Here is a 285,706-nt window from a genome sequence, read left to right as displayed (position 1 = left end):
CACGGACGGTCCGTCAGCCAATTCACGTGGCTGCGTGGGGAGCGGAAGTCACGCGTGGAAAACGCACAGGAATCGGAGAATATTAAAATGAGAGCAGTAAATGACTTCAAAGGGAAGGGGGGAAAAGAGGCAGGCAGGTAGGGAGCGTTGGCTCAGCGCTGCTCCGGGAGGGCGTGAGGGAAGGTGAGGTAACCTCATCCACGGTACGCGTGTGCTGCAGGCTTCCTCTGCGGGGGCTTCAAGGGGGGTTTTATTGCAGAGTGCTGCTTCCCGCTGCCACCCCACCCTCTGTCCCAACTCTGAGTCATTCCCCGACAAAATCTTTTTATTTTCTGTGGTTTGAGCGTGCGCTGCCCCTGAGCCAGGAGAAGAGGTTGGAACGGAGATTTCCGTTTGCGGAGGGCTCCAACCCAGAGACCTCGCAGTGAGGAGGGGCTGAGGCAGCAATGGAGCCTTTGATAGTGTCTGAGTGCTGTCCCCGAGTGCCGACCACGGGGATCGTCCGGTCCTTCTGCTTGCGTTCTCCCTGCCAGCCTTCTGTGCTGAAGAAATACCAGCCAGTTCATGTGTTCTTGATTGGCGTTTAATTTTTTTTGTTTCTATCTTCAATTTTTAAACTCATACTTATTTACAGGTAGCTGAAATGCCTAATGTGCTGTTTAGATCTCTGTTTCAGTATTTTTGCATTTGTTAGTCAATTGGGTTTGTTTTATATAAATTGACACGTGAGTATTTGGGGAGGGGGAGGACTTGGGATGTTTTCTCTAAGGTTTTATTAAAGAATCACACACTCTTATAATCATATAAAAGAAATAGCAATTATACTGTGCACAGCATGACAGCTCCTTTTCACCCCTGTTGCAGCAACACATTTACTGATCTATTGAAATGTGCAATGCGAGGTGGTTCGTGTATTCCAGCGCGGTGACAGCACAGCCCCCACCAGCGACAGCTCCTTCTCCTGTGCCGAAGGGGCACGAGGAGCCTGCGCGGCCGGACACGCGTCAGCGCTCGCCGAGCTGACGTCATTGCCCAGAGGTCTGGCCAGGACGTGCAAGATTTTTCATGGCATGCCATGAACCCGTTCTAGAGTTCAAAGTAATGTGGGGCCAAAATCCTGAGATATCGCCCGTCTTGACAGTCTGCGGACTTCAAGAGCCGCTCACAGAGCTGATGCCCTGAGGTGTCGAGTTGGTTTCTGTGTTGGCCACCCTAAACCCAAGTACATCTCGCTCTCTTGATGTAGCCAAGCAGACTGAATTTTGCTATTAATTTCAAATAAATATTAAATAAAACAAACCTCTCATCTACTTCTTTAGTTATGTGTCCATTCCACTGAAGTCTTCTGACTTTTGTCCTCTTCTGTGCACTTAGGAGTTCTCTTTGCTATCTGTTTTCTTCATTCTCCTCCCGAAAGGAGCACAGCCACGCACACAGGAGCTCCCCCTCGTCACGGGCAGACTGGTATCAGGACATGCGTTGTTGGGAAATCACCTTCCTTGCTGGTTCCTGACTTCTTTTTACCGCTGGCTGAGATCTTAGAGCGGTGCCTGTGCTTTCTCTTTCCCTCTCAGCAGATTTCCTTGCGAGGGAAAGAGTAAGGAATTAATCTCCTGTACTTCTGCAGAAACCCCATTTTTGACAAAGGAAGGAGAACCGGTCCCACGCAGCCATACTCACGGTAGGAACCGTACCCAGGCGATGTTTGGCGTTGGAGTTCAGCGCTCAGGCCGGTGCCGCAAGGGGCCGCAGGCTGGCGGCGGGTGCGGAAAGGGCTGAGGGCGCGTGCCAGGCTGGAGGTGACCTGCGGCGGCAACGCTGTCACGGCCACGAGTTGAGCGCCCTACGTCTCAGGTTTGACACAGCATGCATAGATTATTAAAACTAATGCAGCTGCTGTTTTCAGTTGTATTCTGCTTTCTAACGCTTAACGCTTTTCACCACGACCGTGAGCGTTAGAACTGGTTTTTAAACCGGAGGCTGAGCTCCTCGCGTTATTAGGTGTCTGCGCAAGCAGGAGCTTTAAGGAAGCTACCAAGTAGCATGAGACAAAACCTCTCCAACAAAATCTTGAGTTGTAAACGCTAGATTTGGGTAACTTCGTGGAAACCCCATGCTTGAAAACCAAGCTTTGGCCTCAAACCGAACGCTTAGCTGAGTTTGCAGAAGAATAAGTTGATTCTCTGAAGCAAAGCGCATTCAGAGCCATTTGACATTTTAGTTATAAACCCTTCTTTCAATTTGCTTTGAGATTAAACTTTGCCACAAGGTCACAGCCTAGGGGGAAATTTTGGAACAATTTTCAAAGCAGTTAATTTGGACATTTTTCAACTATTTAAATGCAAATACAAATGAATAAATAATTTATGCATTGCTTTAACTGAAAAATATTTTAGTTTAAGAATACACAAATTGTCCCACAATTAGTATGGCTTGTCTACAGAGCAGCTGGCAGTTTGGAAAAGCAAGTTATAAACCTGGGAAAGGGGCCACTTGGCACTCCATACCTTCTCGGTTGTGTTTACCTTCCTATCTGTTGCTTTGACTGGCCTGTTACAGAGTGAATGAAACTGTGACAGTACAATAATATGCACTTTAAAAAAGACTATAGAACCTATTACAAAGTTATTTAAAAATCATTATTATACTGCAATAAAGTTAAATGATATGTTTATGTAAGGCTTTAATTCCTGAAGAATTCCAAACTGTGGAGCCAGATCTATCAGCCGGCTAACGTGACAAAATGATGTTAACGTTAGGAGACGTGTGCGTGTTTATTCCAGACGGGGCTTTGGCAAAACGTGTGCGGCGTTACAAATCCGCGGTGATTTAATACCCGTCTGCGGAAACCTCTCTGAAGGCAACGGCGTGAAGGGAGGGACTGCCCGTGTGAGACGTGTGTGGCCGCCGAGGGGCTGGCAGCCGTGCCCACCTCCCGCATCCCATCACAGCGGGAGCAACGCTGCGCGTCTGTGCGTTGCGTACGCTAAGGTTTAGTGTTTCCTCGGAGGCGTAGCGTGAATAGGCACCGTGTTCGTAAACAAAACACTAGCGGCCAGTTATACTTCTATTACCACAGTTTAACACAAAGGGAACATTCTCCAAAAAATGTGCGTGGAAAGCAGGTCACCTCTCCCTATGTAACCATAGGTACAAGGTCTCATGCAGAAAATTCACAGAAACAGTTTAATTTCAGAAAAATAGTTTTAAAAATTTTGCAAAGCTACATTGAATTGACAGAAGTTTGAAGAAAAGTCAAGATTTTTAGAAAAGTCATAAAAATTAAAATATTGTCTCTGTTTTGTTTAAAAAGGTTTTACTTTGAAATGGAACTTTAAAAAAAAAAAGTCTGAAAGATTTCGCTTGCATCAAACAAAATATTCTTACAATTCAAGCATATTTTTCAGTTTTGTTTCAGGAATCGAAATGTTTCCATTGAATGTGAAATACTTCTTTCAGGCTCCAGTTTTTACGGTCGGGCATCAAACCAGAACTGAGCGGTCGTTTTATATCTCTGTACCCAAACGCGCTGAGGCTGTACGAACTCCCGCAGGGTCAGCGTGACCCGGCGTGGGACTGGAGTTCCCTGCCTCTTGTCCCGCGATACCGTCCTCTGGCCATGACCACCTCCGGCTGGTGTTGCTGCCTAATGCTACAGCAGGTTAGGCTCCTTTCCCTGAGCTGTTACTGGCCATGGCGAGGCTACTGGTCCTTTCAATTACGCTGCACTGAATCCCTTAATCTCTTTAAGTGGCTCCCCTGTCCTCATCTCATCACGCTCATTACCTCCTGTAGCATCTATAGCCCAATCCTAATCCCGAGTTGAGAGTAAATAGGTTGTTGTGGGGTTTTTTTCCGCTTTTACTTGGGTTTGTTGCATAAGTAAGGAAACAAAAAAAGAAGCAGTGTTGGTGACACTTTGTGGGCGTGCTCGCGTTCTTTGGCACTGACAAGCTGTGCAGAAGGATGTCGGAGCACCGCGAGATGCATCATCCTGGTGAGGAGCATCGGCTCCTCCTGCCACGGGCTCCCCGTGTAACTTGGGGAAGGTTCCTCCTCGTAAGCCAAGGCGTCAGTGGCAACAGAGGCAATATCCCCTTGGGCTTGCCCGAAGCAGCAGTGGCTTGAAGCAGGCAGCCGAGAGCTTTGCCGGACCGGGGACACGGGCTCTTCTCACAGTACTCGCCGGTCATCCTCAGCCAAACCGCAGTGCTGGCTCTCGCAGCTGGGGCTCGTGCGGGTCACCCCCGGCTGCCCTGGAGCACGGGGAGGAAGGCGTAGGCTAACTGATTTCAAACAGCAGTGCCAGAATCCTAACAAGATCATTTAACTTTTAAGGGGGGGTGGGAAAACATTTTTTCATGCATTTTCATTGATTTTCAATATTGTACAAAACCGAGCCATGTAAAGCAATAACACGGAAAAAGATACAATCATTGAAAAACAATTACAGATCAAATGCCCAGTTCGGGCAGCCGAATGCACGCCCAGCCCGCTCTCTCTAGGTCAGGCCCCATTAGCTATGCACGCTGAGGGATAAAAACTAGGATTTAAAACTTAATAATTAGATGTCCTGCTGCAGTGCTGTACTGGTGGCTTTCCTCCCTGAGACGGTGTCCCTTTCCTTTCGGCAGCCGGTCGCTGTCTGTCGGTCCGTCCTCTTTCCAAGCCGTCAGTGTATTGTCAGGAAGCAGAGCAGGATGCGACCCAGAGGAGCCCCCCGGGTTTCTGGGAGGACCCCAGCAAGCGGAGCAGCACACTCGTACCTGGCCGCACGCTGGCATGCCTCAGCCTTTACACAGATGATCCGTGTCCCTTCTACAGTTCCTCAAAAAGCAATCCTAGCACTCGATATAATTACTCTATTTGCTGAGTGGAGCGAGGCTGTGCACGTAAATCGATGGCGTTTCTATGTCTGTGCGTCGGTTACACGGGGACACGTGTCCAGCCACGTGTATGCCTACCTACGTAAGCAATGGAGTGTAAAAAACAAAACAAACTCCCCTCTAGGATTACTAAAGTATTATTGTCGTTTTACCAATTACATAATACAGTTCATAATTTGTTATGAATTAGCATAAATAGAAATCAACCTACAATTAAGAAAATCAATTAAATTGCATTTTGTGAAGCAGTATTCTGCTTCTGCTATTTGAACAGTTTGCTCTCATACTGCTAATCTGACAAATTCAGTAATTCACAACATCCTGCATGTAATCGGTGTGAATTACTGAGGTGGTACACCGGCCTGTACGTACAGGTTACAATGGCGTGGGATACTGCAGTGGTAGGAGAGCTCCGTGTCCTTCCAAAGCCAGACTGCTGAGTCCGTGTCAGATGCTGGCTGTCACCAGGCACACCGGAGTTGCCACCCAAAAACATTAGGAATGTCGCCGGCTTAACGGACAGAATTTGTGGATGGCGTTTCGGCCTTCGTCATGGCATCCCCAGCTCACGGGAGGAGCGATGTTCAAATGACAACTGAAGACAAGAAGCGGGCAAGGAGCGCGTTCTGCTCAGCCAGCGCGGCGGGGTCTGCAGGGGGGCACACAGCCGCTGGGCACGGGGGCCACAGGAGGACCCCCCATCCATCCCTCCAGCAGCAGCTCCATTGCACGGGGAGAAGACGGTTCCCCTGGGAGCTGCCCGTGTGCAGGGGTGGCTGTTGGACAGGAGCGTCCGTGGGAGATGGGCTATAATGGCACCAATTCTTTGTTTTCATCTCAGGTTCTCAGAATGGCGTTGCGCAATCTGGGCACAGCCCTGCCCTGGGAGTATTTGGGTTAATCGTAGCTGTCCAGAGACACGAAGCGGGGTGGGACGGTGGGTGCAATGTTCAGTTGTGCGCCTTGTCCTGGCTCGTAACTCTGTGGCTCGTTTGCAGTTTGGGGCGGGAGGGGATGCGCTCCCTGCTCCGTTCCTGCAGCACACGCACAGCGCCCTGCACCGGCTTTGCAGCTCTGATGCATCCCGGGATTTTCAGCGTCTTGGAGATAGCGGATTTTTCTAAATTTGCCAGTTAGCCATGATGGATCAGGGAGTGCGGCACCAATCCCTTGACGTGCTGCACATCCACACACACGCACGCGTCCTTTAGGCCAAACCGCGCGGCCTCTGCACCCTCCAGCGCCTCCACAGGTATTTCTGACAGAAAAGGAGAGTCCTTGAGCCCTCTCTTCTGAAACAAAAGCTTAATGAAAGGGCAGGCATGCCCCCGTCTCGGCGGCGGCCGGCTGTAATTCTTGGCAGGGTGTGACATGCCAATCCTCCTGAATTAGTGCGAGGCACGAGGAATTTCGCACGGTGCTAATTGTGATCAGACGAAAACAAGCAGCCTCAGTATGTGGCATGCAGCAGGACAAAACAAGCGCACGCACCATTCAGAGCAGTGCCCCGCCGCGCTGCCCGGCAGCCTCGCACAAAGGCCGGGCAGGGTGCTGCCCGCATTGCTGCCTGCGTGGGCAGGCGTCTGGGCAACCGCCCACCCTCCCCGCCTGCCGTCCCCTCGCCGCTGCGCCCCGGCTCGTCGCCACGTGCTTTGTTTCCGTGCTGGCGAGAAGGTCTCCAGTTTAATTTAGTGTGGGCATTGTCAGAGGCCCTTTATTTGCCGTACGTAGCTCAGCTGCTGTCGCATCGAGGCAGCTGCCGGGGCAGAAGGCTCCGTGGCAGCCACAGCCGGCCAGAGGGATTCCCGTGCCAGCCCTGAGCAGCGGGAGAGGGCCGGGCGAGGCCAGGCAGAGGGACAGGCCGCATTGCCACCAGAGCCCCTTTTCTGGGACAAGATAATTCTGTGGTGGGGGTCGGAGCTGTTTCTCTCCTTCTGCCCCCCTTTCCCATCCCACCGGCTGCGGGCGTCGAGCGGGGGCCACGAGCGGGGTGCGGGAAGGCGCCACGGCCGGTCGCCCCAGCAGTTCGGCCACACACCCGTCTCCCCAGAGCCTCGGTGCTGGGGGGGCACAGACTCTGCCTCCCCTCGCCCTGCGCTGCAGAGCCGGGGACGCGGCCTCTGCCTGCTGGGGTGCACCGGGAGCAGGAGGAGCAGGGCGGTGAGCACCCGGGCCGTTGGCAGGTGCGCTCCTGGGCAGGGGCAGAGCGACTTCAGCAACCCTTTCCCTTCCCGGTCCGGCTCAGAATGGTGCAAGGGGTTACTTCCACCTCGAAGTCAGATTTGGGGATGGTCCCCCAAGGTGGGGGGTGTTTGCTCCCCATTCTCCCAAAACCAGGGGGGATTTCTCCCATCCGTGGCAGAGCCTTCAGGGGAAAAAAAAAAATATTTCTTCTTTCATCTAATCTGTCAGAGGATGGAGTCGTGTATTCTCCTGTAACTAACCAGCAATAGGGCTGTTGTCTCATCTGCAGCACCACTGCAGACTGGGGGAATCTGTCCTCAAAATATCTGCCAAAGTCCAAGTAATTAATCCTGTTACATGGCCAAAATGAGAAGCTTTAGCTTTCTACTTCTCTGCTCTTCCTCCAAAGATTCCCCAAGGATGGGGGATGCTATTCGGGGGGGGGGGGGGGGGGGGGGGGGGGGGGGGGGGGGGGGGGGGGGGGGGGGAGGGAAGAAAAAAAAAAAGAAAAAAAAAGCAGACTTAGGATTTAACCTTTCCTTTCCCACTAGTCCAGATGACACCGGTATCAAGTTGTTCCCCAAGCCAACCCATTTACTAGAGCAAGGAAATACCTGCCTTTAAAAAAAAAGGCAGATTTAAAATGCCCGGTTAAAACCAGGATCCTCTTCAACCAGGGACACGCACTTGCATTTTATCTCCCGGTCACTGAACTCCGTGAGGTTTTTCAGGAACTCTTCTCGGTTAGTTTTAAACTAGACTTTCCTGAAAAACTCTGCGTGTTAACTTCATTATCTGTGTGTCACTTCACTATCTCCTCTTTCCAGGTTATTTATGAGTATGCTGAAGCAGCGCAGAATTTCTGCTCCCATCTCTTGCTACTTGCTCCCATCCCTTGTGCTCTTTTTTCCCTATATTTTTATTGGGAATTCTCAGGAAGATTAATCCTTCTTACTCTATGACAGTTTAGTTTCCTTAAGAACCTTTAGTGAGGGATGTTCTAGAAAAGCTTTTAGAAAATCTGATTCCACTATGTCAGCCCAAATCTCCCGTATTAGCGGGGCTGTTTCCTCCATCAGACAGCTCCGATCTGTGTGTATAAACTCTCCCCTTGCCTTGCGACTCCTCCCCACAACGCCCTGTTTCCTCATCTCTGCTAATTCAGATTGGTCTGACAGTTTTTTACCATTTTGCCTGTTCTGGAAATCATAGAATCATAGAATCACAGAATGGTTTGGGTTGGAAGGGACCTCAAAGATCATCTAGTGCCAACCCCCTGCTGCGGGCAGGGACACCCCCCACTAGACCGCGTTGCCCATATCTGACTTTCTGGTCTGTAATTCCCACGATCGCTCCTAAAGCCTGTTTTAAAGATTCGTCACCTTGCCATCCTCTGATACAAAGGAAGAAAGTTCAGCAATTTCATATTTGAGCTCTTTTAAAACTCTTGAGGGAGTGCTGTCTGCCTCTGGTGATTTGTTGCTCTGGCGTATGAACCTTCCCGACCTCCTCTGTAGTGAACAGCAGTGCAAAGAATTAATTTAATTTTGCTGCTGTGTCCTTATCTTTCTTAATTCCTCCCTTTACGCCTTGATCATCCCTCAGCTGTGCTAGGTGACTGACAGGCTTCCTGCTTCCGTGCTTGGAAAGTTTTTATCAGCTCTCCCGACTCTACGGCTTGTTCTTGGGACCTGGTTTGGCTTGCCCTGTCCTGGTTTTCCATTTAGCTCGCTACATTTGTGTCCTTTTCTATTTTCATTGTTTGGAAACAACTTCCAGTTTTTCCGAAAGTATCTTTTTCTGTTTCAAATAGCTTCCTTTGGCTGTTGTTTATGTGCAAAGCAAGCTTTGAATCCTGCTGTGTCTCACACCCATTGGTGTCCCACATTGTGTCGCTGCGCACCGCTCACTTTCAGGCTATCGCTCCCTAAGCCAGGGCGAGAAGGAGGCATCGTGATCGTCAGGGCTCTGCCCATGGCCTGGATTTGCAGACTGGCAGAGTGACCCCGCGATGATACAGCCATCAGCCGGCCAGGATTCCTTTCTCAAGCCTGTGCCAGAGTTCTGTGTGCCTTTTCTCCCCATCAGATGCCGTCCAAGACCGAGGCTGATATTCAGGTGGTCAAACAAGACTCTTACCAAGAAAGCAAATGGTAAGACACATTCAAGTGTCGAAGGTAGACAGAGGAGTGACAAACTGGGGAGAGGCAAACAGTATTTCACTGGGCTTCTGTAATTCCTCTTCATAAATTCATGACAGCTGCAGGGTTGTGACTGCAACAAGAACCACCGTCGGAATGGAAGAGGTTCCGTCCCGGAGACCTCCTGACATTGGTTGCGTCACACCTCCTGTTCAGTCATCCATCTGGACACTAAGCTGTGTGCTTTTCTTTGGGAAGCAGAAGGCTTCTCATGAATCCAACTGTGTCTCCTAATTCGTTGTTGTGTTTGGTTTCCTTCCTTTCACATCTACTCCCTTGCTTGATATATGAGCAGTGGTGCTGAGCTGCAGTGGTTGAAACAGAAAAAATAAGACCACAGAACTTGTATCTTTGTCGATGGACAAGTCAGAGTCCATGGTACAGATAAACTTGTAGGTTTTCCATTGGCAAGGCCACCTAAATGTAGCTGAGGCAGTCTTTCCTATATTAAGCCAGGAAGCTGGAAATTGCGCTGGAAAGGGCAGCTGTCTGTTTTGTAGAACGCGAGATGTACCTATCATATAAAGATGCCACAGGTCAGCTTTCAGTTGCAGGAGATGTAGAATGGTTGGGAATGTTGACTGGATTGGAGCTGAACACAGATAAAAAATACTAACAACTCCATGCTGTAAACAAACTTCTGGTTCTTTTGGTGCGTTATTCCAAATCCTTTAGGATTCCTTATATACTTGATATTATTTCATTTGCAGGCATTGATCTGGAGAGTTTGTACCAAGGCTGAATAGGAACCACCTCCCCTACTGCACTCGTTGGCACTGAATCTTCCTACATCATCTTCGCATTGCCATACCAAGGTAGGGAGATCTTCTGTGACCTAATTTTCTTAAGCCTTGTAGAAGTGACTTTGGTGTAGGTAGCCCTCCTGGGATGTGTAATGTAAATAACATGGATTAAAAGAGATGTGATTACATGTAATACAACCATGCTGTTCTCAGGCAGAGATTTTAGAGTTCTTTGTGTCATTTATCCTCTGCCATTTTGGTGAGCAGCAGTGTTTGCCTGCTCTTTCTTCTCGTGGCTCTATGGTTTTTTTATAAATGCCATCTGCATGAAGTATTTCTTAGCACCTGAGTTGCTGGTCAGTACTGTTGGCTCATATTATTTTCAGTGCAGTAAGATGAATGAAAAGGTGTTTTTTGAACAAGACAGTCCATATTTTATTTTATTTTGCAAGGGGGGGGATGTCTTCAAGCTGATACCTTGTCAGGCTACAGTTCTACGAGGGCTGGTGAGGAACCCTCAAGGCTCTGTTGTTTCATTGTTTATGTTTGTCCTAACTGTTAGTTTCTGTCATTAAAGAACAAGCCAAATGATTAGTGTCCTTGGCTTAATCTTCTTAGCAGGAAAACTGTCCCTTGAATTTCTGTCATCGACAAACAGGCGTAAGGACAGATGAGAAAATGAGACTCGACCTGTTTCATTTTGCCTGTGAATTGTTGAAAGTAAATCATATTCAGATGGTCTGTTTCAATTCTTAGATATTTGCTGTCCCAAAGCTGTGGTAAATGATGTGCTGGCAGAAGAAACATCTTCCTGAATGGGGGAAAAAATATCCCTACTCTTCCTACCAGTCTCACCACCATTAGATTTGGCACTGGAAAAATTACCTATTGTCCCAATGTAGTGATTACATTCAGAATTATTTTTTATGTAACCAGAATTCACTGAGTCACTGTGAAGTACCTAGTTTTAATATATCTGTATATCTTGAGTCATTATAAAGTCATTCATAATATCTGGGGCGCTCCGTAATATCAAACTAACCTTGTGTAATATCGATAGCAATGGAAAGATTAATGGTGGGCTTCAAAAAATACTCGTCAGTATCCTCTATCTAGATTAAAAACTGAGAAGTGTAAGTTTGGAGTTGGATTTTTTCCTGTGTTTACTTTTGGGGGCTTTTTATCCTTTAAGGAAGCTTTCTCTCTTGCTTTCTTCGTACATTTTTATCTGAAGTATTTTGTTTACAACATAAGCGCACACTTCAATTTCTTGAGAGTCATCAGACTTATAAATTAAATGGAAACCTTGGGAAATTCTGTGATGGGAAAGGCATTCATTCTCTTTGCGCTCTTAATATCTGAGAGGATCCTGAGTAAAACATCTTGGTATCCTTTGTGTGGGGGGGTGCATGATGTTCTTCAGATGTTGTAAACTGAATCCAAAGATTTGGGTAAGGAATATTAACACCAAAATCCCAGTCACCTTCCTGAGCTTGAGCTAATATTCGTGACTTTGATCTGAGAATGAGAGGGAAAGATGGACAGAACAAAGACCAGAAAAGCGGGCAGAAGGTAAGAGAGGTGGAAAAGAAGGAACGATAAAGGAGTTTGAAATGGAGAACTTTGAAAGACTTTGGGGAGAGAACATGTGCGGTCGATTGTGCCTTTTCCACACAATTATGTCTTGACTGATTTCGCTGTGTTGTAAACTGTAAGTATTCTTTAAAAACATCCAACATCTACAAATGGAATCCCCTTTGGGACCAATCGGTTTACTGTTTTCATTAATGTCTGCGGCAGAAAAAGTAGCAATATGCTGAAGGAACCCACCAACCTCACGGTGTCATCAGATCGGCCGTAGAGGGGGGAGATGGGGTTATGAGAAAGCGAGACAAACCCAACCAGACCAAAAGCTGGTATATGGGTGAAACAGAGCAACGATGGCCAGAGAGTGCACGGGGTACCTTTGCGGATGGTTGGCTTGAGCATCTCGGCCAATGTAAACTGCAGGTTTAATTCTACCGAAGAGACAAGGACCCACGACAAAAAGCAAGCTGTGTGGGACTAGTAGCGCAATACTTCCCTGCAAGTGGAAATGAGAGAGAAGCCTGTTTAGTTTGTAGGTACGCACAAACAGCGCTAAGCAAGCAGGTAACTGTGCCGTGTTTTTACTGATAATCACAATATTATTATATTTATTTGTAGGACAAGTGCATAGAAATTGTATAGTTTCTAGAATCCAGGGTATGTATCTGTTTTCACTGTATCCACTGTTTTTTAGCTTTCTCTAGATAGTTAGAAACTCTCATTTTCAAGCTGTGATTTTGCTCCTCCAGTTTAGGCAAAACTGTGCTGTATTTCAGGATGACGATGTCGTGGTACAAATTTCTGTTACTCAGAAATGTTTCTGAGCTACAGAAGCACTGAACAGTTAGACTACTGTTTGACAAGGAGAAAGCCTCAGGAGAAAAAAGAGCTTCTACATGGCCACGTGAAAACTGGCTTTTGGTTAGCAGCATTGTAACTTTTAAAAATTGTACAGCTGGTACAAGCAGGTACAATTTTATTTTACCAAAGGGCGAGATACTGTCAGGCTCACTCGTCTCCAGAAGAGACCCAAACCCTTAACCAGCCGCAGGAAGGAAAATCAGCAATTCTGGTTCTGTGAAGACCAAGCGGTGTCGGTGGAACACGGCTCCGTTACCTTCCCTGGTAAAAAGGAACCTCCCTCGGCATGGGCTCGGTTTTCCCTTTGGATCTAGAATGGACTTGGTTGTTAAACTGAAGGCTTTGATTTCAACCTACCGTGATGAAGAAAATGCCTTGTTCATATTGCTGCTATAGTTGTCATAGATTTCATTATAGGATATTATTATAATTACCTGTTGATTGGCTAATTGCTCTTCAGTAAGTGTGAGGAAAGTGAGGAAGTGGGACCAACGCTGTATTGCAGAGCACAAGGGGCATTTGTTACTAACACCCAGAACTCTCATCTTCTGAAGCCGGCAGGTCACATCCTTTCATACCCCTGGGATTTCTTTTAACGCCTTCTGCTAGAACTAACAAGGAGTAACAGAGCCCGACTTCAGAGATGCCTGGGCAGAGGGAAAGCTTGGGAGGAACATTTTTTTTTTCCAGGGCACTACATCAGCCGGCTGACATTCCCGTCGGATCCCATACCATAGCTACACGTATTGCTGCCCTTACGGCGCTTGCCCTGGGCACAAACCACAGGGTACGCAGCATCCCCCGTCTGGCGGGAGGACGGGGAGCGCTGGGGAGCCAGATTCACCTCTGGCGCTGGTTTGGGTTGTGGCCATGGTCACTGTTCCATCCAGAGAAATTCATGTTTCTGTATCAGAGGGCAAATAACATTTGCACTGCAGCTTTCTCCTGGAGGGAGAGAGGTTTGGTTTGCAGTCGGACAGGGAGCATGTGCTCTGAATTGCAGGTTTTACTGACAGCAAGGAAAAGGCTGGAACATCCTTGTTTGGTTCAGCGCTTGGCAGGTGCTGCCTAAAGTTTGTTCTGTTCGTTAAGTGGGTAAGAAGTGTCCTAAATTACTGATGAACATCCCAAATAAGAGCTTCCCTTCCCCCCCCCCCCCCCCCCCAGAACAATAGCCTTTCTGTTTGTCTGTTTGCTCATATTTTTCCAGGTTGTTCTTCAATTTGAGTATGTCTTGATCTTCTGGCATAAGAATATAATGTGTTTTTAGTAACTTTCCTCTATTTTATTTAAATACTGAAAAAAGAGTGGGAATGTATTTGCAGCTCATCCCCTGGGTGATGTGCTGGCATATATGATAGACAGTTCTCGTGTGATTTCCCAAAATACTTTTTTTTTTTTTTTTTAACTGGCACAAGGCTCTTTCAGAAGCTACTCTGAAACTATGGTTTCATTTCAGTGGCCCCAAAACTCTCTGGTCCCACATCATAAATAGCCCAGCAGCGGTCGGTAGGAATCCCTAGCAAGCAGCAAACATTTCACCAGTCTTTGCAGTGTTTACACTGAAAAGTTTGATGATAAGGACTGGTTGTAATCTAGGATAAATTTTGAAGATTCTTAACGGTTTCAGTTTGTTTATCTAATTGTGAAGGTAGATTAAACTACACTGAGTAAGATTATCCAGCAAGTCCTTACCATGTATAAATTAGAGAGCTTTCCTTAAACACCAGCTGATTCGGTGGCTGTTTTCCTTACCGGAAGATGTGGACATATGGCAGGTGTTGGAATGCATAAGAGATTTTCGTCCAGTTTCTTCAACAGATAAAATCTTTACATTGTCTGTCTTTAAAACATTTAAGCTATAGGTTCTTAGCTGGTGTAAATCAGCTGGAACTAGCGGCGATACCTCCCTAGTCGCACACGGAGCTGAAGAGCCTTTGCCCACATCACCCAGCCCGCAGTACGAACAGAGGACAGAATGACAAAGGGGGCTGAAACACATTTTCCTTTTTCCCTGCTAACATTCCTGCTTCCCAAAAATATAAATTACGCAGACTCCCAGAGCTCAGAAAGTTCCTGTGACAGGGGCACATTTTCAGGGAGGCTGCGTTCAGGCTCCTGCACTTGGGTGTGAGCAGCCCGCGGAGCATCCCTGGCTCTGCAGACAGGCTGTCCCTGGCGTTGACCTCGCAGACTTGCACACTCGCAGTACGCGGGGAGCTCCGGGGCTGGTCACGTTCTCCTCCTCTGCACATTCACGTTTGCCTAAAAATCCTGTTGACGAACATGTAAGCTATGCCCCTGTGATATTTAAAGCCCATTTAATTGCACGCCATTTAAAAATAAAAACCATGCAACATAGATAATTTCAAATTTTCCCTTATTTGATAGATCCTAATAAAAAGACCATGCTTGGATTAAATCTTTTTATTCTCCACAACCATATGACAGTTTAGGGGACGTTAACATTTGTGAAATAATTTGTTTATGAAATAACACAGAGATGGCGACATCTGAACAGCCTGCTGCACCAGGTCCAGCATCCCTGGTGCCGGCTGGGGCGCGCCGAAGCTCCGGCGCATGGCGGCAGCGCCTCGTCCCCGGGTCACCTGCAGCACACGCTGACAGCGTGCCCTCGCCGTTCGGCTGCAGGACCGGAGCTGCTGCTTCGGAGCAGGAGGAACGATGTGAATGAACTCAAATAATTTTAAAAGTTTGTGTTTACAGGCACTGAAAGTTTTTTCTAATTAAAGCCCGTCTAGCGGCAGTAGCAGTAATTACGATATCGCAGTCAGAGCAGGAACAATGAAGACTTCTCTTTTTGGCTGGTGGCTGGCGTTTCTTTGAGGCTCTGTAGAGACAACGCTACAACATCCTTACGCAGACCACCGGCTTTGTAGTAACTGTCTCCTCGGAGCCTTGGCACGGGAAGGGACATGCGTGTGTCCAGGCATTTTCCAGGCTGCCGGATTTTCTTCTCTCCTGGTCCCAGCGCTGAGACCTCTCCTTTCAGCCTGAGCACCGTTTAAATAGATCATTTGTTTTCATTATAGGTTTTTGCATCTCTGCCTTTCATTCTTGTTAATGAATTTCTAGGGTCCGATTGGAAAACAAAAGCTAAATACAAACATAAAAAGCAATCTGACAAAGGACACGGTGAAGCGTCTGGCAGGCTCTGCCGCGCCGGCTGGAGCGAGGAGATGGCCATTTGCTGATTGCCGGGGGTTGACACGACTTGGTTAGTATGCTAATCTAGTCCTCTGCGTTTAACATTCTGCTCAGGTCTGAGCCGGCTCGGCAGAGCCCCGGCGCAGGGGAAGGGGTGTCTGCCTGGCAGCACGGACCGCGCGCCGCGTCCATGACAGACATACCCCAACATCGTGCCTGCTCCTGCCATGCGCTCGCTCCCCCTCGTGCGCACCCCCTCTCCCCCTCCCGCCCTCCCTGGTGCACGCACACATACATACCATCCGAAAAGCTTTCTGCAAATGCTGAAAAACATGAAATGTGGAAAAGCCATGTATGATTGGCTCGTTTCTCTGCCTCCACGTCCCCAAAGATTCCCACTTTAATAGACCATGTGTTTCTGCTGCTGGAGAAGCCCAGAGTGTAACGTGCCAAAATTCAGCAACAATGAAGTAAGACGGAGTTTAACATCCAAAACAAAGAGATGGCATTTTTGTAGCTCACTTACAACATAGCAGTCACAGGACGGATTAAATTTCCCTCTGTCCTCTCTGCCCACCCAACCTCAGCCCAAGAGAAAGCCACCATTTATTAAAATCCATTCGTTCAGGCCAGCGATCAGACGCCCAGGTGGGAAGGAAGGCTTGCTCCTGCTATTCCCGATGACTGTCACCTTTCCTGTGTGCTTGGAGGCAGTGAGCTGCAACCCCCCACCCGAATAAGGGGTTTCCGAGTTCCAGAATTAAGGAAGATTCGATTCCAGAGCCAGTTCCCATGGTCAGGTCCATCAGGTCCTGCAGCCACAGGAGAACTTAATTCCTCAAGCTCCCTTTTCTTTGTTTTCGTAACACCACAGCAGTTCTGGAGAGGCGTCTGGAGAATCGTCAGCTTCTGCTTGCAGAGGATTTCAGAAGTTGCATTTTCAGAGAGCAGGTCAGATGTGGGCAAAACCGAGTCTCCATCTGACACATAAGCAGACAAAGCTGTTTAACCTCTGAATTATAGCACAGCTCCATAGTTCTCTCTTCTGTTGTTTCGTGCTCCAAGCAAACTGCTCCTTGCAGTTCTCCCTCCTGGTGCCAAGCACGTATTCCAGCTGCAGCTCGGCAGCGCGGGGAAATTCCTTCCAAGTCCCCGGCAGAACAGTCGGCGCTTTCTCCGGAGCTGCAGGCTTGATTGTCCTTGATTATTTTATTTCTTTGGCTCTGATCCAAGATGTTCCCTGTCATCATTTCAGTGTCTTTTCTCATAATCCCTTTTCTAAACATCATCAACAATTAACTGATTCTCTCATATCTACAAACACATGCACACACACGCAGGCGCGCATGCACACACACTCCACTGAGTCTCATCAGTGTCTTTTTTGCCTTTAAGTATAAGAAATTACAGCTTCTCATTAGCTGAAGAGCATGTTTTGAAAGGCTTTGTGTTTACTCACTTTGCAAGTGATGCTGGCGCTTTTAATTATTCTCCTTTTGCATATCATAAGCGAGCAGCTCGCTGCTCCAGCCAGCCCGGGCGACGCGTATTCCCAGGAAGGCAGGAGGAAGGGATCGCGTTTTACCTCACTGCTGCTGCTTTCTTCCCTTTCTGTCAGCCAGCCAAGGAATCCCCCCAAAGCTCTTACGTAGCAGATACCAAAACCGTGAGTCACTTTTCGCTCCCGGAGCAATAAGTCCACCGCATCTGTGTGCAGAACGGCGAGCGTGAGGCTGGGAATCTCTCCAGGCTGCCGGCGTGCCCCGGCACCAGTTCTCCATCGGTGACTTTGTTTTTCCTGCTCTCGCTTTCTCTCCTCAGCTCCCTCGTCTCTTCATTCCTTTTCATGCCGTTCCCATTTTCTCCCTTCCTTCCTCTCCATCCGTCTCCGTTGCTGGCAGCGGCAAACCCAGCAAGATCTGGGTCCCTCTCGCCTTCTGTGGATTTTTTTTTTCTTTTTTTCTTCTTTTCCGCCCCCCCCCCCGTAACTGCAGCAGCCTTTGGCTGCTCACTCTGCCAGGTTGGATCACCAAAGACACACGACTCGCTCACAATGAATAATCAATACAGATATTGATCTGCGGAAAATGTTTGTAAATTCCTGAAAGGGGAATCGGGAACAGCGGGACAGGGAGGCTTGTGGGGGACGACAGGGTGCTTCGGGCAGCGGCTGCAGGCAGTGCCTGGCCGGAGCCCGCGTCCTGCCGCCTCCGAGGTGACGGGTGCTGGAATGCGTGCGCGGGCGGCGGCGGGTGTGCGCGGGGTCTTCTGTATTTTCATTTCTCTACAGCTGCTTCCCCCGAAGAATCGGGAGGCGAGCAGCTGAGAGGCCCCGTCGGTGCCATGCCTTGGCTGCGGTCCAGCACTGTTTTGTTTCCATCATCACACGCCACTTTTAAATTTGCATAAATACAAGGGTTATTTTCCCTTTCGCCTCCAAAAAGATTTAAGAAGGTGGAAAAGTATTCCTGTAAGGAGGGATTACTGTTTTTAGTCATCGTTTTCAGGATTTACTTTCGAATCCATGTATTTGCAAGAAAGGGAGACAGAAAGGAAAATAAAGGGCAATAAGAAGCACTTGGAGAAGACTAAAAGCTGTTTGAATGTGGGAGAGCCTTAGATTGCAAAACCCCCCCCGTTCTCCAGTGGGGACCTGCGCGTGCCCAGGCCATGCACGTGCGGTGCGGTCGGGTCAGACCTCTCCGGCCAGGGCTCTTCCCATCTCCCCGTGAGCGGGTCCGCCCTGGCCAGGGCTTGGGGGCAGTAACGGAGCTTGGAGCTGCTCTGAAGGTCGTGGTTGGATCCATCTCAGCAGCCTGGCCCCGTCCTCGGGACCCGCCACCCGCCCGCCCACCGTCTGAGGCCCCGGTGGTGCGTGGAGCACCTGGCAGGTGACACTCGCCCAGTTTGCTCCTGGCGTAGCCAACACTACTCCTACTGCAGGAGTGTCCATGTCGGGTTTCTTCCACCTCCACCCCTCTGGTTTCCTGCCTGTCTGGGGAAAGGCAGGTACTGAAGGTGTCGAGAGACACGGTCTCGGGATCATGGAGTATTCAGCCCCCTTTCCAACGCTCGAGGTCAACAATGGAGACCCTGAGGACTGCCGAGGAGGTGTCAGCTACACCGGGCGAGCGGGGCGGCCGCGGCGGTGCCACCACCACGCCCCGGCCCAGGGCTGCCCGTGGTGCTGCCTGCCAGAGCGGCCAGTCAGGAAGCTCACGGCTTCTGGCCAGAGACGGTGTGTCAGGGCCGTGCGGGGTCTCCACGCGCCTCCCACCGCTCGCGGCCCACCTGCGCACACCTGCGTGTGCCTGCACACCCCCTCTGCGCACCGCTGCGCACGTCTGCCCATGGCCGGCGGTGAAACATTCCTCGGCCGGCTGTGAAACCTTCCTCGGCCGGCTGCGGTCCTCCCTCCCACGGCCACCCCGTGCCGCGGTGGCCACGGGCACCCTGCGATAGCCATCTCGGGCACGGCTCCGCACGGGGATGCAATTCCCGCGCCTCCTCCCCGAGCGCAGCTGCCGGCTTTATCAGCCCACGCCAGCAGCGCGGAGGCTGAGCGCGTTCATTCTCTCTCCAGCTTCTGATTAGCTCCCGCAATCCAATTAGCGGAGGCATTTATATCACAAGGGGCTGAGGTGCCCCTGCTCATCACGGCGGCTCAGAGCCAGTCATAAATTCTACCGACACTACATCTTTCCTGTGACATGGATTAATTACAGCTCTGGGCCTCCAAGAGGAGGTTTGCAAATGAAGGTGCCCATGAAATAAGAATTTAGAGAAGGTAAAGCAGAAGGAGTTTCCCTTCCGTGAAGGATGAGGGGGCGATGCGCTGGGTGGCCCAGGGTTGGGGCACCTGTGGGCGACACGGCAAGGGGCCGGGGAGGCAGGTGGGCCGAGCGCGCGCTTTATTAACAGAGGGAAGCAAACGGAGGTTGGCCGGGGGATGTTATGAATCCTGCGCCCGTGGCCGTAATGAGAAATTCTTCATAACCTTTCTTTGTATGCTCTGCTGCAGTGCAGGTGCTGAAAGTGAAGCCAGAAGAGCCTTAATAAAATTACATTTTTCCACTTGGGACGTTGCAGGTGCTCGCCAGAGGCATGGCTTCGAGAGGCGAGCGAGGTGCTGGACCGTCGGGAGGATTCGGTGTCGCAGAGATCGGTGCTTGCTCTCAGGGACACGGCCGCCTCCTCTCTGCTGTTCCCAGAAGCTCCTCCACATACAATCCACCTTTTCCTGATACTTCTGCTCCAGAAATAGTGGTTTTCTGGTGCCCCAGCCTCAGCTCCGCTCCGGCAGGGCAGTGTTCTTGGTGCAGGTCCCCTCAGGCTGTAGCGTCAGCCCCACCGGACGTGGTATTTCTGCCACGGTGAAACAGGCTCTGGGAGAACATCCCGGAGCGTGGCGGGGTGAGGCACAGCGTGTGTCCTCATATACCTGCCTCCCGTCACCTGGTTCTGTAGCTCGGTATTTCCGCTTTACAGCCTGGTACCGAGCCGGTCGTCTCGCTGGCCCTTGGCCCTGCACTTGTTCAGAGCTGGCTCTCCGGCCATCCAGTGTTTCCCCGTCCGTTGTGTCACTTGGGTGCGTGTCCGTCGCACTCTGCTGAGCTGGGACGCTGCGTGCGTGGTTGATCTGTTGGGTTTTTCCAATCGTATGCCAATTTAATGATTCGTCTAAGTTACCTCTCCGTCAATCAGTTTTTAATTTACGTACCAGTCAGTGTTTTTGTCGTTACGTTTCCGTGCGTTTGATACTCTTGCCTGGTATTGAGATAGAATTACTTAAGAACTCCACAGAACTACCTTTTAAATGCACGGGTAGATAGGAATGTTAAAGACCTGAGGATGCATATGAAATTTAGTGGCATGTCAGCTCCATTTGATCTATTTACTCTGGTCTGCTGACAGATCTTCTGCGTAAGCAAGTATGGTTCCTGCTGAGAAAAGGGGGTTGGTTTGGGATTTGTTTGTGTGTGTTTAACTAGGTGAAGGTAGCTGTAGCCAAATACAGCTCTGTCTGTGAAACAGTTGTTCTTCCCCTGAAGGGAAATATAGTCTAATCTCTGAAAACAAAAATTCTTTTTACTTTTGTATAATAACAAATGTTGCATTTACTGGCCAATGTATTTATTGTTCGCGGTCAAAACCAGAAGGTGTTCCCCAGCTGGTACCTCCCCGAGCCGGTGGCTGTAACCTGCAGCCAGACGAACTCTGCCTGGAGAGACATTGTGTGGGGGTGAGCGATGGGGTAATTAACTTACTTACCCACCCGATGGGGTAATTAACTTACCCACCCGTCTCACAGATTCCTTTTCAGCTGAAGTCTTTACATTCAGATTTATGCTTTTCTTCATATATTATTCTATATTTTAAAAAAAGCCGCCGCAGCAGCTTCATGTCTGGATTTGGGGCTGAAATCATTGGACCGTGAGATCCCAGCACCCCCTCCAACCTTGCCATCAGGAAGCCTGTGGACCCCAAACAGAGCTGGATTCGGTCCTGGTTCAGATTTCCTTGGCTGTTGTCACTTCTGAATCACGCGCCCGGTGTGTCATCACTTTGGTGAGAATGCTGTTGCTACGTGTTTATTCTCCGAAGTACAGCCAAGACTTTTCATTCATTACGGTGTAATTGGACTTCTAATATGACTTTCTTCCACATTTTAGCGGACCATAAAATTATGCTGGTACGATTTCTTTTTAACAAAACTCTGACGTGGCTTTCCTTCCCGGTCAGAGTAAAATGACAAAATGACCTTCTTCCAGCATACTTATTTTCTTGATTAAAACTGTCTGACAATGTTTTGGCATATCCTCTTTCTTCTTCTCCCCCCGCCAAAAATGTCATTTAAACAAAACTGATAAAACACATCTATACAAAAAATTTTTGCATTTTTTTCCAGTACTACTTGAAGCAAATCAAGTGGTGTGTTTTGTTTCTTTATGTTGTCTATTTTAAGATTTTTGTTTCAAGTTTACTTTTTTGTTCCAAGTTTTCATATAATTTGTCACATCGCCCTATACGTTCTTTGACTAAATGAGCAATCTAACGGCATGTGTTGAAAACAGTGCATTGCAGCACTTTTTAACAAAAAGCACTTTGATGCTTTTTTAATGGAAAGAGAAGGTTTAAAAACAATATATGAGTGATATCAAAGTAGAATTTGTAGGAATTCTGTTAAAAAGAAATAAAAAATTGTTTTAACCTGAGTTGACACCGAAGAAAGTCGTAAGTGTTCTGCGAAATGAGAATTCTCTGTCTGGGCTAGTTTCCCCTCTTGCATCTTTCTGCAGCAGCGCCGTGCGGGCAGCCCACCCCCCACCCAGGGCTCCGCCGTCCGGCAGCCCCCGCCGGGAACGTCAAACCACCCCACTGCGCCAGAGAGCAGCTTCTACCGTTCCCGTTCAGGATGAGTTCACGCAATGTCCCGAGATATGCGCGCGATTGAAACTACTCAATTTTAGGAGATTTTATGCATTGGAATTGCAAACAGTCATCCTGTTTCTACTCCTTCGGGTACCTTTGTCATCTGCAGCTAATTCCTAAACTTGTGGAGGACTTCCATCGGCAGAGCGTGATGCTGGCCAGCCACTACCAAGGGTCAATATGTCAGAAGGGGCCAAGGTGTTGAAGGTAGACGGGTGCTGCGAGGTTTCGTCACTGCCTTCATGCGTGGACTATCAAGTGGGAAGGAACCTATTTAAACCTAAAGCTTTTTATTTTATTTTTTTTCCTAGGGAACAGGTCTTTTAAATTGCTGTACAATGATTTTTCTAGGCTCGACCTGGTGGCGATGTAGCTTGGTAGAGATGTATTCAACTCCGTCCACGTGCAGAGGGTCTTGCCCCACCGCGGGTACAGTTTGTGGCCTGGCTGCCGCGCAGGGAGAACAGGCAACCACGAGTGCTGGAGCGAGACGAGCACACCTCACTTCCGCTCGCCCTGCCCCGCGTCTCTGCGTCCTTCTGCTGCGCTGCATTCGCTTTAAATCCCTCTCTTGAGAAACTTCGGTCTCCCAGGCTCAAAAGACGAAACTCGGCTAATTTCTCCCCTGCTCAGTGTCGTTCCTGCCTCAGCCTCCCACTGCTGTTTCCTGGATTTCCAGAGCAGCGCTCTGCAGCCTCGGAGCGTCGGCACCCACCTGGTGTGAAGATGTAAAACCTGCAGCATTCCCCCGAGATCCTGGGTTTGTCTCCAGTGCCCGAGGGAGGCGGTGCTTGACCTACGTCTCTGTTTGCCGTCACGTTGCTCAGTCAGTACGGAAAGGGTTCTTTTTCTTGATGGGTGACTTTATTCTTTTATAAAATTGTCCTGCACGAATTCTTCCTGAAAAATACAGTTTAGAGGGAGTATTGTCAAAAATTCTGTCTCTCTATATACTTTATTATCCCCTCATTTTTTTTGTCATTTAACTCCAATTATGGGATGCTAAGTGCTTTTGGAAATTTCATTGTTAATATCTTCTTACAGTGCTATTAACGTAAATCAACGTTAATAGTGTCCCAGCAAGTATAAAAGCAATCAAAAATTCAGTACTCACGAATCATTCTGTAATTTCAGCATAAAATGTTAATAGAAATAAAATCCAATACCATAAAATATCAGCAAATTCAACTTTAAATACATGTGATGAATGACTTTACCATTCTGCAGCATCCCATGGACTTCTGCAATGTGAAACCTTTTCTTGGCAAAGGTCTAACACACACCACTCCCTCCTTCGTCGCCTGCCCCGCACAAGGGGTGTACGGGATCTTACTTCTCCAGAAATTAAAAATCCATCTTCAGTTACAAGGTGGCATCTGTATTCAGGTGTTTAGTGGTAATAGGAAGGATTACTGGGAATCTGTTAACTTATTCTAGCTAATAGAAACTCACTGCTGCTTTATTGCCATCAGCCTGGCTTGAAGAGCTTCGGCTGCATTACCTTTTATTGAGATTGGGATTTTCTTACAGACAAATCTTTTAAATTGGAATTTAGATTGTGACGATCCATCAGTTATTTAAAGGAAACTGCTAGGAGAATGATATAGATTTCTCAAGAAATACAACTGTTGGCCTGAAAATTCAAATTAAAATTACCATTAAAAGGAAAACAAAATCCCCAAAGTGATACCTGAACAATTGTCAGGTATTTAACCTCTAATCGATCACCCCGTCAGTCTAGAATCCTTTGATTATTTTTTTATTATTATTCACTTGTTTTAATGGACTTGGGCTATTTGTGCTGTAGTCTTCAAAATCACGTTTGAGAACCTTTTACCGGTAGAGGTAGGCATAATACCTGCAGGCAATGCGGGGCTAGGTCTCGTTTCTCCAAGTTGCTGGACAAGAAGCGTCATGCAAGTCTGAGATTTTGGTGATCACAGAAGAAGAAAGAGACAGTGAGATACCTATAAAGAGAGTTGATTTGATAAAAGATCATTATATAGGTAGCTCTTCAGTCCTTATTCCCTGCTTTCCCCATTAGCTCGGTGCAATGCCCACGTCTCCAGTCTCTGGATCGGTCTCGTTCCGCTCCTTGGTTCTCTTTCCTCATCCCCCCCTCATTTCACGCGTGATTCCTCTCTTGCAGATTGCTGCAGTAGAGCTGTTCAGTAGAGTTTGAAGTCTGGGTGGGGGTTTTATGACATTTATAAATACTTACATGATGTTAGGAAAGTTTATGGCATCTCGAGGTATCTCATAAAGGATATCAGCAGCTAAACTGTTCTGCCATCGCTGCCTTTGTGCCTGTCCCCACAAGCATCAGAAAAACCAGAGATGTTTGAAACCTTTTGGTTATTCCATTTTGGATACATGTTGCCCTGGAAAGTTGAGGTAAATGCTTAAGAACTCAGACTGTCTCGGGCTTTGGATCCCCATATCTTACTAATTCTTTTATCCAGACCTTCTAAGAAAAATTTGCATAATAAAGCAAAACTACAGTTTTTTGTGATCATTACTTTAATTCTGGTGACACAGCACAATCACCAAAATCATTCTTAAATCAGACATTTGTGGTCATTACATTTCCATAAACAAGTGGCCAGAGCGGCAGCTAACTCAGGGCTCATCCAAAACCTGCAAAACCAACTAAACTGGCTGCGTCGGAGCTGGCCGGAGCTCGGTGTTGGTGGGTCAGGGCAGTGTCATGCCCCGGCAGCGGGACTGGAGTGGGAAGTGACCCATCTGGTTATCCCACCTGACCTCAGAAAAACTATTTCCAGCACCTGACGTAACATGTAATCTAGTCCGTAAATGCTCCGTACTATTTATTGCTGTTTTAATATAGAACATTTTTCTTTTTGAAATAAATCTGAAATCAAAGGCTTTATTCACTGGCATAGCTACACAGTTTTTCTTTGAATTCAATGGACATTGGATCAGCCCTTACAGCAGGGAGACCTCAGGTAGGATTAATGGATTGAAACCTGCAGAAGCACTTTTGTTAGGGTTTCAGTTAAAAATTTTCATGAGATTTAGGTTTTTAAGATACTGTGTAAAAACTTCTAACATTTCCTCTCGTTCCTTTTCCCCTTTTTGGTCTCTTCTGCTGAAATGGAAAGTTACTTATCCGGGTAATTTTCAGTGTGAAATATCCACTGGGATAAGCACTGTCAGAACCAGCAACCGTCAGACCTTGCTGCACACGTTACTGTGCCAGGATGGCGGCGGTACCGCGAAACTTCTCATTTCTGCTTCCAAAGTAAATCAGACTTTGTGTGGCCATGTTTCAATGGTCTGAGCTGAAAATATTGCTTCTTCACCTGCTTGGGTTTGCAGATTCTGGTCCCCACCTCCTTTGTTGCAGATCGTAGTATCGTAAGAATAGTAAGGGGAAAACAGCGCTATGTTCAACTACTTTTTTCAGAAAAGCGGTTACAGATTAATGACTTCAGTAAAGATGCAGTGGTGAGGGATCAGTCCACATCTAATAAAGTGTATCGGCTCAGGTGTTGGAAACTCTCATCTTTGCCATTAAATCTCAGGAGCTTCTCTCCGGCCCAGAGGGAACGCAGGGAGCGCCAGGCTCTGCCGACGTCCAGGATGCCAAACCCTGCTCTCTCCTACATGTGAATCTCAAGTTCTCCATTTCTCTTGAATATAACAGAGAGCAGAGAAAAGAAAATACAAATGTGAAAGGATAAAAACTACGGGTTTGACAATAATTCAACTACAAGGTCCTGTGCCCGAGACCCCTTGAATCAAGGTTTGCGTGTGCCTTTTGCAGGAGATGATGCTTTCAGAAACACCAGCCTCACAGAGGAGGTCTAACGTTAGGAGTCACGTTGCTTCGGGGTCTCATCCTGCGCTGCCTCCTCTGACAAAGCTGCTGTGATGGCTCAGAGTAGCCCCAGGAGACTCAAATAAGTGCTAATTATTAAGATTTCTTGTACTTAATAGGTGTTTGTGAGGAACTGAGTTCTTGCAGTCAAAACACAGATCTATGAACTTTTTTGAGTAGTATGTAGAGGAAAATGGTATTTTTCCAAATATTTCAACACTTTCCAGTCCGCCCTCGGGTCTTGTTGATAATTCAAGACTTTCAGTGTTGTTTAACTTTTATTTTTAAAACCTCTCGATTGCCCTTCCGCCTCTCAGCATGGAAGAATGGTGCAATGCCTTTATCAGCAGAAACGGCTGAAGGGACCAAGTAAATCCCGGGAAGCTGTGCCGGCCGTTCGGGGCGGCATGCCGAGGGGAACGGGCACGGGCACGCTCGAGGGAGCAGCGTCGGGGCATCCCACGGCCCGTGGCATCCTCCCTTGAAGGAGAAGGCACATTCGGAGTTTTAAGCGCAAGAGATCACCATATTACAAGGAAGCAAAAGAAACAATCTTTAATCCTTTCAAAGCCCAATAATATTATGTATATTGACTGAAGCCCTATGGAGTGGGCCTGGCAGGGCTTTTTCATTACTGCAGCACGCTGTAGCCTAGCTACCTTTGAAAAGTAACCAATATCAAGAGCCACTTGACATTTGCAAAGGATTATGGGTGTCCTCTCCATCTCTTCTCAAGTTCCCAAATTTACAATGGTCTTAATTTAAAAGTTAAGCCAGGGGATCAGTTGCTTAGTCTGCTGCTGGGCTGCCCTTTAAAAAAAAAAAGAATGTCTGTGCGTGCCTGCGCGGAGGGGAGAGGCGGGTAACGAACCTCGCGTGCTGGCGTCACCCGCCCTTAGCCTTCAGCTCCGATCGGCGGCATTTAATTGTGGAAAAGGTATCTAAATCAGGATCAGGCGGACGGGAGCGGACGGTTTCATTCCTGCAGGTGCTGCTGAGATGCAGGGAGCAGCAGCAGCTGGTAATGAGTTGGTGAAAATGAAAAAGGGACATAAGTAGCTTCTTTAGCAAATCCCCTGGAAATGACATGGAGCCTCTGGGATCGATCGGATCGATCCCTCCGAAGGCTGCAGGCTCCTCTCATCCGACTGCCAGCGCAGGGAAAACCATAATGTTATTATCAGCAGAACTCATAGAAAACCGACCGGGGAAAACAGCGCTCTGGTTTCTGCCTCCCATGGGGCAGCTCCGGGGCCGCGAGCACACGGAGGGAGCGTGTGGGGAGCACTGGGAGCACTGGGGAGCACCGGGGAGCACCGGGGAGCACCGGGGAGCGTGGGTTTTAGCACTGTCCCTCAGAGGTAGGGGTATGGTGCTGGGGAGACCTCGGTCTGGTCACAGCTCTTATGAAGGTCACAGCAGTGGTCCTGGTCCCGATCCCAGTCCCGCATGTGCCGCATGGAGGAGGGACCCTCCGGTGCTGGAGCGATGGCGGGTGGGCGCTGGGCCCAGTTGGGATGGCGCTGCCCGCCAGCTGCCCGTCTGGTTCCAGTTTTGGGCTCGCCTGCCATGCAGCTGTGGAATTTGGGTTCACATCTGCCTGGCCGGGACGTGGGGAGCAGAAACCCGTCCTGCAGAGCACGGGGGGAAATGGGGCCGGGATGGGCGGAAGGTGTGGGGCGTTCAGAGGGGTTCTGACGAGCTGTTGGTCTTCCTCCTGTCGTGCATCTGCTGTCATCGGCCCTGGTTTGATTATGGTTTGCTCTATAACGCTTTATGAGGCTTGCATAAGTAGTTTCATATCCTTAATCTGCAGCATTGACTGAGCTTTCTGAGCCCGTATTTCTGGCCAGGCTCTGATTTGTCTCCTCACATGGGGAGACATCAGCACCCCAGTTCACGACCAGGCCTGCAGCTAAACCTTTGCTATCCTGAAGTGAAATGATCTTCCAGACCCAACTGTTGTATCTTCTCCAGAGCTCTGCAGAAATGGGACGAGAACAGCTTTGCTCCAAGACTTACTCTGGGAAAAGTGGTCTTAAATCTCCTGGTCACACACATAAGTTCAAGGGGCCTTTCCTTGAAGAACTCAAAAGTTCTTTGTTTCCCTTTCTATAATCCTGTTGGGAAAAACGGGCAATAAATTTGGTTTATTACGTTTGTCCTGGGAAGCGTGCACGGGAAGCTCAGAGATCCCGCCGCAGGTGTGTCCGATGCGTCAGTGCGTGCGGTGCATGGCCTGGGCTGGGGGAGCTGCTGGGGACCCCCGGGGCTCCTTGGGCTGCTTGAGGGCAGCTGGGGTCACCCCGGGCTCTGGAACCTTCGGGCTATTGCAATCGTCATGCAGTGAATGGTGGGCACGTGCCATTGGCTTGTGTTTGTGGCTTGGCTCCACAAAGCATGATCACGTGGGTCTTTGGGACATGGCATTTAAACTAACGTGTGTCATTAAAGAGGTGTTGCTGTTAATATACCCTCTAACATGAGGACGGAAGAATATTTATTTTACCCACTGGAAAGTTTGCCAGTTTGTGAAAAGCCCTTATTCTCAGGAGTTACAAGCATCGCTGCTTCCACAGAATCAATTAAACTAACATCAGCTTAGTGCTTCTGAATAACAGATCTTAGAGGACTTACACTTGTTCATATATGACCTCTGTAGCAAGACCATAAATTTTTGAAATGAAATAAAACTATGAAATGAACTTAAGTTATAACAGTATTGTGGAAATACATGTAACATTTGTCATCAGAATGGTTTACGATAGTAAAAATAGGGATAGAGTGGCCACTTCAAATTCATAAATGATGAAAATGAATTCTTCTTCTAAGAATTTTATTGTCTAAAAAATTTCATCAATTTTGAGTGCATTTGTCTCTCCCTTCATAAATGGTGTCAGTACCTGAAATATTTATTGTTTGTACAGGGTGCAGGACATCTTCCCGAGGTGTGCTTACGAACACAGCCATCTTCTTTCATCTTAGTGGATGTCTGAGGTGGAGAGGGTGGGCAGGGGTCTGTCGAAAACCTGCTGGGACTCCTCAGAAGGTGGGCTTAAATGAAGACATTCCCACGCAGTGGTTCATGGCTGACAAATTGCATGAAAAAATGCTACACTGGAAAATTCCCAGCGGATTTTCCAGCTGTGCTCAGCCCCGGTTTGGGACCGTGCTCCGGGTACGGGTGTGCATCATGCTACCGAGGGATAAAGACTGGCAATAAAAAAGCAACTGGCTGTTGACAAGATCACTCCATAGCAATAAAAATGAGGACAATATATGGGCATTATAATCTTCCTGAATGTATGAAAATTCAAATGAATTTTCGTACTTTCTAAACAACTTGATTTCTAAGTAACAGCAAGGCAGGAGCGCCGGAGCAAAGCGTTTGGCTTTGTTCTTACTACTTGCCTCGTTGAACTGTCTAATTCCTTTAAGTCTGCAGTGGGAAATCAGATGAAAGATGCTATGGAAGAGCTAAATAGAAACTATCCTTTGAAACAGAGTGAGAGCAGAGATTTGTTGATAATTCTGTTTCTCTTAGTTTAATAACCATCTTCTTCATGGCTGTCACGTTGTCAGTTTGCTGGCGATGCAAACTTGGTCTTGTGGAGCCATCCCGCCTTATATTTGATCTTACTGTTAGAAGAAAAGACCCGCTCAGGATGAATGCTTGATTTGGAAAACAGTGGCGGCAGAAATATTTTCTTTTAAATCAGAACAGGTACTTTGGATAAAGACTGCCTTTCCAGGTCTCCTCTCAGATTTGCCAGTTTTGGTTCGTTTCCCTGCAGTCTGCTGCTGGCCGTCCCCTGGCATGCCCGAGTGAGATGGTCCCCAAACTGAAAAGGTGTGAGGAGCAGAGGCATTTCGTCACACAAGTGTAATAATAGAAATTTATCGTCACAGTATAGCCAGATTGTCATACTGAGCGGGCTAGTTTTTTATTTTGGTTCTGTGAACAGTAAATATCCCGAGAGACTGAAAGCATGGACTATCCAGACAGGCATGGTCACCTCGCATGAATATTTTTTATATATGCTTTTTCTTCAGATTTTTTTGGTTAACATTGCTATTTGTCTCATTTCCCATAAGACTGGTTTCATGTGACATATTGTAAGATAAAGACGAAATCTGGGATACTTTTCTCTCTAAAGGTTGGTACGTGCTGAACCGGCGCAGCATTGGTGACAGACTTGTGACGGCAAACCCACATTCGCGAGCGAGCAGCTGCAGCAGACTTCAGCAGCCTGCAGCCGGTCCCTCGGTGTGCGGGTGCAACGCCCAGGTGCTTGTGCTGAACGCAGTCGCTGGCTGGATGTGGTTCACAGCCGGGTCGCAGGGCCGGGGTTCGGAGCGGGGCGGTCGAGCTGCAGGGTACCGTTGGCTCCTTCGGGAGTTCACACGCCTATAAACTGTTGCCAATTTAGACGTAGCAGCATTAGTCTAAAACCTGCTGGATGTTTTGGGGTTTTAATTAAAACCCGTATCTACACATTAGCACGGACTTTATCCTTCAGGCAGAGAAGAAAGCATTTATTGTGAAAGTTAAAAATACATCCTGATTGCTCACAAGTGGAGACGAATCTCTGCCATCGGACAAAACCAGCTGAGTTTTTCCTGTATGTCACTTGCAAATACACAACAAACCTAATAATTTGCAGGACTTCCTTTAAAGCAGAGTCATCACCCTCCCATTTCCTCCCCCCTCTTTTAATTTCTGCTAACAGCCCAGTCAATCGCGTTGCTTTTGTAACGTTATCTCCATTACCCTTTCTGTCAAAAAAGTCTGCCAGCTTTTGGAAAACTCTTGACACCCTGTGCTGCGCTTCCCTGAGCTGAGCTGAAACCCTGCTCTGTATGCTACAGGTTATTAGGGGTAGCAGAAAGAATGTGCATTTATTTACTGAAGGTACTTTATAAATCAATACCTTGTTTTTGAACTCAGGTCAATAGGAATAACTCAGAAACACAACCAACAACTACTGCAACCCTAAAACAGCACTTTCAGCGTATTGATTTTTCGAAGAGTATCTTTTCCTGGCATTATTCACACAATGCTGATAAACAGTTTCGTGCAATCAAAATTGTAAATAAGTATGAGCGTGTGTGCACACGTGTGCACAAGTGCACGTCTGTGAAACAGAAAAAGCTTTAATGAAGTGTGGGAATGATGAAAAAGCAAAGTCAGGAAGTGATGCTGTTAAGGTTCTTATAATGTCGTTCGTGTTTTCCTTTAAAGTTACAGAATAAAATATGTTGTTATGGGTCAGTAAATATTAATATCATTAACTTGGCCTCATTTGCAGATATAGTGTTATGTAAATACTTGACAATTTTTAAAAGCAATAGCTTAAGGTACTAGTTTGATTAAAAACAATAAAAAATAAATAAAACCAGAAATGCACATGCAAAGCAAGGCCAGTCTGGCCACTGGAGCAATTTGAGACCTTTCTGGTTCCAGAGCTTCTAAATTTTGTATTTAACTCCACAGCCTTGGCATTACTTAGGAACGGTTTCTCCGTCTTTAATCTAATGGTCAGGTTTCCCAAAGCAAAACAGAATGAAAAAACGATCTCTGTTTATTCACCTTGGAATCAGATTGCTTTTTATTGTCGTCACTCTTGAACCCCGGAGCTGAGAGCCAGCCATAAAGAGTTCGCGAGCAGCACGGCGGAGCTGCAGGGAAAGTCAGCAGGTGCCAGATCACTCATCCCTGATGACAGAGCTGAGATCTACTGCCATCACTGAAGAAGCAACTATTTGATATTTAAGAATTATACTCCAAATTAATTGCAATTTTTAAAAAACATTTATTTATTTATTTATCTATCTATCTCAGTTCATTCTCCTTGACACAAAACAGAGACCAGCTCCTTATGCACTGGGTTCTTTTCCCGTTTTGGTCTTTTTTTTTTCCATTTGTTTTAGTTTCTGAGGAGAAATGCAAGGATGCTGGCAGTTATATAATGAGGGATTTTAAAACGTTTACAGTTAGGGTATAAAGAGGAGTCTGTATATCAGAGAGCTTTTAACCAAGCAGAGAAAGATGCATCAAACTCCCAGTAGCTGAAAGTTGGTGTTTATAAATTAGTAGGAGAGATACAGTGTAGATTTGTAATGGGTTGGCTAGTTAAGCACTGGGACAAATTATAAAGAAACAGATTATTTACCATTTAAAATATTTACAACAAAATTAAATCTCTTCTGAAGATATGAGCTGAGTTTTATGAAACACTGATATTCTTGATAGAAATGTTATTATGTGTAATTCGATTTCCTGAGTTATTCAATAAATCACTCTAAATAGTTATAATGAACATAGCTTCTAGAAATGTAGGATTTCTGCTTCATGCAGAATTTCAATATTTTGAAAAATCCAAATTAGTTTAAAGCATAATTTTTTAATCTGATTTCCAGCAAACTGAGATACTTGCACTGTAATCACTGCAACTTTCTTAAACCAGAAAGCCTCCTGGTACCCCAGCAAGGCCTGACGGACATCACGGGTCTGGCTGGTTTCGGGGGTCCCGATGTGGGATGCTGGGTGATTTGCCATTTAAAGCCCCATTAAAAGAGCCCCCAGCTCATGGTAGCAGCTTGCTAGAGTGTCCCAAGAAAAATAGTATTACATAAATAAAGGACTTTTGATTTAAAACTCAGCATTTTATATATAAAGTACTATCAAAAAATGAGAGCAGCGCAGAGCTTCCCAGCTGAAGAGAAGCAGCAGAAGTTCTGTGCAGTCTTTGGGTTGAATTTCACGGGCTTTTCATTACATTTGTGGCATTTTATAAACAATTATGAGGACATTTTCAGATCCTTCTTGCTTTGCTTTTGGCTTTGTCTCTTTGCTCCTTCACTCATTTTCCTGCAGTAAAACCGATTCATCCGCAGCCTTTCCCAGCTTGACTCTGGCCTGGGTCCGGTTCTTTTGGTGGGGATACTGGAACCCCCCCAGCCCTGTGAAAGCAGTGTGGCCAAAGGACACAGAGGCTGGACGGGAGGCTCGGAGGAGCGATGCATGGCACGGGAAGCTGAGAGCTCTTTGCTGGAAGACTGTTTCTTTGCTGGTTTGCTCTTTCTTTATCTTTCCCCTTAGGAGGAACTCTGTACCGTCGTCGGCATTATCTCCCCAAGTCGTGGTGGTGGCATTCCTTAGATACCGTTTGTCCAGGGTTGTAACAAATCCATTTTTGTCTCCAGGAAGTATTCCCTGGTTCCGATTTGAGGAGTAAGATATAACACTTAGCGCCTGTAGCCGTGAGCACCGCGGCACAACGCTGCGAGAGCCGGGGGCTCCCGGCTGTGCCAGGCGGGTGGCTGGCTGGCGCTTGGCTATGCTGAGGGCGTGCACAAATGCAGAAGCACAGGGAGCTCAGAAGAGTCAGGATGAGAAGAGGAGAAATCCAAAGAGTCGCTTTAATCAGCATATGAAGTCGTATAGATGGTGGTCGTTAGTGTCCCGTTCTCTTTAAGATCCTCTGAACAACAAGACCTTCTGCAAGTGTCGTCTGTAGGCAATCAGCACCCACCTGCCCCGCTGAGGAGGGACCCCCAGCTCCCCCGTGCGTGCTGCGGCCGCAGCTCAGAGCCCTCACGGCCCCTCTCGCCTCTGGCCAGATGTGTAGGACAGTTTGCAGCTTTCAGTATTCAGGATCATTTCTCACCAAATTATCGATGAAATTCTCAAGAAGCATCTGAAGCTCTTGCTACTAACGCAGATTCATGACATCATAATGCCTGCTGTCATGGGAGCTAGCTCAAGAAAGAACAAAATCTAAGTATACTTGTATCTTATTAGGGAAAAAATGCCCCTTTAATCAGCTGTCCAAGCTTTTCAATACTGTATGCGTCAGTTAATTTTTAATTTTTTTTTTAAGTTGGTGTTAACATCCTCTTGGACGCTGGAATTCATAGGGAAAGTCCTAGGCTGCACCACAGCACAGGGTTGTTATTCTACTCATTTACACTCTCACAGTGCCCAAGGACACTCCTGAACTCCAAGACAAAACACAAACACAGAATAGCGATGCAGTCTCTGCCCCAAGGAGATACGGCCGTGCCATGAATCAGCCAAACCCTCATGCATGCGCTGCAGCAAGAGCCTCAGACTTTTATGACAACCCGATGGTGGAAGAAATCCTTTTATCTTTAAGCTTGCGGAAGGTCTGTTAAAGGTGTGCAGGGTGATGTGGGGGTTTATCTGCTATTTCAGATACTGCTGTACTGCTATAAAGAGCTCTCTTATAGCATCTCCAAACTGAAAGTCAGTGAGATTATTGGGAAATCCACCTGCACATAAAAACACTGGGACTGCAAGGCATTCGCCGAGCATATATAGCACCGAGAGGATTGCCGGTTTAGATCGTGGTGCAGGGGAACAGGGCAGATGGCCTCTGGAGGGACCCGGCTGTTTTCCAAGATTTTATGACCATTGCACAGGCGTCCTGGTGTGTGTGCTACAAAATCACGTAGTATCTCCCCCATTCCAGGCAGCTCTGGCAGACCACCGAACTGGCCGTCTGAGAGCACTTCCATCCATCCCGCAAGGCACTTACCTCTGTCAGAAGGATGCCCCATCCACCTGAGTCACACTCGATTGCACTTTACATGGAAGATGCTCACTAGCTAGCCACCTGGGAGAGGAATTGTCTTCAGGGTTTCAGCTTTTACTATTGCATACCATAAAGAGTTTCTACGATACGTACACATACCAGAAGAAAGAGATTTATACTTCCAGCTCATCAGTAAACCCCATTGAAGGTCCTTATACGTTTTATTTTGTATTACTTTTATCAGTTCTTTGCAGTACAGCTGGCGACAAAAATATCCTAAATATCCACCCATAAAGGTTCTCACAAGATCTTCTTATCCTTCATTAGGTGAATTCTGTAAGTCTTATGTATGGTTTTGCTTGTAATGAAACTCACTTTTCTTGGGATTTTGATGTATTGAGAAAACTGATAGAAGCTGCTAGCTGTTGGGTTTACTGCTCCATCTCTCCATTCAGCTTCCTATTTTCCTATAGGGTAAAAGACTTTCTGTGCATGTAGATACATCGGTCTAGATACAGGGGTCATGAGACCTTTAGGCCTTACCCAAAAGTCGTCTCAGACTTCTGTATAAATCTTTTTTTCCTAAATCATAGTTCAGTGAGAGGGAAGCCAGACTAAAAAGTCGAGATCGTTCATAGTAATGTTATTCCAACCGCAGAGAAACAGGCATTTAAAAAATGTCTCAAGCATTTTGTAGTTTACTCGGAAAGAAGGAAAGGCCAGTCAGTATCGACTGAGATTTCCTAAAGTGATTTGAAGTGCTATCAGTGTGCATGATGCCGGCAGGATCAGACCCTCTGATAAGATTAGAGCTCATCTCTTAAGCAGTGGCCCATTTCCTGCAGAAGCATCCCCGTTTTGGAGCTCCGAGGCAGCAGAATGGAGACGGGCACATACGCTCCTACAACATCGCGTCGTATCAGAGACATCAGGTTCGACCGTCCTTTCTGGCCAAGGTGAACACCAGGGACTGCCTCCGAGTTACTCAAAACGGCAGAAATGTGGAAAAGCGCTTGAAGAAGAAACAGTTGCTTAGCTCAATGTAAGAGAAGCTCTTTGTAGTTCACTGCCCTTGTTCGTGATGAAGCTGCGTTCTCTAACAACAAGCCTATCTGTAGACCAGTGGTTATCTCCAGTTACAACAAAAATAACATTAGTTCAGCTGCCATATAGGAGGCATGCATTATTAATTTCTTGGGGTTTAGCCATACACTTTGCAGTCCCTTATTAGCTGTACGTGAGAGTAATTTCTGGGGTACAAATTTGCTCTAATTCAATTTGGCTGAGAAAAATATCTTGATAATTTAGGGTTTGATACACGTCTAGCTGCTCAAATTTCCTCCTTGACTATCAAGTTTGCAATTTGTCGTCTTTTCTGAAGAACTTGTTGCCTACCTTTGGTATCTCAAGTGAACTCCATGATCTCACCCTGAGGTGTTAAGAATTGCTGAGGGCTATCAGAACTTGTGTAAATTACAGCGATGCAGACAGCATGTTGAAAAATCAATAAGTAATGAAATAGTACTGCAGTGAAGTAGCCAAGAGAGCAATGGGTGAAAAAATCCCAAGGACTCGGTTTCATTTTGTCAAAGTATAAAAGATAATGTTCTGCTGTGATGCTATAAAATCATCCCCACTGGCCAAAGAAAATTGAAATACAAAAGAGCAGCATAGAGGTGCGGGTGCGCTTCCTCCTGAATTCCGAGTCCCCCTCCCCTTCCATTAGCACGCAGTGGATGCTGCAGTGGTGATCTGGGCAGGCGTTCACTTTTCTAATGGAGCAGTGGGTATGGCTTTCTGCCTTTGGTGCTATGGACTAATGTCAGCTCGTGTCAAGTGTCATTTAAGCGTCTTTCTAATTCCCAGTAATCCTCACCTCTACCCATCCCGAGTTGGTTATCTCATACTGTCAAGCAGGGAAACACCAGCAGAACATTTGCCATGGAAACCTAGCACTTCATAATGCTCTCACAAAATGTTAAAGTAAACTAATCAAAGGTTTTATGAGATACTTGAATTTTGTCTTTGGTGTTTGTATCAGGAGGTCCTTCTTAACCTAAGACTATGCTTTTCTGAAATACAATATTCTACAGCAAAAGGAATTGCTCTGTAGGCAGGCCAATCCACAAGGTTTGGTTTTCCATGAGGACCGTGCCTATGCCCCCTCTGCCTGTCCCACGGCAGTCACTCCAGCTCTTCCCATCTCTCTGGCATTTTGGCCGTGCGAGGAACAATATGTTAAGGCCAATGCAGCCGAGACCCATGCTGGCCGCTCTGCCAGCTGTGGCCGCACGGGCTGTGCAGCAGCTGGGCTTCCTCTCCCCGGGAACACTTTCCTCCAAGCAGCAAGCAACTGCTCAACACCTAGAGTAACACCAAATGCCTTTTACTGTTCTTTCATTTTGGCTGAAATTGGCCAAACTGGGAGTGAGGTGGGAACTGCCAGGCAGGCAATCTCATTTCCCGATTAGGTCCTTAGAAAATCAGGTTTGAAAAGAGCAGTTGGTTCCAAATGGAGAAGAAGAAGGGTGTTGTCGTGAGAGTCTTCCATTTAAAACCATAAACTATGAGATTCTCTGGAGTGAATGCTTTGAGTTGATGAGTTTTTTCCATGTGGATATGTAAGATATTTAAAATGTATTTAAACAAAATGAATGACTGAAATGCTACTAAATTAAACGTGTCTTGGGAAAGATAAACCAGCCTGCATTCTTGTGTTAAGGGAGAGTCCCCCACTTCAGCCTTTTACAGCTAATCACCCTATTATCCTCTCTATATATCTGCCTGTAAAAAGAAGCAGGTTTAAAAGACAGTGAGCTGCTGTTTGGTCACAAGAGACCTAAAAGCCAGGTTCAAATAATGGTCCTTCACTGGTTTTCTCTTGATGCTTTTGTCTGTGCTTTTCTGCACGCTGTCTGGGAAGCGGGTTCTGTGCCGTCTGCTGGGGGAGACCCCTGTCATTGGTGGACAGAGAAATGTGGTCCTTGGAAAAGGAGGAGAGAGAACGGTTTCCTTAATGTGCACGAATAATCTGTTTGATATAGATGAACGCTCACTGTTGGAGCAGACACAGGATTGAAAAATCCTTCTGGAGGATCGGGTGCTGCCGGCGGTGTTGGGGAGAGCAGGCAGTTCAGAGGATAGTAGTTCCATTTCATTGGTTCCAATCACCTCTATAGACCATCAGTGTCTTTGTTTAACCTTCCATGATTTTGTTTCATTACGGTGGTACGCAGAAAATGAACAGCCACTATCGCCACAGCTAGAGAATGTCTTGAGTGAGATGGCAGGGAGCTTATATTTAGTCGTTCAACAAACTCAGGTTAGGCTTCAGTGAAAAGAGCTCTATTAACTTCAGTGACTTTGGAGAGGGTCCTTTGTTCTTTTCAAAGTTGTTATGGGTTACGGAACTCAAAAGCCTCTTTTCTTGCCCATTATTAAAGCAGCGCAATGAATCACTGTATTTGGCACGGACGCTTTGGAGTGTTCCAGATACTATGGGATTGCTTGCAAGGAGGTAGCATGTAAGTGCTAAAAAAGATCTCAAGGAATTTAATGGAGTAGAGTATGTAGACCTTGGAAGCAGAAAGCATGTCTTTACACACAAGGATGGTACTGGTGTAGATCTAGAATATTCCATAGTGCATTCATTAGAAAAACTCAGAGGAAACATTTATAAGCCAGTGACCTGGCACAGCATTTTAGCCTTTCCGTGCTGCCCGGCAGCGCGTGCGGCACAGACAGCCCTGTTTCCAGGAGGCTCTGAAGGGCCTTTCCTGCCCTCGGGGCTGGGGACTCCACGCAGGGACGCACGGCTTCCCTGCATTTTAGCATCGCCCTGACAAGTCCTCTGCTGCCACTGTGAACTCTGGGGAGGTCTGGCCAGCATCGCTGTCCTGTGGACGTATTCTGAGACATTCTGTGCTGGCAGTTCGCAGCACGAACCCTTGTAGTTATACTTCCCATTACAAAATGCTATTTTAGCTGCTTCTACCTTTGTCAGGCATAATCCACTTGGACTGGAAATTCTCCATGTCCGCCATAGGTTTTCTTTTTTTTCTCCCACCAATCAAGTAGTTGATTCCTTTAAAACAAATAGTTAGGGATACATCGTTTTGTTTATATTAAGGAATTCTACCGACCTTTTTTCCAGAACTCTCCAGCCCAGATTTCAGACTTTACATTTGGCAGTGGGTGGATTTTGCATCTGGTATTTATCTGTTTCTGTGAACATTTACCCACATTGTAAGCTTTAAAAAAGCCCCAAACTCTGCATTTCTCACGTGTTCAGGAGGATGGGGTTAGATCTGAACAGATGCCCACGAGGCACACTTCAGCCAGGTGTTGAGATCGTCCCTCAGTTTCAGCTCCAAGCTGCGCACGCTGTACCACGCCTAGGCGTTTGCCATAGACATGCGTGATGCTCTTGAGAATTTCCGTGGTTGTGGCCTTTCCTCTTTGGCATCTTGTCTCCATGGTGGAAGCAGGAGAATAACATTGTGTTTGGCGTTTCTCATCCCCCCCCGTGAGATGGAGGAGCCTCCCATTTCAATATAACATAGACTTCACAACGGTGCGTAAAGTCCATCCTCGTCTGGTACTTTGCCAGGGAGAGAGAGAGGATCATCACCAGCTAAGGGGACGGGATACAATAAGCTCATGCATATCGAGACTCTTACCGTCTCTGTATTGAACCAGTGAGACTACGTGGATAGCACCACTTGTTCCAGGAAAGGAGGCTGATGAAAGCAGGAGGAGGCTGAGTCGGCACCGTCTGCCTCCAGATGTAGGTGGAGATAGATGGTGCTGACCGAAGCCAGGCTGGGTGCACAGAGAGGCACGTGCTGGGCACAACGTTAATATCAGAAGTAGGGGGATAATAAAAATGCCGAATAATGTCGGCGTTGCGTGGTGACACATGATGGTGGCGTTAGCATGATCCATAGGTTGCCCATGCCTGCCGGCGCTGGGCAGTCTGTCGTTCCTGGGCTCTGAGTGACCCCTGCTGGGGCCAGCCAGCGAGGAGGAGGAAGGACCAGGGGTTGTGGTGGAGGACCGGCTGTCTGTAGGATCCCTCTTTTGTCTGCTCCAGAAGTTGGAAGTAGCGAATCAGCCTAAGAAAAGGAGAAGAAAGGATTATTTGATGGTTAAGATGGTTGAATGCTGCCTTGGAAAACCGATTGTTTTCCCTTCCTTTGCCACCTTTTTTCCTTTGTGATGCTAGTTAATTCACTTCAACCTAACTTTTCACAGACTGTTACTAATTGGGTATTCTTCAATTTCTTCATGGTTCATTTGAGATGTAGGGGTCTGAATTTGTACTCACAACTGCTACTGAAGACCATTTTGGACACATAAGAAGTGTTCTGAGAAAAAGAGTTTGTAGACCTCTCTTAATTAGGCATCCACAGTTAGAAGATACTTTTCCTTTAATCACTATAGATCTCAGCTCCGCAGTCAGTAAAATAGAGGTAATAATAGCACCTTGTATCACAAGGGATTTGAGGAGAAGCTTACAAGGAATTTAATAACTTGGACGTCAGGGCGGCATTTGAATTGTATAAAGTAAATAAAGAGGGCCGTGCATTGAGCGATGAGGAAAAAATATGTATGTCTGTTCTATATACTGAATCAAAACTGTGGAAATGTGGGGACAAAATACTGTGTGGCCCCCAATTTATAATCTATATAACAGTGTGTGTCTGCATTTCTAATCCAGTCCTCTTTCATGTTCCTTTCTCTGATATGTCATTAACAGACCATTTTAAGTGTCTCCATCTCCTCACACAAACATCTCCAGCCAGCCAAAGTCCTTTTCCCAATAAACCCTTAAAACGTAATTCCTTCCATGAAGCATCTACAATCAAATAAACCAACAGAGGAATACATTTTTTGCAAAGGTGATGCAGAAGGAAATATTTGCCACCTATTCAAATCACAGTGTAATTGCTAGTACTTGTCTTCCTGAGCCTCCCTTTTCATGAAAACCTCCGTTCTATTTATAAACATTTTCCATTATCAATGTTCTTACGCACAGGCAAATTTAAAATTCAGTTTGGGAGACCTTCTATAGCAATTCAGAAATTTGTTTTCTATGAGTGTTTCTTTCAGCAAAAATCAAATTGCATAAAAATTGGTGGAAAGGTAAATGCAGAGAAGTGTACCACGCAGCGGGTTTTTACTGCTAAATTTGAGAGCATTCCCAAAATTTCATATTCACCCGGCTGTGTGAGCTATTATATTAACACTCCTGCTAGACAAAAATAGAATGAACGTTTCTACTTTCATACTAAAGAATATGACAAAATACGCAGACCATTTTATGAGCTTAGAGCGCAGTTCTTCCTGCCACATGCAGATGGTTCACCGGCGTTAGAGCCAACATCACTGGAGACTTAGGTTATGATTCGGTGCCAGCATGCTGGTTGGCTGTATTTTGCTTCTGTTTCCCCTTTTGCAAACAGCCTTTCTGCCTGGCGACGGAGGGCTGCAGGAGAACGTAAAGGGGGAAGGGTCTGGCATGCTCAGCCCAGGTTATGCAGGGCCATTTCCACGGATGACCATGGTGGGCTTCCCCGAGACCTGCCACCCACCTTGTAGAGTGAACTTGTGGGGCCTGGAGAGGAATGGGAACTATACTGTTCATCAGAAATAGGCTTTTTATGGTTTTGAGGACAGAAAATAAAGAAACTGAAGGAAAATTGCATTTAAAAGCTTTCTACAACGCTTTCTGCTTGGAGCCCTAAAATCTTGAAGCAATGCCGTCAAAGCTTTTCTGAATGACTTGATGAAGGTTTTTTTTGTTTTGGTTGCTGCACTCTTGGGACTCATTGGAGTGGCAGGATTAAAATTAATTAGAGGCTGTTTGGAGGGGGCTTTGGAAGATAGCCTCGGGCTATACTTCAGTCTGGTTGTTAGAAGCAATATCATCACCGCCTCCTCTTCCAGTGAACAGACCTGCACTGGTGCGGCTGGGGGGAGCCACAGAACATCCAACACAGACATCAGAGCAAAGACTTCCTCCCAAAGAGATTACTTACCACAAAACCAGTGGATCTACCTGCTGACAACCCCAGAAATATGTCTTGTTTCATTTTATGGTTTCTAAAAGAGGCTGCTTTATGAAGCTCTCCAGAATCTTGATGAAATATCCATGCGAGGATGTTCATTTTCCTCCCTTCTTACCATGAATTATGTTGATTAGCATGTCTGGGAAGAGATGAGAGAAAAAGGTCTGTTTCAGCAGCTGGGTTTTTTGGTTTGGTTTGTTTTGCTCTGTTTTGCAAAGAGTGGGTAGACATATCAATGAGTGAAGAAAACTGAGAAATAACCATTTCAAACCCACTCGTCAGCTTGACTTTGAATTTTCCTCATGGAGGAGGGTCAGTTGCAGAACTGATAAAATGCAACATCTCAAAATTTGTGTCAAGTTTTCATATGGTTTATGCATTTGTAGACTAGTAGATAGCCCTGTATAGTTAATCCCTCTGCTACACTGAGGTTAACGCTTAGCTGATTAGTATACATATATATATATAGTTGGTAAAATGCAAGAATTTAAACTTTCAGGATAAATTTGAACTTGTAGTCAAGTCCTATTGACTTTGTAAGAGCTGGCATTTCACACACAGTTGCTGACTTTGTATCACACTGTCTCAGATAAGGCGAGACAAAATCTGGAATTTTAGCACTGATTTAGAAATATATTTCTGTTCATATTTCTGATAACAGAAGCAGTAATTAATTGTGTTGTTTTCACTCAGCATCTTAGGATTACTACAATAATAATTGTGAATATTTAGTGCTAAAATACAAAATAATAAAATAGCTAACCTTCCAGAAGCAGGACTCATAAGGGTGTGATTAATGAGTCCTTAATTGAAAGCTTAGTAAAAATATCAATATACAATATAAGAACAAGCAGCAAATGCTATTTAAAAATAATAAGTCTTGTGACTTACATTATGATTTACAGGTTTTCTGACTCAACATTCTAAAAATGTGGATGGCAGGCGTTCAAAGCTGAATGTTCCTGGGATCATGATAGCAAAACTTAATCATTTTCCACTTTAGACTTATAATGGAGTTTTTGGGGAGTAAGTGATATCAGGGCAGAAGCATCTGTGAAGATGAGCTACTCTACGAATTTTAAATGCAGTAAGTACCCGCTCCTAAATTTTCCCAAACCAACCAATAATTGCCTAAAAATACAAAGGGATAAAGAACATAATTCAAAGCTACAGGACGCAGCCCTTGATCCTAGAAGGAAACAGAGGAGACTTTGGGGTCTTGGTTGATGGCCAGAGGAGGAGTTCTCGTCTCTCTTGGCTGCGTCAGTGGAGCAGGAGCAGCGGCTCCGAAGGGGACCCGTCTGTGCTGGCGCGTAGGCAGGGGCGCAGGACCGAGCGGGAGGCCAGTGGTGGCCGGGACCGAGATGCCGAGATGCAGGGGCCGCCTGGAGCTGCGAACGTGCGTTGGTGTGCAGCCGCAGTGAGCTCATGTCCTGCGGCTCAGGAACTCACCGAACGGGGTCACCTGGCCCGCTTGGTTAATGAGAGCATAACTCTGGGCATTTCTGTGCAGTGAGAGAACAGCGAGAAGCAGAGCCAGAAGAAACGCCAAGGAAGAAGTCCGGACTCGGCAGAAGGAGCCCGCGCACGCCGAGCGCCATCTCCAGCTTCCCGGGGGCTGGCCAGGCTGCGCTGTCCCGGTGGGCACCGTGCAGCCGACAGCCGATAACGATGCTCTTTCAGCCTGTACGGTCCTTCCCACCCGCTGCGGGTGAAGCAGTGTTTATTTCTCCAGTTATTTTCCTTAAACAAGTTTCAGATATTAGGAGATTCGAGTTAGACTGGCACCATAACAGAGCCTTTACATCTAGAGCCCTTCCTCCTCCCCTCTCTCGCCCTCTTCCTCTCGCACACTAAAAGCAAACAGAATTCATTATCTCATCTCAGCATTGCAGCTTTTTAAGTTCAATGTCAATAGCTAGTTAGGAAAGGGCAGGCAGGTCAGGGATTAGGACTCCGAACTGTCCTTGACGTTTCTCTGTAGGATGATCTGCTGTTTGCATCAGCCAAGTGAAAAAAAAATTCCTTCTTCTCTATCCTGGGAATGATCAGGATGGGAAAATGTCACTTTAGGGGCTGACAGAGCTCTGATAAGAATGATATAGAAATGGCAGAGAGCGAGCGAGAGAGGGACAGAGACATAAATACTGTCACTCTAAGTTTAAAATTTCATCTTTAAGTATATTTGCTAGTGCACGTTCTGTTTTCTTCCAGTGTTTCAGTTCGTAGTCTTTCAAGCCGTTTCATTTTAAGAAAGTCTGAATCTATTTTTATTTGATTTGATTTTACAAGTTCTGGAAAGGTCATCCTGCCTGGCCTGGAAGCTGCAAATACATTCACTCCCACAGAATTACTTAGAAGCATGAAAATAGTTTCCACTTTCAAAAGTAACTGTACATTCTCTGGAGTTACCAGCTTGGTCTGAATTCTCAGACTTAATCTAACAGGACGGAAACAAAGCATTTCAATGAAAATATTTTTGAAGCGTCATGACCTCTGAACACAAATTAAATACCTACTTTATAAAAAATTACTGTGCTAGTAATGATTTAATTTTTTTTTTTAGTTTCCATGCCCTTATTATAAATTTGACAAATTTTGAGACAAAACTTACTGTATTTACTATTCATTCTGAGTTCAGTGTTTTCATCCAAATAATCTCATCTGCCCACAAAGATATTCTTTCTCTGTAAGATATGTCTTTTATTAATATGTTCTCTTCATAAAGATATTCCATTAAGATTTCTTGGCTACGTAGTTGTTTTGCTTACAAAGGACATGATTGTTTTCAAAGCCATGGAAGACATTTGTCTTTTACATTGCAGAATGGATTATGCTGTTAGGCAAGGAGGAACATGAGTTTCTGTAAAACAGTCTTTATTTCTTAATTTTCAACGCACCTTTCTACACAGTTTTGTAGTTACTTGCAGGACAGCCTGAAGGAGAGGCAAAATAAATTCTCTTAATTTAATTTCTTTTTATAACCTAGTAAACTACCAAACGTCATCGACTTGCGCTCTCTGGGCTATGGCAGTCTCTTCGGTGGTAGTACAGAAAGGTTACGTTTCACTTGAGTTCAGCTTTTCCATTTATCCGTTAAATCCCGGTGAAGGGAAGTAGGAAGCAGTCGCTACTTCTCAGAGGTGGTTTTCCTGGTAGCTTTCCTTGGTATTGCAGAATCACAGACATAAAAAGCGCTGTCACAGTGGCAGTGGAGGTAGTCTGTGTGAAGCATCCCACTGCCCAAAGCGATACTGCTATTTAAAGTAAAGTAAAGTAAAAAAAAAAAATTTTTTTTCAAATTTTAAACCTACATTTGTGGCTGCTGGTATGAAATGTCGCAGTACTTTGGGTTGCTGCCTACTTCAGTTGTAGCCTGCTCAGTCACTGTCCAACTATCGGACCAGGTGTTTACAGAGTTTGGTGCACTTACCAGCAACCAGCCCGGTTTAGTTTGAGCACTGCACCAGCAACAACTGCGTTTATTCTCTCTGCCCAGTATTGAAATAATACAGCGTGGTCTTCCTTATCCCCTCTCTTTCTAATAATCCTTTTGTATAAATATCAAGACACAGTTCTCCTTGGAGAAACTAAGTTGTCAAAAACCTCAAAATGATAAATATTTCCGGATAGCAGAGTTATTTTTCAAAAAATAGTTTCCACTATAGCTTGCTGTATTGGGTCTGGCTGAGATGGAATAGGTGTTGGGTGGGGGTTTCTGTAGGGCCTGATAATGCACTGCATAACTTTCTATAAACCTATTGAATAAAATAAAAAAATTAAGATCCTACTGCTTGTAACTGTTTTGTGAACAGTTTGTAAATTTATTAATCACTTCATTTTTTAAATCCTAAATTGGATTTAATTGTGACCATAATCAGATTTCTCCGTCTCACATCCCGATCTCCTACTGCTGCGGTCAGGAGAGGAGTGAGACGCACTTTCCTGCCCACGTGTCAGCGCCATCATGCCCCCGGATCCCGCTCGCACGGGGCTGACGTGCCATCGCTTCGATCGGTGACACAGTACTTGGTGCACCATTGGTTTAGAAAACCGAGCTGCAGCAGCAGCTACGTCAGCCCAGAGATCCGGTGAGGATCAAGCCTTGCTGGCTAACCTCCTGTACAAGGAAGGTGATTACATGTCCGTGTCCTCCTCTGTCAATGTATTTTCCTCAGACCTTTCATTTCACCTGGAAAGGCTCAACTACTAACTTTAAAGTTGGTTCTTTGTCGAGTGATAGATTCGGGGGTTTCTACTGGCTAAATTTCCCAGCAGAATAGAAAGTGATAACACAGACCCAAAGTGTTCTGAGCCCTATGTATCTTGAGAAGAAATGTCCAGTACAATTCATAACCAACTCCATTTGTATGACGTCTTGCTAAGATAATAGTGAACTAAGTCCTCCTGACAATATCTCGTCTTTTCCCATCTTCAGTTGCTGGGATTTTGCCTTTATGCCACCGGCACTCTGCTTCCCACCTGGATGCTCTCAGCCCCCAGTCACGAGCTCCTGACAGAGCCATGCTTGTGCTCCCGGAGCTAAATGTGCCATTTTTGGGTGGCCTTTTATGCTGACCCTTCTGGCTTCACAGGCTGACATTTGTATAGATTGACCACCGTCACTCTTCTCTGGGAGCAACCCCTCTGCTCACGGTGTCTCTACAGTTCCTCAGCAGCTACCCAAATATAGCCCAGCATATATAACCCTCTGGCTGGAGAAGGTTAGTACCTGTATTAATCGGTTATGATGTTCGTTCCATTAATTAGATTAATTAGATTAAAATTATTTTAACATCCTCTCAAGAAAGGAATATACTGAACCAAAGTTTCTCTACATTATTAGTACATCTGAGAAACAAACACAAAGGGAAGCAAGCTCAGTTCGTAGATGTATCAAAATAATTTAGATCATTGATTCAAACTTTTAAAGAGGTTGCAAGTTTCTTAATACTTGGGAGCTTTATGATATCATCTAGCAGATTTAAAGCAAAAATGCAGTGTGCTTCATGAGTATCTGTCCTCTTAGTCCTAAACACAATCGGTGGGCTCTCAGTTTTTAAACTGGAACAGGGAGCAAAAAATGTCAGCAGCTGAATAAAGAAGGAGTTATGAAATTTAAATATTTGTAATTCATTCTTTTATCCTACAAGATGCAGATGCTCATATTGATTTTTAGCATTTAAAAGGATTTGATTACATTCAAATTAAATACAGTTATCCCCACATTGATTAATTCACAAAGAACCATGGTTGGTCAGCCCCAAAAATACCTTTTTTTCCCAAGAAAGTCCAGCATATTTGAATCACATTCTTGGTGTTGCTAAGCTTCTTCTAGATAGATATTTAGAACCTGAACTGCAGCCAGGTGCTAGGTGATTCCTGCTCAGTTAGGGAATACCTGGGTAATGCAGAGGCCAGCATAGCAGACTTTGTGCCCGCTTTCTCCTGCCCTGGATATATAGCTGATTCTTACCTGCCAAAATGAGCCTCTGAGATCATCGTCAGTATGTAAATAGACTCTAAATTGCCCTGAAATAATCAAAATTATGTATAGCCTTTCTTCAGCTGTGTTTCTTATCACTAGGTAGCTCCAGGACTTGGGCTAACATTTTCTGGTAATGGTTGTACTTAAGAAACTACTGTCTCTTCAATCTATTGCTGTTGCCTTCCTTAGTCCCCTCTCCTGATTCGAGAGTATAAACATTTCAACTGGTGACAGAGGTGGGCCTCATAGCGAGCAGAGCGCATATATTTTTGGTACATAATAATTTAAGATTGCTCTTAGGTTTTATTTTCGCATCTACTATGTACAGCAGTAGGATCAGAATTGTTTCGGCTCTGGGCAGTCACACCTTCATCTTCCTGGCTTGGCGGCTTGTTGCAATAATTGTCAAGTATTGATTTGCAGTCCGTGTCTGTCATTTACATCTTCTAGTGGTTATGAACAAACCACAAACTGGTGGAGCAGTGTATGGAGAACAACAGCACTCCATTAGAGCCAGTGGTCTTAAGGCGGATTTTTGGCAGTGCCAGATATTTTAGGATGCTCAGAGCCAGGAACGAGATCTCTAAAGTAATCTGGTTGTTTCGTATCAACACACCTCAGAATTCAGAAGGCAAGGGGGTGTTTCGCACTGCTGCTCCAGTCTTCCCATGTGCCGTCGGTCCCACTCTTGCCAGCATTGGTGAAACTCCTAAAAAGCGAGGGACTGCCAGCATGACCATGCGATAGCGCTGACAGCCCTCGTTACACCTGCCTCCCAGCAGCATGGGCACGAGATGCTGACCCAGGAGAAGGCACTGTCCTGCAGCGAGCCTCTGGATGCCTGGGGAGCTCTGCGCAGGGCTGTGCTCCCGCCCTGAATGAGCGAGGGCAGAGTGCTCCGAGTGCTCGCCCAGCGGGAGACGGGCTGGAATTACACCCTCAGCCCCAAGGTGCAGAAGTGATAAGCTTTTGAGGGACCTGAGGCAGGAGAGGAGATGGAACTCCTGGTCAGCACTGTCACCGTCATGGCACACAGCATCGCTGCCCTCCTCCCCTCTCACCTCAGAGCGGCTCGTCATCATGCCCAAGGGCAAGCCCGAATGAACCGGGCAGTTTTGAGCCCTGCACACCAGCTCCACAGAAGCACCAAGCCCGTGTCCACAGCCACGTCGGCCACAGGGTGCCAGGGGTACCTGCCTGTGAGGCCGGTGAAGGGCTGGCTTCCGCACCTCCCGCTCAGAGCGCTGCAAAGCGTGGGCGTGCTTTCCCACTCACCGCGTTTGAGACTCGGATGAGTAACTTGGCCTTGTGAATTCCTCTCCTGAAGCTCAGAGTTTAAACACTTTTTTGGGTCTAGCCCCTACAATTTATGTGCATGTGTTAGGCACGCACAGGAAGAAATGGCAGGAGAGGCATCGATGGGGCAGAGCTTGCCCGAGGCCACGCAACAGGTCGACGGCAGGATCAGAAGCACCAGTCTGAGCTCCCTCCTGACGAGCCTCTGACATCCCATCCGATCACGCTGTCTCGTGGCTCTGTGTGTGTGTGTGTATCTTTCTGTACAAAGCTGTTAATCCCCCCAGCTCAGACCGGCATCTCTGTTAAATTAAAAACAAACTCCCATCAGCCCGTCTTGCCATGCAAAACACTTTTTCTTGGGGGAGTTTCTGTTCTTGGGCTTCTCGCAGGAAAAGGTGCACCCTTCTGTACTACACCTTCCCGTGAACAGCTAATTTACACTGTCGCAGCCTTCCGGGTAAGATGCCCGTTGTTGGAGGGAACCTCTTCCCCGATATCCCTTTATCCTTGTTTTTGCAAAATAAGAACAAAATTTGACAAAGCTGTAGGCTGCGGTATTCCAGAGTAAAGCTGGCTCCCCAGTCAGGAAGAAATGATCAGGCTGCTCTTTAATTTATGTCTTGTCTCATGAAGTTGTAATGAATGTATATCTGTTTTAAAACCGTGTTTTTATCCGAAGACCAGTGTGTGCACTGGACACAATTCAGAGGAAGCTCAGATAGGTGCAGGAACAGTCGTTTCTATAGACTCGGGCAAAACTTCCTTTTTAAAAGCCTGGGTGTTTTTCTATGACGAGGGACAGCGTACGGCGCGTGACCAGAAGCTCCGACAGCCTCGGAGGCGGCTGGGAGGAGGCAGGCTCCCCGACACAGCTCAGCGCAGCAGGAAAATTACTGCTAAACCCTTCAAAAAAGGCAAAATGAAAGGGAATGCTGACGTCAGCCTGACAGTTTCGGAGAGACTTTACAGGGATATAGAAAAATTATACTGCACCTTGGCTGCTTCTGTTTTCACACTAAATGCAGTAAAAATATATTTCTTGGTCTGTTTACACCTTCCTGTTTTTCCAGTCTTTAAGTGGTCACAGGACCTACATCAGAAAGTTTGTTTAATATTTAATTAGCTTGATTTTCAATCTGACATTTTAAAACTTTAATGTATGCTAGTTTATTACCTGATAAAGCCCCCTAAAGATACAGGGGTTGCATTTTTATACGGTCTATCTGTTGGTAGGTACTGAGGTATGTATATATGTGCGTGCACACACATATGTATACAGTGCAGCTTTATAGTGGTTTGTATGCCATAGGTTTATGCTAAATAATATCACCTGACTGCATGCTATCACACAGGCATTTTTAGATAAGTTGTCTTGTTTTGCTAAGGGAACATGTGGTGTAAAAGCAGAAAATCAAATCAGGGAATCATAGAATGATTTAGGCTGGAAGGGACCTCTGGAGATGATCTGGGCCAAGCCCCTGCTAAAAGCAATTACAAATAGATCAAGTTGCTCAAGGACTTGTCTCGTCGAGTTTCTGCCCCATGCAAATGCGAACTAACACTGATACTCTCCTGTATCTTTCTGTAGTTGTATGTTGTCCGATATGGACAAAAGCAAGAAACTTTATCTGCTGATAGCAAACACTAAGTAAAACATCTTTACTATCAATCACCTCAAATGCATCATAACTCTGCCTGGGGGAAGGTAATTCGATAGATATAATAAGCATGAGATACATGAAATATTACTGAATACATTCATATTAATTTGAGAAATAACTACATGTGACCATATAGTGAAAATACTGAAATACAGGTAAAAAGGGAATAAGGTCTGACTTGAATGGTTCCAGCTGTGCGGACAGTGCCTCTCTGTTTGTCTCCTAACAAGTCCAGCGAAACGTGAAAGTCCTTGTGCATCCATCTACACTTGTTGAAGCTGCTTGAATTCTTTGTAACCCTTACTCAGAACGGTGTAAAAACTGAAATATGTGATTGAGACTGTAATTAACACTGCACGGTTTCACTTAGTCTCCTTAGTCCATGGTCTCGGTTCTGCTCAGATGTTTTCTACCTGGAGTCTATAATTTTAATCAAGCAGCATCTGTTTTGAGACACATTATCGTAATTCAGACAGCCACAGGAAGATAAGGGTTCTTTGGATTTTGTGCCTCCCTTGTCTGGCTGGTTTATATTTGATTTTCTCAGCCTGGTTCACTCGCTGGTGCTTTGTGGCTCGTCATGCAAGCAGGGCGACCAGTCGGCCACCTCCGCGCACGAGGGACGGAGCCTCTGAAGCGGTGGGGAGAAAGAACCTTCTCACAAGCTCACCACCTGGGAGCAAGTACCCGACTGGCCGATGAATCTCTCTTGAATTTCTGAGGAAGCTCCTTTTAAGAAAACAACGGCCACCAGGTCATATCTGGATACCTGTCGCCGTATGAGCCTGCACAGCTCATCGCTTTGCTGTGGAACAGGCAACAGACATCGAGGCTGAGGTTTGGCATTGCCACTTCCAGCCACCCTGCCCGTACCTAGGTATTCCCCTTCCCAGGCTGGGTTTGCCACCTCTGCCCTTGTGCTGATACAACTGTTTCTGCAGCCGCACTGGAAACCACAAACGAGATGACCGAGGTCTGAAAAATCCCAACCAAGCAAAGCCTTCCCTTCCATCTCCAAAAATAAAGGGGTGCGTGGAAACGGCTGGACCTTCTTAAGCTAGCCTTAGCAGCAGAGAAAATGGAATTACATCTTAATAGTGGTTATGAGTTGGGAAGAAGTTATGCTGAAGTCATTGCCTTTAAATGTGACTAATGGTTATCTGGAACCCCCTAATTTCCTGTTCAAAATTCTTGGCAAATCCATATTGTTGGATCTGTGTGACCTGCTGCTTTGTAAATCTGAATTAAACGCATTAATGTGATTTTAAGTTTAAGAAGAAAACTAAGCTTTTGAAAACACCCAATGCTTGCCACAAGGTGCATTCTTGGAGGGGATAGAACATGAGAGCTGAAATACGCTCCATGTTAAACAATCCTCCAGAACTCAACAGCGTCTTTGAGCTAATATGTGTCATCAACTTTGAATTTAACTTATCATTAACTTAGAGGTTAATATCGTCTTTCCCAAGGTTTCCTGGAAACGTGGTAGAGTTACAGTATTGTTCATTTTTCTTCTGTGAAGTACCTAGACTCTTAGCCAAAATCCCTGTTGGTTAAACATACCTACTGAATTCAAGGATACACAGCTTTCAATAATCTTGGGTATCACTTCAGTTTTGATGGTATATATTGCTTTTGGGCCCCTATATCAGTTGGATTCTCTTCTTCATATCTCACTTCAACAAAAAAACAACAAACCAAAACAACCAGGAACGCTGCATGTCGTTATAACCAAGCAATTACTGGCTCTTGGGCCGTGATGACTGGAAGTTACTGGGGTCTGTGTTGAAGCAGATTGGGCACTCAGAGCTGAAGTACCATGGCTTACAGATTTCTCTTTAAACCTTGCATTTCATCTTAGATCATTTTACATTACAAGTCAAGGCTGTGTGAAAAGAAGGCGGTATTCGAAAATTGAGAGTCAGAATATCTCCCTCCCATTTAGTTAAAAAAAAAAATGCCAGCAAGTCTTTCTAATGGTATTTTAAAGTCAAAGATACCAGATTTACAGAGACTATGTTAAAATATGAAATCCTTCAAAAATTATATTGCAGATGTTTTTCAGAGCAGAGATGTATGGCGAGGATGCTGCGCTGTTTGTAAGGACGTCGCTGTCACTGCTGCTGCCCAGCCCGGGCTCCGGGAACGGGGAGAGAGGAATATTATTTCCAAGCATTTTAACTTGCTGCCTGAGAGAAAACGATTGTCAGCGCCTGTATGCTGTGCCAGTCCCTTCCTCAAAGTTGGTGAGTTAAAGTGCTTGGAAATGACACGTCTGTCATCTCTCTTCCCTGGCTGGAGCCAGCGGAGCTGACGAGTTAAGTGCAGTAATAGCCATCCCCAGCCTGAGCCTGTCTTCCTCCTTGGTGAGCTCTGTGCTCATCATTTCTTCCCTGACCTTGGTCTCTACCTGCTGTCAGTCCATGTATGGCCTTTGCTTCATCTCCCTTTTCCTTTCAAACTGATCTTGGACCTCATGTGTTTCCCTCAAAACCTGCTACTCTGGTTTCTCCCTGGAGCCTGGCAGGGGCCCGGCTGTGGGCAGGCTCTCCGCAGGTAGGGTGGGCAGGCTCTCGGAGCAGGCGTTAGGGTGTGGAAAGCGATTAAACGTCATTAGGATGAAACTATTTGTTGCAAAATTTTAGGCATGATATATTACATTGCGTTTTTCTCAGGACTTTTCTGTGTAACGGTGTCCAGAGAGCAGCCTGGCCCTGTCTGTCACTGAGCCAACCCGATGAAGTTTTTGGATCCGAGGTTTTATGTCATCCAACTAAAAAGTCACACTGGGAGCAATTTGCAATTTCAGACTTACAAGTTTTGACTATCCAATGTCCTCTCTTCAAGTTGCTTATTCCCCAGCCATTGCATGCAATTTTTTTTCCTACCGTGCATGTTTAATTAGGTATTAATTTTTCTTCTTAGACGACTTTCATAGTTTTATCATGTAAAGGGAAGTATATTGTAAAAACATTTTTGTTTTCTGTGGCTTCTTAGACTTTAGTCCAGAATGAGATCTTTGGGTTGAGTTCTTGTGCATTAGACTCCAGTTTCCACCAAGACATCCCTGCTCAAGACCAAACATTACAGTTCAATTGTTTCAGTTCCAAAGAGACTAAAGCTCTTCAGGGTTCAGAGAGAGAGCAAGAGTAACCAAGGTACAAGGTGAGAGATGACCGGATGGTTTTCTATCAAACAAGCCACAGCCAATGCTGTAGATGACACCGTCAACCCATTCTTCTACATATTCATGCTCACATCGTGCTAACGATGTCCTGTGAGGGAACACGCCACACATTGCACGAGAGCAATCACAGCCTCAACAAGGGGTACGGAGAACATCACACTACCGCTAGCACAGCAGAACAGGAGAGTAGACACCAGGCTGCCAACAGCCAGTCCGCACCATCACGCTACTTATGTCATGCTTTCCCTATTAAATGAAACGGAGCCTTTCACATCTCTAATTTGAAGAGGAAACCTTCGCAGAAAATCCGGGTGCTGTGTGGGTGATTCAGTTTGTTGTTCTTTCTAAGTCAACACTGAACCATTCCTCCAGCATGAACTCAGAGGCCCCTGTGTCGACAAATGTGTAGATATAGATACAGAAGTTTATATTTAGTGGTTTTATTACTTTTTCTACTATAGTATGCAAACTGTGGCTGATGACCTTTTGGCAGATTAGGGATGAAGGGGTTTACTCTGACTCAAAATGAATAGCATGTAATGAAGGAGCAGTAGTTGGATTACATGAAATGAATGCAAAAGCAAATGAGGAAGGAAAAGACTTCTACATGTATAAGCAAGCAAACAAATAAAATAGAGTGAAACAACTGTAATACATGAACATCTCAAGTTTAGTCTATGGTTTTTGGCTGTAGATGAAAACCATTGTGGCAAATTTGTACAAAAGAACCTTTTTAAAAAAAAAAGAAAGAGGTAGTTACTCTTTGGACTTTAAAAACCAAAACCAAACCAAAATAAAACAAAACAAAAACAAACCACCCCATGACTGAAATATTGTAAAAAACAATCTCTGAGGTCTAAGTAGCTCTAGACTGGGTCGCACGTAACATGTCCAACTAACTATCAGAAGTTTTCACACATTACTGCCCTTCCTGTTTTGGCACCTGTTACCCATCTTTGATAGGCTTGCAGGAGCAGAAGAACACACATTTTCCAGGACAAGGAATCCAAACATAAAAGAAAAGTGTGTGCTCAAGCCAGATGTTCTTAGTTTATCCACACTGGCTGCTGGCCCGCCGGCAGTGGACACGCACACTGGCTGACAGGGGACCGCACCGCACCATTTCACCCAGCATGTATCACTCGACGCTGCTCTCCATGCCACAGTAGAGGTCAAATACCACCGTTTCCACCTGCTTCTCTTGCATCCTCCATTGGTGCAAGGGTCTTCCATGAGGAATGGTGCTTGGCTTTTCACGTCTGATCTTCCTCCTTGCATCCTCACGGTTCTTTCTGCTCCACACACATTTCCAAGCCCGAAAGCAAAATGAGCCTCTTCTACATTTCAGACCTGAGGCTATCTGAGATTTTTACAAGGTGCTCATCCCTGCGCTGATGAAGTGGAGGGACCTAGCAAGTTCAGATGTAGTCTGCTGCAGAACAGGAGTCAAACAAAAGTCTCTTGGGATGCTGACTAAGATCCCTATTAGGCTTTTCTCTACCTGGGAATATTTCAGCCTTGGGAGGGAAGCAGCAATGATCTTTGAGGTGCTATCTAGTGAAAGTTCCATCAAAGGAAGGGGAGACATAGTGGTGCTGGGAATGGGAGCAGGAACTTCAAGCGCTTCATTAAATGTGAGCGAGTAACATCTCATCTGGGTATAGTCTTTGGAGAAAAATGAAATAATTTGCAAACAGCCTGGATAAAGGGTAAAAATGTTAAAAATACACTGTTAATGTGATAAAATAAGACTGGATGCTACAAGCCGTGGCACGCCGTGGCTTTCAGGAAACACAGCCCTGAAGAAGTACAAAAGGCCTTTAGTTTGAGGTAATGAGGTGCATCTAATTATATTTAAGAAAGAACAGCAAGAACTACTTAGGAATACACTACCCACCCTTTTCTTTCCGCCAGGGCCAGACAGAATCCCAGTCCTGAGACACCGTTATTGCATAAAGGGTGAGGATTTCAGAGAACATCACAGAAAACAAGGTTATTTTCCCATAACTGTGGAAAAAAAAAATGGCAAAGGCTTTCTTGTCTGTTCTCTTCTTCCTCTCAATAACTCCCATTAGGGGAGGGGGAAGAAAAAACCCACAACAAAAAACAACCAGGCCAAAATAAGCCCGGCCGTCATGAGAAATGAAGGCTGTCAGAATGACATCTGACACCATCGGGCCACAGCTGAAGAACAAGGGAAAAGTTTTCGGACGACTGTCACTGACCCATAGTCCCTCGCTCCTAACCTTGCTCTCCAACATATGTTTCTCATTTCCTTGCTTATAGCTGGTCCAAGCTAATGATATGTGTTTTGGCAGCCATCCCGTGCTTGGCATAGTGCCTGCCTTGTTCTCATTGTCTCCGCTACTTACAGAAACCCCTTTCTCCGTCTTTCTCTCTCTCAGAAAATCAGCTTTGTACAACTCCAAGTATGCAAAGCAGCTCTTGCTGCCAGAGCTACCATCTCCAAGGCTCCTCCACCCCGTGTCCCCTGTCCCTGCCACCACCGCCCAGAGACGCCAGCAGAAACGCAGGGAAACTGCCGAGGAGCGGGATGAGCTAGGATGGAAACAGTGGAAAATCAAACATATTGGCCCATTAGAGCCGTGCTAAAAATACGGAGAGCAGAGCTATTCTGAGGGACGATGGCATGGGAAAGCTCTGCCTGGAATCCTGGGTCCCTCCGAGCAGACAGGGCTCTCCAGCAGACGTGGGAAGGGGAACTCGCTCCGGCCCCGAGGGGAAGAGGGCACCGCACTTGGCAGACACCCGAACGCCGCCGACCGGGGCTGGGAGATGCCAGGAGGGTTCGTTTCTATCTGCAATCAGCAGCAATTGCGGAGACGCGCAGGGATTGCGCTCCGCAGGGCACGGCACTGGCCTGGGAGCAGCCCAGGCTTCCAGCCCCAGGCCAGCCCCAGGCTTTCTGTGGGACTTGGGCCCAACCTAGACGTGAGGTTAGGCTCTGCCCGAGACCCCCCCTCCGTCAGTATTGCTGGTCCTGGTGCGTAGGACCGTGCTGGGGGTAACAGCTGCTACTGGCCTTGGAGTGCTCCGGCACCGCTAGACCTCGAGACGCGTGTGTTTGCCGGTTTGCGTTGACGTGGGGGACCGTGTGCCGTGGGTCACAAAGGAAAGGCCGCTGCTTCTTCAGGGGGCGTAAAGAACCGAAAACACCACAACAAACAGAACGAGTAGCAGCGAGCAATAACCCCAGGTTACAAAAGGGCTTTGCTCCAAAGGGGTTTTGATGAATTTTCTTCTTGTAATCTTCCCTGTACCAAAAAATACAATATATGTTTTAGTCTGGGCAGTGTTTTAGCCACCCTAGCTAAAACCACAGGTCTTCAGAAACTCTGCAACTTCTTCAACAGCATGTGCTTTTTTATAAGACACAGAAATATATGGTTGTATTTACATATATTTACCTATCAAAGGCTCCATAACCAGTCTGTCCTCCATATATGTTTTAGTTTGTTTTTTTCTTTTCAGTTAGTGTGCAAGCTAATTTTATTTTTTACTAGCAGAGGAAGCATAACGATGGTGATGTAAAGTCCAAGGCACAGTGCTCAGGTTAAATTGTTGTCTAGTGTGCGTTCCTTAGGATTTTGCACCCAATCTGACGGTTCTTAGGCTGTTGTCACCTTTCTTATAGCCAGGGCAGGGTGAAGGACTCACACTAACTCCGATAAATCATCAGGAATTAATCTCTGGCAACAAGAAAGTCATGCCATCTTTTTAAAGATACAGAGTCAATTAACTCCAGCAGCAGTCACTCCGCTGTATTTGTTGCAAACTATTTATTTTCATTTTTGAAATAGGGAACAATAGAATTTCAGCAGTTAACTCGTACTCAGCATGATGAAAGTGAAACTTAAATTTTTCCTTCTTTCCTCCTCTCTCTTCTGACACTGTCATCCACTTTAGTGTCTGCTCTTTTAGAGCCTGGTCCAGTGTCACTGAAGTTAATAGGAGATTTTCCATTCTCATTGTATGAGAGCAGGAGCAGGCCATTACCAGGGCTCATAACCTCCTTGCCACATTCAGCTATTTCCTCTTTGTTCCTGCTCCTTGTATCAAGGTCATTGCTGAACACTTTTTATTCTTTCCCTGCACTATCTACAGAAACTGTTTCTTACACGGAAACTTTACTCCGCGTTCTGTGATCTCAGGTGCTGACTGCGGTGACCTCCGCATTTCTAGCCTTCCTGGTTACCGTGGTGTAATTTAGGTGAGAAAGGACCTCTGGAGGTCACCTTGTCCAAACCCCGCTGCAAGCGAGGCCAACAGAAATCAAGTTGCTGGGTGAGGGCCTTCTCCAGTCAGGCATTAAAATCTCTGCAACCTCTCAGGACACCTGTTCCACTTTTTGACCACTGTCATGAAATATTTTTTTGAGTGGCTACTCAGAATTTTCCCTGTTCAGACTTCTGCCCGTTGCTGCTCACCCCTTCATTGTGCATCCCCAGAAGAGCCCGGTTCCATCCTTTTACGCCATCATCGCACAGCCCTGTTTCTCAGGCTATCCACCTAAACTCCTCCAACCTGCCCGGCGTTCCAGGTCGGTGCTCTGAGTTTTGATTCCTTTCTGAAGCGTGCTCTGAGGCTCTGCTGGCTGCATCTCCCGGTCCCCGGGATCACGGGCCAGGGACCAGCTAGAGCCAGCGTGCACCTTGTCCCGCAGGACCTGCGCGCAGGGTGCCCGGGATCGGCCGACGGCGTCCGCACAGTCCAAGGGCTCCGGCTGCTGCCAGGAGCTCTCGGACCCCGTCTCGGAGCGATGCTGAGGCCACCCCGCCCGGGCAGCACTGCCGAGCAGCGTTACTGCAGGGCAGGTTGCGGACCGTGCCGGTGGCCGCCGCGCAGCTGGATCCGTGCTCAGAGCGGCGGGGATCTGCGCTTGCTCCATGGGCGGGATCCTCTGCCCACCTACAGCCAGTCGGCGAGGACAGGACAGATGTCCCCGTCCCAGAGAGGGCTTGCCCGGGTCCTGCCTCCTGGCTCAGGACCGTCTCGTGCTGCCGGCCAGCAGTCGCTGCTGCTGTGCTCTGTGCCCCCCCCAGCCACCGGCCTCCTGCAGAAGGACTCGTCTCTGCCTGCCAGGGTGTCTGCAGGACGCTGGCCTCCTGTCAGCGGCCGCCCGCAGCTCGTGCAGCCTGCGCCTCAGACTTGCTGCTCCTTACCCGCTCCCAGATCCCACTGCCGGGTTAGGGCTGCTTTGGAGGTTCCCCAAGGCAAAGCGTTGTCTTTCCCACCTGCCCATGGAGCATCATGCACACCTAAGGAGTTATGTAACTAAATAAAATATATTGATATCGGGGCACAGGTGATAATCTGATATCCAAAGTTAGCAGACATTGCCATGTAAATGGGAAGGTCACAAACGTGAACTTTCAAGAACAGCTGTACAGGGCTGACCAAGAGCACACCCCAGCCCAGCCTCTGCTCGCAGCAGTACCCAGCGCTGGGTGCTCTTGGGGAAAATGGTCCTTCCCGGTGTCCCTGTGCTGTGGGCTGCAGTGTAGGGCTGTTGTGAGCCAGAGGTTGTAGCCACATTTACACTTAGAAGCTGGGCTTTTCATCTTCAAATTTGCATTTGTGCCATGCCAACTTGTTTCCATGTGGGACTTGAAGATCTCTACATCTTCTTTACTCTGTCCTTATCTGCTCCTAGTAAATCTGTGCCTGATTGTAAATCCAGACTCACTTGTCATGTTTTAGAGACTCTGGGGACTACAGAGATAGGAAATTTCCATTTTGGAGATCTGTGGCTTCTACAAACTAGCATGAAAAGAAGAAAGAAGTACCCAGATATTTTTAAGGCATAGAATGTGAGAAAAGGGCAGGAAGACTCATACTGTCTCTGAGAGCAACATTTGTAAGAAGTGGGTTATGAGAGGACAGTTTGACAGAGCCTACAGGGAAGTGCACTGTGGCAGGGCGTGCAGGCACCAGGAGCCAGAGCTCCTCTCCAGTAACGCCGTCGTTGTTTCCACATACAGTCATAGGAAACAACAGTTGACCAGTATCTGTTGTGAAGGAGAACCACTCACTGGACATTGATGTGGGGGGAAAAAAAAGAAAACGAAAACATTACTTGGAGCCTTTAAATCAGGCTTTGTTCCTCTGTGAGAAAAACAGCTTAGCTTTAACACAGCTTTGAAGCTCCATGCAGGAGCATCTGTGAAATTCTGGTTTGCCTTATGGGACATCAGATTGCAAGGTCACCACTGGTCTTAAAACCCAGAGCACAGATTTTTGTGCCGTGCCTTTTGGAGCTGCAGCAGTTGCAATGCAACCTGAAGAAGTCTGGTGGCTGATGGTGGGACAGCCTTTTCCCCACTCTGGGGCCAGAGCTTTCTGGTGGAGGTCTCAGTTGTGCCATCCATCTCCTGGTCAGGAGAACTGCCTGCTCTCTGCCACGACCCACAACAGAGCATCTCCACTGCTTCTGTTGTAGGGAAACTCCCAGCTTCTTGTAGCAAAGTTTCATGTCGTCTAAAACTGTGGGGCATCAAACAGGGGTGCAAGCAGGTACCAGAATCTCTCCTTTGTACCAGTGACTTTATCCCTAAGAGGACAGTGAGTTTGTTGGGCGAGGCTTGGCCAAGTTGGTGTACAAGAACACTTCTCTTGGTGCGAGGCTTCTGTCGGAGCACGGGGTGGCTGGGCAGGTGCCGGGGGGGGGGGGGGGGAACGTGGGGCTCTGGGCAGGAGAACTGGTGTTTAAATGGTTAAAATATCACCACATTTCGCTCGTCTTGGGTTTCTCATAAACATTCAGCAAAGCACTTTCATTCAATCACACATATTAACTACTTAAGTTCCCCTCTCCAAGGATGTGGATTGTTATTTTATGCCAAATGTGCTGTAATTAAGTTTGACATAAGCACATGGATTAAATATGTGGTTTGGTGGGCAAATGGGAGATGGCTTTTCCTTCTGGCCATATGGAGAATGCAGGCAAATGATGTGAGGCGGGGGGAGATTATTCTTTACTCTTTATTTTCTTATTCCGTGTTGTCTCTTTTATTAAAATTTCACAGGTTAATCAGCTAGTGCCAAGAACATCGGCATTCATTTAACCACTTTAGAAGAACGATAACACCAAGCATTACCCTGGCTTTCTTTGTGTACTCCCTGTGAAATATGTGTGTATATATACATAAACATATCTAGATACAATTTTTAGGGTAGAAGTGTTAGAGACACTACTGGATAATAATAGATTATTACTGAATTGATCAGTGAAGTTTTTTCTGAGATGACCACTTTTTTCTTTTTAAATTGTCAAACCCTAGTAAGAATACTGTGCCTCCCGGTGTTACTTATAACATTGTTCTGCGCTTTATCATTCACTTGTTGTAAGTTATGTCTTGCAATGATAAAGAGACCTTGGTTGAGGGCCTTTATAATATTAATATTATTATTGTTGTTGTTACTGTTACTGTTGTTATTATTATTATTTACTACATCCTACTTTTATGTCAATAGCACCTAAATCAGGATATGTTTGTCATAGTGCTTGCCACTAAGCTCATGAGAAAATGAGATACTTATTCCATAAATATTACCGTCTAGTTTAAGGCCAAATAAAAGTGACAGTAGTAAAAAACATGGCAGTAAGGAGACGAGGAAGATGAAGATCACATCCTCATGATCAATGGACATAGAAGATGATAGTTCCACATTAAATACTTCTTTTTAAATGCCATAGGAGAACATTAACTTCCCGTGTTCCTTAACATGTCCCTCCTCTCCTATGAAAGTTGGCTCTGGAGTCAGTTATTATTTGTGTATTAATTTATTGAATATTTATTTCTTTTCCTAATTCTCTGTATTTCCAGCAGCTTTTCTATCTCTCGTTTCACTTCCTGAATTCTGCCATCTGGTATAACATCTTACACCTCTTTGTTTAGAAACCAACCTTTTGGTCAGTAGACCAAAGTTATTCATGACTTTGGGTGTCCAGCTTGAAATGCTGGAAAGGGACCTGATTTTCAGACATTGTTATCTAGCGGCTAAAACTACTGTGTCTTAGAAAAGGACCTGGGCTCATGCTAGATAACTGAACATCAGCGCTGTAGTGTTTGTAAGAGCTAACGAGGTTCTTGGCCATGTACCAAATGGGCATCACAAAGCATATTAGAACACCACTGTCAGGGTTCCAGCTCTCATCGGTGAGTTTAGTTTTGGTCAATGTATCTTGAAAAGAAAACTGTGCAGAGTTTAGAGAAGAGCTACAACAAGGATTGGTGGTCTGGAAAATGTACTTTGCAGTGAAAAATTGGAGAAACTTAATCTAGGTATTTTATCCAATGAAACTAATAGACTGTTAGAACAAGTTATTTAGGGAGATGAAGGAATCTATGTCACTTAGCATTTTTAATTGAAGATTGAATGGTATCTTTTCAAAAGATAATGCTGCGGCTCTCACAGAGAGGAATGAACTGAAGAACAACTGCATTTGTGCGCGTGGGGCAGTCAAGCTAGCTCTCATGAACCACGTCTCTATCACACACCACATTTTGGTGCTGGATAACTGTGTGCAGATACGGCAACACAGGAGAGGTCCTGGTGACGTGAGGACCGACAGTCTCAAAGGGATTTAGACCCAGCGGAGGTAAGTAGCTGTACTCCAGCTCCAGATCGAGTTTGTCAGCCCTCGTTCAGGGACCCCTCACCATGAGCAACCGTGCTTAAATCTTCAGTTACCTCTTCCAACATGGAAATCTATTGCTTACTACAGATTCTGAGGGGGTACGTAAGTAAGAAAAACAATTCTTTCCAGAGGAGGAAAAAGAAAGGGGAAAGAGGAATCACTAGTTCATTGAGAGTGGAAAGACTCCTAGGAGGAGGTCCGGGGAAGACTCTGTTACATTGGTTTTAACAGGGTGCTTTGCAAGAAATTGCTTCTCTCGGTGATCTTTCAGATGGGCTAGATGTAAAGAGAAATGTGAGCCAGAGATTGTACTGATCTTTATAACATTAGTATCATTCTCTGATGTACTGATACACGTATAGTTGAATTTTGGTTGGTTGGTTTTCAGGGGTTTTTACTTAAAAACAGAGTCTGATATATGTACTGACTAGAAATAGGAAAATAAGAGATGGCAAAGTGGGAAAATTCTGCCAAGACCTAAAAAAAAAAAAAAAAACAAAACCAAAAAACCCACAAGATTAATACGCGTCTTCTGTACTGTACGAAAGGGTTATCTTCTGTAGCTACTTGTTATGTGGACATCCAATGAAATGTCACATCTACAGGGAAAAAAAAAAAATGGAACAAATCTGGAAATGTAAGCGTCCAGAGCAACTTACTACTTGAACTACTTCTGGTGGCAAAGACTATCATTTAAGTTTATTCTATGAGTTATCTGTCTCCAGAACAAGACTCTTTTGACTTACATCTGCTGTCAGTTCCTCTGGCATGTACTTCTGAAACATTCAGCAATGGCTGCTCAGTCAAATTAAGCAGCAACCTCAAATACAGCTTATTTTTCTACATGCAAAAAGTTTTAATCATATCAGATAGGGAAAATGAGCTCACTCTGTTTTCTGCAATTTTTTTTTTTTTTAACCACAAATTGATTGGTACAAACAGGGTTGCTTTTCAGAGATTGTATATAAACAGGGCAATGCTGGGCTGCAAAATCCTCAGGGACCAACTAATCAAGATCGAATTCCATACAGGCATACAGAAATCTGAAATTTTACTGAAATGTAATTAATTTTAATTTTTCTAAACCCAATACCTTTTTCCAATGAGACATCTTATTTCCAAAATATTTGGATGAGAACTAAGACCAATTCCTATCCAAGCATGTCTTCTGTACGGTCTTTAGACGCAAGGGTACATTACCAAGGTCTAAGAGAGCATTACTAAGCGCTCCCATGCAACGGGCAATTCTTGCGTATTACAATTACCCTGCCAAAAACATGACGCAGAGGAAGGCTCATGGACCATCATAAAACAGTATTCATCTAAGAGAGACATCAGGAAGCCAGCTCGACAGGTGAAGAGGTGGAGTGGTCACCAGTTTTATCAGTCCAGGCATAATAAATCTCCTGAGGTTTGCAAAGGCAACTATGCAAAACCATATTCTTTCCCTTTCTCCAAGAAGCACCATAACAATCATCTACAAAGTCAGGATCTTCTAAAAAAAAGGTCAAACGTTTTGACATGCTGTGCCACAAAAGCACAGGTTGCTAAGGTGACTGGTAATGCCAAATTCCCCAGCTGAGGTCTGGCACCAAGTTCCAGTCTGCAGGCACGAGCACGTCCTGCTGCCCCCGAGTTGCTGAGCCTGGTCCTGTCGCCAGGGCCAGAGCCATGGTGTTCGCTGGTTCAGGAGACGGTGGCGTCAGGAGCTGACTGTCCTTGTAGCAGAGAAAAGATGGGGTTAGATTTGCTAATACAGCCCAACAAACAGGTCATAATTCTGTGTGATTTATATCATTCTTTGAAGCAAAGAAAGGTGTTCTCACCAAAATTGTGTTAGTGATTTAAGGACGAAATAGCCTCAGTTTATGCCAGTTGAACAGGCAGGCAGGTATTTGAAGTTGATCCTGTATCTGCACATGGAACCTGTAGCAAAAATTTTGGCAAGCTCTAGTCCTGCACCTGAGTAAAACTCAATTCATGCATTACATCAGATGGTTCAACGCGACACCTTCTCCAGGAGATCCCTCACCACTGATGGATGGAATTAGGAAGGATGTAGCCATGGGGAGGGTGTCCCTGTGATGTCTGCTCTGCTGGCAGGCACAGCATGGATGGGATGGACCGTGCTGGCTGCACGAGGGAGGTCCTGGGATGGACGATGCTGGGATGGACCGTACTGGGATGGACCGTGCTGGGATGGACCGTGCCGGCTGCGCGAGGGAGGTCCTGCTCTGCCACGGCTCCCAGCTGCTCCCGTGTACTCCCAGTATCCTTAAACGCAGCCGTGTCTTAAGAGCTTTGCCCTCAAATGTTTGTCCACAAAGTGCCAGTGGCACTTCAAGGACAGTGCTTGCATTGAGGATGGAGGTGGTGGTGGGTGCTGTAGGGGCCGTGGGGGCGGTGGGTGCACGCGATGGTGCCCCGGCTGCTGCACAGAAACCTGGGGGCCGTTACGCTGAAGATGCGAATTTCACATTGCCGCCTGCTGACAGTTGTTCTGTGATCGGGTCAGATAACCTGTCTGTGACAGCAACAACCAAAATGGGACTTAAATTCATGGTCTTTGCAAGGGGAAGGACTGCAGGTTCCCTCCGTTCCCCCCAGTAACGGCAGAAAAGCGTTAGCCCAGGATTTGGGAAAAGTTCTTATTCCCAAGTGAAAAGAATCAGGAAAGTTTCAGATGACCCGTTTGTTGTATGTCCTGGCACTGGGACGGGAGGGAGTCTGCCGTTATTTCAGGGGGTTTATGGCTAAACTCTGTAAGCTTTTGCACGGCTGGCTGGCTGGAGGGGGAGCCTATCCTGCACTACAAAGTTTGGGTCTGCATCCCAAAAGAGAGAGCAGAAGGCTGGGGTACATCTTTCTCTTCAGAAAAGTCAAAATTTCCAATAAGAAAGCAATTTTCTCATAAAAGCCATGATCATGATCATGGTTCCCTTTGTTATTCATATTTCTTTTCTGCCAAAGAAGTCAAACAAAAATCAGATGTAATTTTAATGCCTAACTGATCTATTAGCGAATTTTGCATTAAGAGCTATCAGAAATCCTTATTTATCTTTTTTTCTTTATGTAAATTAAAACAATGAATCTTAATATGTTCTGTGTAAAATTTTAATTTTCAAATTTTATTGTTTCCATAGTCTGTCTGTTTTCTTGCCTTGGATAAATCAGATTCTCTTTCCTTGGACAAATCAGATTTTTTTTCCTGTTCTGTTTATTTTTCTGTTTAATTTCATAATTATCCAGTGTAAGACAGATGCCCCAATTCATCGAAGCACATAGACCTGCATTAAAAATCCATATCCATTCAGGAAAGATATTAAGCATACACATAAATCCCATGAACATCAAAATTAATCACATTGCTGAAAGAGGTCCATTGTCATTTTGCTTTGAAAACTTTTCTTTTATTGCTTCATTATACTCAATTCTGGCCAATGTTTCTCTCATTCCTTATTTGCCTTGTTGAAATTGAGCATAATTACTATTCATTTATTAGGGTTAATTTTTGTACTATTTAAAAATCTAACTGAATTATGATCCTTGTTGCCTAGCTCCCTCTTAACTACAATTAGGCCTTCATTATTATTTGTACCAAAAAAAAAAAAAAAAATTCCTTTGATATGCTGTAAGAAGCATTTTCCAGTATCAGATCCCCAAACCTCACTGACTTACTCTCTACAAATTACCGTTCATGTCAGTGTGACTTATGGCCCTCATCATTAGTGGTTCCCAGAATATACATTTCTTTAGATACTTTATCAAGAATTGCTATATGCTATAGAGACTTGTTTCACGTACGTAATTTACATGTTGAGTCACTGTCACAGATTTTTATTTTGAGTTTTAACTGGCACGATACATGGTTACATGGTTTTCCTCTTTCTTGCTGCTGGGGTTTCAGTCCTGTTCTCAAATGGGTTAACTTCTCGTTAAATTAGCTCACAGTATCAGACAGCAAGTGCTACTTGGGGCCCCCAGTACAGGAGAGACATGGAGCTGTTGGAGAGAGTCCAGAGGAGGCCGTGGAGATGATCCGAGGGCTGGAGCACCTCTGCTGTGGAGACCTCAGGCTGAGAGAGTTAGGGATGTTCAGCCTGGAGAAGGGAAGGCTCCACGGAGACCTCAGAGCCCCTTCCAGTCCCTGCAGGGGCTCCAGGAAAGCTGGAGAGGGGCTGGTGACAAGGGCAGGGAGGGACAGGCCAAGGGGAATGGCCTGAAGCTGCAGGAGGGGAGATGGAGATGGGATGGGAGGCAGAAATCCTTCCCTGGGAGGGTGCTGAGGCCCTGGCACAGGGTGCCCAGAGAAGCTGTGGCTGCCCCTGGCTCCCTGGCAGTGCTCAAGGCCAGGTTGGATGGGGCTTTGGGCAACCTGGGCTAGTGGAGGGTGTCCCTGCCCACGGCAGGGGGGTTGGAACTAGATGATCTTTAAGGTCCCTTCCAACCCAAACCATTCTATGATTCTATGATTCTACTTGACTCTCTGTTGTTTGTTTCAACGAGCATTATGATTCCCTACAAATAAAACTATTTTTAAGAGTATTATCATTTTCTAATCTGCTGAGCCCTGAGGTAATGGACAGGGCTCTCCTGTGCAATTGCTTTAACATCCAAGTCAGCCATTCCTCTCTGTCTTGCCTTCCTGGACAATTTTTGTCAGACCTCCACTTACTTCTCCACGTGTTGTGGACAAAGACTGTCACGTGCAGTGTTGGGTTCTCCATTTCTGAATGGAGGTCTGGAAGCTTTTCTGATACACATCCTTTGGGAGTCTGGGGCTTGATACAGGTTTACAACATTTTGATAAGTTAGATTTGGTGATCTCAGAGGCTTCACAAAGAACATTGCTGAGACAATTAAATAATTACTTCCAGTGCAGTAATGTTAGTTAGTGTCAAGCATATTTCCATCCTTCATCTCTTTGCTGACACATGTCAAGTGTTGACCTTTTATTCCATATATAGGTCAATCCCTAAAGACCTGTGACCGAACTTCCTCCCAAGTCTTCTGGAGACTTTCCCATTTCTCAAAGACATATTAAGGATTAGCCAGAAGCCTTTGAAGAGTTTCCAAATGATTCCTTTAAAATTATTAGATGCAAGTGTTCAGACTTGGTAATTTAAAAAATCTTTCTATTTAACAGATGCTATTTAACCTACACCTTTACTATTATATGACCTTGATTATATATTTACATCAACTACTTTGATTACAAATGTGCACCAGGAATGTTTTATTCCACAGTTACTGACATTTTTACCCTCTCTGTTTATTAATGGTTAATTATTGCACATAATAATAAATTTTTAGAATTTCTTGTATCAAAGGTGAACTTAAAAAATCTCTGTTTTATTGTTTGTGAGCGTTTTGTTGGTAGTGCTCGATACATCTCATTTTTCTTAGAAGTTGTTCACATATATTAGTTTTAGCTTATGCTAATTGTCACAGATGTTTCCTTGTTTAATTTGTTATACTTTGATTCCTGTTTTTTATAACTGCTTTCATATCCTCTTTTAGCAAAGATGTATAAACTTCCTTCTGAATAAAAATTTGCAGCTTTTGGGGCACCAAGTAAATTGTTCTTACCTGTTGGCCAGTTTTCACAGAAAGCTTTCTGGTTATTTGTTCCAGCCCCTGTTCCACACAGGTGTCTTTAGGGTTGAGACATTTACTCCTTTCAAACACACACGAATAGGACTATGTGGGTTTTTAAGGAATATAACCAGGCTTGGCTATTTGTACCTAGGCACCTGGTGCATTTAATTCACTCCAGTTTTGCCCACCAGCACGAGGGTCTAATATCACGTTGCCACGTCATGGCAATGGATGTGGCGCACGTTACGTCCATTTCTCAATGACCTCCCACCCCACCCCACCCCTTTTTTTTTCTTTTTCTGGTACTGGAAATGGCTGAAAGCAAAACCTAAAGGTTTAAACATCACAGTATAAATAAAATAGCTTCTATTCTCTATTAATATCCCATGGTTTCTGAACATTTACATTGAGAATCCTGGGAAAACATCCAGAAACATTTTTCTGTGACTAGCAGAACCAGTCCAGAAAAGGTCCCTGAAACTCTGCAGAGCATTTTCTGGCTGCAGCTAGACCCGGCGCCGGTTGCCCAGGCTGGACACAGCAGCTCGGCTCTCACCAGTAAGAAATGGCAGAGGGTGTGGGGAAGGGGCCTGGGGCAGGACCGGTCTGTCTCGGGCAGAAGTCAGCAGAGCTGGAGCCCTGCCCCAGGTCCCACGGCTCTGGCATTGCCCTTATGTCCTGGTTTCAGCTGAGAGGATTGATTTTTCTTCATAGTAGCTAGTGTGGGGATACGTTTTGGATTTGTGGTGGAGACAGCATTGATAATATAGAGATGTTTTTGTTCTATGGACTTATTGTTGAGCAGTGTTTACACGAGGCCAAGGCCTTTTCTGCTTCTTGCACTGCCCTGCCAGCGGGATGGCTGGGGGTGGACAAGAAGTTGGGAGGAGACACAGACAGGACAGGTGACCCAAACTGACCAAAGGGGTATTCCATGCTATATGACATCATGCTCATTTTCTGGGAACTGGGCAGTGAATGAGTTGGTTTGGGCTGACACACCACGGTGCCTGCATGCGTTTGCCTAAATATCGGCGTCAGCCAAAAGAAGGGATTTGGGGATGCAGGGGCAGGTTGGTATGGTATGGAACCAGAGGTTCTCCGCATTGCACGGTGGCACCATGTACCTGCACGAATAAGCATGCCGAGCTGTTGTGAGCCCTGCAAAGTGCCCATCCCGCCTCAGGGCCACAACAGCTGCTGGAGAACATCCTTCAGGCTGGTTTCATTTGAACGGATCTGAAGGTTAGATGAAGTATGTGGATGGCCTCATGCTCACTATAGATGGCTGTTCCTGGGAGCAGAAAACTTCAGGGTGAATGCACTGCTCTTATTTCTTGTAAAATGTCAGCGTTAACTCTGTAAAAGTTAGAAAGACCAAAGATATCTTAAGATTTTTTACACTTGTGCATCTCATCTTTATCTTCCTAGAGCTATGCTTGCTTCCCTTAAAGAAAAAACCGCTTTGTTATTTGTTTTCTTTAACTTTTTAAAAAGTTTTCAATGCCACCAAGATAATTTCAATGCCAACTCATACACAGCGCCCTGCTGGGAGCTGTCACCCACCCTGACCGGATAATTTCAGATTTGTAGCTCTGAATACAGATCTGCAGGCTTGTTCTTGGAGAGACTGGAGACACACAGTCATCCTCACAGTAGATGTTGTGTTTAAGGACCCTAACAACTAACATTAGCAATAGGACTACTAACTACTGGCACTTTGCAACATGTAATACAAAATAAGATTATTTTCAGCTTTTAAATATTTAAAAATTATTGAAAACCTACTCTGCTTGCTTGCTGGTCAATGTTTAATCATATGTAAATATATCACGTAAAATCTAAGACAAGTTATCATTAAGTTTAGAAAACTGACTGCTTTAAGGAAAGATTTGGGGTATTTTTCAGGTTTGTGAGCATTGTTAGGTACAGGCTTTTTGCTGGCACGTTTCTTTATTTCTTTGCCTAGCTCCTTGCCATACCATCAAAAGTTTCATTTTGAAATGAACAAATCTTTACGTGGAGCTGGGTAGATTCATACCTGCTCAGAAAGTAGCACACCAGTCTCACGCCTCCGACACACTCGCTGCCGGCAACAGGAAGGAAGCAGCACTTAAACTCAGCCTTGCATTATCGTGTGCAAAAGATTACTCAGAAGGTAAAAAAAAAAAAAAATCACACGCAAACTTCACATTTCCAAGTTCTTTCCAAATGGTCACCCTGGAAGCAGGTTTGTGGCTCGGCCCCAGCTCCATAAGGACTCCATTGTTTCGTGCACCAGCCGTCCACATCTGTGCAGTGACCAGGGGCGGCAGAAGCAGCGCATAACGTGTGATTATTCGATGCATTTATCACCATTTTGCACAGGTGTCAGTAATTAGCCGTGGCACAAGGCAGATGAGGATCTGGCCCTTGTCTCTTCTGACCCGTAGGGCTGGTGTGAGCGCCGGGGAAGTGCTGAAAAAAGGAACAGGAAACAGATGGGAGATGAGATTTCTTAAAATGCTACAAATTTCTGAGACTTTTCAGCCCAGTCTCACACCTGAGAAGTGCAGGGCAGCAGGGAACAAACAGTCGCCTTACACAGATGTGCAAGAAAAGAACAGGAACAGAGAGGGACAAAGTGAATTTCCAGGTAAGAAAGTGAACACAAGAAGCATTTTTCTGCTCCTCTGTGGCTTTGAAAAGACTAAAATAATTTTTTTTTTTTTAAATCGGCTTTCGTATCATTAGCCCTGCCTTCATCCAGCATGAGGAGGAGGAGAGGACAGCGACGGTCCTCACTCCCACGTGCAACATCCCAGAGAGCAGCGGGGACCCGGGCAGGAGCCACCCGCGCTTTGCGAGCAGCAGACCCAGCCGTCCTTCCCTCAGTCTTCACTCACTCGCTAAGCTCACTCACAGCTTTAACCCCTCCAGGAGGAGGAGGAGGAGGAGGAGGATGTCAGCGACATCCCGCCAGCGCGGCCAGCGGGGTGGTGGTGCCGGAGGTCACCGGGAAGCGACTCCCCAGGCTTTGCAGCGAGCGCCGGCACACTGCGGCAGTTTTTACTTAGGGAGATTGTGTTGGCAGTTTTATTTATATTTTCCTTCAGAGTGGGGCTGAGCTCTTTAACCACGAAGGGAAATTTAATCTTTTTGCTGATAAGACGGTAAAATACTGCAATCCGGCTGACCTCCTGAAAACAGATCCAAACAGCCGGGCTGTCCAAAAATCCGAGACACCCCTCCCCCTGCCCCACAACGGCATTTCATGTGACCTCAGGCAGCCTGTGGCCAGACAAGATCCTCTGAACATGTCCCGCGCGGCAGCGATTAGAGGCGCTCTGATTGCCCTGCTCGGCTGGTCCCGGGGCGCCCCGCGCCCCTGCCCTCCTCCCCGGCACTGCTCTGCTCGCTCGCCGGCAAGGTTTAAGGCAAAGCTCCTTCCTCCCCCGCCAGCCCCCTTTCATTTTCGTAGAGCGTATTAAACCTCAAGACGTAGTTAACACTAATCCTGATTTATTTAGGATTTATCTGCATTATTAATTCCAGTCATGTTGTGAAAAAGTACTAAGGGTTCCAGTTTGTATGTAAACTTCGGCCGTTTTGCAGAGAGGTTTACTTGAGTCTTCTCCTTGAAGTGATATTTTAGCCAAAATCTCAGACTTTCCCCTTTTTAAAACACTTCAGATGGGAGCCAGCCATAATAATTTGATTTATTGTTATTTTTTTTTCCAGTAAATACCCTCTTGGACTATTTTATGCATTAATCTGGATTTGATGTGGATTTAAACATTTACAATGCAAAATAATTTGGGTTAAAAATAATCCCCCTTGATAAAGCTAAAAAACCCCCCCAACTGTCACCATCTCTGACAGCCAGGCATCGGCAGCGATCCTTGAATATGCAAATCGAGGCGAGGAGAAGCCTGAGCAGCGGGAACCGACCACGGTGTCTCCTTTGATAGCCCGGTCAATCGAACATCTCGGCCCATGAAGAATCTGGATCTTGAGCTACTAAGTCTCAAAACTAAACTCATTCCGACTGCCCGCTCGGCCTGCTGCCAGGTCTCACTGCTCAGGCTGCACCTCCACCCTACGCTCACTCTGGGAAACAGTCCCACGGGCTCCGCGTAGTGTGGTGGGCAGCGCAGGACCGCAGCCCCCGTCCCTGCTCTGGCAGACAGCCCCGCAGCCTCCTTCACAGACCGGTGATCACCACAGAACTGGTTACTGGTTTCGTTTCTTGCGTCCAGTACGGCTACTGGAGAGCTGTATCAGGAGCAGCTCTGGCTGCTGGAAACCCCTAGTTGCCCAGAACCTGGTTTACCGGTGGCCACGGTGCATCCGGGCGTCCCTGTGCCAACCGGGCATCCGCCCGCTCCGGCTCCCCTCTCTCCCACAGCGTTACGGGCATCGCTCAGCCTGCGGCGGGCGTCCCGGCCAGAAGCCTGCCTACCTGCCTGTTCAGCCTTGTTTTGAGGACGAGCTGTTTGAAAGGGTTGTGTATTGACGTGGAGTTTGCACTGGAATCGGTCCTGATGTAACCACTGTAGGAAAGATCAGACCTAAAGGTGCTGTGTCCGCTCTCCCATTCTCCTCGACTTTGTACAGCGCTACCAAGTTACCGCACAGTGCCACGACACCGGGACGGGCAGAGCCGTACGCGTACTAGGCAGAGCTGGGAACTGCTCCGCGCCGTCTCGCAGAGCCGCTCTCCGCCCTCGGCAGAGGGGCTGGCCGGTGGCTGGCCCGAGGGCTCTGCCTGGGGTCACCCCGAGCAACCCGACCGGAGACTGGAAACCCACCGTGCAGCGCTGGGGCGTGCTGCGAGCCCTCTCTCGTGTGGGACATGAGGCTTACAGATACAACCAGGAATAAGAAATCAGAAGTCTTTACTATCTCTGTTTATTCTCAGCGTCTTACATGATCCAACTTCTCTTCTGGCTGCAACTAATAGGTAGTAAGATCCCATGTGTCTTTAGGGACTGGCACTGACACAAAGTTACAAAAAGATTAAGATGTTTGAGAAAATAGTTCTCAAATGTAGGTTATTTCCAGTTCACGCCTTTCACCAGTAGCAGTGCCAGTATATATTTTGCCCGTTCTCCTCTCTGAGGCCGCGGTGGTGCTGCTCCTCACACGCCTCCTCACGTCTATTCTAAACCAGATTGCCAGGCCTATAGGGAACAATTTTCCAGGGTATTTATTTGCTTCCTGAATAGGCACTTGGGACACTGGCATCTCTTGATAATCTCTGCATGCAGGAGCAGAACTGCAAGGGCTTCTGACAGTGCAATACACCACAGTATTCCTGAAGTAAAATTAAAATGTGCAAATTATCAAAGATACCATTCCATAGCAGCCATGAAATCTGGAATCCCCTATTGAAAAATGACAAGACAGGACGAAGCAACATATAGTGTGAAGCTAACTGTCACCACCCAGGGGGGAGATCTTGGGGCTCCAATAAATAGTTCTCTGTAAATATCAGTTTGGTACATAGTAGTAATCAAAATACCAAACAATGTAAAGAATTATTAGAAAAGAAGTAGAAAGACCCATAAAGATCATTGTGCCACTGTATACATCCCTTGTGTGCCTGCCTCTTAAATAATCTGCGCAATTCTAGTCCTATCTTTAAAAAGGTATAGGAGAATGAGAAAAGTGCAAGAAAGGTGAACAAAGTAGAGAACAGCTTCTGGACAGGGCAGGAGTATGAAGCAGGCGAGGTGCCACCAGTCCGGAAGAGACAACTGGCATGCAATGCGGTGACTGCCATAAAATTGTAATTTGATGGACAGGGTAAACAGGGGATGTTGTCCGCTCTCTGTCCGGGTACAAGAGTGAGGGTGCATCAAATGAAAATTGCAGTCAGAAAGTTAAAAACAAGCAGACCTAGAAATGGAGCCATTTCTTCCCACAGGACAAAATTACGCTGCGCAGCTCTTCTGTAGCAAGGCCATAGGTGCCGGCAGTATGTGGGTTCAAAAAGCGACTGAACAGCTTTATGGGAGGAAAGTCCCTTGAGGACTACTAGAAAGTGGAACATGACTTGTAGTGTCCACAAGTCGTTGGTGGCTTCTGGGGAAGCATCACTGTCTGCTCACTTACTTCATGCTCTTGCCTACTGGGCTTTCTTACTGGTTGCTGTTGATGACAGGATGTTGGCTAGATGGACCATTAATTTAATTTATGTTTTTATAATCTCTTAACTAGTGTAGAAATGTGATATATCTAGTTCAGTTACAATGCTTTGCCAGTACGGCAGGTCTTAGAAATCCGTAATGAATATACCATCGTTAACGTCTTTATAGTAGCAGCTGTGGTACCTGCAATCATAGGTGTTTGTCATCAAAAGAGCAGAGAAATCTACTGACTCTTCCTTTCAGTCAGGTCTTGATTTAGGTGCATACTATGGCCTGGGATAGACCAAAAACTGTACATTTATCAAAATTCTGATGTTACTGTTATCCCAAACTCTGGTAATGTCTCTCACCTCCTGTTTTTGCAGTATCTCTTGTTTTTTAAAGTAATTTCAAACGGTGCTGGGGCAGAAGGCACCGTATGGAACCCACGGTTCCCTTGTGCTTGGTCTGACAGCAGGATGCTCGTGCCAGCGCACGGGGGCCAGCCGTCAGGCAGAGGGCAGGTGAATGCCATCGCAGGACCTCCTCAGTTGGTCACCGGCAGTTTTCGACCAGGCTGGAAAGACCAGCCCAGAGCTGGCCACCACCCATCAGGCTCCCGGCTGGTGACCGGGGCTGAGCCACGCAGAGCTGGGGAGATTCATCAAGGGAGGAAAACCCGTCCGTCAATACACAGCTCCGTGGGGCCGGTCAATGAACTGACTTTCAGAGGGTTTCCGACCAGCCAGCGGTAATCAAACCATCTGTAGCTGCTGTCAGGCGCTTCCCTCACCCCCAGGCTGGCAGGTTTCCAATAAAGCCGATACGCCCTCCCCCGGGGTACGGCCATCAGCGGGAGGTGGGCATTGTGTCTTTAGTCCAGCAATTTGAGGACAGTGTTGGCTTACGCTCTATTAGCAGGCGGACACCCGACCCGTGACCCTGGCATTGACCACGCAGCCACCGGCGTGGACGCAGGGCAGTTAAGGTGGTCCGATGCGGTTCCCCAGCGCCGCCCTGGGCAGGGGCGCCCGCCAGGCTCGTGGGCAGCTGCGCCGATGGCCAGCGATGGGCACGCCGGCGTGCAGGCGGAGTTAGCGCCAGGCTGTGAAGCGGAGGTGCAGAGTGGAGATGTGTTCTCAGCTGTGGATCGGTTTTACGTTACAGAATGCCCCTATGGAAATCAGGACGAGCGTCCAGGTTTCAAGTGCAGAATTTCAATGGATGGGTACAACATACTCTGGTATCGGATTCAATCAGAACAGGCAGAAAGGTGCTGGATGGACATGAGCCTATCTTTCTGCTGGGACTAGGTGCCTCTGGTGTGTCTGCACTGGCCAGCCTGGACTCTCCCTGTTCTGGGAACATCCCTGCTCCAGGGGGGGCTTGGCTCCGCTCTGGGTGGGTGCAGACCCCTGCCAGAGGACACCCCTGGGGATAACACCCCCAGGAGTCTGAAAAGTAAATCAGCCGGAAAACAACCATGTGGCGCCCTGACCAGGTTGTCTGACTTGAACTTCCCTGTTGAGGACTTAAAGGCCTCCCTGTCAATAAACACATTAGCTCACTAAATATGCGGATGCCTTTTCTTCTCTGGATTAACCCTTTGGGAGCTGGGGCTTCCTTTGGATTTGTTAGGATATTGATCACAGATCATGTTTGCCTTTCAAACTCTCTTTCTGCTTTGGACTTGACAGATAGTTTCAGTGTTGCAGTCAAGCAGCAAATTCACTGCGGCCACGTGGAGAAAGGGAGCTGCAGCGAAGAGCCCGCGTGGTGCTTCTCCTGGGGCAGAAGAGAGACCTCTTCCGTAACCTCCAAAGGAAACGTGCTCAGCGTTCTCAGCAGTAACTTGTTCTTATAAGGCATTGCTAATTAAGCAACTACTGAAATGTTAAACAACGTCAGATATAATATATTTTCAGTATTAGCAAAAATTGTATTGAAGTAAAATATGCTTTAGCCTAATTTAGCTCTTCTTTTCCTATTGAAAACCATACCCCTTTTCAGTAAGTGTCTGTAAATGTGCATGAAAATTTAAAAGGAGGCCAACTGAGGTAGCCCCACTGTTTCTGGTTAAGAACAGATTAAAGACCCTCTTAGGAGAATGACTTAGAAGAAACTTTGCAAAATGGAAAGGTCGCATTTTATGACCCTGCTGACCCAAATGGATGCAAAAATATCAGAATTAGTGACTTATCCGGAAAGCAGATCTGGCTTTTTCATACATGTGGTAAACTCATTCTCTCCATTCCTAGAACCTGCCTGAGAGTCAGGAGCACAGCGTATGCTTGTTTTAGTTAAGGCTATTCATTATTGCACCTCTCACACATGTCGTGTCCCTCTTTTACACACTCTCTTAAAAATGCAAATGCACCTGCCTGGCTCAGAATTGGGCAAAGTAGGTGCAGTGTTCCTTTGTAATCTGGACCATGTTCTCAGGTTTTTGAGGTCCTGGGAAATCTCCTTGTGGATAACTTTGCTGTTCCTGTGCAGTTACTGCCTTCTCTTGCCCCTCTAATAAAGTATATTGGGTCTACATACTTTGGTTTTAGGGCTGACTGTTAGGCTTCTTAAGGTCTCTTTTTTCCATCTAGTTGAGGATTTGTTAGGTTTTCCTCTTTTTATGCTTTTTCAAAGAAGGATTTTTTTTAAATTCTGCCATGGACGGCATGCCAGCCATGCCTTTCCCAGTCTGCTATACAAAGGTAATCCTCTCACCGTACAACATCTAAGTTCATCCTCTTTCTATGCATTAAGTTTTATAACAAAAACCCCAAGAAAGTGGTGTAAAAACTCATCCAAACCTTGCCTCCAGGCTTGCTTGCCCTTACGGTTCTTCAATCCAGAGAGGTTTAGCCCCTCTTTCCTCAAATGATCACTCCCTTTCCATCTGTGTTCTGTTGGGTTTAACAGCAACAGCAACAGCATCTTCCTTTGCACATCAGTTGAACTTCTCTAACTGTTCCTGAGCAGGAGGAACATCAGCTAACGAGGTGGAACGTTTCAGGCAAAGAATGCAAAAATATTATAAACAACATATAATATTATAATATACAATGTCACATATAATGTCTAATATAATATAATATTATAGAAAAATCATGACATGCGACCCTGTAGTGCACAACTTGGAGCTCGTGTGGCAGAACAGGCAATCATTACAAATCTCTCATTAAAGCGAAACATCTACATTTGGGGAATTTAATATGTCGCCTCCCCCCATCTTGTCATGTTGTACAGAGATCAATTTGCTTCTTGCTGGATATGATTTGGTTCTCAATGTTATTCCTATGTTTTTTGTTAGTCTCTGTTTACTTTTTGACTTATTCTCATTTAGGCAGCTGAGATTTCTCATTGTCTTCAGAATTCATGTAAAAGGTTTGCATCGTTTTCTGCAGTGTGCACTGGGGAAATTACCAATTCAACACATAGCCGCACTGAAACTTTCTTTAAAACACTCAATAAACATGTGACGCATAATGTTACTTACCACCTGGCTCACCTAACATTCTCTGGAAATTCCTTAGCATGATGCCAGCATTGAAAAGTCTTAAAACTGTGGCGTAAGCCTAAAGGGAAAGGTTCTCTCCATTTTAATAGTCACGTCAGATAGGAAGCCAGTAAGAGTCATGATTTAAAGAAGTTCTCATAAGGCTGGGAATAATTATACTTTCAGTGCTGCCGCTGGTTTGCGATGTCATCCTCAGGAAGTCACGTCACTTCCCCGCTCCAGCGCAGTGGTGACAGGTCCCTCTCATTTCAAAGGCGTGTTGAGAGGATCAGTTAACACTTTTCCATCATTTGCCCTGTACTAAGCATGAAGCGCCTCTATGGTTAGCAGCTACATGAATAACCACGCGATGCTCTGGGCTTATTGATCAGGCTCCTCCATGTGAGCCTGGGTGGCCACCTGTCCTCCGAGGGGCCGGATCCTGCTCCTCTTCGTGGGGAAGTGGAGTCTTACTCCCACGGAGAGTATTTGTTTAAGAGGATTTCCTTTCTCATGCAGGGACAGCAGTAGCCATGCCAATAAGGGTGGGAGCGATTATGAGAGATTGACTGGTGGAATATAATCCCCGTGCAACGCTGATCGGATCTGGTGAAGATTGCGTTTCAAAGGTAGCAGCTCATCCTGCTCCAGGAGTGGTGTTCCACCCATAAATAGGGCTTTAATGAGATCCGACAGGCCTGATTTCTCTGGTGATACAGTAAAACAACAGGACCAATTCTGATGGTTTGGGGTCCTGACCTTTAACAAGGACTTGCGACGTAGGGCAAACTGCCCAAGAGAGATGGAGGGGCAGGAGGCCAGGGGGACAAGGTCGGCAGATAATGAAGTGGTCAGCATTGGATTTCTGTCACTCACGGCGGTTAAGTACAACAGTGAGGGACTTCAGTAAAAGAAACTGTGAAAGAGCACATAGAGAAAATAACAGAAACCAGGGAATCTGGGGAGGATTTCAGTCCCTTTCGCTGTGAACTCGAACGGTTCGAGTGACTTTGGTAATGAAGAGGGTGAGCGCAGAAATCATGCAAAGAGCGAGAGAACAAGGAGGGAGCGAGAGAGATTAAAGCGAACAGAGAAGGAAATCCAAGGGGACTCGTCATCTGAGCGAGTACCGCGAGCAGGTGCTGAGACCCGGAGAAAGGAAAGGAAGCAGCCGCAGCAGCAACACAGAGGTCGAGAGCAGAGGTGACTGAAGACGGAGCCCTTGATTTACCCGGCGGCGCTGCGGCAGCCGTTTGTGGCTGTCCGGTCGTTCCTGCCCCCCACGGCAGGTGAGGACGCCCCTGAGCACCGCGCTGGCCAAGGACCTGCTCACAGTGGCGGTCGTGGACCTGCGGCCACTGAGGAGCAGCGCCCCGACCACGCCACGGTGCTTCAGCCTCCACCTCTGCCTGGTGCTGGGACCTTCTCCAGGCTGCCGGGCGCTTGTCTGCTTTTAAGTTCCTTTGTGCTGCTAGATCTAAATTCAGTGGGCCTGGTAGCAAAGAAAACAACCCATGTGGGATCAGACTACCTGCTGCGAATTCAAAGAGCAAAACAGTGAAAGATAGAGGAAAGTAAGACCTATTATTAAGGAGGCACTGACAGGTGATTGTGCCCAAATTTAAGATCTGTTTCCTTTTCAAGTGTCCTCCTTTAGACCTGGCTTTAATAGAAATATTTCATTACAGTTTTGCTAATACATCTATCTAGGCTACAAGTGATAGAAATTAAATGCATTCAACCCAAACACCGAAGAATTACATTACTGAACAGCAACCCCAAAATCAAGCTGACCAGAATCAAAAGTGAAAATGAGAAGTCTGGACATGTTATTCAAGTCCAGACATGAAGAGGATGCTAGACAGGATGCTAAAAGCAAGTAAAATGATAAGTAGGAAAATATATTTTAAAAACACATTAGGCTCAGTCGCCCAAGCTACTTTTATTTACATGGAGAAAAAAAATAATATATTGTTTTACCGTTGCTGATCCCTTTGGACATGTTCAAACTGCAGAGCCCACAGAGAACAAACCCGTTAAATCAGATGTGTACAGTACTTTCTTACACAGACTAAAATAACCTTTAGTCTCAGCTATACAACTCTAAGAATGGTTGCAGAGAGCGACCTGCATCTATATTGGCTTCAGTCAATGAAAGGTTTGCTCTTCAGTTGTTTTTTCTTTATTTGGGTGTCTTATTGTTGCTTTTTTTCTTTTGTAAATGTGAACATTGAAGCCAGGCAACCTGTTAGAGAGGTGAATTGCATGATTATACTGCATTGTTTTAATTTGTCTTTGGATGAATTCTCATAAGCTTTCATGAGAAAATCTCCCATTAGAAGCATTCATTTAATTTAAGAACAGTTGGGAGAGGAAGGGTTGAGATGACAGATGGAGACTGTGGGTGTCTTATAAGAGAGAGCTGAGCTTTTTGTATTTATCTTTTTGTGGCACATAGTTGCTGTTCTCTGCTGCTTCCATTTTTTTAATCTGTGCTTTTTTGTGCAGTATTTCTTAGAAATCTCTCCTCTTTTGTACTGTAAGTCTAATAGATTTCATTAGTTTTTCCTGTACTGTGTCAGCTTTAAAACATAACAATATAACACAGGATAGGGATGCAGCCTGGTAAGAAAGCAGAATAAAATAGGCTGAGCCTTAACATGTGGATTTCAATCCAGTTTTGAATTGCAGAGTATTTAGCAGAAAAACATACTGAAATACAGAACTGATTTCTTCACTAAACCACCTTACTGATTGTCCAGTGAGTAGGGTGCGCATGCTGAAGACAGTTTTCTAGCTGTGCCAATGCCTTCGCTATGTAATTAAAGGTTCACTGTCAGAAAGTGGCCTAAATCTCACATTAAACTTTTATTTAAATTAGTATCAAACTAAGTATAAGGTTTCAAAGCACTGATCTTTGAAAAGCACGTATTTCTGCATGTAAATGTGCACTGCTAATGTTTGTGGCCCAGGCCGTTCAGCTTGCAAAAGCTGCATGAAAACCACATACCTTTAATAGTGTAAGTAAGTCAGCCAATAATAGAAACGAGGACAATAGCTTTGTTTTATAAATACCTAAAAAACCCGCAAATACAAATACATTCATATGGAGAGTCCAGCTGCTGACAATATTTTGATAATCATGTCCCTGGTTTGTGACTTATACTTCTTTTAATGGTCTTTAAGTTATAATGAAAAGTAATTTGTAAGTTGTAATGCCTATGCATTAGGGCAGCCAGGGCCCTTCACAGAACTGATTAAAATTTAAAAGTAAAATTAAATCCTGTTAAAATAAGATGGAAAACAGTGAAATGTTTGTTCTATATAAAACTTGCTTTGCTCTGCAATATAAGAAGCAAGCTATAAATATAGGGCAAAAATTTCAAACATTAGTCTGACTTGTTCTCACTATGTTACACATGAATTTATTTGCATCTGTATGTGCTATCCCTAAATTTGCATTGCACATAACAAATCAGTTGATATAAGAAGCAAAGTACATTCATTAGATTTTTTGTTACTTTTCCATGGAGCTTTTAACTTAATATTACCAAACCAGAATTCCATTTTTTTCCCTTACCCTTCACAATTTCTGAATGATTTGATCATTCTCTGTTCAAACAGCAAAACCTCTTTTCCAAGGCTCCGTCATCTCTTGCCCTGATTACCACAGCCACTTCTTTTTGTCCTCCCACACGTTTCAGTCCATATAAAATACCCTGCCATAACAGTCTTTCTTAGTATTTGATTTATCCAGTTTATCCCTTCAGATGTCTTGTTCTTTCTCCATCCCTCCTTCCTAACAAGTCAAGCTTCAAGTTCACCACCTCCAGCCCTTCCCCTTCCTGTTTCAGTTCATGTTCCTGTAGTCTCTCCATCAGCTTCATCAGAAATTGAACCTGTACACTTATTTCTCTTATTCTTTATATCTCATAAAAACATCTCTGTACTTTCTTCCATCTGTATCACCTATATCGTTTCCCACAAACTGAACTGCAAGGCTTCTGCTTTCTCCTCTTTGAAGTCCGCACTGGACCTACATGACTTGGCTTTTCTTTCTTTAAGCTGTAGTCTCCCACGATGATACGGGAGCTGCGTTCCATCACTGTAGTACGGAGCTCTTTAAGGACCTGCGCGGTGAGCTCGATTTGGCCACCGCTGGTGCTGAAAGGATGGGAATGGGTTCATTTGCTTCATGAGAAAGGGCAGCATCCCGCTTTACTCCGGGATGGCTGCAGTGTCGCACGGCAGTCTGCAAGGAGACGCCTCGCCCCCGTTAGCTCCCTGGGAGCCTTGTCCTGCTCCTTCCCTTGCCAGTACTCCAGCTCTGTAGGACGCACTAACCGGCGTCCAGCTCCCTCTTCCCTCCTCGGGGCATTGCTGGCTCTGTTACAAACTCCTCTCCAGCAGATTTTCTGGTATCAGCTGCCCCAACCCTGGAAACCATTATCCTGTGACCCATTGTCTTCAGGAACAGCTGGGTAGACAGGGACATTCCTACATCTGTCTTTTCCTGCTGTCCTGATTTATTACTCTGTAAAATAATAAAATGTTAAAAAGGTTGAACCTGAACTGAAGCTATGACTATGACACTATTAATCAAACCGTTGGAGAACTACTTTATATGAGGTGCCTTAAGCACTGATCCAGCCAACTAAAAGTCAGCCTGAAACATAGTCTAAATTCTGAGTATTGGGCCCAGGAAAAGCAATTCTTGATTGCTTTATGTTCTCTTACAGTGGGTGACCGTACAATGTAACAGACTCCACAGCAGCACTAATGGAAGCGATTCAGAGAGGAAGACAACCAAAAGCTGTCCTGATGTGCTGAGGAGGAAGCAGAGAGCTATAGGAGAGCTCCTCAGCCTCCTCCCGTCACAGGGCGATGCCACCGTGTTTCTGAGCACCTTTCATACAGTAAGATTTCACAACGTGGTGCATCCTTTAGAGAATCATTATGTATGTATGTATTTTGAATTCTGAAGTCCTTCCCGATGCAGAGACACCTCTGGACTGGAAAATGGGAGCATGAACACAACAGTGTCACCCAGCAGCTTCAGGCAGAAAGAGCATTGCCACCCAAACGAGCCCACACAGCATCTCACCAACTTTTAGAAACTACTTTTGGTGAACCGTAACTCTTAAAACTTTCTGTACATGCAAGACTTGAGACAGGCTCTGTGGCAGTTGCTGGTCCCATGCTGGCATGAGAAGTGTCTCCAGCCAGCAGAGGCTGGGGCTGGAAAATCTGCGCTGCTTCTGCACGCTGAGCAAGTAACTCTCGCACTGGCCCTTAGCGGGATCTCAGGGAAAAGGGGCTGAAATCAAATCATTGCTTTCTCTCTGTGAAGTAGATATTTAAGTACCAGCCACGTTTGCTCCATGAATCCTTCCCACACCTTTCCCATTTCCCATCATGAAGAGCTGGTGGTGCTGGGGCTGATGTGTAGGGCCGGTGTGCAGGGTCGGCATGCAGGGTCAGCGTGCAGGGTCAGCGTGTAGGGTCGGTGTGCAGGGTCGGCGTGCAGGGTGGGCGTGCAGGGTCTGTGTGCAGGGTCAGCGTGCAGGGTCGGCATACAGGGTCGGTGTGCAGGCTCGACAAGCTCTCCTGCTCCGCCAGCTGTCACGAGCTTCTCTTATCTCAGCCGTCGATGCCACGCTCGCTTGATGTCTCAGTTCCGGAGCAGAGACGCTCCAGCTGCTATCTGGGAATGCTCTGGCCCCAAAAATATTTAGTTAGCAGCCATTCAGTTAAGTGGAATTGACTTTTTATCAGCTTTCCTCTGTACGTCTGCCACCAGCGAAGGCCGTTTCCTCCTTCCCTCTTCTCTGCCTGTCAGTCCGCTCCACATTCCTATCGGCAGCCGTTAGCTCTGATCAATACTAACCACTGTGTAACAGCTCACGCATGGCTGCCTTAGTTTGCATCGATCAGACCCTTCTTCCAACAGGTAGCCGGCTATTTGAGGCAACGACTTGAGATAAACACCTACTTTTACTTCAGGCTAATTCATTGCGGAGGGGTTTCAAGGAGACCCAGTGCCCGACTTCAGAGACTCGCGGAGATCAGAGACTCAGCAACTGCCTGGGATTATACGGGGCCGTGTTATTTTCCCCTTCCCTTCTGAAATCCAGCCTGTAAAAACAATGCTATCCAAATACTTTCAGAGAACCTAGACTGAAAGTTACACCTCAAACTATTCTAGTTAGGAGAACTTGGTGGTTTGGAAAACTAAGAACGTGAGTGCTGATTAGAACCGGGGGTGGGATGGCCAGCTGGGCAGTAGGATCTGTCCCGTCCAGCTCCTTACCGGCTGATCCTCCTTGGCTGCAGTTTGGTGTCTGGGGCCCATGTCCCCAGGACCCCATGTGCCCTGGCGGGACGCAGCATCTCCGGCCTCTGGCAGAGCCAGCCTGGCCCGGCGCCGGGCACTGCCCCGCTCCCACGGGGCTGGCAGGGAGCCACGGGGCACTGCAGGACAAGGCTCACTGCACGAAGGCGTGCAGCCTAGAAACCGTACCAATACTAGCAAACATTCAGCATCCTGACAAATCAGATTATTTTGCTGAAGCGTAAGGCACGCAGACTCCAGGACAGCACCTTCGGGCCACCTGTCCTGTTTAGATGCCGTAACATAACACAGAAAGCGCTAAGAACATTGATAGGAGGAACCTCTGCAAATCTGACCAGCAAACGGCAGCACGCCAGCCATCTCACTTCTCCTGTACTTGCTGCTGTCCCCCACACTGCCAGCACTCAGGAAAGCAGCAACTGTTTTGAGGGAATCCCAACAGATGTCTTTGCACAGACACACTCGCTCCACGTACTCACCCCTGCACCAGACCCCGCTTTGCAGCTTTGATTCGTAGGCTTGGAGAGCAGAGAGGAGCGCACGAGTGCCTTTGCCAAAGGTGAAGGTGCAGTTCTTAACCCGACTGCTAAAAAGCCCGTCGATCAGACACGTCCAGCCTGGAAAGCCTTTCGGAGAAGTTAGTTACACACACCTTTTCTGGTCCGTTTGTACCTGTGCCGGTTACAGAGGCAGAAGGGCTGCAGGGCTGCTACGGCAGCTACAAACTTTCCAGTGAAATGAGTGTTTATTATTATAGGTTTGATGCCGTTCCTGAAAGGACCTAATCAACAAGTAATAAGGCCTCAAGAGAGCAATTAGAAACCTGAACTTTAACTCCCTCCTAACCACAGTGTAGAAAGCAACTTCTGCTTTGGTTTTGGGTACGCAGCTGGGTATGTTACTCAGGAAGAAACACTGAAAATCTGAAATATAACTGCAGACAAGTGTTTGAATTTGAACAATGAGGTACAAGATTAGTTTCTAGGGCAGGGTGAATGTGTGCCTGGCAAAAAAGCACTAATGGTTTGGAGAGATTCATGCGCAAATATACAGCCTCTATCATAGCTGGGTTTTTTCAATGCTTCTTCCTAGCTTTAGACAACACTGAGGATGTTCGGTGCCTGCATACTTGCAGCCTCTGCCCCACTAAAAAAAAAAAAATCGACTCAGTTTTCCCACTTGTAAAATAATGTCTGCCTAAATGCAGAAGCTTGAGATACTTGGTTTGTTTGAAACTTGTTTTGAATACTTCGGACAGGACATTTCAGACAGGAACTGCACGTTGAGTAATTCCTGCCATAGAAAGTCACGTGGCTACTGGAAAGCAAGAAATTGCATAAGAATACATCTGCGTAGCACGGCTGCATCAGCGAGCATTGCCCAAGAGGGCTTATATCCCTTACTGCCTGCCTGAGAGCACGGAGGAAGCACTTCACTTTGCAGGTTACGCAGAGCCATGGCAACGCTAACGTGCACCCACAGATTGCTAACATTCATGTTACTTGAAACTTAAGAGGTGTGTTTCTAAAAATTCTTATAGAGTTTAAGTATTTTTTTTCAATTTTTTTCCCCCAATACCATATTTGAAGGCCATTTCCCCTGGCAGAATGTACGTTTGTATGTAGAGAAGAGATTGTTGCACATTTCCCTTTCGACAGGAACTACAGAGAGAAAACAAATGCTTCTGCGATACACAAAGCCAGGAAGAAAACTTTTCTCATGCACCTATAAGATTTGTTGTCCATTTTGAATTTCTTGACTCTTCAGCAGCCTTAGTGGGTTTCCAGGCCACGGCAGGATGAGCAGACTGACCTCTGTGTAGTGGTAGTCGATACCTTGTGAGAGAACTATAAAGTGCAGAATTTTTTTACATTGTTGGCCCTTGCAAGTCCTCCCTTTCCCGTGAGCGTGGGGCTAGGGGTAACCAAGCTGCTGCACTGAGCATCCTCAGCAAGTCTATGGCACGCGTCTCCATCGTGTGCACCAGAACTGACCCTGCTTGGCTGAGGATTAAACTGAACAGGATGAAAGCGATGCTGGCTAGGAGAAACAGCTGAACAAGTTGGCAGTGGCAATGCCTGCCGCTCCGCTGACAGCGCATGTCTTCCAACGCTGTCTCTTCTGACCAACTCAAAACTAGTATTTTTCCTGTTGTGCAGTTGTCATTGCAGAAGTAAAAATAGTACTGAGTAAACAGTGAGAGGTATCACTGTAAGGATGAGGCAGAAGTCCTGCTTAATTGTTCCTAGGAGAGAAGACAGGCATATCCCTTTGCAGAAGCGAGCTATCAGGAATGATCGCTATCATGTGGAAATGGGACAACACTCTGGGAGCACACCGCAGAGCAGTGTCCAGGGGAGACACTTCAAAATACTCCAGTTTTCTCTGGAAGGTACATAAAGCCAACAGGCAGCATGCGTATGGCTTGTCGTGGCACTCGGCTGACTGCAGGTACGTGTACGTACCCAAGGCTTTTGCAGCCAACAGTTCCAGAGCTGTCGAGGTGAGGTCCTGCTCTCTTCTGGAGGTGGGAGCACCCAACCTAGACCAGAGCCGCACTCCTCCCACTCAGACTTGCAACTGGGAGTGCTGGTGGTGCCGCCATGTTCCTGTACCGAGCTCGGGATGCCAGGTTCCATGGCCTGGCGCAGGAGCCCAAAGGGCTCTGTCCCTGCCAGCCACGGTGCCGGCACAGAGGGGAGAGCTGAGCACACCCAGGAGCCTGAAGACTGAGGTGAACTTTTAGATATCCCAGCCTTAAACAAATTTAAGGTCTTGAAAAACTTCATTTGATGTATAAAACGGAGCCAGCAGAGGGAGTGAAATGCAGGGACGCGACACTGTCCATGGGAAAGGGAGCTGCTGGGGTTTTCATCCGGGTGCAGCTGGTTCAATGGCACTTCTCAAAACCCACAGTGTGTGCGCGCCGGCTCAGTCCAGGGCCACGAGTAACGCGGGTATGGATGAATAGAGGCAGGTTATCACTTGTGGGAGAGAGAGGTTGTCTGCTGTATCATCATCATCAATGTAAACCAGACATTTTTGGGGCTAACACGGTATGTTTCCAGTATGAAGAAGGTGGCCAGAGGAACCTTAACTTCTCCGTTACTTCCTGTTCTGCGGGGGTTCTGAGTGCTGCCCCATAGGAAGGTTCAAACACTTTGTGTTTCGGTTGTTCTGGCACTGTTCCCATCATCCCGTGAGTGACCATGTAAAATACTGAGGAGAAGCCTGAAACAAAGTATGCCGATGTTGCTCCTTACTCTCTTCTGCCTCCTAAACGTCCTGGTCTTGTCATTATCCTGAGCACTAAATGGGGTGAGACATGCTTACAAATAGCTTCTTGCTGATTTCTTAGTTAACTTCTTCAAAAATAGGAATTTTGCAAGTGGATTAGTTCTTCAGCATCCACTTAGGATTTTTTTCTTTAATGTGTTTTCAAAGACAGAAGTACGTTTTTCTCTTTTGACTGAGTGTTGGCCATCTTTGTTCACCATTTGATTAGAAGAGATAGGAAGTGACCTTTACTAAACTGTTTGCAATGTGTGAGCTTCCTCCTAGCTACTTCTGAAGGAGAACCCGGAGGAAAATGCCAACTTTAGTGGTCAGACACCACTGTGGGACTTGGACTGAGAGGCACAATGCGCTCATTTTGGAGTTACGTATTCTTCCAGGGCTGCTGCAGACTCCATCAGACATCCGTTTATGCATTGCTGATGTAATCAAGGTTGTAGCTGTAAATAATAACACAAAAAAGAGGCTGTATTATTATTTTTTTTACTCAAGCTGAAATTTATGCACAGTAATACAATAAAATGCAAATCTACAGCCACGGATTCACAAAAGGCCCGAGGACCAGTGGTGTGACTTTCGCAGCACAGCTCTAACCCCAGTTCCCGCACAGCACAGAGTCTGGTACGGCAGGCGAGGGAAGCACGGAATCCAGTCGGATCCAGGGTGGATGGGCAAACGCAAGGTGGGAAACTGTTACAGTCATGTGAACAATCAAAGGGCTCTGAGGGCAGAGAGAGGGGACACTTTATGTAGTGAGGAGGCTTCACGTGCTGTTGCCCATCCAGTGGGAAGTTCCAGCGTGAGCGTGCCAGATTTCCCCAAGTATGACTTGAACCTGCGTATGAATGTTAGTCAGGCATGACGTAGGTTGTTACACTGAGTTTTGTTGTTGTTTAGATGTAAATGTAATCACTGTAAATGAGATAAATTTTACCAGGGAAAAAGGAAAAAAAAACCTAACCAAAAACCCAGGAGGTTGGTGAAGCATCTCTTGGAAGTGTGTTATTCTGAAAATCATCCCCAGCCTGCATATTTCCAGAAAGTTTCCTTTCAAAAAGTGCTAAGTACTCACTCCTCCAATGAAGGTTCAGAAGAACAAAGGGAAGTGATTTTTTCCTGCCAATTCAGTACTATACTTGATGTTTGAGGGCAGGCGAATGCTGTTGTGAATCCCACCTTTCAGGTGCTGTTTCATACCTTCAAGAGGTAACTGATAATTTCCCAGAGAGGTATGGGGGTGTTGAAACATTGATGTAATCAGTATTCACAACAAACAGTTGTGTTCTTCTGGATCTGATCTTCCTTATTGTGTATCTGTGTACTGTGACAAAGTTTGCTGCATAAATTAGACTGGATTTGTTTCCAGTGGCTCTGCCCCAGTGATGCCCCAGTGATGGTGGCTGGAACAGGCTGCACGTTTGGGATCCCTCCAGACGTATCACTGCCCACAAGTGAGTTGGTCTCACTTGGCACTCTTTTCATCCCAATTTGTGGTCAATCTGGACCTGAAATAGAGAGTTTGGGAGGTCATTCTCATTTACTTTGGCTTTTAATTTATTTTAGCTTTGCAATGTTTTCCGTGAGTGTTTGATTAGCGTATGTGCCACTATCTGATAAATACTGAGAACTGAAAGTAGTCTTTTAGTCCAAAACGTCTGAAAGCTTTTGCTGTGTAGGGTGCGGATAATGAGCCTGTAGTAAGTTCATCTCAGCAATTCCTACTCATTGACCATAACAGCAAGAGTTGGAACTGATGGAGCTTTATGAAAGGCATTTAACACTAGTGTATCGAGAGGCAAGCTTTGAGGTGCGGGAGTCTGGTGACCTGTTAGCTCTGACAGCGGAAAAGGAAATTCAATGTAGAGGTAGTTTGGGATACAAACTATCATACTACAAAGTATGATGTGATGAGCCAGCAGGGTCCCAAAAATCAATGTAAGGGTCTCCTGGGTCTGTAACACCAGTCCAGTAACCAGGGCTTGGGAAGTACCACTTCTTGCTTTGCAGGACTGCTCAGAAATTTCCAACTTTTTAGAGTCTCCTCTTTCCAGCATCCCATGTCGGTTTCAACCAGAAACTATTCATAGAATTGTATATACTACATGCTTTTTTTTTTTTTTTTAAAAAGTCTTTGTGTGTTTATACACCAATTTTCAAAGAAACATTTCTTTTAGTAAATTACAAAAATGTAACAAGTTGGTAGTCTCAATAATTGTGTTGAATACTGTGGAATTAGCTTAAAATTTAAGTTTTTCCTCCTTGAAATGAGATTATATTTGTACCTGGATCAAGCAGTTCTGCACCAGTCTTGAACTTGTTAAAGATGAAAATCAGAATAACCACTGCAATATTAAAAAGGTAAAATGAGAACAAAATGGCATTTGGCCAATGTTTATGAATCACAGAATATGATCATGAAATCATAAGAATAACCACCAAAAGGTAAATAAATTACCCAGCCTACTACTTATTTTCATGTACAGTTTGACACAAAAGCTGAAGCCATGAATGATTTATACCTGTTTTAACAATAATACTCATTTTCCTGAAAGATGGTCAGCACTCAGGCTGCTGTGGGCACCGTGCCAGTTGTTGAAAGGTTAATGTCTCAGCAGCAATACATTAAATTATGAATTATACCAGTCCCAAAATGGAAGGTTATTAGCTCAGTATGTTTAATTAGCCCGGCTCGAACTTTGCCATCTGCTAGCGCTGCCCATCACTAATGCACAGCCATGTGGAATAGGAGGGTTGGAAATAAGATGCCAGGAGCAGGAGACCTTCCACTTCCACGCAGCCGAGCCTGCCCGGGATGCCGACATGCTGAAATCCTTGGTGGCTACAAAGGCGCATCCACACGCCCGGCTGTGGCCACATCCTCCTTGATAACAACCAAGCGGATCCCCAGGCCCCGAAGAGGTGCTGCCAGCCGCACAGACCACGCTGAATGTCGCAGAGAGATCAAGAGGACGAGGAAAGCCAGAGGGAGAAAACACACGTCTTGTTTCACCTGAGTCCTTCGGGGCAGTTCTCCTGCCAAAGCATTTGACTGATGTTTGCAAACCCTCATTAGAGTTGTGTCCTGGTTACGTCACGCACCTTATCGTGAGAGGAGGAGGAAGCAAGGTGAGGGCCCAGCATGTGCCTGAGCGGTGTCTGTGCCAGAAAAGAGGCGCTTTCCCAGCGACGGGACCAGAGGCACTGGCGGTGTTGCGACGGCTGGGTCTGGAACAGCAGGGCGTCCTGTGGGCCGGCGCTTGGAGATGTAGGAAGCAACAGCTCGCGGTGGATTTATTTGCACAGCATCTCTTGCCAATAACTGCACAAGGCTACGATATTTAGTTTTTCAATAAATATTTAAATTTTACCTCTTTGCTTATTTATTTTTTAAAGGAACATACAGTAAATTCTGTTGATTTTTTTATTAGTTAAGTTTACATCATACTTTTAAAATATGATGCACTAAGTATTACCATAAGTAATTATTCACCATTATTATGAAGGTGCTTTTGGGGGTCTATGTGTTAAAACTCAGGTCAGAAGTGTGCCCTGGAAAGCGGACTGTACAAACACGGGGGGAAGAACCAAAGTTGTAAGATGCCAAACACAGTCTTATTTTTAATTCTTCTTTTTCTAGGTAGGATAACCTTGCCAAGGAGGAAAGGAATTTGGACAGACTTAACATGCAGCCTGTGCAGCTTCCACTAGCTGGTCACTAAAATGAAGAGAGCGTTTATTCATTCCCATCCCGACACAGCCCACCAGAATTAAAAGTCGTTTCAACCTACAAGGGAGATTGGGTCAAACACTAATCCACCCCAACCTGTCTACATAAAGAAGCCCATTCGATTCCGCTGGCTATCAAGTCTCCCCGTTTCTGTGCTGGAAGTGAAGAGTAACAGACGAGTCTGGCAGAAATTAGAAGGCATCCAAGTCAGCGTAAGAGACAACACCAGGTAGAGGCTCGATTCCTTTTTCTTAATTTTCTTACAGTAATTATTTCTTCTCCTCCCCTTGAGTTTTTGCTGATTCCCTCTTCTTCACATTAGTAAAGCCTCTGTACTTGTACTTCTGGAGCAGGTGGCATGGTTGGAATATCGGAGCAATATGTATTAGAGTAAAACCTGCAGACAGAAATAGAAAGTAAATGGAAGATGAATTGATCAGAGGAAAGGCAAAGGATGAAGGGGATAAAATAAAGGGAAGGAAAGGCAAGAAAAATACCTTGCCTGTGTATTACAGTAATTTATTATTTTTATATAGTGCCCAGGGTGTGCAGTATCTGTTTTACTGAAAAAAAATGGAAAAAAAGAGTTCTCAGCCCCAAACAGCCAACATATTAATTTATAATGTGACAGCCTGACGAAGCAAGTAGTCAGGCCAGTGTGACGAGGAATAATTTAGTGCTTGCGGAGCATGAGTTACTTTACTTTGGTGTCCACACATGTGTATGCCATCAGATGGAAGTCTCTTGGCTTTGTAATAACTTACTGCAGAAGAAAAAAATCCTTTTTCAGGAAAGTTCGGAGTGGGGGGGTGTCTGGGGGCACGGCAAGTGCTTTACCCGGAAGAGCAAAGAGGCTGCCATTGCAATGCCTGAAGAAGGATGACACCCGGAATGACGGCCCAAGGCAGGAGGGAGCACTGCAGGTCCCCCCTGACCGGGCTGCAGGGACGCTCGCAGTGGGCCAAGACGTGGTGGAGAGTTGAGGGGAAAGAAAAGGACTTAGGAGGAAAAACGGGAACATGTGCTCTAGAGCTGGAGATTCTAACGAGCCATCCAGGCGGGACAGCGAGGAGATGACCTGAAACAACACGCTCGAACGGGAGAGGGTTCCAGTGCAGACGCAAACCTGCCGTGACCACAGAACCAGGGGAGCAATAGCAAAGTTGTTTTCTAACACAGTTATTGCCACTTCAATTGCACTTTTATTCCAAAAGCAAATTCCAAAGTTTTATGTCCATAAAGGTTTAGACATAAACAAGAAAGAAGTCAGGAAAGTGGTATGTACTGTATAAACAGTTCCACTTTATAATTAATGCTGGAGATCAGGGGAGCAGGAATAGCTGTGCATGTGTGGTCATTCAGATTTACTGTTGGTCTTATTAAAACCTAGTTCTGCAATAATTTTATGCCCAGGTAGGGGCAGAAAGAGAGCAGGATGCCCCCAAGCAACCCATAAATAGTGCGGTGAAGACAAAGCGTTTATTACTTAGCTTCACAAAGGCTCTGTAAGTGCTCTCCCAGGGTATGTATACTTGTACCCCAGATGCCAATTCTGCAAATTAGCATTATTTCTCAAAATACTATGTAAACAGAAGTCATTTGAATACTTGATTTCGTCAGACAGAGTCACACATGGAAACATCAGTGTCTTTCTTTCCTTTTTGCCGAGTGAGCAGAGGTTTTCACTGCCTGTCTTTTTATTTCTTTTGGAGCACCGTTACTGATGAAAAAAACTGGCAGGGTCTGGGATCTGTACAGAACTCATTCTGCAGGATTTTGTCCCACCTCATCACCCCATGCTGCCTTAAGAACAACTCCTGGGCATAAACTTTCCCATTTATCACCCGAGTGTGCTATTTTGAATCGTCTGTTTAACAGTTTAAATTACTATACCAAAACTTATTTCATGGCTGAGACACATTGGGAATTACAGGGAATTACAGGGATTTGGGATCCTGTCGAATTAGCTTTGGGATGTCCCTTTTTCATAAGCAGAAAAGCCACCAGGAAGTTCAGCTCAGGTTTTGTTGATGGGCTCTTATTTTATCATTGTGCATCCTACCACTGTAAGTTGTTCAAATTTTAGAAACTTTTACAATTTTTTAGTCCATTTTTGTATTGCATTTCATGTAGAAATAGGTACCTTAGTTAATAGGATAACAGTAAAACAGGGTGAGGGAGACACATAAAATCATCTTTAAATGACAAAATTGTTTTCCTAGATAAAATATAACGGATGAAAAGGTGAATATGTCAGGATTTTCCAGGGCTAAGAGCAAGTGTTGCATTTTAAAGATGCCTATCTCTCCTGTTCAGTGGGATAAAGATATACATTTAATACTGAATTTTGCAGGATATTGGACTTTAACATCCTTGACATTAGAAATGTTGGCACTGACCAGGAGGCCAGTGCGGGGAGGTGCTGCATTTGCTGGGAGGGAGAAAGCACTTTTATAGCAGTAAATTTAATTTTTAATAATAATTTTTTTTGACCTGCTGATGCTTTGAATTGTAAGAATTAATTTCACGGAAATAGGAGAGGAAGAAATGGGCACGTGAGTGTGATCAGTGGTGGATCAGTAAATGAACATGGCTTTGTGGTACTCCACGCAGCCCCATCTGCGCGCCTGGAAACACATCAGGAGAATGTACGCCAACATCACGACTTACATGCTCTGCTCCCTCACGGCAAATTTTTATTATTCCCATTCCACAGCCTGGGAAAATAGGACAAAAAGTGGAGGAGTGAGTTTTGAAGTCCACTCCCATATGCCTTTGTCTTCGGGTGCTTCCAGCGTACCCTGTGTCCTGCTCTGGCTGGTCCTTCAGCGCAGACAGCAAGTCTGTGGCAGAGCTAGGAATAGAAGCCAGGCCCTTGTTCCAAGTCCCAGATCCTCAAGAGTATTTTTAGGCACTTAATACCATTAATTTCATACTCTTTTTGGCCAAGGATCTTAGAAACAAGATCATGCTTCCTCCTGAAATAATTTTTTAAATCATACTTATGTGCAAGATCTTGGACAGATCATGTATAGTTTAGCCCTATTTAGGGACAAATGGGCTTCAAAATTAGTTTTGGGAAGAGTTCTGCGTGGACCGTGCTTTTGTGCAGCCTCGAGGTATGTCTAAGGATAGGGAGGAGACGGTGCAGAGTCTTTGTCTTCTGCAGGGCAAACAGCATTTGTTTGAGAGGGGCTCTGGCAGAGGGCAGGGGGGGCTTCGGCTAATGGCCGCACGCTTCAGGTTCCTTTTCTGCTGTCTCTGACAGGCAACGTTCTGTGCTTCTGTATCCTCTTTATTTTGGTTGCGTCTTCCTTCTCTCAAACGCAAAATCTTTTACATTTAAAAGACAGCAAGACCATTGCTCACCAATATTTTGATTAAAATGGCGGTAGGACACACGGGGCACCCCTGAGCCCCGGGCACAGCAGGCCTGCAGCACGCTGGAGCCTCTCCAGCCGCAGAGCTGCGGCCCTTGCTTGGGCAGCTCACACTGGCACACTAAAGCTGATGGAGAAGGCGTAGAGAAATACACAGATTTCTACACACAATCATATTTTCATTGTGCTAACTCGGCAAATCCAGTTCGAGCCCTGCTCCTGCATCCTATCTATTATTAATTAATTGATTTCCTATAAGCTCATTATTTAGTTCACTGTGACTTCCTCACAACGTGCACAGCTTTGCAGACCACAGAAGACAGTTCCTGTCACAAAGCGCAAACACGCCGAAAACGCCGAGTCAGGCAAAGGCAGGAGAGTGGCACAAGCAGCAGTCGGGTGTGTGGCCAGGCCATGACACGCTCACGCCCGGGTTATCCTTCTCTTTTGCTTACACACACCAAGATCCCAACAGCTGATGCCCACTGATCTCAACACCACCCATTTCGCCTGGCCCATGCATCTGTGGTCCCGTCCAGTCCACGTTGCTCCTTGTGGACATCCACCCGTCGGGTGAATGGATGAGCAGGGTGTTTTTCAGTGACTCCCCCATCACTACCGCAGGAAGAGAGGGTCTCGAGGGGGGTTTCGGGGGGGCTGCTCATGGGGCAGCTGGGGCCGCCGCTGTGGGGACAGGGAGCCCTGTGCAGGAGGAGCACAGCCACCCCAGGTGAGCACAGGTGAAAAAGGCCTCTGCATGGTGGAGGCTGCGGGCCTGCCCCAGGCGTCGAGGGGCTCCTCTCCCTCGCTCCATCCAGCTCTGTTGGTAAACGTGCTTATTACAGCGCTAATGTCCTGCAAGTGGAATCCTACCCCCAAGTATATTAGGGTAATGAGTTCACACCTAACTAATGGAGACTTAATAGAGTTACTAATAGGCTGCCTTTTCCCCCCACGGTTTATGACCCCGTGGGCCGGAGCTGTCAGGGGAGGGAGAGGTGGGCGGCTGTGCTCAGCCTGTGCCCCGGCTCGGCCTCCAGCCTCCCGGCCTGTGCCTGGCCCGGGAGCCAGTTTCCAGGGACATCGTCTCTCCACCTTTCTGCGAGGAAAAATAAACAGTTTGAGGCTCCTGTGTCTTTATTAAACATTTCCTTTAAACTGCATACTTTGGCTCCCTGCCCGAACGTACCAAGAAAGCTTCCACAGAGCAGCTCGAGTCTGGAGCTCTGCTGCGGGCTTCCCGGGATAAAGAACCCCCAGAGGAGTGAGCACCTGTGCCACCGGCTGCGGCCCAAGCCGTCCCCGGGGCTGCAGGCTCCCCAGGGCCCGCCAGGAGAGGCTGATGCAGCCGGCCAGACTCCCCACACCGACGGCGCCCGGGAGCGGCCCTGGGGAGGAGAGCGAAGGAGGCGAGGAACCGGCAGCGCGGTTTGCCTGGCTCCGCTCTCCGGCACACAGACGCAACGTGGCAGCGAGGTGGGTGGGGAGGTGGCTGCTCTACAGCGGCAAAGTTCGTCCAGTGCCGTGGGCTGAGAGGGTTTGATTTGTAGGTGTAAAGGGGGTTGGGAAGCTGCTTTGGCTGGGAAGCAAAAGCAACTGTAGGTTTAAGCCTGTCGCACCAGACGAATGATATGCTGGCGCTAAAAGACGTGTGCTTCACCCGCCATCGGCAATACAGTTGCTGGCCATCGGTGTGGGGTCGAGCGCGGGTTGCATCCCCGCCGGCACGGGGGCTGCCGTCACGCCCCGGGGCGCGGAGGGAAGCGGCGTGCCAGGCCGCGTTGTTGCGGTGGACAGGACAACATGTCTCTGAGCTGCCGCAGGAAGCAGCAGCGCTACGGCGCCGGCAGCAGCCCCGCGGTGCGCAGGAGAGGATTTGCAGGCGTGGGCTGGCCGGGCAGAGGGACGAGGGCGGTGGGGGAGAGGGGCTGAGCGTGGCGGGCAGCGGGGAGGGGGCATGGTGGTGGGTGATGTCAGCATTTCCTTCTGGATCGGTCATGTGCGCTTGCCAGGTAAACAGTCTAGAAATAGATGGGAGGAAGGCAGCGGATGGAGCGTGCAGCCGGGCTGGAGGAGCTCTGCCTTCACCCTTTCCTCCCCGCTGCCGGCCTCGCGGCGGCCTCCCCGGCCTTCAGCGGGGCACTGGGAACAGAGACAGCAACACAGAGGAGTAAAGCAAACCCATGTCTCTCCCGTGTCACAGCTTTAAAGCGTGGTGCCCACTCTGGAAGACAGTGCTGGCAGATCAAAGGAGGTAGAGTTTGTTGATTTTCCAGGCGGTGGTTGCAGCAGACCTGCTCCGTCCCCTCCCTTGCTGGAGGAGCCCAGGTGAGGCGGGTGAGGCTCGCTCCCCCTGGGCTGGAGGCACCGAGGGGTCCTCTCCGGCGTAGGGGCCCAGCTGCCAGCCAGCCTGGCGCAGCCGGGGAGCTCTGCTGCTCCCTGGGCTGGGAACTGGTTAAATCCAGGCGTTCCTTGTAAGCACTGAAGGTGGCTTACGTCGTGTGAAGCGTTTCCAGCAACTGAACACCACGAGTTCAGGTAGAGAGAGCTCCGCAACGTGCCAAGAATATTCTTAGTTTGCTCTTTCCTCATTCACTAGAAATGTGCCTTTTCTGTGATGTCTTTTGGAGCAGCCTAGCAGTTAAATTAGTAACTACAATAAAAACTACCTGCGCTGCTTGGAGACGGGGTTTTCTAAATCTCCAGTCATCCCAAACAACACATGGACTGAGCCGCCTGCTGCGGCTGGGAGCCAGTCCCCTCCCTCCTCAGTGATCGCAGCAGGAGGAAGGCACAGCACCGGGCAGGCTCTTGCCTGGGACAGGGACTGTATTTTTTTCCAGGCAGGACAGGGTATTTTTTTCGGGCACTTTCCAGGCATGATAGTATGATATTGTGCATCATCTGTATGTCTGTCTTGTCTGGAGCAGCACAGAGAAACTGCAAGGACAGAAAGCTGGGGAAAACACCCTCACAGCCACTGCTGATGGCCAGGTGCCTGCTTCTCCCTGCTCAGCGCTTTCCTTTGCCCCCAGAAAACAAAGCTGCCGTCATAGCAAGTACCCATAAAATGCAAGGCATCCTGAGTGCAGAGATTAGTGGTAATTTTACAAGGACTCAAATAACGTTGGTCTGCAGGGTGCAGCACTGCCTTGAAAGGGAACAGCAGACATTTCCCCTGGAAGCAAGTTTCCTCTTTAGAGCAGTTTACGGCCGAGGCGCAGTGTCAGATTGTGGCACAAATATACTATCAGCCTTTGGGTTGGAAGACAGACATCTGATACCTCTTTCTGCTGCCGAAACGCACTGCCCAGACACGACTCCCAGCACGGTTATTTTTTGAAGCATTATGTAATTGGATTGCATGGTCAGTAGTGCTTCCTTAACAAGCCTTTCAGCAAACCCTCTGCCTGCCGCAGCCAATCCTCAACCCTTACATACACACTTACTCACGCAGGCTCAGTCTGGAGTAAACTCGCTGCTAAATACAGTTAGAAAACAGATGAAACCAGGCTCGGAATAGATCATCCGCTCCCTGCGCTACGTGAGACGTGGTGCGGCCGAGCTCTGAGCGCTGCTGGTGTGAAAACGGGGTTGCGCTGGCATCTCCCGGCCAAGGGCATGCCGGCTGCCTCCTCTGCTGTGCCTCTTTCTAATGGGGGGGGAAAAAAAAAAAAACCCTGCTTTTTGGAGCACAGACAGGCAACCGAACCTGGGGCTGGTCCCGGTGTCCCTGTCCTCTCTCGCCCTACCATGACGGCCCCATGCTTTGGGGACCAGCTTTGGGAAACCTCTCCTGCTGCGCTCAGGCCCAGAGCGGCACCAGGGCCTATATCTCCTGGGTTTTGGTGTAAGCTGAAGCGCTGAATTAGGAACCGAGTCTCCAGATACCTTCACAGGTCAGATCGTACCCTGGTCCCGCAGTGCAGCCCGCAGTGGTGCCTGGCCAGCCTGGCCCTTCGCGGGGGCTTTGCAGGTTCTTCCCTCTCCTCCGGCCGCTGTCAGCCCGCGGGTTATGGCTCTGCTGAGTCACGGCTTCCTGTTTGTGATTGCTGACTAGTGGCAGCAGTTGCAGAAGCAATAAGAGATATTAAAAAGTGTGAACTTCCACTGGGACCAGAAGATACAATTAGGGCCGTGCCAAGAAATACACTGCAGCAAGCTGTTGTTTAAAGGGATGCGCAGCACGGCAACCCCTTCTTCCCTTGCTGCAGGAAGTAGGAAAAATGAACATCACTAGCCTTTTATCATCGCTGAACCCAAATAAAAATTGCGTTTGACTTCTGAAGCTCACTCTGGCTCTTTTCCATGCTCCTCCTCAGAGCGCTCGATCCAGCCTTCCAGTCTGGGTCTCCTCTACCTGCTCCTGCCGAGACGTAGGGATCCTTGTTTCTTGCTTTCACCTAAGACTGATTCTCCGTGGAAAGGTGACGTGATACTGTGTAAAAGGGGCTGCTTTAGGAGGCGTGCACAACCGTAATGTTATTTCCATTCTTTTTTTAATGGGAAATATCTCTGGGGAGAAGCATGAAAGTGTGTGGAGAAGGTGCTCTTTGATCATTAAGATCTAAATGCGGCATCCAAACAGCGTGGCTGTTTCTTCATATTAGTCTGAAATTCATCTTAAAGCGCTGCTCCTGGGTGGGCATTTTTCCCATTTCTCCTTCCTTGAACATTTGGAAGCATTGCCACCAGTTTCATCCCCAGCCCTGGCGATAATTGTCCCCAGAAGTTATTTCTCCACCCTATTATTTACTGTATTTATATTGGCCTTTCAATTTATATTTTAAATCTATAGTAACTTTTTAGCCTTATTGTCAGAATATACGTTCTAGTTATCCAGCTATTAGAGGAATTAGAGGATGGTGTTCTATGGACTCTGTGTCACTGGAGGAGAGAAAATGTGCTTAGGCTGGTCTTTTCTGGATTGAAGCTATAGTAGTTAGCAGCTAAGAAAAAAAAAAAATCTTTGCTTTTGTTCTGGCATTAGACTGATTTTTATTTTTTTTTAACCCTGTGACAGACATAAGGCTGAGGACTGGCACAGAGAACATACATTGAGGGAGGAAAAAAAAAGCACCCCACAACCTCAGTTATTTCAACAAATACCAAAAGTGGATTGAGAGTGGATGAAGAGGAGGAGGAGGCAATAGTGAACACACAACACAGTTCAAGCTGGCAAGGAGCCCTTTCTTGAAGAATGTAAGTTTAACCTTTAGCATTCAAGTGTCTGGGCTTAAGTGTCATTATGAGCAATACTTTCCTCCAGCACAGCCTCTCCTGCCTGGAGGAGGGTTCTGTGCAGCCTCATCAGTTTTCCCCTTTCCTTTACTGCGTATAAAAATATGTATTTCTGTCTGCATATGCTCAGCAAAGTTACTTTCAGCGGCAGCGCCTCACTTGACAGAGCCAGGGTGGCCCTGGACGGGTCCAAGGGAGGTTCTGCCCGGTCCCGGCAGCTGCCGAGGTGGCCGGCGGAGGCTCCGGTGCAGCCACGGCCTGACAAAGCAAGTGCTTTGCCAGACGTGTGTTCGCTGCCCGAATTCTGGTTGAAGATTTTGTGCCCCAGACTCACAAGTGGAGCCAGCTGGCAGGGCGGGGGCTCCCCCCAAGCAGTGACCTGTGGCCAGTCTCTGTGTCCAGGGCCTGGGGCTGCCCAGCCCAAGGGCGGCCGGCACCGGGCACCTCCGCAGTTCATCCGCCTTGTTTTGGCTGCAGGAAGAAAGAGGATCTGCCGGCAAATTGCTTTTGCGAGAAGCAAACTAAAATGAGAAGGAGGGAGGGATGGGCCTGGTGGTGTCGTCGCCGTCATCCCCCCCCCCCCCAAGGGCTAATCTCACCTTTTGATGGAGGCAACATAGAAAAAAATTAGAGACACAGCAGCAGACAAACGTCAGACCTGGCTGCAAATGGACAGGCTAGATGTGCCCCCCCAAATCATCTCCAGCTGTAAAACACTTCAGGGATGATAGAAACCACACGCATCCCAGGCACAACCCAATCTGCAAAGCTGCATTCCAATAAAAACGCAGCGTGGACGTAAAAGAAATACTGGCCCGGGATTCCTGCCCCAGGCTGGGTGCTGGAGTGGGAGGCACCCCCTCAGTCCCGGCTGCACCCCCCCATCCCCAGCCGGGTGCAGGGCTGGTCTGGGTGCCTGCTGGGGCACGGAGGGAGCAGCGGAGCCCCCCCAGCCATCGCTGCAGCTCCCCGGCGCTCGGCTCCCCGTCCCAGCCCTCCCATGGCACAAATCAAAGCGGCTACGCTGGCTAATAGGGGAGGGTCGGGGTTAGCTGCAGGGTACATCGCCGTCTGAAATCACAGGCTGGAATCCGAATTTCAATAAGCATGCCTCGCATCGGAGGCTGTGCTGCAAATGTCAAATGTGCTTATGTTAAATACAGGTAATATTCTGAATGTACGTTTGAGAGGATGATTCTTTCAGATATCTTGTCTGATGAATTTTGCATCTTGCATTTGTGATTTTTCCATGCAAAGAAGTACAGGTTTTAGAGGAATACAAGCATGTATTTATAAAGAGGTAAAGATGAACTATTTGATTAACTGTAGCAAAGACGCTATGTCAGATCAGATTTCTCACCGCTTACAACTTGGGTTTTGAGTACGTGGTTACTATATAGTAAGTACAGATGGCATTGGTGCTTAACTTACTGCATAATTCGATGCAGGCTTTTCTGCAAATCTCCATCTTAATTCTAAAATAATTTTGAGGGGAAGAAGGCAGCCAGACTATTTTCCAAGGCGTGTTTGGTACCTGACTTGTGCTGAAAGATGAAAGATTTGCAATGCTGCCATTTGTTCCTGGCCCACAGTGGGGGATAACTACAGGACTGCACCAGCCCTGGGCCAGCATCCCTCCGCCACCGGCAGAGCCCAAAAGAGCCAGACTAGCCCCGAGAGAAGCCCGGTTGTTTTAGTCACCATATTGACACACTCTGAATTTTGTGGAAACTACCCTGTAAAACAGAATTCTTCTCAGTGCTGGAAACACTTTTTTTTTTTTTTCTTTCTAATTCTGTGGGAACTGTAATTTTATTTTGTAACTTATTTCCCTCTCTTTTCCTTTTAAGATGGTTCCCAAACATTTATTGTGGGATTTTTCATTTAAAATAGTTTTCTAGGGAAATTACTGTGACAGTGATTTAATTGTTTAATTAAAATGTGACATTGATGACAACATAAATACAATAGGCATGAGGTGATATAGGCATTAAACAAGTGCAATTGTGGAATACATCCACAGAGTACTCTGAGCACACAGAACAGCTCACAAAGAAATGATGTTCAATATTTATCAGGTTAGTGAGTCCTAATTAAATGCCAAGACTTTTTTCTTTATTTCTCTAAAAAAGCAAAGAAACATATAGATGTATTCCAAGTGTTTATTTCCATTGCAAACTCATCTACTCATCTTGTGTTAAGGCCTGCAAAAAAAGCCAATTCATATTAAAAATCTGCCAGCTGACTTAAAGGGCATTTATCAGCCTGACTACAGCAGCCTGGCCAGAGGTTTGGGATAGCTGGATAGCCTGCTCATGTCCCATCACTCCAGTGGCTAGAATAAGTCCAGTGATGGCAAAATGGACAGATTTCTTTTAATAATCGGGTAAAACCCCAGAAATATAATGAAGACAAAAGAACAGATGTTCCTCTGAATGTCCCCCCCAGCCCAAACCTCTCCCGGATCCTGCAGTATGTATGTGTTCCAGAGAAACACGCGCACCCCCCTCCAGCACAGCCACCCATCTCTCAGCAATAAAGGAGGCAGCCCCCTGCCCGTTACACAACGCGTACGTGCCTCCAGAAGAAATTCACGTTATCTGCCTAGAATTGCTCAGCAGTGCGTCTCTCCAGCCCTCTCTTTCTAAGCCCTGCTGCATTTCTGCATCCCAACAATGAACACGCTGCTGTTGGAATATCCCTTTCCATGCCTCTTGCTGGGCGTCTTTAAATGGTATCAGATCGCTTTTGCAGCTTAGACAGCCCTTCGCAATCAGCCGCTGCTGATCATCTGCCCTTTCCCCCCTTCCAAACACCTAAATAAATGCATCTGCTCCAGCCTAATTCATGTCAGCCTTCCCCCTTCTTGGATGCAACTTCATGCAAGCAAACTTTCTAAATGAAAAGATAGCTTACCTGGACAATGTTTTGAGTATAAAGTAATAAAAACTGATAAAGCCAGACATCCCAACTCTAGTACAGGGATTTGATTGCGAATTTCCATTGCAAAGGAGTAGAGGGAACTGGAAATCTGACAAATGCCTTCAAATTGACCTGTGTTTTCACAATGCACGCTGTGTTTAAAATGAATGGCAGACTTTATCATTTGGAGCTCCTTCAAGGACTCCGGCCTTCTACGCTTTGTTCTAACTCTTCAGACATATTTCCAAGAAGCACAAAGCTACGTAAGAGGGTGATATTACGGAGATTGTGTTCTAGGCGAGGATTATTTTTTTTTTCCCCCCACAATAATTTTTAAAGCCTGAATTTAAAAAAGATAGCCTGGAACTTTTTTCTTACTGTATCTGTACATTAGTCCCTCACGTGCAGTCGGCCTCTTCCACATCAAAGCTTTAGCCCAGGTCCCCCCCAGTGCCAGGCGGAGGGAGGCAGCGTGCAGCCAGCCTGGTGCCCCAGCAACGCGATCTGCTTGGGGTTCCCTAAAAATTCACTGTAGTCGAGTGGTTTCACCGCAGCCATAGCAGATCTGGCCCAGTCCTGCCTCAGGACAGAGCTGTGCGGCAGCCACGTCGTATTTCTAGGGGAGGACTTGGTCTCCTCGCGGAGCCCAGGGAACCGAAGCCACGTACCCCTATTTCACACGTCAAAGATAACCACCATCTTCTCTGAAAGTTACATCCAGAAAGCCATACGCGCCACCTCAGAAAAACATTTTGCTTCAAAGTTGTCCCTCTTAATCTGTACACATTTTTACAAATAACAACTTTCTTTTAAAGCACTAGTATTAGTTCCATCTGTTCAAAATAACATATAAATGAAACTGTATGATTCTATGCGCAAATATATATCAGATATGCTGCGAGACAAAAAATAGGGTTAATCTAATAATTCAACTGCATCTTTAACAAGTTTCCTATGGGAAAAATCAGTCTTATTTTCCCTGCAGATCTGATACTGAGAGCTTCTTTCTACTAAGCACATTAAAAGCTATTTGAACCAAAAATCCTATCTATGCGTGTGTAGAGATACATATATAGAAACAAGAGGCATCCACAGTATTACAGATGAGGGTGTATGGAGATTTCTAATTAAAGCAAGGGTAGTCCCTTCTTATATTTTAGCAACTGGATTGTCTTTTTGCCTAGAACAAAGAAATCTTAAGGGAAGTAAATTTTCTGGAGGAGAAACGCATGCACATATGTGTAATCATACCTAACGATTACTGTACAAATTATTCCTTAATTCCTTAGGTTTATTGTGGTATTTGCACAGTGGTTTATCTGGCTGGTCCTGCAGTCATCACTTGTTCGTTCTCTTCTTTTCACACACACACACCCCCCTCGCCGCCTCTTTTTGCACCCTGGTAGAAATGGGAGCTCTTCAGTTCCCCAGCCTCTGGACAGCTGCGTTCAGGATGAGGGGCAAACCTCTGCCATCCGCTCGGTCTGGCTGTTTCCCTTCCCAGCCTCATCCCCTGCCCTTGCCAGGAGGGCAGGGAAGATGTCCTAGGACTTGACCCCAGAGCAGAGCCTGCTCCGGCTGGACCCAGCTCCCAGGAGGGTGGGGGGCCGCAGGGCATGCTCCCCTCTCCCCGCTTAACCCCTCCGCTCCTGCCTGCCGACTCGGCGCCTCTGACCCCGGCGCCCGCTGCCCTCCTCCCTTTCGGGGCACTCGGGATCACCCCGGGAGCATGAAAGGACAAGAATGCAGGAGCAGCGAGAGGCTGTCGCAGGAGGGCACGGCGCAGCACGGCCAGAGGAACAGCAGAATCGCCGAACAGGGGGATGTTTGGTTTGTGTTAACTACCCAGACAGATGCACTTCGGCATGTTTGCATTTATGGAATCCATATGTTGTCATGGGAAATTAGAGGACAGCAACACAAAACTAGAATTCACGACGCAAACGCAAAGAAAATGTACACGGCTACCAGACCCTGCCTTTGCACATGTTCCTGCGAAGGTGCCTATTTCTGGAGCATCGACCGTTATTAGATTTGCTTGCCGCCTTCTCCACATTTACTTTTTCTTTGCTCTGCAAAAAGTGCGCACACAGGCAGCGCCCATTCTCAGACCAGTCCACCGGATCTACAGCCTCTGGTGAAAATATGCACTTCTAAGTTATACCAAACACTAAAAAGCAAGGGTTACTTTATTCTCACCTCGACTTCATCATCAAAACACATTTGTTTCATATTCAGCAAGAACAACAGCTACAAATTACATGCACCTTTACAGATAGCGCACCAAGCAGCCCTGAAAAATCCTACTTGCCCCAGGGCTTGTTGGTTTTGGGTTTTGTTGGGGTTTTTTTCTTTTTTTTTGGATGGGGTTGTTTTTATATTTTTTTTTTTGAAGGGCAAGTAATGTTAACAATTATTCTTCCATAAAGCTAATAAGGCTAGACAAACATATTTTGAGCAGGGACTGACAAATTTTTAAGGGCAGCTTTTAAAGTCAAACTGGTAACGTACTGAAGTCTATCCATTTAGCAAACCGTAAGAACTCATACACAGCATGCGCATTATAATAGTACACATCAGTGCTGCATTTATAGTATTCAAATAACTATGGTACATATTAAACCTCAGTTCTTAAAACCTGTGAATATCTTCCAAATGCAAGACACTTCCAGTAATGTATCTACTAGTAAAGCCCTTCTTCAAATTTCTTATCATCTGTCCTCCTGTTTCATCCCCCCCATCCCACTAAAGGGACTTGTCAAAATTTCAAATGACTACCCCCACGTTAAGAAATATGGAAAGCTTGATACATTTCATTAAAAATACTTACTAACAAACATGCAGTTTATTACCTTTCAGTATAAAATACATCTACAATAAGGTTCTTCCAAATGGAAAAACTGACCGCAACTGCATTCCTTGTTCAATGCTATGAAACAAACTGGGAAGTTAATTATTTGGGTTACTATTAAAAATAAAAATTAAAAAAAAAAAAAAGAAAAAGAAAAAAAGCAATTTGAAAAGCTTCTTTAGATTGTCAAGAGAAATTATTTAATTCAGCTGCATTTCTGCCAGTAATAAAATAGTCTCTTACAGAAAGATGAAGAAAACATATTCCTGAAGCCTGGATAGAGGCTCTTTACTGGTTCACCTCCTCCTAAAATTCAAATCCCACGTTCCCAGCGATCATCTACATTTTTTGCCAGGGCTGGAATGGGGAGGGAAAAGCTGCTGGAAATAAAAATTTTAAATAATAATCGCAGATGAATGCAAACAGAAAGTGAAAAATGTTACCGTAAGGCTAGAGAAATATTTATTTAATCAAACCAGAGGTTCTGTTGGGACTGGAGGAATGTTGCATCCTTTCCTAAAAAAAAGGAAAAAAAAAAAGGGGGAAAAAAGAGGAGGGGGTGGGGGGAGAAAAGAGAAAGCAAGAAAGAAAAAAGGCAGAGGCACAGCCGCCTCCTGGAGTTCCCCATTGTCCGGGGCTATAGAGAGCCCCAGAATGGCATTAAACTCACAAAAGGCATATTGTGCAGGGGACAAAAAAAGCCCCTTCTTCTACAATAACTTTTAGCTTCTTATTTTTAGAAAATGACAAAGCTGTTGCCAGCGATGGCTGGTGAAACCTGTAGCCCGGCTCCCAGCGAGGCTGGACGCGGCCGTATTGATCCGCTGTCCCGCTCGGAAAGGCGGCCGCAAAGTTTGAATGGGAGCGCGGGCCGGGCCGCGGGGATGCTGCGGGGATGCTGCGGGGCCGCTCCGCCGCCCTCCGCGCCCGCGGCCCGACCCGCGCTGGGGCCGCCGCCGGGGCGGCGCGGCACAAAGTTGCGCTCGCTGCCGGCCGCAACTTTCCCGGCTCCTCCCGGGGAAACTTCGGCGGCGGCGGCGGCGGGGGTCGTCCTCGCCCTGCCCTGCCCTGCGCGGGGCGGCGCGGCCCCGCCCGGGGCGCGGGGGCAGGTGGCCCCGCGGAGCAGCCCCGCCGCCGCGGAGCCGAGCGGAGCGGTGCGGAGCGGAGCCGCCCGCGGGCCGGCCGGCGCGCCCCCTCCCCGGCGCGGCGCTGCGCGGCAGGGCGCGGAGCGGCGCGGAGCGGCGCCCCCCCCGCCGCGGGCTGGGGGCCGGCCGCTTGCCCCAAGTTTCGGTGCGGCGCCGCCGCCGCGCTCCCCCCGCCCGCTCCTGCTCGCTCGCTCCCTCCCCCGCCGCCTGGGCTGAATCTTATTGATCCAGAAGGTGGCTAATTAGCCCTTCCCGTCGTGCCTGGGTAATGAGGCACATGCGCACTGCACTAATCAGCCATTTTTTGCAGGAAACTAATTAGCAGAATAAAGATCCAAAGAGTTTTTTTTCTTCCCAATCATCAGATCTGAGTCCGGGCGCTTCCTGCTCCGGCGACCGCCAGCCCCGCCGCCCGCTCCGCTCCGCGCCGCGCCGCTCCGCCCCGACCCGACCGCCGCCGCCGCCGCTGCTGCTGCCGCCGCCCGCGGCCCCCTCTCTCCGGGGGGCTGCAAACTCCCCGACAACGATGCTGCTGCTGGGCAGCGGCGGCGGCGGCGGCGGCTCCCGCTCGGCTCCGGCTGCTGCCCCCGGCTCCCGCTGCTGCTGCCCCGGGCCCCTCCGCGGAGCGCGCTCCTGCCGCCGCAGCCGCCGCAGCCTGCATGGGATCTGTAGCCCCCGCGCCGCCGCCCGGGATTAAAAGCGCCGCCGCCGCCGCCGCCGGAGCAGCGACCGCGTAAGTGGCAACTTTTCTGCCCTGTCCCCCGCTCGGGCTCCTCCTGCTCGGGGCGCCCGGGCTGCTTTGCATGGGGCTGGTCCGGCCCCCCCTCCCGCCCGCTCCCACCCACCGCCCCGGATCCCCCAGCAAACTTTGTGCCGCTCGCCGTCCCGGAGCCCCGCCGCCGCCGCCGGGGACGCGCAGGTGCCGGCGCCGCGGGGGCCGCTGCGCGCCCGCGGAGCCCCCGCCCCGCCCGCCGGCCATGGCCGCGGGGCGCGGAGCGGGCGCGGAGCGGCGGCGGCGCTGCCCGGCTTTGTGCGCGGCGGGGCCGGCGGCGGGGCGCGGGCATCGATCGGCGGGGCGGCGGGGGGCCCCCGGCGGGACGGCGTGCTCCGCTCCGCGCCGAGCGGCGATCGTGCGTGGGGCTCCGCGGAGCCGGCGCCTCCCGGGACCGCGCTCGGCGAGAGGGCTGCTCGGGCGGGCCCCGTGGGTGCCCCGCGGCCGCTCCGCGCCGGTGACGCGCTGGAAAACAAAGGGGCGCAGAAGTGCCCCAAACTGCCCCGGCGGCCCGGCCCGCCGCCCGCCCGGGCCCCGCGCCGGGAGGTGCCCCGCAGCGGCCTTGCGAGCGAGAGTAATTATGATTTTTGTTTTCCGCGGGCAGGCTCGGTTTTGGGAAGAATGCGGCTAGGGGGATGGGAGAGGTGAAGGCAGCAAACGCCACTGTAGGCCGATCCCCCCCTTCTCAGTTTCAGTTTTTAATTACTTAATGCTGAATCGCACGGCGCTTATCTAAATATTTGCAAATGCTCTTTCCTATTGATTCCTCTGAATAAACTGTGCTCCTCGCCCTCGGCGGGAAGGCGATTCGTGCTCTCCTGAAACTCACCCTCCAGAGGAGAGCGTGTGTTTGTGTGGGGGACACATACGCCTGTATGTCTCTGTATGTACGCGTGTGTATGTGGCACGCACACGCGAGTTTCTTAGTGTGAATTATTTATAATTTGGGTTGCAGGGTGTTGTGTGGTTTTGTTGGGTTTTTTGTTTGGTTTGGTTTTTTTTAATTGTTAAACTCCCTCCCCCCACTCTTTTTTAAAAAAAAAAAATTTTTTTTTTTTTTAATTCTGAGAAAGGTCTGTTTCTCTTTCAAGCTGTGCTTCAAGCTGCTCTCGGGTATGTCCCGTACTTTGTGCGGATATGTAATATATACGCGTACCTTCCTCGGCCGACTGTCTGTCTTTCTCCTCTTCTCGCTCCTGTTTAATATGGAGCAATTTTGTGGAGGCTCGGTGACTCCCTCCTTAGGGTCACATTGAGTTCGAATCCGACTGAAGGTGCAGGAATCCTGCAACGGGGGAAATAAGAGAATAGAGAGAATGGGGTCAAGTTAGCTGCTTAGAGGCCAAAACTCCCACAGCTGCCTTTAAATATATATATATATATATAATATTTGGCTTTCCTCGCCGTATTATAAATTGCAGCCTCCCCTATCAGGTATTTTCTTTACGGCTTAAAGCCCTCTCTTCCTTTTGCCTTGCCCCCCCCCACCCCCCTGTTAGGGGAGAAGGGGGTGGAGGAGGGAAAATAAAAGGAAAAGAAATGGGGGGGGGGGGGGAGAGGGGAAAAAATAAAACCCATTGAGTTTAGGCAAATAAGGTTTGGTCTCCGTATCCTATTACAAAGCACTTTGAATATGCAAGACATCACACAAGACCAGTTATTCCAGTTACGACAAACTTAAAAAGAGAAAAAAAAGAGAGGCATGTTTAGATTGTAATTTGTTAGAGCAAGAATCGTATTTAAAACTGTCTTTTAAATTTTTTTCCAGCCTTGCATTGTATCCAGCTTTTTTCTGATGTCTAGGGTTTTTTTTCATTATTATTATTATTAAAATCTTTCCGTTGAGTTTAGGAAGACTGCTGCGAGCAACACATTTTCTGTATTTTTGTTCCTGTATCTTGAAGGAGAGTTGGCAGGGATTCTGTGGTTTGCAGTTACACAATATGTTATCATGTTTTTAATCACTAAATCATTGCAGTGGTTATAGATTTACAGTCTTAGGGTATTACTGAGAGGAGCAGCACAGACCGTATGTACGGGAACATACGAGAGCATGCAGTTAACATGCTCGTGAACTTTGCTTTTAAATCATTTCCCGGCCGAGCTCTGGCGGAGAGGAGAGCGAGCGTTTTGGCATCACCCTTCCACGCACTTGAGGAAAGTTTGTGCAACCCTCCCGGCAGGGCAGGAGCTCCGATGGGTGTTGTGCGCGACCTGTCCCGCGGCGCTGGCGGTAAGCGGCGGGTCAGGGGGCGCGAGGGGCGGCCGGTGGGCCGGGACCGCCACCTGCACTGGGCCGGGGCCGGGAGGAGCGGGCCGCCCCGCCAGTCGCGCTCTGCTCCCGTTTCCCCCTTTATTATGTAACAGAGCCCTCGGCAGCATTAAAAATTCAGCATTACAAGCTGATTGTAATGCTCCCTCATTAGGGAGCACTGTCTGGTCCGGCATTAAGTGCAAGACGGAGCGTGGCTTTTCGGCTGCAGCACCGGCAGAGGCTGGGGGGCGGCCAGGAGGGGGGCAGCCGCACAGTGGGGCGTCCCGGGCCCCCAACCCCCTGCATCCCTGTGGGCGGCAGCAGGGCCGCACGTGCCGGGCTCCCCAGCGCCGTGCAGCGCTGGCCCCGTGGCCAGGCCCAGGGCTCGCCGGGGCTCCCGCTCTGCCTCCCGGCCGAGGGCCTTCCTCCTGCACTGGCCTCGGTGCAGTGCCGGGACCCGGCTTCCTGAGCTGCCCTCCCGCGTGGGTCCCGCTCCGCAGGCCACCTTCGGCCAGAAACAAAAGCAAACAAAAGGCATATTAGAGGGGAGAGAAACTCGGCGTCTGGACGCAGAGGTTGCTTTGCTGTATTTGTATTTTTTTTTCCACCCCTTTTTCTTTTTAAATGCGGTCATTTTGGGAGGAGTGGGCAGCAGGAAGTTTGCTCCAGTCCCTCTCCTGCGCGGCAGCGGCGCTGGCCCTCGGCTGCGGGAGCCCCGTACCCTCCCTCCCGCCCTGCCGCTGCCTTTTGTTCCCGCAGGACCGAGCCAAGGTGCTGCTCGGGTGGGCGGAGGCGGTGCGGGCGGCCCCGTGTGCCTGGCACCTTCGCCTGGCCTTGTCGTGGCTGCTGTCAAACCGGGGCCTGGCGGTGGCCGCTTTGACAAAAGCAGAGGCGCGTGCCCATCTTTCATCTCTCTGTTTTGACCCCCCGCCCTGGTTCCCATCGGTGTCGTGCCGGAGGCCGGGAGCAGCGCAGAGGAGCAGATTTACTTTGGGCCTGGCCAGCGGTTGCACGGCTTCAGCAGGGATCGCTAAATCCCAAACTGATGGACATACGGCTGGCTGCATTAGCCTCCCCGTTAACACTTCCTTCCGCTTTCCAAAATAATAATAGTAGTAGTAATAATAAAAAAAAATGTCATATGGAGAAGCTGAAAAAAAACTAGCAGGTTTTTACATCGACTTTATTCACATACTGTGTTCTGCTGAGGGTCGACTCCCTCACGTGAGTGTTTCCCCTGCCGGTGTCAGACTCACTTGTCTGCAGTGGGAGAGTTTTCAGCAACCATCTTCTCGTAGGTGCCAGCTGTGGTGCGTGCGCCGGCCCTGCTGCGGTGCCGGAGCTGGAGGTGTGTTTGTGCTGGAGAGATCGGTGTGATTCAGGGCTGGGAAGAGGCCGAGCGTTTCATGGCTCCCCGCTTCCCTTCACCGGAGCGTGGCCGAGGTTCGGCCTTTGTGTGCCTTCGGGGCCTGCGTGCCGGTGGGCGCGTCTGGCCAGCGGGAGAGGTGGGCTGCGAACAAAGCCAGGTCCCACCTGCTCCTCCTGGCCCGGCCATGTGCGGGACCCCCACGCCGCTTGCGGGGCTGTGCCTGTCCGATGCTCTCTTGTGACCGACCAACCGCGGGAGCTTCGGCCTGGGAGAGGCCCCCGGAGCGGGGTGCCTGTTGGGCTGACCCCTCTACGCCGCTTCTGTTTTCTTGTGGTGGGGTCCCCCCACATGCCTCGGGGAACCCCTGGGGGAGGCTGGCCCCGCCGCCCCTGGGGGGAGCAGGGCTGCCCTTCCCTCCTCCCTCCCTCCCTCGCCAGCTGAAATTCGGGCCGGGTGTCCAGCGCGTGGCGGCGCAGCGGTGATGGGGCTGTCGAGGGCTGTTGTAGCAGGAGAGTGGGAATCAAAACATCTGTGTGCAGGCCTGGGCGCCGCAGCCTCTAATGGTTTTGACGGAGCTGTTGTGGTCTGTTGTCTGGAAAATCTGCATTCTGCGCCGTGCCCGAGGGGGGCCGCGGCACCGCAGACCGTGGCGGTACCTAAATATAACCGCCTCACGCCGTGGGGTGAGGTGAGGGCAGGAGGGAGCAGGGCCGCCCGTCCCGCCTCCTGCTTTGTCTCTGATCTGCGATTCATGCATTTTTGTTTGCTCCCGAGGTTGGGTTTGTGTGTAGGCAGGGATTGGAGAAATAGATAAATTCCAGCTAGTTCAAACCCCAGGGTGGATGAGTCTGGCTTCCCTCGCTGCCAGCAGCCAGGGAGACGGCGGTCCTTGCCACTGGGTCGGGGATCCCACCGGACCCGGAAGCCCCGGCATGCTCCTGCCCCGCAGCCGCCGGTGGGGGAGTGGGCCATGCCAGCCTGCTCGTGTCATGCTTCTCCTTCCCCCCATAGATGCTGCGGGTCTCACGCGGGTCCCGTCGTACCAGCAAGGAGCGAGCACTTTCCAGCGCTTCCTCGTTGGCTTCACTGGACAGACGTGTCCATCTGTCGGTGCGGGAGGTGGGTGTTCATCTCCACAGCAACGCCGGCTGGAGAGCGGTGGTATTCTGCGCCAGGTGTGCGCTGTGTGTGTTTCCAGAGGCGGACTGTAAATACAGTTTAAAGTTCATTCCCATCTGAAATTATTTTTGGGAAGGGAAAGGAAGGGAGGGCTGCACAGGCCACAGCTGACGGGCAGCTCCTGTCGCATCCCAGGAGCCACCAAGGAGAGGCCTGGGGTCCCGGCTGCGTGGGGCCAGGCTGGCCGGGTGGAAGGTTGGTGGGGCGGGCCGGGTGCCGAGGAGCCCTGCCACTGGCAGGCTGCAGCCACCCTGCTTTGCCCTTGACTTTGCTGCTGGGAGAAAGACACTTAGCTGTTGATTGTAATTTCATTATGTCACAAGTGCCAAACATGCCTCTTGCTAATAAAAGGCGAAGCAGAGCAGCAATATTTTTTTCTCCCCCCCCTAGAAAACAAACATTTCCTAGTGTTTTCAGTTCTGTGGTGCATGTTGCTGGGGAGCAGGAGGGAGCTGGCCCTGCAGTGCCTGGGCTTTAGGGTCTTAAATCTGGTGACGGCTGGGCCGCACAGGTTCCTTCACTGTGTGGTGATGCTGGAGCAGGCGATGTTCATGGCAGTTCTGGTAAAAGGTTTTCTCCTGTCCTCCCCCCGCCTCGGTATCTGGGAATGTGGAGCCTGCAGGGCCTGTAACACGTTAGCTCTTAGTAAATGTTTATTTTGATGGCCCAAGCGTGCCTGCTGGAGAGTGGGTCCCTCCTCAGGGAGGACGGGAGCAGATGTGCTCTGGGAGCTGCTCCTGACCCCTCGGGTCCCTGACAGGGAAGCACCCTGCATCCCACCTTGTGTTTGCCTGGGACTCGAAGCCACGCTTCCCTGGCTGGTGGTAGCATAGCTCCAAAATGGCTGGTTGGCTTGGTTCGGTAGCAGTTTTAACCCTCCTCTTGCCACACTGCCACCGACTGCCTTGTGCAAACAGACTGATGCTCACCGCAGAATTCAGAGCACGTACTTAAATGTTGATAGTAACATCGTGATGATGTGCTTGATCCTGCTAGGTTGGGTTGCTGGGTTTTCTGAATGTCTGTGACGTCTGGTGACGGGCTCGGAGGTTTCTGGTCTTTCCTTCTTGTTGAGTGAAGAAGGGGGAGGGGGGTGCAGAGGCAGAGCCAGCTGAGCTGCAGTCAGGTGCATGTTGTTTCGGCTGAGAGCCGCAGTCAGCTGCACATTGTTTGGGATGATGCAGAATCTGGGGATTCTTCACCGAGGTGTTTTTGGTGAGCTACTGTGTAATGGGAAAACGTGCTAGCAGGCCTGGAGGTTCATTCAGAAGACTGAGCAGGGGCAGCGTGTGAAGCACAGAGCTACTCGGTGTCTTAGGCACACTTTTGAGAGTCGCGGAATCTGCTAACCAGAGCTGCTCCTGCGGTGTGAAGATGTTGTGGATTCAGGCTGTGCACACCAGCTTGTGCGTTTCATCTATACCTCTTGAGTCGCAGAAGCTGGTGCATAGACCCTCGGACCCCTCCGGAAGCAGAGCACAAAGGCTGCCCCTGAAGTGCTGAGGTGCAGTAAGTTCCTGCAGTATGGCTGCGGAGGTGGTGCCACGAGGCTGTAGTTCTCCGTAGGTTTGCTCTGTTGGATAGCATGAGATGTCAGTGTGCAGCGGCAGGAGCTGGTCTCAGATGAGCCCGAGTGGTGCGCGGTGGCTGCTGGTGCTTCAGTGCGCGCCGAGGAGTGGTACCCCACGGCAGCGTTACCGGGGTGGTCTTTGCTCCCGGTGCGCATCCCCTGGCTGGGCTGAGGTTGCTTTGCGCCTGCCGGCGCGCGAGCTAACAGAACCCTGCCGAGCGGCCGTGGGCTGCCTGGAGGAGCGGAGCGAGGCTGGCCGCCACGTCCCCGCTGTCCTTGCGCGGTTCCCATCGGCAGCCCCTGACTGTGCCAGACAGAACTGTAGATGTCAGGCTTTGCACAGAAAGGAGAGCGAGGAGGGAGGGTGAGGGAGAGACAAGCGCGCAGCAGCGGGGCTGTGAGTTTCAAATTAACCTTCTGCTTTGTTGGTGTCTAACGTGAGGCGCCCCGGCCCCCAGCGTAATGCACGCTGCGGACTGCAACCCGGCGTGATTTATGTGCGCTTATGCGGAGGAGTGGGGCAGCGGTGGCTGGCTAGGGCTGAGCCGGCACCCCTGGTGCTGGGCCCGGGAGCGGGGCTTCCCTCCCCAGTGGTGCTGGGGACGAGGGACGCAGGTGCCCAGGGTGGCGTTGGGCCCGGCCAATGGAGGGAAAGGTGCCCAGTGGGTCCCGCTGGGTCTGGGGGCTCGCCGCCTCCCCCAGGGTGTTGCAGTCAGCGCTTTCACCTCCGGCTTTGAGGAACGGGAGCTCCGGGCTTTCCTCTGGGAGACGGGCGTGCAGCACGCAGGCGTTTGCTCCTCGAAAACTCTTTCAGATGTCAGAGCTGAAAGTTCTCTTTAATTTTCTCCTGTTAATTTTGTCCCTTTTAGTCTTACATACTTCTTTCCCCAATTCCTTTCTTCTTGCTGTTTTTCATCTTCCGTAGAGACAGTTAAAAGCAGCTTAACACTGTGAGCTTGTTTGGAAGTCAAAAGATCCGTTTTAGCTCTGACGCTGACTTTGGGCAAGCCACCAAACGTTTGCCTCAGCTGGAGTATGAAGTGTGTGAATACGTAGCTCACATGCAGAGACCGTAAGTGGGGGTTAATTATGAAAAAGCATAACATGCCTTAAATTCCCGGAGTATTGTTACAACCTTAAATTTTGTTCTTTGTTACTTTTTCAATTCCTACCCGTGTTCCAGGTAACTCACAAGCTGTTACACTTTGTTCCTGCTGCTTTCTGGTACACGAATACCCAGGGCTGCAGTGCCCCAGCCATGGTTGCACTGGAGTCCTTAGAGAAGGATGTCTTCTCCTCTTCTATCTAACTCATAGATGAAGGAATTCACGCTGCAGGCCTTCCTTGTTTTCCCAGTGCTTTGCACGTGCCAGGGGGATTTTGCTGTGTCCCCTTGGAGAAGAGGGATGCAGCTGGGGTAATGTGTTTGTAGTAATGTGGCAGGTCTGAACGCAGCCGGACCGAGCGTCGTGCGGTACCCGTGTGTCACGCGAGCGACTGCGCTTCTGGATGGCGCAGCAGCGTCCTGCTCCTCTGCCTCCTTGCTGCAGCTACCTCTTGCGTGGGTCGCAGGCCTTGCACTGCGGGGTCGTTGCCAGTCCTGCTTCAGCTGGCCCTTGTTAGGGTGGGGGAGGAGGGGAGAGGTGAACCTCCTCGTCAGAGCCAGGTTTTTCACTGGGGTAATTAGTGTGTGATGAGTGCAGCCCTGCTTGTGGGGGGGGTTGGGGAGCAGAGGGGTTACCCAGAGCGGCTTGGCACCTCCCGGCAGGTGGGTCGTACTGGAGACCTGTGCTCTGGTCCTGGAGAAACGGGGATGGTTTGTCTGTCTTTTGTAACATCTTTTCATCCTTCCTGGTTTTGCCACTTTCTGGTGCACAGAGCACTGGTGTGGAGGGGGCCTGGTCGTGTTGGCCAAGGTTTGTAGTCTTAGAGAGTCCAGGTTTAAGCAGAACCACGTACGAAGGTGTAGGCAGGTGTATGTTTTGAACTCCATCCCGTTCCTCAGGCCGAGCTCCTGTAGGCATCACGTTGGTCCTGCAGCACAGGCAGAGGCGGTGTGGAGGAGCGTGCCAGCCGGGGGGTTGTGTCACTGGCAAGGACTGAGGTCGGTGAAGAGAAGTGTGTGCTGCCTCACAAAAGCTGATGCTGGAGGAGGACCAGCGGGATGAGTTCAATGGCGATGCTGCGTGGCTGGCAGAGAGGAGAGGAGGTGGCGCAGCAGGCGTTGCTGCCAGCCTGTGCCCTTTGCCTGCCTCACTGTTGTGCGTGGAGCGGGACGTGTGCTGCGTGCTGGCGCGGGATGCCCGTCCCCTCGGAGGGCGGTCAACGCCTCGTGCCCCTTTGCTATTTCAGAAGCCAGTTACTCAGCCAATAGTGGCGTCTGTCTGAAGGAGCTGCCGCAGATTTTTTCCTTGGTTGCCTTATTTTTAACCAGCCTCTCCACTGTTTCCTCTTTATTTTGAGTGGTGTGGAAGTCCTGGAGGTTTGCATGAGATCCTGGAAATTCCCCAGGTGGTGGGTCCGATGCCAGAGCAGACCTGTGTGAAAAGCTCCCTTCATGGCGGGCTTGCAGCGGTTTCACCTGGAACTGCAGATGTTTGAGCAACTGAGCCAAGCTCTGGAAGCACCCGGGGGATTGCTCACAGCTTGCTGTGGAGGAGGGTTGAGCTCTGCTCTGCGCAGTGCTGGGCTCAGCCGAACAGCAGAGGTGGCACAACGGGCTTCTCTTTGCTTGAAACCTCCCAGCTGTGCCCAGGGCTGTAGACCTGGTTGCCAGTAGCTCCCTGCAAGGTCTTCCTGCTGTTGGCAATGTGATTGGAAGTGTCCAACCAACCACTCCTCCACTGATGCTTCTTTGAGTAGCATCGCTTTGTGTCTCTGAAGGGTTAGGTGCTCTTTGGAGTTGAGATTTCCTTTCATTTAGTCCGAGTGGCTGCTGGGCTGTGAAACACTGGTTATGTCAGGCAGGAGCTGGATGTTGAGATTCTGTTTTTCTTTCTCAGCCCCTTCTTGGTTCTGAGTGTGAAGCCCGTGAAATAGCAATGATTAGCAAGATGCTTTTGATGAGACTTGATGAGAAGCACTGGCCCTCCTCCAGAGATCGTGGATTACATGGTGTCCCTGTCACTAGTCTTCAGTGCAACAGAGCTGCTGAGCTCCGTCCTCTGTCAAAAGCACGACTGGGCCGCTTCTGGTGTGCTAAGGCAGGGACGCTGTGGTGGTACAGTCTGCTGAATTGCTGAGGCCAAAGGAGAAATACCCCAGTTTATTACAGAGAGCAAAGTGCCTGAGTGAACCAGCTCCCTCCTTGCTGCCCGCCCTGGCCCCCGCAGGAGAAGCCGGGTGCTCCGCAGAGCTTTGCGGAGGAGTCGGACCTTTGGAGGTTTAGGTGCCACCTAAATAGAAACGCACTGGCCAGCAGGATGTTTGGGAGCAAAGTTCTCGTCTGCTGCTGAATTCGTGCTGTGCCTTCAGCTGGGGAGCGGGGAGGGAGGCTGCTGGTGTGCTGCTGCCAGCAGGGCTCTGTGCGTGGGTCGTGGTGGTCGGGTCACCCCCGAAGTTCTCCGGCACTGGGCCCAGGAGAACATGGGTGGAGAAGTGTCAGAGCCTCGGGGTTTTTTACTACTGATGGTGCCCAGTAGGTCTTCTGCATTTTAAAATTTAAAAAAAAAAAAAACCAAACCCAAACTTGGGGAAACAAGCTACAGCCTTCCATTTAAACATAGCATGCCAAGAGGTAAAAGATGGTAGTTTTGTCATTGTTTTCCCCATGCAAAATATTGGGGATATTAAGAGCTGTTTCTGTGTCTTGTTGGAGGCCCTGCTGGATTATGGAGCAGGCATGTGTGAGGAATGGGTGCTTTCTCAACTTCTCTTTTAATTTACTTTCGTTAAGACTCCTACACTCCGTTACTGCTGTTATCTGGATGTTGAACAGTTCAGTCCCTGCGAACGGTACCCAGCGATGCTCTTAGCTGTGCCCAACCAGACGGCTCTCAGAGGAGGACAGTACCTGGAGTCAGCCCTCTGATGGCAAAAGGACTGAGGGAAGGGAAGGGTGCAATTTGGGAAGGGGCAGCCTTCCCCCGCTTCTGCTCCCCAGGCCACCGTCAGAGGACGTGATGGTTACAGTGTGAGGATCCCAGGGCAGTTTTTAGCTGCAAAGATGCTGTGTGTAACTGCTTTCGGGAATTACTCCTGCCTTCCTGACAACTAGAAATAAAAGAGGACTGAGAGTCTTATGGTACAGGTCGTTTACAAAAGGAGAAGATAATGATAAAATAAGGCTTCTTTTGGTAGAAACAGCTACTTTGGATACTGCAGCAGAAAGGATCGAGGTCTTGTTCTTTAACATTTCCATTGGGTGCTGAGTGTAAAAGTTGGGGTTTGTTATTTGGGTTTTATTAAGGTTCCCTCTTCCTTGTATGAGCCTCTTGCACAGCAGAGGAAGAGAAACACTTAACAAAAATAGAGCATGTGTTTTCCTAAAATGAGATTGCTGTGGCATGTTTAGGGCTTGAAACTCTGTGACTTTGAAGTTGACTTCATTTCATGCTGGTGATATCCTTTTAACTGTCTTAAGTAAACAATGCAATTCAGCTCTGAAAAGTGTCTTGTAAAAAGCCGTGCTTGGTTTCTAATTCTGTTTCAAAGATTTTCGTAACAAATACCCTCTGCTTACTAGCGACCCTTCCTACTTAGAAAAGTTTGCATTGATTTATTATTTTTTCAAAGGATTTACTTACACATTAGAATGCCCTGTGGACATTATTTTCAGTTCAAGATTGGTTTATTTTAGTTTGGCTAATTGAATTGGAAACAGTTACAAGCTGTACCAAAGCTAGTTGATTTCGAACCAAAACAAGAATGTCCACAAGCAGGTTTAGACCGTGGTGAGCAAATTGTGCCGTATTCACACGCTGTGAGTTGAGATTCTGTTGTTTCCTCATGTGTATGGACTCTTGGCAAGTAAAATCTCAGAGAGGGCTCGGTGCTGCCTGCGGTGCTGTGAGAGGAGGCAGAAGCCAGAAGGGTGTTACAGAGCCGTCCTTTTGCGGGTGTTTGAAGCTGGCACAGCTGCTCAGGGCAGTCTCGCCTTGGATGCTTTTTGCTGGCACAGAGCTTTGGTGCAGTGGCATAGGGAAGTAGTTTAGGGAAGGGACCTGGTTTAGAAAAAACTCTGCTACGAGGGGGGGGAAAAAAGCTTCCTCAAATTTTTTTTAGTTGTTTTTTTGCCAGCTTCCCTTTACTTTGAAATAATCGTGTGATACGGTATGTTGCTGCAGAAATTGCTGTGCTGAAGCAGAGAAGGGGGAGCGCAGAGGCAGAGTGAGAGCCCTTCCCGGAGGAGCAATGGCAGGACTGCTTGTTTTGCTGCCGTGCTGGCTTAAAGCGTGTGTTGAATTGGGGCCTAAGCGTGCATTTGGTGTAGGGCTGCTGGAGAGGAAGGCCCTGCTTTTAGTGATTTATTTATTTATTTTCATTAGCGCTTTCTCCTTTTGGGAGTACAGCATGGTTAAAGGCCCTGCGTAGCCTTCCAGGACTGGCTGTGCAGCAGCTCTGTCCTCCCTTTGGTCCCCACAGCGCCCTGGGCTCCTCCTGAGCATCCTCCTGCTTCTCTGAGCCCCGGCACGGGGAGCTGCTGCTGCTTCTACCTGGGGCTGAAGGTGGGAATTGCTGAACTCTGCCTGGGGGCTGCCAGCGCCAGCAGCCAGGACCATTTGCAGCCCGGGGCCTTGTCCCTGGGCACTGCTGTGTGCTGTGCCCGCGTGGCTCCGGCTGCTGCCGTAGGTTGTGCCCTGGTGAGTTCTGCCACCCGTACCTCCCACCCCTGCTGGAGAGGCGCGTGGAGTGTTTAGCTTGGATTCCTTCTGTTTGTATCTTCACCTGCTTAAATAAGTAAATAAATAAATATCTTTGCTTTCACCAGTCCTCTGCAGCAGCACTGGCCAATGTTATTCTCAAGGAAGCATCTCCTGTTCTCCAAGAGGTTCGTACATACCCTGGATATCTCCATCTCCTCTCTCCTGTCCTCTCTTTAGTGTTCTTTGCAGTTCTAAACCAAATATTTGCTGCGGGTTTTAAAACTGATTTTGTTTTTATTTGAGCAATTGTATAATAACATTTAGAAGCAGTCTTTTTCATGTCTCTACTGACATAGTAAAGGTCTGGAATATGTTGGCGGTAGTGAAGAGGATGGTGGAGAGCTGCACAGGCCACCAGTGATGGGGAGGGCTGGCTGAGCACGTGCAACATGCTTCTCCCTGATGGCGGGTTGTACTGGGGTTGGATTTTACTCCTGGATGTCAGCTGTGTTTGCATAGTATTCTCGTTGTGTTTGTGAGTCAAGCATGTTTAGACTCTGCGACCAGGTACGCGCAGTCTGTAATCCAGGTCTGAGCGCCGGGGCAGTGGGGGCTCTGCTCGAGGCCTCTGGCCTGCACAGCTCCGGTACGGTGCCACACGCTCAGCCCCACTACCCACCACTTGTGCCAGCGGGGCAGTGCCGGTGAGACCGTTGGGACCACTGCCCCTTCTCTGCTATCCGTAGTGAAGTGTGGTTTTTTTTTTTTGTCGACTCAAAGCTGAACTTGAGTGATAAGGCCGACCCAAGTGTGAAAACTTTGCCAGGTTTGTTGAAGCGTTTCAGATGGGGATGAAGTGATCCAGCTGCGTTGTGCGGGCACACTTACTTGTGTGCGGTGCTGTGTCACCTCCTCCGGCTGGCACCAGTCCGGGCAGGGTGTTGCACTTCTTTCCCTCCACCAGTTGCTGTAGTGATGTAGCTGCATCGTTTAGCTCGTTTCCCATCACTTCAGCCTCGTCCTCCAACAGTTACGGACATCTTGGTAGAGGTCCCCTTCTCCTGGTCATTAAAGAGCCATTCCTGTGTAAAACCCCCAGATTCTGATTGTTTCTACTGAAGATTTCTTAGTGGCTTAGCCTGTACAAAGTTGTTAGCAAAGAAAAACTTCATAGTCGAGGGTGAAAATGTGAGCTTAACAACTGACCTCCAAGTCAGGACAAATAAAAGCGATTACTCCTGCAAACACACACTGGAGAGCTTGAACAAGAAGGATGGTTTCTAAATCAGATGATGCAGACATGAGAATGGGAATTGCTGTTAGAAGCTGTTGCAATTTCTTTGGTAATATCTGTTTAGAGACTTTGCACTTAGGGGAAAAAATCTCGTCTAGAATATTTCAACTTTACTACTCTTTCAAAACAGTTTAGGTATGTATTATCTGTTGTGGTGGGGAAGCTCACCCTTTCTATCTTGCTTGATTGTTCAAACTTGGCTCCTGTTTAGATGTGTCATGCTGCGGCCTCTCTAAGAAACCAGGCATGCTCACTGACTGCAGATAAGGAGGTAATGTATTTCTAAACACTGTTTTGAAAATGCCTGCCTGGGTGTAGTTTAATGAATATTTCCCATTTAGAGAGGGGCTTCATGCATCTGATGGGGGCAGGCGGGCAGCCCCAGGATGGGCGGCAGGCAGGGCTGTGCCGGTTTGCTTTCTGCTGGGGCTGGCGGTCTGTGCTCAGAGTTGCAGTGACGAGAAACTTGCATTTAATAAAAGTCACCGTGGAAGAGTTCTTGGGATCTTGCCAGGGAGAGTTTCCTGTTTAAAATTAGAAAGTGGATTTTTTTTTTATTTTTTTTAAAGCCTTGATGTAAACTGGTAATTGCTAGAGTTTTCTTTTAAATCCTGAGATGCCAGTCAGGGGGAGGTGGGTAGGGGGCAAAACAAGCAAAACCCCAAAACACTGAAATTGCAGAATTTGGCTTTTTGTGGGAGGGGAAAATAGTAAATTTTGTGTAATATGGAGTCCTCTTCTCTGTGGTAATGAGTGGCTCATCAGGCAAATGCAAAGTGTGCGAATGCGGAGAGGTCCGATGTCCCGATCCTTGCCACGCGTGCTGGGGAGGGTCGGAGCTGGCTGGGCTGCGCGGCCGAGCACACCTACAGCCTCTGCTGATGCTGGAGAAAGCGCCGAATATCTCAGCAGCGAGGAGCAAGCTCCGATGAAATACAGTGTGATAAAGCAGACTGCTCTAGTTGTGTCCTACGGAATGGTGAACTTGTTGAACTGTAGTAACAGCCCTGGATTTTGTTCTGTTCAGGTCATTTTTACCGTTGCTGGCTTTTGGGCATGTTCTTTTGGCGAATCAGGTGTGTGATTCGTTATTTATGATGCATGCTGCCTTCTGCGTCGTCCCTGGAGGGACAGCTCTGAGTGAAGACTCCTGCGGCTGTACAGTGTCTGAAGGAGTCCAACCTCTGAATCCCCAGGCCTTCTGGGGATTTGCCTCTTTCGCTTGCCTTTGCCTTCCACCAAACGGGGCTGCAGCCGTTGGACCCAGCAGAGGTGAGCCGGGTGCTTCACCCACGGACCCATGGGGTGTCGGTGGGTGGTGGGTGCCCAGGGACCCGCGACGACCACTGCAGCGGGTGGGAGAGGTGGGGGGGTGCTGGACAGCTGCTGCGACCCCCTGGTGCTCGGCCGGGCGTTGCTGTGGCTGCCGCGGCGCCCGCTCTGCCCTCGTCCCGGGCGAGGAGGAGCACGGCTGCCACGATGGGGAGTCACCGCTTTGGGTTTTCTCTTGCCAGCTCTTACTTTACTCTTGAGCGAGACTGAAGGATTTATCCCGTTCCTTTGTTTTATATGGAAAGAAACCTTATCCCTGTGGCTTCTGTTGCTGCTGGTAGTAGGAGTGTTTGCGGAGATAAGGCCCCTTTCCCGCGGCCTCCCCCAGGAGCGGCTGGCAGCGTGCCTCCACTCGGTGACCCAAGAGTGGCTGTCCAGGCTGGATCTGTGTATGCTAATGGGCCTGGCTTGTCCTGGCTTGTTTGTAATGATTTGTGGCTGCATTTATATGCAAATACTAACAACTTGCTGCTGAGTTAATTAGCGTTTTTTTCTCTTTGCTTCCTGGAGCTTTAGCAAAAGGTCTTTATTCTCCCCATTTGGTTGTCTGACCTGCCCCACCCACTCCCCCATGCCAGCATCCCGCTGCCTGTGCCGAGGGTGCCAGGTCCCCGCAGCCTGCGGGAAGGATGGTCACCGGGCGCTCTGCGGAGCCAAGCTGTGCTCTGCTCCGGGTTTCCTTCGGGGAGTTCAGATCCAGTTGTGTGAACTGGCTGGAGACCGTCGTGAACGTCGAGGGAAAGCCGGCTGTTCTGTGTGTTTTCCAGAGGGGATCAAGGCGCTGCTGTAGCTGGATGCTTTGGGCGTCCGGATGAGCATTTTCCTGCCTGGCTCTGGAGGTTGCTGCTTTGCGGAGGAGGAGAACCAAACCAACTTTTTACGTCCTGGAAATGCAGAGTGTTTGCTTTCTAATGTCAAGATTGAGTGCGTTAGATGCAATCAGATGAATGATTCTCACCAGACGAGAGCCTCCAAGGGTCTGTCTGGTGACCTGGACATGACGAGGATGGAGTGGGAATTGCTGGCCTTTGACATCAGCTGGGAGTTTGATTTTTGCTTTTGTGGAGGGGAAGGCCGGCATTTCCTCCCCTCCCGGGAATGGCGTCTTTGTGTCCTCGGTTGGGCTCGAGGATTTTACTCGTCGTGATCTTTCATTGCATCTTATGTTTGTGGTCCCTGTAGGTGTCTGCTTTTGCCAGAGCTGCACGACTCACAGGTTGGAGAAGTTACTTGCCTTGCTTTGGAGCAGAGGTGGAAGGTGGGGGCTGCAGCACGAGATCGGGCAGGAGCAGCTCTGGGTGCCACGGCAGTGCCAGGGCTGTGGTTCCCGGTCGGCTTTAGGAGCACGGGCAGTTCTTGTGCGAGCATCTCGCGCTATCACTGTGCTGTGTGCTTGTCCCACCCTTCCTCCTGTCTGCCCTCAAGCTAAGGCTTTTTCACAGTTACTGAGTCAGAGCTTTTTTTTTTTTTTTTTTATTTTAAGGCTTTGTTTTTACCCTGGAAGGTAGGGCTGTGGCTTCTTGGCTGCAGGGGCAGGGCAGAGGAGCCTGAGGCTGCCGCAGCCTCTGATTCCTGCTGGGGCTCCCACTGCTTGCCCTGCGTGGAGGAAGGGAGCTGCACCGCGCAGCCCTCCCTCGGGGCCCAGGTGGTCTCCACAGGCTCCGTGCGCCGGGATCTGGTGTGCAAGTCCTTGGGGGTTGGCTTGAGGTGGGAACCGACTGTCCGGGGTAAAGCAATGCTCGTCTGAAGTGCCAGCAAGTGTTCGGGGCAGGGGGGCTCTTCTCAGGAGAGGAGGCGATTCTCTCCCCTTGTGCCGGGTACTTCAAAAGTTTGTGTTTTCAGCTCTTACCTTTTTTTACTTCAGTGTGTTTTACATGCACACTATTTAGCTTGTGAGTTCTTTGGACAATAAAATGCCTTAAATGGAATACGAGATGCTGAAGTACTGCCTAGCTCATGGAAGGAGACAGCTTGTTCTGAGGCCGGGGACTGGCAAGTCCCAAGTGGAAACTGGTAACCCTGTGCCCCTAGATTGACTCTCATCACCCCACTCCAGTTTGTTCATATTTAGAGCCTTGGTGCCCTACTGCATGATGGAGGAGTGAATTTGAGGTGGAATGGAGTAACTTTTGCAGCATTGCATCCAGCTGGAAGGGGGGATGTACCCAAGTTAGTACGGAGCTCGACATCCCGTTATGAACGGTGCTAGAAGTGGTAGCTGTCTGGTCAGGAGGCTTTCACCAGCTTCTGGAGCCCTGATTGATGCCTATTTTCACTATCACCTGATGGCCAGTGAAATGGAGGGGGGTTGGAGTATTTTATTACGGTTTCCTGCTCCAGTGCTCCTCTGAGTTGAAGAAACTCTTCTCGTACTTGGAGGTGTTTGTCAGTGGTTGGATTTCAGACCTGGGAGATGTTTTTCCCCTGTTCTTACTTTTACATTTCACATCCTGTAAGACAAAGGGACGTGGAATTGCAGACCTGTCCTGCTGCCACGCTGAATAACGGTTTTGATTAATCCAAGGGGAGAAAAGTCAGTTTCTCATAGCAACCCCGATGATTAAAGCTCCGGGAGAGGCAATTATTCCTGGTGTATGAAACTCTCGTACCACACTTGTCACGGGTGGTTTTCTAAAGCTCATCCACTGTGGCAAGTTGCTGCTGCTGTTTGTAGCAGTGCTCGGGGGGGTTTGACAGGCAGATGCCTTCCCCTGCCCCCCACCCTGCCTTTCTGCTTCTAGACTTTTCTGCGCAGAAGACGATCCTCCTGTGGGAGGATTAGCACGAGGATGTGAATAGTGCAAGTGCTGCACCCCAGGATGGGGCAGGCGGGGAGCCAGCAGCCTCCCCTGTCCTGCGGGCAAACCCTGCCCGAAGCAGGCAGCTGCCAGGAGGTGGGCTGGGGCAGCGCCCACCTGGGCCCTGCTCTCCCACTGCCCCAGCCGCACACCTCTGTCCTTCCCCTGTGTCGACTTTGGTGCCCGAGAGACGCTGCGTGGAGGTGTTTAGGATCTGGAATAATAAAAGTGGAAACTTTTTACTGGAAGCCTCTAACCCTCAGGGTTTTGGTGAGAAGCTCGCTCAGTGTGGTCGCAACGTGGCACCGCGTGGCACAGCCCATTGATGCCGGTGGTGGTTTGTGAGCTGGGATGTGCCGAGTGCCAGGTGGGGGTTGCTGGTCTGGGCTGGGTGTCCCATGGCCTCAGGGGGGTTCCACAGCAATGGAGAAGGCATCCTTTAATCCAGGTCATAGACAAGTTTTCCCTAAAAGTTCAGAGACATTTTTGTCCCTCTAAGCATCCATAACGCGTGTGCTTATTCCAGAGTGTACTGGTGCTCCCCCACCATTCCTCTCCCTGCCCACCTTCTCAGGGCTCCCCATCTTTGATCTCTCCTTTCTGGTTGACTTGCTCAAGACTTCCTCAAAGTGCTTGGTTCGGACGCAGGCTCTGGCAGCCGATGGAAGCCATGCTGGGGGGGATGCCTGTCAGTCAGGATTGCTCGCGGAGCCGTGTCCTTGCCGGGGGTTCTGGGGGATGCTGGGGTTTGTCCGGAGAGGTGCACGAGCAGTGCCCGAGCGCTGCTCGGAAGGGTGAAGTTTTGGTGACAGGGTGGGGATGGAGGCTTCTGTGCCAGCAAGAGACGGGCTGAGCACTGTCAGCACCGGTTCCCACGCAAGAGGTGGTACACAGGGAGTTTGGCCCGAGCAGCGCTCGCACCCAGGCAGTGCGGTGGATAAGTGACGTGCCCGATGTCTCCCTGGGGAACAGAGTTTAGATTCTGTCACTGTAACCACATTGGTCTTTTGGTTTTCCTTTCCAAAATACTTTCCAGTTGGAGGAAAGACCTAAATACCTGTTTACCTTAATGAGCAGCTGAACATCTCGAGCTTCTCCCCAGAGGAGCAGGTGGTGCGCTTCCCTGAGCAGCAGCTTTGAGCATCAGCAGTCCAGGGGATGGCATCTTTATAAGCATGTGCTGGAAGCGTTGAGTCCGTGCTCTGGGTTGCAGTGGTCTTGTTTAACTCAGCTGTGAGAGCCCACTGTAAAACCTGCAGTGAAAGATCCAGTTTTCCTTCCAGGGTAGGACTCCCGTGAGGTTTTTTTTTAACTTTGACATCTGCTCAGGACCTCCCAGCTAAGTTAGAGTTGGGACAGGCAGGCTGAGTCACTGGTGCTCTCGAAACACGAGTTCCCTCTTGGCATCATCTCCCCCAGCAAAGCCGTGGGCCGGGGGGGGGAGGTCTGCGCAGTTGGGCAGCGTCGGCAGCTTTTCAGGGCTTTGCTGCACCTTGCAGGCTGGGGTGCTGGGGCCAGGGACGCCGGGGTCCATGGCTGCTGCAGCCCTTGCCACGGGGGCCCACGCGCAGAGCAGAGCGGACTCGGCGCCTGGTCCCCGCTGGGGCCGGGCCTGGCTCCAGCTGCCCGACCCTGGGTGAAAAGTTCAGATCTGCATTTAGAAAGAGGAGAGCCATTAAGCAGTTGGGATGTCTCCAATCTAGCTGAAACTTTTTTATTTACAGCTGAGTTGGCCTCTTGCAAAGAGGGAGCCAAGCCCGGGTGTGCTGCCTCGGCTGGTGCGATGCCGGGCTGGGGTGCGATGCCGGGCTGGGGCAGAGGGCCCGGAGCTGTGTCTCCCCGCAGTGCGCGGAGCTCTGCAGAGGCCCTGGACAGCACCCAGCAGCTTTCCTTTGGTTACAGGAGTGTTGGGTGCAGATAGTTCAAATGCTCTGCCTGCGGCATCAGGCTGGCTCTGTTACAGACTGGAGCATGGCCTGGGTGGAGGTGAGGAGCCCCAGGGCGTCAGGCGGTTCCCGCTCCATCCTGATGCGAAGGAGGAGGTGTGTGACCTGCTGGGAGCAAGGGCCACTGCTCGACGGGACCCTGCCACGGGACCCTGCGGCGTCCCCACCTCGCTGCAGGGAGGTGGGTTTGTGACCTCTGGTTGGGGTGAGGCTGGGAGAGCAAGGGCTCGGTGGGGGTCTCCATGTGCTCGCTTCATCTGCGTTAGTGCTTCAGCGAGGAGGGGCAGATGTATTCCCACCCACTGCTGGTAGAGAGTCCCAACGTTTAATTTGGGTTCCTTTTTGAAGGCGGCACAAGTGCAATCTTGTGTTCGAGCTGCTACAGGGTCATTGCTGTCCAGTGCTTTTCAGAGGGGTGTCTCATGGTGGTGTGACCGTAGTGGGGGCAGCTGGGCTGTGGCTGAACTCGGGAAACTCCTGGAGCTGCCCCCGGCCTGGCCGGGGTGGCTGTCCTGCCCTGCTGCTCGTGCCTGCCACCCGCCTCTGCCGGGGTACCCCACGGAGGGGCAGACCCTCGGGCACAGCGGAATAAGGATCGAGCGGGTGGGGTTTGGGGGGGACACGCAGCAGGGGGTGAGGTCGGGGTGCTGTGCCCCCCCCCAGAACAGGTCCATCTCGCTGTCAGATGGCAGCAGCATCCTGCTACGGCCATCCAGCTGTAACGGGGAAAGGAAATGGTCCGTGTGCTTTGAACTCTTCATTCAAAGGTGGGAAATAAGGTTTGGGAGACAAACCTCCCCCTTTCTCATTTTCTGTGTGAGTAAGCGCAGAAATGCTGATTTTTCTGAAATCCTCCTGAGCAGATTCTCAGCGCTGCGGTGAGCTTTTAAGTTCATAAAGCTAAGATTTTACAGGAAACCGAGGTCAGCCTGGGTACGGTCCAGGCAGCAGGGTCTGAATTCAGGATCTTGTGGTGTGAAATATGGGGTTTTCTTGTTCTGTTTGGGCTGGTGGGACCGTGTCTGCCCTAGTGACTCTCTCAGTGCAAAGGTCTGAGGTGAGAAGCAACTTGAAAGGGCTGCGTGGCATGTGAGGAAGCAAGTTAGCTGTTAATCATATCATATATTAGCCTCCTTTGCAGTAGATACATCTGCTGTAAAATGCTTAGTGCTGAGAGCCTGATTGGGCAGCCCATGCTAAGTGTTCAAACTCCTGCTGCCTTTTTTCTTCAAACAATATCTTCTGGCTTCCAGATTTCTGATAAATTGATAAGAGGAATTGCGTGAGTCAATAGAGTTGTAGACACTTTGCCAATATAACCCTAGCGCTATTGATCTGCCAGTAAATTAAAGTCTTACTTAGAGGCTGCCGATATTTCTAATCTCCTGCCTCACCAATTACAACCTCCCAGCTACCTGGGAAAGACAGCGGACGGGAGACGAGGCTTCAGAGGCTTTTCCCAGCGAGCCGGGCTGCGGCGTGGCAGCCAGAGCCCGCGCGGGGCGGAGGGACTCGCTGTGGGAACGGCTTTTGGGGCAGCAGTGAGGTGGTTACGTGTTCCGGAACGCTGCAGAAGGGTTTCCCCAAGTCAGGGTTTATCCTGCTGTGGTTCCCAGGGCAGCCTTGGCTGCTGGAGGACCGAGATGGTTTAGAGCGAGCCCACGTCCCCTGGGCTGTGGCCAGCCGTTGCTGGGATGCTCTGCCCCCAGACCTCGGGCTGCCTTTCATGGCACAGGGCGGCAGATGCTGTTGGGGGTCACAGCCCTGCGGAAGGGGACCCGCGGGTCCCTGCAGCAGGGGCAGGCAGGTCCCGAGGGACGCTTGCTGGAAGAGGAGGGATGTGGGGAACCCTGCTGTCCTGCAGCTTTGCCCCGCCGCCTTCCCTGGGCTATGCCCGTTTGAGGCTGGGAACGAGAGCAGGGCTTTTGAGAGGGACGATGGATCGGAGAGCTCCGGTCCCACGTCCCGGTGAGGTTTCAGCAGATCCTCGCCCGATAAGCCCCTTTCAAGTCTCATTTACGTTTGAAAGTCCGTAGTTAGCTTTGGGAAGAAATCTCCAGATAAATGCTGTGTTCTTTCTAATACCCCAGAGCGAAAATCAATGGGAGGGATAATTCCTTCCCTTGTCCTACACAGACTTTCATGTGTTTCTACCTCCAGCAGCACCTTTTAAATAAAGAGAGGAAAAAGCCCTCCCCTTCCTACTCTGCCTCTTGGGGCAGAGCTGGGGCTCCTGCCAAATCACCCCGACATGCAGAGCAGTTGTCAGCCCCTTTAATTCAATTCAGGCTTTTATTCAGGTGGAGGAGCTGGGTTTGCAGAGCTCGAAGCAGGGATATTTCCAGGAATTCACCTACAGAGTGGTCCAGTAGCTGGAGCAGAGGACCCTGATCTTGTGAAGTTGGTAGCAGAGCAATGCTGTGGTGAAGGGATTTAAAAAAAGAATTTCCTCCTTTGGTAAAATCCAGTGGAGCGAAGGTACTTGGTGTTGTAAAACTGCTAGGCAGGTAAAGATATGCCTGTAGTATTATAATTTTTTTTTATCCTAAGCTTGTACAGGGTGCTCTGGGCAGTGACGTCTCTTCTGCTGGGCATCCTGCAGCGTCTGCTTCGGGGCAGATCCAGTTTCCAGAAATACCTTGGTAGAAATGAGTAGCTGAGACTGGTACGAGACAGCTCCTTCAGACTGCCCTGGAACATGCTTATGTCTAAAAGACACATCCTCCAGAAATTAACTTATTTATCTGGCCACGTCTGTGCTAGCTGTATTGAATTGTATTTTCCCTGATGTTGTGAAGTTATCGTATAGGATGTACATTAAAAGTTGTAACTGTTCCAAGTACTGCTGTTTTGGCAGGGATTTGCTGAGTCTCATGATCCATCTATAATGGAGTGGAGATGCTGAGCTGCAGCAGGATATATTTACACCGAAAGCTTTTTCATGGAGGAAATGTCTGAGCAGTTGAACTGCCTGAATGCTTTCTTTAAATTTTTGGTAGCTCAACATGCAGTGGGAGTAGCGATGGTCCAGGTGACGAGGAGCAGCCTCTTGGGCACCAGGCTGCCTCCTCTCGTCAGAAGAGATGTAAGCATGACTGAAATAGCGGCAATGGGAAAGCTGAAGACAATCTTCAGTGTTGACCAGATCCTCAAAAAAGATGGTTTTGAAAAGGTTGAAGCTGACTCAATCCTCTCTGTATTATTTGAGATATTTGAATCCTGTTCGCACCTGATGATGCAGATGCCCGAGGCAAGGGCAGGTTGGAACAAGGTTTCTCTACTGTTTCTAAATAAGTTTTCAGGGTTTGCTTGAGGTTTTTTTGTTCTGTCTTCAGCTGAAGATAAGAACTTTGTTTCAGCATCTTGCACGCATTCAGTTACCTCCGTAGCGGATGGCCTGAAATAGCTATAAGGGGTTCTCTGGAAGCGGTGCACTGCTGACCCATGGTGCTGTGCTTAGTACAGGAAAGGGCATTTCAGCACCCCGAGTGCTGGTGTAATGACTTTAAGGTGCCTGCTTGATGTAACTGAAGGTAGTGCATGCTGGGTCTGCCTCAGTGGGTGCTAATCCTCGGTCCCCGGGGTGCAGGGTGCTGCAGCCAAAAGCACCAGTGCCCAGGGAAAACCCTCGGGTCGTGCCCCTGCGGGTCTGTGCCCAGGCCAGCAGCGCCGGCATGGTGCAGCTCCAGGAGCACCTCCCCGACCTCCTGCTGCTTCACGGGGGACCCGATTCCCTGCGCTCCCTGCTGGCCGCAGCTCAAGGTCCCGTGGTCCAGGGTTGAACTAACGGCTTTGTGAAACTTTGTGGATGGCAGATGATTCCTCGCTCATTTTAGGTGGTGCAGATAACAGACTGGGGATTCAGCTTGGCTTTTCCCCACGTTTCTGTTGGCCAAGGCTAGAGCTGCTGTCCCCAGCTCTCAGTGGGGCGGGGAGTCACCTGCGGTGACTTCCATCATAAATACTGCATGGTGCTCGACAGGAAGAGACAGCACCGGGATGAAAACCATTCATTAGCAGCATCTCTGTGCCTGTCCAGGTTTGCTTTTAGGGTCGGGATCAGCTGAAGTGTATTTCTGGTGAGTCGGTGGCGATTTCTCTCCAGCTGTCAGAGACAGAGCGTGACTCGGCCACTGGCCCTTGCATTTCTCCTTCTTTGGATCCTGAAATATTTAGTGCTCTGTATGTGAACTTAACGACTGAGCAGGAATATTAATGGGTTACAGTCCAAAACCTCTAATTCAAATGTCTCTTGACTTGCAGGAAGTCTAAGTTTGGGATTTTTATGCTGTCTGCCCAGGTTGGTAATTTGGACAGCGTTTCTAATTTATTTCCGCAAATTGTGGAAGGGTGTAATTTACTATTTTAAGAAACACGTGGTTCAAAAGACCTTTAATTAAAAAAAGAAAGTTCAGTCCATGTCTGAAACTATAAGAATCACTAGACTGCATCAGAACAGTAATTTGTAGTAATTTGACCTGTGCAAAGTGGCCATTTCTTCCTAATTTTCTTCTTCTCTGACCTGTCGGCATAGCAGTGTATTTATAGTCAGAGAAGCACAGGTCTGGAAGGGGACTCTTGCTGTAGCTCGACCGTGCCTGACTGTCCTTACCGTCTTGCATGAGGCAGCCTGTCCAGTGCCTCATCCCTCGTGGGGAAACCTTAACTCCTAACCTAAAACTTGGCCCGCGGTGATACAAGAGTGTATTTTTTTGGCTTGGTGGATAATGAGTAAAATAGATCGCAGCTATTTTATAACTGTTACCTGTATGTTGGAAAACCTACTGCTCTGTCTCTTCTTTTCCAAAGCTTTACGAGACCGATTATCCATTGAAACAGAAAGGTTTGCATAACCTTCAAAACAAATCTTGAGATGTTTTACTCCACCTCTCCAGTACCTCCAGTATGGTTTTGAGCCTGTGTAAGCTCTTGGCTTCAGGGGTGGCTGGCAGCACTGAGTTTCCCAACGTGAGTGCAAGCTGCCTTGCAGTGCGAGCGAGTGTCACTTTGATTGTGGTAGTACAAGGCAGGAGCACCTGACTGACTTCTTTCTACCGTTTGTTGCTTTTAAATACCTGTTGTCGTCTTGGCCTTTTCTCACCTTACGCTCTTGTTTCTTGTAATCTCAGGGGTTTTGCACTTTGCTGTGTAAAGGTCTTTCTGCTCCTTCTCCAGCCCCGGTGGGGTGGTCCCTGGGGGGCACAGCTGGTTTTGGGCTCCTGGGGGCTCCGCTGTCGTGCCCCAGCCACGCGCCGTGCAGAGGGAGCTTTTCATGCATCTTGCCCCGCTGATGCGCAGGCTTTTCTCCTGCAAGGGTACAGCTAAATAAAACCCAGAAATGCACGTGAGTAGCGTGTAGGCGATTTATTTGTGTATTATCTAGCAGAAAAACAGTATGTAGGGTTACCTGCCGGTGTTGAGACTCTCTGAAGCTCCTCTCTGGTTGTCTCTAACGCATGGCTGATCTAATTGTATAAGTTATAGATTTTGCTACCTGGCGATTCAGATGTTTTCTGGCATCGCTAGTGTATTTGAAACAAAAAAGCAGTGGAGTCGGTGCATACAGTCTATGGTAAATGCTTTGCTGCCACATAGGAATAAATGGCTAATTTATAGTTCTGGTATTAGTCACCTAACTTCATGTTTCACCTCAAATATTAAAAAGGAAGTTGAGGTTAAAAGTAAAGTGTCGTTTTTGTTGGGTAAAAATAAACACTCCCGTAGGAGCAGTAACTTCAGAGGGCACGTGCTCACCTTGGGTTCAGACTGAAGACCCACTACCATACATGAGGCTGTAAGACCACGTTGGACCACGTCTGCGCTGTTTGCCCCCTCTTTTCATGAGGTATTCTAATATAGATGTATAATATTTCTCTGAAATGCCGGTTCCCATTGCGAGGGGGATGCACGCCTGTGTCTTATCCCTTGAGCTAGCTGGGCTGGTGCAGCCTGTAAAATATTGTCCCCGGCGGCCAAGCGGAGGTGTGGTGTGAGCTATAAAGAGTGCAAGATGCCCAGCAGTGTATTAAACACTAGTTGAGTACAGGAGGGCAGCATATCACAGGAGAGAGATAAGCAAAGTTCTCTGATTGTGGATCAATAAAGGTTAGTGACATCATATCTCAAAGTGAGAGAACCTGCTTTCTGCAGAGCCATTTATCAGATTGCAGGCTGAAGCAGCGTTAACCTCTTCCTAACCAGATATCTGTCTCATCTGACTCTAGACCAAATAACCTGCCCTATCTGCCACAGATGGCTCCCTGACCTTGCCTTCATAATCCTGGCAATTTAACGTGAGCGTGGCCATGCCGGGGGGGATTCTCCTCCGAATGCCTCCGCTCGGCTCTTTGCGGCAGCGTACCGTGTCCGGTGGGATGGCACGGTGCTGTGCCGGCTGGGAACTGGGTCGTGGGACGAACCGCCGTTGGAAGTGCTTCACATCTCGGTGTTTATCTGCTGTTCTCCTCTTGCTTGGTGCTGTTACGGCCTTGGTGAGGTGGAAGATGCTACTCGCTGGTGCCTAGGACACGATAGAAGTCCGTCATTTTGGTTGACGGTCTGGCATTGTGCCAGGCATCTCAGGATGTGGTTGTGAGACATAAAAGGCATCCTTAGATTAACTTGTTTTCTGCGGCGGCAACGGCAGTGAAATCACTGCAGCGTGGTCTTCAGGAAAAGTTGTACGTGGCGGCAGGAGGCCGTGGGTGTGCTGCTGTGTGGCTGGCCTTCCTCGAAGTGTCTGTCCTCCTGGTTTTGCTGTTATTGTTACCAAAATAGATTAAACCTAAATTGAATGTATCAACTCATTCTGCAGCCCTGTTTCTTTGCTGCATGCTGTGAGGCACCAGCTTTCCACATGAATGCAACTTCTGAATGTGGAGAACGTGGAGCCGCGTGCCTCTGCCGGCTAAATTTAGAGCACGGAGTTGTGGGTGAATCCTGTGCGCTGCTGGCGCGAGCGGCTCCGTGGCCTCTGGAAGCCTGCCCCAGCAGCACACACGTGGTTGTCCAACCCCAGAGGATCCTCCAGTAGGGTTTTTTATTGCTTTTCACTTTCTGATCTTGTCTTTGCATTGTTGGTAACGTTAGATACCTGCAAATGAGCAAACTGTCATTTTTCTGATTTAATGCAATGTGCTCTGCACGTAATACATTTGTAATAAGTTAAGCAAGAAGCTGAAGCATGAATGGTTAAGGTATTTTGCGTGTTCTTGACGTGTTTGTGTTTTAACTGTATTAAAGCCTGCTGTTTTGCAACTTACCTTGGCCTGTCGTCTTCTACCTCCCACTCTGCCGAAGTGCCATGGATGGGTTTTCTTATCGCTGGCAGGTTTGAAGTGACATGAAGGCTCTTGTCCCCCAGCGAAAGCATTGGGACTTCCTGCGTGCATGGCAGTGGCTGCTTTTGCATCCAGCCTCCCTTGCCGAACGCTCGTGCAAAGCTTCCTGGTGAACATCTGGGGCCCCGGGTGCTGCTTACAGAGCAGCTATTTTAGGGAAAATTTGTATTCTCTGATGTTATTCCTTAAAACTTGGGCCTTGCAACCAACCTGTGCTTGTTGCGGTTGTGGCTTGTATTCTTAGCAAAAGAGCGTAACGTCTTTGGAAACAGCCCGTGTGCTTCAGTCTGGGAGCTGCGATGCAAATTTCTGTCCAGATGTTGCAGGTGAAGTACTGCCTTGATTGACATCTTGTGGCACTTTCAGCCCTACTTTTTCAGTGATGTTGAACTTGGAACACAGTTACAACATGTAAAACAGGGATGCTTGTCCACCTTTTGCTGTGTTTTGAGGTTTATGGGTGATAGCGCTCTAGTAGGATGAAAAGATGATACGTACAAGAGCTCACGCGTGCCTAGTGACAGACAGTTAAAGTGAGTTGCATCATGCTGTGACGGTGGCTGCCAGAGAGCTCTGGAGGCTTCCTCCAGGAGGAGGCATCCCAGGTGCCTGGGGGCGCCCAGCGGTGCCTGTCGGAGGGTGTCCTTGCCAGCGGAGGGGTGTTAATGATCCACCGGCGCATCCGTGCCCTGTAGTACAGGAGTAGGATGTCGGTATTTCTGCTGTGCAGGAGCAGGTCTCTGGTTTTCAGTGAATGAAAGGAGAGGGTTCTGCCTGGAGGAGTCCGCGGTCTCAGAGATAAGATAGCAAGGAAGGATGACAGACGGAGGGTAAGGGGCAAGAGGAGAGTTAATTCCCTGAATGAACTTCTGTTGTCTAGCAAGGAAATACCAATTTTTTTCAGAACCTACAGAGACTTGAGTTACAAAGACTTCTTGATTACCTTTCATCCTTTTTCCATTGGTGATTTCTCATTGTAAAAAGAGCCCCTTTTCTGTGATCCTCCGGGCTGGGCCCCGGGGAGCGGCTGGGGGCTGTGCCGCTGCATGTCCCGGAGGGTCGGGGGGGGGGACCTTGCAATGCGAGCCTGCGCTAATGGGCTGGTGTCCAAGTGGAAAGTGTATTTTCAATGAGGAAGTGCTGAGATATTAGTGGAGCCTGGATTACCCTGTGATTGTGCTGTCAATACTGCTGTATTGAGTCGGAGAGAGCCTGCACAACACAGGGAAACACTTAGCTCACTACTGCTGCTTATTGAGAAGCCAATAGCAATTTACTTGCTGACACTTGACATCGAATCCATTCCCAGAGGTGCAGCTCCTGCTAAACCGCTGTTGGGCTCTCCTTCACACCTGCGCCTTCCCTCAGCCTCGGAGCTGCAGGTGTGATGATGCTGATGCTTCTCCAAACGCAGCCGCCGCAGGAGGGACGGGTGCCCGCCCCTGTGCAGGGCCGTGCTCTGCCGGGGCTGGCGGGTAGGGACCAGCTTCCATGGGGCGGTGGGAAATCTTCACTTGAGAGAGCTGGTCTCGCCTGGGATGAACTTTGTGCAGATACCTTTCCTTTTCTTGCATGTATTGAGTGAAGAAGAGGGAATGTGGGTGCCTGGTCCTTCCATCCCACATCCTGAAAGCTTGAAACGCCCGGGACCTCTAGGCTGGAGCAGCTGGATTCCTCCTGTCCTGCTTTTCTGTTTTCCTGGGATGAGTACGGCTGAGCTCCGATGCCCCTTCTTGCATCCACACGTACCTTTTAAGAAAAACTTAAGATCATCTGCTGCCAAATACTTTTGAGAAAAATAACATCCAGGATATTTCTTTGAAACCCTAACTCCCTAAAATGGGGGCTAAGGTATGAAGGAGTCAGGATGGGATGAGACCAGAACTGGAGTGCTGGCAGAGATGTCTGGAGAGGGGAAGGAGGAAGCGGGGAGTCTGCGTCCTGATGATGCACTCTGGCAGGAGCATCAGGTGCTGGTGCTGCAGTTCTGCAGGAGTCCCGAGGAGTCGAAGGCCCAAGTGGACAGTCTTCTCAGCCCCTGGTCGGGGGGGTGATGAAACTGCCACAGGATTTTAACTACAGCTCTTGCTGTTTTAATATGTTGCCTGGCAAACAATTTTAAACACTCCAAAGCAAATCTCCCGATAGCTTTGGTGTTGCTTTTTGGCGCACTGTTCCCTTGGTGTTTCCCTTGTGTTCCTGAACCTCCTGGGAGGGGCAGAAAACCTGCATCCTAAATGTAAGAGGAAACAAAGAAAATGTGATGCATGAGGAAGACACTTGGAGCTACTATTTCCATTTTGCAGAAGTAAAATTTAGGTCATATTGCAGGTCGTGTTTTAAATATATCTGTTGCTTTGTGCTTGCAGTTTGTGTAGCCTGCGTGCAGCTGTCTTGGCTCTGCAGGGTGTGGAGGAGAGGAACCGACGTGCTCTGGAGCCTGGGCAGCATCTGTTTCCAGACCAGCCGTGCAGGAAGGCACCGCGCTGCGCCAGGGTGTCTGCTCGTAACGAGAGGAAGCCGTTGCCGAACGCTCGTGCAATAGCAAGCACAAGGAGTCGATGTTTGGCTGTCCTGCAACCCCTCCAAGGAGAGGGGTGTGGGCAGCTGCTGGGACACAGGGATGTGGCGGGAACGTGCCGCGCTGTCTTCAGACCCCTGCCGAAATATGGCTCGGTCTGGAGCGGGGGTAGGTAGGGTGCTCTGGGTGCCCTGTGTCTGTCCTGCGGGTCCCTGCTGCGCAGCGCAGGCAGCCTGCGGTCCCAGCACCCGGTGGATCGGGTGGCTTTGCTGGCTGCCAGTCAGACATTGACCTGCTGTCTTTGTTGAACGTGCCTTCCCTGCCGGGAAGCTCCGGACATGGTGTGCCTGTCCCCCCCCCTTCCCTGCCCAGCCCGGCTCTCGTCCCGAGGCAGATGTTCCCATTTGCGGTCCCGAGCCAGAACAAGCAGCAGGTGTCTGTTGCAGAGGCTCGCCGCTCTGTGCCGTGGCTGTAAGCAGAGCTGGGAGGGGAGGTGGCCGGGAAGCCCATCTGGGGACCTGCGGGGACCCGAGCCCATCAGTGAAGCCTTTCGTGATACTGGCTTCCTTCGTGCATTTCAAAAACTTTAGCAAAAAGAATACAAAATGGATTTGGTGAGAGCTTAAGGAAGGGCGGCAGTGGCACACGAGGGAGGAGCAGAAGGAATAAGGAATATTGAACATCAGTGGAGGGTGAAGCCGCAGGCCTGTACTTTGGGAGGCTGGATGGCCGGGATGGCAGATGTAACACCTCGGTGCGTGCTTTTGTAGAGGTCCTATTGCTTATTATATTTTGTTCTACTCTGTTGCTAATCTTGTTCAGCAGTTGCTCTTCTTAATTATTGAAGTACTTTTACAGAGATGTAGCAGATTAATCCTTTTCGTTCTGCTTGCTGCCAGAAGAGATTGCCACCATTATTCTCATGCTATGGAAGGAGAGGTTGGAGCAAGGAGAAGCAGGGCTAAATTTAGCCTGCGTTTACACGTGTGTGCTGTTCGGTAGCTGTGGACGAGTATAGGGTGGTAGGTGCCAGTCATGAACAGTACAAGTGCATGGGGGCCGGGGTTAGGCTGGAACAGTTTAGCCGAGATCTGGAGACTGGCAGAGTCTTGAGGGTGTCGCAGCCGCGCTGTGACCGGCTCGGGGTACCTCTGCGGCCCCTCTGCTCTGGTTTCTAGCAGGCAGGGCAGCTGCTGAGGCATCACTTATCTGGTCCTTGCCTCGCTGGAACACAAATATTAACTGACAAACAGTTGCATAATAAATGGCACAATCACTTTGGCCTGTTGACTTATCTTCCAGCAAAAGAAATAAACAGGGAAAAGTAGGAAAGTTAACTTATAAACCAATAAACTGTTATTGCACTTGTGTTAGTGTGGCCTGAGGCTTGCACGATGACTGCTGGACTGATGTCTCCCAGAAGCTCAACTTGGAGGAAACCGAGAAATATTTACTTGTTAAATACACAGGACAACATGATTTCTTTCAGCACGGGTGTGACATGCGTCCAGCTGGTTCCAGTGGTGGGCAATCTCCTTGTTGCGTGTTTTCCTCAGAACGCTTTACAGAGCAGTTTTTAAGCCTCGCCTGGCTCTGTCCACAGGAACCAAGTAATTTGCTTGAGCACAAGTGTCGGAGGTTGGAAGCTGCTCTGTCACTGTTTACTAAAAGGTATCCAGAGTGGAAACGTAAATCTGCCAGAGCAGATCTCATGTATATGTAGGGTTGCCTGAGTTACCTCTTGTTAGAAATGTTAACGTAACACTGGGCTGTTAACACTGCCTCACCTCCACTGCTGGTGCAGGCGTTTCTTTCTAAATATTGATGTAACGGCTTCCTTGCCGGGACGTGGTTTGCAGCTGGCTGCTTCCATGGGATGAGTTCCTGCCTTCTGCCGCTGTGCTGGTGCGCACGTCCTCCTGTGCGCACGCGCGTGTGCACACACACCAGCTTCCAGCCGAATGCGTATGGCTTGGCTAGAGCCATTTGGTTTTGTGCTGTATTGTGCTGGAGAACATCCGTTCCTGCGGTCGCTCTGCTAGCTGCCTCCTCCATCTGTTCACAGCTAAGTTATTTCTTCTGCAGTGTGGTCACAGTTGTACATGCAATTCCAGCTGAGGTCTTGCAGTGCGATTAGCATGCCGTTTATTACTTCCTTATCTCTACAAACACCCTGAATAACATATGAAGATCGTGTTTGCCGCTTTCACAGCTGCATCCCTTTGGTTCTGCCGTCCTGACTAGCGCATCACTCTGTCTCTTCCTTTATAATTCCTGATTGGTAAATCCTGAATTTACTGCAGAAATGAAGAGTTTTCCTCTTACATTCTTGGATTTAGTTCTCTTCTTGTTATTCTAGGCCTCAAATCATAACAACTTCTTGTTTAATATTCTGGTCTTCCACTGTGTTGGATGCGCTTCCCAACTTAATTTCATCAGGTATTGGTGCTCTGCTGATTTGCAGCAAGGCCATCAGTGAGGTGAGTTAGCAAGATGACTCCTAAGGCCTTTACAAATAACCTCCATCCAGGTCATTATTTTCTTTAAATCATTTTGGCGGTGTCTTTTCTTGGCCTAGTTTTCTGCCTTTTTAAAATCGTAGCTAGTCCCCATCTTCTCCGGCTGAATTCCCCATGGTACGGTGCTGAAGAAGGGGCAGTTATTTTAGTAAAGACAGACACTGGGTTAGCTTGCACAATGTGTCTTTGATAAACCTGCCTTGTGTTTTATCCTGGCTTCCATTTATTGCTGTCTCTTTAATTATTCTTCCCTTCACCACATTTACAGCTTTGTCTGTTAGGCGATAAAGCTAATAAAACCTGCGGCAGTGTCTCCCCAGCCCTTTTTTAATACAGGTACTGTCTTTGCTGTTCCATACACAGCACAGTTCATGAACTGGTGGGTGGTTAAGCACATCTGCTGGTGAACCTGTCTAAGATGTACTTGGCTATTCCTAATTGTGAGCTAGTTGCTTTTTTTATATATATATTCATGCATTAAACTTTCAAGTTTTGCTTCATCCTTAGCTATGCCAGCTTTATTACTGTACCTCTTTCTTGTTAGTTGTCCTGGCCTTTACACTTTCTTTTTTTTTCTTTAGCCTCTGTATCTTAGATGAAAATGGAGGTATTTAGTCCCGGGATTTGGTTTTTTGTTTACACACACCATATGCTTGACCAGGAGAAGCCTGGGCATGGAACTCAAAATGCATCTGTGAACTCCGGGAAGTCTGAGCTTAATTGTCTTGCTCCAGTTCCTCAGGGAGGTGATGACAGCTGTAATTACTGCCTCAAATCATGAAACATTAAGAGAAAATAGGAAGGGGAAGGTGTCTCGAAAGTTGAGGTGAATGGTCTCCACCTGGGAGTGAGGGGCAGGGGAGGGGAAGGTCAGGTTTTCACAGGATTTTGGTAAACAGGCCGAGCTCAGCTATTAATGGTTAATAGCGGCGGGAGATTGCCAGGCTCTGCTGTTTGGACAGCGTGTCGTCTTCTGAGAAGAAATTATTTTGGTGTAATTTTGAAAGATTCACACTGTTCATTGTGAAAGTAGCTATAGCCCAATCATGGAAAATGTTTGTCAAATATAGGATATTTTTTTGCCTGTGTGGGACTGATAATTTTGTTGGGACAGGAGAGGAGGGAGGGCGGGTTAGTGCAGAGTCACCGTGCCCTTGTTTAAATCCTGGCGCGGGATCGCGTGGGGAAGGGTCTGGCTGAGCAGAGAGGAGAGAGGCGACTGTCAGCACTGGGGATGCTCCGGGTAAATGCTGGGCAGAGCCTGACCCCGTCGGTGTCGGACCCTGCCACCGATGTTTCTGCAAGTGCTGGGTGCTCCCTGCAGCACCTTGCTCTCGGGGTGGGTGGGTGGAAATGGAGGGCAAACATCCCGGCGGTCCTTCTCCCTCTGGCCAGAGCTTGTTACTGCCGAACCCGGTGCCTGATCAGTGCCGCACAGCTCCCCGCGGTCTGGGCAAATGTTGGCAAGTCCTGGTTTGCTGATGTGTCTGGAGATGCCCAGGGGGTAGAGGAGGAGAGTCTGGAGAGCGGTGGCTTCTGGTGAGCGGACGGGGCTTGTTCTTGCTTGGTGTCAGCCCCGTGCCTGAAAGCTGGGGGCTCGGTGCTGGCCCTGCGGGGAGTGCAGGGAGCAGGCCGAGTACAGGGCAGCGTAAGGGCCGTATCTGACAGCTGAGGACTGCTGGAAAAGGGCTTCCATCTGGGCCAGGCCTGGCACAGCCTGGTTTGGAAAGAAATGTTCCCTGTGAGCAGTGGTGGATCGTGCTGGCAGGCTCAGGCCCCCTGGAAAGGGAGGTCCGCACAGGAGCGGGGCGAGTCCCCGGTTGTACGTTCAGACACAGTGGAGCCAAGTGATCCAACATCAAATACAGGTGGAAAATTCCTCTTCTAATTTTGGTGAGAATTTATTTCTTTGCACGCTTCGCCAAGGCGCCAGCTGACGTTACCTGACTTGTTCTTACCCAGCAGAGGTAGAGCTGCTCAGTGTACTGGTGGTACTCTGAGGTGTGTGCTAGGAAAGGACGTTTTTGAGATCTCTTGCAGGTTTTCAGGTTTTGTCTATGCCCGCATTTCAATACTTTTGAATTTTCTGGAGTCTCCTGGCAAATAAAGCCTTTGAGAGCTCACAGGCCTGAGGAGCGCCAATGGGTGGGTAGTTGAGGTGTAGTTCCTCATATCCTTTGGTGGAAACTTTCCGTTCCCTCCTAAGCCTCTGTTCTCTCCCAGCAAGGTACAGCATGGGCCAGGCATTCCTTTAAGCCCATGATAAATCCCATACTGTGCTCTGGTTTGAACGGCAGGGTCTAAGCATGGCAGGGAAGCTTCTCTGTTGCTTGGGAGAAGAGACTGAAGATCCAGGATCTGTGGCACGTGCATTTGCTTTGATACGTCTCTTGCTAAATACCAGGTTCTCATTATTAATAGTCGCCTGATTGGGCGGGACATCTTTCCTCCCTTTACAGTCAAACTTCCAGATGAAATACATGTTTCACTGCAGGCCTTGCTGCAAGGCCACTGAATGTGGGAGGAGGATTTTTGGCTAAGTTCTGAGGTTGTTTTCTGTTGTCCAAGCCGTAGCTGCCTGGTGCTGAGCTCTGCTGCTTTTAGGGTGGCTCCTTCCTACCTCTCCTGACTTCTGAACAGCAGAGCGTCTGTCCCCGGGGCGAACAGAGTGGCACACGTTCCCTAATTTAGTGGCAGGCATGTTTCAAGGCTTAGGTAAGTTGCTGGTTTTGAGGGAGGCATGAATCATGTTGGCGAGCGGGGAATCCGATGAATAACCCTGCTGTGTGGTTACAGGGTTGAGGGTGTCTGTGTCCCTGCGAGGTGCCGCTGCGCTCCTGTTTCCATTCGGTCTCCCTGAAGAAAGGTGGGGTCATCCTGGGCCATTTTTAGGTTTGGAAAGGCTCATGCTCGGCTGATATTTCTGAGAGAGTAGTTAAGCCATCAGTTGTTGGGGGATGCTTACCAGCCAAGGCTTGGGGAGAGTCACACGCATAGGCTGGATATGGCCCTAAAAACCCAGAATTGCATGATTTATAAACCTGCATCGGATGCCCAGCTGCTGGAGGGGCAGCCTGCATCCCTGGTACCAGCCTGGAGGGAAGGAGCAGCCTGGGGCTGCTGCAGGGCTGGCAGAGCCCCACTGCCAACCGGCCCCCCTCCCGCACCCCTTCCAGGAGCTCCACGGAGGAGCAGGTTTGGAAAGTGTCACCTGCGTGGTCAGCTCCCCACTGCGGAGAGCTGTGGCTCCGTGGGGACGTGGGCAGAGCGCCGGGACACTGCGCAGTGCTCGTAGGTGCCAGCAGAATGAAATCTGGTGTGCGAGGTAGGAACGCGACAGTGCTGTGCTGCTGTGCCCTGGGCTTAAAAGTGAGAGTGAGATTTGTCTTTTCTCCATACTTCAGTCTGAACAAGACTTTAAACAAGAAGTAAATTAGTATAATGAATAATGGAAACTGAAATAAAATAGATGATTATAGTTGGCATATTTGAAAGAACACAAATCCTACTAAAGCAGATGTCCTTCTCTATAGGGATCTCCTAAACACACTGCTGGAGGTGGCTGGAAAGCAGCAAGAAGTCAGGACCAAAATTTCCTTTACCCCAAGGGTTTCTGTAGGCATGTTCAGCTCCTGCCACATGCAGGTAACTAGGGTGGGAAGCTCCTCTGCACAGCCAACAGTGCTGGGTTTGCTCTGACAGCTTTTCCTGCTTTTCCTTTTACCTTTGTTTTCACTTTTTATTACTACTTTTCTAAAATTTTGTTGCACTTATGGTCCCCGATCACGGTACACAGGGTCACCAGATAGTTGTCCTGCTGCGTGTTCTGGTGCCTCGTGCCTTGCATCTGTCTGAGCTGGTTCTTCAGCAGCTTTCTTGTGTCTGGAGCTCCTTGATCTTTTAAGGCTGGTTGCTGTTCCTTGTGTTCCTTCCAGTGCACACATGCCAGCTTCTGACTTGTACCACGTCTCATTTCTGCGAGAAGCTCACAACGCCAGCAGTGCTTGATATGTAGTCTGAGCCGTGGCTGTGGCGGGTCATTCTGGCAACTGCAGCTTATGATTAAAAAGAAAATCAGTCACTGTCATCTTGGACCCCAGCACCAGTGATTTGACAGTCCACAATACATCAGCTTCTTCCTCATCAGAGGATCTTAGAGTCAGGACTGCCCCAAGGGTTGTCCTCTGACTCAGGCTGCTACCAGAAAGCTCGTCTTGTTTTATGACTAGCACAGCCAGCCACACGATTTCCCTGCCTGAAGAGGCTGTGGTGAGACCCAGGGGACCCGCGAAATTCCAATTTTTGGTCAGGTCTTCAGGGCCTCGGTGCGTAGCTTCAGAAGAAGACCAGAGGGTAAGAACTGTAATTACCGCTGCTGCGTGATCACACCCAGGAAAGTCCCTTACATCCTTGGTCCTCCGAGGAATTCAGACCTGTCGTGTCGGCTTTCGGACAGCGCCAGGGCTGCCTGCTGCGGCCAAGTCTTGCAATTCAAGTGCAGGGCAGTGGCTGCATCTGAGAGCATCTGCCCCCTTTAGAAAAGGGAACTGGTTTGCAACTCTGCTTTCAGAGCATCGAACTTCGCATCTTGTCTGACTGCTGCAAAGAGCAGCTCTTCCACGTTGCTAGAGGTCTGCAGACGATGCTCAATGCTCCGCGCTGTGCAAACTCGTGGAACTCCGTACAGCCCCGGCGGCAGCCAGGACCCGTGCGGGAGAGGAGGGGGTGCTTGCTGCTTTACCCAAATGGCTACCTGATCACAGATTCCCCAGAGGTCGAAGGTGTGTATGTATTTTGTGGATAATGTGTGCCTCAGCGCAAAATACTGATAAGCTGATTTGTTTTCCAGAACTGTAGTCCTTGGAAAAAAAATGTAGTCACGCAGGGTTAGTTTTCATCTTCCTTCTCATTCCCACTTTCTGTGGTGTGTTTAAAATTGGATTTTAATGTAATGTCTTGTTCCCAGCTGTATCTTTTAATGCTAGCATTTGCTGTTGCTACCAGAGATATTTTAAATAGGATGGAGAATCATCCATAGGACTATCTATGGTAATGTGTGGCCCATATCAGGAAATAATTTAGGCAACAGAGTTAAGGAAATGTTATTCGTAAATGTCTGTATCACATCCCTTTAAGAGTTGGCAGCAAGGAGGAGATTTGTTTGAGGTCTGATGAGATGCTATGTTGATGGGCACGTAGGTGCAAATTTCAGAGAGCCCGGGAAAGGGTCTTGCGTCATCTGTGGCAAGAGACGAGCTGTGTAGTCTACCAAACGCTACTGTCATGGGTTGGACAGGTTTCAAAGACTTGACAGCGGGTTTTATGTCCCCTTGGAGCTGAAAGATCGAATGTGGGCTGGCTGGGCTCCAGCTGCCTCCTGCTATGGTTTGGCGCATGGTATCGCTGAGAAGGAAGGACCTGAATCAAATTGAGGATAAGGAGAAGGACACTGAGGATGGTCAGAAAGTACCCGCGGCTGCGCGTGGGCGAGGGACCAGCACGTAAGCAGCGGGCATACGGGGTTTGACCTCCTGGAGACGTTGTTCCCAGGCAGCCAATGTATCGCTATTGCCAAAGCACACGTGCACGAGGGAAAAGCAGCTCAGCTGAGGAAGGAAAATCGCCAAGCATTTTCATGCTGGAGACTTGGGTTCAAGTTCAGTTCACTCCCTGGCAGTGTTTAAGGCCAGGTTGGATGGGGCTTTGGGCAACCTGGGCTAGTGGAGGGTGTCCCTGCCCATGGCAGGGGTGGGACTGGATGGGCTGTGAGGTCCCTGCCCACCCAAACCGTTCTAGGATTCAGCTTTTCTTCATGTTTGTAATGGACTTGAGCAAACTGCGGGCCTTTCCTTCCTCCACTTCTCCAGAGTGGAGCAGAGCTCCTGTGTCGGGAGGGCGTTCTGTGAGCCGAAGCCTTCAGAGCTGGCCTGGGCTCACCCACGGCTCCTGCTTGCGAGGCCGGGCAGCACGTGCTGCCTTCGCTTTGCCAGTGGCTCGGTTTGTCCAGCATGGCACCGGCACGGTGAGAGCTCATGGGGGGGAGAAGTAATGCTGGATGTTGTATGTGTACTGTTTCAGCACTCTCATTCATTCTTTAACTAATGTATACATTAGTAATGTAAAAAGGATATTGAAATGCACCTCTGGTTTTGGTGTGCTTTTGTGTTTTGTGTTTTTTAATTTTTAGTGGGAGCTCTGTAAATTCCTCAGCATTCTAACAGGGACACATCTGTAGTAACTGATGGTGTGAAAATCCTGTATTTCCTATTTTTATTGATAAACAGAGTGTACAGGCTTGTGAAAAAGTGTGCAGACTATTTCTTGGCCTCCCTTCCGGACTGATCCTCTCGGATAGACCTGATGAAGAGCCGCAGTCATTCAGCCTTTGAAGTGCAAGAGGCTGGGCTGGATGATATAATGATTCCTTCGGGCTTTGCTTCCTGGAGGTATCTCCTTATCCTTATTTACCCAAGTAAGTTAAAACCTTGCTTGCAAGCAAATGGCAGGATGCCTGCTGCTTCTCCCTGCCTGGTGGGGAAGGGATGTGGGGGCGACAGTTTGTAAATCAGAGACTTGTTTTGTAAATGAGTTCATTCTACGAACGAACTGACTGGCGAAGCTGGTCCCTCCACCTCGCAGCTAGGCAGAGGGGAGAGCAGGAGAAAGGAAGAAGGATGTAGTAGAAGGACGTTGTTCAAAGGAGACAGCCTGGGTGATGAGATGAAGCTTCCTGGGTGAGGTTTCTTGGCAGCCTCTCTACGTCAGGGACGTGGACCTGCTCCGCTGCAAGATCCAGGGAATATTGCTAAATGTTCTTGGCCTTCCACCAGTCTCTGAAAGGCCTCGCCGAAGTATCGCCCTCTTGGTGGTTGTGTTGCGAGGGACGCTTTGGCTTTCAGTTGCGTGCTGTGGTGGTTCCACCCTGCTTAGGGGGAGAGAACGGGAAAAGAAGGAAAAGGTGTGACGGACAAAAGCTTTTCCGTGGTCCTGAGGGCTCCGGAGGGGTGGCCACAGGAGGCCAGTGCTGGCCCAGGGCTTCTCTGGCACGAGTGCGTTTTGAGGTGGTTTGAGGGTGTTTCTGCATGGGGCAGGGTGACTGCGGCGCATCCCCTCGGCAGGTTGGGTCCTGCCGGAAGGTTGGACCGGCCACGGCCCCTGTGGCCCTGGGTGGCCACAACTGGCAAGAGGGGCTTCGGGGGGGCTCCAAGAGGGGTGTTGGAATGAAGAACAACACCTTCCTGTAGTCAAACCCTTTCTTTTCCCCCCTTCTTTTTATATTGTCTTTTCTACAGACCTTTGAAGAAGGCCTTCTTAATTAAGTCTTTCCCAATTGGGGTTTTGCTTTTGAAAGAAAAATTGCTTTGCATTTGGGGTTTTGATTTTGAAAGAAAAATAAGGAACAACTTTCTCATTTAGCGTCTATGCTGGCTCTTTATAACTCACTTGCTATTTACCATATTGAATTTTCTCTTAAACTTCTGCTCGTGTTGTCTCGTATATTGCCTCTTTTTTCTCTCTACAGAAAAATCATGTTGCTGCTTTCTGTATTGTTATTACTAACTCAGGATTTTCTACACGATGGGCAATTGGGCCTCATAAGTAGTGGGGATCTAGTGATCTTGTGTGTATGGTAAAATTAAATAGGTTATTTTGTGGTGGTTTTTCTTCTTAAAGCTTTTCTAGGCTCTGTACTGGAGTTGTTCTCTTTGGTCTTTATGCTTCAAACGCGAACGGCTGATTTCTAGAAAAAGTCCTCTTTCCTCCCTGTTGCTCCTGGGAAGGTGCCTGAGCAGGGAGGTGTGTTTCTGCAGAGGAAATTACTGCAGAGCAGCACGTTCCACAGAGGCTCTCCTGGCTCACGGTCACCTTTAGACCCTCCTTGAGACTGGCCCAAGCCTCCTGTGCTGGTTTCATGCCTTCAAACCCCTCCAGTCCCCCCGAGCTGCAGCGATGGGCAGGGCAGCCTTGGACGTGACCCTAGGTAACCTTGGCAAAGGGGTCCACTGGGGCTAGTTCTGGTCCTGAGCCTCCCGGCAGTGTGGCTCCCATCTTCCAGTGGGAGGAAGAAACCTCTTCTTCCCCTTCCTCCTCTTTTGTTGCTGCCTCTCGTGTGGTGCCGGCTGCCCTCAGCCCCGCAGGAGGATCTCCTCTTCTCCAGCTCCTTTCTGTTAACAAATCTGTAAGAGAAAGCACGGTCCCTTCCAGCCCTCAGGTGTAGAAGGCTCAAGGGATAATTTAGGGGGTTTGTGTAATTGCTGGTGATGCATACATCCGGTGTGGAGAAGGTGTGTCAGAATATCCACGGATGATCCATGGGAATTCAAGGTTTAGGAAATAAAATCAAACATGCAAATTCTGGTAAAATACTAATTCTGCTCTCAGCGTGGGCAGGACATGGTTAAAGTTGGACCAGCATGCCCTCGGTTTTCATGAGGAAACTGTTGGAGAGTAAATGCATCTTCATTGACTTGTGATAATGAAGTTACAAGTCTTGAAAAAGCCACACGTTGTTCCAGACTATTTTATGACTGAGAGATTTTTATTTTTTCCATTAGTAAAGGTGACCTGTCTGACTTCTGCCACCTTCAGAAGTGTTGGCCATGGTCATTGTACATACGTAGAAATCTTGTATTCTCCCTGTGCACGCTGGCATGGCTAGCAGTTGAGTATGATTTAGGCAAGAGTTTCACATGTCTCTTCTATTTTGAACCTTGACAAAGAGAAAGAAATAAGCTACCTTTGGAAGTGGGGACTGGATTTCAAGCCTCCTGTTCAGGTTGCTTATGATGTAGAAGTAGGGGATTTCTCATGTCATTCTCTTCCAGCTCCTTCCTTTGCTGACACCAATGTATATATTAGTTCAGTTGTTGAACAGATTTTTTTTTCCACCTAACAGTTTTGCTTATTTTTCTTCTTTGAGAAAATCTTTAAAGAGCAAGAAATAATTTGTACTTCGACACTTCATTTCTGTTTCAGTTATTCAGTTGACTTTCTCATCAGACAAAAAGGTTTTTGCATGCTGTGTTGCATAGGTTTGTTTAAGTGGCTGCCTGCTGTGTTGGGAGAGGTCGGGTTTTAGTCTGAGCCGCCTGGTCTGGGTCCTTCGGAGACCCCGTGGAGTCCGTTTCCATCACTGGGGCTGGTTTATCAAGGGAGCACAGGTAATCCGCCGGCCCTTCTGCCACACGCGTAGGGTAGCTTTCCTGTGGCACTCTTCAGTTCACTTCCTGCAGAGTCAGGCTCAGTGCACATCTCTACTTGTTTCTCTTCGTTTTCTGAAGTTTTTCTTAGGCTGTCCCAGCAGAGGTGGGTCTGCTGGGGATGCATGTATTCCTCAGACACCGTTTAGAAAGCAGCTAATGGGTTCATCCCTAAAATGCTCATCTTACAACAATTTTTCTGTTGCTGTAAAAGCAGTGATTTAAGTGTTTTCAGTGGCAGAAGCCTGTGAGATCACCGAGATGTTCCTGTGTCGGACAATTAACCTGTACATTTACTGCTGGGATTTAGTTCAAAAGGCGAGCCAGGCTGTTTGTGTCGCCTTGGGTGAACACCTATGCCCTCTCCTGCTGCCGCCGCCGCAGTTCTGACCCGGGTGGCATGTGGCGCAGGCAGGTCTTGGTGTGTGAGACCACCTTGTCATCTTATAAGAGGGGTGGATCACAAACCCCACCAAGAACAGAATAAGCCCCTGCAGTTGTGAGGCTCTGTAGGAAGTTATCTCGCAGGGAAAGCGTTGCTCCTTGGGAGGGGAGTTGTGGAGGAGGCTGCATTCAGACCTGGTCGCAGGAGATGGATTTATTTGCTAGCTCAGCCCCATTCTCTCTCTAAGGGGCTTCTCGCCGTTTGGCCTGGGCACAGAAGAGTCAGAAGAAACGTTGCCTGAGAAGCTCTTTCTGTTCGCTCTGCCCGGGGAGCTGACTGAGCCCTCACCTGTTGGAGAGCAGCCCCGCGTTTCTGGGGTTGGGAGCCAGCGCTGTCGCCCCTGGGGCTCTTGGAGCCAGTCCCAGGCTCCGTCTGTTGCAGTCTCCTCTCGCTCTGCCATGCACCTTCCCTTGCCTAGAGCTAAAACAAGGAGCCAAGAATTAATTGTTTTGTGTTTCCTTTTTTTCCCCCTTGTTGCGTTGTGGTCTGATCTGTATCTGGGCTCATTGGACACTGGAAGCATTCGCTTCCCCTTCTCCAGAGACAGATGTGGGAGAGCTGAGTAAGTGCTTGAATACAGAGCGAGGGGATGGGCTGAGCCGGGCAGGGATGCTTCCACTTGTGTGCTTGCTCGACTCCCCATGGCATTGCAGTTGTTGGCAGCGGGGTCGTGGGGAGGAACGCAGATGCTCGGCACGGCTGATGCACACTTACCTGCCAGGCTGCAGGGACTCTGGCAGAGCAGGACGCAGTGGCTGGTGTCAGGCTTTACCCGTTTTAGTCCTACCAGCCTTCACTAGTTTGGGGCAGTGAAAATAGTGGCATACGTATCCTGACTGGATTGCAAGTGCTGGATAGAAAAAAATGCTGTTCTCAAGCGTAGATGCCTCTCGGGGCACGTGGGGAAGGCAGGGGCTTGGAGCTGGGTGCTGGTGCTCGGCGCGGTGCGGGCGAGGTGGTGGAGCACACGCACAGGACCCGGCGCTGACGGACACGGGCTCGGCTTCCCCTGGTCCGACTCTGCGGGCTCCCGCGCTCCTCTGGTTTGAATCAAACCAATGGATCTTCTCGGCCAGTGTTTCTGTCCATTACTGCAGGCTACAAACTGTAGGCAATACCCCACCTTTGTAGGTTAAGTAACCAGACAGGAGATGTAAGCAAAAGTTAAATAAATAGATAAAGTTTATTTCCTATCTACCAAGGAATTTCACTGATGGGGGATTTCACTCAGTGCTCAGAAAAGGGCTGCAAGGGAAGAAGAGAAAGTCACTGTAAAGCACGAGGAAGAGGAAAATGCAAAGGGGAGCAGGGGAAACAGTGACTTAAAGGATTACAAATTCGAGTGGAAATGGTAGTATTAGTGATATTTTAAGCCTTGTCATTCTGTAGACTTCAGGATTGTCAAAGTGGTTCTGAAATACCCTCTCTAACCAAATCTTGTATTCCAAATACTGATCCGCATTGTGATAAACGCAGTGTTGTTGGGCAGCTTCTGCTCTGATGGAGCTTAACGAGGTATGAAGAAACTGAGGGAAAGAAGGAAACGTGTCTCTTGGGGTCAGCAGTGCCATGACAGCTATTGGTTGTGTTGGTAACGTCATTAGTTCTTCACCTGTTCCTTTTACCTGCATTAGGCTTTGGATGTATGTGAACTCCTGTAAAATTTTGGTCCCGTAATCCGAGGAAGGGACTGGATTTGGGAAGGGGGAGGGAGAAGCGTCTTGGTCACCTTTCCTTACGGGTTCTGCCCTCCCGTAAGGGGCGGGAGTGGGGTGCTGAGGGTGCAGGTTCCCAAAGGACTGCCCGAGTCCCGGGTGCTCCAGGAGCAGCATGGTGGCAGAATGTCAGCCCTGACTGAACTGGAGAGCGGGATGATAGATGAGGTTTGGATCTGAAAGGGTTTGGAGCTCCACGGCTTCTAATTAAAGCCTTGAATCTGCTGATGCTGTGCACCAGTGCTGGGGAGGAGGTGGTGGCCTGTGGGACAGCCCTTTCCCGCAGCATCCTTCTGACACTTCACCTCTGCCTTTCTGCTTTCTAGAAAATGGCCAGGCTGCCTCTTGGGGCTTTTTTGTGGATGTTTCTCATTGCTGGGTTTTCAGAGGAGCGCTTGATCAGGAGGCTGCGTTTCTAGTAATTATGCTTCATATGGACCTATTTTCTTATGCATTTAGTAGGGCTCTGTCTTTTCAGCTTGTACTTGGCCTGAACTCTTGAGCAAATTAAATTATGACAGGGGCCTTCCACAAGTGAGATGGACATTAAAATCTTTGATTTTTCTCAGGGCAATTACTGTGACCAGGTGAGGAAGAAAAGGCTGTTCAGCAAGTGATGCAGGGCAGAAGCGTTAAGACCCCTTCATTAGTGATGCTGAAGTTCAGTATTTCAAGTTCCTGACTTCAGTAGCCCGCTCATACAGCGGGAATCCCGGGGCGACCTGCGGGCTTTGAGCAGTGCTGAAGGTACCCCTTCAAGGGAGTTTGGTGTACCAGGCGGCTTGCCTTTCAGCTCTGCTGAGGAAGGCATTTCTGAAGATGAGAAAAAAATTCCCTTAGTGTACCTTCTAATTGTTCATTTAGGAGCAGAACTTTCCTCCAGCTGGGAGAGCTTAAGGCTGCTGTAAAGTGCTAATTAAAAGTAATAGTGATAATGAAAACAGATGTTTTCAAGAAAAGTAAGTGGTATTGGTGCCCCAATCTGCTGTCTCTGGCTTCTCTGCAGGAGTGCAAACTGATGTCCTAGTGCTGTGTTTCCAGGAGGACTGGGGAAGGGGACTGGATCCTGGGTGGCTTGTCCTGCTTTAGGAATAGGGATGGTTCTTGGTAAAGCACAGGTGTGCAGTACAAAGCTTGCAGCACTTGGACAGCCGCCACCTCGGAATGCGTGCTGCCTTTCAGTGGCAAGTGTGCAGAGGTGGGTGCGTGAAGGTGGAGCTGAGGCCGTGCACTGAGCCTGGGATGGGGAGCAGCAGGCGGGCTGCTGCTGACCATGGCGTAGTCCAGCGTCTCTGGGGCCTTCAGACACTGTTACAGAATGAACGATAAATAATGCTGAAAGCGATGAGGTGCAAGCATCGCTTGATCCGCAGCAGAGTCAGTGGAGTACTTCAGTGTCTTGCATGTCCCAGTGGCTTCCATTAGCTTGACTCTTGTCAGCACTGCAGTCATCCTGGGGGCAGTGGGTTTTGCAGGGTGGAAAGAAAATCCCACATCTTGGAGCTGGTTTATTCTTTTTCTCGGCCGCAGTTTATTAGGAACTGGGAAGATGCTGTTATTTAACTGAAACGGGTTTGAGTTTCTTTTGTGTGTGTGTGTGCGTGTGTGTGAGTTTTGTTGTGGTTTTTTGGAGGTTTGTTTGTTGGGGTTTTTTTAATATGAGCAGAGCCTTATGCCCATAGGTTACAATCCCCAGCAATCTTTGCTGTGGCATCTTTGTTATCTGGGTTCACCATGGTTAGCAACTGCCATTACTGTTACAGCACTAATTACCATGCCTGGTACTAAAGCGGTTTAGACGAGGAGCTTGGAGTTATTCAGCTAAGGTTAGTCTCTGGCTTAAGAGGCTTTCTGTGGTAGCTGTCTGAGCACAGAGGTATTAACAACGCAGAAGACAGAGAAGACCACTTGAAATTTCATCGACCCTTTTTGGCTGCTGTGTTAGGGGTTTTTGTTCTGTGTTTAAAAGATTGATCTGTCTCTCCCATTGCCTGGTCTCGCTGACTGTAAGTGGTGACCTTTCCAGGCCGTGGTGGGAAAGTGTGGGTGTCTGAAGGACAGGCTGGCTGTTTAGTAGTCATCTTCAGGACCATTATTTGACTTGTCCGCTTGTGCTGTAGAAACAGAAACACTGCTAGAAAGTTGAGATACTCTGTAGAGCTTTCCACAGGTGATCGGAGGATTCACTGCCTCATGTTTATTACTTGTCCCTCCTTGACTTCTGAAGCTGTTCCGGTGCTCTGTCTGTTGTTGAGATGTCTCCTACTTTCTCCCACTGTATGGATGAGTAGAACAAAATTGTTTGAGACTCTGAATTGTTTTCTGGAATACTGCTCTAGAACAGGAGGGGGAAAAAAGTAATCAATACCAGTAAGGCTTCGGGGAAGTGCCTCCACCCTGCGTGCTGGTGAGTATGGTCAGTGGTGCTCGGCTCCTCTCCTCTCCCAGGGAGGACACTGCAGGGCTCCGGCTCCAGGGACCGTGCCCTGCGATGAGCTGGCTGCGCAGCCGAGAGGCGTGCGTAAACAAGAAGCGCCTTACCTATAGAGGTGAGGGGCATGTGTTAGTGCTTCAGGTGGAGAAGTCAGCTTTCAGAAGGCTTGCAGCTGTGAGCAGATACGGAGCTGGAGTTGGCTGTAATGATAGAAGATTTTCTAGGAGCACCAAAGGGTCCCTTGTCTGAGACAACCTGACGTGCTGGTGCTTGGTGTTCGCTGCCGGTTGACTCTTCTGGCCCTGATGGGAGGGAAAAGTGGAAGCTGGCCCTGTCTAAGGGTGGTAGAGAGGCAGGTCGCCTCCCTTGTCTAGGTTTTAATAAGAAAGGCTTGTTTTCATCTTGCTTACGTGCAGAATTACTGATGAGAGTCTGAAAGAGCAGCCCCAGCCATCTGAGACCGCTGTGATGAGTTTTGTGAAGCTCTGCAGCCCATCACCAGTGTTTTGGGCTGAGAGGGGACAAGTTTTAGAAGCTCACATCCATACCTCCAGCCTCAAAGGCTGCAGCCATGTGGTGCGACATGTTCACTCACTGGAGCGCTGTTTTCGATCATGTTGTCAGTTCCTAACTGCTCTGCAAGTGAGCCAGAGAGGTAAAATGCCGTCCTCCCCAGTCTCCTGCGATACAGATGTGCGTGGGAGGGACCAGCCTGGAAAAAGGGGTTGGTTCAGCAATGGAAGGATGAGAGGGTTGTTAGGATGTGTAAGGTTTTGTCATTCTCCTTGAAGAAGAAGTTGGCTTGAGAATCCTTCGCTGCCTATGTGGAGGAAGCGGCAGCCTTTTCAAGGGGAATGAGGCACCAGGGAATGGGGAGCTGGGAGACACCAGGGAGTAGGGAGGTCGTTTGGATGCTGGTGAGAGAAGGCATGAAGAGGAGAAGGAAGAGGAAGAAAGGGCATTAGCCAGAAGTGCCATCTATGGTCTAATCCCGGTTAAGGCCAACCCATAGTAAGATTGCTTTGACTGGTGTAAAGTTTATTTTGCAACTGTCAGATGTGATTACTTAGGGAAAGTGACCCAGATTGCATGAAAGCAGCCAGCCAAAACGGTGGAGTTTGCACCGAGTTCTGCCTGCAGTCCGTAGCATATGGTCCTTCGGGTTAATACTGAGATGAAGCTGTCAGAGCCTTGTCCATACTGGGAGATAATGGACCCATACTCCATAATTAGTGCCCGTAGAGCTGCTGACAGAACCCTGGAGCTTCAGCCCTTGTTAAACTCATTTTCAGCTGTCATGTGGCAGTGGTGGCAACATGGAGCCCAGTTATGTTATAGTTTCCATTCCTGCTCCTGCTGATGGAGAAGTAATAGATGCTTTTGCCAGAGTAGATATAATCTGGCAGTCTGCATTTTGCTTATCTTCTGAAGGTTGGTTGATGCCTTTTACTGTGTTTAATTCAAGAGAAACTTTTTGGTATTTCAAGCAACTTCAGAATCAAAATGTCTTGCTTTATGCTGGTAGACCAGTTGCTCATCTTGCAGGCACCTGGTGGCAGGGTGACAAGCTGCTGTGGGTCACCCCTTTCGAGGTATGGCCTGGTGCACGTGCACCCAGTGGTACGCAGAGGTGGATCTTCCCAAACCGAGTGTATCTGGAGTTCAGGTCTTCTAAAAAAGAATTCTTAGTGCATTGTACAATAATTTAGGCCCTGAAGGGAAAAATTCTGTTAAACCCACTTAAAAGGATGCAGAAAACTGTAGAAAGTCTGGAGCAGAGGGAAAAAAACAATTGAAATACTGAAGAAAATGTTTTGGAATGGGAAGTTGAGTTTTGATTTTCAGCTGATCAGGAGGCTTCAGAACTGAAGTTACAAGTTTTGGTGTTTGAGCTTTCACTTCCCTGGAGAGGGATGCTCCAGCGAAAGGTGAGCATGGCGGGGGGGCGTAAGAGCGAGACCACGATACGGGGTGTACGTGCGACAAATAGTCCCTGAACCGTGTCTAGTAATGTGACCTTCTCCGTGCAAGCCGTGGCTCGGGGTTACTGCTTTGGCACAGCAGAGGGGGGAGGACTCTCACCAAGGTTCACAGGGGCTTCAGACAGATTATGCCCTGGCAGTTCTTATTTTTGTAAAAAGCTCAAGACAGCACTAGGAGCATCTTGCAGGCACACTGCAATTATCATAATAAACAGTTTTATCATCTGCTTGGCAATCAATAATGTGGCTTATGCTGCTTTAGTATCTCACTGGTATTGATTACCTTAACAACTGTGCTGCGGTCAGCTTCTGTTAACCCGTGCTCTACTGATGGGGCTCGCCTGTCCTGCTGCAGGAGGCAAAGGACTCGGCTCTCAGCCTAGGCGTGGGCAGGAATTAACAGCAGGACAGGTCAAACCCAGCTTTTAATCATGGAAGCTTGATGATAGGGTTTTAATCCAGGAACGTGGAACTGAGCACATATTCTGTGTACGTGGTAATTTAAAATAGGAGGATTGAAATGTGATTCTTGGTTCGGGCTTGAATGAGTTTGGGCTTATAACAATGCTGTGCAGTGCTTTGTCAAAAGGGGTTTTCCCCGAGCAGTGCATGCCCTGAGACCCCTGCCCTTGAAGAAGGAAGGCTCCTTCCTCTGCAGCGAAGTTGTGATGCTCCCTGGGACCTGGGCTCCGAAAGGGACCGCAGTGGGAGCGTGCACTGGACATCCCCTCGGCATCTGCTGGGGCTACCCAAGAACTGGCTGGTGCTCTGCCGTGCCGGCCCCTCTCGCCTGCCTGGCCTGCGAATGCCCAGGCTGTGGCCGTGGAGTCGGGCACGTGCTGTGCAGCTCCTCTGACCCCACAGCAGCCTGCCGGGCTGAGCTGGGGGAGCTCCACGTTGTTGCCTGTTCCAAAGACTTTGTTTCAGCTAAGTGAGCCCTTGGGGGTGTTTTGACAGCATTGCCTCCGCTTCCGGCAGAGCAGTCAGCGATTAAGACTATCAGGTTAGTAGCTTACTCCGTTTTGGGAGGAAGAAAGATGACTCTCTGTGTCAGCATCCAGATGGGACTTTAAGGAAAGATGGGACTTTCTGGGATTTGGGTCTACCTAGATAGTTGGGTCTCGTGGCCTGGTATTTCTCCTAATGGAATTTCCCATCATTTACTGCCCTGCTGATTTCTGATCAATGAAAATAAAATTGCATTGCCTCCTGAGAGGCTCCATGTATGGCTACAGCCTCCAGCTGTGTCAGTTCCGGTAAGATAATCTCATCAGGCGTGCAAGAGGGTAATAGGAAATAAAAATAAAACCCACAATTAGCAAGAGGCCAAGCAGCAGAGTAACGCTTTCAGTCCTGGAGGTCTGGAGAAATGTGTGTAGCAACTTCCTTCCCCATCTCCAAAGGTGTCTGCCTCCCTCGCAGGTGTGCCGCAGCACAGTCCGAGCTGAGCTCGGGACTCTGTACAGATCCCCCGGGCACATGCTTTGAAACCCGTATTTATCTGAATTTGTGTCAGCTCTCCCTTGTGAGATGGTTAAACTTTCACAAGAGATGTGTTTGTTCTAAAGTGCATCAGGGATGTAGCAGCTGATAGAGTGGCTGCATGCTGGGGACTAGGAGAGCATGAACTTGAGACTTTGAGCCGTCGAGCAGTGTGTAGTTATCGACTCTTGTTGGTTGCTGCAATCAGAAGGGTTTATTTTGACCAGATAAAGAAAATACTTAGACTGTAGCTGAAGTCTAGAGCAGGGCGCTGTTTTGGTAGCAGGTGAACGTGCAGATGTCCTGTTTACAAGAGCATGGGACCTCTTGGATCTGCTAAAATTTGCCTAAAGGGCACTCCAGATGGGAAGTTTTCCCAACCAGACTGGCAAGTTTCTTCACCTGTTTCAGGGTTCTGGGTTTTTTAGGTTATTTTCCAGCAATGAAACTCTGACGGGTAAAATTTTTTCCACACCAAAACACTAACAGCCGATCTGAGCACACATCCTGGTGACCTTTGCAATGGGGCTTTGCAACACCAGTGTGTAATTCAGAGCCAACGTATCAGACAGCCACGGTGTTTGTCGAAGAAGCAAGCAGAATGGTTACTGAATGACCTAATGCCGCTGAGCCTGCTTCTCCTTGTCCGAAGCGTCGGCTTTCCCGAAGGGTGGGAAGGAGCGACTGAGCCGGGGACCAGGCAGCGTGTCCGTTTCCTAACAAGGACTGGATCCGAGCCCTGGCAGAGAAGATCTGCATGACTTACGAATCTAACTCTTACCCGCTGCTTGGCCCTTGACACTAGGCTGGAACGCAGATGTTGTTTGGGTAAATCAGTGGAAGGAAAGAGCATTGGCAGCACTTCTTCCCCAGGCATGTGAAGCCTGCATGTGAAGAGCATTGCTCGGAGAGTGCAGCCTAGCAGTGGAGCATTAGCTTTCCAGGCTGGGCTGCCTAAGGTTGGCTGTGTCTGCTCCCAAAGTCGTGCCGCAGGGCTGGTGGAAGCTTAGCAGTGGTGGTTTGTAAGAGTTGGCCCTCGGTGTAGCAGTGGGAATGCCTCAAGGGTTTCTGAGCCGGTGGGACCGTTCAGCACGCCGAGGGGCTGGAAGGTGGGGGGATGAACCATCAGCAGAGCCGCAGCACCAGCTGGGATCCCTCACTTCAGGAGTCACTGCTGCGGTTTGCGTCCTGTAGTTGTACTATAAATGCTGCATGTTCTTCTTGGATTCAGGAACAGCGCTCTGGTGATTTAAATACCATCTTCGATTTGTTTATACGTGTCTTTATGGTGTTTGAAAGTCAGAACAATTCAGGGCTTCTCTCTTAACAAGCATCTCTGGGTCAGATGGGTGTAGGTGTTGCCTAGTGCAAGGTCCTACAGATGTAACTGCCCTTTGTAGGGACCAAAGGGAGCTGTGGCAGCTCTTACTGGTACAAGCTACTGGACAGGTTGCTGGGGTTAAAATGAAGGAGGGGGAAAGGGTGAGCTTCAGATTGTGGCAGAAAGAGGGGAATAGTAAGGCCCATTTCCCAAGGTACTAAGGTGTTGGGGGGACTTGGGAGACCGCGGAGTCTGTGTGGTGGAACGAGGCAGTTTCTCCTCAACAGCTCTTTGGTTCAACAACTGCGTGCTGAAAATGTGAACCAGATGCAAATGTAGTTATTTATGCAGCAACATAGGCTGGAGACAGCGTTTGACAAGAAGCATTGGGATTTTGGACCAAAGGGGTGAGTTGCGCAACTGCAGGATCATGGAATGTGTGACGTTTTGAAACAAACCAATGTGGAAACAAATTCTGAAACTTCTGTAGTGTCCTGCACAGGAGGAGAGGTTCGTGCAGGACCTGAAAACAAGCTCCGTGTCCTGGGAGTATGTAAATGCCATGTCGCTTATGAACTAAGCAAGTGCTCGACTTTGTTTTGTAGAGAGAAATGCAACATAAGCTAGTTCACCTCTGCTACAAAATACTGTCAGTGCACAGTCTCTCTGGAGGAATAAACGCTCTTTTCCCCAGCTGCTCACTTAAAACCCTCTGGCATTCCTCTGGATTACTCTGTTCTCAATGGCAGCGGGTTGATGATTATATAAATATTTTTGTGTGTAGTACAGTAGCTGTCTCAAAGGGATCAGCAAACTTGGAATAATAGTTCATAACAAAATGTTTTCTGAAAAGCTGCCTCAATCTTGTAGTACTCTCGTTGGCTCAATTTTAGCTGGTGTGAAGGACAGAAGAAAAAATGTGGATAATGTAGAAGGTTCACCTTTTCAAGGAGGCCCTTTCTCTTAAGTTTCATGCCAAGTGCTTGAGCCCTACAGCTTTCAGTCCTGTTTTGTTCAGCATTTCCTTTGCTTCCTGCTGGTTGAAAAGCTGTTTATGCTAATGATCCTGTGAAGATCTGAGGAGCTGGCTGTGCGTATGCATGTGAGCCTGTGTGTAAGAGAGCGCTTGCATTTTCTGTCCCGTTAATGAGCGTGCGCAGTGCAGCGCTTGTTTGTGTTGTCAGCATGCCAGTTCTGGAGCGCTGTCGGCTGCCAAAGGCAAGCCCTCCATGTGGTTGTCTTCCTGCTGGGAGAAGACCGTCCTGTCCTTTTGAGGTGCCTGATGGATCTTTCCTTTCTGTAGACCACTGTGTGCTACCTCATCCTCTTCTGGGACCTTGTGCCCTTCAAGACCCATTGGCTAGAATCCCTCAGAAAGGAGAGCACGCAGTGTTCACAGGGGCTTCCGCAGATCCATGTGAATTCTTGATTTTGCCAGGATAGCGAACTGGTTCGCAAGGACTTGCAGCTCCGGGGCTCTTGTCAATGGGTGTTGGAACCCATGGGTCAATGTTGGCTGGGTCCTTCTTCCACCAACGGGCAGGTCTGGCTTGCTAGTTCCACTCCTGATGTGATGGCGTTGGACGTGGTGGTGTGTCCAGCTGGAAACAACGGTCTGACACTGAGCAGTGGCTGCAGAGAAACTCTTGGAGAAGTCAAAACTGAGCTTGGGCTTCTGGTTGGTAAAGCCTAACTGCAGAAGAGGAGTAAGGCTAGATGTAGAGCTTGTTCGGGATTTGGCAAGACTGACACCTCATTACGAATACTCAGCAAACCATGTTTGTTGATGAGGCAGCTCCACTGTGATCAGGTGTGTGCCAAAACACAGCTTGGTCTTGCTTGGAAAGGTGCAAGATGTGACTTGCTATGTGAAGAGGCAAATTAGTTTATAATTTCTTCTTTAAAATGTTGAACTTGGCAAATAAATATCAGTATTTTCAGGGGTTTTTTTTGTTAGGAATTGCATAAGAGGAATCCCGAGGCACTGACATTGTAAAATGTTGATGTAAAACTCCAGCTAGAAATCATTCTTCAAGCTGCGCATCCATGTTCACTATTACGCTTAGATTTTGGCTCATAAGTACCATTTTATCCTCATATTTCAAGTTCTGTTGCAGAATCCTCAACACTTCCCTTAGGCTGGCAGGTATTCTTACTATTTTCTGGCACCTTACTGAATGGGAGAGAGCTGGAATCTGTATCTTCTGTTTAAGTTTGAAGATAAAAGCATTTTATGAAACTGGGAATTGAAACTGTCTCTGTGTTGCTACCAAGCTTGAATATCCAGCCCTTGTTGCTTAGGAAATTTAAAAAGATCTTTCTATTCTAGGAAGTGACTTTCCACATATTTGTGTGATAACAGCTGCTGTATAAATCTCATAAAGTGACAACATGCTCATGCAACCTTATTTTACCCTCTTACGTGACCATCCTGCTTACTAAATGAGGCAGTGTGTGATAATATAATTAAAGACAGTATCATAATGCATATGCATAAAGGAGCAAAATTAAAGTTGCTTTGGCAACATACATTCTGTTCTTAATTTTTGAATTCTCAAGCCTAGGTAATGATTTTTATCATGTCTTTCCATGTGCAATTTCCTAAGTGTTACAAGAGTGCTTTGTAGCACGCCAGGTGCGGGAAGCGGCACAGAAAGCTTTGATGCTCCGGGTTCGTTGTGTCATCGCTCCAGACGTGGCAGCTGCCTTGCTTCTCCCCTCCCGGACTTCCTGCTCTCAGGAGCTTTGCACATACCTGGTCCTAGGGATCATGAAGTGTACTGGGCTGCTCAGTCACCTCTGGTACGTCCATCCCTAGTTCTCAGGCTGGAAGGAGCATCATCGAGTGCCGTTCCCGAGGCTGGAGCATCTTGACTGACCTGAATGCTAGCACTTGCCAGCCTCCATCCTTCTGAGGACATTGTAAAGGGCCAAGCTGAGCGTATAAGGAGAGGTGTGCCCAGGGCATCCAAGCTCACCTTTAGTCCTTAGGCTGTCATCGTCCTCTTCCCTCTGTCCCTTTCTGCTTCCCCTCTGTGCTGGAGCTAACCTGGGGTAGTCTCTCAGCCCGTACTTACGGTATTGATTTATAGAGTGCCTGTTCGCACAACAGCTAGGTGTGTATTTACAAAGTTAGAGGCCGTTGTGCAGTTTTCTCCAACAGGAACCACTCAAGTTCAGTTGCTGACTATGAGCGTTTGCATGAGCCGTGTCTTTTGCGGAGCCATGGCAAAATGCTGAAGAGTTGGCTGGAGTCTGAGCCTCTGTGCTTGCCAGGACGCTCCAAAGGAGCAGACTCTGCTCATTACAGGGTTGAGCACTTCTCTCCCCTGTGCGGTGGTGGGGCTGGGCAGGGGGAGGGCTGCCTCGCTGGGCATCTTCCAGGGTAATGGCCGTGGATGTAATGCATCTGCTTGTATCTTTTCCCTGTCCTCAGCACCCTTTTTTCACGGTGCCATGTGGGTCATTAGCTGAGGGAACAGTTTCTCACTGTCTCTTTCTCCTTTTGTTTTCCTCCTTCCTCATTGCTTCCAGTCTTGGTTTACTGCCAAACAGCCTCTTGTGAAAGGGCCGCCTAATTAACCCTGTGCTAATTAACAATTTAAAATTACACAGCACGGCTGTTCATATTTAATTCTCGGGAAGCCTGGGCAACAGCAGGAACCCCCTCCTCCCTCCCGCTCCGTCCCTGCCGCCCGCGCTGCTGCTGGGTGTCCCTGGGGGAGGAGGCAGCCTGGTGTCGCGGGCTGGGGGCTGCCCCAGGAGCCCCCAGGTTGCCAGGGGAGCAGAGGGTGTTGGTTTAGCACCAACCGCTCCTGGGCGGTGGAAGCGTTGCTCTAAGATGGCACGTCCGTCCCTGTGAGATTGGGGCCGGGGGCCGTACGGAGGTGACGGGGGAGGCTCCACTTGTGCTCTGGACCGAGCGCGGCTGCAAACCACCAGCCGTGGTTAGTAGAAACTCTTGATGAAAGCGCGGGGCACGCAGCGCAGTGCCTTCATTTGCACTGTGCCATCCAGATGTAGCTCAGCTCTGGAGCACCGTGGCTGCCACTCCTGCCCTGACGGAGCACTCCCTGCCCCGTCGTGTCTGCGCTCCTCCAGCCGGGTCCCACAGCTGCTTGGAGAGGCTGCGAGATGCTGCGATGCTGCAGGGAGGGAGCAGGGGCTTGGGCGGGCTCTGTGCCAGAAGCATGGTGAGTGGGGTGGTGGGAGCAGCAGGAGCCACGTGGAGCAGCGTTGGGATGCGAGGGCAGAGAGGGGGCCGGGGAGAGCCCTTCCCTGCTGCGGGGGCGGTGGGAGCGCAGGGAGTCTCCAGCGCTCCGGCTGCTCTCTCTGTAACTGGAGTTCATTGATTTTACGGGAAACCATGTTTACAGACAGAGTGCTGATCGACCTGACGAGTTGACTTCTGCCTCCTTAAGTAAGAACTACCTTTTCTTATTGACTGGCTGATAAACAGAGCAGAGAGGGCAGGGGGTAGGGAGACAATGGGAGGTGTGGAGCACACGGTGGTCGGTCTGTCCTCGCAAGCTCTCCTTGTCCTGTGCTGGGCGCTTAGGCGTGGTCTGGGATGGAGGAAGATGCAGGGCCTGTAATAGCCATCTAATAACTACATTGTACTCCTGCTTAAGGTCTGCTTTGCTTTAACAAGGAGATTGCCCTTTTCAGTTTAAAGGGGTGATATCCACAGTTTCTGTGCAAATAGAAACAAATATTTCTGCACCTCTTCCTCCCTCGGCATCGTTCTTCAGGAATTGTTCTGGCGATGAACTGAACGGGCAAGACAAGCTGGGGTTTTGTGTAGGGTCTTGGCCTGTGTCCAGGGGCTCCAGCAAGCCGTGTTTTGGCTGTGGGTTTTCCCACCTGCTCTGGAAGGGCTCCTCCATGTCGAGGAAAGGGAGAGGAGAGAGGATTCCTTTGGAGCAGCACCTCCTGAGCTGGTTAACTTGGAGTGAGTGGGGGGAGAGATGTTAAAGCAACCCAAGGCAGAAAAGCCCACCAATTAATTGGTAAGCGCTGGCAGGTTTGCCTGGCCTGGCCTGGCCAGGAGAAGAGATTGGCTTTCTTGTCGATAAACAAGTCCCCAGTGCAGCATCAAAGCCGCAGTCCTTTATCAATCGTGGCCTCCTCTTCCCGCATGTTCCTGTAACTTACCAAGCATTTATTACATTGATTTTACAATCAGGCTGTTAACCCTCCCGCCCCATCAGCCCTGCTAACCCTTTTGGCCCAACTGTCAGTCAGGCATATTCCTGCCCATCAAGAGTTCTTGATGGCGGAGATGCTCACATTGGTGCCGTGTCATGTCTCAACGTGTTTCCTGGCTGGTTGTGCTGGCAAACGGATGCTTTTTGTCTGAAAGCATTTGTGGAGTGCTGCTGTTTCACATTGCATTTTGGATATTCCCAAAACTTTTCTTGGCAGAAATTATGAGGCTTAGGGAGTTCATTATACTACTCATTTTTTTTCATCCAGTATGAATTTGTTGTCAATGCAAAAGGTAGCAGTGAGGGGGGAGAGAGTACATCACGTTGTAGAAAGGTGAATGTGCAGCCTCAACACAGAAGGATCTGGGATCAGTTTAAGGAAAATGTGCAGCTAAGGACAGCTATTCAGTGGGAGAGAGCTGGTGTGAGTGAGAGCTGTTACAATGCAGCATTGAAGTGTCTTTTTAGCTAACGTAAGCAAAACTGACTGATTGAGAAGACTGAGCGTTTTGCCAACAGCATTGTGGGTCTCTTCTTTCTTACTCCATTCAGTGCACCAGATTCTTTTTATTGCAGATCAAATCACTATTTATTCCCAGTGCAACCACAAAGACGGCTGTGTATGGCATAGGGTCCAAGGAAGGTGGGGATCAGAAGTGCTGTAAGGTAATGTTGTGTGTGAACGCTTTGGATCTTTACGCCATTGCGCCTCCAGGTCCTTCCGTAGGCATTCTTGCCAGGCTTGCTTTGAGAAATGTTACTTACTGCCTTCACGGGTAGTCGTAAATAGCTTTTCTCAAGTTTCACCAGAGGTAAAATGGGACAAAAAACTGCCTAGATACCTTCAAACAGGTACGTCCAGGATCCCAGTCTCATGGTCAGCAGTGTGAGGGAGATTTGACTTGATTTCATCCCGTTGCCCTTCTGCTTCCCATGGCCCAGGAGTAATGTTTGGGTCTAGGGGAGCGCTGATGATCGTGCAGGGGCGAGGACAGCAGAAGACACATCCATCCCCCTGCTCCCTCTAACAGCTTTCTGGTGCTAGCGGGGAAAGCGTTTTCCTTCTTTGCAGCAGGAGGCTTGCCAGGGCAGGGGAAAGGGCGTCAGAAGCCATAAAATAACTACTGGGCAAAAGCATTTAGGGATGGTATTCCCAAAGAGCATGCAGGAGTAACCCCCAAAGGGAACTGCAGTATTTGGAGGATAGGGGAGAGACATCCTCTTCTCACCTAGAGGGTTCATATGTATTCCAACATAAATGTTAGTGTAGAATATCACAGAAATTATAAATTGCCATTGTTGTGGATGAAGAGATGCTTGGAAAAAGCAAAGCCATATAAACGTACGTGCATCTGACATGCATTTAAGTACACGTATCTGCCATTACATATACATAATTATGTAGGAAGTGGTATAAAGGGAAAATATGAATATGTAAGGTGAATCAGAAAAAGTATGGATGGGTTCATGTAGTAAGGGAAAATAAACTGGTAGGTAACGAAACCAGGAAAAAAAGAGATAATGTTGAACGTTGCTCCATTTTCTTTTGCTTGAATGAATTCAGGTCCTGCATTGGGTGCTGCTGTGGCATGTCCACTGCTCCGCAACTGTTCAGGCCTTCTCTGGCAGACTTTCAGTTCTCTTTCCCCGGTTGTTGAAGCACCAGCTGCGTGTCTGCAGCAGCGTGTCCCCAGGCACTGGCACAGTTGCAGCTTGTGCCTGGGCAGGGGATGCACGGGGGGAAAGGGCTCCCGTCTGTGTTACGGGAACGCTGCTCTGCAGGAGCTCGCAAGGGTCTTCCATGTCTCGTGGACTCAAATCGAGCTAGAGAGCACTGGAAACACTTCCAGACTCTGATTATAATATTTATCGTTTACATAGTGGTGTAGGTTGTCAAAACACTTGCAGTCTCTTGAAAGAGACCAAGGGCGGCAGCAGGCTGCTAATGTGACCGGAGCCTTTGAAGGGAGAGACCTTAAACCCCCGAGGTGTCAGCTGGTGTGTACACAGGTCCGCTGGGTGCAAATGGGGGGTCCTGGCTGAGAGTCTGGTCTAGCCAGAGCTCCAGCACTGTGCGCTGCTTGGAGCATCTCAGCAACTGCTCGGAGGATGCTCAGGTAAGAGCAGCTTTGAGAAAGCTGTGGTAAACGAGAGAGGTTTAAAGAAAGACTTAAAATAATTTGTATAACTTTAAATATGTTATTTAGAGTAAATCCCACTGAGCCAGTCTAAGAATAACAGTATACTGTTAAATTAAAATCTGCCCTGCCCCCCAACCCCTTCGTATCAGCAAAAACTCTCCCCAAGCGTGTACTCAGTTTTGGAATAGCCTGACAAGCAAAGTGGTGCTTGTGTTTAGTTGGTAGAAGATAAAATACTGTGGAAAAAATCCTGTGTGCCATTGGTGACGGCAGATCTAGAGCGTAAGTCTTTCGTTGTCTCTTGGTTCACGGATTGTAGAAACATGGAGAAGTTTGCCTCTGCTTGTACGGGTTTTCCTCAGTTGTTTTCTATGGATGTTTTCTATCTGTGTATGCGAGGAAATCTGTGGACCAGATCGCTTTTTCAGATGAGGTAATAGTGCTTTCATTTCTGCTGGTGTTTGGGTTGCGCAGGAGCTCTCTATAGGAAGCAGACTATAGAAATGCATCTTTGCAGGCAGGACACTTGGTAGGTTTGCAGCTGAACTGGCAATGTCCTGCTGATTTGTGGTCTGCATGACACTGCTCCTGCACCAACCGTAGCACTACCTAATCTCGTAGGTCTGTAACCTCTGGAAAGGCGCGTCCTGCTGAAGGGCCCTGTTAGGATCCCAGCCCAAGAGATGCTGGCAGGGTGCAGTAAATGGGTAGAGGTGGCGGGGAGTGTGGATGTCAGCCGTGCCCAGCAGCCTGTGCTCACCGGCTGCCTGGCAGTCAGTGGAATTTCCCCGGGTCACATATTTGGTGGAATAGAAGTAGTGGGAAAGGCGTCCTTCCTTCTCCTCTAGGACCTACATTGGCCGTTTGCTTCTGGGGATGATAGGAAGCCGTCTGTGTGCAGAGGCTGTGCCCTGCGACATCTCTGGGAGCTTCCTGGAGCATGGTGGGCTGACCGCTTTCCGATCCCCAGGATGGACCCTTGTCAGATCTGGAATTTCCTGTTTGGTTTCTTTCCTGACGTCTCTCTGTTTAAACTCTGTCCAGAACACAGCAATTAAATCTCCTGTGCATACCAAACACTGTTGCTCCGAAATCTCTGAGAGTTGCTCTGGGCTTCACGGTCTGCCACGGAGGTGCATGTGTGGTAGCTCTGGTTCTGTGCTCCCTGAACCACTAACAGAAGGGAATCACCCGAAAATAACGGCCTCTGGCTTAGGGAGCCACAGAGTACAATTTTTACAAAGTTTATAGCTCCAGCAGTGTTCTGTTGTAGTGTCTTAACTCTGTCAGAAGCTTTTCTGTTACATTTTTGTTTGTTTTCTGAAGATCTAAGGCTTGGGGGGGTGGCAGTGTGGGTCCTATGATCTTCCTGCCCCCCTTCAGGGAAGGCGATGGGGGAGGTTTTCACCACTTTCCAGGTCCCTTCAATTTGCCTCTTGCCTTCCTGCTTCCATCATATTTCCATTGCTCGTTTCCAGCGGTGCATTGCCCAAGGCCAGGCCGCCGGTTCCTGGAGCCCATCTTGTGGCGCCAGGTCTCGCAGCCTCCCGTTTGGTCCTGAAGAGCGGGGCTGGTGGCCTTTGTGGTGGGTGGTCTTTAGGGAGCTGTGTCTCCTCCCTGACTCACCCGCCTTTCTCCTTCTCTCCCCGCCTGCAGGTCCAAGCCGTACCGGGTGCAATGAGCGCTCCGTGCCGGCCCTGCCATGGAAGGCTGTGACTCGCCCGTCATCCCCGGGAAGGACAATGGGTGCGGCATCCCTCAGCACCAGCAATGGACTGATCTCAACAGCGCCCACCTCCCCGACACGGCCGGCAGCATGGAGCAGCCCGCGGCGGAGAGCCGCAGCCCCCTGGACAGCCTGAGGGTCCCTTTCCCCGAGCGCGTCCCCGAGAGCAGCGCCGCGGCCGGCCCCGGCGCTGAGCCTGCCGGCAAGGAGGTGAGCTGCGGCCAGTGCGCCGCCTCCTTCGCCGGCCTGCAGAGCTACATGGAGCACCGCTGCGCCGGCGCCCGCCCGCCCCCGCCGCTGAGAGGGGAGAGCGGGAGCGAGAGCAGCGAGGACGGGGAGGAGGAGAGCGATGTGGAGAACCTGGCCGGAGAGATCGTCTACCAACCGGACGGCTCGGCCTACATCGTGGAGAGCCTCAGCCAGCTGGTGCAGAGCGGGGGTGCCTGCGGCAGCGGGGCTCTCCCCTCGCTGCTCCCGAACTCTCTGCCCAAGCAGGGAGAGCCCTCCGCCACCGCTCCCGTTTATCCACAGATCATCAACACCTTCCACATAGCCTCATCCTTCGGGAAGTGGTTTGAGGGCTCAGACCAGGCCTTCCCGAATACCTCAGCCCTGGCGGGCATCAGCCCCGTCCTGCACAGCTTCCGCGTCTTCGATGTGCGACACAAAAGCAACAAGGATTACCTGAACAGCGACGGTTCTGCCAAAAGCTCCTGCGTATCCAAAGATGTTCCCAACAATGTGGACCTGTCCAAATTCGATGGCTTTGTGCTCTACGGGAAGAGGAAGCCCATCCTGATGTGTTTCTTGTGCAAGCTCTCCTTTGGGTATGTCCGCTCGTTCGTGACCCATGCGGTGCACGACCACCGAATGACTCTGAGTGAGGAGGAGCGGAAAATTCTTAGCAATAAGAACATCTCCGCTATCATCCAAGGGATAGGCAAAGACAAGGAACCCCTTGTCAGCTTTCTGGAACCAAAAAACAAAACCTTTCAGCACCCTCTCGTTTCCGCAGCTAACCTCATAGGCCCTGGACACAGTTTTTATGGTAAATTCAGTGGCATTCGCATGGAAGGCGAGCAGGCCCTCCAGGCCGGGGCGGCCGGTGGAGCGGAGCCGTCGCCAGCGGGCGTCCTGGCCCCCGGCGCACTCCTCAACCTGGGCGGGCTGACCAGCTCGGCCCTGAAGACTCCCATTACCTCAGTCCCCCTGGGCCCACTGGCTTCCAGTCCCACCAAATCCTCAGAGGGGAAGGACCCTGGGGTGGCAGAGGGGGAGAAGCAAGAGGGGGCTGACCAGGACAGCCTCTCGGAAAAGGCAGAGCCAGTCGAGGAGGTGGAGGAGGAGGAGGAAGAAGAGGTGGAGGAGGAGGAAGAGGAAGAAGAGGAGGAGGAGGAAGAGGAAGAAGACGAGGATGATGAGGGTTGCAAAGGACTGTTTCCGAGTGAGTTGGAGGACGAACTGGAGGACCGGCCCCAGGAGGATGCTGGGGCTGTGGCAGGCGGCAGCAGCAGCAAAAAGGACCTTGCTCTCTCAAACCAAAGCATTTCTAACTCTCCCTTAATGCCTAACGTGCTCCAGACCCTGTCGCGGGGCACAGCTTCTGCTAGTTCTAATTCTGCTTCTTCCTTTGTCTTTGATGGTGCAAACAGGAGGAATCACTTAAGCTTTAACAATGAGGGCGGCGGAGCCAGTGTGGCAGAGGGCAGCAGGAGGCTGGACTTTATCGATGAAAGTGCCAATAAAGACAATGCCACAGCACCAGAACCAAATGAGAGTGCAGAGGGCGAGGACGGGAGCTACATCTCCCATCACCAGCATGCTGGCCCCCTCTGTGAACTTGGGGGTGGGGAGTGCCCCTCGGGGAGCGGCGTGGAGTGCCCAAAGTGTGACACAGTCCTGGGCTCCTCGCGGTCGCTGGGTGGCCACATGACTATGATGCATTCTCGCAACTCATGTAAGACACTCAAGTGTCCCAAGTGCAATTGGCACTACAAGTACCAGCAGACGCTTGAGGCGCACATGAAGGAGAAACATCCCGAGCCGGGTGGCTCCTGTGTCTACTGCAAAAGTGGACAGCCACACCCGCGGCTGGCACGGGGTGAGAGCTACACCTGTGGTTACAAGCCCTTCCGCTGTGAGGTCTGTAACTACTCCACTACTACCAAAGGCAACCTCAGTATTCATATGCAGTCAGACAAGCATCTCAACAACATGCAAAACCTGCAGAACGGAGGGGGAGAACAAGTCTTCAGCCACACCGCTGGGGCGGCGGCGGCAGCTGCGGCAGCCGCAGCAGCCGCGGCAGCCAACATTGGTAGCACCTGTGGGGCCCCCTCCCCCACCAAACCAAAAACCAAACCTACGTGGCGGTGCGAGGTGTGCGACTATGAGACCAACGTAGCTAGAAACCTTCGTATTCACATGACCAGTGAGAAGCACATGCACAATATGATGCTGCTTCAGCAAAATATGTCCCAAATCCAACATAACCGGCACCTGGGCCTTGGCAGCCTGCCGTCCCCCGCTGAGGCCGAGCTCTACCAGTACTACCTGGCGCAGAACATGAACCTTCCCAACTTGAAGATGGACAGCACTTCTTCAGATGCACAGTTCATGATGGGTGGATTCCAGCTCGATCCCACCAATCCCATGGCAACGATGACTCCATCTCTAGGTGAGGCCGAAGGGTTTTCCACCATGGCCATGTGTAAGGGAGGGATTGTGTTTCCGTTACCGCAAAACCCTCGTGCGTGGGCTGGGCGCGGCTTGACAAATCCTTCTGTCTCTGCGGCCCGCTGTGTAGCACAGCCACAGTGCGGTGAGTTGCCTTTGTCTGGTGGTCAAGGATGAAGACCTCTCTTCTGCATTCCCCCAGACGGGTTTTCCTCATCCTGGGAAAATACGTTACTTTTCTGGTACATTTTCTAAGAGTTTTGGTAGGGAGCTAATAAAACAGTAGGTATGGATTATTGCTGGTGTGTAGTAAATGTTCCTCCTCATTGTGGAAAGCATCCTTACTAAAGTGTTCCCGAGTGACTTTTCCTTGGTTTGGTAAGGGATGTGACTAGTTTGGCGGGTGGCTTTGTGAGAGGGTCTGATCAGCTGCTGGCCCTGTCAAAGGCAGATGTTGAGTTGGTTTGTTACATGCTGTGTTGCCTGGAGAAGAAAAGGTGAGCAGGTTTTGAGAGTTGTGATGAATTTGGAAGGAAGGGGTGGTGTTCCTCTGCTGAAGAAACAGAGCTGAAAGTTCTGTGGTGCCAGAACAGTTTCTGTGAGCTGTAGGATTCAAGGCTTGACCAGATGAGAATTGTAAACTGGAGGGGAATGGCTAGAGATGATAAAACACTTAAAAATGACCTACCAGATGCATTTTTCCTGACAAGAGGCGTTCATCGTGTTCGTGTTGGCACTGTGCTTGGCACTGTGAGGGACATGCCCCATCCCTGCACAACTTAGTCCAAGAATTAGACTTAGAGGGGGGATGGAAGCTCAGGTCCTGCTAGGTTCCTCCCCGAGCTGCTTGTGTCGCCCAGGGCCGGCAGCAGCCATGTGCACACACTTCCAGCAGCTTTGATCTCCACAGCGCTCTGGGATGAAAGCTGGCTCGGAACTGAGCACTCCGCACTTCAGGCCTGGCAGACGCTGACTGAAATTACTGCTGTCTCTACGTTCTTTTGCTGCCGCAGAGAATTTTTCACAGTGCCTTGAGAAAGTATGTGAAAAGAAATCTGCCACTGCTTTCCTCTGAACTCGTTTCCCCGTGCTGCACTCTGCCCTCCCTAACCTTGTCCATCCATCGATGCTGCTGTTACTGATGCGCTCCATCACTGGTTCGTTGCTCTCATGCATGTTCTCCTTTCGTTCAGCTACTCATACTACAGTTTATTATTAGTCCAGAAGGACGTGAAAGTCATATGAGAGAACACCACAAGATACTAAAAAAATGAAAAAGAAAATGGAGGAACTCAAGTGACTATAAATTAATTATCATCTTCCCCCCCCCACCCTGTGGTGTCCCAGCTTGCATCGTTGGGAGGTCAAGGACACAATCTTTTTTAGTGTCTTTTTCAGTGTCTTTTTCAATAGCTCCAAGTTGCCAAGAGATGTAATTGACAGTCATTTGCAATATAGCTTGTAGGGTATAAAGTTACAGTGTCGTCCGCGGTGGGTTTCTTGGATGGCGGCGCTCTTTTGGAGCCCATAGCCCCTCCTTACTGAAGCCCAGGGCAGCTGGCGTGAGAGGAGTTGGGAGTTTTTTAACTGAACCTTCCTAAAGTGCACAACAAGGCCTTGAATGTATATGAGCTTGCCTGGAGGGTGATTTGTGAATTGTACACTTGATGGTTGCAGATCTTGAGCTGAGGATTACAGGGGGAGGCCCTTCCCATGTCAATAAGCACTTGACATGAGCTCAGCTCGTTAGACTCATATACACACACTGTGAACTTTGCGAGAAGTGAAGCAGATTTTTTCCCTTTTTTACACTTCAGTCCAAAACTGGGTTTGGGTAGAATATTAATAATTCAGAAGATTCTGCTTTTGGGTTTTTACTGCATGATGTGTTTAGGAGAGACTGATTCAAAGGGAGGATTTCAGGATACAGTCTAAAAGGGATGCTTAGAAAAATCACTGGATTAGGAGATATGGACCATAGAAGGCAAGTGGTGGGTTCCCAGCTCTTCAGATATTTAGTGAGCAGATATACAGAGGGTATAATTCTGCCATGGCCGTGACGGGTAGAGTGGATCGAGAAAAAAAGATCATTGACTGCTTTGATGGAAAGACAGGTTCTGGGCAGTGCATACGGATGGGACTTCCCCTCTGCAACCAGTTCTTCTCTGTGTGAGCACGAGATATGCTTGATGAAAATGAGGTTCTGCTCCTCTGACAAAGGAGATGCTGCATTTCTGCAGGAAAGATAGCACAGCCCGAAGCTGCGGTCTGCACCGCCTGTGGTTACATGCTTTCAGAAAGGTTAGTATGGACTTCAGTTGGAGTGCCTTCCCCATTTTGGCTGCTTCTCAGCAAACAGATTGGAACATGGGAAACTAAAGGTTAAGGAAATAAAATCTCTCTTTTTTGATTGACTGACTAACTGTTGACCTGAAGGTTCCTTTGATAAAATAAGATTGTTAAGCTGAGCCATGACGTAAGATCAAGGTAAAATACCAAAAAGCTGCAGGAGGAGCATGAATGTCTTAAAAATGGAAAAAGAGAGCAAGGTGGGGCAAAGGTCCTAAGAAGAGGCTGGTGGTTGGTCTCTGTGCTTTGGTGTAAAAAGTTAATGTTAGAAGAAGAAAATTTCTCTGTCCACATCTTCAAAGTGCTCTGATGTAAATAACAGCTTGCTGCATTCATTTGCCGTAAGTGAATAGAGTTCAGCTCTTGGTTTGAAGAGTAGATCTGACACTTAAAGACAGTAAGTGTCCTGCTGGCTTTCCTTGACATGCTCTTGCACTCTCGTTATTAATAGTGGTTGTCTTGGGCATACAAAGTGTCTGTCAACACTGATTTTAGAAGACTGTCCACCATTTTGAACTTTTGGACAAGAGATGAGATCCAGTAGTGCAGGAGTGGCACCTTTCAGATTGTTTTTTTGGTACTTGCCACATTCTGCACCATTGCCCGCTTCTGATGACAGTGTGGTGACCTTGCTGTAATACTCCCATCACTTGGACTTGGGACTTCTCACCTTGTTTTTTATTTGTGCTCAGGTACTGCATGAGGTAACCTTTCCTGCTTCTCCAGGTAGGGAAGTAAAAACAGGATGAAGTGTTACGCTGTTCTTGAAATGGCCACAGAGACTTTCAGTGCAGGACTAAGGAATTCTTCGTCTTCTGAAACTTTGTAGGAAGTAGGGGCTTTCTTGCCATCTTTCAGGGGCAGAGGGTTGGATACTTCTCTTTCAGGGGGTGAGTAGCAAGGGCTGCTGTGGTCCTTCCCAGCCTTAAACACCGGCTGCAATTTGCTGTTTTCTTCAGATATGGTACTGCCCAGTGGCGCAGAGGAATAAGCGAAGGGACAGCCATGCTTGGCTTTCGCTGTGTGTTCGGTGGGTGCAAGAGTTGCACTGAGAGCAGCATATGTTCTGCTCTGTGCTTCTCTTCTGGCAAGTAAAGAATTCCGCTTTTCTGACCTCTTTCTCCCCTTTTTCCTTCGTGCAGTGGGTGGAGAGATCCCCCTGGACATGCGGTTAGGTGGTGGACAGCTGGTGTCTGAGGAGCTAATGAACTTGGGTGAGAGTTTCACACAAACAAATGACCCATCGCTGAAGCTCTTCCAGTGTGCTGTGTGCAACAAGTTCACTACAGATAATTTGGACATGTTGGGCCTCCACATGAACGTGGAGCGTAGCCTCCCTGAAGACGAGTGGAAGGCAGTGATGGGGGACTCATACCAGTGCAAGCTGTGCCGCTACAACACACAGCTCAAGGCAAACTTCCAACTCCACTGTAAGACGGACAAGCATGTGCAGAAATACCAGCTGGTAGCACACATCAAGGAGGGCGGCAAGGCCAACGAGTGGAGGCTGAAGTGTGTGGCCATTGGGAATCCCGTACATCTGAAATGCAATGCTTGCGACTACTACACCAACAGTCTAGAGAAGCTACGTCTTCACACAGTGAACTCGAGGCATGAGGCCAGCCTGAAGCTCTATAAGGTAAGGATTGGCTTTGCTTCATCTTCCTTCATTGCCCGAGTGCTGGAACAAAGTAAAATCTGTTTTGAACCGCAGTGGATTGCGATCCTTTGGAGACGAGCTGCTCAGATCTCTCCAGCAGGACACAGTCTCACGTGCGTGGCACAGCTTTTCAACCTGCGTTCTGGTAGCAACTGTGGTTGTTAAAGCCTTAGGCCAATGGCTCTTCGTGTCGAGGTGCTTTAATGGGGGCTTGTGTGTCTTATAGCGCTGCATGTAAATGACACTTTTGCACAAAAATTCAACAGTTGCTGCTGAAAGCATTGTGCGAGGCGGTATTTACCGTGCTTTTGTTAGCTCTCTTCCATAAGGTGGTTTGTTAACCTGTACGAGATTTGTTCACGAGCACTTGAAGGCTTTTGCCATTGTCAGAGAAGTGTGTTCACCCTGACGTTGGGAAGGCTGGGTGGATGGAACGGGGAGGGATGGAGGAAGAGGACCACTGTCTCTCTGCTTTTATGCTCTGTGTACATTAATGCTGGGATCTGGGAGCAGTGTTACTTGAGGCTGGAAAAGGGAGAAGGCTGGAAGAGAAGCCTGTATTCGCGTGCATGTACTGACCATGCAGATGGACACACTGTATTCGGAGGCACTGCAGGTTTTCATCCACAGCAGTATTTGGCCTATGACTGCCATCTTGTTTTCTTTACTCTTTCTTTTTTTTTTAACTTCCTTCCTTTGTTTTGTGTGTTCTTTGTAACCACCTTCTCTCTCCCGACTTGTTTCTCTCGTTCACGACCCCCCCTCGCTGGCCTGAACCCTGTGGGCTGTAACCCAAGAGGAGCTCCGGATACAGTAAATAGTCCTTTCACTCGTGCAGCAGAATTGCTCCAGACGTTTCTATTGATTTTCACTGGACTTAAAGCTTCACCTTTTTCTCTAATCATCCCATAATGGCTTTAGTATGAACAATCAGGTACGAATTGCCATAAATCTAAGCAGCCGCATACCTTCCATTCACACGTGCGATCCCACTCGTCTTCTCATTTCTCTCAGGTTTTTTTTTTTATATTCCTTCTGTCCTCATCCTTTTCTGCCTGCTTCCTCCCAAATTCGGTGAGATTTTTTTTTTTACATATATGTACACACAGACTGTATTTTGTGCTTCTTATTTATCTATTTGAGTATTTTTCTTTATGCAATGAGAATGTAAAATGTGACACTGAATTGTGCAGTAGCCCACCCACGTCACAGTTCATTAGATTCAAAATTCCTGGATTTTCCCTAGGAATGAGCAGTTCCAGCAAATTCAGAGAGGAAAGAAACAACCAGGAGCATCATAGAGGGTTTGCCTTGAACTATGGTTGGTGGACCTGCCAGGAGTTGATGAGGAACTTCTCAGAGGAGGAATACCTTTCTGCTGAGCTCGCTGTTGAGGCCACAACTGCTGTGATGATGGCCGTTACCATCACCAGCTGGGATCCAGCCTAGCACAGCAGAGTCTGGCTCTAAGAATGATCAGCTCTACATGTATGCCTCTGCTCTCAGATGTGCAGGAGACCTGAGAGAGTAAAATCAGCTTGGAAACTGGGGGTAGGAGAGTCACAGTGAGACCTCAAAAAGCCAGATGAGGAATTGAATCTCCTCTGCTGTGGAATTCAATTTGGGGTACAAAAGAGTTTTTGGAAAGCTCTCTTAGGAGTTTTAACACATAATACTATTCTCTTTAAATATACATTGCAAAGGGTTAAAAAACTTTATCTGCACCCTTCATCTACTGTGGTTTCTACTGGGGAAGAAGCAATTGGTGCTAGAATTCTCTCACTCTGAGTGAGGGGGGGGAAAAAAAAAGAAAGAAAAAACACCCAACCAAAGTCCGACTGGGGGACAGCCGTAGATGCTTGTAATAAAGATTCCTGAAATGCTTTCCTCAGACAGGCAAAGAGGAATTGTCAGTTTTCAGGTTCGTAAGAGGCCTGGGCAGTTCTCGGACCTGTTACAGCCCTGTGTCCCTTCTGATGCGAAAGCAGTGAAACACCAGATGGAGAATAACGCGTTTCAGAGTAATGAAGTCTGTTGTACGGTCCATATATTAGCTTTCTAGTATGTCTATATAAAGCCTGTAGCAGGGGACAGCGGACGGCTGGATTCACAGCATCTCGCTGCAGCGTAGCTGGAATCAGAGTTTGACTTCATGGAAAAACCTGTCTATGGATCAAGCAAGCATCAGTGCAATCCTCCCAGTGTGCCTGTAATGCCATGTCTCTCTTGATAGCTGAAAAGATGCAGCGGGAGTGGGGGTAGTTCACAGAATGGTTTCTCTTCTCTCAGGCCTTGGTGTGGTCTGCAGTAAATTGAGATTGATTGGATGTTATTTTTCCTCTTGCTAATGTAATCCATTAGCCTGGCACATGCATAATCAGTTTAGAGCACAGTTAACTGGATGTAATCGAGTTCTTCCCTGCCTGCTGGAGAAAATCCTCTCCAGATGCTGCTGGGTGAGAGCGCATACTAGGCTTATCACACACAATCCTCCTTATTCTGCTTTTTTGCCATTTTTCTCTTAAATCACATGTTACTGGCTGCTTGCATTGCCCAAGAGCCACTTCTGTTAGTGCTACTTGCTGCCAAAAAATGTGATCTGGAGACACTGTTAGCCTGTAGTCTGGTGAACCTTTTAGTCTTCTCCTGCAATGCTTCCAGTACCAGAGGAGAAGGTCTGGTCTTCTGCTGCCATCTTCGTCCCGCACATTGCAACAGCTTGCACCAGACCTCTTCCCATGTCAGTGATGAGGGGGCAGGGATGCCGCAGTGGGGTCCTTGCTTATGACAAGAAATTGGAAGGGTCTGGTAATCTTTCCTTTATTCTTATCTTCTCCCTCAATCCCTACTGTCCCCCTAAAATCCTGTGACTAAACTGGAAATCCTGTTGTTTATCTTGCCCTTGCTGGGGGAACATGGTACTTGTGCCTCTCACCATGACTACTTATCTCCTTGGTGCAGTTGGTGGGGGTTATATTGTGACAAACTACCTGGAAAGCAAGAGTACTACTGAAAATGTGTGTGTTTAGATTTTTGAGGTGGAGGACTGGCTTGAGGTAGATGACGGGTTTGAAGACCCTTCATCTCCTAGCTAGGACAGCCTGATGAATATGGTGAGACCGAGGTTCAGTTACATTGGTGGTTGGAGGCAGAGGCTGTGCAAGCTCTTGACAAGTGCAGGCTCATTGTAACAGAAGCTAAGTCTTGTCTCCTCGTGACCACAGAAGACTAGACCAGACTTGAAGCAGAGCAGCGTTCCTCACATCTGGAAGAGGTCAGGTATGAGTTCCCAGCGTCTATTGCACAGGTGGAATTTCCAGGAGGAATTAATCTGCTTAAGCAAGAGCCAAGTTTGGACGTTTCCTACAACTTCCTGAAAATCTCTAGTTCAAAACCTACAACTCGGAGAAGTTTAAACAAAGAACTACTGAAGAAACACATTGCTGGCCAGGCTGCCAAATGAGTGCATTCAATGAGTTCATTCAGTGTCTTCCTTTTCAGTCTTTCCAAGAGCTGAGTTAACTTTTTAGGGAATAGGGAGTCTGAAGGAGAGGGTTGGGGTTACATGATGCCCTGCATAGAGGTTCTTTGTTAACTGGGAGATGCAGAGTGTGCAGGAAAATGGCCCCTTAATATCAGTACTCAAGATACTAGCATTGATTAAACTTTGTGGATCTGTGCTGACTTGGAAAGAAATGAAGATGACCCGTTTAAAGGAAAACGAGAGGTGCAGCAGAAGGTGGTGGGAGTTCCCAGTTCCGCTGAGGAGCAGCGTGTGTCATCCTGCCTCTCCCGCAGACGCAGCGGGAGTGTGTGCATCTGGAGAGCAGAGGCTGAGCTGGAGTAACTGCAGCGAGAGGCTGAGCTGCACTGGGGTTCGAGAGCCAAGCTTTACCGTTCCAGTTAAGTACAATACATGAGACAGACCGAAACCAAAAGCGTGTCCCCTATGCGGTGTTACTCAAAGAGCTGTGCTGGGGCTGTTGGTCTTAAATGAAGATACTGATCAAATAGGCAACTGAGAAAGGTGGTAGAAAGGAAGATAACCCCAAGGACACTGCAGTGTGAGAGTACAGAATGTGTAGGAGCGACAGAGGAGTTGAGGTGACAATGTGCATTAACTTACTTGACTCCAGTAAAATGCCATTGAATCCCCAGCAGTGATTTACATCACACAGTTCAGAAGAGCATACAAAGCCGTACCACCAGCTACCAGACCACGATGGTGGCTGTGATGTGCTAGGGGAAACGCGACAGCCTGAAATGTAGAAAGTGCAACAGGAGACACTTTTTTAGCTACCGCTCTGCAAATGAGGTGAAGCATCATGGCAGCATGTGATGCAGCGACTGAACTTCTAGAGGCTCTAAGTGTCAACTTGAAGAAACTTGCTGGAAAATCCCGAAAAGGCTTCAATCCCAGATGATGCACAGAATATTGTATGAGACATAGTTACTGAATGATAATGCATTCAAATTCAATATCCTTCCATAACAGAAACAGACAAAAAGAACATTTACCATAATAGTATCCAGCTTTGAAGTCAAAACCACATGTAAAATGGGTGAGCTACTGTTAGAGAAATTAAAAGGGTGTGATGTGTGCAGGTCACAGAGGATTTATTTAAAAACCACGTTAGGTGCTTGTATTAAATGTATACTGCCCATGAGAAAAAGTTGAAAATGGAGTGGGGGAGAAACCTTGCCAAAGTCCACAGAAAGTCCAACATGAATAAATAGGAAAGTATTTCAAGAGGAGGCAGAAGAAGGGAAAGGGAAGAAGGCCCACAGTGTGGGGAGGGGAAGGAGGAGTGAATTCCTCTCGCCTGTGTTTCAGAGAAGAACCGAAGGATGCCCCTTTACATAGGATAAATCCAAGGGGTGGTCTCAGACGGAGGTACCAGTGAAGGGAGAAGTCACTGGGGTTGCCAGGACTCAAGAGTTCTGCAGGAACTTGCACATGAAACGCCAGACTCCTGGCAGTAACGCGTGCCAGAAACTACAAAGCATTAAGTGAGCAAAGCGATAGAAACCGTAAAGGAAGAGTCTTAGTAGGCATGTGGATTAGAAAGGGGGAAACCCAGCCTTTTGGAAGAGGAGGTTCTCCCAGCACTGCTGGTTGCTTGAAGGAGGCAGCCAGCCTCCAGACAGGGCTGGGCTGGTCACACGCGCAGTGGGTTTCCCCGAGTCTTTGCCAGGATTCTGCAGGAGCAGCTCTTAAGCAAAGATGTGGTTGTTGTCACTGGGGGAAGAGGTCTGTGACTTGATAGCGAGGTGGAGGATGAGAAGTAAAAGGCAAAGTAAAAATGAACTGTCCACAATGGAGAAAAAAAATTAGATAGCTGTTTTTTTCTGTGTTTGTAAGTGATCCAAAGATGGAGTAAAAAGCAAGCTTAGAAATCTGCTGTAAGGTAAGAATACATAGACCCCTTAGATGGAAAGTTGGATGACGGTTGTAGAAGAACCTTACACCACCAAGTGCTTTCAGAGGAAACGATAGATGAAACTTGGTGTCACAGAGTGTTAGAGGAACGGGGGGGCAGACAGCCCTAATGTGAATGTCTGGGCTTCTCTCCCTGCTCCCCCCATCATGCAAAAAAAAAAAAAAAAAAGGGGGGGGGGGGGGGTGTTTAAAATTGCTCTTCCTGCAAGTGAGATGGGGAATCATTCCCAAACTCTTTGAAAACATTGACTCAATGATCAGTGGCAAGCAGAAAGGCAAGGGGTAGAACATCGGAACTGTGTAAATCCTTGATTTGCCTGATCATTGAATATTGTGTTCAATTTAGCTCATTTTAGGAAGGATTACAAAAAACTAGAAGAAGCCCGGAGAGAGCGGCAGGGATGATAGCTGGCTGGAGTGACTTGTGTGAAGACAATAAATGGGCTTTGGAGTTAGCTTGACACACGAATCCGGAACAGAGCAGAGGAGGTGAATAGGCAGCAGTTGCTCCCCTTTTCCTCCTAGCACAAAAAATGTGCATCTGGTACAACTAGCAACAGGTTTAAAATGGAACAAACCCCACTTTTTTTGTACAGCATATTATTTACCTGTGAGTTTTAGTGCCACGGGATGTTGTAAAGAGCAGAGACGCAGACGGGCTGAAGGAGGGGAGCAGGACAGGTTGGCGAGGAGCTGGCACATCAGTGCTCGTCAGATGGTCACTGAGGCGCAGGCTCCAGCTCGGTACGTTCTCAAATAGCTGGAGCTGGAAGCTTTGATTATGTACTAGAAAAGGATTGGTTTAGATCTGCCCCGTTTCCTTTCATAAATTTCACTGCTAGTGGGAATTGCTAGTTTATTAAAATCTGGTTACTATTCCTTTTTGGATTAGCGTGAGTTAAGCGTGCCATAATTCTGCAGTAAGGTAGAGCTGAGAGTCATCTCATCCCACCATTTGGCTGACAGGAGATGTTTTCTGTAAGACGTCAGTGTAGGAAAGCTCAATGTTTTGTCGTGTAAAGAGTTTAAAGAAATACCTTGGGTGTTTTCAGCCTTTAAAAACAAGAAGAGAATGAATGGCATCAGTGAGACACAAATAAAAGGAATTCTTGGCTTTTGGCTCCAAGACACGGAAGACTAAAGTGGAAAGTTTTTTCTGCGTGTCTCCAGAAGTTTGGAAAACACTCTGCCAGCTGGTGGTGTTCAGGTCTGTCTTCTGTCAGACAGAGGATGGCAGAAAACTCTACCTGGCCATTGCTGGCTGGTGGTGGCTTTGCCGTCAGCCCCTGGACCGGCCCAGCTTCAGCCTCTGAGCACTCAGCTCGGCCTTGCTGGACCTGTGAGTAGCTGGTGTGATTCAGCTTTGAAATACCCAAATGATTTAACGTAGGCAAAAGGAAACATGTTTGGGGTTTGATTTTTATTAAAAACTTCCTTCGATCTCTGCCTTTTAAGGTTCTTAGGGTGAAGTTGCCCGCAAAGAGTCCGTCGTGCTTGTTACAGAGGATTTAGAGCTGTATTAACCTTTGATTTACTCGCTGTCTGCCTTCTGCGTGTTTGGGGTTTATTTTTGCAAGTTTATCTTTTGAACTAGAGATGCAGCATCGGAGCTCTGAATTACACTCATGAGTGTAACACGAATGGTGCCAGTTTAAAGCCTGTTTAAATTACGGAGTATAAGGGACTTTTAGCTGATTTCCTACAAGGTCTTAAGCTAAAAGTTCAATGGCAGCTTCACAAGTGAATACCCATTCAAGTCTCCCCACAAAGCTGTTTTCAAAGCTGGTCTCCAAACCTTTAATTCAAATCTGCCATCCTCTAGTCTTGGATAAACTCATAATGAAAGATGAGCTTACGAACTGAAGCGGTTCTGAGGACTAGAGCGTGCTTAAGTCTGGAATGAACTTTGAGCCTTGCTGAACCCATAGCCAGAGGAACTTTGTGATCCACACCCTGGTGGGCACAACGTCGTGAGTCTGAGCCCGGGGGGTTCAGAGCGGGACCCTGTGCCTGTGGGCCGAGCCCCTGGCTCTGTTCCCCGTTGGGGATCACTCGCCGCAGGGCACCTCTCCCCACACTCTGTGCGCTCGGCCTTCCTCCAGGCTTACGGACATTCGAGCGGTACTTTGCTTCTACACAGCACTGTTTTTCACTGTACAGCCAATTACAGGAGGAACGGACCCCTACAATTCGGTTCTATTTTCGCATCCTGTGGGGATTGGCAAGTATTTTAATACAAAACCCACTCACTATCCGTTTAACCCTTTCAGAAACCTCCCTCTTGGGACTGCACGTTTCTCTGAGCGACAGATTGCTCCATCACATCACCCTGGCAAGAAAGTAGGTTTTTACTTCCTTGAGGTATTTAGTGATAAAGTACGTTAGTATGGGATCACAAAATTTACGCTTTCTCTATACTGCTTTTTGAAAGGGTTGAAATCAAAACTATTGAGAATACACAGCGCTGCGTGCTGTATTTATGGAGTTTAGTCACTTGGATTTTTCTTTCAACATTTTTCCAGTAAGTACTGAGCCATGTGCAACCAACAGCTTAGTGAAGAAACCACCCTGTAAAAGCAACTTGAGTAACAAACGAGGGAGGCTGCAACAGGAGCAAGCGGTCACCACAGCGGAGCTAAGCATTAGCCAAAGCATATAGCTAAAAGCTGTCTGTCAAACAGGATTTAGAATTCAAAATATTTGTGAGAATGAGTTAAAAAAAAAAACCAAACCAACAAAACAAACAAACAAAACCCAAGGAAAAAAACAAACAACTGAAAAACACCTTGACAAGCTCCTGTCCTAATCTGCATAAATTGACAGTTTTTCACAGCGTCTGTAGCAGTCACTAGTGCACAACTCAGACAGCTACTTGGGCTTGGTTTCTGTTTTTCACCAAGATGTGTGGGTCAGCAGGGAGAGGCTGAGTGCTGAGGGGTAAGAAAGGTCCTGCAGAGCTGTCCTGGACCTCGGATCTTCTCTCACAACAAGATGCCATCGCTTTGGTGTCACTGTGAATCTTGTATGACCTTTCCCCATGCGTGGTGCCAGTTCTGTCTGTGTTTAAGTTTTGTTTTTTTTAATCCCAGTAATTTTTGAACATGTGAATGAGTATTGAAATTTAAAAGCAGGAATTTTTCCTATTTCAGATGGTGCTTGTTGTGCAGACTTTCAGGGTGAGGACACGGCAGTTGTGGTCATTGCTCTGATGCAGGGCTGTGGCTGTGGTGTGTACGTTGTCAGGGACCGACTGTCACTCCTGTCCTGATGTGGGAGGTGGCCACTCTGCAGAGGAGAGCGTGGAGGGTGAATGTCTGTCAGAGATGCTGGTCTGGATCCAAAGGACCTGTGTTTTTTTTCCGGGTGCCCAGGCACTGTGAGTACAGGCTGGCACAGCAGCGTGTGTGGCCACTTACTGTCCTGCCTGCAGATCTAGCACTGCAAGGGGAGCTCCAGCCAGGAGAGCTGAAATGAGAGTTGTCCGAGTCAGGCAGCGGGGCTGTTTGTTGGGGTCTTACCCAACGTGTTTGTCAGGGTCTTACCCGATGCTCCCGCAGGCACCTGATGCGCGTAGTCGAAGACCAGCGTGTGGGACTGGAGCAAGCCTGGGTGTAAGAGTGCTGGAGCTAGCAGGCGGAGGAGATGGGGGGACAGTTTTGTACGAGGCTGAAGCTGGTATCTGAAGCTGCAGTGCGGGGCTTGTAAGGCCCTGCTTGCCAGTGTCTGCTGAAATCTCTGGTTCCCTGCCCGACGATCCCATCTGGGCGTCCACTTTTCTCTTTGGGCAGTATGCCTCGAAGACCTGGGAAACGCTTTTAAGTGCTTTTCCTGGTTGGGGTAGGGTCAGGCATTCAGCACCGTGGGTAACCCCTGGCCAGGTAACAGCAGTGCAGCTGCAGGCACTTTGATGACGAGCTTATTAAATAATGGATGGCCATTCATTAACATCCATCTCTAGCAGTGGGTTGATTTGCAAGCTGGGAAGGCCATAACCTGTTCTGTGCGACGTGGCACAAACTGCTGATTTCTGTAAGGCTGTGCTAGTGCAACCAAGCTACAAGGCACTTTGTCGTCTTCTCTCTGGAGATAACTGAGCTATTTCTGAATAAGACTTTGTAACAGTTAAAGTCCTCAAAATTACTGTGGAAACAGCATGGGAGATTCTGTTTGCTATCTCCTAGGAAATTCATTAAATTACAATAAATAATGTATGTGTAATACATAACTTAATACCATAATGTTCTTTTGGTCCTACTTGCCAGTCCTAAAAATTCTGGCCTTGCCCTGTAATGCGTGCAGCCGAGTTCTGCAATTCAAATTAGGCAATAAATTACACTTGTGCAACAGGTTCTCTGAAAGCTGTGCCTTTGGGTACGGTTGGACAAGCTCCGGTAAACCTTATTGCAGCTGTTGTGAAGATACTTGTCTCCAGGTTACTTTGCCTCTCTGCCAAAGACTGCTGCCCACACCACAGAGCTGCGGGGCAGAGCGCGAGCGGTCCCTCCCGTACCGCTGCTGCAGCGCGCGGCCGCGTGCGCTGGGCGTGTGGGCACCGTCGCCTGAACGGCCCGAGCCGGTGCGGGGAGCTCTGGGCCTGCTGGGCCGTGCTCCGCTGTGCTGGCAGTGCCGGGGGGGCGGTGGCAGCATTCAAGATGGTAGGCGAACATTTATTTAAAAGCTTGGTGATACCGGTTTGTCCCTTACTACCTTCCAGGAGTTTGCAGATCCCTCTGCCGGGACGTAGTAAGCCGGCATGCTGGTGATGCGTTAGGAGGAGCAGGCTCCAGCTCACGTGGCTCTGGCAGGGACTTGGCGTGTCTGTGCGAAGTAAAGATAATAAGCAGGTATCAGAGTCAGTTAATTTTTTGCAGTGCTGTGTCATCAGTCTCCAAAACTGCCTTCTCACTACCATATTTTGAATCTTCCCCTTGCCATGAGCTATGAGGAATTAAGTCTGGATGTTGTGGCACAATATGGAAAAGCTGCTGGGATCAACTTGCACTTACAAATACTTGCTTAGGTTCTAGTTTGATTTATGTCGGAGTTGCTGTACAGCTCCATTGTTACATTGCTTTTGTCCTGACACCAGAAATGAATGCCCCGATTCCTTCCTCCCCTCTCTTGGTCTGCATGTAAAGCAGGGAGGTGAATTTCTAAGGAGGTACCTTTATTTGGCCATTGAATCATCAGTGGAGTGCAGTTAATCCCAGGATCCTGGTTTCTTCTTTGTCCTAAGCATTAGCTCAGAATTTTTCTGCCCAGCAGAACAGGCTGCAGCGGCTCAGGTAGAAACGCCATTACTGCCTTGTCGCACGGCTCTTTGAGCCGGCTGGGACTCCCCCGTTGCTGGCTCGGGAGGTGGGAAGAGTGGAGAGCTCATGCAGGAGGCAGAGGCCAGGGTGCTCTGATCTAATTGGGGAGAATGTAAAAATTTGAATTTCATCCCTTCCTTTCATCCCTCATGCAGGGCTGCCCACAGTACAGAATTTGCAAGGATTGATGCACGTGACCTGTTTGCATTTCACCACGTTTTTGTGGCGGTTAGGGTCCTCTGACCTGCGGTCATTTATTTCCCTTCAGCTGCCTAATGGCCTTGAGACTTTATTCCTGCCTCTCTTTCTGAACAGGCATTACAATCCTGTCCCACCCACTCCTCTCTTTCTCATGCTTGGAGAATGATGGTTACAAAGAAAATCACCTGGGGAAGTTTCAGGCAGCAGTAACAAAGCCTATCTCCACAGAGGGGAGGCTAATTACACAGCTAATTAATCCAACAGATGTCACTTTAAATGCCTGTTTCTTTGTGATTCTGTTGCACACATCATGCTGGTTAAACAGACTTCATGGACCCCGTTCAAAATGCCTGCACAGGCTGCTGGAAGCTGCCGGTTTAGGCCCTGGTGTGTCCTGTTTGCTCCCCGAGGTTGGTGGGGAGGAGCGAGTCCCGGAGAGCCAAGTCTAGACTGCACTCCAAACAGACTGCACGCAGAGAGAAATGCGTTTAATAGTTAGGTTTGGTTTAAAAGCTCTGACATAGCAGATGTGAATATTGAAGTGGTTGTTTATGTTCTTGCTCTAAGTACGGAGGGGAGGCAGAGGTGTCGGGAGAGGAGACCCCGTCCTGCCGCACCAGAAGCACCACTTGGCATGAGGAAAAGCAAATTTGGAAACCTGAGCCTCTCCGGTGGGGTCAGCAGTTCAAACCCAAGGCTGGTGGAGGGCCTGGAGCCGCTCATCTGTCTGATGTGAATGTGGTCTGTCTGGTTCCCGCAGCCTCCCATGCCATCGGGAGGGTTCCCTGGGGTGAGAAGAAACGAGCGTTTCTCCAACATCTCGAGCAAGTCTTTGCTCGTAGGGGTAGGGACGCATCCTGGTTGCCCCCCAGGAGAAGGGAGCAGTTCCTTACCCTCGTGCGGAGCTGGTCCCTTGCTGCCGAAGGTCAGTGGTCACTGCGTGACAGGTCTTGTTGCTTCTGACAAGACTCCCCCGACTCAGTCTCCTGCTGCGTTTGATCACTAAACTGGGGGATTAAGGGGACTCCTATAGCGACGCAGTAGTGTTAGTGCTGGTGGGTGTATATGTAGATGCTGTGGTATTGTCTCCCCTTTCTGCCGCTCCGCAGGCTGGTAATGTTAAGGCAAGGTGTGAACGCCTTGGGATCATGTCCGTCACCCGAGGTAAACCCTGCCGTTGTCAAAGACTCTCACCCTGCGCGCGAATGTCCCGGTTTGAAATTGTGATTCTGAAATGTCCCGTTTTCTGGGCGCATGCTCTGCTGGCTGGCTTGGCCTTTTATTCCACTTGCATAGTACAGAATCAGAGGGCTCCCTGCTTCTTGCTGAGCAGAGACCTTCTGGGACAGGAGACTTGTACGAGGCTGTCTGCAGCGCTGGGCCCAAAGGGTGGCTGCTGGAATGGGGAAAGGGATCCCAGTGCTCCAGATACAACACAAACAGACGGCGGATTGAACTGCCTACTGTGCCAGGAGCAGGAGAGATACGGTCGAGGGGGAAGAGCATCTTTCTTGGGGTCTTAACATTATCGGTAAATCACAGTTGGCGCACTTGATTCAGCGTAATGGATGTATTCTCATTTCCCACAGCTGATGAGGATTATATCAGCTTGGTTTAACAGTCTCATTTTCTGCTCCCAATGCACACTTGTTTTAATGCGTTTCAGTTAATGAGGTAGAAGAGAGAATGAGGTGTTACTGTTTATGTACAGACAGCAAGTCTGTGCAGAGGACTCTGGAGTCCTCGCAGTCCCTTCCCATTGCTCTCAAAGGGACAGCATTAGCTGGCATTTATAGAAAATTTATTGGCTGTGGTTTATCCAGGTAAAATTTTTCCCAGTGGTGCACATTTCTCTCTCCTGCCTTCCTTACGCATTGTTGCAGGCTACAAGATGTGTCGCAGCAGCCTGGCTGTGGGCAGGGGATGTCAGCAAGCCGAGGTGGCCCAGGCGTCGTGTCTCACCAAACAGCGCCGGGTATTTGATACAGGCAGAGCTGCTGCGATCTACCTGGGGTGAAAAAGTTCACGTGAGCCCTAAAATAATTTATGGCTGGGGCACTTCATACCTCCATTGTCTTGCTGCCGTGGTGTTCGCAGGTCCCAGCCGAGGTCAGGGCTGCTCGGTGCCAGGCGCTGTGCAAGCGGGTTTGTTAGCCGGTGCCCGCAGAGCTCAGCCCAGCGTCGTCCCCTCCTCTGGAGGAGGCGTGCCGTGCCTCGCTGAGGAGCGGTAATGGGACCCGCGGCTGCTGAGTGCCCTAACGAGGGACTCTGCCTTCCTGAAAAACAGGTTGTCCTTGTGCTGACAGCAAATATTTGCTGTGGGGTGGGCTGGAGCTCCGTTTCTCCCAGCAGCATCTTGCCTTCCCCAGCCCTGCGCCCGGCTGGCTGCTGGTGAGAGGTGCCTATAAATAGTTAACGCTGTTGTCTAATGCCTGGCCAAGTGCCAGCGGCTGGCATCACTTGGCTGACAGCACGCCTGAAAGGCCCTGCACATTGTACCACGTTTGAAGGTAAAGCTGCTGTTGGTTTAAGCGGGAATTAAACAATTACCGCGTCTTAGTTCTCCCCACCTTCAGTGGATTGACTCTATAAATTGTCAGCCTGTTGACATTTTAATGTGAATTATGTCATATGGTATCCCCTTTGATTTCAACATGCCTCAGTTTGTAAATACATGAGCCTCTCAAAGGGTTGTGGTTAGCGTACACGCAGGAGGCCTCGGGGTTTTTGGTGGGGAAGGAGCGCAGCAGCGCTCGTCTCTCTCTCGGCACAAGCTCGCCTGGCACGGCGTCTCGCAGCTCCGCTGCTGGAGCTCACAGCACATGCAGCGACGGCTGCCTTGAAGCACCCGTGTCTGGCAGGGCTCCCCACACACTGCAGGTTTGGGCAGCCCGGAGACCCCCGGCAGGGCACTCGCTGGCAGCATGTGGGGTCCTGGGGCACCCTCCAGCCTCCCTCGGGCTGGGGTCCCTCTGCGCAGGGCGAGAGCTGCCCATGTCTGCAAGGGGCGAGGGCCCTTTCCTCCCACCGTTTTTGGTGTCTCCGGGCTAACTGCAGAAACCGGGGTGGTGCTGGCACCGTGCAAAGACTTGGCACTAGCCTGAGCTCATGCCAGCGATTGCTGTCAGGGTGCAGATCGGATCCTTGGTCAGGGGCAAAAAAGAGAGCGCCAGCAGGGCAGGAGCTGCACCATCACGCTAAAAACTTTTTGGGAGGTAGATTTAGCTAAAAGTAGGAGAACAGTGAAGGGGGGAGGGAAGAGACAGGAGGGGTGAGGGGGCTAAGACAGAATCACATCACATGCCCGCAAGGCACAGGGCTGTGGGTGATGGCACAGGGCTGTGGCAAAGCCTCTGGGTGCCACTTGGGTCATGCTGTAGGCAGACATGTCCTGTCCCCTTGCCTGGGTTCCAGCTGGGTCTCCTTGCAGCCCTGTCCGGCTGCCCTCCTGTCCCCCAGCCTGTGCTGCAGAGAAACTCCTACTTCTGCAGGTCTTGACCTTTTGGATCAACGATCGTTTCTTTTTTGAAACTGGTTCAAAGAGTTATTGTAGTCTTCACATATGTGCCAGGGGAATGAGGATGCTTAGGCAGGGTAAGCAGAGGAGTGAAGAATAGCTGGGAGCTCTCCTGGGGTGACTAACGCCTTCCTCCGGGTATGACTTGCATCCTCTGCAGCAAAAAGCCTGAGGGTGTCCCAGTTTGAGAAGTGCCTATTTAAATTGTAACGCCCACGGCGTTTGTGGGACTGTTTGTAAGTCTGGGGGTGTTGCATACAGGTATGTCACATTAGGACTGTGCTTGTACTTCTGTGGGTGGTTGCAGAGTGTACCTGCCTGTGGTACCTGCTGATGAACCCAGGATCCATGCCTGCAGGAGGAGGCATGAAGAAGGACAGTACTCTGGAGTAGTTTTGGCACTTGACCACCAGCTGCATTGCTAGAAATGGAGCAAATGCTGATGCATGTGCTCTGCCAGAAGTCCCTTGGAGAAGACTGGCTGTCCCCGAGCCAGTTCTTGAGCGTGCTTTGACCATAGGTGGGGGAGATTTAAAGAATTTTGAGTCCTTCTGTAGATGGTGGTTTTGTGTCATTGGGTCTGTGTTACGGACAGCTTCTGTCCGCTTGTGCGTGTCTCGCGTTTCCTGTAGTCTCACAAAGTAAGAACCTTGGGTTTATTGTTGTTGCACCTCCTTGGTTTTGACTTACCTGGGTTTTCTGGCGTATGCACTGCACTGCCCAGATAGACCTATCGAAATAGATCTGGGCTGGGCAAGTGGATTAGCAAGACATGAAACCCATATACTGGCCTCTTGATAGCATACGCTAACCCCAAGCAAGTATCTTTGCAAAGAAGATAATCCCACACAGTCACAGAAATGAGAATCTTAGGGCTTCTGGAGTAAATGGAGTTACATATGCAATTTAATAAATAGGATTTAGAAATCTGTCATCTCTTCGCACTTCTCTGCTGTGAGCGGACACTGCTTCCAAAAAGATTTTGCTGCTCCCATTTTATTTCTGAATTGCAGCAGTCGGTAAGTACTCTTAATGCTGATTAGTGCTGCCTTCGTAGTATTTATCAGTTACCCTGTGTATGTCTCTGCAGACTTTACCTTGTGAATTGCAGATCCAGAATTGCTAAAACCAATAAATACAGTGCCTGGCTTTTCCCAGGAGTTTCTGTACCTGTGTATGGCAAATACAAGTGGATGCAGGTACACTTGAACAAAGGCAGCACCGAAGAGCAGAGACATTTATCATCTCAGGTTTTATTCTGTTTGCTTCAGCGTACTTTTACAAGCTCTGTATTTTCCATTTTTTGTAGTCTGTCTTGGAGGGAATAGCTGCAACTAATATTCAGAGCAATTCTGGTCTCTTGTAGATTCCTCTACAGAAGTATACTACAATTGAATTAGATTTTAGATACTTATAGGAAATTGTGCACAAACATTACCATCAGCGTTACAGTAGCTCCAAAAGAAAGCACCATGTGAACTTGGGGAGCCAGAGCTTCATGTTTGCTAGGAACCTCAACAGGTCCAGGCGCTGAAACCCCTCCTCACTCTGTGTTGTGCTCGGTGCTGTGCCAGCCACGGGCTAGATGGCAGAACGGTGTGGGCTTACATTGCTTGGGAATGCAGACTAACAGCCAGGGAAGGGGCTTTTGTTTCAGGTTCACTTTCCCGTTTGCGTGGTGCTAAGAGGGCTGTACCAACAGTGCCACCAGATCGTCAACTTCCCCTGGCTGCTCCCCAGCTCTGTACAGCCCTGCCCGCTCTTATTTTTGTGGCAATGACATGCAGGTGGTTCATTTTCTGCCCTTCTGATAAGGACAGTGTCTTGCGTGGGTGTCAGCTGATGGTGATGAATAAAAAGCAGATCTACTGCTGGTGCACAATACTGACCTTTTCCGCTGAGAGGCTTGGAAAAGTCTGTGGCAAGGACGGGAGGCTATGCCAGCCCCAGCCTCTCGGGGTGGCTGGGGGGTTTGCACTTCCCATACCAGTGTCCGTTGGGGTTATGCAGAAACGTTGTCGCTACGCCTGGCAGCCTTGCAAGCTAAGAGCCTGTTGCGGGTGAAGTTAGAGCAGCAGACCCAATCCATTCATAGGCTGCAAGCTGCTTGGAGGACGTGCATGTAATACATGAGGCAAACGGTTCTGCTGCCGTAAATTGGTATGGGTTGTTGACGTGCCCTTTCTGGTGGAAACCAGGCCTGTGAACCTGTGCTAGGAACCACTGCCTGTTCAAGGGCTGAAGAGATCTTCCTCTCCAGTTTCGGAGAGGCTGTAGTTGGAAGGCTTCTCCTCACCAAGAACTTGGTGGCTTTCCTCACACAGCACTTGCTCAGCGGTATTGGGCATGGAATGATTGCCTGAATTTATATACCCAATTCTTAAGACACATTTGTGTCTATTCAGTTCATAGAAGCCCTCACAACCGTCTTAAACATAGAAAATATCAGACCTTAGGTTGCCTTAATTCAGGCCTTTGTGTGCAGGCATTATTATAGTTTTTAATTATAAGTATTTCCATACGTATTTTTCCAGTAGGATTCTTGCCTCATTCTGTGAATGAGTAATTATTCCGTTTCTTTTTATCTTCCTCTTTCATTACATTGCCCCAGGCTTTGTCTAATACAATCCAAAGCTTTCACTGAATGAAGAATTATTTATTTTCTCATGGGCATTTCTGTGGTGCTCTGTGTTCTGTTTGTGTGTTTCACAGACACTTAATGAACTTACCTTCACAGTGCTCGTCTGAAATCAGATGGTGCTCCTGTCCTTGTGTTCTGGGTATACTGATGCACTGCAACTGCGTCAAAGGTTGTAATAGTGGCTGCCTGGCTGGTGCCCAGCCCTGCGGTCTACGCCTCTGAAGAAGGGCTGTTCTACCGGGAGGGCTTCGCTGCTGTACCCTCGCTCCACCGGTTTAATTTCACCTTCAAGACTCAAGCAATATTATGCATTTCCTCTTTACTCTTCCGTTCTCTGCTGTACTAATTCACAGCAGCCTCCTTTGGTTCTGCCTCCTCCCGTATCACCTGCTCTTCAAAATCCTTGTGTCACCGGCACCTTCCGACCGTCATAGCTACACCGCCACCACTGCTGCCGCTGTCCAGCTTTCCTTTTGTTGTAGCAGCTCTTAACGTGTCCCAGAGAGCAGACAGTGCCTGGTCTTTTTCCAGGACCCGTCTGTGTCCTGGCCTGACCCAATAAGACCGGCTTGGTCAGGGGCATTGGATGAAGAGAAGGCTGGTGCTGTGTGGGATGCTGGAGCAGAGGAGAGGCTGGTGATGATCCTGATGACCTGCCTGCTGAGGAGGTACTGCCGTACGGCACTGCAGGTGGAGTTTTGGAAAGGCTGATGGCTTCGTGTCTAGGAGTATGCGTTTCTGTGGTGCAGGGGTGCTGCGGTGAGGCAGGAGGACAGAGTTGGGGCTTTCATTGGCCAAGGTTGCATGGAGTGCTCTAGTTGATTGGAAAAATTGGAAATAATTTCTCCCAAATGTTTCTCTGTGAGGACTGTGGACAAAGGATGAGCTTGGTCTGTTGTTCCTAAATGCATCCTTGTTGGCTTTGGTGAGGGGAAGTTGTGTCATCCATCTCTTCGATATTGATATTCTTCGATTTATGGAGAGGATTAAAAAATTGTCTTGTGTATTGTTGTTATTGTATGGTTATCTGTTGGGATTCAATGTGGTACATTGCTGTAGGAAGTTATAAAGAAGCTATATGAAAACAAGGAAATCTTCAGTCTATCATAGTGCTTGTAACTTCTCTAGAGATAGATGAAACAATAAATACTGGGCGAGGGAAGTTAATCTGTGTCTGTAGTATTTTATTAAATAACGTGAACTCAGTGTGGTTTTCTGTTGCTGGTTCAATTTCCCGCATGGTTTTATGGAGCATTATTACGATGGTCCCTTACCGCGCACGTGTCCGGGAGTGCTGCGCGTGGGGTGTTGGCGGCGGTGCCTCCCGTCCCGCCTGGACCTCGCTTCCACGGTGCTCCTTAACTGGGTGCACGGGTTCTGGTGCCGGGGCACCGGGAGCTGAGCCGGGGCGTGAAGGGACTGGTGAGGGCTCGCTGGAGGGGCCTCAGCCCCGCGCCCGTCCTGCTGCCTGCCGAGTGCCAGCAGCCGCTTCTCATCGGGGCCGCTTCCGTCTGCAGGGGTTTGCTTGTGCCGCTCCCCAGCGCACGCGGGTGCCTCTCAGCTCTGGGTGCAAAACGGTCCCAAGCGTCTCCTTCAGCGAGCGGTGGTTTCTTTTCCAAAAGACTTGGTGTGGGGGAAAAACCACTGTTTCAATTTAAATTTTTGTAGCAGGCTTGACACATATAGAGAGGGTTTTGGGTGGTTGTTTTAAGTCTGAGCCAGCATTAACAACACAAGACCAGGTGCGTGTTACGTGCTGTGCCTTCGAATGCGCAGAGCCTCCTCGGAGATCCCTCGCAGCGTAACATATGGATCATTCCTATTGCTGCTGGAGGAAATAATACATCACCTGTACGGATAGTCCTAGTCTTGTTCTGTGTTACGGAAAGCCTTTTTCAATCACTCAACGGCCGCGTAATTACAATATGGACAACAGATTTTTATCCTGCTGTCTTTTCAGGTTCCACCAGCCCTTTTTATTATACAATTTGCCTCTTATCCGGTGCTTTTCTATATTCACAGGCTGCTCTAGTTCACCTGAGTGTTCACAGCTTAACATCTCACACTGAACTTATTATTTTCAAGTATATGTACAAAATATGTTGAAAACGAAAGAACTGGGTATTGGGATTGTTCAGCCTGCATTTGGTTACTGTCTTGTCTTCATGTTCAGCTCTTCTTTTCCTGTTTGTTTTCCTAAACCTGGGAGAGATAAGGCTCCCTGAATTCCTCGGCTGTCCCTAGCACTGAGAACAGAGTGGACTGGAAGACCTGACCTCCTCCTTGGTGACGTTGCTGGGTTGTGGCCAAAATTTTCTTGCTGTTTTTATAACTTCATCCTGTTGCTGTCCATACAGTACTTTGCAAGCACTGCTTTAGAAACAAAGCTTTTCTGTCATATTTCCCCAGGGATGACAGCATCCATGGGAAATATGAAGTGACAAAACTATACGTTTTTCTGAGGAGCAAAATGTCATCAGTTCAGGTTTTGGTTAACTTGCAAGGCTCCAGAGCACCATCACCAAACCACCGTGCCGCTCTGCAAAAACTGCTGTGCAAAGCTCGGCTCGCAGTTGACATCCCTCACGTCCCTCATTTGTAACAGGAGAGTACACTTCATGTGAAGTTTGCTGGGTTCATGTTTGTCAGAGGTGCTCGGGCGAGTAGCAGGTGATGTCTGTGCGGACTCACAGGGCTGTCGCGGGTCTCACAGTGGGAGCCATGGCCAGAGCAGGAGCACACAAGGTTGAGGGCAGCACTTTTCAGAACAGCTGATAGGAAATGTACTCTCAATTGTGCTTTGTTTTTATCACTATAATTAGCAAGATCAATACACACACTCCTGTATTCATCTCCACATATAGCAGTGCTTACGCCTGTGCCTCCCTGGGGAGAGCTGTGGAGAATTCAGGGATCTGGAAAATTCTCGAAAGTTGCAGTGTGACCGCAGCTCTTGTAATGCACTAGTGGAAGAAAAGAAAGTTTCGCAGCTGTAGGAAGGAGCCCAGGTGCACTGAGACCTTTTTCTTTTCTCCCTTTCTCGGCTGCTCAGCCGTCTCTGCTTGGCGAGCGTATAGCATAGTGTCCAGCTGTACGAAGGGATACCCGTGTGCTCCCTGAATTAAATAATACCGATGGAGAATGGCATCTCTGAGTGCTACCTCACCTCTCTCTGCATGTCCTCCCTGCCCCTGGGAGGTTTCCAGCTGACATGTCATCGTGCTGCCTCTGGCTGTCGGTGCCTCTCCGGGGGTGGAAGGGGATGGCTGGCACAGCTGGGCGAGCACCGGCTGTACCTGTGGACTTTGTTCTTCCTCGAGTGCATGGGAGGAATCTCAGTGATGCTCTTATACTTTCGGTGGTCCCAAACAGCTTTTTCATCTTTGGGGATCTCTTCTAACAAATGATTAATTAGTACTTTCAGGTTTATTGTGCAATTAAGAAGGTGGGGGAGGGTGTGGATACAAGATCAACCTTTCTTGGCTCTTGTTTTCTGTTAATCTCTGTCATTTTTTGCCCACTGACCCTGGGGGACTGTGAATGTGTGGGGATGCCGCTCATCACAGCCTGCATAAACAATGTCCTCGTTAGGAGCTGATCGGCTTAGTAGGGCCCCATGAAGAAGTTGGCTGCCAGAGCCGAGCAGAAGCTGGGACTGTTGCCTCCCTCTGGGCTTTAGCCCCTCCTCATTAAGCAGGTCCGGGCTATTGATTGGGAGCTTGTGTTTGGAAGAGTCTTACTTACTCCATGCATTATCTTGACAGATTGATCAGACCTGATTGAGAACCTCTTAAAGGAACGAACAGCTGTAATGGGAAAGTTGGACTCTGTCATCCGTTAGGATGATTCTGGGAGCGAGAAGAACGAGGCTGACATCTTGGAGCAATTGTATTTACAATTAACATGGCTGAAAACGATTGCCTCTATTGATCCCCCCTTCCTGCAATTACAGCCCCATTGTTTACATTCCAGCACTTCGGTTATAAAAAGGAAATTCAATAATTATTGCATTATTTAAAGTTAAAGTGCCACAGAGTTTGCTGGCTACGCTTGCTGGTTGATTTAACGTTCAGTAAAATCCATGCTGAGCTCTCCATCTTTAGGCTGAGCAATATTTGGCTTTTAATGAGACTTCAGGGGCTGGTGGAGCAAACCCAGTTTGCCGGGTGCCTTTTGGGGTCCTTTATGGGGGAATCCGCAAGTGTTTCAGCACAGCAAGCACCAGCCTCGTGGCCAGTGGGAGAGCATCTGCGGCCCATCGCCTCTGCCTGGGTGGGACCCCGTGGGGACGGCTCCTTTCCCGTGCTGCAAGGATGATCAGCTGTTACTTGGAGCCACTGAGACTTTTTGTGCCTCGTCCATCATCACTGACCTTTCCCCAGCACGGCAGGTCTCAGCTCAGCTGCCCTGTGCGTTGCTGCTGGGCTCCTTTTTGAGGAAAGTCCTTGTTCTTGCTTCCCTCCCGCTTCGCAGCCTCGCGGTTGGGGGATCGTAGTGCGATGGTCGGGGGCTCTGCGCAGCCACGCTCGGTTCTGCGTTGGCCCCGTCACGATACTGGGGACGTTCACTTAACGCCAGGCAGGGTTGGAGGGCACGGAAAGGACGGATTGAGAAGGGGAAAGCGTAGGGACTGGCTGTTAATTGGGGGGGTTGGTGGTGTTCTTTAAGCCTTTCCGTGTGACTCGGGGACTTGCATCAAGTATCTCGGCCTCTTTGGCAGGAGGGAGTGCTATGTTTCCAGCCTTTTGGAAGGAAAAAGAGATCAGAAACCAAAATCCAAATTTTTTGTACAAAGTCTCCTTGTCCTCATCTCGTGGTGATGTTTTTAAGGCCTTGGGTGATACTGAGGAAGCTCTAGCTGGAGGTGGGGGAGTGATGCTCACCATTAGGCTGTTCAAATTACCACAAACTAAACTGCAAAAACTTGTGGGCACGTGAGTCCAAACTCCACAGTCAGCAAGCTGAGCAAAGGAGCTGTTACACAAGGAGCTGGAGAGGCTGGAAGGAGGGAAGGGTTTTGTAACGCTACTTCTTCAGAAGCAATAAACAATTGTAGGTGGAATACGAAAGAGTGTAAGTTCATCTTTTGAACCTCCCGTATGGAGAATCAATTTTTTCCTCCTTTCAAAACATCTGGGTCGGGGGGCGGCTCGAGCGCACCAGCCCTTTCCAGCCTGTAGCCAGCATGTGTTCTCGCTGTGTGCTGCGTCCGCCTCCGTCAGCTCCAGGAAATTCCATCCGGGGCTGCAGGTGTGAAAGGAGAGCAAGACGGATGGGCCAGCTCTGACTTTTATGGAGTACTTGGAACAGACTGGGATCAGACAGCTGCATCCACATGACTTTCATTAAAAATTCAGATTCTTCTCTTCCAGGACTGTGTGATTTATCTCGTGCAGCAGATCAGAGGCACACGGGGGCCCGGAGACACTTATGAGGCTTCTGAGGTCTGCTGCAGGGTCTGGTCCCTTTCAATGGCGACCTGTGGCCTCCCCTCCAGCTTTGGTGTAAGGGTCGCGTCTCGTCTAGCTCCCCAGGAGTACATTGTCACAGGCACGGTTCTTGCTGGCATGTGAAATGTTTCCTACCAAGCCTGTTACTAATTACCCATGTCTGACTTCACCCTGAGGAAGAGTCAATCCCTGGGCATCCTTTGGTACTGAGGATGTGCTCGTCGGGCTGGCCTGCTTCCAGCACCTCCTCCTGAACACGGAGGGCGTGCTGGTGTTGGCTCTTCACGGTCACCTTGTGTGGCTCAATCTCGCATAACCTCTGCAGCACTCCCCTGGTTCGGTGTCCCACCGCCATGGGCTCGGCAGGGGTCCCGCTGGCTCTGGGTCTCGTCGCTGATGCGGGTCAGCCGTGGGTGCTTGCAGGAAGAAGCGAGAGCAGTGCAAGTCTACGGCCGTGCTCCCTTCCACAGCTCTTGTAACCTGCCAGCAGATTTTTGGCTCCTTCCTCAGCTGCATCTGTCAATTCTTTTAAATCACTACTAATTTTACCCATTCTAACAGAACAGACGTCGTGCTGAGTTCAGTGGTAAGAAGAGTGTTATATGTGGAAAAAAAACTGCTCCAAAGATGTTCAAGACTGATAACTTCAGTGGAGTTTCTTAAAGGAGCTCTCAGTAGTTCAGCAGCCTCCGATTCTGCGGCAGGAGTGTCCTGTAGTGCGAGCGCCAGCTGGAGAAAGTGATCAGAAGTGATTTGGAAGAGATTGCTCTAGACTGTTTGTTGGTTATCCATATAAGCCAACAGGACGTTTGTGTAGACACGGGGCGGTGGACTTGCTTTGGCTGTCCCTGTAAGCGCTCTTGCACAGATCTCGGAGCAGTCGTTTTAGGGTCTGGGTCACTGCTGTGGCTGGTGATCCTGTTAGCCTGCTGGTGGTGAGGGAGGGTTTTCTTCTGGTTAGCGTTGGTTCTCTGCTTGTTGCATGAAGTTCATGAGATTATTTTCCCACTTCGTGTTTTCTCCCCCAGGCCTGTTATTTCACCTGCTTTTGCTACCTGCAGACACATCACGTGCAGGAAATCCTTGTGCCCCAGAGAGGGGAGCACAGGCTGCTTGTTGAGGGCATGGACGGGGTTTCTTTCTACTGCTGCTTGTCGTTTTGAGGTCTGCAGAAGAAGGGGCCATCCTCGAGCTTGCAGAGAGCTTTCCAACATGTCCTACTGCTTTTTCTACCGTCGGGACTGCCTGAGAGTGGAGGTGGGATCTCGCCACTGGCAGAGATGGTTGGTCTTAACGGCTTGTGAGGGTCCCACTGTTGGCAGCGTAGGTTCATCCTGAGCAGCTTTTAGGGCCCTCCAAAGGGGACACATTGGACAAGATGAAGTTAAGATTGCATGGAAACTGGGCCTTTTTTCTAAGGAATAACAAACATCAAAAGCATGACATAGTTATCCATCTCCCCAGTGAGCTAGGGTTACAGTTCAATGTCCCCCAGAACAGTGTCTGACCCACTAAACATAGCAACTAGGGTTTGGGAAATAACATCGTGCCTTCTGGCAACAGAGCGCCGTAGGGAGGATCGTCTGTTCACGTTCAGTCGGGCTCTTTGCACGCTGGCTGTAATACACTTAATACAGAAGAGGTTTTGAGCAGATACAGATTCAACATAGTTTTAAATGTAAAATACATACAAAAGTTTTTAGAAATCAGATTAAATGTTGAACATTGACTACAGTAACACCTACACGGGTACTCAGCAGGAGCGTTCGTCACTTGTAGTAGTGGCAACATGGATCCTCAGTCCTGGTCTCATCTCCAGGTACATGGCAATGGAGGTGAGGAGCACTGCCTGCAGACAGATTCATACAGCTGTCGTATTAAATTCCATCATTATTGAAAAATACCATGGGCGAGGTAGTGTTAGATGGGGAAAATATAGATGGTAAAATAAGCAAAGTCTGGGGGGAAGAATGGAGGTGGCAACAAAGAAAAACTGAATATGGTATCATTCCTTTGTTTGAAAATTAGATTTCCGTAGTCATACATTGTGAACATTCACGATGCTATTATTTATTAGAAGAAAATAATTCTAAGCCAGATGTTAGAGAGCAAGGGCTGGAAAGTCACTCCATCAGTCCGGTGTGGGTCAGCTCATCCTGGCACACACGTGTTCGCTCATGCTCGCACGGGCGCCTCTCCTGCCCACACCGGTCTGTGCCTGCGCTCGCCTGCCTGTCTCCTGCCTGTCACCTGCCCGCCTGCCCCAGTAATGGCCACGCTGAGGGGCTGTAGGCACCGCTGGCGTCGACGCAGCCCGTGTGCAGTTTCTCCTCTTGCATTTGGGGGGCTGGGGGCTGTGCGCAGCGCGAGCCCCAAAGGCATCGATTGCTGTCTGCTGGCCCCCAGCGCTCTGCGGTGCGTATAAGCACAAGTTATAATTTTTCTCTCATTTATTTAAACTGTCTTCGTGTTCAGACCCTCCGAACGTGCCAACTTCTTCCAGCCAAACCCAGAGGAAGGGGGAGGTTGTTATGCGATACTCGCTAAACCAGCCCAAAACGCTCGTCAGGCAGTTCGTGTGGGGCAGGACCGAATCCATCCTGGCTGCCAGCGTGAGCACGGCCGCCCGGCAAGTGCAGTTCGGTACGGAGTGACCCTGAAACAGCGTTTTCCTTGTGAGAAGCTAAAGGAGAGGCTCTGGCCACCGGCAGGGCAGCGGTTGGTGGTGCCTCCCCCACGGGCCGGGCTGGCTGCGTGGCCACAGCTCTCCCCAGCGGTTGTTCCCCAGCCCAGGACGTTTGTTCGCCGTCCTACTCCGATGCGGCTGTGCCCAGGGGAGACGGCCCTGGAGCATGTGAGGCAGAGCCAAAGTGCCCCTGATACTGAGACAGAATTACCAAGCCTGGGGTGTTTAACTGGTGCGGGACCAGTGTTCCCCAGGCACGGTCGGTGGTAGAGCTGGGGGCAGGCGGCGCAGGGGTTGTGGCAAATGGAGGGGACCAGGTCTCTGAGCGGGACCCTCCTCTCATGGAGCGAGAACGCAGCTTTGCCCAGAGACCCGAGCACTTTGCCAATGGAAGACGGGCCGGATTTGGTTTGATTTGTGTGTAGGAATAGGTGGTGTGAGCTGCACGGTGTTGTGCTGCGGTTGGTGTACATACAGGAACAGCCCGCGTCCCCCTGGGAAGCTGTACTTGTGAGCCGTATGGTTTCCATCAGAGCGTTCCTCTGTCTGTTTCTGATTTAAAGTGGAGCTTTGACTAAACCTGATCAATATTTTGCATGCCATGCGTGAAGAACCAGATGTTGGAAGTTTCCTATCGTTGAGAGGGAGGGGGCGAACACCCCCCCAGACTTGCAGAAATCAATGTTCTCTGACAGAACTTGGTTGGTTTTCCTAGGAACAATATATTCCTTTGATTTTCAAGTTGATTTGTCTTCTAACAAGGTTCTGGCTTAATTTTTTGAATTTGTTTTCTGTGATATGGATAAATTCTCACAAGGGGAAAGCTTAACAGTATGATGGACAATAACTACACGTATTTGTCCAGCATTTCATCACTTCCAGCAGCTCACAGCTAGTACTTGCTCATCTGTCATGTTGTCTTGTTCTGGCCTGCTCCTTTCCTCCGTTGGAAGACTGACGTGAATCGGAGGTAGGCGCGCGATGTCGCACCGCGTCCGGGGTGGGCTTGGTGGTGTTGGCACCCTCGGGTCTTGACTCGTCCAGCACGACAGGCAGGTGAAGCTGGCCCAAGCACAAGGGATATTTGAACGTGCATGGAGTGGGAGCAAAAGAAGAGCAGAAAATAAGATATGTTTATTAAACTGTTTAAAACAAATGTTTTCCTAAAATTCCCTTTTAAACGAGAGCAGTACAGACTGTGCCTCTGGTTCCCACAGAGACCACGTCCTTAATATTTCCTTGAACCTGTGACCAGATTTTTCTCTAATTGCTCACTAGGGATTTCCTCTGCTATCTCGCAGAAGCTGCTACTGAGCCCGTTGGCGCTTTCTGAGCTTGAACTCGGTGTTTGTAGGACAGGGGCTTCCCCGACGCGCTTCTCGACTGATGGCAGAAGGGGCTTGCCCTGCGTCTCCTGGAGCGAGACCCCCAGCCTGCGGCGAGGTGGGGCGGCGGGGAGATTTTGTTGCCAAGACCGGAGCTAAGCAGGGCAGAGCTGGGCTGGTGAAGCTGGGCCGTGCCAGCCGGTCGCGTGGCTCCTGCGACTGGCTCGCTAACCTTAGCTTTTTAGGTCTTAAGCTATTTCCCTTTTTTTGGCTCAGGAAAAGGGTAATGCATGCAAACAATAGAAATGAGAGGAAGAAGAAGTTCTTATGAGGGAAAACAGCAAAAAATCTTTTGAGGGCACCAGTGGGATTAGTGCCCTAGTGGATTCTTCAAATATTACAGTGAATTTAATTAAATACATTGCGATCCCAAAAGAGGCTAGTCTAATTAGCCAGATCTAGAATACATTTATTCTCTTCTCTCGCCCTTCCAATCAGAAGCCTCAGCATCAGCTCCTATCCTATTTTTAATCATTCTGAGACTCAGAGGGCTCTCCTTCCTCCGTGTTAGCTAAGCACACAGCGCTGGGTAATATGTGTCTTTAATCTTATCTTAGCTGTAACTGAGATAATACACGTCAGAATTTTTACCAGAAGGTCCTGGCTGCACGTAGGCAATATTTTTGATTGACAAACCTTGAGATCGTGCCCAAATCACTTTACTTACGTGCCTTGGGTGAAGTGCCTGTCAAGGAAAGGGTTTCATGCAGTGACCCAGAAGGCAAAAAGAGATCTTGAGGTTGGACGGGAGGAGCTGGCAGGGATTAATGCTTAGCTGAAATGTAGGTGTGTGGTGGAAACACCAAACGGCCTTCACTGAGGAGTCTTTCTTGTCGTTTGACTTGAGTATCCGTTTTGCCTCAACTTGTGATAAGTCCTTACTGTGGGAATTGGGAAAGTTACTATGAACTCTCAGCCCTGACCCTGCCCCACCTGGACAGAGAGCGGCTGTGCCACGGCAGCCGACGTAGCTGTAAGCAGCAAATTCTTCCTTCTGGTTTTAAGAACTAATTGCCACCTCCTTGGAATCCATGACATAAAATAGTTATTCGTTTCCCTCGCAGCATGGACCTCTCTGCCAGACAATTGATAGATTTTGTCAAGTAATCAAGGTATAATACTCCTGAATTAGCTATATTGGCTGTGATAGCACAGCTTCAGAGAGTGACAAGATTTTTTTTTTTTTCCACGTGCTAACCTCTTGCGGTGATACCCAGCTGCACGCTCACTGTTGGCTGGTCACGGCTGTCACAGCCGTCTTCCAGGCCAGGCTGCTGCTTTCTTCCAGCTCCAAGGGAGTAAAACGTAGATGCCAGGGAACGGAGCGCTGGATGATGGATAGGATGGCACACGCTCCACGCTCCGCTTCCATATGCTGTTTCCAGGACCTCTTGATCTAATGGGTTCATTGTGTTCTAGGATTGCTTTGGTTTTATTCTTCTTAGTTTTCAATGAGAATTTATCAAATTTAATTTTATCTCTTTGACATGAAGTTGGATCCCCTCCCAGGATAAGCTTTAAATATGAAAGAATTAGCCATGCGTAGGTCGTGAATAGTTGTTAATGTTGGATCTGGTATTTTCTTTCACTGAAGGAGATGATCTCGCCTATCTCGATTTTTGCTTCTGTGCTCGTTTCAGCATGTTACGTTTTTCTTGCTTCTAAGCAGGAGAGCGCGTGGAACCTTGAGAATAAACAGGCTTGATCTTACTGTGTCTCTGTCAAAATGTGGTTTCTTACTTAATTCCCAGGTGGCTTTTAGCAGTGTACAGTGGACTAACCCGGGGAGACTGGAGACGATACAGGAAATTCACATCTCTCTACTTTGTTCTTCACAGCACCTTCAGCATCACGAGAGCGGGGTTGAGGGTGAAAGCTGCTATTATCACTGTGTCCTCTGTAACTACTCCACCAAGGCCAAGTTGAACCTTATCCAGCACGTGCGCTCCATGAAACACCAGCGGAGTGAAAGCCTACGTAAGCTGCAGCGCCTCCAGAAAGGTCTCCCTGAAGAAGAGGAAGACCTGGGGCAGATCTTCACCATCCGGAAGTGTCCAGCTGCCGAGGCTGGTGAGTGCTGCCTCCCTTGCATGAATGGGGTCGGGCTCTTGGCTCCTCTGCCTTACAGGATTTGACTTGCAGCACCAGACCCTCTGTGCAGTTTTGTGTCAAGCTTGGTGATGTTCTTGTTTCTCTTCCTTGTTGTGGGGATTATATCGTAATATCTTACGGAAGTCCCGGCTGCCCCAAGGTAGGACAAGACCTCACAGGGCGTGCGGGTGGTGGCTGGAAGCACCAAATACGCACGTGCTTCGTTTCGTACTTGTAAGTGGTCCTCTCTGTGCCAGTGGGACTGAGCACAACTTTGATGTGTAGAAGCGTGTATGTTTGCTCAGGCTAGTGTCTTAAACAGTGGAATGTGGTGTGAGCATCTAAAGATATCACCACATCTGGACAACTCTAACAAATTAGCGTACTGTACTTTTTGTAGTGTGTCAAGTGATGTTTTGAGCACCGGCAAGATCCTGTCCCAGCTTGTTCATTGATTTCTAGTATTTCAGCCACATTGGATCAGGAGGAGGAGCTGGTTGAGAGGGGTGGGCAGGAGAAGGGGCAGATGTTTGCCTGGTTTCCATGTCTCCTCTTGACAAGGTGGATAAAGCAAAGGGCCTGGATGAAGCATTTGCTCATCCAGAAAGGAGTGATAATGGGAGAGGGATTGCAGCTGTGAATCTGGCAAGAGGAAATATGCCTTGAAGGGGACAGTTAGGCTGGGCAAAACAGACACTGCACTTTGTTTAATCGTTTAAAGAGTTAAGCAGGTTTTTTATGTTAGGAAAAAGCAAGATCTCATGAAGTCCTCTTTAGAGGGAGGAGGAGGAGGAGAGCCTGCCTGAGTCAGCCGGTACATGTGCTGTCAGGGATGTGATGGTGCTGGAGCTGGGGGGATGCCAGCAAAAGCCTTCACAGCCCTCCTCTCCACTTCAACAGGACTTTCCTCCCTGACTGCTGTTGAAATGGCTAAATCTCACAGAAAAGTGCTCTGAGGAAGTGGCATTCTGCAGTTAATGCACATGGAGACAAGGAAAGTGATCTTAGCTTAAAGGCGTGGAGACAGGAAAGCAGCACCAGTGGGAGGAGAATACGTGTACGGGGGTCTTAGGAATGTCTCTTGAATTAAGACCTGGGCTGTGTTGTTACAAAGATCAGAAATATTTGCAAAACACCTGAAAAGTAAGATAGGACATTTTTTCATTAAGAGTTAAATTCAGTCTCATGGAAAAAAGTGACCGATCTGTGAACTCGGTGGCCCAGGGAGTCGAGGGCATGGAATACGCTTTCCCAAAGGTCAGGGTGACAGTGAAAGCGTGCTGTGGCTGCTGCGCCATCCCGGAGGGGACAGCGGCTCTTAAAGCCGTTCTGCTGCTCTGCGATGCTCTGCTGTAGAAAAACATTCAGATTTCAAAAGGATATGTTGACCAGTGTTGGATGGTTTGTGATTTTTCTTAAAAGCAAAATGAAAAGAGAGGAGAAACCAGCTTTGCCCTTTCGTGATATACAGAACAATCTTGAAAATCTTTGTTTACTTTAGAAATTTTTCTTTACTTTGTCTTTTACTTTAGAAACCTTATCTTTCCCTGTGTGTCTGCCAGGATTGTGACATTGCAGGTACTGAGAGCGCAGAAGCTGACTAGCGGAGAGGGAAAAGGGTTTGTTGACCATTTAAAAAAAATGCAATATTTTTTTAACTAAAAGCCTTGACAAGTCACTGAAAGGAAGTCTCAGTTTAGAACTATTTTACTTTTTGGTTCTTCAACAGCTTGTTGGTTCTTCAACAAAAACTGACAACAAACAAGGCACTAAGAATTTCTTTATCATATTTTATTTCAAAGGTTAAAAATACAAGCAAGAATAAGACTCTCTAGAATGCAAAGGGAGGGGGGGAACCTCTGATCTATTTGCAGGTCGCTTTGACCCAAGATATTTAATTTCAAGCTCTCTTCCAGCCCATTGTTGAGCGAGACTGAGCAGGCACGCCTCGCCGGTGCGCTGGCAGCCGCAGGCACGAGGCGCTGGTCAGGAGGCGGATTTGGGCGAGAAGCTGTAGTACCCCGTGGGGGAGAACGCATGCTTCCGTCTATTCTGATCCCATTACGGTATCAGAACATCAACTGGAATATAAAGGAGTGGCCCCGTTGCCCCAGGCCAGCGGCTGGGCTGAGGACGTACCCCAAGGCGTTGGGATGCCACAAGCCGGAGCTGGGCAGCCCTGGCAAGTGCCGGGGCGTGCCGGTGCCTCCAGTCCCGGAGGCAGGGCAGGCGGGGGCACCACCCGGCATCCGGGGTGGTCCTCGCAGTGGGTAAGGTCAGCCTCTTGCAGGGCGCAACAATGCTTTGTTTCTCAGCTTTGATTTATTCAGTATAATTTCTTAATGTGTAAAAATATCTGTCTCAAACAGGCTGGTCCTTCCCTTTTTTCTGTGATGTTTAAACACATTAGAAACCACTGCTGTTATTTATTATTTAGCTGGCTTTTGCTATTTTTCTGTAGTTTTGGGTGTCAGTGATGCGCAGCAGGAATACACGCATACCTAGCAGTCTCCGTGCTGGGAGATGCTCGAAACCCAGAGGGCAAGGCTGAGGCCCTGGGCAGGACCTTGACTAGTGCCTGTCTCCTCTCCCTGTAGAACTGCAAGTGCTCAGGGCAGGGCTGTGCTGGCAGAAAACCGTCCCCTTCTTGTGCTGGTCTGTTTTCTTGCTGTTCTGGCTCCAGCTGCTGGCTTGCCTCAGCAGTAGTGTGAAACATCATCCCTCTCCTCGCTCTCCAGCCTGGTGTGCTGTGACCAAGAGAAAGCAGGCTCGAGGGATCATGTTGTAAGGGGTCCTGGGTTTCCAGGGGACGGTGGGGTCCAGCCAGCTGCCGCTGCTTCCAGGGCAGACCCCTGGAAGCCGTGACCCAAGGCAAGGTGCCAGCACACGGCAGCCACGATCGCTCCGGCTGCTGCTGCTGGAGACCTTTGTGGCTTTGCTAGAAATGCCAAAAGATTCTTTATTGCTTTTTTCTTTCCCTAACTTCATCCAGTTTGCACCAATCTCCTCATCTCCAGCTTTACATAAAACCGTTGGTCGCAGTAATGAAAGGTAGCTCAGCCTCATATTGTCGCCTTGTGTGATGTGGGACGGTGCAGACCGAGTGAGTGGAGTTGCCTTGTTCCCCCTCCCGCTCCGTCCTGTTTGCTCTGTGGCAGAGAGCAGGTGCCGGGGTTAAACGCCCTGTCTGTCTGTGTGTGCGAACTCGCTGGTGTGTGCAAGCATGTAGGAAAAAGCATCGCTGTCTCTGGGGCGGTGCGTAGATATTTGCTTGTATAGATGCATCTCAATCTGTTGGAAGAGAGTGTCTGATCATGCCTTAATTAGTCCTCTAACAATCTACAAAGGTCAGTGCCAATTGCCTGTTCATTTACATTTGTAATTGTGATGGTTCTTGATTGCACATTAGTTGCAACTCATTCCCTCCCACCCTGCAGAAAACACATGCAGCAGCCTAAGCAACAGCCTTGTAGACACAAGGACCTTTGTCTCAGCAGCACAGCCTTCACTGAAACTTCTGTGTCTTTTATGGAAGAGCTTTAGGAGCTATACTCTGCTTCCAGTAAAGGGATGATGAAGTCGTTGGCAGGGAAATTATATGGACATCAGGCAAGAAACCCAGTCCTCCTTGAACTGGATAATTAATGACAATTAAACTTTTCTGCTTGCTCTGAGAAGCGTGCTAATTATGCAGGAGGCAGGGAAGTGGGCCCAGGCTGGACGTTCAGCTGTTTTGCTGATCAGAAAGAATACAGCTTTAGGAGTGAGGGTTTGTTTTCCTCTGTGGGGTATTTTTGGACATCTATTGCTGTAGTATCTGGGCTGCTGCCACTGCAGATGTCAGCCCCTTGCTGCAGAAGCATCTGTATAATGTTACCCATAAGCTAATTGATTTTTAATGATGGGGGTTTAGGAGAAGGAAAAAAAACCCCAAACCCATAATAAAAACCAAAACGTTCTCAAGGTGTAGGGATGGATGCACTTACGACTCATTAGATAATGATAGAAATAAGACTGAAACAACCTGCACCAACTTTTCTGGCTTTGAAAGTGTTTCCTTCTAGCAGGCATTGAGTACAGGCAGCCCGGTTTATACCTCTGACGGCCGTATGCGGAGTAGCTGGTCCAGAGCAGGACTGCTGCTTCGTCTGCTGCGCGTGTCGCGCAGGGGCATACGCAGCCCCCTGCTCGTGCTGTCACGTTGCTTTTCACATGGCATCTGCACAAGGTGTGCATTTGTTACAGCCCCGGCTGCTGAGCCTGTTTCTCCTTAGGCAAGTGCTGGTCATAACGAATCTGTTTGCTCCCTTACCTGTTTCTCGTGACTTCCTATTTTCCACCTCTGTCTGCTCTCCCTTTCCGTAGCTGTCCTCCTGTGGGGGGAGCAGAGGAGGGTTTGCTTACTCTCCCCAGTGTGTAGGACAAAAGTCCATGAAGTGTCCGTCAGATGTCCGCGTTCCTCACCTGCACCGGAGTCCTGGGTGTTCCTGGCCCAGGACTGCTGCTATGTGCAGCTGTGGGGATCAGGGTCTGCCCCGTTCCTCAAGGCAGGAGAAGGTCCTATGGCTTGTGCTAAGCTTGACCTGAGCAGAGGTCCCTCATGCTTGGGCTCTGCAGGAGAATAACTAGATCCAGAAGGGTCAGGCGGAGCTGAGGCAAGAGACTACCTAGAGTTTTATGATGCCTAGGAGTTTCATTTTGATCATCCTCTCATAGGAGCCCTGAATTTGTTGACATCTTTGAAGGGAAACAGAGATTTTAGCAGATGTAAAAGCAGAGGACAATTTGGATGGCCAAGAGTTGTGTTGGTACAAGCGAGCTGTGCCATGTGTCTGTGGCTGGAGGAGAGGTTCCTGCCCTGGGGCACCAGCAGCTGAGGCTGGACCACCCCGTGTTGTCCAAGGAGGGAGCAGAGCACAGCAAGGAGAAGGTGTGCGCCTTTCTCCATCTCCTTTGCCGAAGCACTTTGAGCACTGCAGTCTGGACATGATTGGTGGGACTGTTGAGAATGCTTTTGAAAAGAGAACAAAAAATGTGGCAAGTGAGCCCAAAAAAGTCAAATTTGTTGATCTTTACAGTTGTGCTGGAGGCCATTACAGAGCTTTGTGGGATGGATGAGTTGTGGAAAAGTCATGTAATATTTAGTGGGAAATGCTGACCATTTCTCAACTCTGTGAGTCATCCTGTAGACTATTTTACAAAGCTTTGTATCCTTGCTGTGAAAATCTGTAGGACGGCTAAAAATAAAGTAAAAGAATATCTTCTGTTCAGTGCAACTCTAGATTATTTTTTTTTCTTAGCACCATATACTTCTGGAGAACCTCTTTGTCCTTGTGGACATAGGAGTGTTCCTCTAAGACCAGGCTAAGCCAGCCAGAGATACCACTTGTAGTTTTTGAAGAGTTATTTTGCTGGACGTGTACTGCACGGGGATGCCGCAGTTCCCCCATCGCACCACAGAGAACCAGTGCCCTGTGGTGGATGTACTGCTTCAGCAGTCCTACTGATCTCTGCCAAATCCTTAGCAGCCATCTTCTTCCAACACACAAAGTCATTGTTGGGGCCCTCGCGTGTGAAGAGTGAGGGCAGGCTCTCTGCAAGCCGTTGCTAAACTCGGCCAAGCGCAGTCAAAAGCCCCTTTGTTTGGGCAGGAAAGGGGCTGGAGCGGGTGTCAGCAGGAGGATCGCTGCCTGCCTGGCTTCCCCTGCCCGGCCTTGCTGGAGCATCCATGCTGCTCGTTCTGCCAGCAATCAGCGAGGGACCGGCCACTTTCCCTGGTCCAGACAGGCCGATTGCAATTATTTAGGAGTGCCTTTACTGTAAGGCTCTGTTCTGGTGATGCCTTGGAAGCTGCTGCCTGCCAGAGCTCCCCAGGAGGAGGAGGTACCTTGTGGCTCTCGCTTTTCCCTTCTCTCTGCCCTCCAGTCCATCCACCTCTTCCTTGTATTTCAGTATTCAACCTTCTGAAGGGCTGCAAACTATAGACTGAAACCAGGATGTGAATTGTTAATGAAGCCAAGTATGTAAACAGAACTGAGGTACAGCTAGAGCAGTTACCAGATGAGAAAACCCCATGTGGTTTAAAAATAGTAGTTACCAAACTCAGCTTGGCTCTGCCTGTGGTGCTTGCAGACAGCTGGATGCTCATATGGTGCTTGCATCTCTGTTTTCACTCTGAGTCATATGAAACACTTTGCTAATGTTCCTCTTTCTTAAAAGCAGTTTTGTAGCTGCACCAGGAATGTGAAGGCATCGCCGTCAGGAGAGAGGTGATGGTAAACGGGAACGGAAGCAAGTTCCTGTGTGATCAGGAGCAGATTTGTTCATGAAACACTCAGGATGTGGTTTGCAGTATGAAAAGGCTTCTCTTAGACAAAAAGTTTCAATTTAGCAGAAGGGAGGCTTGATGTCAGCCACATTTGTCAGTTTAAATTTGTGACTTGGAAGTCCCGCAGATTGCATTACGTTCTTCCTCGAGGCCAAGGTGTTGCTTTCTGAATTCCCCTCTCTCCCGTCCAGTTCCTCCCTTCCCTTGCTGGCCATGCCCTGGACTCAGGAATTGTGATCAGCCCATCTGTAAAGTGAAGTGAAACCAACAGTGGAGAAAGGGGAAGGGGATCTTCCACCGAAATCTCCTGTGAGGTGAACCATCCAGTTATTTTCCCACCTTGAAGAGTGGGCAGCCATGCAAAGCATTTCTCATTCATGATCATCAAGCATGGAGTAATTATTAATGTCATTTGTTACAACAGGGATGTGAGACGCTCCTTTGGAGTGGATTTTTCATGATTGCAGGCTCTGTACTTCCAGTAGAACTTTAAGACTTTTGAAATGAAAATGGGTAATGCCAAATGATATTTCTCCCTGCTTGAAATAACTCAAATTTATTAAGATCTGATGTCCTCCACTTGGTCTCAATTAAAGGAAATGCGGTCATTGCTAATGCTGGAGAAACATGCGTGTTGCTGTCCTACATCTGATAGAGGTAATGGAGGGTTTCAGAAAGGAATAATTAGTTTGCTTTTGTAAGCCTCTCTCCACTTTTCCGTGGGACTTAATTGCACACAACAATTAAAAACTTCCAAAGCAGATTACTTGTACAGTGTCTGCAGGAGGACAGCGTACAGAGGTTACGCTATAGCATCTACCAACCAAAAGCTCCAGCTCTGCTGGTGATGCACAGATTTATCTGGCTGGAACGTGTGGCCCTTGCAGAGGGCTAGGGAAGAGCAGTGTGCAAGGTGCACACTGAGGGATTTGATGTAGAATTTTCCACCTGGTGCAAGCAAGAGTTCCAAAATGATGTTCTGCATGCCATCTCCCCCCACTGCCCTTGCCTCTTACGGCTGGAGAAGCTCCTCTGGTCTCGTGCTGCTGCCACTCACCCTCTCCTCCTCAAAAGGAGATTCCTTCCTCTGGTGTTTAACAGCTAACCTCGTTTCACATGCTTCCCCTTGCCATTTCCAGGCTTGTCCTTGATTGACACATTTAATAATCTGCCAACCCAAATGACAATCTGAGCTCCTGTGTGCAAACATCAAATGCTGCCCAGCTTCATTAGCTTCTCGCGGGCTTTTTACCTCTCTCTCGCTCCCCGCAACCCAATATTGTCTTTTCCCAATGTGTTATCTGTAACCCCCTGAAGGCAGCAGCCTGCTCAGTCTTTGTTTCCGAAGCGTTGCGTGCAAATCCAGCCAAATCAGCAGTACGTGGATCGTCAAAGAGGTGCTCGGTGCGCGGTGCAGCAGCCCAGCCGCAGCAGGTACCTGAGAGGGGGCCGGGCAGGCTGTTGGGCGCCTTGTCGTGTGCACCCAGCTTTCTGCCGGGGGCTGTTTCCTGCAGCTGGGGGTCTGCAACAGCTTTGTTGTCTGAAGAGGAAATCCGCTCCTGTCGTCTCATCCTCAGACATAGGGAGTAAGACAAGCTATTGTCCTGTTTTGAGAAAACATTCACCCGCGGTGCAATAACATACGTGAAATAGCAACAAAGAGGAAAACAGCTCTTGGCGATATGTACGTTAAGCTGATGAAACTCGCAGTTCCCCTTTACTGCAGCGTTTCTGATCTCTCTGCCAACCCCACCAAATACCCCCACATGCAGGATTATCGTCTTGTTTTCCAAGATCTCATGTCATGTGTGTTCATTTAAAGCAGGAGGACAGCTTGTTGCTCTCCCCTTTGTTGTTCTGCTGAACCTTGGAATTTTTTCAATTTTTTTTGTGGATTGAATGGCTTGAGGTCCTTTTACCTTTCCAGCCAGTTCCTGATGGGAGTTGCGGTATTTCTGCACAGGGTCTTTCCTCCGCAGGGTGACAGAGGCCGGGCAGATAGCAAGCTCTCCTTCGTGGATGGGCAGAGAGGCGGTTAGAAACTTTTGGTTCTGCTTTAGTTTCATGTTGCTTCAATGGTTATCAAAATCAAGCAAATGTACATCTCGCAGCTGTGGGCCAGGGTTGCTGTAGACAGTTAGCTCTTTTGGAAAGTCTGAAGATGTGAGGAGAGACACATGCTTTAAGAAAGGCAATCTCTTTAGGGGACTTCTAAGTCCACGTAAGGGGACTTCTCTGTCCCGGTACTATTCTGTAGTATAATTTTTAGCTGTTCCCTCCTTGCATCCTTTCCCCCGTCCAAGTTTTGGAGAACACTATTCCTGTCCCAGCAGCATCTTTCTGTCTTTGTGCATGTGGGACACCATGGGACTCGAGGTCTGGCTTCACAGAATGCAGGGATAAAGTTGGTTCCACTGTAATATCTGGCAGAGGCAGATTTCCTTTGGTATTTATTTTTTTGGGTTGGTTTTGAGTTTAAAGTAAAAAGCAGTTGTGCCCTAGCTCTGTTTTGACCAACCAGCAGTGAATAGATAATCTCTAAAGGATATGAAGGGTTTAATCATTTTAATTTTGTTTTTATTAAAGTTTATCATGCCTTTTTTTCATGTGCCCCTGGTAAATCGAGGGGGTAACAGAAATCTACACAAACCCCCAAGCATTCGCTTAATGAAACTCTCTAATGGGAGGCGCCTGGCGGGAAGGAAGTGGTTAGATAGCTGGGCTGGGGAAGGCAGACCAAAGGCACGCTGTAATATCACTGAAACGTGGCAGGAATCTCATAAACTCCCCATCTAGCTCCAGCAGACACTTGTCACTGGGAGCTCATGGCTTTCATTAAGCAGAAAGAGAGGAAGCTCTGACGGCTGACTTGTTCCAGAATGTTTTTCTTGTTCGGCTGCATCTTAAAGCCCTTTCCACTTAGAAAAGTAAAGGGGAAAACATCACCAGATGCTGTAGTAAAACGCTGGGAAGCTCCTGGTCCCTCTCCTATTCTAGTTTTTTCTCCCCATCAAAACAAACTCCAGAGCCAGACTGAAACCAGGTTGTCAGAGCGCAGCATCTCTCCTGAGCTCAAGCAGCTGCTGTTTCCTTGAAGAAGGAAGAGTTCCATCCCTGTCCCTGCGGTCTCGCCCTTCGTACCGAGCTTGGTCACCAAAAGTTCTGCTGCCGGTGCCACCTGCACCTTCTGCTTCTCTTCCCTGTTTCTCTTTTCCCCTCTCTCCCTTCCAGTTTTAGAACAGGGAACTCTTCTCTTGAGGACTTTAAGGTGGTTGTTGCAGTGCTGCAGGTTAAATTCAGGACTGAAGGGCTCTCCCTTTTTGGGGTGAATCAGTAAAGCCTTGAAGACCCTGCACGTTGAACAACAGTAGATGCTGCAGCCCTGTCTCAGGATGTGTCGGAGAAGGGTTAGATGTCAGTGTGAGCGACACAGGATTCATCTTAGCAGGAAATTCAGCTCATGTTTAAAGTCTCATCAGCACAACTGTGCTGCTTCTGTCCAAACCTGGCACTTGCTCAGGTGCGGTGTCTGACTGAGCCCCTGCTTTGGCATCCTGGCGGTAAGGAGAAGCAGCCTTCCAGAAACCGAGACACACATGCGCCAGCGACTGTTCCTCCACTGACAACCCTAATTTCTGATGTTCATCCCCATAGTACTGCATGGTAGCAGCTCACCTCCAGTATGTTCTCTGCAGGTTTGACTGTTCTAGCCTTTGCCACGCTGCTGGTTTCTCCCTTTCTACAGTATTGGGCTTCAAATTAAATATATGTGGAATAACACGCCTTCTTCTGTGTTAACAGGTTAATGAGTTTAGAGAGTTGCCTCACTTGCATGCTTTGTTGGTGTATTAGCTTGGAGCCTCTTCTCCTGTTCTGCTGTTGACCTGAGCTGAAAGGGGCTGGAGCTCCAGCGCAAAGAACTGCTGATACCTTGATACCGTCTTTCCTACTAGTTTGCCCAGTAACACCGTAGGTGGGGACAGTGGCAGGAAGAAAAGTTCAGTCGTGTTCAACTGGGCACAGACTTTGTGTTCAAAGGCAATGAGAACGTTTAACTTGTTTATGAGTAAACAGTGGAGTGCGGTGAGAGGGAAAGCTGCTGCCTGCCAGGCGGCGTGCTCAGACCCTGGCTGAGGAGCTGCTGCACGGCAAGGCCCAGCAGCTGGGCTTGGCAGTTGCTGATTCCTGGGTGTAATTACTGACACAGAACAAGGACTCTGCTTCGAACCAACTGCCTGGCCGGACTCTGCACAAAGCAGAAGAAGCCTGGTCTGTCAGCGCTGCTCATGCTGCCTGGGTTTTGCTCTGCTGCTTGTGCGGAGGTGCAGCCGTGCCCCATTGCAGCATCCCGGTGTCCTGCGGGGCACGGTGACCAGATAGACCTTCCCGGCCTTACGGCACCTGCCTGGTTGTGCAGCCCCAGCGCAGAAGAGTGCTGGGCCCGTGCCAGGAGGAGAGGTAGGAAATGTAAGTAGGACCCCAGTCTGCCAGATGGCACTTTAGGGTTTGCTGCAGCTGACAGAGCTCTACCCACATTTAATTTTGGTGTCTCTGTGGTGGGCAGCCTGGAGTCTTGCCTAAGGCTTCCTGAGGAGCCCTGGTAGGCTTGGGAGTGCGGTGCTCTGCCAGTTCATCTCTGCTCGGTCGTACGAACTCATCCTTACGGAGCGTTGGAGGCTGAGAGCATTTCCCTGGGATGGTGTTTGCCTCGGCCGCACGCTTGGGTTTTGTGTCAGGCAGCACATCCGTGAGGTGGCATTTCCAGGAGTCCCTTCTGCTCGGCTTTTCCTGCCCATCTGCACATGTCGTCAGTAATGAGCCTTTCTGGCTGATTTCTGTGATGGGAGACAAAAATGAAAGTTGTGCTTGAAGCCAGGCATCGTCTTCAGGCTTGTGACTGTGTTCCTGACGGCTGCTGTTCAGGGTCAGGATCGGGGTTGCCTCCCCTCTGATGCTAACGCCAACAAGGCGTTATAATAGCACCAGTCCTGGCCAAGGACTCAGTTTCCCTTCTGGAGGAGGCATCATCAGGGCGTCAGGAGGTGGTGGGCAACGGCTTGCCAGCTCAAGGGGGCCCAGACCTGCTTCTGAAGGTCTCACCCTGTAACTGATAGCTCATACGGTCCAGTTTGGCAGGACACTCCTAGGCAGAAATGCCAAGCTTATTTTCCTTCTATGGTTTCGTTGCAGTGTAAGAACGGGGAAAGAGGATGGGGGATGGTTTGTGTTTCTCAAGAGGTGTATACGCAGACTGGATGGAGTCTGCCTCAGGGTAGCTGTAAACCTGTATTTTTCCCTTTCTCTTGAAAATGTTGCACTTTTTATATAAAAAAGTTCTTCTAAAAGGATGTCTGAGCCAGTTTAAATGCCGACCTGAGACTGGCTGAGGCAACGCCAGGTGTCCTGGGCTGTGACAGTGCGTCCTGGAGAAACAACATCCACACTTTTCTGCAAAAGAGGAAACTACGTGGTTTGGATGGATGCAAAGGATACTTTTATGGAACTGTTCTCTTCATCATGCAGGACATCTGCAGTGGATTTCTGCTCTTCAGCTCCAGAGAGGAAATTATAGGGCACGATCCCTTCCTACCTGCTCCTGTGGTGCTTTAGCAGCACTGGTTGTAGCAGAACCTGCCTGTGTGTTTTCTGAGACGGACAAAGTGACATTCACTTCTCGCTGTCAGCAACAACTCCTGTCCAGATGTTTAATGCAAACAGCAATGGAAAGGTCACTGCATGAGCCTATGGAGGATGTAAGTCAGGGTCCAGAAGCAACCTCTGGACCTTGGATCAGCGAAGACACTAAGCACACATTAGCTTTGTCCTCAGTGTTTTAAACATTTTTGACTTACAGGTTACAAAAGCGTTGCTAATTTGTTTCAGCAGTTCTCAGAGATGTTAAAAAAATGGGACTGAAACTCCAGAAATCTGGACAACTTTACAGTTCTGACATGGATTGATAGAAAGACATTACTTCTCGATTTAGGGTTTCATCCATGGAACAAGAAGAATATCTGCTTACTCTCCAAGGTGGTTGGGAAACTGAATTCCTTGTTGTTTGCCGTGTCCTTTTAGATCCTTGGAAGGAAGAGGTAGAATTTCTTCTCATGGTCTTTCTTTCAGGTCTTCAGAGACAGAAAATTGTCCTTGCAAGCGCCAAACCTGCAAGGAGAGTACTCTCAGCCACACCACTTCTTGTTGCGACCAGAGCAGGCTTCTCCCAACTGGTTGGCCAAGCAATTCCAAAGAGAGAAAGCGAGCATGGGAGAGCTTTTCCAGAGCTTGCCCACTCAGACCTGTAGCATCAGCATGCTAACGTGCCATTCCGTTTGGAAAGTGAATTTAAAGCTTGTTGCCACTGAGCAATGCTGATTTTGGGTCACGGTGTAGGTTTCGTTGCCCTGTACAAGAGAACCATTTGTTTATAAAAGCTGATGCAAGTCTGTAGGGTCACACTCAATGCTGGAAGAGAATGTCCTGCACTTCTCCTCCCTTCAGGGACTGTCCCTGCAGAGCATCAATTCCTTTCCTGTTCATTTCTGATTTTTCCCTGTCCTGATCGTCTCCTACTTCATTCTGCTGCAGGAGCACATGTCTGATGGTCTTTATCTAAGTGGCAGGACTGGAGAAGGAGAGTGTCTGACCTAAACGAGAAAGGGCTTTGAGATCTGTGTTCAGAGGAGGCATTATGGAAATGGAACATATTCTCATCCTGCAGCTCGTTTGTTAGGATTATAGACTTAATTGCAAGAGATACAGAGCTTGGTTTCTGAAATTGATTTTGTTTTTCTTTAAGAGCCATAGACAAAATAGGATTGCACATGTTATCAATGGGCTGATTTGTGAAACGAGGTTTTACAGCAGCTGGCACAGGGCTAGAAGTAACCCCTGGCCCGACCCCCTCCAGCGTTTTCACTGCCGTTAAGTGTACTTCGACGTGCGCATCAGAACACTCTCCTGTGTGCTTGCTGGTGGTCCGGTATTTGCCTGTATTTCTCAAATACACTTGCATCCTTTTCCTTCTGTAAGGCCTATTGATCTTCTGGTGATGGCACTGAAGTCCCCAGAACTGCCTAAGAAGGAGCTACCACATGCAGTTATTTTCCACTAAAAACTTGAGATTGTTTAATAATATGTCCACCAACGCAAATGTCTTGCTCTAGCTGCTTCAGAAGGAGATTTGGGGACCTGTAAACAAATAATAACCTACCTCAAATGAAGGTCTCATCCTTATTCCTACTAAAATTTAGTTCATGCCGTTAAGCAAGAGGGTTTCTATTTCTTCCAAATAGTTTGCGTTTCTGAGTTGTACGTCGTGATGCCCTTGCCATATATTTTCTTTTGACCTCAATGATTTCTTCAGGCCACGAGTTCCAAAGGTTAATTGGGAGCTGTATGAGAAAGTGTTATCCGTATTTGCCTCAAATTTGCATTTTTTCCCTGTTCGTTGTCTGTCCTCCAGAGACTGGAGGATGAGAGGAGCAATATTGGTCCAGCTCCCTTGAACGAACCTTCACTCGGATGCTCCTGTCAAGGCTGCCTTATTTCTCTTCAGACCAAGTAGCCCTAATCTTCTCCTCCTTTTCTGTGTAGACACCTCTTCCTACCCTTCTTTTCAGCCTTTTCATTCATCTGTGGCCACTTCATTAAATAAATGACTGTTTAATTTTTTCGTCCTGTTCCACAGGTGTCCTAATGTGCTGTTTTCTCCCCCACACAGTGTGTCAGATGTAGGCTTCCTTTGGTCTGCCTGCGGGGCTGTCCTGGCCTTTTCCGAAGCTGGCACGATGCGCCGCGTACATCCCCACTTAATGCCCTCCCTGGTCCTGCGTGGGACTCCCGTCTTTCTTCTGGAGTGGAGCGTGCGGGGCCCCTGCGCTGCCCCTGCTATCGCTCACCCCCCCGGCTCAAGGGGACAGAAAGTGGGGATGGACTGAGCGTGACTTGGTTTTCGTTGCTTTTCTGATTTGCTGGTATTCATGCTGGGCAGACGCTTCTGCTCCTTTTCTGGGAACTACTCTCTCATTTGGTTACCAATTAAGCTGAAGCGTTCTGGCCTTTTCCATCCTCCTTTTTATTGTTATGAAGGGTGAATTAGGGCTTGGTGTTTAGGATTGTTCTCTGGCCTCCGCTGCTACTTTGCTGCCTCCTTTGTGGCAAAACAATGGCATTAATTTTGGCCTTTGCAGGCAGGCAATCTGGCAGCGCACAGTGCCTGTCCGTTCCACTTCACTTGTGCAGCCACCTCTCCTTTCCACATCACCTACTCACTTTTCTCCTCCTATTCTCTTTTTTCCCTCCCCTTTTGTGCATGCGTGTGTGTGTGTGTGGTGTGGAGGATTGCTCGGAGTTTATTTTGTTCCAGTCTGGAAGGGGTTAGAGGTCGCAGCCTGGATGCCGAGCGGAGGGAAGCAGGCATGGGGGCGATGCAGAGCGAGCAGACCTTTCCCCGCTGTGCCTCGTTCCCTGAGCCAGTGCATCGCCAGCCATCATGTGTCTGATGAGATTTGGGGAGTGGGAGACGGTTCGTGCCCTCCCCCCCCCCCCCCGTTAGCCCTTCACCAGACAGTCCCTCTTCCAGGGCCTCAGCAGTGTGGTGAGGAGGCAGTGGCACGGGGAGGATGGAGAGCTCCTGGCCAGGGAACGGGAGGGATGCCGACAACGTCCTGTAACAACAGGAGCGTGGAGGGCGCTGGCGCAGACCCATCAGGGGACCCAGCATGCAGCGGCCCCGTGCAGCATCAGCGGCCCCGTGCAGCATCAGCGGTCCTGTGCAGCGTCAGCGGCCGGAGAGCGGGGCCAGAGCAGGGCTGCAGCCAGCGGCAGAGGAGTGCGTCCGGCTGCTCTCTGCTGCCGTGCCCCAAAGCAGCAGGAGCCCCGGGCCATGGCTGCCCTGGGTCACGGCTGCTCAGAGAGGTCCCCACGGGTGGCCGCAGGCTGGGTGCAGGGCACGGGTGCTGTCTGTGCCCCACCAGCGCTCTGTGGGCCCCTGCACCCCGGCAGCGCTGCCAGGTGGCCTTTGCCTAAACTCGGGAGGGTGGCTGAAGGAGCTGCCGGGCAGCCGGGTGTCGGGTGCTCTCGTGCCGGATCCTGGAGGCGCTTGGCAGCTGCTGCTGGCTCCACTCTGGATTTCGCTTTTCCCACTGATTGATGGCAAGGGAGGACGTGTGTGCAACGTCAGGAGCACGGCAGCAGCTCCCTGGGGTCACTGAGCACCTGCTCCCCACCATGCCATCCTTACCCTCCCAGCTGTGTGCTTGGGGAGCACAGGGGACCCCTCGCTTTCCCCCGTTGAAGTGGGGTGACCTGGTGGAAGCAGTCCCACCCAGCCAGCCCAGACCTCTGGGCGACAACCCCAGCCACCGGTGCGTGAAGAGGTTATGGCGGTGACTGACTCGCCTCCCTGGAGTGTTCTGCTCGGTGTTAAGCTTTCCTTTTACACTTGTGCTGCTGTGGTGCCAGTCGCTGAGGGGTGCAGCGTGCCACCCCACGCCCCGTGGCTGCTCGGTGGGTGCACGGAAGAGAGCAGCAGCGGGGGGTGCAGTGCCCAGGCTGCGGGGCCAGGGACGGTGCCGACTTTGGACCATCTCGCACAAAGGGGCAGCACTGGTGAAAGGGAAGGAAGGAAAAGAGGTTTCACCAGAATCACCAGGATTGTCCTAAAATGGCAGAAATAGGAAAATGCTGAAGAGGCAGGAAACATCCGTACGTCACGGCTGTGCGGTTTGAAAGATGCAGTGGGGTTTTGCAGTGGGGTTTTGCACTGCCTCTCACTGGCATGGAGCGTCAAGCCCTCCAAAACTGACTACCGTTAGAGAGGAAGGACTGAGAACTTGGGCAAGGACAAAAATCCACTTCTAGCCCCAGAAGGTAATTAATACGAAATAAGAGGCCTGTTAAGCTCCCATCAGACTGAAGGCAGCTCCAATTGGTGCAAGTTTCAGAGGGAAAGACTCAAAAAAAGAAAAGAATGGCAAGATTAAAATCAAGTGGAAGAGCACAGTGCTTTTCAAAAGTTAAGAAGGATGGTTCTGAAGTGAGCCAGGTGATTCGTTTCTGATCCGTTTCTTACAGCGGGGGGGATGATGGCCCCGAGTGCTCTCGGGGAGCTGCAGTGAGGAGGAAGAGTGTGGTACTGGGACCAGTTGATCCAAGATGGAGAGCTTGGATCTCACTGGAGAACTTACAGAGCTGACTAGGGACGTGCACAAATCTGAAAATGCCTGAAAGTCAGAAATGTGAAATAGAAGTCTCATGTGTGGCAGTACCCTGATGTTGGCCATGCTCCCGCTGGAGTTGTCACAGCCCACGGGGAAGTGGTGGCCTCTCAGCGGTCTGAAGTCTAGATCCTTTTTTGTTTTCTTTTAAATAATGTAAAAATAATAGAGGAGTTGGAAGCCGTTGCCCACAGTCCAGTGTTGTTGTTGAAGGTGTAAGGCTGTGCTTTCCCTGGCTCTGCACAGAGTAGCAGTTCCAGCTTGAAATGGCCAGCGAAGTGATGAAAGGAGGATGTTCCTGCTCCACGGCCTGGCCTCCAGCCCCGGCACGCGCCCACGTGCCTCTCGCTGCCTCCAAGCGCCTGTCGGTGTGCCGGCAGAAATGCTCTCCAGGTCCCACGGCCGCCTTCAGCCCTTGGGTGAGCTACTTTGGGCTCAGCTCTCTTCCTCTCTTCACTGAGATTTTTGCACAAGCCGGCTCTCGCCCACAGCCGGCTTCGGGCCCGGCCGGGTCTCCTGCCCGAAGGAGCGCGACAGGCGAGGTGGCTGCCTGGCGTTGGGCGAGCCTGTCCTGTGCCGTCCGGAAGGCAGCAGCCAACCGCACCAGCAAAGCGCACGCACACAGTCAACAGTTTCCTTTCTTCTGCACAAATTGGCAAGGACTAACCTTGTCATATCTAGTGCAGCGCTAACGGGCGCCTGCCTCCAAGGGGTAATCATGCAGGCATAAATTCGGAAAGTTGCTAAGCTATGAGCAGTCTTATGAGCATTAAAAGTGTCCTCTTTGCCAGAAAGGTCATTCATAACTTGGCTGCGCCGCTGATGTACAGTCAGTGATATTGATTGATTAATGTATAAAAAGCACCAAATCCATTTGCTTCTATGAAAGAGAATAAAGTGCAGTCGACTCTCTCTTTATTTTCACCTCATCCTTTTGTTTGAAGGACGTTTTTTTTTTTCTCTTTTTGTTTTGCCAGCTAGGTTTAAGGGGGTTACAAAAAGCCAGTTTCTGCCAAGTAATGCGTTCACAAAGGGAACATTGATTCACATCAGTGTCGCTTGAATTACCCTTAAAGGTTTGCCAAGGAGTTGTTCTTATATTAACCTTCTGTTCATCAAAGACAAAATAAATAAATAAGTCATAAAATCAGCTTCACTGCCCGCGCTGGAGTTGGATGCAAAACAGGAATTTCTTCTGTTAGGAATTTGTGCTCCAGGTGCTGCTGCTCAGCCCTCTCCCCCATGCTTCAGGCTCTTTCCCCCCTGTAAAGCTGCTTCCCCTTGCGCCCCCCGGCCGGCCCCGCTTCTCCCCTCTCCCGGTGCGAGCGCTCTCCGGCCCAGCCCGGCTGCTCCCCCTTCCCGGGACGGGCTCTGGGGCGGCGCAGGGTGGGAATTCCCTCCAGCGCAGAGATGAGTTCCGAGCCGCTGCGCTCGTGCTGCCCGCGAGCCCTGGCCCTGGGGACGGGACAGGGGCCGGGGCCCTGCCAGCACCGGGGACAAGGGTTCAGCCCGGGGATTAGAGCCTGGGCTTGGTGGAGCCCGTCGGGGTTTGATTGCTGCGGCAGCGGCCTCGCAGCTACCTTGGCCGCTTGGGTGCTGGGACCGGGTGCTCCCCCGCGGGGCACCGTGTGAGTGCAGTACGTGCTCCGTTCTGAACTTGGACAAATGTTGAAGGTTTTAGGAGGGGGATTCCTGCGGGGGGTGTTTTCTGAAGGATTTTGTATAAAATATTGATTTAATCATTGCAAGCTGAACTAGAATGGTGTCTACACAGCAAGATAACCTCATGATGACCCAGGATGTTCTGCCCCACCTAGTCTTAGCATTCTTCTAATTCGCCTTACGTCATGTTTGTTTTTCTGGACTTTGGCCACTGGTAATTAATTACACGTTGTTCTCGTTTCCTTCTGGTTAATTCTGAAGTGGGAGATATTCTTGTGCCTGCGGAGCTTCGTGCAACAACATCTCACCTTTCTCTCTCAGGATCCGTCTGCATTGTCCTTCCCAAATATCCTCACCCCGAGTGAGTGCAGTTAAGGGCGTTGCAGTCACCTGTCCCTTTTGGGACGATGGCTGGGGAACGTGAGTCCGAGTGATTGCTGTCCTCTGCAGCAGGAGCTGCAATGCTCTTTGTTAGTGGTGTTAAATTCTAGCCAAACTTGTGTGTTTTCACTTGGTTCCTGTTCCAAAACCCATGAAGGACCGTCCGGTGGCGTTTCTTCTCTAGAGCAGGGAGTTTCTTTGGCTTTCTTCTGCCTGTCGGCCAGCTGCGGATGTCACCCTCGTCCATGATGCACAAAGCTCGGGTACCAGCCTCACTTGGAAACGTCTCGGTGTGAGCTGTCCCCGCGTGAGCTGTCCCCACCTGGCTGTCACAACAGTCAGTCTCCCCAGCGTGCGAGCTCCTGACGGCCCCCAGGTTCTCGGTGTCATTTCAGATAACCTGAGCCACTCGATCGCGAGCGGTGTAGGAGCCCGTGGCTTCCAGCGCGGCTGCGCGTTTGTGCTGGTGACCTGCCTCGGCTCCCGACGCACCGGCCGCAGCAGCGGAGGGATCCAGCTCCCAGGTTCGCAGTTGTGCCAGGCGCCCGGTTCTGCTGAGGGCTCTGAAGAGCAGTGCTGGCTGCAGCACCAAGCACAAAGTGCCTCTGCTCGGACTCACCGGCTGGCTGAGGCTGGCGGCGGTGTTGCAGCGGTGGTGTTAGGGTGGTGGTGTTCTGCAGTAGTGTGCGAGCCGGTGGGTAACTGAGGTACCACCAGGCTCCGCAGTGCTGCCCATGTGCTGCTTTTATTTCAACGTCCCTTACCCGGTGAAAAAGAACGAAGGTGATAATCCTGCTAACGGTTGAGGGTTTGTGCTGCAATGTACACCAAAAATGGTAGAGAGAGCAGGACCACCACAGGATGTTCTTCCCACGCATGTGTCTGACTACACGTTTGCTTGTGTGGTGCAAGCTCTGCGGTGAGCCCTGGACCTTGCCCTGCTGATTTAGCATCCCCAAGAAGCAAACCCCCTGAACCCCTGTGTGCCGCCTGGCACAGCTGACAGCAGGGGTTCGTGCTTTGCGTTCCCAGGAAAAGCTTTTTCCCCTGCTGCAAAACCCGAAAGGAAGATCATCTTATTTTTTAATCTTTTTCTCAGATTGTGGGAGAATTGCAGAACGCCAAGGCCCCCTCCCCCTCCGGCGAGGCGGTAGGGATTGGATCAGACGATACAGAGTGAGCATGCTGAGAGTGAATCCATTTTCTCTCCTCCATCTCCCCAGAATAAATTAGAATTTGCCTGATTTAATAAAATGGCTTCATCTCTCTGCCATCTTTTCTATCTCCCATGCGTTTCATCCCCACCCCCACTGCAAAATAATAGATCTCGGCTGTATAGCGTCCTGTGGTAGGCTGGCAATTTAACATGTAGGGTACGTGTGTGAGCGTCTGCATGCACAGCCTGTGAAAGGGTCCGGCCACTGAAAGTGCGCAGAATTTGTCCCTGTATCTCAATTTCCTTATTGTCAACTGTGATAGTTATAATTGCTGTCGAGGTCAGTGTAATTTACTGTCCATCTGTCATTAACCTGACCTCACGGGTGGATGTGACTGCCATGCAGATATTGTTTGGGGACTGGGAGTGGTTAGCGATAGAAATTTTACAGCACAAATTTGCCCCAGCCACTTTTCTCTTTAATTGGCATGTATTTGTCTATGCATAGAGTGGAACTGTAGCTCTTTGCCGCAGACTGAGAGGAGGGGTTATTGTTAGAATTTAGATGGTTTCGCTACAGCGAAACCTTTTTCTCTCACTTGAATCTGGTGTTTTAATTTCTGTTTCCTAGGTTGATTTTTTCCTTTCCGTTCTGACACTAATTATGCCAGGCGCATTGGGAGCGGTTGCTGCTGAGAGGTACCCAGCTAAGTGTTAAGAAAGGTTTTAAAAACAGACTGAACTCTTTCTTAATGAGGCTCAATCGTGCTTTCCTCCGGGTGGTTTTGTTTTGCTGATCTGTCAGTTTTTCGAGGATTTAATTGCACTTTTTTCATATTAGTCTTTGAAATGGGGCTAAGCAGCTTTCTGTAAAATAAAATATAAAAAAGGAGAGATGTTACTGGCTTTCCTATTTTCTTTCTTTCCTCTCATCACTCTAGGATCATCATCTGCCACTGACTCCTGGGACCCAACAGTAGTAAAGAACAAAATTTATGAGAGCAGCAAACGAAATGGCAGGCTAGACCACTACGGCAGCTCCAAAATTGTAAACCCTTGCAGGCAATTTTCTTTGCCTCCCTGCTCCTCAGTCTGGCTCCTGTCATTTTGTTGCTCATGCTAATCCTAGAAGACCTTCCAAATGTTTATTTTGGAGGAAGAAGTAGGAGGCGAAGGAGGAACGAGGAGGGCTGAAGTGGCTTGTCCAGCGTAGCTCATTTCCTGCAGAAATGATGCCAAAATGATTCGGAATCGAGCACTGCTGCGGAGCTCCAGAACAGTCGGAGAGTCCCCGGGCAGCGCGGCTGGCAGGGACCCCCGGAGGTCCCCCGGTCCAGCCCCCAACTCAAAGCTGGGCCAGCTGCAGCGGTTGGCCGGGGCCGTCTCCGCTGGGGGCTGCGGTATCTCCCAAGGACGGAGACTCCCCAGCCTCGGTGGGCCCGTTCCAGTGTTCCAGCTCCTCAGGAGCCGGGAGTCCAGGGGAAGGGATGCAAAGTAGCTGATGTTGGGATGGGAAGAGGCAGGAGAGAGGAGCGGATGTATCCGTGATGCTATTATCTTTATGGCATAGAAAAACATGTTTGAAGCAATCAGCGTGGAATTCTTAATTGCTTCACTTACTTCTGCTCTCCTCGTGGGACAGATTGTACAAATGCAGGAGCTGCCAGGACCCTCATGTTAGCGCACTGTCCCTGCTGTACACACTATTTTTAACTAGCGCTTTGTTTTGCAAAGATGCACAAAGCTGCTGCTTTTTTTTCCCAAGGATGCTAATAAACAGCAGAGGCAGTAAGAGCTTTCTGATCCGCCTGACAATGACTCTGCTGTCTTAGCCTGCAATTCATTTTTCCTCCTTTGCAAGGAAGAATTTACATTTCCTTGTTTCCACTTTCTCTTCCTTTCTTTTAGCTTTGGTTCTCTCCATCTTTCTTTCTCTCATGTTTATCCCTTAAATATTTAAGAGTCTCTTTTCTTTCTTGTAGTCTCAGTGTAACAAAAATCTCGTATTCCTTTCTTCGCTCAGATGTGTGCCTGCCTTCCTCTTTTAGTTTCCAGCACACCTCTCATGAGGATGTAAAATCCAAGAACCAGATCTTTGAGATTTCAAAATAAAATAAAAGTAAACTCTGCTTTAAAAACACTTTAGCAGGAAAGCCAGGCTAATTGTAAATCAATGAGTCTTAAAATGCAGCATTGATCTCCAGTTAGAAGTTTGAAGGGGAAAGCAGTAATTACTGCACTGAAGGTAGATTTTTTTCTCTTAGTAAGTTCTGGGCAGAAGGAAGGCTCATTAGGGCAGCACTTTGGAATCTGAGTAATTAGTTTAAAAAGTACTTTTGTGGTGTTATTCCCATGGCTAGAAATTATCGGAGTCTTCACAGATTTATAGTTCAGCTCTGATAAGGTTTGATTTATTATTGTGTTTGGCGGGGAAGATCCTTCCTACATAATCACCTGGGTGAAGCTCCGGAGCGGGTATTAGTCCGGGAAGGATTGCCATGGGCACGCAGGGCTACCACGTGCCGGTGGGTGCTATTGTGACAACCCGGCGTTCGGTGGAGCTGCCAGCCTGGCACGCTGCATTGCACCCCTCGTGCCCTGCGGCACTGCTCCCGGGGACGGTGTGACGGGTGGACAGGATTCGTGCAGCAAAACGGGACCATGCCCACAGCGAGCGGCTCCTGTGTGTCTCGTGCCTTCATGCAGCTGCACACTCAGGTTTTCTTTCTGGTCACCTCTGCTCTGTGGCTGCTTCTTGTCCTCGTGCTTCCCTGCCACAGTGACCGTGTCTCACACGGTCCCGTGCCGCTCTCCCTGACGTCCTGCCTGCCCGGCGTGCGCCTGCCCGTGTGCCCCGCTGCAGGCAATACAGGCAGGATGCTGAGCTGTGCAGGCAGGGTGCTGAGCTGCACAGGTGGGGAGCGTGGGGCTGCCGGCAGCACGGTGGCAGGGAACCCTACCAGAGACGTTCTGCGGCACTGTGGGCTCGCCCCTTTGGCTCTGAGCTGTCGCCCAGCGGTGCCCCCGGAGCCGCAGCGGCTCCGGGACACCCGGAGCAGGTCGGGGGGGCACAGCTGGCTTGAGAGGGACCGGGAGGTGATGGTGTGCTGGAGAACTGGGGAGAGAGGAGAGTCCCCGGCTGTCAGCGACAAGCTCGCCTGCTGCCAGGGCGAGTGCCCATGTGAACCCCTGCAGCGAGAGGGCAGCTCACGTGTGCCCTTTTAAAGCTTGTAGGTTTATATTTTTTCCAAATTCTTTTGTCAGATTTAGCAATTATATCTCCAGCTATTCTCATTAACCTTAATTATCTAATCCCTTTTGTGAATATTGCTGAATTCTTGGCCACAGCAACATCCTGTGACAGTGATTTCCACAATCTAATTACCAAGTCTAATTCTATAGGAAGAAGTGTTTGTTTCACCTGCGAGGTCCTGCGGATCCATTAGCTGCTGGGTTTCCTGCGTTTACGCAGCTGCACAGGCAGAGCGGAGGAGGTCAGCAGCTGGGGAGAGGGACGGAGGTCGGGAGCATTGAGCGGCGTGCTGACATTTCCATCAGCCTCTGTGGCTGCGGGAACGTTTACCAGGCTTACTGCTACAGCGCAAATGCTGCTCCAAAGGAAAACAAAACCTACTGCATCAAGACAGCTGATGTGGCACATCTTCGAGCCCCTTGTTACCCTCACTGGCAGCGAGCTGATGTCTGAGAGCACCATCGTCCTCCTGGGCTACAGGATCCCATCGTGTGGTGGGCATACAGGGTAACCCCCGGCTGTCCAGTCGCATCAGCTGGAAATTCAGCAGCTGGATGCTGAAATCAGTTACGATCACTTCCAACTCAAGTAGGATAGTGTTTGAGCTCTTTCTGAACGTGTTCTACTGTTGAAATCTGGTTGGCCGACAAGCCTTGGAAAATGGCGAGGACAAGGGCTCTGTAGGTCAGTCAGGGCTCTTACTCCTTGTGAACATCATTTGCTTCCTGTCAAGTTAACTGAAAGTCCCTTCTTCTAGCTCATGGGAGAAACGGCTCAGAAAGTATCTCTCAGTCTTCAGACCACGACCAGTTTTATGCTCTTTTATCGGGTTGTCCCCTTTGCCACCTTTCTCAGGAAAGCAGGGCTGGTCTCTTCCGTTTCTGTCCAGGGGAGGTTTAGGTCCTGTGCTCCTTATACGCCTTTCTTGCCCCAAAGGTTTGGGCAAGGGGACGTGTTGTGTCACCCCCAGTATTACGTGTAGCATTGCAGCCGAGACTGCCGGGCTCATGCAAGACCGTGTAATATTCTCCATCTGTTTCCCAGCATCAGCTAATTTTGTGCTGGAGCAGAGCAAGCCCTGCTCTCCTTTCCCAGGTTGAGGTTGACGAAGCGGGTGCAGGCACCACCCGGGATGAGGACGCCTGCAGACCCATGGACCCGACTGTGCAAAGATGCGAAATGGTCTGGGTTCACTCTAAAAGGTTGGGTAGGGCAGAAATATTAAAGGCTTATTGTTCTCTGACAAAACCATGCTAATTGTGGGGAACTGACCCTGTAATTAAATTAATCCACGTGCAGGGAGGCTTTCTGGCACGGCTCTTGAGCTCCTGCCTGTCCTTTGGGAGTGGGTTCATTCTCCTGCCCATCTCTCCGATGTGTTAAATTGGGGTAGTCGTACAGTCTGACTTCTTAATCTGACACCTCTAGCTGTCCTACTTGCGTAACTCAATAAATATTTTTACAGAAATGATTTAGTTTGCAGTGACTGTTATAGATCTGACTCTGCAACGGGAGGAAAGGGGAAGGTCTCTGGAGGCAGAAAACCCTTGTGTGGCAGAAAGCCTGCTGGGAAGTCAGCTCAAGAAGAATTAGAAACCCTTTAAATAAATGCTTACTTGACATGACTCTGTCTTCCACAGTCTAACAAGCAGGGAAGCGAATGGCAGCCGCTGGCCAGAAATTGATTGCATTAATTGATATGCCAATAAGAGAGCTTGTTACATCCGCCATTGGTTAGGAGGCCGGCTAACAAGTCCCGCTGATCAATGGAACCAATAAAGATTTCATCCATTAATGAGCAACATGGTAATTAATGTTATCCATAAACCAATTAGCCTGGGTAGCTAATGTGCTGGTTAGCACAGTGAGTGGCAGAGCCGAGGGTGTGCGCAGACCGGCCATCCGGTGCGAAGAGGGGCATCGCCTCTCCGGTGCGACCGCGGCGTTCAGAGAAACAAATGGCTCCCTCTGGGCTTCCCTGGGAGGAAGAAAGTTGGGAGGATGGCTGATGGGATGGGTCCCTTTTTCTGGGAAGGGATGCATTTCTCTAGATTTATGAAGCAATTTCAATGATTTCTCTTTTTTTTAACCTTTGCGTAGCACACATGAGGATCTTTTCCACTTCTAGCATGTTTTCCGGAGACGTGCAGGTTTACGTAGCTTCTGTTCAGATGGCAGAGCACAGTGTTTGGTTCCCCACTCTGTGTCGTTGGAAAGCTGCTTGCATGCTCCGCCTAGACCCCCAGCTCTTCTGTCCAGCTCGCAGGAGCTGTTGTGCACAGTGCTGCGTTACGCTTTCTCCACACCATCTGTATTAATAACTGCATTAGTGCAGAAAACACAGTGTGTATGTTGAAGGCTGTCTAAAAGCACTTGCAACGGGGTTGCCTTTGCTAACCGCCAGCTGTCCACGTGGCTGCTGGTGTCACTAGCGCTTGTGGAGCGACCTGGTTTGCGGCAGGATCCCCGCGGTGCTCCGAGCAGGGTTCCAGCAGCTGCTGCCAGCTGCTCTGGCCGTCGTCTGCCTTGGCCGGGGGACAGCAGCGCCATGGGGAGGGTGGCACACGATTTGGGGCTGGGCTGCCTCATCCGTAACGGGACACAACTTGTTTCCAGACCAAATGCCGGCAGCCGGGGGTTTCTGGGGCAGCCCTGCCGGCGTGCTGCCTTTGGTGGCTCAGAGCTTGCGAGGTGCTGACCTGTGTGCAGAGAGGCAAAACACCTGCGGCTGGGGGGGGACGTGCCCCTGCGAGGCTGCGGGTGGGAGAGGGGCCTCGGGAGGCTGCGGGGGCGCTGGCCGCTCTCCAGGAGCCCAGTGGTGCCCGGAGGGATCTGGGCAGGATGCGCAGGAGCAGCCCCGGCGAGGCACTGGGCAGCATCAGTCCCGCTGTTCTGCTGTGGAGTTACCTTGCATTGTTAGTTATTGACCCTGGGAGACCCCTTGTGGATTCCCTAATTGAAAATTAATACCAGATCGATGCCATGGGCAATTTGCATATTGATCATAAACAACTTCGAAGGCACCAAGTGTGTGTTGGATCAATAGAGCTCTTGAGCAGGCTGCAGTGGGAGAGCATCCCCCCACGCCGCTCTCTGGGAAAGGTTAATGCTTGGGAAGTTCGGTAACCGCTTCATGCCGGCGGTGTTGGCGGCAGCCGTGCCAGTGATGCCGCAGTGGGGGCAGCTTCTGCCAGGCTGGAGTCGTAGCATCAAACTAACAACCTTTTTCTGTGATTCACTTTGGAAGGGGAACTAGGGAAAGTGGTGTTGTTTACTTGTTTATTTGTTTATTTTAACCCAAACGAATGAAGCCCAGAGGCGTCCCACAGTGACGGTGAAGCCGCCATGCCTCCTGGGCACACGGTTCACAGCCACGTTCAACTTCATCCCTCCGTCCCTCCTCCCCTGTGATGTGCAGCTCGTTGCGCTTATTTTAAATATGGGTTTGCAAGGGCAGGAGTGTTATTTTTTCTGGGGACACCAGAAGAGAGCTCATCACTGTTTTTTTTCTGGCATTTTTGTCCTGTATTTGCTTTTTGAGGGCAATACTTTGATTCCCTGTCTTCTCGAGACATTCACAGTTATTTCAGAATGGTCTTGAGTTGAAGGGAACAAATATTTCAGATCAAACTCCACTAAAAAACCCAAAAACTTCATCCGAAAATATATAAAGCACCCTTGGAAGCCTTCCTTTAAAGACGGCCGTGCGTGAGCAGTAGAGATAAAGCGTGTGGATGGGCGCTGCTTCATCTGTCCACTCCTGAGCACGTGTGCCGGTCACGTGGAGTGGAGGCAATGCCGCGGGCCCCGGGAAACTGCGTGTGAATTGGGCACGAACCCGGAGTCGCCCGCGGTTCGGGAGCGGAGGGGTAGGCAGGGCTGGGAACCCGCTTCCCAAAGTTGCCCCTTTTTTCAGAGCGGCACTGGCCGCTTGCGCGCAGCCGGCGGCTCGGGGAAGTCGCTGTGCATCTGATTAGCGCATTACCGAGCTTTCATTGACTTGGCTGTGCCGCGCTGATGAACTGAGGCTGGGGACAAGCGCTTGTAATTGAGAGAAATAAATTCTTATCACAGGCCTCTGCTGGAGCCGCCACCTGTGCGTGCGCCTTGGTCCAGGTTTCAGGAGCATTTCAAATCCCTGGAGCACCCGGCACGCCCTCGTTAGCATTGGAGGAAGACGAGCATGGGGACTGCAGGCACCGAGGAGCGTCCCAGGGTGACCGACAGGCTCCGTCCTCCCAGCCCACCGGCCATTACCGGCCTGGTGCTGCCTAATTGCTTGGCCACAGGCTGGGCAGCTTGTGAGCCAGGAATACCTTCAGCGTGTCCTTGGGAGCCGCTCCGTGCTCTTCCCTTTTCCTTGGTCCTCTGCGTTTCACTCGGGCGTTAGAGCAGCCATTCAGCACCCTCCATCTTTATCTTAGGTTTGACGGGGAGTGAAAGATCCTTCCCTGATACATGACAGGGGACATGGACATCAGGGGAAAGTGTTTTGCCTTGCTGCAAAAAATTAAGGATGAATATCTAGTTTCTTTGAAAAGAAACCCATCTCCTGTTTTAAATTAAAAGAAGAAAAAAAAAAAAGTCCATGGGTCGGCAGGGCTCTGCAGTTCGGATGCGGCGCAGAGACGTGATGGGTAGCCCTCCCTCCCAGCTCCAGAGAAGCTGTGTTCGGATTTCCTTGGCTGTTAGCAGCCCCCGTAATTTTGCCTGTTCTCTGGGCTGCAGAGCAGGCTGCCTCCGTTAACGCAGTGCCGGTGGTGGGGAGGTGAATGGAAAGGCTTCACTTGACATTCTCTGACCTCCCCAGTGCAGCTGAATGCTGGAGAGTCAGGGCTGAGATTGCAGTCGCTTTCAATTACTCGAAGCCAAGAGAGGTGGAAAAAAGGGGCTGTTGGCTCCAGGAAGCTGAAATCTGCTGCTGCTGAAAGCTTGTTAGTACAAGGGGAAAAGCAATTACTGACATTCTGCCAGTGCCACTAACCCAAACCCGGGGAAGGGGCAGCTCGGCCCTCGGACGTGGCTATCTCTGCCTTGGTGGGTGATGTGGGGCTCCTCAAGTGTGTCCTCAAGGACAGCTCCGGGGCTGTAGCTGTGAGGTTTCTGGGTCTCCGCTGACGGTTCTCGTCAGCGGGTGTTTGCTGTGCATACGAGAGCTTGAATACGTTATCTGCTGCCTCTTCTGCACCAGCCCACGTCATGTTTGGTATCAGAGTGCTCTGCCCAGGGCTGGCGCAGGGGCAGGGTAAAGGTGTGGAGGGGATGCTCACGGGCTGTCGACTGGCAGGGCTGAGAACAGAGCTCTGCGTTTGGGGGGCTGCCACGGCCCCTGTCCTTCAGCAGAGAGGTGAGACTGTGGCCGTTCACATCAAGAAGCTTTGGTATTGCAGCTTTCTATCAGTCTTATTTTTACGTCTGGCTAACCTGTGGAGGTAGCGCACTTCTGGTGACCAAAGTGCCGAGAACCCTCAACTGGCTGAGTCGGTGTTGTCTCTATCTAGACCTGCTGGGAGTATCTGCTCTGTCCTTCCTGGGGGTCCCAGGGGATGCTCCTCGACTTTTCACTTTGAAGTCCCCTTAAAAGCCAGAGAGAGTCTCTGCAGAAATGTCTTTGGCAATTTAAGAGGTCGCCACCACCAGCTCCACATCCCACCTCTGCAGCACAGTTGCACTTCTCACCTGCTCCAGCAGAAAGTTCCCCTTCGTTCCCCGAGTCCAGCAGTCCAAGTAGCCCTGCCGACTCCCTCCCATGCATCCACGACCTGCGCTGCCTCGTGGGAAGCCGCATGCCCTGGTTATCCTCTTTTATTTTCTATTACACGTATTATTTATGGCCATTTATGATTTCCCATGTTCATATATATTGTTGGTTCCTAGAAATAAGCTCCAGGAAGAGCCCGGCGACACGACACCACAGCCAGTATTACTGCAATCTAGTCAAGAACGAACCGACCAGACCACATGCTTCAGACCCATTTGGACTCATTCCCCGTGCAAACCGTCCTCAGAGACATTTGCTTAGAAGCATTGATCATTTTTTCCCATTCTTCCTAACACAAAACTTTCCTCACCAGGGACAAGGAATGCGGATCTGCCGCAGACCCCCACGCCACAGCCGCCGAGCGGCAAGCTGGTGGTGCCCCCCTGCTGCCGTGTCAGCCCCACTGCTCTCCCTTAGCTGCCCTTTGTCTGTGTCTGTACCTTATGGTGCAACGCATTGCAAGGATATTTTAATTGTCCCTAAACCAGGGCACTGTAATTATGGTTTTCCTAAGTTTTTAGCTAAGCTTAAAAGAACTCCAAACATGCTGAGGCTGGGAAACACTTGGGGAGGGGGAGAAAGAGGGTCAGCAGCACATTAATTAACTTTTCCTTGGAGCAATACCACGGAGAGTAAGAACAGAGGAGGAGTTGTAGGAGTTGTGTATTAAAAAAAACTAACCAGAAAAGGGACGTTTTAGTGTTTGATTTCAGTATGGTTTATGATGACATTACAGGGCAGAGTTAAGGTTGTTGGGAGCACTCCTGTGCATATCCAACCCTTAAGGCTAAAGCATGAATCAATTATAGCTCATTTTTGTTGTAGTTACAATGTTCTCGAGATGTACCTTGTCCCAGAGTTATTGAAGTTAGCTCTAAGTTCTGCTTTGCTTTAGCACTGGTTCTGTTTGTGAATCTGAAACGTTTTTCTGGAGTGAGCTTCTTCAGTGTCAGCACAAAGCACCTCTCCCTTTGACCACCACGCTCCACTCGCGTTGCCAGCTGAGGACGTGTGGTTGCGCGGCGCATTTTCTGAAAGGTGGAATGTGAATTTCCTGAAGCGCCTTGGCCTCTCTGAAAACGCGTGCTTGTGCCTGCATGGTTGCAGCAGGTCACCAAAGCCGCTTCCCAGCGCAGCTGAGCCTGGCCCAGGCGGTGCCGTGCCACTGAGGATGCAGAGAGCCTGGAACGGGGCAGCACCATCAGCATCTCTGAAAAACTGCCCTTTTCTGCTTCGGCAGTTTCGCTTTGTGTTCTTAGCAGAGGGAAACTGAGCTGGGGAGGGGGTGGCTGCCAGGGAGGAGGTGCGAGGAGGGAGGTGAGCGGGCGGAGAGGAGGGGTGAGGACGAGAAGTGGGCGGTGGGGCAGGGCTGCTGGTGGGGAGCAGACCTCTTCAGAGGGGCGAGTAACCGATGAGCATGGCACGGTGTTGACGTGCCGGCTGTGGGCTGGCTGGGGAGGCGGCTGCCGGAGAGGCCATCTCGAGGGTCCCTGGCCACACCCGGGGTGTCTGGTCCCACTAAGGACCCCCATGGGGTGGGGAGTCATCTGCTGTGGGCCAGGACTGCTGCTGGTCCTTCGTTCACAGGCCTTGGGCCAGGCACCGTGCTCCTCGTCCCCCGACAGCCTTTGCTGCGCTCCTGCCTCGTCACCTCTGCCACCCCATCTCCTCCGGCCTTTCCTCCCCACTGGTCCCCTTTGTCTCGTAACCCTCCTGCAGGTCCCCACGCTGGGGACCACGCTGTCCTCTCCCTGAAGACCTGAAGCTGGAGATGGGTTTTCTTTTGTTTTGCTGTTTCATCTGTGTTTGTGTTTTTGCATGAGTCTCCTTTCCAGCTGATTCCGGTTTGGAGCTAGGTTAAACTGTGCAAAATACTGTTTAAAAGAAAAAAAGAAAGGAACTTGTCAAGATGCATTTGTTAGATCGCGTTTAAAATGAAATAGAATTGAAGGTAGTTTTTGTCCAAAGAAGGGGGGGCTGAAAAGCCGTCAAGCCGCAGGAGAAAGCCCCTCCTTTGTTGTCCTCCTGACATTGAAGTGTAATTTTTCATGGTTATTTGGACTGGAAAATGGGGGGAAAGGGAGAGATGGGCTTGCGATTATTTCCCATAAATGACAACACAATCACATCACGCTCCACTACAAACATGCTCAAGGAATTTGCCTTTTTTTTTACATTTCATGTGTGAAAATAACAGCAACCTTTCTAGTTCTGCTGAAATTCAAGGGGGCAAATCCCTGTTGGGTTCCATTGCCTTAAAATTTAGCCCAGTTCACCAAAAAAAATGGACAGCCGTGTTCCGAGGGACAGGGAGGAGTCAGTGCCCTCTCAGGGTTGGGGTTCTTGAACTCCATTGCCTTTGCACGGAGACACCGGCGGTATCTGTAGCGACTGTGAGATGGGACCAGCTCGTAGTGGGCTTGTTCATGGAGAGCTGTGTTCTGCTATCGCTGTTTTCTGTGGGACAAGGCTCTGCCCGATTTTCCAGGGAGGTGAAGGTTTCCAGAGCAGTCGGGGCCTTTCCCAGACTTGTTCCCTGCAGGTCTGAGACCCAGACCCATTGAAGCGCATGGGACTCTGCACCTGTAGAGCTGATGGCAGCGACTGCGCGCTGCCGCACAGGCGGGCTTCGACTTTCTGCTTGGTGTCCTACTCCTTTTCTCTTTCTTTGAAAAAGATAGCGGCCGGTTTCACCACCACTGGCTTCTATTTTTCTAAGACAGAAATTGTTCTTTCTTCCTGTTACCTGGTTTTGATAACATTATTCTGTTTCCTAGCGCTGCTGCATTCTGTTACCCAAAGGCCAAGGCTGAAGCTTGCATGATTTTATCAGTTCCCCGCCTGCCCCCCGACTGTGGGCACTTCTCAGCCATGTGGGGCCCAGAAGTGGGGCCTCTGCCTGGAGCTGGTAGATCAGATAAAGTGACTGAATGCAAAAATAATAACTGTATTAGCAAAAGCATTCATATTTAAGAAGAAAAGATGCTAATGTCTGGCAGAGGGTCATCTCATTTCTGTTTGAGCAAGAAGCTTGTTTAGGAGATAACCAGAGACCTGGATGCTGTTGGAGGATTTTCAGATCTGTTCAAGGAAACTGGCCAAAAATTCTGAATTTTTTCTTTGGAGCAGAAAGCAAAGGAATAGGAGCTAATAGTTCACAAACAGCTCTTTTGCTGTTGAATTTCTTGTTTTATTTATCTGAACGCTTGCCTCTATAGTTAACTGCACAAAAGCCAGATAAACTTTCCCTGCCTTGAGAAGATAGGCAACTGAGGACAGCTTTATCAGCTGGGGGAACGTTCAAAGTCAGCATTTTCTTTTTTGTCAATGAAAGCAGCACAGATATGCTCTGACTGTGCTCTGAAACAGGGCCCTCTTGGAAATTAGTGTCATCAATCCAAGATACATGTAGGATTATTACTGTTTTTCTGCAGCCTTTTGTCAGATGATAGGACTTGCCCACCAGCTTTTGCATCGGGGTTAGAGTCCACGGTATTCCTCTCTTAACCTGTGCCTGGTGCTTTCTTTTCACTGCTTGGAGTCCTGCTTTTCCTTTTGGGAAAATGATAGGAATAAACAAGTTTACCTAGAGTAATCCAGTTAGGAACTAGCGCAGAGTGTATTTGTGCATATATATGCATCCTGAATCTGAGCTGCAAGGGCAGTGACTGCCTGGTAGCCAAGGTTACCTTAGGAGACGTGCCCCAGATGAGCTTGAGCCGGGTGAGAAATATAAGACGACAGAAGAACCTCTGAAAATGGATTTACCTACATTTCCATGTGGATGGATTGTCTCATCTTCAAATGCAAATAGCCTGCAAGTCAGGGAGAGGTGGAAAACATTTTTTTTCTGTTGGGCTGGTCACAAACAAACAAATAGTGGAATTGTTTCCAGGGTGTTGCTCTGTGTCCTGACCCCTGCCAGCTTCTCTTCTCCCGCAGAACTGTTCCAAGGCTGTGCTCTCACTCACATTTCAGCGAGTTGAAGGGCAGGCAGCTGCGGGGTTTGCCATCGCTCCGTTCCATTGTGGGCCACCGACGGCTTCAGCAGCACACGTGGCTGCTCACCTGCAGCCGTGTGAGCTAAACGCGTCCCCTGGCAGGGTGAGTGTTCAAAAATGCAAGTGGCAGAGGAAAAAAACAATAGACAAAGCACTGTGTGCTGCTCCGGCATAGGAAGCTTTGTGTGCCCCGAACAAGAACGGTGCCACTGGCTGGAGCCCACCAGCACTCACGACCGTCGCCAACAGTTCAGAGACCCCACAGCCTGGTGGGGAGCCGCTGGTGGGAGCCAGGAAGATGCGCGCTGCTGCCACAGCAGAGGTTTGCCTGTGGCCGGGGCAGTGCCCTGCCTCCTGCTAACGCTTCTGCAGGGTGCCTGGTACGGGTGCCTGCTCCGAGCCCTGCGGGGAGATGCCACCTCGCGCATGCGGCTGCAGCAGCAGGTCAGACAGGCTCTGGAACACGTGGGTCCTCCTGTGCCAGGGGCACTGGCTGGCGTTAGACCTCCTTCCCAGGCTCTGCCTTTACTCTGTTCCCACAGCCAAGTGTGCCTGGACGTGGGCATGGTGTGAGGGGGGACAACCCTCCCCTGCCTCTTCCCCGTCGGGGTGAGCGACCCTTTCTGAGTCAGCGTCATAATCCTACGTGGGCGCAGTTTTGGGGAGAGCTGAACAAAAGCCGCTGTTGGGACGAGCAGCAGCAGACGGTGCCCAGTGGCCCTGGCACAGCTCGGGCACCTGAGCTCCTCGTCGGCTTCCCGGGGGCCAAGAGGGCACCGACCCCCCCATGGACCACCTGAAGGCCCTCCTGCTTCCGTGGGGACCCAGACCACAGCACGTCTCCTCTCAGGACCTGGGACGTCGCGTTTAAACTAGTTTACAGCATTTGAACTTCTGAAACACGCTGGGCCGCAGCGCGGCGGTGTGACCCTGGCGTCAGCGGGGGAACCTGCCCCTCGCCAGCCAGCAGCTCGCGGGGAGCCGGCACATTCGTGCCGGCACGCGTGTCTGTGCATGTGCAGCCGTGCAGCTGACTGCACACAGGCCATTGCTGTCACCTCTCCTGACAGTGTCAGCTTGCAGAAGTCAGCCAGGTCTCAATCTTCTCTTTCTGCAGGCTTTTTTGGCTACTTATCCTGAAAAAGGGACTATCAGGGATTCTTTTTGTTTCAAAGGAGAGACCCTGTGTACAATTAAAACTTGTTTCTGGTAAACCTCATTCCAGGAAAGATGAGCTTTTAACAAAAGGCTTTTGACAGCTGCAGGGTATTTCATTTTTTTAATGCCGAATGAAAAATCAATACATTTTTCTAGGTTATACATATTCAGAACAGGCTTGATATTTCCATTATAATGGAAAATGGGTGTCTGCACATCTCGCCTGTCAGAGCTGCACCACCGCATTTTCCAAGCCACTGCTAAATATTTCAAACCTGATTTGATTGTGGTTCATGACAGCTAATGTTTCTCAGCTCTTGAGCCTGCCGGAGGGTGGGGAGGCAAGCGCACGCTCTTTCTCTCCCATCCCTACATTTCCGCCACCCCTGAAATGCCCCTTATCCCTTCAGATAAGAGATCTGGGTTTGTTAAGGAAAATCCAGCTGAGAGAAGGAGGGGTGAGAGAGCTCTTGGGCTGTTCAAGCTGGCCTGGATCCAGTCCGGATTTGCTGACTTCTACCCTCAAACTTTCTGGGTTTTGAAAGAGGCAGAAATGGAGCAGCGTGATCCTGTACAATGGTGTGTGGGGATTTGGGCACATTTTCAGTTGCAACTAAGTCAGAGATTCCCTGACATCTGCAGATGTTGGATACTCATGATTTTCCAGACTCTTCTCCCTCTCTTTATCCCCCCCGCCGCATAGTAAATGGTTTAATTTTAAATTAAAAGGAAATGCCACTGTCTAAAATGATTTATTCATGAAGGAAGAAAAGACTCTTTCTAAGATTTTGCATGGGGCAGACTTTGTACAATGGAAGAGCAGGCTCCTTGGACTCCAGGTGCCCCACAGTAACACTTGCTCGCTCTTGGTATTGACCCGAACCCCGGTGGCTGGAAAATTCCTTTAAGGAAGTTTATTAATAAAGCATCATGGCCTCATGGATGGCACTGCAGCACAGGGACCCATGGGCAGGTTATGTTGTTTGTATTTCAGCGGGATGTGATCCCCTCCATGCAAATCCCACAGCAGCAGCTCTTGAACCTGCCCTGGTGAGCTCCCTGCAGAGGGTGAAGCCCACCTACCCTTCATGAGCTGATAGACCCCGTGTAGTTGGAGGTTCTGGAAACCAAAGACACCAGTCTAGCACCTGCATCCTCTGGGCATGGGCTGCAACAGCATCTCTGGCCTTCCAGAGCCCCCTGTTAAGGTTCCCAGGTTGGGAGTCCAGCCCATCGCCTCCTGCAAAGCGTCCTCTGTGGTACACGTCCACGCCTCTGGGTTCAGCACCCCCGTCACGCTCTCCGAAAGAGAGAGCTCCTGGTTAGAGCCCTTGACTGGCAGAGACTCCCAGTGTACTGCCAAAATACTGCAGGGACTTCTCACCCTCTGGGTAGCAGCCCTGATTGGGACACTTCTTAGGATGTTTGGTTTTAAGCCGAGTACCTTTTTAACCCCAAAATGACTGGTGGAGTTTTTATCAATCTCCTTAAGGAAGATACACTGGAGCCATTAGGTGAATGAGTCCTGGCAAACAGCATGTATGGCCTCAAGGAGGTATGGTCATGGTGGCTTGGGAATAAATTCCCAACGTCTTGCTGACCACGGCCTCATTCAGCCGTTGGGAGCTGCTCGCGAGATAGCCTTCCTGCCCGGTGCGGGTCGGTCCTGTGGGGCTCTTCAGCCATTAAGTAAAAGACAGTGGTCAGCTCTGCTCAAACGCAGCATGGGAAGAGCGTGGCATCAGGATTTGCAGACAATTAAAATGGAAGCTCAGAAGTTCCTTGTTGCGTGTGCAGCAGATTGAGGAGACAAGGAGACCTTCCCCTACCAGATGTGACGCTGGCCTTGTCCTCTCAGAAGGATGCCCCACAGGAATGCAGGAGGATGGATGGTTGGGTGCCATTCGCACATGCATTTGCTACCCAGACCTGCCATTGTGCCTTGAAGCTGCCACTGTGATGGAGCAGCCGCAGAGCTGTCATCAGAGCGTGGGTGCAAATCTTTCAGGAGCAGGAGCTCTGCTGCCTTTTATTTCCAGTGTTGGAGGATCTCATTGTTAGAAGCTGGGTCAGATCACATGCTCGTGCCCTGCGTGCAGTCTGTTGGAGGCTGGTTCTCGGCGGTTCAAAGCCCTCCGCAGCGCACGTGGCCAGCTGAAGGGTGGCGTGGCTGAGGACACTCTCGTGACCATCCCTGGGGTCAGCCTAAACACTGCCGGCTGCGAGACAAGTTAGGCTGAGCGTAGTGAGGAGAGTTGCACCCAGCCTTCCAAAAAATTCTGCTGGAAGAGGATCACAAGGCAGCCAGGAGTTAACGCTTCCCCTTCCCTGAGTCTCGGCGCCAGGCGGCTGCGTCCCGGGGTCTGCTGGTGCAGGGAGCTCCCCGGGTGTGCCGGGGAGAGGAGCAGGAGGATGGTCCTCGGCAAAGGCCTCGGGAGCAAGCGGCCAAGTAAGGATGGTACCAGGGCCTTTCCCAGCTGATTCGCAGCCTCGCTGGGCAGATGTGTCTTGTACTCTCTTCCCCTCCCGTCCTGCTTTAAGAAAACACTCTTCAGAAAAAATCCGCTCAGGCCGGGGTGGGGGGAAGGGTTTGAAGCACACATGTGGTTTTTGGAGCCCGCCTGCCCAGCACAGAGGTGTTTGAGCCAAGGAGGCAGATCTCATGCTCCGAGAGCCCTCTCCAGGGCCGGGGCTCGGTGGGCACTTGGTGCAGGCATCTGCCGGGGGGCGGCCGGGGCTGGCGGTGGGACGGGCTGTGCCAGCGAGCGCGAGGGGCTGCAGGCCCAGCGGGGCAGGAGGGCTCGCCATTTGTAGCCTCGGTTTTTAATCATTTTCTACCGTTATTGGTATTCATAGCTCACATTTTTCCGGTTACTGTCAGCCTGGGCTTTCATCCATTTTAAAGAGCTATTTTTTCCCTTGTTGATGATGATGATGGTATAAAGACAGATGGTGTAACTGCTTATGAATGTCCTATTTTATTCCCCTCGAACCAGACAGTGCACTTGAAGACGTGTATTATTTCCACATGCTCAGGTTAGAGCCCAGACAGCGTCTGAGCCCGGCAGCCGGCTCGCCCTTCCTCTTCCTCCCATGCCGATGCTGACACCTCCGGGTCGCAGCCGGGAGTGCCGGCGCGCCGGGCACCCTTTGTTGTTCGGCCGGGCCGGGCCGGGGCCGGGGGCCGCCCCCAGCCCGGAGCGGAGCCCGCTCCCCACCCCGGCCGGGGCTGGGGCTGCGGGGGGCTGCGGGCTGCGGGCTGCGGTGGGGTGCGGACAGTGGGGTGGGCTGCGGGGTGCGGTGGGCTGCGGGCGGTGGGCTGCGGGCGGGGGGCTGCGGGGGGGCCGGCTCCCCGCCCGCCTCTGCCCGGGGACCTGGCCCCGGGGGAGCACCTGGGCCGGCAGAGCAAGCGGGGTGTCCGGAGAGAGGGTCTGGATGAAGGGTAAAGCGAAGATTTGAATAAAATAATAAAAACCCCTTCATGAAGGTTTCTAATAAAACCAGCTAAAGCCTGCTCACTACCTTACCCTGCATGGCAGCGTTTTGAAGGCAGCAAGGTGGTTTGGGGACTGGGGGTGGTTTGCTTTTTTTGCTCGCCAGGGCAGGAAATATTTTGGAATTTTAATTTCTGAAGCGTGGATCCAGCTGCTGAGCTCACAGCCCTTCTCTCCAGCAAACTTCAGTGCTCGTCTCACAAGGCAGACTGCTCATCTCACCCCTGCACCAGTAATTTGTATCTTCCCACGTGTTAGGTGCCTTTGCCTGGCGGTGCCACCCATCCTACCTCTTACTCTGGGGTTCTGTTTTCCTAGGCAAAGAACACTGGGGTCCCTGCAGCTCTCAAGAGTTTCCAGCTTTTAAAAGAGTGAAGGAGGGGTAGAGTATAAATCACAGTGCTTCCACTTAATATCTGTGCTGATCTCTGGATGCTTTTACAAGTTCCTCCCTGATTTAAGTTGTCACATTCTCAAAGGGCACAGCTGAGTATCTGCAATCTCCTAATATATATTTTTAATCCTGATTTCTAGCCCTGTCTTTGTTAGAGGGAGGATGGGGGGTGGTGCTTTAACTGGTTAGGTTGTTCAGATAAAACCTTAGGATAGCCTGAGATTTACCATGACCATATAATGCAAGTTAAAATTATGAACTATCCTGCCTAAAAGAGGATATAATGGCTTAAAAGTACCCTTTCTTCCCAGTGTTGATGTAGCCCCCGTCAATTACATGGTAGCTGTCGAGCTGCATGCACTATACATAAATACCCAAGATATTAGATGATAATGTGGCTGTTATACCCTGGTGTAAGAGGTCTGGCAGCGGCAGTATCTCGCTCCCAGTATCCCACCTGACCAGGGTGCCTCTGCGTGCAGCTGCACCGTGCCGTGTCGACACGGTCCGTGCCACTAGCCGCGGCACGACGGTGTTTTGGTTAACGGGTGGGGCAGTGGCACTTTGTGTTTTGTTCTGAGCTTTCAGCGCTTCGCTTCACTGAGTATTTTTTCTCCTTCATGCCTTTGCACCTGTATGATACTGCCTGTGTGCTCAGACTCTTCCCATGAGTGGGCTGAAAATGAGAGACCCCCCCGCAGCTCCCTCCTGTGCCTCGTGTGAGGGCCACGTCCACAGGAGACAGGCTGCTCCTTTGCTTTGTCCAAGCAGAAGTGAGTGGTGGTGGTGGTTCTGCAGGGAACTTGGGGGTCTCGGTGACTGGGGTCAGTACTACGCAGTGCCATTCATTCCGAGGAGCTTCAGATGAGGATGAGGAGGAAGGCTGAGGCTGAAGGTGCTGGAGGCTCCCGTCAGTCCCTGACACCTCTCTAATCCATGATGTGGTTAGGTAGAACCTTCTCATACCAGGCAAACGTTGTACTGTTCATTACACCACAGGGGAGGCCAGTAGCTATAAGTGGTAGAAGGTGAGATTCTTCATTTCATCTCTCACTTTTTTCCTCTGTAGTTTCTCGACCAGCTAGCAGGTAGTGGTGGGAGAACGCTGGGTGACGTTGATACCTGCCGCCCAACACTTGAGCTTTGCCGTTGGCTGTTGCTCTGTTGCTCAATGGCAGTTACTTGCTCTTCTGTTTTGACTTCCATTTTTATGTTACCTTTTTTGTTGTTTCAGAAGAATCCACTGAAGATGTGGAAGGGCCCAATGAAACAGCCGGTGATGCTGAAGAGCCTGCCAAGGAGCAAGAGAGTGGAGGGGACAAGGACCAGACTAAATGGACAGGTGGGTTTTGGTCCCTCTTTTTGTTTAAACACAGGAAAGGAGAGTGTGGTCTGCAAAACTTTCCTTAAATAACTGTGCCACATATCACCGGCAGCATGACCTAAGAGTCGTCCTCTGTGAAGTCTTTGGGCGTAGCTTCGTGACACGCTTGTGTAGTTTGAGCCGTGGTCGATCGTGCGTACCCATTCCCAGCCCCGGGCTCGCGCTGAGGCCCTGGATCAGACCATGCCGGTGCTCAGCACTGCTGGACCTGACCCGGGCAGTGGGAATTGGCAACTGGAAGGGGAGGAGGGAGAAGGCGACAGCCTCTTCTGGCAGCAGCCAGCACTCAGGGTGGATTAAGCATACCATGAAACCCCACCCTATGTCGTTAAGACTGTTAGCCTACTTTTTCATCATGGTCCTGGCTCTGGTAGCAAGCTTTTGATGCAGAATGGCAGAGCAGAGAGGCAGACCCTGTGCTTGTGCTCTGTTCGCTGCTCACTGTCTGCTGCAGCCATGACATCCTGAGATTGAAACTGCAGATGCACAACAACACTTACATTGTTGCAGTGGAATCTGAAAGGTTTCTCTTTGCATGATGCTTAGATGGATTAATTACGAAGGTATTAGGTTACTCTGTCTTTCCCAGAAGGTGGTTGCTATCTTGCAGAGGTGAGTGGGAGGAATCTTTTATATATTCCTTGTCTTTGAGCAGAAAGCAGCTGCAAGATTGTCCTGCTCTGGAGTGGGCCATTCCCCTCCTCAGCTGGCATTTGCTGCGTGCATCAGCGTGGGTGTGGAAGCGGAGGTGCTGGAGATGGTACTCATGTTCCTTGACCCAGGACGGAGCAGTTCTGACTCCAGTAGCCCAGCTGGTTTGCAGACAAGGGTTGCTTGGTATGATGCCTCTCTCAGTCTGCACAGAGACCCATCTTCCAGGCAGCCTGCTCCTGCCGCGTTTGCAGTTGCCTCTTTGTGAGCCACAGCCAAAGAGATATTTTGGCTTATGCAGTCTTCAAAAGGATGAAATATGGTCTTTCACCTCAATAGTTTTAATCTCGACCATTGAAGATGTGTCCAAACTGGTGAAGAAAGCAATCTGTGCTTTAATGCTTGTCGAAGCTCATGTTCTCAGTCTAGACTGCACTCACTGAGGTTGCTCTATACGTCGTTCCCCATCGCAGACCCATTCTTCAACCCAGAGATGCAGGTTTTGCTTGGCTGTAGGGGATTTTTAGTCTCTTGGTGTGTGGGATTGTGTGATCCTAAGCAAGAGCACACTTCAGGAAGCGTCACAGAAAGGTGTAAGTATTGTATATTTACTGAATCTCTAAAGGGTAAGGAGGGCCCTTTGTCCAAACCTGATGCACTTACAAAAGCTGATCTATGTGAAAAGATCATATGTTAAAACATGTAAGGAAAAATGAAGAACCTGGGTTTTCAGCCCTTTACTGTCCAGAAATTCCACATTTGGGTGGCTTTATTTCTTCATCCTGCTGGTGAAACTCCTAACCCATTTTTGGTGTTTGTCAGTCAAAGAGCAGATAAGAAATGGGCAGCTTCTTGAGTCTTAAAAGGACAACATACAGAGGATACACAGACTAGGTACGTGAGCCCAGAGAGCTCTGGACGAGCCATGTCCAGAGCCGTTGCAAGGCTGAATAGTACAGCCTCAGCAAGATGTGCACATGTGCTGTTGTTGAATTCAGGTCCTGCTTTCAAACATGTAACAGCATTACCCCTGAACTTAAAGCAAAAGAAGTGTTATCCACTGTTTGTGTACAGTGGATATGCAGAACAGGTACCACACCTCAGTCTTGTATTGTTTTGATTTTCAAGGTCCCTTGAGGAACATGGCTATGTTGCCATGTCCTTCTGGACCTCAGGCACGGACAGGAGTGGAAACTGAGGTTGTTCATGGCAGCCACAGAAGAGCAGTGTCCACACGTACAGGAATATCAGAATGCGATGGTGCAAATTGAGGTATAACCAGGGAGGGAAACGGGCAGTATGAGGAAGCACTCGCTTGCTGTAAGAGACGACTGCAAGAAAAGAGCTGGTCTGCAGCTCAGCCCGCTGGGAAGGCTATCAATCACGATGTCAAGAAAGCTGCAGAGCATAAAGCACCGTTGCGTTCGTCTTCACTAAACAGACCGACGGTGAGGGACCAGAGCAGCCCCTCTCAGCAGCCTGTGCGGAGAGCTCATCCTCCAGCTGTGAGGGAGCAGGCTGCGAAGTGCTTAGGCTAAATGTTGTCACGTCCCCAACGTGCTGCGTCGTACCTGGGTGTTGTGAGAAAGTGGCTGAAGCATCCTCAGGCCTGTCAGCTGCTCTCTCTTGTGAATTTACAGAAAACAGGGTGCCACAAGGGGACAGACACGGTGCTTATCTTTGACTAAAGGAGTAGCTGGGGAACCGCACACCTGCCAGCTCCATTTGCCCCAGATTTTCCTGGGAATTGACCAAACAACTGTTTGTAAGTACTGACGGGAAGATAATGAGATGAGTAACAGTCGACACGGATTTGTCAAGAACAAATCATGTCAACACGACCCAATTTCCTTCTGTGTGAAGAAGGTCTTGTTTGCAGTCGGTATTTTGTATCTTCTCCTTAGGAAGACTTTTGACGCTGCTTTTCAGGACAGTTTCAAAACGAAGCTCAAGCATTATGGTGTAGGTGAAACTATTACAGAATGGATGTGTTTCCGCAGTGCTGGAAAGCTTCCTCTGGAAGATTGTGTCCATTTCTGAGCTTGGGGTGTGAGGAGAGTTCAGGAGAAATTTCAGAAAGCCCAAAGAGCACGAACAATCCAGAAGAGAGCATGGTCTGCATAGGCTCAGCTGTGAGGAGAAAATGGAATGAACGGACTTAGTTGATCCAAAAAAGAGGGGAGGACAAGATAAGTCTTCTTGTGCATAAAATGCTTCTGAACGGAAGGAAATAATCTGTTCTCCATGCTCAGGATATAGACAACGAGAAGTAACAGGCTTAAATTGCTGGGAGAGAGGTTGAGGTTAGATAGTAAATAAATAAAAATTTCTCCTGGTACAGCTTGTGAAGCACTGGAGTAGATTTTCTGGGAAGGTTCCTCAGAGGTCTGTCAAGAAGACCAGACGAGCTGCCGTTGGGAATGAAGTAGGCAGAGTTTATCCTGCTTTGGATGGACCGGCTGACCTTCGGAGGTGCCTCTGAGCCCTGCAATTCTGTGAAAGTGGGAGATAGGTGAGAAAGAAGTGCAGGCTCAAAGCCAATAAATAGCGTCTTGAAGTGGAGGTTGATAGACCTGTTTTCTGTTCATCATGCTGCAATTTGATCATTACGTTCCTTAGCAATTTACTCACCTTTGGTGCCTCAGTTTCTTAACTGCGCACTGGGTGATTATTTCTTCCACTTTCTTAAAGGTTGTGAGATCTCTAATGAAATGTCGAGTACGTCTCCCAAGCTCCCTCTGCACAGCGGCACAAGCAATGAGGCAGGGTCGTTTGACTGCTCTACGGCACTCACGTCCACACGTGGCAGGCTGCTCCGGTGTCGGTGTTAGCACTGAAAGGAAAAACTTCTCTGCTTTCGTTGTAAATTTGTCAAAATGTCTCAGCTGCAAAATAAATTTATCGATTCTTTGTTTTGTTTATTTTAAAATGGGATAATCTTAAGCAGAAAGATTTTTTTAGATAATACTTTCCCTTAAAATATACATGTGGAAAACTCCATCCCAAATAAGGATTCATTTTACCTTGGTTTTCACATACATCTTTGTGGCTCCTAAAAGATGTCTGGAAGGCAGCAGTGCCGTCTGCTTCCAGCAGCACTCCCACCACCTCTGTTCCCCTCAACCCCGGACAAGCAGCAGTGCTGCATGGGCACTAACACGGTTCTGTGACTCCTAAAATCCCGCGTGGAGAGAAAAGGGCTGATGTTCCCTGTTTAGAGACGGGACCTGTTTGCTTTCTCTTTTTCCTCGCTCTTCAGCAGGGGGATTAAGCAGCTCCGAAGTGCCGTTCGGTGCAGGCCCCTCACACCGGAGCTGCCTCTGCTCTGCCTGCTCCGGGGCCGTCCACCTCCGTGCTGGAGAAGGAAGATGCTCTTTGCCTGATGGCTGAGCTTTAGAAATTATCTCATCATGACTAACATGAGATTTATCGCAAGCAAACCGGCAAGGAGGAAAGAAACCGTGGCTATTCCCAACTCCATTTTTAAGGCAGGATGTGAATGATTAATATTCAGCGCATTGGTTTCCAGCTAAAGCCTGAATCAGACCGGGATAGATTTGTACAAGACTTTTGAGATCTGGGGTGAGGTTTATATGTATTTTCTGACTAGAGAGAAGCACTTCATCTGCAGTGACCCAGCTACGAAAGAGACTTACTTAATGCACTGTCAGTTGTATAGATGTAGAATATCAGGGGTTTTTCCACAAAAACAAGAAACAAACTCTACTTAAAATATAGATTGAAATGAAATATTTCTAGAGGACTAGCCTGAAGGGCTTTTATTTTTTTTAATGATTTTTTTTTTTTTTTTAATCCATGATGCTCACCTAACACAGAGCAATTAGTGCAATGGAGCGTCCCTGATTCGAATCCGTGGTAGATTGCTATTAAAGGAGGTATTAATGGGCTGCTGAGAGCTGGGAAATTGTTGCAGAAAAGTGTGTTTATGGAGTATGGTGCTGGCAGGCATGATTTCAATCGGATTTGACATGTTTAACATAAATGTATACTGCACAGCTCCTGCAGTTTATGAATAATTCCTACAGGCCCACTGCCTTTCTAATTACTGAAATTGAAAAAAACAGGTCAGGCACATCCTGACGGAAATCTATTACTGCCCCTCCCCCCCGCTGCCGCTTTTTTCTGTTTTTTTTTAATATATGGCGTTTGTTGAGCACTTAATGGCTGGGATGTTCTGCGGCCAGAGTAAAGACGGAGGAGAGAGCAGGAAGGGGACGAAGCGCGCAGTGGAGCCGCTCTCAACCCTGGCTTCTGTCTGAAGGAAACCTAGGAGAGGGGATGGGACAGCACGCTGTAATTCTGCTTTTTTCCTGGGGATTTACAAAGCACAAAAGGCTCCTGGGTGCCAGCTGAAGCCCAGGAAAGCAGCTGTGCCGGGTGCCCCCGTGCCGTGGCTCGCCAGGGACGCTGGGTGGGAGCAGGGCACCTGGCTCCCAGCAGCGTCTGCAGGTGCTGGTTTCTGGTCTGTGTGGGGCGAAGGGCGGGCAATGGCCCAGCCGTGGCTCTGGAGGACCCTCTGGGCTCTGCCCTCTGGCTGGAGCCGGCCATGGGCACTGCTCCGAGCTGGGCCCCAGAGCTTCCCTGGTCACCCCCTGCGCAGCGTCCTGGCCTGGCTCTGCCCAGTCCTGGCCCCTCTGCTCCCCTGGGGCAGTTGGGCCCAGCCACACAATGCGGCGTCTTGGAGTCTTCCTCACGGTCAGCCTGATCGTTTCTGTGACTTTTTTTGAGCTTTCTGTTTATACCTAGCAAAGTATGGCTACTGAAAAAATGAAAAGCAGCAAAATTACCAATCTGGCCCAAGTGGAACAGTTGTTGACTCCTAGCTGGGAGAAACGGTCCCACGTGCCCCCAGGCCGGAGCCGGCAGTGGTCACACGCTGAAACCCGCCGGCGCAGCAGTCTCTGCTGTCTAGGACATGTGGGAGCATGGCGGGGCTGTCCCGGCAGCAGTGCTGGGTGAATTGCTGTGCCACAGCAGAGCCTGTCCGACTGTTTTCAGATACGTTTCATGCACGTTCTTCAGCGAGCAGGTCTCTGCTGATGTCTCTGCTATCTCCACTCTCCGTATTCGCTCTTTCCTCACCCGCAGTTTCAGCTCACCAGGTAGCTGTGTGCTGCCCGGCAGTGGTGGTGATCCCTTACTGCTGGTTTTAACGGGTTAGCAGAATTACCATTGTTTAGACCATCTCCCAAGCTCAACACATTGATTTAATAAATTAGTTGATATGGACTGTCATGGTAGGTTAGTTGAAATATTTATTCAATTGAATTGGACAATAATATTCACACAGATTGATAACTGGCTCAAGAACCATATGAGATAGGTAAATATAAAAAATGATTGCTTGTTTCCTTTCAGCCACTTCGTAATTTAAAAAAACCCAAGGTTTCCCATGGTTCTGAAGACATAAGCTTAGACACCATTACTGGAAGAAAAGGTGCAGTGCTTTAGGTTAACACTTTGCAAAGGTGGTGTCATGCTGTGCACAAGATGGGATGATTTCCTACGTACCCCGTATTTCCTTCTGCCCGGCACAAGTCTCTGTTCAGCTCGGAGTGGCAAAGAGGGAGCTGTTGCTCCCGGGGCAGGGAAGCCTCTCGGCTTTGGTCCAGGCCTTTTCTTTCGGGTACGTTTACTGGAGCACTTTGCTAGTCGAGTGCCAAGTTCAGCTGCTGCTGCGGTGGCTGGCGCATGCGTGTCTGAGCACCTGGACCCTCGTCCCAGCGTGCCAGCGTGGCAGGGCCACCTGCGGCCGCATTGTTCAGCAACTCTCCTGCTCCTTCTCGTAACCTTTGGGATTGAGCCGTAACTTTGTGCTGTTTCTCCCGTATCTCTCGCCCAGCCTGTGCAGGTCATTTTCTCTCCCCCGGCACCTTCACTCTTGGTTGCCAGCACAGTGCCGTGTTAGAGGGAGATGAGCTGATCCACGCGGCTGCGGGGAGGATCTGTGCTGCTCGTGATGGCAAGCGGAGCACTGCCTCCATGGGCCCCTTCTGCTGCCTGGCATCTCACCGTGACGATTTCTGGGTGCTCTGTGCATGGCAGAAATGTCTGGTGGCGACTGGGGCTTCTGGGTACTGTAATGTGAATATTTAATAGTAATTCAGTTGTTCATACTCACTGCAGGCTGGAAGGTATGACACAGCATTAGAAAAACAAATTATTTGACCATTTTCAGGGCCACGTTTCTGAAAGGCAGCAATAAAGGTCTGGGTACAAAAGTGCACTTGCAAATCTCTGTGTATTTACTTCTGTCTATCATGCGATCACGTTATTTATCAAATACAGAGTTGAAAAAATACTGTAGAGCAACAGGCAATATACAGGCCTGTTAGTATGGCTACAACATCTTATTAGAACGAATGGTACCTTCAGGGAATAAGGAATGTAAACAGACGGTGTTTCAGAAAGAAACATTCAACCATATATTATTAAGACATGAGGTAACAAGGGGCAGCGCTGTAGCCATGTTGTACGCCCGGTGCCCTTTCGGGGAGGCCTGAGCGGGGCTCTGCCCGCTTCTCAGTCACTGCAGGCTCTCGGAGGAGTCGCCCTCCCAGAGTTACTCTTGCTGTATTAACAGGAATTGTCTGTTTCTGCGGGATAGCAGTTGTCTGCCAGAGAGCCTGAGGTTGCACCTCCATGCTGGGCTCCTGAGCTGCTGTTAATGGAACTGCGCAGGTCGGTCTGGACCACGGGGCCTGGCCTTGCCCATCACCCGCGTGGAGGCTGCGTGAACATAAAACAGATAAAACAGTCCGCTCCAGCCAGAGGATTTCGGGAGGAAAACCACAGCCGTTTTAAGGATGCTCCTGCACGAGACCCGTGCAGGGGTGACGGTTGCCGTGGCATTTCCCGCTGCAGGCATGGCAGGCAGGTCGGTCGGGTCCGAGGGCTCGTGATGCTGAGTAATTGCTCCAGGAAAACGTCAGGGAAGGTCTGAGGAGGGAGCACCACCAAATATGGAATTTTATTTTCCATCAGGCAGTGAAAACACAATTCCCCAGTCCCGCTGAAAACTTTTTCCCAGGCCGGCTGCTGAACTTACTAGGAAGGGAGTTTTTCTCTAGGCTGGGGGCGGGGAGGGTGTTGTTTTTAAATCAATGGAGATAGCAGAAACCCCACTGTAAATTTCTAGGGCAAGTGGCAAGCTGGTTTACGGAATGCAGGGAGATGAGAACCTCTGGCTTACGGAAAGCAGCATGAATTAATAATCATTTAATTGGCTTCTCCATTATGTTGCTGGGTCGGGAGATGGAAGTTTAGATGAAGGGGCTGTCAGTGGTACTTTAGCTAAAAGAACCTGATGGCTGGGGACGGGTGGCGACTCCCTTCCCACCAGGATGGAGAGCAGGCAGCTGTGGGGACCCGTGCTGGTTTTGCCTCTGGACCTAGCGAAGGAAAGGATCCTCACTTCCAAGGAAGCGTCCCAGCTCACCTCTGAAATAACGCCTGGGAGGATTTCTCCTCCTCCTCCTCTGAAAAGCAGAAGCTGCTGAGGAAGAGCGAGAAGACAAATAGGTCTCTGAGAAGTGTGGTGGCAGGCCAGCATGCCTGCAGCAGCACCGTCCCGTTACACTTGGCTTTTGGGTACATTTGTTGAGAAACACAGATTTTTCTCTAAGGTTCGGCAAATCTGAACTAAATCTTTGTAAAGAGTCAAAATTATAAAAGTACTAACAGATACGTAGTCGTACATCATATTGAAACCAGATTCCTTTTTCTTCCCTGCAAGGCCTGGACCTGTAAGCGTGATGCTGGACGTGGCTAGGGCGCAGGCGTTGTGCTCCACCTTCTCTGGTGCTGAGCTGCCGTTCAGGGCTGAGGCCCTTTTGACATTTTCAGCCGAGACATTCTGTCCCATCCACCCTGCGCAGACGCGAAGGTCCCGCGCAGCTGCCGGAGAGCTCTGCAGCAGGCACCGAGCTGCGCGTCCTCATTTCTCCAGGCAGAAGGGAGTTCTTCCTCTGATCTGTGATGTGGACTGAATGTGTCACTTGGTCTGTTTGGCTGTTTATCAACAATAAACTTCGGTCTTGGTGTTAAAATTCCCCCTCAAGCTGTCAACTCAAAAAATAATACTTAGAACAAATATTCAGTATGCATTTTTCAGAACGCTGCAACAAACCAGTCATTCTGGGGTCTGGACAATCATTAAGAATTCTGGGTTTGAAGGATTAAAGTTATGGGTTGGATTGAATGCATTTAATAAAATTGGGCACTTTGGAGATGGTACATAAAAGTAAATTTTAATTGCCTTTTACTTTTCCCTAATTCTAAGCTTCCCAGTAGAAAGGAAATAAGAAAATACCCTGTCATGACTCGAGAGGTTCCAGCTGGTGTTCAGCAGCTACGGGGTAGTTGACAGTTGGGTTGCTGAATTTAGTCACTGCATCTGAAAACATCACACCAGTGAGCTGCTAGAAGCGCTGCACAGTGAAGTCGGTGGCGGAGGGTGAGGACCAGGGGCTGAGCTCCTGGTGCCTCGCTGTGCCAGTGCAGATCCCACCACCGGGGAGGACACCAGGGGTTTCGTAAGTGTCCAGAGCTCACCTGGGTTTATTAATGCAATTCTGTAGGTATTTCGTGGTTCTCACTCTGTTGCCAAAACTGAAAGCATTGCCATCCTTTATTTGGGAAGGCGACCCATATACATGAGCAGAGGTTTCTCGAGTCATCCCTTTTCCTCACTTGCCTCTCCTGCCCTGCTTGCAGACTGGCAGTGCCGGCACAGCTCACAGCAGCACCCATTGATGGTTTGCCAAGCAGATGACACCCAAAGGTTTGAAGTGGCAGTTGACAGATATGGATCCCAGAGAAACCGTGCCCGGACCATGCAGGAGACATGGTCACTGTCCAGGGCAGAGAAGTCTAAGGGGACCCAAAGTCATGGCTGGTGGTGTCGTCCCAGCCTGGTGCAGGGCTACAGCAGAGCTTGCATGGCTGTGTGACCATGCTGGCAGACCCGGGGTCTCCAGATGTTGGTGCTCACGCCTGACTGCTTGACTGGGGCTGACACTTCCGTGTCCGAGGTCACACCGAGGAGTGGACGATGTCAACAGCAATTAGCCTCCTTACCAGGGCCACTCACATCACACCAGGCTCAGGCAAGGCATTTTAAGGCCGGGTGGTCCTCCCCCCACCACATTGCTGGCTCTCAGTGGTGGTCTCTGCACCCCAAACCCACCCAGAGGGACCATTTCCACAGCGGAGGAGCAGCGCAGGTGGGTCTGGGGTGGTGCCATGTTTCTCATGTTCCAAGCACATTTTATGAGTAGAAAGTAAGGGAGACCAGCTTTGGTCCTGTAGACATCTTTAATGACTTTCCAGTTGTGAACCCCAGGGAAGGTCTCAGGTTCAGGCAAAGGATACACCTGAGCAGCAGCCCATCGTTCTGTGCAGGGGGCAGAGCCGGCTCTGCGTTGGTGTCTGTGAGTCGGCCCTGACACCGCAGACTTGTTTTACACAAAGAAACTCTAGGTTTGGACGTTTTCGTGGAGTTGGCAGCGCAGCGAGGTCCAGTGGTTTTGGGTTCAGGTCCAGCCTGGACTTCAGGTCCGTGCATGAGGCTGTGTAACCAGCCAGGGCTGAAGTACCAGGGTGCAGCAGGGCAGCGCTGCGGGGAAGGAAGTCAAAGCAGGCTTTGGCGTGGCCAAGAAGAAATTCTGTAGTACCAGAGCTCCTCCGATCCCTGCCTCCCTCTGACAGTACAGTTATCTATTTGCAATACCTGTTTTCCCTCTCTTGGAAGTTGTTTTGCTTCTATTTAACTGAAGGCTTAGAGCTGGGGTCTGGCAGGGAAGGCAGTTAGAAATGGGGATGGTATTCCTTACTGTGATGTGGTACCTCTGGAGATACAGCTCGTGCCGGTGAGCAGAAGGATCTTTGAGGAGGAAGCAGTTTACTTGGATCTTGCTCTGACGGCATCTTCTGAAACAAGGAGCGGATACCAGCAGGTTCACAAAGAGAAAAAGAGACAAGGGGAAGAGTATGGGGGGACCGGTCTAAGAATGCTACAGTGCCTTGTTAATCGGCAGCCGATCCATCATATTAAATATCCAGCTGTCATATATTACCTTTCAAGTGAAAATGAATAACTCCCATTAAGGGCGAAATGGGTTTGAAGTCGATTCGAGACAGATTAAAGTACTGTTATGAATGTGTGTTCGGGGAGGAGGAGACGGGGGCTGTGTATAATATACTTGTCCTTACAGTTTTTAAATAATAGATGTCCCACAAATTTATGTACTGCAGGCTGCCAGGGTTCGGGGGAGGGGTAAAGGTCAGGGATGTGCTTCTCGGAGCGCCTCGACTCGCAGAGTGCTCTGCTGTTGACTTCTGGGCTCACTTGCCTTCTTCTGTTTTGCTGAAATAAAACCACCTTTCCTCAGCTTGTTACAGTGTGAGATTGTCCGGGTCCCGCCCCAGCACCGGCTGTACGCTGGGTCTCTGCCATTGAGATTTTGGTGGGACCGCTTGCTGGAAGCACCCTCAGATGTACGCTTGTCCCCGAGGCCACGGGCCGAGCTGGCCAGTGCCACCCTGGCAGCGGCTGCTGCTTCCAGCACAGAGTGCAAATCAGTTGAGTGGACAGCCACACCTTCCAGCTGTCCCCAAGGCAAACGTATTCCAAAGTGTTCGTATGCAAAACGTCCCGGGTGAGCTAGGAGTATGAGTTCTGCTTTGTCGTGTCAGTCCAGCTGCTGGTGGAGATGACACATTAGCCTTCACATCTGGCCAAGCATTTGCATGTCCGACACAAGCACCGGACAAGACTCCCCTGTACCTAACGGGCTGTAAGCAGTCCACAGAAATAGCTGGGATTTCACGGCTTCTGACTACAAATGACACAGTTCCCTTACTATGGAAGATAATCAAGAATGAACTTTTTTTGGCCAGACATGATTTATAGGACATAAGTTAGTCCACAAACTCATCCTCCTCCAACTCCTTGGTATGTGTTTCAACGAGCAGCGGCAGAGTAAATGGAAATACTGTCTTTGTCCAACTTAAGCCTCTTTGGGGATGTCCTGATACAAATCTCTTTTTGTTGCAGCACCAGCCAGCCAGGCAGAGAAGGAGCTGACAGAGCCTCCAGCATCCTCTAAACGAATATCCTTTCCCAGCAGCTCTGAGTCACCTCTCTCCTTTAAATGGTCAAAAACTTCAGAGGAGACCAAATCAGAGCAGGTAAGGAAGAAGAACCCAGCTTTTTGTGCATCTACAAGCAGGTAATTTGTTACATATGTGCCAAAAGCAAAGAATAAAATAGGAGAAGGAGGATGAAAGGCGATAACTGGTGGTAGGAGAAGGCATCGAATTATTAAAGTCTAGCTGTAAGGAAAGAGCAAAGCAGCAGCTGTAACAATTGCGTGATTCATTTGTCTTGCTCTGCAGATGTATCAGTGTCCATATTGCAAGTACAGTAACACAGACGTGAATCGACTGCGGGTGCATGCCATGACCCAGCACTCGGTGCAGCCCATGCTTCGCTGCCCGCTCTGCCAGGACATGCTGAACAACAAGATCCATTTGCAGCTGCACCTCACCCATCTGCACAGCGTGTCACCTGACTGTGTCGAGAAACTCATCATGACGGTAGGTGGCTGCGTGGTCAAGCACGTCTGCTGCCTTCCTAGCAAAGGTGAAGAGTAAAGGGCTGGCCTGACCTGCACGGGCTAACTTTGCTGTAGTGGGCAGCTCCATCATCTGGCAGGGCTCTGTCATCTAGGGTTTTCCTTGCATGCTTTGTCTGCAGAGACTGTATTGTCCGTGCCTGAGCACTGTGGAAACAGGCAGTGTTGCAGTGTTGAGTAATTTCTCTGTGAAGAGATTAGAGTAAATACGATTTCCTTTAACTGCTGAGGTCATTGCATGGGATCGCATTTTGCACAGAAGCTTCTGGGAGATGCAGTAGCTGATGAGCTGTGCTGCTCCTGATGCAGAGAGAAAGCGCTCGTGTGTTGATGAGCGCTTCCCAAGAAGGACAGCCAGGGTGATTAAGGTAACATTACAGGAAATTAGATACCAGGTTTCTGCTTAAAATATGATTTTAGGAACCAATAGAGTAACTTCCCTTGGCGGTCTCATCTCATGGAGAGGAGACAGTCCTACTGTGCAGCCCACGTTCTTCGCTTCATTCACTTAATGAGGTTCATTGTTATGGTTGTATGAGATAAGTTGGTTGTGTTACTTCTGTCAGGGATCGCTCCATTGAAAATTACAATGCTTTTGTTGTGTAACTTCCCTTTTTCCCGGGTAACCTGAACAAGCAAGGGATATGCTGCCGTTGGCCCAAGGGCAGTGGAACCTTACAGGACTGTTGAATACTAGAGATACTGTTTCAAGTGCTATTTTTAAGATGTTTTGAAATGCCTGGGTTTAAATTAAAATTTAAGCATAGGCAGTTAAAATTCTCTGAAGTAGGAAGTTACCACTGAGGTGTGGAGTGAAAGTACACTAGGTACAGTCAACCATCTTCACGCAGAGTTCAAAACTTGTAACAGCTCTCAAGCTGTTTGTCAAGCGGCTTTGTGCCTGTGCATGAGTTGTGATTGCTGTTGCAATATTCTGATGGGGAGCAGAAACTTCAGACAGCAGGTTGTAGTTCAGCACAAACCTGTTTGCATCAGGCTTTTGTTCTGCCCTGCATCCTTGTTTTAGCACCTAGCACTGTCTCCAAGGAATTGAAATTTGTCTAACTTGAGAGCTAGTGCTTGGTGAGAAGTAGTAAATTAACAGTGCAGTGTTCAGGTTCTCATTTGTGAGACCTGGGTTTGTGCTCTGGTTTGCTTTACCTCAGAGCCGCTGACCGAGCTCTCTCTGCTGCTGGCGTACGCGTGGAGTCATGTGTGCAGCTGCTGATCCTCTTCTGCGAGACTTGTACGTGCTATTGCGGTGCAGAAACGCTCATAAAGGCTTATCCCGCTCTCCAGCGCTCCAGCGCTTGCTTCAGTAACTAACATTTTCAGTCCCAGAATGTTTGGTTCATGAATTCCCTTTTCATAGGTTTCACATGAGTGTGCCTTTCCATTTGCTAGCGTCAGTTTAAGATACAGGTAGAATTAATAAGGCACGTTTTCAAAAACCCTTCTAAATTCACAAATGGGATGTATTGTCAGATTTCTACACTGTTATTTCTTTGGTATAATCTTCAAGGCAAGGTTGTGTCTGCATTTAAGAACTTGTCGCCAAGTATATAAAATAAGTTTATTTTGATTCCTGTCAGTTCCTTCTCTTTGAGATTTTTTTTCTTGCACGCTATTTCTGCTTGTTTTCTCCCTTCTTTGCTGATTCCTGATAATGGAGGCAAATAATATAGGGTTTGTCGTAATATTCATGTTCTTTTATCAACTGCCATCCTATGACATCATCTGAGCAAGCACATGCGGTGTTGCCCAGCTTTTCTCTCACAGTTCTCTGGTCTTCTCTTTCTGTCACCCTTCCAGTTCTCTCATGGCTCCTTCTCAAATGCCTTTATGCTTTTTGTCTTCCCCCTTTGCCTTACCAGCTACCTGTCCTCTCACTTTTCTGCCCTCTCTCTCGGCCCCGCCAGGCTCTGCAGGAGCTGAAGATGTGACCTGCGCGCCGGCGGGCTGTGGAGGCTCGCGGTGGTCACTGGTGGACCAGTGCTCCCGACCGACCACAGGGACCACGTCTGCCCTGAGTAGGGGCCGCATCATAAAACCCATTAAAAATCCAGCCAGGCTGATGAGTCCCGGCACTCTCTGAGTAACATAATGCAGAGAGGTAGGGAAAAAGAGCCCCAGCCGTTCCCCGCCCTGCGAAGCTGGCCATGCCCACGGGCTCTAGCAGGGCGTAGCTCTGCTCTGCCGACCGCTCGTGCACTTGGGTCAAGGAGCTGTCCCGTCACAAAGACCTCGCTCTCTGCAACCTGCATCCATTTGGATTGATGGTGCTTGTGTGTAAATACCTTCTGAGCATTGAACGAATCTTGTTGGCTTCTGACTAAATTGGTGGAAGACATTTTGACCCTGTAAGAGCAGTAAGCAGAAGTAACCACTTTGCTAAGGGTATCTGTTGCACTGATGTGAAATGGTTTGTTTCTGAGCTGGGCTGTCAGCAGAAAGCACAGTCCGGAACGAGTGCAGTTGGGCTGGTCCATTCTCTCGGCCTGAGCAGGTCTGTGTCCTCCGGGATACAGGAGGATTGGCATAAGCCACTCGTTAAGGAGCTCAGGACACCCACAGAGGACATGGCCGAGGCAGCTGCAGGACGGTGCCCTTAGGTGAGCACATCTGTTGCGCTGGAGCAGGGCCTCATCCTTCTGCTGCAGAGCGCAGGACTTCTGCTGACAGCTGTGAAGACTGGCTTAGCCATGAGGCTCTTGCTCGTTTCTGGGCTTTCCACCGTGCCATTGCCACTGGCCCTGGGCAGCAGTTTCCTTTGGTACCCAGAGATACGTCCGGCGAGGAAGATTGCCTCTCCTGCTTCAGGTCAAATAGCATGTGGGTCTTGAAGGTGGTTCTTTTTTGCATTAAATGACAAATATTTTGAGAAATTGGTATGGCTTGTGCAGAATGTGGCAGCATCAAAGGTTCCTAATTTTGCTCATTCTAGCTAAGATTCCCGTCTCAGTCTGGCGCGTGAATCAGGTCTTGGTGCCACCGCGAGGGAATTGCAGTCCAGTAAATGGGAGCCAGGTCCCTCTCGACACAGTGTCTTTGCGCTCGACGTTTGGAGGAGGCTCCAGTTAATAATACCTTATCAGACGCCTTTCAGGAACCTGCAGTGTCTAATATGTCTGTTGCCATGGTAACGGCTGCTTGCTTGTGCTCAGCATCTCAGAGCTGCCTGTTTCGTGCCCCATCCTTTTCATATCAGCGAGCAGCCGGGCTGGCTGTCCCGCGGGACGCCCGGGTCCTCCCCACCGGCCCAGGCGCTGGGACGGGGGCTGGCGGGGCTGCAGCCACAGGCCAAGGGGAGAGGAGCATGTGTCCCCTCCCTGCAGGGCATGGGGGCTGGGGAAGCCCCCCGGGGCAGGGACAGGGGGTCCCACCATCCCCCACCCCGGCCCCTGCGACTTCCCTTCCACAGGCTGGTGAACGAACGTGGCCAGGTTCATTTTATGTGGCATTTCAGCCGCTCTAAGCAGGTCTGATCGCCATCTTTCCACATAACAGCCTCTTTGCTAATCTTGGGCCTGCACCGCTTCAGCAGAGAGCCCCTTAATGAGGGTGAAGTGCAGTTCGCCTGCACAGTCGATTGACAAGACTGATGGGCTCAAGCCGGGAGAAGGGACGGCTTCCCGAGAGCCTCCGGGAGCGGGGAGCTCTCCCTCCTCCCACAGCCAGCTTTATCCTTCTGCACATTCCTCTCCCGTCATTTCTGTTGTCGGTTTTCTCTTCCTTGGTTTAGGGCGTCTTCCCAGTGGTTCAGCCATCTTCCCGTCTTTTTCTTTTCTCCCTTGCTCTAAGAGTAGTTCTTGCCCGTCCCTGCCATCCTCACTTCTCCCTCTTGCTGTCTTTACATTTTTTCCCCCTTTCCTATTGTCTTTTCTTATTGCTCTCTCCCTTCTGCTGTCATTCAATTTTTCTCTCTCCCTCCTTCTCGCCCCCTCTCACTCCCCCCTTTCCCTCTCACTCTGTGTCTCATTCTCCATCTCGGATGAAGGTAATGAAAATAATCGGGCTTCATTAATTCTGAGCCCTGTGAGATGATAGCCATTTGGAGCCATGTTTGCCAATTAGATGGTCTAAATTAGAAGTGACCTTGGTATACTGCCATCGCTTTGCCTCTCTGAGTCTAATGAAGCTTTTCACTCCAGCACCCTCTCTCTCTCTTTGTAATGGAAATTACCTCCTTTGTCTGGTCTGGGAACCTTGCATTGCATGTGTATTTCCCCCTGGTTGCATGGACATAGGGATAGTAATGTATCTCCTCAGACTCCTTCTAGAGATTTTCTTTTCAAAGCCGCCTGATTTCAGCATTTTGGGGCATTTACAGAGGAACTGCATAGCCTGTCCACACGTTCGGTCACTGGGTCCGGGGGAAAGTCAGAGCAGGCAGATCCAGTGCACAAGGGGACCTGGCTTTTCACGCTATCCGAGATTAATTTTTCAGACGTGCCAAGAATGTGCTTGTGTCACGCTGCGGGGCCAGCGCTGGAGGGGTGTTGCAGCTCTGAGCCTCCGGCCCGTGCTGATAAGCGGCTCTGCAGTTCATCGTCTTAAAAATCTGGTAGATGCGGTACAGCAGGAGCCACGGTTGTCACTGCTGTAGGTTGTCACCGGTGAGGAGTGGACCCGCAGGTTGTTTTCCAGACTGGTGACAGGTCTGTAGGTGTCAGGGGATGTGTGACCTGCTGAGGGGACTCGTGGGGCAGGGAGGCAGGAGAAGTGGCGTGTCAGCCCTTGGGTTTTTCGTAACAGTCACTCACTGGACATTGTCTGTAGATCAAATTGGGGTGCCCATGCCTGTCAGTGGATCTCGTCATCATAAATTTTATCTGCTGAAGGGGATCTGAACTTCATCTGAAAGGGAGGGTCCTTGGAAGCACAGAGGCTCGTCCCAACAGCTTTCCATCTTCTAAGGCAGATGTTGGCTTCTCCGCAGTCTGCTCTAGAAGGAAGTTCTCTGGCCGGCATTCCCATCTCCTGGTGTTTCAAAGCGGGGCACAGGAGGGGCTGCCACCATCTCTGGCTCAAACTTCCCCCTCCTTTGCTCTTCACCCAAACAAGTTCCCTGTCCCACTGAGCGGGATGGGGACGGGGCAGTTGGAGCAGAGGGTGCACCCTGAGAGCCTGCCCCAGCGTCTCTCCATTGGAGACACTGACTCGTCAGTGAAGTACTGACAGACAGAACCTGACCCACGTTCTGGTACCCGAATGCCAGGCTGTTGGACAGAGCAGGTAGGAGTGAGCTGCCGATCCCTCCCCACCTCCCTCTTTCTTTGGACAGAAGGGTCAAGAGTGACGTGGGTCAAGGGGAGCGTTTGCCTTCTGTGCGATAACGTCAGGAGAGCAACCTAGAGCAGACCTCAGACGTAGGGGCAGGGGGGAGCTGTGCACAGAGGAGGATCTGGGGTGACAGAGTGCTGCTTCCAAGCTTTGCTGGTGGCTTGTGGGCCAGGAGATTGCGGCTGCAGCTGCGAAGGGGATACAGTTGAGTGTTAGAGCAAAACAAGTATGTACAGAAGAAGGAAAGGGAGAGGGCAAATCACATTTGTCGGACTTACATCTGTAGGGTTGGTTTTTTAATAACAGTTCACATTGACTGACATGTTGCCGTTGTGAGACAGTTGATGTTGAAGAGACATTGAAAGAGGGAGACAGAGGTATTGGGCAGAGCTGAGGATGGGTGCCAGGATTACATGCCAGGAATTGCCTGCTCAGGTGAGAGGGAGGTAGAGGGCATTTAACGACTACACGTGCTAACACAGGCTGTGCTCGAGATAAACATGTTCCTCTCTATCACCAGAATGGTTAATGCCATTTAAATACCTCTGAAGTACAAAACGCTGTGCTGTAGAGCACCGCTCCTGGCTTATCTGTCGGGTGGCCATGGCCTACTAAACCTTCCTGCCCCCTTGGTACTCCCACTATTTGTTTACATTAAAAGCAGCCACAACACGCACATCCAAGGGAATGGTATATCCCTGGGCAGGTTTGCAGTGTGAAAGGACAAATAGTTCAAGATGGACAGTCTGGCATTCAGTGTAAATGCAAAATGGTGCGAGATCTGCAGCCTGTTTTCACTACTTTTATCTTTGGTGCCTGCGTGGGGGTGGTCTGTGGGGCTGAAGAGACAGAGTAGTCCTGCTCTGGAAGATGGTGTAGGAAACAGGCGGCACTTCCAGGAGAAGCCCGAAAGAGGTAGAGGACTGAAGCGAGTCCGGTTGCTGAAGCAAGGCCAGTGCCGTATTGTCAAGGTTGTGCTTCCCAGGACCAGCCGTCTGGACTGCCTGCAGTTGCCCTGCATCCGTATCCAGGATTTCTCGTTTCCTGCAGTTTTCTCCAAGCTTTTTTCTGTTTGTCTTTTGGGATTTTGTGCCTGTAGCAGTTTAATGTACCGCAGCCTTTTTTTTTCTTCCCCCCCCTTTTTTTTTCTTTTTGTTTTTTCATTGTGGAGGGAGGGGTAGAAGTAGGGTGAGAACTGTGGCTATGGAGATGCAGGTAGATAAAGGTAATTACTTAAACACATATAGGGCAGGACTTATTGGTTTGGAGACCCAGATTAAGATGCAGAGGAGCATGTGAGGTTGATGATTATATTTCGGGGAGAGTTAATTGACGGAAGGTGAAGGCAGACAAAGAACCGCTGCTTACTGCCTTCTTGAATCCCAATCAGGAATTATGATTAAAGACGCGGCGAGACAACAGAGGCCTGATGAATTGGTGTCTTTTTTTTTTCTTTTTTGCCGTCATTCACACTTGATTGACTTCAACCTTTCAAGTGCAAAAGTCTCTCTTTTCCATTATTATTCATAGCCATCTGAGTTTTTCTAATTAAAGTGTATGAAAACAATTACTGATCCGTCGTACTGAGTGTGGTAGTGGGGATGGCTGCCTTACTGTAATGCGTATAAAAAGCCCACAGTTTTCTATAATGATGTGCAGCTGAGGTGTTAGATAATTTTATTCTTTTTCTACTCTGTTGGGGTTTTTTTTAATTTCTCATGATTTATTTTTCATAATTCCTAAAGATCCTAGGAAAGCGCTCTCCCTGCTGATAAAGCTGAGAGGGACTGCTCCTTCTTGCCTTCCCTCCTCGGCATCCCTGCTTGTCCCCCTCCTCCGAGCCTGGCTACTGGGAATTAACCAGTGACCTTTCACGTCTCCCGACCCACCACCCACGGCCGGCAGATGCTCCTGCTTAGAGTAAAAGGTGGAATGAATTTGGTGTGCTCAGCTTCCCTCCTGTGATTTATCAGTGTCAGCTGCCTTTCCTGCAAACGTCTGTAGGACCCGGCACTCACCTCCGTGCACTGGCCATCCCAGTAAAAGGATGGAGCTCAGCATCCCTCCCTGGTGCGGTTCAGATGTCTGCAGCCACTCCTTTGCAAACATTTGTTTCTGAGGTTTTTTCATGGACTGTTTTTGCTTCCATTCACTTAGTGAAGCCAATGTCTAGTCTGTGTTTGCTTGGATTTCACATGCGTGTAGATAAGGAAGATTTCATGTCCTGCACATAGGTTTACCTTCTGCTTCACCATGGATTTGCTAATATCTCATGCGGTTCAATCAGAGCCTTGCGGTGCCTGACTTTGCAGAAAGCAAGGTACACTGCATGCAGATAACAGCCTCACTCTCTTCTGAAATCCAAGGTTCAAATGCCTTCCTAGTATCTGACAGAAGGATGGAGAGACTTGCTTTGCTAGGAAACATACCTGTCTAGGAGCATTAATTTATGCCTCACTTTCCCAGCAGTCAGAGGCTGGAAGCACAAGCACCGCGAGCATTGCAAACCAGCGTTGGTTTCTGTTCCTTCAAGTACCACGGCCCTGGTGAAAGGGAAACGCTCCCTGAACGTCAGCGGGGCGAAGCATGCAGCTGCTCGGAGCTGTAGAGGTGTCTTCGTTCACCACAGGCATCTCACCAGTGCTGGCAGCAGTGCACTGGAGAACGGCACGGGTGGTGACGGTGATACGGGTCTGTCTTTCCAGTTGCTGCTCTGGGGAGAAGGGCTGTGGGGCAGCTTTTCAGGTAGTGTGAGATACTGGCTCTGGGCATTCAGAAGGGTATTCATTGTCCTGCATCTGATGCCAGCCATGTGCAAACCGCTAGTGAGGTAGTTTGCGTGTTCTGTGTGTGACCGGATACACCCAAAGAAACACAGTTTTCCAGAAAAAGATGGGCGTATGCGTGTGACTCTTTCAAAGAGCGTCTCTAGTTGAAGCACGCAAACTCTCCAGCACTGGTTATGATGGTGCAGGTTCTAGACAAACACTTGAAGAGAGGCAAATGGAACACATCAGTCAGAGCAAGGAAAGGGTTACCAAAAGCTTTTCATTTCCCAGACAATTTGCTGTCTTTTTAGTCTTTCCTTATTCATTCTTTGTCACCTCTCTCCTTATTTGTACTTTTCTTTCTCATGCCCCTCCTTTTCCTGCATCGATACACTTTGAAAACAGTGCTGCAATGCTCCCTAGTTCAAGATTACAGTGTACTTTACGAGGTATGATTTAATTAGGGGCCTTATTATGTTTTCAGCAGCTTAAGGTGGGCCTTTCAACTTATCTACCTAATTGGTTGCACAAGAAGTTTCACAGCCCATGACAAAACATTGTCAGTGATCAAAGTCTGAATTCTACATAAAGGAAAAAATATTAATAATAAGATTATTCTTCAAGTGTGCACTGCTAATTATGTCCAGAATGTAACTGTAGAAACACTTTTGACTGATGTGAGCTTTGTCTAATAAACATGAGTCTTCAGTGAGCTATGAAAAGTGACGCCTCTGACTTTACAATTCCGGTGTCTAATTTTGCCACTGAAGATGTTTAAAATATTTACCTGTGTTTTTCTTCTCCCTACATCTTTCCCTCCCTGTCTCCAGGTGACAACACCTGAGGTGATGATGCCCAGCAGCATGTTCCTTCCGGCCGCCGCTCCAGAGAAGGATGGGAACTCCACCGCAGAGGAGCTGGGGAAGCAGCCTGGTGAGTGTGGGTCAACGAGTTCCACGGGTCCCACCAGTCGCCCCACCTCCCACCACCTGGTCAGGGACTGTCTGGGGACATCTCCATCCGGGTGAGCTCCCTGTGCCCAACTGTCTCCTGAGAACCACAGTCGGACGGTGCCCAGCAGAGCTGTCTCCCTTCATCTGTGCCCCAAACAGGCCGGTGGCCTGGTGTCCCCGTGGCAGGGCAGAGCAGGGTGGCTCAGAGCCAAGGAGCACAGCTCACCACTGTGGCGATTCACATGGAAATGGTGTTGAATCCTTGCAAAGGATAAGACCAGATGTGAGCGGTGAAAAGCAGAGGTGGAGAGGGCTGAAGGGATTGGTAGACGCCAAAGGTTGCGGCCACAGAGTGTGCAACCACCTCTGCTGTACTTGCTCTGCTGCTATCGTAGATCAAGTACATATGCTGGGCACACAGTTTGGGGAACTTTGAGCAGTCCTTATCCAGCCTAAATCTCCTCCGCCTTTTTCATTGCAATGCTGTGTTATGAAGGCATGGCTGTAAGTCAATGGCTGTTTAGTCCTGGCTTTGTACTGTGATGTGACAGCATCCCAAGACCATCATTCTGCGTGGGCAAAAGTGTCTGATCTCAAACCTGTCAGGGAAGTAATGCCAGTCTTCCTTCTGTGCCCTCTCGGAGAGTCTGTAAGGAATCTGGGAATGAAGACAGCCCTCCGGACGGCCCCAGGGCAGTGATGCTGGTGGGGCAGCACTGGCACAGCCAGGGTAGCTAATGCTGCCTGGGGCAATGGATCCCTCTTTTGGCCTCTACCCATATCACGCTGTCTTTTCCAGAAGGACTCTGCTCTTAGACCCTGGAAAAGTGGCAGTGCACTGAGTGCTTGTTCCTTCTTCTCCCATCCCCCCTCAAACAACACCCCTTGAACTGCTGCCAGCAGGGCCTGAACTTCAATCCTGTTGTTTCTAGCTTTGATAGGACCAAGGCTCAAATACTACTTTCAGTCTTATTGGAAAATAGGCAGGACATCAAAGAAAAACAGCAAAGACAGATGGGTGGCTGAATGGCCTTCACTTAAAAGGAAGAATTAAAAGTGATAAATGCACTAAGGGAACATGTATGTGTGTGAATAATTTCCAGATATTCGAAGTGGGCAAGAAAGTAAATTGTGTAAGTTTATGCAATGGGCCATGGTGAGGGTAATGGGCTGATATTAAAATAAATGAATGAAGATAAAGGAGAAATGTTAGAAATACCTATCGTCTTGCAGAGAAAAAAACACATAATAGGGACAAAAAAGGATGTTGATCAGCTGTTGTGTGCTGGTGTAACTTTCAGGTTTGCTCTGATTTTGTTTTCACAGAGATCTCTGAGGACCCAGGAAAGAGTCTTTTGCCATCAGAAAGTGTAGAGCACAGCGGAGACCCCAAGCCCGTTCCGTCTGATCAGAGCTCTGCCAGGGAGGACTCCGGCTTCCTCTGCTGGAAGAAGGGCTGCAACCAGGTGTTCAAAAGCTCGGCAGCCCTGCAGACACACTTTAATGAAGTTCACGCAAAGCGACCTCAACTGCCGGTGTCCGATCGCCATGTCTACAAGTACCGTTGTAACCAGTGCAGCCTGGCATTCAAAACCATTGAGAAGCTGCAGCTCCATTCCCAGTACCACGTCATCCGGGCAGCCACCATGTGCTGCCTCTGCCAACGCAGCTTTCGAACCTTCCAGGCCCTGAAGAAGCACCTGGAAACCAGCCATCTGGAGCTGAGCGAGGCCGACATCCAGCAGCTGTATGGTGGTCTCTTGGTCAATGGGGACCTCCTCGCTATGGGCGATCCTTCGCTTGCAGAAGACCACACTATAATAGTCGAGGAAGATAAGGAGGAGGAGAGCGATTTGGAAGATAAGCAGAGCCCGACAGGTAGCGATTCGGGTTCAGTGCAAGAGGACTCTGGCTCAGAACCAAAAAGGGCCTTACCCTTCAGGAAGGGCCCTAACTTCACTATGGAGAAATTCCTAGATCCATCTCGCCCTTACAAGTGCACAGTCTGCAAGGAGTCTTTCACGCAAAAGAACATTCTCCTGGTCCATTACAATTCAGTTTCTCATCTGCATAAACTGAAAAGAGCCCTCCAGGAGTCTGCTACTGGGCAGCCCGAACCTACCAGCAGCCCAGACAACAAACCTTTTAAGTGTAACACCTGCAACGTGGCCTACAGTCAGAGCTCAACCCTGGAGATCCACATGAGGTCTGTCCTGCACCAAACCAAGGCTCGCGCTGCCAAGCTGGAGGCGGCGGGGGGCAGCGGCAGTAGTAACGGAGCTGGCAACAGCAGTAGCAGCAGTCTGTCTTTGGGTTCATCCACGCCAAGTCCAGTGAGCGCTAGCAACAGTAATACTTTTACAACCACCAACACAAGCAATTCGGGCACCACTCCCATTCCCAGCCTCCTCAACCAGGTATCCAGTGACAATGTGGGAATTCCTCCTTTAGGTAACCCCGTAAGCACTAATATCTCCTCCCCTTCGGAGCCCAAAGAGGTAAACCGAAAGAAGCTGGCAGACATGATTGCATCCAGGCAGCAGCAGCAACAGCAGCAGCAGCAGCAGCAGCAGCAGCAGCAGCAGCAGCAGCAGCAGCAGCAGCAAGCTCAAACCTTGGCACAGGCACAGGCCCAAGTCCAGGCCCATCTGCAACAAGAACTGCAGCAGCAAGCTGCTCTCCTGCAGTCTCAGCTGTTCAACCCAGCACTTTTGCCTCACTTTCCGATGACCACTGAGACCCTTCTGCAGCTTCAGCAACAGCAGCATCTTTTGTTTCCTTTCTACATCCCCAGTGCCGAGTTCCAGCTCAATCCAGAAGTTAGTTTGCCTGTCACCAGTGGTGCGCTGACGTTGACTGGTACAGGTCCAAGTTTGCTGGAGGACCTGAAGGCTCAAGTTCAGCTCCCTCAACAGAGCCATCCACAGCTCTTACAGCAGCAGCAAGGTCAGCTGTCCTTGTCACAACCTCACTCCGTCCTTATACAGCAGAGCCAGCACCCTGAAAAGAAGAATAAATCCGTAGTGAAGGAGAAAGAAAAGGAAACCCCAAGGGAAAGGGACAGTGCGGAGAGGGGAGACAATAATGTAGCGTCTAAGGAGTCTCTGCCTGATAACTTAAAGCCCAAAGAGAAGAAGGACTTTGTACCAGGCAGTAGTTCGGAGCCCTCCTTACTGCCTCCGCGTATTGCCTCTGATGCAAGAGGGAACGCCACAAAAGCCTTGCTGGAAAACTTTGGCTTTGAGCTTGTCATTCAGTATAACGAGAACAAGCAGAAGGTGCAGAAGAAAAACGGGAAGACAGAGCAAGGCGAGAACTTGGAAAAGCTTGAGTGTGACACATGCGGCAAGTTCTTTTCAAACATCCTCATCCTGAAGAGCCACCAAGAGCATGTTCACCAACATTACTTTCCCTTTAAGCAGTTAGAGAGATTTGCCAAACAATACAGAGAACACTATGACAAACTGTACCCGCTACGGCCTCAGACCCCAGAGCCACCGCCACCACCTCCACCGCCCCCACCTCCGCTCCCTCCAGCACCTCCTCAGCCGGCTTCTACTCCTACCATTCCTACTTCTGCCGCACCAATTACCTCTCCTACAATTGCACCAGCCCAGCCATCTGTGCCACTCACCCAGCTCTCCATGCCAATGGAGCTCCCCATCTTTTCACCACTTATGATGCAAACCATGCCACTACAAACGTTACCTGCTCAGCTGCCACCCCAGCTGGGTCCCGTAGACCCTCTGCCTGCCGACTTGGCCCAGTTGTACCAGCATCAGCTCAACCCTAGCCTTCTCCAGCAGCAGCAGAACAAGAGGCCACGGACGCGAATCACCGACGACCAACTCAGAGTCCTTCGGCAGTATTTTGATATTAACAATTCCCCAAGTGAAGAACAGATCAAAGAGATGGCGGACAAATCTGGATTGCCCCAGAAAGTGATCAAGCACTGGTTCAGAAACACTCTCTTCAAAGAACGCCAGCGCAACAAGGATTCCCCATACAACTTCAGTAATCCTCCCATTACCAGCCTAGAAGAACTGAAGATAGACTCACGGCCTCCTTCTCCAGAACCTCAAAAGCAGGAGTACTGGGGAAGCAAGCGGTCCTCCCGGACACGCTTTACTGACTACCAACTCAGAGTCCTGCAGGACTTCTTTGATGCCAATGCTTATCCAAAGGATGATGAATTTGAGCAGCTTTCTAACTTGCTGAACCTCCCAACGCGTGTTATAGTGGTGTGGTTCCAGAATGCCCGTCAAAAAGCTAGGAAAAACTATGAGAATCAGGGAGAAGGCAAAGACGGGGAACGACGAGAGCTTACAAATGACAGGTATATTAGAACAAGCAACTTGAACTATCAATGCAAAAAGTGCAGTCTAGTCTTTCAGCGCATTTTTGATCTCATTAAACACCAGAAAAAGCTTTGTTACAAAGATGAGGATGAGGATGGACAGGATGATAGCCAGAATGAAGACTCTATGGATGCAATGGAGCTCTTGACTCCAACCAGTTCCTCCTGCAGCACACCAATGCCCTCGCAAGCTTACAGCACACCTACGTCTTCAGCCAATGCAACCTCCTCAGCTTTTCTGCAGCTCACAGCAGAGGCAGATGATTCCTCCACCTATAGTTCTAAAGTAGAAGCTACAGATGAGAAACCAAAGCAGCCTGAACCTCCAAGTACACAGCAAAACCAAACTCAAGAGAAGCAAGTGCAACCAAAGCAAGAGTGTCAGCAGCAACAGGACCAAGGAGAACAAAAGACAAGTTCAGCACACCAAAAGATTTCACAGTTATCCTCCCCCTCTTCATTGCAACAGCCGCCTCCCCCTCCTCAGCCCCCTCAGTGCTCCTTGTCACAGTCAAGCCCAAGTCCATCTCAGCTCTCACATCTCTCCCTCAAACCCATTCACACATCCACCCCTCAACAGCTGGCAAACCTACCTCCTCAGCTAATCCCATACCAGTGTGACCAGTGTAAGCTGGCATTTCCTTCCTTTGAGCATTGGCAGGAGCATCAGCAGCTTCATTTTCTGAGTGCACAGAACCAGTTCATCCACCCCCCATTCCTGGACAGAACACTGGATATGCCGTTCATGCTTTTTGATCCCAGTAATCCACTACTTGCGAGCCAGCTGCTATCTGGTACATTACCACAGATTCCAGCAAGTTCAGCCACTTCACCGTCGACTCCAACATCCACAATGAACACACTGAAGAGAAAGCTGGAGGAAAAGGCCAGTGCAAGCCCTGGGGAAAATGACAGTGGGACGGGAGGAGAAGAACCACAAAGGGATAAACGTCTAAGGACAACCATTACCCCAGAGCAGCTAGAAATTCTTTATCAGAAGTACTTGCTTGACTCCAACCCAACACGGAAAATGTTGGACCACATTGCACATGAAGTGGGCTTGAAGAAACGCGTGGTGCAAGTCTGGTTTCAGAACACCCGTGCACGGGAAAGGAAGGGGCAGTTCAGAGCTGTAGGGCCTGCCCAAGCCCATAGACGGTGTCCCTTCTGCCGAGCTCTCTTTAAAGCAAAGACAGCTCTTGAAGCTCATATCCGATCCCGTCACTGGCATGAGGCCAAGAGAGCTGGATACAACTTGACGTTGTCTGCTATGCTCTTAGATTGTGATGGGGGACTCCAAATGAAGGGAGACATCTTTGATGGAGCAGGCTTTTCCCACATGCCACCAACTAGCAGTGATGGACAGAGTGTTCCTCTCTCCCCAGTGAACAAGAGCATGGAACTGTCACCTCGAACTCTCCTGAGTCCATCCTCCATTAAGGTGGAAGGGATAGAAGACTTCGAGAGTCCCTCCATGTCCTCGGTCAATCTGAGCTTTGACCAAACAAAGCTGGACAACGATGACTGCTCTTCTGTCAACACTGCAATCACAGACACTACAACAGGAGATGAAGGGAATGCAGACAACGATAGTGCAACAGGGATTGCAACTGAAACCAAATCAGCATCGGGACCCAGTGAAGGTCTGACAAAAGCTGCCATGATAGCAATGTCTGAATATGAAGATCGGCTGTCTTCTGGCCTGGTCAGCCCAGCTCCCAGCTTTTACAGCAAAGAGTACGATAATGAAGGTACTGTGGACTATAGCGAAACATCCAGCCTTGCAGACCCCTGCTCACCCAGCCCTGGTGCAAGTGGTTCAGCCAGCAAGTCTGGAGAGAGCGGGGATCGGCCTGGACAGAAACGCTTTCGCACTCAGATGACTAATCTCCAGCTAAAAGTTCTTAAGTCATGCTTTAATGACTACAGGACACCTACCATGCTGGAGTGTGAGGTCCTGGGCAATGACATTGGACTGCCAAAGAGAGTTGTTCAGGTCTGGTTCCAGAATGCTAGGGCAAAGGAGAAGAAGTCCAAACTCAGCATGGCCAAGCATTTTGGTATAAACCAAACAAGTTACGAGGGACCCAAAACAGAGTGCACTTTGTGTGGCATCAAGTACAGCGCTCGACTGTCTGTACGTGACCATATCTTCTCTCAACAGCATATCTCCAAAGTTAAAGAAACCATTGGAAGCCAGTTGGATAAGGAAAAGGAGTATTTTGACCCAGCTACTGTACGTCAGTTGATGGCTCAGCAGGAGCTGGACCGGATCAAAAAAGCCAATGAGGTTCTTGGTCTGGCAGCTCAACAGCAGGGCATGTTCGATAACACCCCTCTGCAAGCTCTTAACCTTCCTGCTGCATACCCAGCACTACAGGGCATCCCTCCAGTCTTGCTCCCAGGCCTCAACAGCCCGTCCTTACCAGGCTTCACTCCATCCAACACAGGTGGGTATGGATATTGTCACACTGCTCAGAGACACAGCTTAACTTAATGCATCTTTCACACAAGCAGGTGTTCCCTTGAGTATGACTGAGAATGGAAAACCGGGCCCTTTACTCAAGCATGTTTACTTGACAACAAATAAGCAATAGGTATTTTATCTTTAATTCCTGAGCTCGGGTTTTCTAGCAAAGTCTGAAATAGAGCAAGATCTAGACATGATGTGTTTCTGTGTTTCATTAACACAGACTAAAAATTCTGAAGCATGTTCAAGGAAATGAAAAACAGAGGGTTTATCAAATAGAACAGCAAAAGGACTAATGTGCTGAATGCATTGTTAATAATACCTTTCCTTTTGTTTTTAAATTCAGTTTATGTAGTGCCATCCCAAGTTTTCAATAATTCTGAACTGTTTCTAGGGAAAAGTGTGATGTGCTTGGTATCACTGGTGACAGAAACCTGGAGCATCTTCATGTAACGTCCTCATGGTAGCCTCCAGGGCAAATCCCGGTGCAGCTGTGGATTGCTTTTTGAGCAACAGCTGGGCACGACCTGAAAGTACCTTCTCAACAGACAACAGTGTAGTCGTGGGACAAATCTACTTTGTATTTTAATAAGATTTTTCTTAACAATACTACATAAAAATGAAATTTGGCATAATCCTTTGGGTGGCCCAATCCCAGACATTGGACTTTGTTTTTTGAGGATACGCCTTTCCGTTGTACCCGGTGGACAGGTGGAAAGTATAAGACGTGTAGCAAACACTGGCAGTGGAAGATACTGCTCAGTAGACTAGCAGTGACCTAGAAAACTTGATCCAAGGGCCTTATTTCACCCCCGCCACATCCCTGGCATCCCAGAGACGTGCCTGTGTCTGAATTGCCGCTCATGACAGAGTAATTGATGTTCTCTAGGAGACCTGCTTTCACTTGGCAGACTTCTCTGTTTACTTCTGACGATCTCCCTTCAAGTTGACTTTCACCAGGGCTGCTCTACGTTTACAGAGATATCCCGAGAACTGACTCCGGTGTCTTGTCTTGGCAACAGGCTGAGTCTGTCTCAGGCTGGAAATCCCGTGACACCGTAACGCCTGGTACGGTTACCACCGTGTGCTGCTGTGCACTGTTGTTTTCTACGCTGTGGCAATACAGGTCTACCGCTATTAGACAGTGTCCAGAAATGATAACTTTCTCTTATTGTACTGAACTAATTGACTGATGATGAGTTATACTCCACAGTGTGAAGCCTAAATAGGATCTGGGCATCTTACTGGCTTCTTAATCAGAAATCTGAGTGCTATCAGTCTCCAAAAAGACTTTCTGATGCTTTTATTCAGCAGGCTGGCTCTGAAGTTTCTTTTTCAACAGATTGAAAAAGTCAGTGCAGATGCTGCCAAGCAACATGGTTGTGTCATGTTAATAAAATTGCCATCTTCTTTTGTCATCCAGGAGGTAAATCTTTGGATAAGCAAATCAAAGCCTTAGACGGAAGGATAGTAGCTGGTGTGAGCAGCCACGTGGAACTTGAACAGCCCTTCTGACATTGGCAGGGAGACTGGCTGCAGAGCTGCTCGCTGTGAATCACATCACTAGCGCCTCAAGTTCGTGTGTGGTTGCAGTGACATTGGGTATAACACCCTAAGGAGAGCACTAGAGACCCCTGACTCAAAACAGGCATCTTTCTCTTCCCCTCGGAAGCAGCTGTGTTCACCTTTTTCTCCATTACTGCTCATTTCTGAAATAATGTTCTGTTGACAAATGAAAAAGAGTTAAATCTCACTGTATTTGTTGGGTTCTGGCCTTCCCAAAGACGATCCACTCTCTTGGAGTCAAGATCCCTTTTTCCAGCAAAGCAGCAGAGGGGATTACCTTGTAGCATGGTCCGTGTCAGAGGGTCCTATCAGAGCACAGGAAAGGTGAGAGTAAGTTTTCTGGAATCTGGAAAAGCTTTTTGCTGGGAGTTAGGGCCGCTGCAACGCTTTTTTGCATAGTTACAGCACCCTTCCCACGACCCCCAAAGTGAAAGTAAAATCGTTCTTGACTGTAGTTGTAGGGTAGGTTGTTGTAATTAAACTGTTTTTAAAAACAGTTGCTGTTAGAAATTGTTCTGTTCAGGGCTGCCGTCCATTCCTGCTCCTTTAATCTAGTCCTAGCTTCATGCCTGAAGGGCATCTTTGCATGCCAGGACTTTTTCATGCGATACTTCTGTTCTTACCAAAGATCTCATTTCAGAGGCCAGAACTAGGCCAATAGGATCTCTTGGGGAAATTATCTTGCCAGCCTATCGCAGATAGCTCTGTGCTGTTTACTTAGTACCCCAAATTTATAACAAGATCTAAAATTACTTTTTTGCACTTCAATCTGTATTGTTGCTTTTATTTTTCTCAAGACACCGGTATGTGTCCTGGGGAGATGGGGCTACATACTATGAATGTTAAAAGCAATCAGTGACTGCCTAGACAGGACTAAGCTATTTAGAAAGTCAAACAGACTATTTGTGGCCTTTAGATAAAGCTCCAAAGGTCAGGCCATCTCAGCTCAAAGCCTGTCGAAGCAGATAAGGCTGTGCATCCAGGAATGTTATGAATTAGCTGCTGCTCCTATGCTTGAACCTCTCAGGGACTGTTCAACTAGGGACCATCAGTTTCAATAGCATCTATCCGTAATATGCCCTTATCTGAAATCTGTAAGGCTGCTGCGTGGAGGCTCACTTCATACACTTCATACCTTCACAAATCACTATTGTCTCGATACCGCATCAGGAGCAGATGCAGGTTCCAGAAGGGCTTTGCATCAGCCATCGCTGAATTCTCCCGGCTCTTGGCCGCCCTCCTCCCAGCCCCCCCGGCGCTGCCTCTTCCCCAGGCTCGGGGCCTCCGCAGAGCCACGGCGGCTCGGCCTCCTGCCCTTTGCTCGGGAGGGCAGCGCTGGGTGCAGGTCTCTGGCGTCAGTGGACGAATGCAGCGCTGTAGACAAATGAGCTGTTTATACCCAGGTGTAGTGCAGCCAGGTTTTGGAGAGTGCTTTGCTCCCCTTAGCTGCCAGCTGCTGCTGGGAGCACGATGCTGTAAGAAAGCGGTCCCTGTGTATGTTGAGAAGTACGGATTCCTTCTGGGCTACACCAACTTTACAGGGCATGGTTAAGTGACGGGCTCTTGCGATGCAGCTGTGCAGGCAGCCATCTGGGGCTTGGTGTCCAGAAGCCTGAGGAGCACGTGTGTCTTTGCACAGACTTTACACCTTGTGCTCCCTCCATCAGCCTCTGCTCCAGGTCCTGCCGTCTGCTCTGGCCAAGGACCTGGGCATCGGGCTGCCTGCTCGTGGCAGGGATGAGACGGTTGAGTCTGCCTACACTTGTTCCTCAGGATCGATTATGATGATCGAAGACCTCACCAGGATAAATGGGACAGCGGCAGCTCAGACAGAGCTGTTGGCCCCGGACCCTGGCTGTGTTTGAGTTCTTTTCGCTCTTTCGCCTTTGCAAGGCAACGGAGCCCCGGGGCAGCTGGATTTCCCTGCCAGGAACCACTGCCTGCCCGGTGCACAGCGATTGCCCTGCTGGCATGCTTCCCCTTGGAAAAGGCTTTAAGCTGCCACCATGCCCCAGGTCATCCCCAACAGGAGCGTTTCTCCTCTCCTCCCACTGGATGTATCACAGAAGAGGTACACCCTAAAACAGAAGTTACTGTGCCTCCATGGCTGATTCCTAGTTGTCCGACTGTTCATACTCAGACCGCCTCTGAGCACTTACCGTCACAGCTGTAAGGACTCTGCCTTTTTTAATGAAAGGCTGGATTTTGTTGAATGGTTTTGCAGCAAGGGTGGATCCCGCAGCAGGTTCCCGGCTCCGGGGCCATGGAGCGTACAGGGCTGCACCGGCAGAACGTTAGAGTTTTGTTTTATTTTTTTTTCCCAAATGGCATTGAGGGACTTCCCAAGCAGAACGTTCCTGTTTAGGAGCACATTTGCCAACTGCAGCGGACGTGACTAACGGATGTGACTCTGGGAGCCACGCTCCTCTTGCCCCCAACTGCTGTCAGCTGTGAGAGTAGAAATCGGCACTGGGGGGCTGTGTTGTTACTGGGTATTCCTGCTGTTGGGAAGATGGGCAGATTTCACATGCCACCATTAATGCATCCTCTTTGTGAGGAAGCATCACGACGCTTTTAGTTCCACCCAAAACACGTGCCTGGGGGCATGTCTGAATACCGCATAAACTCTGAAATTACTCAGAAGCTGTGCACCCAAAGCCTCTTGCATTGGAAGGAGGGAAGGAAGGAAGGGGTTGCATCAGAAGTTTGTGGATTTGTGAACATCAGCCTCATTAAGACAAAATAACTTAGGTTTAGCCTGTTCAGTCCTCTCCAGTTGCCATGAGCAGGGCTTTCTAATCTGTGGAGATCTTAACAAGATCGACAGTATCCAGCGTTATGGCCGTTTGGCATAGCACATCCCTTCTACGAAAGGACCAGTTAGTGCAGATGTAGAAGTGCCTGTCCCTGACATCAGCAGTTAATCATTGGGGAATTTCAGAGGGGTCAGTAAAACAGCCGCTATGCTGAGCATCCTGGGCGGCTGGTGGGTGTGCTCGGCAGAGACACCACGTTCGGTGCCGCCGGGCAGTGCGGCCGAGCTGGCCACGGGTGATGGGGGCTGCCGAGGCACGGCCCCATGGCACGGGACGGTTATCCCAGAGGAAGCGGGAGCAGCGGATGATCTCCCTGACCCACGCTGCTGTGGCGCGTGAGCTCGGGCCGGTCACTGCCCTCGTGCAGAGGAGACGGTGGTGCAGGGGCGGTTGTGGGGTGGCCTGGGGTCACCCCGCCTTGTGCTTTCTGCCTGCCCAGTGCCGAGTGGCTCCTCACCTCTCTCTCCTCCCTCTTGCAGCTTTAACTTCTCCCAAACCCAACCTGATGGGCCTGCCCAGCACAAGCGTCCCTTCGCCTGGCCTCCCCACCTCTGGATTACCAAATAAGCAGCCCCCGGCCGCGCTGAGCTCACCCACCCCGGCACAAGCCACAGCGGCCGTGGCCCCGCAGCAGCCACCGGCAACAACCCCGCAGCCACAGCCGCAGCAGCCGCCCCCGCCGCAGCGCAAGGAGAAGGAGAGCGAGAAGGCAAAAGAGAAGGAGAAGGCACCCAAGGGGAAGGGGGACCCCCTGCCAGGGCCCAAGAAGGAGAAGGGGGAGGCGCCGGCGGGCGCCCTCTCAGCCCCACTGCCCACCATGGAGTACGCGGTGGAGCCCGCCCAGCTCCAGGCGCTGCAGGCCGCCCTGAATTCGGACCCCACCACCTTGCTGACGAGCCAGTTCCTTCCCTACTTTGTCCCCGGCTTTTCCCCCTACTACGCCCCGCAGATCCCCGGCGCCCTGCAGAGCGGGTACCTGCAGCCCATGTATGGGATGGAGGGGCTCTTCCCCTACAGCCCCGCGCTGTCGCAGGCGCTGCTGGGGCTGTCCCCCGGCTCCCTGCTGCAGCAGTACCAGCAATACCAGCAGAGTCTGCAGGAGGCATTGCAGCAGCAGCAGCAGCAGCAGCGGCAGGCGCAGCAGCAGCAGCAGCAGCAGCAGCAGCAGAAAGCGCAGCAGCCCAAAGGAAGCCAAACCCCCGTCCCTGCGGGGGCTGCCACCCCAGACAAAGACCCTGCCAAAGAACCCCCCAAGCAAGAAGAGCAGAAGAACGCACCCCGCGAGGTGTCCCCCCTCCTGCCCAAACCCCAAGAAGAGCCCGAAGCGGAAGGCAAGGGCGCGGACTCCCTCTGCGACCCCTTCATCGTCCCGAAGGTGCAGTACAAGCTGGTCTGCCGCAAGTGCCAGGCGGGCTTCGGCGACCAGGAGGCGGCCAGCGACCACCTGAAGTCCCTCTGCTTCTTCGGCCAGTCTGTGGCGAACCTGCAAGAGATGGTGCTTCACGTGCCCACCGGCAGCGGCCAGGGCAGCGGCTCGTACCAGTGCGTGGCGTGCGAGAGCACGGTGTGTGGGGACGAAGCCCTCAGTCAGCATCTCGAGTCAGCCCCGCACAAACACCGAACAATCACAAGAGCAGCAAGAAACGCCAAAGAGCACCCCAGTCTATTACCTCACTCTGCCTGCCCCCCCGACCCCAGCACCGCATCTACCTCGCAGTCGGCCGCTCACTCAAACGACAGCCCCCCGCCCCCCCGGCCCCCCCCCGGCTTCCCCCCACGCCTCCAGAAAGCCCTGGCCCCCGGCAGCCCCCCGTGCCCCGCCGGGGAAGCCGCCGCCGCCGCCTTTCCCTCCTCTCTCCTCATCTTCAACGGTTACCTCAAGTTCATGCAGCACCTCAGGGGTTCAGCCCTCGATGCCAACAGACGACTATTCGGAGGAGTCTGACACGGATCTTAGCCAAAAGTCAGATGGACCGGCGAGCCCGGCGGAGGGGCCCCGGGACCCCGGCTGCCCTAAGGACAGTGGTCTAGCTAGCATAGGAATGGACACCTTCAGATTGTAAGCTTTGAAGATGAACAATGAAAATGAATTTAAATAAAAAAGTTAATAACAAACCAATTTCAAAAATAGACTAACTGCAATTCCAAAGCTTCTAACCAAAAAAAGAAAAAAGAAAAAAGAAAAAGCGTGGGTTGTTTTCCCATATAACGATGCCGGTGGGTTTTACATTTCTTTTTTCCTTTCCTTTTAATAAAATAAAAGTTAAAAAAGAAAAAAAAAATCTGTTACATTTGTCCTTTCGAAGGTACTGTTGGTCTGGGAGACGAAAGCCCGTGCTGCCTCCTTACTGTCTTCGGAGCTTGAGCCCCTTGTATATTGCCCCTTTTCAATAACGCCCCACGTCGATAGCACAGCAGAGGCCGGCATGCACTGTATGGGAAAGCAGCCCACCTTGTTACAGTTTTAAATTTCTTGCTATCTTAGCATTCAGATACCAATGGCTTGCTAAAAGAAAAAAGAAATGTAATGTCTTTTTATTCTCAGGTCAATCGCTCACACTTTGTTCTGTTTTCAGAATCATTGTTTTATATATATATATATATATATAATTTCTTTCGTTTGTTTTGGGGTTTTTGTTTTGTTTCATTTTCGTTCCAGAAAAGGATTTTGATTTTTTTTTTTTTTTTTTTTTTAATTTAAAATGGGCAGAAAGTATTCAAGAGAAAAACAATGTGAACTGCTTTAGCTTTTCGGGGATTTTAAGGGTAGCTTTTCTGCTGAAGCCAATTTCAAGGGGAAAAGTTAAGCACTCCCACTTTTCAGAAAAAAAAAAAAACCACACAAAGAGTGTTGAGGACTCGGAGCTTAAAAAATAAGTTTTAAAACAACTGACTTTCTGTATTTATGATAGATATGACCATTTTTGGTGTTGAGTAGATTGTTGCATTGGAAATGAACTGAAGCAGTATGGTAGATTTAAAAGAAAAACCCTTTTGTGTACATTTAGCTTTTGTATGGTCCAGCTGACGGCTTCTCATTTGATGTTGTCTTGTTCATTCCTAGCCAGATAGATTGCAATCCATTGACTCGCCTAAGCTTTTCTCCCCTTTGTACCTTTACTCCCCATTCCCCCATCCTGTAATCTTCCACTTATGGTCGCTACCTTCATTTCTTAGAGGGTGGTTGCATAATTATTTTATAAAAACTAAAGAAAGAAGTTCAAAGGGTTTTGGGGGGTCAGTAGGATCCCTTGCAGAATATTTTTTGTTGGGGGTTTGAAACTTTTTAAGGCGTATACATACGATTTACCTATGTCTGTTACCCTTGTGCACTTATCTCTTTCTTATTTTCCATTTTTCCTCTTTTTTTTTTTCTCTTGCCCTCTTCTTTTCCTCATTTTGTAAATGCTTCAAAGACTCTGTTCCTGAACTATAAGCATTTGTTTCTGTTTGTGTAATTAGGCTGCACTCTGTTCCTTCTTTTAAAAAAAGGTTTTGTTACATTTTTTTTTTCTCTAAAGAAAATTCATGCTTTAAATAAAATCCAAAGACATACCCTTTCACCACTGGTGCAGAATGAGCAAAAAGGATTCTTTTTACTTGAGAATTTGTTTCTGATTTAAACAAACAAGTCTAAGTTTAAATAAAGAATAAAAAAAGTACCCAGGTTGTTATCTGTGCTTCTTCTGCAAGCAGAGAGACAACTCTTAGCGAAAACCCAGCGCACCAAAAGGCAGGTTTCTCTTTCCAAGTTCTCCCCCGCGGCGGGCAGGGCGAGTGCCGCGGCTCAGAGCCACACGCAGGCAGGCGAGGAGCCCGCCCGGCTCTGCGGCCCCGTCCAGCTCCGTCCCTGCCTTGGGAGCACGCAGACGCACGCATGCATCTCTCACGGTCCGGACTTTGAAAGGAAAACTTTGTGCTGCTAAAATGTAGATTTTGGAGACAAATAGATGCTTGCTGTTTCACTTCCGTAGCCAAATGTCAACAGAAACAATCTCTTCCCCCCCCCCCCGTTTCCTCTGCCCCGAAAGTGCGAGAGCCTTCTCCCCATCATCTTCATCCTCCTCCTGCTTCAAAAGGGAACTTCGAAGACTGTGAACACAGGTTCCTCCCGCCACCTCCGGGCTTCTCCTCCCCGTGCTGAAGCCGCTCGTCGACTCTGTGAGAGACTGGAGTATTCGAGAGACGAACGTGGGGTTCATTTTCTAGCGGGACGCTTTTATTTTTATGGATTTTTGGTTTTAGTTGGATGAAAGACTAGATCCTGAACTGTTGTACATATTTCTAACTAGGCTAATGCATAGTGCAAATTCCTTTTTTAATTGTTTTTTAAGTAGACGATACTAAAGAGAGTACCATCTAATATTCCTACCAGTACCCAGTTGTAGCATAAGGTGTCAAAAACGGAAACAAGTACACAAAAAGCGTTTGCTGTTTTAACAAACTGTTTTCTTTTAACAAAAGTTCTTGTATTTCTCCCCGTGTTTGAGATGAACATTTTTTAAATTCTAAAGTTGTACAGTTTTTGTTTTCCATTATTTTATCTTGTTTGTAATTCTATGAAATATATATATATATATATTTTTTGCCATTTAACTGTTGTATGTTACTCTGTCTGTATCATATAGAAATTTTTTTGTTCGTTTCATTTTTGATTCTCTGCGTGATACAAGTTAACAATTTTAACACTAGCTTTATCTGTCCAATTCCGCAAGGTCTCTTTTGGAAATCCTTTTGTTTTGTCTTGTTTTGTTTTGGTTTTTTAATTATATTGCTTGGTCATAGTGCAATTTCTCTCTCCTTCTTCCCCCTTCTCCTTCCCACCCACTAAAAGGTTTTATAAATTCATTTCCTTGTATTTTTTCTAAATGTTTCTAGAGACTTTCAGTGCGAGGTTGCCTCCTCCTCTCGCAGCCCGGCTGCCCCGGGGCCGGCGCTGGGACCCCCCCACCCCGTCCCATCGGCCGCGCTGGGCCGTGCTGGGCCGGGCCATGCTGGGCCCCCCCGGACACCCTCCCCGGACACCCCCCCCGGGCCCCCCCAGCCCAGCCAGCCCCGGCCTCACACCCCGCAGCCCCATGACCCGCCGGCCGCCCCGGGGACGCTGCGGGAGCGACGTCGGCGCTTGGGACCCTCCATGTGACCCCCAGCCCACACGTGGCCTTTCCGAGGAGTGTCGGAGCGGGGCCGGGCATGGCGCGAGGAGACGATTTTAAACTTAGCATTGAGCGGGTTTCTGTTTTATTTTTACTAAAAAGCTTTTTTAAGTGGTGAAGATGGCCAAAGTTTCATACAATTGAGAATAAAGAGAGGCGCAAGGTGTGTGTTGGGGCCGCCCGCGCCCGGGGGCAGGCGGGGAGGCGAGGGAGACGCTGACACAAGCCAGCACACTCGCTGTTCGTGGAAATATATTTTGCTTTAAAAAGAAAAATTAAACTTTTAAATAGAAGCAGAAATTGGGTTGGTCGGTTGGTTGGTCGGTCGGTCGGCGCTGAGATACTGCCCACTGTGAAACACAAAGCTTTGACTATTTTTTTCGTTTTTATTTTTGGGGGGCGAGTTTGGGTAGAACAGAAAGCATAAATGAGGTGAAGAGGGATATGAACAGCCTTTGCAATGTACAAAAAAATAGAGCAAGTGAAACCAAAAATGATGTTCTTGGTGTTTTTCTATAATGTAGTCTTGTTAGCTTTTTTTTGTTACTGTAACAATGCTGATCTCGAACTGTACCAAAATACATGGAGACTAACAGAAACAAACCACATGGAACTTTCAAAACTTTAAAAAAAATTGTCACAAAAGACTTTGTTGTCATAGTTGAGTTGACTGTAGATGGTAATTGAATATACTCCTTTGGAAATATTTCATCACGTATGTTTCCTGCTCATTGTGATACATTAAAAAAAAAATGAGCAAAAGCTCTCGTCTCCGATGTCCCCGCTTGTGCGGTGCAGGGTCTGTGTCGGGGTGGGTGTGTGTCGTGCGGCTCGGCTCGGCGGGACGCGCGCATCTGCCTGAGCCGCTGCATCCTGCAGCAGGCGGGTGCTGCCACAGAGCCGCGTGTCCGCACGCTCACGCCCTTGCGCACCGCTGGTGTGCACGCGCCGGCACACGCGTGTCCGTGTCCCTCCCCATGCACGGGCTTCTGGGTGCCCCTCGGTGTGAGAGCGCCAGGGCTGATGCTGCGAATTAACGTTAAAGTGGAAGTAATGAGCCAAATAGCGCGATTCATATGATGGCTTCGGGATGCATTGTGTATGAAAAAGACATAAGTGCATTTAATTTTTACTAAATGATTGTATGAGAATTCTAGGCACACTGCCGTAAATAATAGTTAAAGGGAAAGCATGATGCCTTTATGAGTTGAGGTCATCTTGAAACCTGTAAACTAGAAGTGAACTAAAATCGCCATCTGTTTTCTTCCACTGATCAAACCAAAAGGAGACGAAGGTAAGAAAGGTAAGTGGCTGACCCGCTGCTCTTCCCTTTGCTTGCAGTGCCTCGTGAGCGGGGAGGAAAACTTGGATGAACTGCTGAGTGTTAAATACACGGTTCCCTTACCAAAAACTGCCCCTTGCAGCAGAAAACACTTGAAATTCATTAATAAGAACCACATCCAAAAGAAAGCCCCGGGCGCTACCCTTCATCTCTAATTTATAACTGCAGCAATAAATAATTTACAAAAAAAAAAAAGCCAACCCAACATTGCAGGTGGGACGACCAGCCTGGTTAGCGTAGGTGCCCTTGGCCGCTCTGCCGCCTCCCCACAGCGAGGGGCTTCCTCTGCATCCCCGGGGAGCGGAGGCCTGAGCTCCGCAGTGTCGGCCAGCTGGAGCAGAGGTCGCAGGGAGGGAATCTTGCAACTAGCGAGGGCGCGGGAGCGTTCTTTAGTTAATCAGGTCAGGACATTCACTTGCGAGCCACTAAGTTCAATAATCAGGTTGCTGATGTACCTTCATGAGAAAAAGACAACACTCGTATTGATTCAGGCTCCAAAAATACAAGAATTATGACATAAATTGCCAAGCCCCCAGCAACTCCTGGTGCTACGGCATATCCGAACCAAGCCGGCCGGGCCCTGGCCTCGGTGCGCAGCCCCGAAAGAGGAGATCTCGCACCTCTGGCGACTGAAACGGCGAGGGCGATTGCGCCCGAACGCGCACAGCAGCTCAGTACCTCAAAATTCTCTGTGGGCCGGGCTGCCCAGTCCTGTCCCAGGCTCAGGCATTGCTCTTCTGGCGTGAGCCTAAACAGGTGGGGATCTGGATTGCTTCTTAGCTGTTTGGGGGTTTTTTAACGGGAAAAAATCCTTTCTGCATTTTCCACAAGTGGACAGGACTGCGGCAGTAACGGGGTCGCTGGCACGACCCTTCCACCGGTGTTTGCACTGCGCCGTGTTAATGACTTCACTGTTGTTCATGGATCTGCAGTTTTGTAAGTTTATTATGTAACGTTGCTATTTATTCCTGGGTTGAGTTCCAGTTTAAAACAGCTACGCTTGAGAAAGCATCGCTCTAATGCTCAGAAAGGTGTAAATGGCCTCTAGTAGCTGCACAAGCTGCAAACTAAAAACCTCAGCGAGAGCCTCTCCGCTCAGAGCAGTGCATCAGCGGAAATTGTGCAAACCTCTGACAGAAATAAAAAGGTTTTTTTCATGCTGTGATTCTGGTAAGAGGAGACTGGGAGTGATTTTTAATAACCTTTCATTGCCATCACCTAAAAGACAAGGAAGACATTTAGCTCTTACTAGTAGACTCTTAGAGGTCAAAAAAAAATACATATTTATAAAAACAGAGCAGTGATCAGGTGTCCACTGCAGCCAGTAACCCTGCCGACAGATTTGGAGCAGAGTTCCCAGCTGGAGGGTGCCTCTGCCCTCGGTGCAGCCTGTGTGTTGCTGTCCTTGATGCAGCAGGAGCAGGGGCTTTGGCCAGCTGCCCCGGGGAGGTGGCCCTGGTGGTCCCCACGTCGCAGCCCGGCATGCGGTGCCACAGGACACCCGGCACGTGCTGACACTGAAGGAGGAAACGCTGCTGGTGTCCCCATTGTCCCCAACAGGCTTTTCCACAGGGGATCCCACCCGGGCGCACAGCGGAGCTGAGCCTGGTGCACGAGCCCTGCCAGCAGCCCCGGCATGGGGCCGGCATGGGTGCTGGGTGCAGGAGCTGGACACCAGTGCGAGCCACGTCCCATCCACCAGGCAGGGCCCCGCGGCACTCAGAGACCACAGACGGAGGATGCCGTCGGAAGATGCTCTCCCTCCTGCACCAGCTCCCGGTGCGCAGCCCTGCCAGACGTCGCAGCAGCTGTGGGCTGGTCCGTGCCGGGGCTGAGCCACCCTGCTCCCGGGCTGCTGGGCCAGCGGCTGAGCCCCTCGCCTTGGCCCCATGTCCCCCTGCGTGCAGCACCACATCCAGGCAACACAGTTGGGCCGGGCGTGGGGGACAGGCACGGTGATGCCACCGTGCAGCCCAGCGTACAGACACACATCAGCCCTATGGAGGGTCCATCTCTGCACCAGCAGCTGTGGGTACCAGCTTCCTTCCCTCGCCGCCAGCCCGATGCCGTAGCCAGTGCCACAGGCCCTGACATCCAGGTGAAGCATTGAGGACACATTTTCAATGCCACCAAGCTGCAGAAGAGCTGCATTTGTAAAGGTGTCTGGGGCATGAAGCGGCAGATCACTGGGCCCAAAACAAGGCCAGAAGAAACCCCAAAACCTTGCCATGTGAGACCAGTTTTGCTGTGCACTGCGGGACGCCTCCCTGCTGTGCCCAGGTTTGCTGCAGGAGACTTGCTGCAGCACCGGGCAAGTTCAGTCCATGGGGCAGCTGGTCCTGCAGCCCCCGTGGTCACTGCAGCCCATGGGGAGTTTGGGCCTGGCACAGACCCCCCGTCCCCCCCTCCTCAGAGCAGCGGCTGCAGCCATGTCACTTCTGCAGCCAGGTCTGCTGAACTGAGCAGTGTCCCACGTTATCATCTTTGCTAAATGACATCTGAAGTCTGCTAAGAGAGCCGACTTTAATGCAGATGGATGCTCTGAGAAACTGCCACCAGGCTCAGGCTGTGCCAGCAGTGGTGAAGGGTTAACTCCATCAGCGCTTGAACTACAAATGTGGAGCCCATTCTCTCCTCCAAGCTCGTTAACAATGTACACCTGATGATCTAAAGCACTAGAGAGTCATTTTAATTAACGCTCTGCCAGAGGGGATGTGGTGAAGACACTGATTTCACTCCAATGACTTTCTATTTTGGTATATTGCAGAATCGGTGCATTAGTTCCCTGGGCTGATGTGGTGAGCTAATCCAACTACAGCCGCGTGGGCACTGCCTCCGCTCAGCACCGAGGCGCTGGCACCATCCGCGGGTCGAGGACGCGGCTCCTTGGAGGGGTGCGCGGGGCTGGCTCCGGCAGCTTGTCCCCGGCAGGACCCGGCTGGTCCTGCCCTACCCACCAGTGGGGTGCAGGTGGCAGCGGCTCGGCAGCACCGCAGAAATGACAGACAAAACCCTGCGGCCACAGGGGCCATTCCACGCACCCACCAGGGCCAGCAGCGGGACCACTGGGTTGGGGGCACCCGTCCATGCCCACCGTCCCGCCCAGCTGTGGCCGCCTCAAGGGAAGGCGCCAGCCCGAGCTGCGGAGGAGCTGCAGCCGGCGGTGCTCGGGTCTCCCGCGGCCTCTGCGGTGATGGAAGAGAGACTTCACACTGCGCCCCAGAGAAAAGACAGTGGTACCTATAAATGGTATTGTGCTGTTGGTTAGATGGTAGCATGATGTTACTTAATTAATGTTTTAATACCCTAGGCATCTTCTGTGCCGTATAATTCATATCGATTCAGCTGTGAGCATGTTCAGTTAAAAAGACTCTCTTTCCTAAGCAAACTTTCAATTATATTGAATTGTCACAGTGAAAAAGGGCCTTTTCTCAGCATGGGGGAGGGGATTCTCTGCCAAACCACTGCCAGCCAGGCCGGGCACACACGTGCACACACGCACACACATGTGCACATTCACGGCACCCACAACCTCCTGCCCCAGCACTTCCATCCTCCCCGAGCCACCGGTGCCAACCCCAGCCCTGTGCCACCGCCGGCCGCCATCCCTGGGCACAGAGCAGGCACCAGCCCGGTGCCTGGGCACACGCACCGGGAGAAGCAGCTCTTGCAGCCCCTCGGCAGGGTTGGCCGGGCACTTGCTGCAGCCAGCAGCCATTTGCCCCGTGCCTGGGGGCCCATCCTCACCGCGTGCAGGGCCAGGCTGCGGACCCCCATGTGCCCACCCCGTGTCGCGGGGACGAGGGGCCGCGGGTCACTGGGGGCCTTGCTGCTCCTCAGTCAGCTCGCGCTGCCCCAGCCAGCCCACGGCCGCGGCGGGGAGCCGAGCAGGGACGGAAGGATGGGCTGGAGGTCACGTGGGTTTAAGTCTTGGCTTTGGGGACCGCTGGTGTTTTCTGAACTTGTGCTGGTTTGGTCTCATTTTGCAGGGCCCTGCACGCCTGGGGCAGGTGGGCTTCCTGGGGACAGTGTTCCCAGTTGCTTCCCCCTTTTCTACAGGTTTCCGGGAGCATCCTCTGACATGCTCATGTCTGCAGAGGTGGTGGGTCTCAGCCAAAAGCAGGTCAGTGGGGGGGTGAACCCTGCTGCGGCCGAGGCACAGGGCAGCTCCCAGGCACCTCCTGACGCCATGGCGCTGGCGAGCCGGGCACACCAGGGGTTGGAGGGAGGTTAAGGCCAAATCAGAATTGACAGAAAATTATTAGCAGGCCAGAGACAAGGAAAAATCCCCTTTCCTCCCGTAATCAGGTTAATGTGTGCGTGGAATGCTGAGTGTTTTGGCAAAGCAAAAACACTTTTTTTTCTGTTTTAAGCAGGAATTCAGTTTCCATTATGTGAAGCTGTGTCCCTCCTGCTCCAGCAGCACCTTTGATCAGCGCACAAGGTGGGGAGAAGGACACGGGATGTGACCAGCCTCACCGCCTGTCCCTGGGCCCCGCTGTGCCCCAGCAAGCGGCAGCTGGGAGGGGTTGGGTCCCCCTGTGTGTCCGTGGTGAGGGAGGGGACGGACCCCTTCCCCCGGGGCACCCCAGCCCCCAGCACAGTCACAAACGTCACAGCAACGGGCACATGGGCCACGTAGCATCGGGGGGACGCGGGTGCTGGCAGGGGGTCAGTGGTGCCCTACACAGTGGTGCCCTACACAGGAGCGAGACGCTGCATTAGGGGCCTTGCCCCACCCTGGGTTTTGTGGGGCTGGGGTTCAGCTCTCGGCATGCAGGCAGCTTCTGGAAGGAATCCTGCAAAGGCCCCCTGTGCCAAGGCAGGGTTGCTGTGCCAGGGCGGGGGGCTGTGCACATGCATGCCGCGCTCGGGTCCAGGGTGGCAGAGGGGCTCACTGACGCTGCAGGGACTCGTGGTCTGGCCTCAGCCGTGCCTGGGACCCTGTCACAGCAAACGGGGCTCCTGGCCAAGCAGCCGGGAGATGCACCATGGACCCACCGCCCTTGACAGCACTGTGCATGGCAGCGCCAGCCCCGAGCACAACTCCAGAGCCAGGGGTGAACATTTACTCTGCACCTTCAGTGCTAGCAGTGAAGTTCGCGGCTGTGTGCAGCTTGTCCCCTCCACCGTGCTGGTGAGCCCTGTCTGCCTGTGTCCTGCTGCGGTGCTCCCAGGGGCACGGCTCCATCACAACTGGTTCGGGACCTGCCGTGCTGGACCAGGGTGCGCTGGCCCTGCAGCGCGGGAGCACGGCTGTGCACGAGGCTGGACGGCACAAACATCACAGCCCAGCCTTGCTGGGGACCTGCATGACCCTCTGCCATGCTGGCTGCCTCCCCAGCTCACTCTGCTTCTTTGGGCTCCTCCTGCTTTCCAACGGCACCGAGAACGGGGTCCCACAGCAGTCTGGCCCCATGTTGTACTGCAAGTTTTCCCACAGCCGCAGCGGCACAGAAATGTCCCTGGCACAAACCCAGCGGGTTCCCCCGTATTGCATCAGCAGCCTTCCCGCCCGGACCGTGCAAGTCAAAGCAGATCTCGGTGCTCTGCTCCCAGGAAAGCTCATCCCCTTCTCACAGAAAGGTAGACACAAGGTGGAACTCTCCCGTGCCCACATGCCGCTCGGCAGTGTGCTCCAAAGGCCGGGATTTGGCTCCATACACTCGGCACTGGTGCCCTGTCCCTTCGTAGTCACCCCTCGCCCGTGGGGCCGTGGGGAGGGTGCATGGTGCGCAGAAACAAAGCACCCCCAGCACATCTGCTGCGCCAATGCCTCTGCACCCCTCCGGGATGGG

General features: G+C 49.3%; 1 protein-coding gene across 1 annotated transcript; it reads left to right on the top strand.

The window, feature by feature from the left end:
* The first annotated feature begins 96,614 nt into the window (after window positions 1-96,614).
* Window positions 96,615-278,194, top strand: ZFHX3 (zinc finger homeobox 3). Its single transcript, XM_075765694.1, is given in 13 exon segments — window positions 96,615-98,209; window positions 98,806-98,984; window positions 106,307-106,674; window positions 166,223-168,969; window positions 172,460-172,956; window positions 201,448-201,679; window positions 240,740-240,847; window positions 252,618-252,751; window positions 252,959-253,159; window positions 262,079-262,181; window positions 263,528-269,008; window positions 273,890-275,162; window positions 275,164-278,194. Coding segments are annotated over 10 exon segments (11,040 nt in total). The 5' UTR covers window positions 96,615-98,209; window positions 98,806-98,984; window positions 106,307-106,674; window positions 166,223-166,268; the 3' UTR covers window positions 275,474-278,194.
* Window positions 278,195-285,706: the final 7,512 nt, after the last annotated feature.

The sequence above is a fragment of the Balearica regulorum genome, chromosome 13 (assembly GCF_011004875.1).
Source record: "Balearica regulorum gibbericeps isolate bBalReg1 chromosome 13, bBalReg1.pri, whole genome shotgun sequence".
NCBI lineage: Eukaryota > Metazoa > Chordata > Aves > Gruiformes > Gruidae > Balearica > Balearica regulorum.
This window is presented reverse-complemented; position numbering and strand designations above follow the sequence as displayed.